Source organism: Pantherophis guttatus, chromosome 2, assembly GCF_059756535.1.
Source record: "Pantherophis guttatus breed Tessera chromosome 2, ASM5975653v1, whole genome shotgun sequence".
NCBI lineage: Eukaryota > Metazoa > Chordata > Lepidosauria > Squamata > Colubridae > Pantherophis > Pantherophis guttatus.
The window spans coordinates 226,541,648-226,779,661 of record NC_142064.1 but is presented as its reverse complement, the minus strand read 5'-3'; the positions used below and the strand labels follow the sequence as shown (position 1 = coordinate 226,779,661).

At 38.8% G+C, this 238,014-nt stretch overlaps 6 protein-coding genes and 1 long non-coding RNA gene across 11 annotated transcripts; 3 read left to right on the top strand and 4 right to left on the bottom strand.

The window, feature by feature from the left end:
• Window positions 1-39,608: 39,608 nt before the first annotated feature.
• On the bottom strand, window positions 39,609-47,621 carry LSM3 (LSM3 homolog, U6 small nuclear RNA and mRNA degradation associated). Its single transcript, XM_034431556.3, has 4 exons — window positions 46,760-47,621; window positions 43,584-43,694; window positions 41,267-41,362; window positions 39,609-39,961 (listed from the first exon to the last, which is right to left on the bottom strand). The coding sequence occupies exons 1-4, from the start codon at window positions 46,778-46,780 to the stop codon at window positions 39,881-39,883; spliced, it is 309 nt and encodes a 102-aa protein (XP_034287447.1). The 5' UTR covers window positions 46,781-47,621; the 3' UTR covers window positions 39,609-39,880.
• Window positions 47,622-47,656: 35 nt separating this feature from the next.
• XPC (XPC complex subunit, DNA damage recognition and repair factor) lies at window positions 47,657-68,065 on the top strand. The gene is made up of 16 exons (XM_034431555.3): window positions 47,657-48,095; window positions 49,111-49,303; window positions 50,265-50,380; window positions 52,869-52,983; window positions 54,243-54,327; window positions 56,508-56,665; window positions 56,895-57,009; window positions 57,912-58,001; window positions 59,342-60,235; window positions 61,352-61,512; window positions 62,260-62,341; window positions 62,659-62,793; window positions 62,902-63,071; window positions 64,395-64,488; window positions 65,949-66,038; window positions 66,807-68,065. Exons 1-16 carry the CDS (start codon window positions 47,966-47,968, stop codon window positions 67,017-67,019), a joined length of 2,841 nt encoding a protein of 946 aa, XP_034287446.1. The 5' UTR covers window positions 47,657-47,965; the 3' UTR covers window positions 67,020-68,065.
• Window positions 48,115-58,288, bottom strand: LOC117673881 (uncharacterized). The gene is made up of 3 exons (XR_004593596.3): window positions 58,112-58,288; window positions 49,050-49,161; window positions 48,115-48,329 (listed from the first exon to the last, which is right to left on the bottom strand). It is a non-coding gene; the product is annotated as an uncharacterized LOC117673881 (long non-coding RNA).
• Window positions 68,066-69,722: 1,657 nt separating the features above from the next.
• On the bottom strand, window positions 69,723-85,060 carry TMEM43 (transmembrane protein 43). Its single transcript, XM_034431551.3, has 12 exons — window positions 84,888-85,060; window positions 81,423-81,575; window positions 80,024-80,158; window positions 79,297-79,391; window positions 78,207-78,256; window positions 77,070-77,139; window positions 76,744-76,814; window positions 75,669-75,790; window positions 75,418-75,492; window positions 75,213-75,314; window positions 73,091-73,208; window positions 69,723-72,377 (listed from the first exon to the last, which is right to left on the bottom strand). The coding sequence occupies exons 2-12, from the start codon at window positions 81,561-81,563 to the stop codon at window positions 72,175-72,177; spliced, it is 1,182 nt and encodes a 393-aa protein (XP_034287442.1). The 5' UTR covers window positions 81,564-81,575; window positions 84,888-85,060; the 3' UTR covers window positions 69,723-72,174.
• A 219-nt stretch (window positions 85,061-85,279) lies between these two features.
• CHCHD4 (coiled-coil-helix-coiled-coil-helix domain containing 4) lies at window positions 85,280-97,858 on the top strand. Of its 3 annotated transcripts, none has more exons than XM_034431554.3 (3): window positions 85,280-85,743; window positions 89,147-89,245; window positions 96,807-97,858. In XM_034431554.3, the coding sequence occupies exons 1-3, from the start codon at window positions 85,722-85,724 to the stop codon at window positions 97,100-97,102; spliced, it is 417 nt and encodes a 138-aa protein (XP_034287445.1). In that variant the 5' UTR covers window positions 85,280-85,721; the 3' UTR covers window positions 97,103-97,858. The 3 variants fall into 3 exon arrangements, with proteins under 3 accessions (XP_034287445.1, XP_034287444.2, XP_087739859.1); XM_034431553.3 differs by having other exon boundaries at window positions 85,576-85,779; XM_087883733.1 differs by lacking the exon at window positions 85,280-85,743 and adding an exon at window positions 87,368-87,682.
• Window positions 97,859-100,462: 2,604 nt separating this feature from the next.
• On the bottom strand, window positions 100,463-168,651 carry LOC117673876 (netrin-4-like). The gene is made up of 10 exons (XM_034431550.3): window positions 168,463-168,651; window positions 156,390-156,922; window positions 144,798-145,061; window positions 123,109-123,235; window positions 121,573-121,761; window positions 111,913-112,126; window positions 110,159-110,295; window positions 108,195-108,263; window positions 105,297-105,467; window positions 100,463-102,602 (listed from the first exon to the last, which is right to left on the bottom strand). Exons 1-10 carry the CDS (start codon window positions 168,548-168,550, stop codon window positions 102,466-102,468), a joined length of 1,929 nt encoding a protein of 642 aa, XP_034287441.2. The 5' UTR covers window positions 168,551-168,651; the 3' UTR covers window positions 100,463-102,465.
• A 1,753-nt stretch (window positions 168,652-170,404) lies between these two features.
• On the top strand, window positions 170,405-232,398 carry UROC1 (urocanate hydratase 1). Of its 3 annotated transcripts, none has more exons than XM_087883732.1 (20): window positions 170,405-170,500; window positions 180,038-180,168; window positions 184,239-184,332; window positions 187,178-187,237; window positions 189,820-189,948; window positions 194,637-194,698; window positions 196,104-196,170; window positions 198,448-198,591; window positions 201,616-201,704; window positions 203,254-203,316; window positions 204,240-204,419; window positions 205,628-205,725; window positions 207,126-207,198; window positions 208,204-208,325; window positions 217,084-217,154; window positions 219,012-219,110; window positions 219,714-219,813; window positions 221,916-221,997; window positions 228,633-228,732; window positions 232,097-232,398. In XM_087883732.1, exons 2-20 carry the CDS (start codon window positions 180,137-180,139, stop codon window positions 232,235-232,237), a joined length of 1,806 nt encoding a protein of 601 aa, XP_087739858.1. In that variant the 5' UTR covers window positions 170,405-170,500; window positions 180,038-180,136; the 3' UTR covers window positions 232,238-232,398. The 3 variants fall into 3 exon arrangements, with proteins under 3 accessions (XP_087739858.1, XP_034287440.2, XP_087739857.1); XM_034431549.2 differs by lacking the exon at window positions 170,405-170,500 and adding an exon at window positions 174,049-174,239; XM_087883731.1 differs by lacking the exon at window positions 170,405-170,500 and adding an exon at window positions 178,251-178,588.
• Window positions 232,399-238,014: the final 5,616 nt, after the last annotated feature.

Here is a 238,014-nt window from a genome sequence, read left to right as displayed (position 1 = left end):
GAACCAGGAGCATGAAACTGAACTCAAGTATGAAATCTGATTCATTCTCAACTTCCCTTTGGCTTTTCTTCACACCATTTTTCTACCCAGCAGGTGTGACCTTTTCCCCCTGATCCACAGGGAACTTGAGATAAGACAAGTTGATAAACGCATGTAAGATGCTCTGGTTCCTAACATACATATCCCAAATAAAATAGTAACTGGAAACAGAAGCAGGGCTTGGAAATCTAAAATCTATGCTTCTTGTTGAAGACAGAGCAGCATCTGCTCTCCTGCTTGTTATCTGGCTCTGTACAAATAAAGCAAACTTGGGAAATGGGCTCCTGTCCCATGTTCTGTTAGTCCATATCAACACCTTCCCTCCCACAACATCCTCACAGCTCCTACCTTTCTCTCTCTCCCTCCTTCATCATCTCAGCCTTTGTCAAACAGTTCTTTCAATGCAAGTCAAATAAATATACACAGATGCAAACAATTTGGTACGGAAATCCATGGAAGAGCTGCATCTCCATAGAGAAGAAAGTTAGTAGATCAAGTTGACCCAAATGTTCTTCTGTGACGTCAGGAGTTTAAAAATCTAGCAGTTTCCTAATCCCTTTCCCTGCTTATTTGTCTCATTAGTTTTCAGCTTCATCAACTGATTTGGAAAATTGTAGCACCAAGTTACCTTTAACATTTATACTTCTTGAATCTATGAACATTTTAACAGAGCAATCAAATTAAAAAAGCATTGATTAAACACTTGATAGAAGTTCAACATCTCACCTTACATTTTATTATATGAATGTTTTTCTACAAATGGATAATTGCTGCAATGTAAGCCAATATCTTCCATCAGTGAAGAAACTGCATTTTGCTGCCACTGAATTTCCAAACACCATACACTGGTGAGACCCTTTGCAAAGTCAATAACTTGTTTACTATCCACCTACAAAAGGGAGAAGAAACAACAACAATAACCAAAACAAACCAAAGTCCAGTTGCCTTTTGAAAAAGCATTTTTGGGACAACCATGACCTGGATGACTGAGAATTTCTACAGGCATGGAGAAGATACTAGATTAAATAGCCACAAGGATCCATTTTGTCCTATTAATTTGGACACTTTTCATCTTGTACACCTATCAGTAGAAAGAATTCAGATGGGTGGACACATGAAAAGCAGTTTACCAATTTGCATGCTGGTGGAAGCTTGTCCCAGTCACCTGGAAAATGCTAAAATGCTTTGTATTGTGGGTTGAAAAATTCTGGATGTGTCTGACAGAATTCCTGAGAGTGCAAATCTAACCTGAACAAAGTTTGGTGAAGCATACAGATAGTTCTTGAACTTATGACTAGTTGTTTAGAAACCATTCAAAGTTATGATGGGCTATTTACAACCCAGATTTGAAGTTCTGACCGTCACCCCTCCCTGCAGTCACATGACTAAACTTCAAGTACTTGGCAATACAGCCACATTTACAGCTATCTGCAGCATCCTGCAGTCACATGACCGCTCATTAGGAGAGTTTTCCTGAAAACGGACACTTCCGTTTTCCAACAAAACCACGCCCACAGCGAGCCATTCATCCACTTAATGACTGCAGCGTTCATTTAATGCCTGCTGCAAAAGCAATAATGAAATCTACTTGGTCATGTAACCAACTCATTTTATAACCATCAAGACTTACCACCCTGATGGGCAGGTTCTGTTACAGTTATAATTCAAGGATTACTTGTATTTGGTTACTGTAATCTCTCAGTGGGTTGGTCAAGAAATCCATCCTTAGCAAGAGGCCCTGCAGTGAAATATTCTTTGTACCTATTTAAGGAAAGCTATTGTACAGAAACCACATGCAACCTGAACAGGATCGTTCTTTTAAATCAGAAGGGGGCCCAGGAATATCTCAACAAACCAGCATATGCTTGTATCAAAACTGAGTAGCAATCTGAATCCCTTCACCTATTCTGCATCCTTCTTGACTAAATATCTCAGACAACCTCCAAATCTGGTCTTTCCTCGGTAGCTTAGGTATCTTTCTGATGGGTGCTGACAACAGCATTTGCCATGTCAGGGTTCTTCTGAAAATGTTTGTTACCAGGGCAACCATTCTTCCATAATATTATGCTCTCTCTCAAGAGCAACAGATTGGTGTTTTTCTCTTGCTCTCACATACATGCAGTCCACTGACGTAGGTAGTGGAAGCACTCCAAGTTCCATTCAGTGCACATCACCACATAAAAATTTCACACCAGTCTTCTTAAAGGTACAATGTATGTCCTTTGCAGCAGTCAGGCTGAGCTTCGATGTGTGAGGGCAGCTCTGCATTTGAGCAACAAGGCAAAAAAAATAAAAAAAATAAATTCAAGATATTTGCTGGTTTACAACCTCCAATTTAACCCATAAACCAATTGGTAGTTGTTCTGAGTCACGTCATTGCTTTGCACAACACCAAAATCCAAATATGATCTATTCCAGCTTGTGGCAACTAGAAAAACCACACCCAGCTTGAACTGGCTTTCAGTTGTTTCAACTTATACCAAGCCAGCTGTATGTGAGGCAGAAGGAGAAACTACTGTATACAAAGATCCATTTATTCTGTAAGGATTTGCGGCTTTCTGGATTCTTGATCAACACATAAAAACCTAAAGGTACACTTTCTTTCTCTTACAACTCATACATAAAGATGGGAAGGGGGAGAATGGTACAGGATCATGCCCACTGGTGCTGATATTCACATGTGCACACACGCTAGCTTCATCAGAGGCTCTGTGTTTGGCATTTGTACAAAAAGGCTGTCCCTATGTAGAATTCTTCCTATCAAAGGGGATTCCATTAAGCAAGAATTTCCCCCAAAATAAGACCCTGTCTTATATTTTTTTGAACCCTGAAATAAGTGCTTGGCCTTATTGCCATGCACTCAAAAGCCCGATTGGGCTTATTATCAGGGGATGTCTTTTTTGGGGAAAACAGGATAGAATTTCTATATGTCTAGCTTTTTCTCACAAGTACCAAACATATAGCCACTAAAGTGGCGGTGAAAAATAAAACATCAGCATAAAAAGTGTAAAGATAGTTCTCAGGTTACGACCATTCATTCAACAACTGTTCAAAGTTACATCTGAAATTAACAAGAGGCACTGTCATAAACCATCTTGGACTCTGACAGGGAAATTGAGAATGAGCATCCAGTTCCAGAGTTGCTGGACAAACTGCTGACTGAGGAGCTGAAGAGTTGTAGCCTGTATAACTGGCTCATGAGAAAACACAGCTGCTGCCCATTCTTGAAGATGAGGAGTCTGAACTATTACTATTTCCCAGTGCAAGGGCTGGTCATGCAGAAAGGTGAGCATAGCAAAGGCATTCTGCAAGGCTCCTCGCTAAAAAGGACCTTTGCCCTTCCAAATAAGCAACACCGGGGAGCATTGAGCTCAAGCATCTCTGTTGGCAACAAGCATTTTGCTACCCAGACTCTGTTTACCTTGACTTCTGAGTTTGAACTGTGTGACTCTGACTCAGGGCCTGGACCAGCTGACAACCCTGAACAACTTTTGGATACTTGGACTTCATTTAACCATTCTTGTGCCTGCTGTTTTGGATTTGGAAGGCAAGCATGCTGGACTTGGAAGGGCTTGAATTCTCTATTGTGTGTGTGCCTTTTGTACTCCTATTTCCTTTACCACTTGTTTATTTCCTTCATAAGCTCCTCAGTAAATTTGCAACCATAAGCCGGGTCAGATGATTGTGATTTCTGACATTCCCTGCTGGCTTCCCACAAGCAAAGTGGGGAAATCAACAGGAGACCACAAATTGCTTCTGCTCTTGCCACTTTTTTAAGCTCTTGCAACTAAGTTCCATAACATCTGCCTATGAACCAGCCCAGCCTGCTGGCTGAGACTCTGCTTCTTCCTATTTAATGACTTGTGTGGTCCGGGACTGTTGAGTTGCCTTTGCTAAGCAATGTGGTCACATAATGTCATGTTTTATGCTTATATTGCTTTACAAACAGAAATTCCAGTCATAACTGGAGGACTACCAGAATAACTTATCTAGTACAATTCTGTTCTCCTAATTGATAAGGGGTACAGCTGAAGATATCTTCAATAGATGCCTGCTCTATTTTGGAAGAGGATTTATAGCAATGGAGCAACAGGATTCCTGAGTGCTTAGCTGTAGCAATTCCTTAATTCAAAATCATTCAATACTTTTTGAAAGAGTGACCGCCTCTTTCCCTGCGGTAATGGTGACATTAAAATATGTGTTATTTCCATGAAGTACTAACTAAAAATGTTCCTTGCTTGCTTTCAGAGCTAAATTTATATTTGCTAGCCATCACGAGTATGCTGTGATAGATTAATGCAAGTGATTGGCAAGTCAGAACGACTTCAGCATGTGGTATTAGAATTAACAGAAACTTTTTGACAAACGAAGAAGATGCAGCCATGGAATTAGAAAGGTTTAATTATTTCAAAGAAAGTATAATAAATGTATATGTAACAATGGTATGCAACTGCGGGAACACATAGAAAATTTCCCTTTAAACCAAATCTCACTGATTTTCTGTCTGCAAATTATCCCTGCTCCCCTCCAGTTACTCTCTAAGGTAAAAGAAAAAGTTAGAAAACAGATTTAAGGCTGTTTATACAAGTAACAGCTGTAAACATTACTAGCCTGGACCTAACAGAAACAGAGAGCACCCAGATATCCAAATCACTAGAAAAAGTATGCTAGTTATTTGTATGGTTAGAGAGGAGGAATATTATCAAGAAAAGCTGGGGAGCTGTATCATGTATTGCTGCACAAGACAGCAAGAAACCCCAGTACCAGATAAAATATTAGTGTTCATTCTCCTGCTGCAATTCTAGTTTTAGAAAAGTTGTATTTAAGGGATTATGTATCTGATCTTTGGTGTCGTGAGTTTATGAAAGACCATTCATGATCTCTCGATCTCTCTCCCTAACATTTCACCTAATTCTTTAGTCTCTTTTAAGTCAACTGTTCATGAAGGGCAGGGTGGGGATAGAGAATTAAAGAGAATGATTCAGGAAAGGCAACTTATCTTGCAGATGGCAGATATCTGATATCAAGGAGAGATTCAACCGGGAAATAAGGAGAATTTTTTTGACACTGAGAGCAATCAACCAATGGAACAGCTTGTCTTCAGAAGTTCTGGGAGCTTTATAAACTTGAGACTTTCAAGATGAGACCGGACTGCCATATGTCAGAAATGCTGTAGGGTCTGCTTGGGCAGGAGGTTGAATTAGATAACCAACAAGTTCCCTTCCAAATCTGTTAATCTGTATCTGTAGCTCTTTCCCACTTTTTTCTTCTTTGACAAATTTTTCAGAATAGGTTTGGCCTTGCTTTCTTCCTGCCAGAGAGTGATTGCCTAAGGTCATCCAATGGGTTTTGTGCCTCTGGCAAGGCTAAAGCTCACTGTCTCTCAGTCTCTAGCCTGATGCCCTTAATCATTCCACCCAACAGGCTTTCTTTTCTCCCCTTAGCCAAAAAGGGGGGAAAAAACCAAGCCAAATCCGACACATTCTTAGAATTGCAGTGACTCTCTTCGCTCTAGTAGCTTCTTGAGAAATATAAACTGACCGTGCAACTATCAGGTGACCAGGTAAGGCTAATCAGATGATGGTTCTGGGATGTAGACCTGGAAACTGGATAGAGCTGAAGACAAGTAAGGCACCCTCGTCTTCACTACCTACGAACATTTCTATCGAAATAATTTTACGCTTTGCAAAAGAGGCAGAACGAGTAATGGACTCACACAGATGTGACAGGAAGAATCTCTTCTGGCTTTCTGTGGGACTATGCAGTACAGGTAGTCCTCAACTTACAACCACAATTAAGCCCAAAATTTACGTCGCTAAGTGAGAAATTTGTTAAGTGAGCTTTGTCCCATTTTACAACTTTTCTTGCCACATTTGTTTAGCGAATCACTGCAGTTGTTAAATTAGTAGCACCATTGTTAAGTGAATCTGGTTTTCCCATTGACATTACTTGTTAGAAGGTCACAAAAGATGATTGCATGGCCTGGGGACCCCGCAACCGTCATAAATATGAACCAATTGCAAAGTGTCCAAATTTTGATCACATGACCATGGGGATGCTGCAATGGTCATAAGTGTGAAAAATGGTCATAAGTCACTTTTTTCAGTGCCATTGTAACTAACAGTCACTAAACGAACTGTTGTAAGTCCAGAATTACCTGTATAGTTTCTTCTTTATTTTTGATTTTTAAATTTAAGAGCACTCCTAAGAGACAACCAACTAACCCTTTACAGAGAACAATTCTTTATCCAAAGGCCTAGAGAATGTAAGTCTGTTTCTAACATACAAACAGAAAGTAGGGGTCTTGACATTTTCCACTTGACGTTCACGTCTCAATAGGACACTGCACAGGTACAAATCAGCTGCATACCTACATCATAGGTAAGGTGATGCTTATCCCAAAGCATGTCCTTCTTGTTGATTTGCTTCGGCTTCCTTTCCTAGCCTCCATGCCCAATTCTAGGCATCCTGTAGCCTGGCAGTCTTCCCTGCTATGAACTTTAAATACTCAGGATGCTTATCTGAGGCTCAGCTTTTGCCAAGGGAGTCAGCAATTCCATTGCATAAGTTCCATAAATAATTTTCATTCATTTCAGCCGCCTGAGCAGGGAGGAATGGCTACTACGTCTTTGTTCATTCCACCTGTCTCAGTGGGAAGGAATAGCCAGAATGTCTGGCTAGAAAGAAAGAGGACCGAAGGATTTGAAGAGAAGTGAAAGGAGGAGATGGAATGCTTTAGCCTGTGCCAGCTTCTTGCTGGACTTATTGTACTGAGCTAGTTAACCTTTGCATTCCTGGCTTAGTATCTTTCCATGACTTCTAGCATCTAGCTGTTCCCAGCAGGAACCGGTTGCAAAAAAGAAAAGAAAAGAAAAAGTATTCAGAAGCAGATCAGATCTTATGTTTCAGGGAAGGTAAAGAATAAAAAAAGAAGCAATGATGACAAAAAGCTGCAATGCAGAAACAGGATCAGAATGTCCCATTAAAAGCTTGGTACCTTGTAGGCATTTAGAACTCAATGAATGAGGTAGATAGAAGGCTTGTTCTTTAATACTCTTGACCAAGATGGTCTTACTTCTTCTCTTATGCAAGTGCCAGATGTTGCCCTATAATAATGGGCTTCTTTTGCAATTAATGAGGGGCCTTTCTACTGGTGGGAGCATAGCAAATACCAGAATCTCTCTCTGTGAGAAACAAAGCACTCCATCCTGCCATTAATTCTCCTGAAGTTCCTATTCCTGTGCTTCGTAAAGCTCCCTGATCCCCACATCTAGCACAGATTTGGTAGAATTAAATAAGTGGTCTTAGACTCTCATCTTGGTACCTTGGAAGGGAATTTCTCTGTGTGTGATTTAAATGACAATGTGTCATTTCATTTGCTTATTCCAAGTAGGTTGGTATTTACTTATTTATCAAATGTATATACCTCACCAAAGATGACTCAAGAATCAAAAAGAACACAATACAAACAAAAAATGTACAACATAAAATAACTTAGTAATACATTTTATAAATGCAAAAATACACATTATACAGTAGTAGCCAAAATTGTGGAAACTTTTTGGGAAAGTGTATTTTCTAAAACTAGCTAATAGCACCATTTTTTTAGTAGTACCATAAAATTATATATCAATGGAAAGATAATTTAATCAAGAATGTAATGCAATAACTTTAATGAAGGACTTGCTATTAGAATAGCAATTACAGTATAAAGAAGAAAAGTGAAACACGTAGAAAAAAATGAGATATACAAAAATGATCACCATAGAAAAAAACGAAATATAAAAAAATTATCACATTAGTTAATACTTAGTTGGGTAACCTTTAGCATGAATTACGGCCTTACAACATCTTCCCATGGAGTGAACCAAGCCTTTTAGTTCTATAGCTGTTATAATGTGAAACCAAGATTGATTGCTTCTATTAACTGGGTTTTATTGCTGGGTCGCTTCTGACTATCAAGTTTCTTTAGTCAGCTCCTTAGATTTTCAGTTGGGTTAAGGTCTGTGCTATTCCCAGGCCATTCCAGCAGTGGAATATGATTATCTTGAAACTCCAAAAACGTTTGATGGTTATTAGCCATTAAAACTCAAAAATACACTTTTCCCAAAAGGTTTCCACTATTTTGGCCGCTACTGTAGGAGAAGGAGGATAAAAATAGTCGTTTCAGCTGTGGAGCCATCTGAGCAGGTACCTGGTCACCTAGGAGCCCCAGACCTGACCACATAGCCTGGTCTTAATGACTTTTTAGAATACCAAAAGGGATGGAGATAATTTAATTTCTAAGTTAGTCTGCACATTGCATTTGCTCAATTGTGCTGGAAATGATAGTCACAAGTCTTATTCTTGTAATGTCCTTGCTGAGAATAATCAGGGCTTTTCCTAAAGATCTTTTCCTAATGCTCCTGTTGCAATCTCACACTTCCTAGCTTTTTAATCCATAGTTTCCTCTTTTCACTATTGTAACCAATGCATGGATAGCCTTGAGGAAGGGGGAGTGGAGCTGCTGCCTAGGAAACCAGCAAACAAGAGAGATAGAAGCCTGCAGTCATTCAATAGTCAAAGAAAGAAACTTAGGAAAGGCCCACCCTACTGGGATCTAGCAGTTAAAAATAGTGGGCAGGAAATCTGGACTTTTTAATTTACAAGATTCTGTTAATGTAGTCTTACAATAAAGTAGATTTAGATCATCTAGTCATTTATGTCTGCATTACCCAGGAAGAAAAACACAAGCAAACATCTGTGTCTGGGTACCAATATTTCAGGCACATCCATGGCTCCTCTTAGAGTGAGATATTTCTCTCTGGACCAGACTTTATGCTTTCTTTCCTTGGGTCCCCACCCACTTTTAAATTCATAGGTTTTTTGGTGGTTTGCACTCATTATTGGTATTATTGTATTTCATCAGTTTTATTGTGAACGGTTTTGAGTTGTGATTGCATGGCATGGGCATGGTTGTTGTAAGGAAAAATGGGAGAACATAATGCTGTGTACACTACTCTTAAGCTTCTGAATAAAAGGTATGATATATATCTGATAGATGGATAGATAGAGCATTTGTAATGTACTGAACTCTCCACTATGGTTGCCAGTGGAATACCAAGTTTCTTAATAATTCTGGGGCATTAGTTGCATTCCAGCCTCTGAGGGTAGATTCCCAAACATTATGTTGAGAGGTTTACGTAGTACTGTACCAAATGCTGCATGCTCTTCATCTGGCTTTACTCTTTTAGGCAGTACCCTGAAACTGCCTGCATGATACAGTCATCTGGACTTAAACTCCCTTATTTATGTGTTTCAATCCATCCCAGTTATACTTTACTACAATTTTCCATTTAGTTCCCAGCATTCTCCCATCCAGAACTTACTATATACTGTACAGGAAGAGATACTTTGCATCAGCAGTAGAATTAAATCATGAGACTTTCCCATTGAGAATGTCTTGGAGAACCTTGCTGACATTTGTCGGTGGAAAGCAATATTTGTAAAATGAAAAACAAATTCTGTAGAAAGTTGACTTCTTCTTTCATAACAAGGCTATCTGGCTCGCATGTTTCATTCTTGCACACAAAATTGGTTCTGTCCCTCCAAGGATGGTATGGTATTTTTATCATTTCTCATTATTATCATTTCTCAAATCTTCTTTAAACGATTGATTTTTAAACATGCATGTCCATGTTTAACCTCTTGCTTTCTGTCCAATTCACTTTCCCTAGTAAAATGAGCTCTAAGAACCATACCAATTCTGATTTACTCCTCCATAGGATGTGGTATATAGAATCCAAAACTTTGAATATGCTAATGGGGTATGTCTGCACTTCCTGCATGAATCCAAAATAAGCATCCCCAAAAGATGGAGACGCTACATGTATCCACTCAATGATATAGAGTCGACCACTTCTCTGTGTAATTGGCTCCATTGACAAACAGCTCTTAATATTTATTGAGATTTCTCTTCCCATGTCTTAATGTCATCCTCTTGTTGCTTATTTGTTCCACAACCATTGCCAGAGGCCAAAAATATGGAATAGGGAAATGGAACATTACAACATCAGAATGAGGTGTCAAGAGAGTTTGTGTCTTAGTCATTTAATTTGCTCTAAGTGCTCCCAATTTCCCATCTATCTCTTAATCGGGGAAAAATAAAAGAATTCAAGCAGTGAGTCCCTGAGCATACAGATAATTTACTCTGTATGATTTTATGACACTGAGAATATGCTGCTTTGTAGCTTACAACCTGGTCTGAACATTGACAACAAAGTAATAAAAATCATTCTCAACATTATTAAAACATCATTTTTCTTTAACTTGCCAGGACAATTAAATAATTTAATTACATGTGAACAGAATGGCAATGCATAATAAACTGATACTGATCTGTAGAGTTAGAAATGCAGTATATCTTGAAGCATTTTGAACATTCAGCTCTTATTCTCACCTTTTCTATTTTGGCAAAAATTCATCTCTCTGTCTCTCAGGTCCCTGGCCGAACCTTTCATTACCCTTAGATCATTCAATAACTTGACAGTCAATAAGTAGCTTAACCTCCTGCAGCTGGGCTCCATGACACAAAAAAATGCAGAATGCAGAGAGATATTTTAGCAAAGCTAATGACGACCATAAAACAACAATTTGTCAGCTCAAAGAGAACTTAATGAGATTTCTCTAGCATAGATTTAGGTTTTCTTTAACAGAATAATGCAATTTAAGACTAAGTTTAAAAGATAGATAGTATGTGTTCAATTGCCTCTTATTATAACTCCTAGATTTACACAGACTGACCAATCTTTGACTCCCAATGTTGCTAAACGTTAGTCATGGGATTCTTCACCATATACCTTGGTGTTATCGGCTGCTAAGAACTATAATTCAATCTTGCCACTGACAGTGCTGAGTGGAAAGTATGGAAGTTGTAATCTAATATACTGAAAGTGCTGAAAAAGAGATAGGAAAGGTTAGTTTACATAAAAGGTAGAGCGGAGGAAAGAGATATGTGAGGTTATTATTGGTTTTTTGGTTGGGGAGGTTGATGGCTGACTTGTGCCTTTTATTATAAGGCTTGTCTCTTTTCATGTGAAACTGATACTCTGCTTGCTGGCTTTTTGTAGTCATCCCAAATTGAACTTTTCAAATACTGAATGGTCAGATTGTTGCTGTTTATTAATGGTTTTTCCTAACAAAAGACAGAGTAAGCATTTTGGATACACAAAACAAGGTTCCTTTTTGTTAAAAAGAACAAAAATGAACAGTGATTTTTTTTTTGTCACTCCTTCCAAGACAGCACAGGAATGTTTGCATAGTATTCAGGTATTTTAATTATAAAAATGGGATAGAAGATTTGCATGAATAGGCAGGTAGTCTAGGTCAGTTGAATTATTACAAAGCTATGGGGAAGGCAGACAAAGAGGTTACTGAAACTTTACTTGAGTACTGAAGATAAAGAACAAGGGCTAGACAAATTCTTTAATTTTAAAGTAACATGGGGAAGATTAACCCACCAATCAACCTGTCTTACTTATAGTTTTTAAGATAAAGATAATACACACAAACATACACACACACACAAACACGACTGCCAATAATTTATTGAGGATGGCTGAGGGCACCCCCTCCTCCTTATTAATCTTTTACTCTTGTTCATCTTTTAACTTTGATTTCTTACTTTTAACTTGTAAATTTTAACCTTATTTAAATTTAAATTAAGAACTGTGCTTTTTATTCATGTTTTTATATTATTTCATTATGTTGTTTGCAAATCACCCAGAGTCTCTTAAGTAAGGTGGGCAGCGTAGAAATTTGATACATAAATAAACAAACTCACTGGAAGCTCAGAACTCTTAAAATAGTGCTGGATACTTTGCAGAGAAATTTGTTCTTTCTTGACACTTCCTGGAAAGGAAGAAAGAAACTTGCTAACTTGTCTTTCACAGATTTTTTTTTTTAAAGGAAGAACTCTACTTCTAGCTAGCTTTTCTTCTCATGGAAGAAAACATGTGAAAAATAATAATTAAAACATAGAAGAGAATTAAGGTAGGTGACAACAGAATTCCCATAAAGCTCTGTAAATAACCAGGCTATAAGGCCCGGTTCCCTTATAATGCTGAACTAAACTTTTCATTCCTGTTTAATCCAGCATATTTTCTGGATCCAGACAGTAACCTTCATGGCTAAGAATCTAAATATGCAGGCCTTCCCACTCCCCCTGTACTTTGTATTAGCACAAAATAGTATTATAACTGCTGTGAAGCACTGTGAAATCCCCATTGAGATGTTAAGTGAATACCCTAGTCACCTTCATTCATACTCAAATGATGAACATATGATCACAGAGGAATAGGTACTAATCACATACTGAATAGAGGAAGGAGCCTCTTCAAGATGAAATTATGCAGATGAACATATTAGCTAATTAGTTTTTACATTATTCAACAAGGCTCCATTGGGAATGACAGCCAGCAAAGCATTGGAGAGTTCCTCAAGTCACTTCATGTTGAGCATTCAAAAATCTGAGATCCAAATTGTTGCAGTTACAAAGAGCAGAGTCAGGGATCATTTCCCACCATACAGACAGCACATGATATCGGTTTAGATATCAGCAACGGGACATGCCCAAATATGTCAAGGGCAGAGGCATCCACAGGGAGCAGAGGTCAAATGATGAAAACAACATCACACCATCATAAGGTCTTTCCCTTTTGTATGTTTTGATGACACGTGCATATTTGACACTGTCAGTTCCTCAAAGTAAACCCAATCTGATAACAGGCACCATAAGAAATATAATATTTTAATAACAACAGAATTTCGAAGGCCCAACATTTCTCTTTACCTCTCTCCTAAGCTAAATATTGTAGAATCAAGGTGTCTTGTGTTTCTTTTCCATAGCTTCCTGTTCTCATGGGATGAATTCGTATTTTCTTAATGCCTGTTGTATCTTTTCTTCAAGGCTATCTTCATACTCCTCTACAGAAAGGGGCAGAGCTTGTGTGTACAAAAATAAAATTTGAATTATAACTAATGTGTCAATATTTTGGATGGGTGCCACAGGGTTTGACTCAACCCAAGCAAGACCGAGTGGCTTTGAATGTTTGAGCCTCCTGGTATCAGGGATTTTCTGTCTTTGGTTCTAGCTGGGTGGCACTGCCTTAGACAGACCCAGTGAGCAATGTCCTACTTCTCCTAGAGCAGTGATGGCTAACCTTTTTGCCATTGTATGCCAAAAGGGGGGGACTGCGGGGGGGGTCATGCGCATGTGTGCCCACACCCATAATTTAATGCGCCCCACCCCCTCGTGCATGCACACACGACCCCCGCTTTTGGCACGTGATGGCACAGTGGGCCTGGTAGGCCTGTTTTTTCACCTCCCCAGGCTCCAGAGGCTTTCTTGGAGCCTGAGGAGGGCAAAAACGGCCTTCCCCACCCACCCCCAGACGTCCTCCGGAGGCTAGAAACAGCCCGTTTCCTGACTTTTGGTCGGCCTGCAAGGCCCGAAAATCAGCTGGCCGGAGCACGCATGCGTCCTGGAGCTGAGCTAGGGCAACGCTCATGTGCCCACAGATAAGGCTCTGCGTGCCATCTATGGCACATGTGCCATAGGTTCGCCATCACGGTTCTAGAGTAACAGCTTCCTTTGAAAAAACAGATGACCATGGCTAAGAGGGTCTTCGCACACCTTTGGGTTGTGAACCAATTTTGCCCATTCCTAGACTAGAAGGCCCTGCTTTTTATTACCTCTGCCCTTGTGATCTTCCATCTGAACCATGCAATGCCCTGTACGTGGGGCTATTTGAAGAGCATTCAGAAACTTTAACTGATGCAGAATGTGGCAATATGGATAGTCAATGGTGCTGCTTACTTGATATATGTTACACCATTACTTTGTGAGTTGTGTTGGTTGTAGTGTGCTTCTGAATGCTGGTTGTCACCTTTAAAATTGTTCATGCCTTAGGACCAGTCATCTGAGGGATGATATCTCCCTAGTTGTTTCTTCCGATCTGATCCGGTCTGATAGGATGGGATGCTCTGAATCCCATCAGCTACGGATCGCCAGTTAGCTAAGCAGGAGATGTGTCTTTTCTGATGTGGTGCCTGCCCTATGGAACCACCTCCCCCTGGAGATTAGGATGGTCCCCACCCTGCTGGCCTTTTGTAAGGCCCTAAATACTTGAATCTGGGCCTGGGGCCCCAGGTGTGTGAAGAGATCTGTCTCCTGGCGATGTTAGCAACTGTCAATTCTAATACCTTCCTCAGTTGCTATGTATTTTAACTTTTTTTATTTCTGATAGTAATTGTTTTTAATCTTATTTCAATATTGTCTGCTGCCCAGAGTCATTTATTGAAATGGATAACTGTACATAATCAATTAAATAAATAAATACATTTTCAACTGTTGTATTCAACTCCTGGAAATTTTCCTAATTTAGTGAAAATTTATGAGCCAGTCACTCTACTGTTCCACACAGCAGTTTGATAGTTGTAAAATGCTCGATCAATTTATGTGTGGAGGGCATGATTTGCTCTATTTTTGGAATGTCACGAAAAAGACCAAATAATTGAAGCTTTCAAAATGATAGCTTTCAGCTTAGGTTGGCATATATAGCTGATACATTAAAACTTGAATACATACTTGAAGGTCCAAGGAACACATCACTGTTCATTACGATAGAAAGCGAGCATCTATGGGCACAGCTCTATTCTGAATTGGTTTTTAAAAAGTTCTAAACTCTTCGTTTTCTTTCAAACCATTTGTCTCATTGAATCAGAACAAATATAAACATTTTCCCAGGTTGGAGATATGGCAAGGGAACAGGAATCTACTAGAGCAGTGATGGCTAACCTTTTCCGGACCAAGTGCCCAAAGCGCGCAAACCCCCAAAATGTAATGCATACGTGTTCCCTGTACAGGAGCCCTGCCCCATGCGCATGCCCATACGGCCCCCTGCGTATGCGCCCCGCCCCTGTACATGCATGCACACCCCTGCATGCGCCCCACCCCCCACGGCAAAGACCTGACGACCAGCTGGCTGGCAGGAGGAGCATGTACATGCATGGTGGAGCTGAACTGGGGTGACAATTTACATGCCTACAGAGGGCACTGCGTGCCACCTTTGGCACACATGCCATAGATTTGCCATCACAGTACTAGAGTTTTTCAAACCAATGTTTTGCCCAACTCCTCCAATGGAATTTGACACAACAGGATTCTGAAACTGAAACTCCCCAGATGACATAAAGACGGAAAATCTCATGAAATGTCCTTTGGGATGCTATCCTCAAAGTCAGAGGATTGCAGACTAAGTTACTGTACACACAGAAGCAACTGAAGGTCATTCTTCTTTATGAACCTGCCAGTTGCCAAGATGGTGAAATGCAATCAATAGTTATTTTAGGTAGAAAAGAGCTAAATCTCATTTATAAGATAAGGTTTCCTTTATCTTTATCTGATGCCAAAAGGTTTTCTTTTCTTTGGTTGTTTTTTTTTTTTAAAACTTTTAGGTACCAAGCCAAAATGGCTACTTTTCCGAGGTGTCTTTAATGCACTCTGAGCTTGGATGTTTTCTTGCAGACATTTCATTATCTAAATTATGTACCTCATCAGTGCTAGTAAGGAATGGGGTTTGTTCTCAATTTATAAACTCCTTTTCTCTCCAGGCTCTGGCAGTTTTGAAAGGCCCTGTTGATTTTACTTATATATTACATGTTTTGCTATAGTATTACTGGGGATGTTAGCCTTACTTAACCTGGTACACCTTCCAGATGTCTTTGACAAAAACTGACATAATCCCCAGATGGTATATACATACTGGCTGGGAATTATGGAGCTGTGATATCAGAGATTTTGGAGTTTGTCCAGAGGCTGATTTAAGCCACCCAACACATTTTGGAGAGCTGCGCATATGCCGTTAAGCCTGCAGCAGAGATGATTCTATGAAGGGAGTGGGTCCGCTGTAGGCAATGAGAGGACAGATGGCAATTCCCTAGGGAATAACAAATTTAATCCCGGAGTAAATATCACACACATGAACAGCTGCATAAACCTTATGTTCTGGGGCAATGTTCGGTATTAAGATGATCCTCTCTGCCTTAAGCAGAAGATTTTTATTTTTATTTAGAAAAAAAAAAAACCACCATGAAAGACTTAAGGTATATGTCAGAGTAACTCCCCTTTTGGACCTGTGGATTAAAAAAAAAAATCTTGTCATGTTCATTTTGACTTCCTAAATCGCAGGTCCTATTCCAGGGATAGGAAAGCGGTGACCTCCCAGAAGCTGTTGAATTCCTATTCCTATTAGACAGGGGAATCATGGCTACTAGAAATTGCCCAAAACATCTGGAAGCCATTTAGCATTTCCAATCTGGCAACATACCCCTTAATTCCTGATCAATTTATGGTGTCATTCACAGCATTAAAGGTGCTCCTTTAGGGGCTGGCATCGTTAACTGCAAAGTGCTGTGTGCAAGCATGAAGGGGATTGCCCAGTTCTAGTGTGCCTCACTGCTCCCTTCCTTTCCTTGCTTTTTTGCCAGTTCTCTACATGCAAGCAGTAACAAGCACAATTCCATGGAGTAGTATTCTCCCTCTGCAAGTTAGCCATAAAAAAGAATGAGTATGTGGGATGGGATAAGAAGATGGGTAGCCATTGAACCCACTCACCTAGAGGACTGAAATCAACACAGATCTACTGTAGCCTCAGAAACGTAAAGCTTCCTAGGTCCACAGAGCCTCCTCTTACCATGAAGGCTGAAAATTGACAATGCGGCTGTCTGCGATTTTGAGGCAGAAATATATTCTTAAAAACCTAGTCTAAAATAGCTTTGCAATACCTAACATCAAGACCTCCCAAGAGCCTGATAAACAAAGACAATTATGCTGTTCATCAACAGGATTACCTGTAGAGAATAAGGAAGGCGACTTGATAGACATATGCAAGGATCGTTTATTTATTTTCTTTTGTGTATCATCTACCTACCTACCTACCTATCCATCTATCCTCATATTTCCAATGATGGAACTAGTTAACAGTATTCAATATAACCAGGAAGAAACAAACAGTGAGTGAGAGGTCTCAACTACAGCTAAATCAAAAGTCTAGCATTTGAAAATTGAAACTCAGCCAAAAGGGCTAAGGAAATACCTAACTGTTTGATATTCAAGATACATTATCTCAATTTGTTGATAGCTGCATTATATTATCGCTAACTTGGCATGACCTTGACAATATTTTCACCACCTCCATCTTTTCCCTTATAATTAAAAGCAGCCTATTGTTACTACTGTAAATACTATAAATTTGGGACAAGTTCCAGAAGTCATGTTGTTTTGCAGCTACCAAAACATAACTTTTCTCATACAAAAGCCACACAGAGTCTTAGAAATGCACAGCTAGGTAAAATCAATAATTAAATATATTATTGACATGCAAATGTATTTTACATTCAACATCCACAAAATTAACATTACTGCTGCCATTTATTTAACAGGTTTCTCCTTCCATCCTATTAAAAATGATAATTTGCAGGCTGCTGCTGGAAGATTTCTAAGGGCCATGAATTGTTCAAAGACCTAAGATTGACCACCTCTAATGGAAAGCCGAAAGTAACCTCTCTCTTAACTGCCATGAAAAGTCATGGGGCCAAATTTTGCATGTGGCTCTTTGCTTCTTATGAGTGAATATAATCTCCCACTTAAACCTTGTTAAAGGAAATATTTTAACAGCTCTTAATGCTAAAGAACATTCCTCTTTAACCAAGACCTGAACTTTAAGATGCAGCCTTGTGGAAAATCTGCTTAGTATTAACAGTGGTCAAGGTTGGTGCCAACATTTCCCATGACTGAAAGTCAAAGAAGAGAAGTGAATTTGCTGTAGAAAAAAAGGGCATGTAAGCGTTGAGACATTACACAGCGCAGTTAGGACAGGAGAACAACATCGGCTGGTATCCAACCACCATATGCCCAGTCTAGGATAGGTACGCTCCAAATATTTCCCCCCCCCACTTTTTTGCATCATTAATATGTTTAGAGATTTAAGAGGCAAAGTGAGTACTTTAAGCCTTCTGAATAAGAAGCCTATTCAGCTCTAAAAAAAAAAATCTTGAATCTCCCTCTGAGTGGAAACTCCATCCAGTTTGCAGAGGGTTTCTGACATGTTATGCAAAGCCTGAGGCAGCTGTCTAATTGACAGGAGTTGCAGTCTCTTTGGGTTCTATGACAATTCACCGTGGCCAACTTGCCACAGCCAACTTGCAATAGCCAACTCACTGCAGGACAACTCACTGCATGGCCATCTTGGCATAGGACAACTCGCTGCGAGACAAGAGTTACAATAATATCACAGAAATGGTGGAATAAGAATCATTAAAGAAAGGATGCAAAAGGAGGGACAGAATGAAATGTGAATGGCAAAAATTGAAATAATTGTTATTGTAAATAATTAAATAGCATTGTTAAATTGTTCCACAGCGAGTTGTCCCGTGTGAAGGCGAGTTGGCCATCCTGAGTTGACCATGGCGAGTTGGCCACAGCAAGATGGCTGTGGCAAGTTGTCCCATTCCCACCTCTTTGTTATGATTCAGTTGTACCACTTGCTAGTGGGTTGAAGAAAAAACTTTGCCAAAAATAGTTTTTGCATTTTTTCCTCCAATCAGTCTCATTCAGTTTGATAAACAAGAATTCCTTTCTGTATTTTTTTAAAGGTGGAGAACATTCCAGTAAAACTTTCCTGAGTAGAAATTATCAGAAATGCTTATAGTCCCTTCTCTGTGAAGTGGTTAAGGAACCTAAACATCCGGTCTTTCGTGTCTTACCATCTCATTCGCACTCTGCCCCTCCTTGACCCCCTCCCCACTGTGTCCCATTAAACCCTAAAAAAAGCTACCCAAAGTGAATGTGTCTTGTGAAGCTTTTTCAGGAGGGGCAGCCAGGGAGACGGCAGGGTGATAGAGCTTTCTCTGCCATTTTGTACCAACTCATAAGATCAAAGGTATCATCAAAAGAAAATCTGTGGTGCTGTGGTGGCACAGTGGCTAAAATGCAGTATTGCAGGCTAATGCTGCTGACTACCAGGGGTTCAATCCTCACTAGCTCAAGGTTAACTCAGCCTTCCATCCTTCCAAGGTGGGTAAAATGAAGACCCAGATTGTTGGGAGCAATATGCTGACTCTGTAAACCGCTTAGAGTGGGCTGTAAAGTATTATGAAGTGGTATATAAGTCTAAATGCTATTGCTATCTAAAGACATTTTACAGGATCTAAAAATGAGGGTTTAAAAAAAACAAAAATCTAAAACACCAATCAAAGACTTATATACAGAGAAAGAAAAATTCTAGGAAACTGAAGGGTGGATTTTGATGCAATCTTTATTGAAACTGCTCCTGGAAAAAGAAAAAAGCTGATTTTTCCCAAGGTTCATTCTAGTCTTCTAGAAGTAAGTTACATATTTGCAGCAACCCAAATTTTAAAGTTTAGTCCAGTTGTAATGTAAGCTTTAGTCAACAAAGGAAAAAAAATTTATCTGGGGCAGATAAATCATACATTATATGGACTATAATTAAAGGAGGAACAAAAAGGAAGAAAAGTTAAGCCATGTCAGTGAAATGTTAAAGATATCAAGAATGAAACAGATATTGTGAGAAAAGGGTGGGGAGAGGAGAAGAAATCGAAAGTTCAATCCCAACAAATTGTGGAGCTCATGAAGCTCTTTCCTACACACATAAATTTCATATTATCTTCGTTTAGGCTCAGCCTCTTATATGATTTTTTTATTATTATTACAGATAAGGAGGGATTATATTGGGTCAGATCAGGCAAATGGCTTTGACCTGAAAATACATTTCCACATAAACAAGACCGGAGAAAACCCCTGTGTACACAACACCGATGTCAGTAACCTCAGTGACAACTCATTGAGGGCAGCAGGGAAAGGCTGCAAACCTTTGCCCTGAACAAATACAACCTGGCTACAATATCTCTATTCTTTCCAGGTATAGAGAGGGAATCACAAAGTAAACACATCACTGTCTGTTTAAGCAATGTCTGGAGGTCAGAATTCTGTAAGTCAAATGGTTCTTGAACTTGGAGGCAATGCATGCCTCATCGAGAAGAGGACATTCATGACCGCTGGTGCCACCTGAGTGGAATGGAGAAAGTGGTGCTCCAATTCATTCAGATTTATTTTCCTACACTGTGATTAATTTATTTTAACATGTATATTTGACTAATAGGAAATTAAGATATATAGACTGTGATCTGATTTTTCATGAATTTGGAATGTTGGAAAAGACTCCTGTAAAAAACTGGATAGAAGGAGAGGAGACTGACTTTTCCCCATCCCAAAGAACTTCAGATTTCATCACTACTACTTAGGGACAGGGGTGTGCTTCAAAAATTTTAGCAAGGGTTTCTCTGCCCGGTTGCTGGGTAGGCGTGGCCATGGCCTAGTCAGCCTCCTGCACCATGGCGGTGGGGGGGGGGCATTTTTGCTCTCCCCAGGCTTCGGAGGTTTTCCTCGAGCCTCCAGGAGGGCGAAAATGGCCTCCCCAGGCTCCGGAGGCCCTCTGGAGGCCAAAACAGGCCCATTTTTCTTCCTGAACTTCCAGTAGGCCCGTTTTTCACCCTCCCCAAGCCTCCACATGTGTCCTGCACTTACCTGCATCCAAAATGGGCGGTGTGGGGACTCCTGGGAGAGGTGGGGTAGGTGGATGGGACCAACCAGGAATGGGATTTGGGGGTTCTCCAAACTGCATAGAATCTTAGCTAGAGGTTCTCCCGAACCCCTGCGAACCCGCAGCAGCCCACCCCTGCTTAGGGATGAAGGGGAATGTACTGTAGTTTAAGAACATTCAGAGAATTACAGATGCCCTCACTATTGCTAGAAAGATCAAAGTGTAAGTTCCATAATTAAAAATCACTGCCAGCGTATTGCAAATTGTCACATATTCTGAATGCTACTAGATCTTATCACATCTTTGATAATATAAATCAGGTCAAGAAGCTAGTCTGCAATTCCCACCAGCTTTAACAAAAGAGAAGGTACGGACTGTTTCAATACTCTAGAAGTTAAATACCGCAAATGAAAGCAGAATTACCATATCTATCTGGCCACATTTATGAAGTTTGAATATCTTTCTTTCATCTCCGTCATGTTGCAAATATTGCTGTTCTTCCATTCTTGCCTCCTCCCTTTGGTATCATCGCTCTGTAAAATTTTCCAAATACCTTAAAAGAATGAATACTAATTAAGGAATGTAAGGAAAGCATTTTCTATCATAAGTTCTACTTGATAATGTTGGCATTTCCCCCTCATAAGATACTTTCTTTGTTTTGGAAGCACACCTGCAAAGTCTTACAACTGTCTCCTATCATGCTGGGATAAAGAAACTGGCTAAATGCCCTTTATTTTCTGAAATGAGGCCTCAAATCTCGAGTCATTTTCATTTTCTTTGATGATATTCTACACCATTTCCAACAGAAACATAGAAAAATGACACCTTCAAAGTACACTGAAAGTTCAAGCTCTTTTTTTTTTTTTGTAAAGAATTTTTTATTTCTTTTTCCACCATAAACATAAAAAATATTTTTTTTTTCAAGAACGAAGTCTTGGTCCGGTCACAAATTTAACAAATGAAAAACAAACAATTTTAACATAAATTCCAACATCTTAATAAATGTTTCTATTATCTCATCATACATCCTAATCTCCTACTAAGGCAAAACTCCTTTTTATATTCAATTATAAATTCAATTATAAATCAAAATTCAATACTGCTTTATCTAAATTTTTTATCCCTTGCTCCTTTTAGCATCAACATTAAACACAAAGACAATCAATTCTATTAATCTATATATTTACCTTACAATTTTACCACCACAAATCTTAATTTCCAAGTGAATACAACTCAATTCTTATTTCAATTTTAATCAAAATTTCTATTTTTCTCGTTTTCTAAACCCAATTTATCCTATCATGTTCTTAAACTTTTACACAGAAATCTCAAAATTTACCATTTCATTTTAATTATCACCCAACATTTTCTTTTTCACCCCTTATTAATAATTATTCTTCAATATATTCTCCTCATTCTCCTCCATTACTCCACCTATTATTTGGCTGATTTCCAGCATAGCATATTTTGGCTGAGTTTTCAGCATATTATCCTCCTTAACTCCCCCTTTTATTTGGCTGATTACCAGCATTTTCCATTGTTTTGGCTGATTTCCAGCATATTTTGTTTTGGCTGATTAACAGCATTCTCCTCCTTAACTCCACCTATTATTTGGCTCATAAGATACTTTCTTTGTTTTGGAAGCACACCTGCAAAGTCTTACAACTGTCTCCTATCATGCTGGGATAAAGAAACTGGCTAAATGCCCTTTATTTTCTGAAATGAGGCCTCAAATCTTGAGCCATTTTCATTTTCTTTGATGATATTCTACACCATTTCCAACAGAAACATAGAAAAATGACACCTTCAAAGTACATTGAAAGTTCAAGCTCCTTTTGAAGAACTTTTAAATGGGATTTAAGGAGAACATTCTTTTCTAATAGATTAAAATGTACAGTGAAGGCTGAATTTAAAAACAAAGATACTAAGTCTGCAAAGTTTGGCAGAACAAAAGAGTTCCTTTTTTGGAAACCAAGATCATTTAACACAATATTAAACAATTGTGTTTATCATTCCATGAATATCTAGAGTGACAATAATGACAGACGGAGCCAGAATTTCTGATTTTTTTTCCCCCTAGCCTTCTAAGTTTAAAGATTCAGGAACATTGTCTAATTTATTGTGGAAACATAAAACTCTAAACAATCACAAGTCTGCGGAAAAATATTTTATAAGTCTCCTGAGATATGTGAGGCTTGTTTTTTGGGGTTTTGTTTTTGAGATTTCCTTATAGCAGCCATGGACAACCCACAGCTTTAAATGTTTTTTTCCTGCTTACTTATTTACATCCAGATTATAATTCTGTTCCATATGGAAATGGCGTGTTTCCATCATTTTCAGGAAGAAACACCAAAAATTGTAGTCAGTTCTAAAATGTATTCATTACTTTTTTTAAAAAAATTGAAAGCCATTTCACACAGTGGTGGGTTGCTACCAGTTCGCCATGGATTGGGCAAACCGGTAGTGGTGGTGGCAGGAGGCTCTGCCCACCCGCTCGGACGCTTCTGTGCATGCACAGAAGCATTGTGCATGTGTGCATGTGCAGAAGCATTGCGCGCAAGTGCACCCACAAGCAAACTGGTAGTGACCAGTTTTGAAACCCGCCCCTGATTTCATATGCTCAGTTTGCATTCATTAGAGTCAGTGGTGGGTTTCAAAATTTTTTACTACTGGTTCTGTGGGCGTGGCATCACTTGGTGGGTGTCGCTTGGTGAGCGTGGCAGGGAAAGGATACTGTAAAATCTCCATTTCCTCCCCACTCTAGGGGAAGGATACTGCAAAATCCCCATTTCTTCCCAATCAGCTGGAACTCGGGAGGCAGAGAATAGATGGGGGCAGGGCCTGTCAGAATTTTTACTACCAATTCTCCGAACTACTCAAAATTTCCACTACCAGTTCTCCAGAACTGGTCAGAACCTGCTGAAATCCACCTCTGATTAGAGTCACATATTATAGACTTTGATTCCCCAAAGCTAATACTGTAGCAGTATCCCTAAGATTACCCATCTCTATCTCATAAAATCATACACCACTCCAGTAATAAGCAACAGTTTTGTATATGATCTTATAGTTAACTTTTTTAAAATGCTGAACATTGATCTGTTTTGCACTCTGCAAGGGATCATTTAAGCTTCACCATTATGATAAGCTGCTCCCAGTCAGGCTAAACCTCTTAATCTACCTAGCCAGAGAGTTCTTAACACTTCTCCCTTTAACTCAGGTCTAGAGAAAATGGAAAAGAAAGGGCTTTGTGTTTTCCTTCTCAAAGCTCAGAAAACACAGAATTTAACAAAAAGTGGGTCTGCTCGTAAATACACGACTGTTCTGTCTTGCACACACGAAAGGTTTTATGATGAGTTTCTTGTTGAAGCAATGAAGCCAGCTCTTTAGATGTAAAAACTTTACTAGGAAAAAGAAACTCAGAAACTCAGAAAAGAAGACAACATTTACACAGAGAGAATTCTACGTGAAGTATGTGCTGTCAATTTAGTTAAAGCAGTTACTCATTGCCAGCTTGGATAAAATCTTGGGGTTCAGCACACATTCAATTTCATTGCAGAGAGGATTGTTAGAGAGAAGACCTGAGTCTTTTGATTGTAAGTTGTTAGGAAGGCCCTTTGTCTTCCTCAATTATATAAAATGTACTTGAAAATTGGAAAACAGCTTCTGTGGAGAGAATGACTCCACCGGTCAAATAAAATGTTTCACCAAGAAGGTAAATCAGAAAATCATCCCGCACCTTAACTCTGTGATTGACTGATAAAACAAAATATTAATTCTGTCTGTTTTGGCCTTTCAGCATGATTTCTTTTGCTGTTGGAATAAGTCTCACAGCTTCTTATCAGTAATCTGGTCAAATCAAATCCCGTCAACTCAAACTGAGTGTTTCTGCATCTAGGTTTGGTCACCATGTTTTAAAAAAATGCGGAGGGAGACATGATAGCAGTTTCCCAATATCTAAAGGACTGACATAGAAGAGGAAGCCAACCTGTACTCTAAAGCACCTAAAGGAAGAACAAAAATCAATGGATGGAAATTAATGAAGGAGAGAAACAAACTGGAACTAAGGAGACATTTCCTGACTGTTAGAACAATTAATCAGTGGAACGGCTTGCCTTCAGAAGTTGTGGATGCTCCATCACTCCATCACTATAAAAAAAGATGTTGAGACTCTAGAAAGAGTGCAGAGAAGAGCAACCAAGATGATCAGGGGACTGGAGGCTAAAACATACGATGAACTGTTGCAGGAACTGGGCATGGCTAGTCTAGTGAAGAGAAGGACCAGGGGAGACATAATAGCAGTATTCCAATATTTGAGGGGCTGCCACAGAGACGAGGGGGTCAAGCTGTTCTCCAAAGCACCTGAAGGCCAGACAAGGAATAATGGATGGAAACTGAACAAGAAGAGGTTCAATCTGGAAATAAGGATAAATTTTCTGACAGCGAGAGCCAATGGAACCAGTGGAACAGAAGTTGCCTTCAGAAGTTGTGGGAGCTTCATCACTGGAAGCTTTCAAAAAGAGACTGGACTGCTGTCTGTCAAAAATGGTGTAGGATCTGCTTGGGTGGGGGATTGGACTAGATGACCTACAAGGTCCCTTCCAAATCTGTTAATCTGTAAAGGAGATTTTTAAGAAAAGATTGGACAATCATTTCTCTGAAATGGTATAGGGTCTCCTGATTAAGCAGGCGGTTGGACTAGATGACCTTCAACTCTGTTATTCTGTCTGTGTGTGAGCCAGTGGCCATTAGTAGGCTATCCTTGCTCAGGTCTTAAACGTTACCCTTTCAAAACAGGATGCAGATCATTCCAGAGGCATCTACACTCCTAAGTGTGACAGTAGAAAAAAATAAACAAAGTAATAAAGAGCTGAGTTATTTAAAACATTCAAAAGGGGTCTTTCTTTCAGCTATAAGACTTGCTGAGAAGTAATTTAAATCTTGTCCAGATTTCAGTTTATTAATTTGAAATGTAAGAACTATAATCAATTGCAGCAAATAATTATTTCTGGAGTTTATGCAAAATAATGTGTTACACTGCAAAAATAAAAATAAAGGACTGGATAGGACTGAAATAATATTACACAAGGATAAGCCTATTAACTTGCTAACTTGCTACATTAAAGAGATGAATGTACACATATTTAACTTGGAAACAGTTGAAACAGAACTTTCTAAATTCTGTACTATGGATCCGGATTAGCAGATTGAAAGAGTAAATACAGTTAGCTATTAAGCGAAGTAAACATGCAGACAAAAAAATTATTGTATGTGGCATAACATCAGGTAGCACAGCAAAGCCTCAAAACAGTATGTTATTTTATTACTAACAAGTTTGCAGCAAGTGCGCTTAACTGTTTAGTCTGGCTCTGGGTCACAATTAGCTGGGAGACTTAATTTCAAGATATGGTCCTGGTTTGGCCCAACATTCCCCACCTGATATCTGGATAAATTTATGCCACCAGGAAACTTTTTGATACTGTGGACTCTGGGTATAATATCCAGAAGAGGCAGAAGTAGCCAGAAGAATGCCTTCAAGATGGTAGCCCTTCAGCTGCTTCCCTTCCAAAATAATTGGGCTAATCGTGTAATCGGGCTTTTTTTTTTTTCCAAACCCCCAGATCATTTTATGCATAGGTTGGCCAGCAGCCTTTGCTAGCCTCTCATCTAATGGTTTCCGGGGTGCAAGGGGGTGATGGTGGCAGTACTTCCTACCCTTTTTACTTTGTTTACTCTGTTTATTTCTCTGTTTACTGATTTTCTTCTCCATTCTCTTTTTTTCCCCTCACTACCTTCCCACAGCCTTCTCTTTTCTCTCTTCCTCAGCTGGTTTTCAGGCTTTACTCCCTTCCCCCAAATTCTCTGCCCTTCACCCTCCTAAATGTAAGACTCTGGGAACAGATGCTTGTTTGTTATATTAAGGAAATTGTATATAGAACTTAATTTCCCACTTTTTCCTCAGAAGAGAAGTTGTGTGGGGTAGGATGGACTCAGTAGTGGTTTTCACTTACCTTTGCTACCGGTTTGGAGCTGTGAGCGCGTGCGCACGCTTTGCTTGCGTGCGGCCCTTCTGCATATGTGCAGAGTGTCCATGATGACGTCCGGGTGGGTGGGCGGAGCCTCCCACCGCTGCCGCTACCGATTCTCCCGAACCGGGACGAACTGGTAGAAACCCACCACTGGATGGGAGAAAGGAGATTGACTCAAAATAACCTTGTGAGCTTTCAGGGCTGAGAGAACATGGGTTACCGTGGTCTAATATACTAATGACAAACTACCCAGCCATATGTAATTTCCACAAAGTCCCAACACTAATTTCTTGTCCTAAATATTGAAGGGAAATCTAACAACATTAGACCAATCCTGGGACACTTGTATAGGTGCCCAATCCAGGCCAGCAACTCTCAGGAGATTGGGAAATGATTCATCTGAAGGGACAAAGAATCGTCAGATTCAATGAATAATTTGAATTTCTCACTGAAGGCATTTATTTTACATGTGGGAAGTGATACAGTTGGAAAACACACACAAACAAAGCCTCATTGTAACCAGAATCCATTTGTTCTGACTTCGCCTGCTACCTTCCTGAAACTATGTTTAGTTTTCTCTCTTGAGACTAACTGAAAGAGTCTGTCATAAATTCTAGCAGTGGTGGCAGCAATAGCCACATTCAGTGGGACTGACATGTGAGTAGCCTGGAACAATAGCCATGCCACAGTACTTGAGGTTGCCACCAAGGATTTCAGAATGCAGCTGAAACTGGATTCCATTCATGTTTTTCATACTGGAGCTTTCATTCACCTCCTACACAACCTAGGGTGAATTCCAAAGCTATATTTGAAATATATTGGATAGAAGTTGTAACCCGCATATCTTGCATGAGTTTTGCCTTGCATTTCAAGCCAACCAAGCCCACTCAATCTTAAAGAAGCTCTCATTGTTTTTTGTGAACTTTATTCAATATTGCCATCTTGTGGATTAAACTAGGCACTGCAAAATAACTCAGAGCAAACACTCAAAGTTACTACAATATTAACAAACAGTAAGAGTCTTCCATTGGACTCTATTTAATTCCTTCATCTTCTGAAAACTCAAAATTTTTGCACAGAGAGGTCATCACTAAAATATGCAAAGCTTAAAATAAAATGACTAATTCTGGATTATTTCCTGATAAATCTAAATGTAAAATAATCTCAATAGTAATTGCTTAAAATCTCACAAGGTCTTACTTCTATATTATTATAAAAGTAATTTCCTCATTTGTTAAAAACCCACCTTCATATTCTTCACATGCTGTAATATAATAACGTAATAGCGTTATTATAGTAAGTTTTCTCAAAGATATTTCAAAACTAGTACAATATTTGGCAAGAAAAACATCTTCCTGTTTTTGAGATGGGATGTTATTGTAACACTATGATCAAAAGATTTAGCATGGAAAAGAGAATATTCTTGCAAGTGGCAAGTCTGGTTAAAAATGGCACCAAACCAAACATTAATCCTGCAGACCACTTCAGAGAAATATATCATTTCAGAAAACCAGAAAATCAGAGAAAAGCTCTATAATTTTAACTTGAGAAATTCATTCAAACCAAAAACAGGACAGTTTGCATTACTGATAAACATTTGTAAAAGTTAGGAAGACTGTAGAAAAATGTATACTTATAGTAGGATTGTTTAAGAGTACTGGTGATCCTTCACTTATAACCGGTTGATATTGATATTGTTTCCTGATTGCTTATTTGTACCCTATGACTATTATTAAGTGTTGTACCTTATGATTCTTGACGAATGTATCTTTTCTTTTATGTACATCGAGAGCATAAGCACCAAGACAAATTCCTTGTGTGTCCAATCACACTTGGCCAATAAAAAAATCAATTCTATTCTATTCTATTATTTTACAAACCACTTAAGGCACAAATGGCCAGTTCAAATTATCATATTTTAGACACTGTATGGAAAGACCCAACTGCCTTAAGATGTCCATAATGCTGAGAAAGATAGTAGGAAAGAGAAGAAATGGACAATCAGCAGTATCTAACTCCACTACTTTGAGCAGGTATAAAGGTCATCATCTTGTTTGATTAGCAGGATTTCTCCAGGAAAAATCAAGTTTTTTCATGGTTATTCACCAGGACCTTAATCTGTAGATCAGAGGTGTTCTGACCTTCATTTACCTCTGTGATCCTTCTCATAGTAAATGTTAGCTGGAAGAAAGTTGATTACTGTCTGTACTGTTTATTAATCTAAACTGTGTTGTATAAGGACTGTGACCCCCTAGAAATGTGGCATGGACCACATGTCCTCTTCCCTAGCCCTGCGTGCTCAGCTGAAGTTTGAGTATGGTGATCTGCTGCCTGCTTAGCTTGTGTGTTACACAGAAACAGGTGATGAGCTGGATTTCCTCACAGGCCATAGTTTGTTGACCCCTGCTGTAGATGATAGTGTATATAAAACCTGATACATGAAGGCACAATATAAAGTAACACATTTATCTTCCCGGTCAGCCCTTAAGAAAAAGAAGGTGAACTATATATATTACAGTCGTGATGGTGAACCTATGGCACGCGTGCCACAGGTGGCATGCGAAGCCCTCTCTGAGGGCACATGAGCTGTCGCCCCAGCTGAGCTCCACTACGCATGTGCGTGCACTTCCCGCTGGCCAGCTGGTTTTTGGGTCTCTGCTGCGCATGTGGGGGGGGAGACACTTGCGCATGTGCGGGGGTGGGGTGCATGCAGAGGGTCACATGTGCATGCATGGGGGCGGATCGTGCGGGAGTTGTGCATGCATGTGCAGGGGGGGCAGGGCACTAGGGGGGGTCACGCATCCATTGCATTATGGGTGCACACACGCTTTTGGCACTTGGCGACAAAAAGGTTAGCCATCACTGTATTACAGGTAGTCCTCAACTTACGACCATAAGTGAGCTCAAAATTTCTGTTTGCTAACTGAGACAGTTAAGTGACTTTTGCCCCATTTTATCACCTTTCTTTCCACAGTTGTTTAGTGAATCACTGCGGTTAACTTAGTAAGCCAGCTGTTAAGTGAATCTGGCTTCTCCATTGACTTTGCTTGTCAGAAGGTCACAAAATATGACCCCAGGGTACTGTAACTGTCATAAATATGAGTCCGTTGCCAAGCATTGGAATTTTGATCCCATGACCATAGGGACGGTGCAACAGTCATAAGTGCAAAAAATTATCATAAGTCACTTTTTTTCAGTGCCGTTGTAACTTTGAACCATCACTAAACGAACTGTTGTAAATTGAGGACTACCTGTATTCTAATTCTTTGGGCATGTGATCTGAGAGGATGAACTAGGAAAAAAAATGGCCAGGTTGAAAGAAGGGGAAAAAGGGAAAACAGTAAATTTGGTGGATAAGACAGGATCGAACACTTGCTGGACTACCCTTGGAAGAACTGCAGATCTTTGGGGAGAATGGTTGATGTTCCTTTTCTTCCTTTCCCTAGTCTGAGTTTGCTTTCTTTGTCACATAGTTTCTTTTCTGTTTTATGTGCTATTTTAATTTTTTAAAAACATTTTTAACAATTAGTAAACCACCGAGAGTGGCTGTGAATCAGGTGCATATAAATTTGATTATTTATTTATTTCACAAATTTATATGGTTGCCCAAATCACACACTATGACTCCTGGCACCTTCAGCATTAAAATTTCACAATATAAAAACTCATAAACACTCCACCACACCCACTCACCTCCTGCAGCGACAACCACACAACCACACCAGCCAGTTCATCAGCTCCATATCATATCAATCTCCATACGAAACAATCCAGACCCTTTGATAGAACCACCATTTCTGGTCCTTCCATAAAAGTATCAAGGTGGGCCCATTCTTACCTCTGACAGAATAATATTATTAAGAAGAGAGGGAGCCACTACAGAGAAGGCTCTTTTCCTTTGTCCCACTACATGTACTTCCCAAAAGATAGTCCCGACAGCACACTTGTTTTCCTGCTCTGTTGGGCTGAGTAGATGTAAAAGGGGAGAGGTGATCCTTCAAATAACCTGGCCCCCAAGCCATGTAGGGCTTTAAAGGTGATAGCCAGCACCTTGAATTGTACCTGGAAGCAAACCGGTAACCAATGCAGCTCTATGCAAGCCGCTGCATTTTGAATCAAATGAAGCTTTATTATTATATTACAACCAACTGAAGTGTTATTATCATCACATTATAATCGACTGAAACATATTCTTATTATTACTAGAGGTAGATGACATCTGACCAATCGGTCACCAGAAATCAAACCTGACTTAATTGCACATACTTATTGTGTACAATTTGCAGAATAAGATATGGGTATTTGGATGTTTGTACAGAAGTCTGGTTAGGGACACAAACTTATAATAGCATTAAATTTCCCCATGAGTCTAAACTACTTGAGTATTGTTCCAATTTTCATCAGCATTCTGAACACCGGAGTATGTTGGCATACCTATGGGATTAATAGCACTTGCTTTCTATCTGAATGAGGGATTCAAGGGTTAATTGATTTTTGTAAACATGACTCCCAAGGGTTTTACTAACCACTGTTTTGGAATATGCAAAGATTGCTTCCAAGAATCTAAATGAGGCTCTGTTCTGAGCGTGGCACCCGCAATATCATAGCTCTGAAGAAAACTAGGCCATGTTCTGCTAACGTCTTCTTTTACAGGACTTTATTATTATTTTTTCTGGAGACAAAACCCTGGGCTGTATAACATGGATGAGTAAGTACATAAATTTCTTCAAAAGACAAAGGCTATGCCAAGGATAGTTATAAATTATAATCTCAACACATCCACAAATATTGTATTTCCTACTAGTTGAACAGTGTGTTTTTCATTTTTGGCAAATTCTAGGTAGTTTCAAGACAAGTTCTGGTGTGCAAAACAGCAGATAATCATCCTGCCCTTCATGCTATCTATCTCCTTGGTATCCCCAGGATGAAACCTTATCCCAGATAATATCACAAGACTTTATCTTTTATATAATCTCCAAAGATCCTGCTCATGTGAGTCTGAATATGAGTGAATTTGAGGGATTTTATTAGTGAAATATTGCCCTCAAATCTCCTAACAGTCTGTGGGAAGATATTACTGACTCTAGCTAACCAACAGGAAGAGTCATCCTACACAATCTCTTTTGTCATTTTATTTGCTCAATTATCCCCTTAGAATTGGCAAACAGGAAAATGCCATTTGAGGACAACCTCATCAAGCACTCTAGAGTCTAAACATATCATGGTCCACAATTTTATCAGGCCCACAGTGGGACTACCTCCCAGAGCTTGGAAATTCATTTAGATCCATAAGACTTAATGAGCCTTCTTACCCTACAGGGTTTTGAAACAGGCACTAGCCTCAGGTGAATTGGGGAGTGATCTGACCATGGCAAAGAACTCCTCCATTTTGAGATTGTAAACCAACTGCAGATGAGATAAAGTTTTGTGCCTGTTGTGAAATGAATTGCAGATTACCTGCAATAAGCTCATGATTGCAAGGAAGGCCATGAATACTGAGATCTCCTGAAGCAGCACTTCAAGGCATGGAAATTGAAGTCTGCTAGCATTATAAGTTGGGGATCAGCCAAATGTAGCCTTGTCATGAATTCCAAGCTATATATACAAGCTGTATCTCTAGCTCAATATTAGATATAGGCACTGAGAAGCCCATGATGCCACAATAGGACTCTAAATCACCCCTGATCTGTCTGGGGGTTATTGTTCCAATTTCTGTATAGTTAATACTTATGTCCTATAGTTACTTGATTCAAAACTTTTAAGTGCATGGTAACAATCTTATCATCAATTCTTTTTGCTGATGTTGCCAGAAATTTATGCCAAGACTTTTTATATTTACTGTCTCTCTGCCTGCAAAATTTATGCCTTTATGACCATCTATATTTATATACAATATTATGTGTCTCTCATATGTCCTATCTGGAACTTCCTTAAAGATAGGAGTTACTGTCCTATGGTCACTCAATTTGAGTTTTATATCCAAAGAGTAATTGAAACTCATTTTCCCCCTTTGACACTAACACAATTATTACTCTACAATTGGCTCTGGTGACTATGCTAAACTAATATTAAGGTGTATTTTTTTCAACTAAAAGTAACTGACAGCTTATATATCATCACATTTTCAATATAATGTTGTATATCTAGGCCTAACAGGACCTGTGGCAGCATCAAAATTCAGAATAAGATTTTATTACTGTAGTCAATTCTGAAGAGCTGAAACTTGAAAAAACTTGAAAATAGACTTCTTTTCTCTGCGGGCATGAGAAAATCTAGCTGTATCTTATTTACTAGAATTTTTGGAAGATTCCTCATCCTAAAGATTCAGTGAACACAAACTCATTTGCCTTGATTGCTGCATTCTCAGGCAATTTACAAATATAAACTCTCCATTTTAAAAAAATAAGTTAGTGGGTGAGGGTTGGGGGGGTAACAATGTACCTTTCAGATAAATTCGCTTTCAGAATCTTTTTAATGTGAATGTAAAGCTTATTTCTCTAGATCAGTACAATGCCCATAAAGGATACCAGAGATAACCGATAAACATTCATTGCAGATGCATTTTCTAGATACATTTTTGCCTCTTGATGAGAACTGAGATACTGTCAGAGATGTTGCATCAACTGCCTTACATAATATATATATATATATATATAGCCAACAAGCACAGTGCTAGCCCTTGGCTAAAATGTTGAGAAAAATTCAGGAAGATGTGCATCAAATTTTTGCTTACTTTTCAAAGGTTCATTGAATCCTAATCAGATAAGACAGCTATGGTCTTTGAGATGGGAATCCATGATCTGTTCTGCTACATTGTACAAATAGCAGCAGCTTAATTTATCCCCACAGGGCAATTCAGTAGGGAACACTGCAATAGGACTGCCTTCTATGGAATAACAATTTAGTCTAGGAAGCAGCAAGTCCAATCCTGGGTTTTAGCAGCATGGAGAGGAGTTTCTTGCAGCAGTAGGCAAAACAGTGCCAAATGAAAAGCATAAAAAGGTAAAGCCATGGAACTCAAATGCAGGGATTTGCTTTGAGAAATCTGTTACGATAAACCATTGGCAGGCAGGATAGATTCCCTAGACTTGAGATGCAGCAAAAGTTGCTAAGACAACCTGATTAAGACAAAGGAAACTGATCAAGGAGATTCAACCTAGAAATAAGGAGAAATTTTCTGACAGAACAATCAACCAATGGAACAGAAGTTGCCTTCAGAAGTTGTGGAAGCTTCATCACTGGAGGCTTTCAAGAAGAGACTAGACTGCCATCTGTCAGAAATGGTGTAGGAGGGTCTCCTGCTTGGGCAGGGGGTTGGACTAAATGACCTACAAGGTCCCTTCCAACTCTGTGAATCTGTTAATCTGTTAAACCTTAAAACAATAAGAAAACCTTTCCTGACATACAGGAACCACAATTGGGACTGGCAGCCCAGTTGTTAGGTGAAGTAGTCACTAAATGAAACTAACAGCTGTGCTTATGATCTTTCTTCAACTTTCCTTTGCTTTACGGACCTGTGAACACTGTAAATGTGAGAATTGGTTTGTAAAGTTATTTTTTCATCACCACAACTAACAGTTGTCATGCTGGCTAGGGAATTCTGGGAACTGAAGTCCACAGGTCTTAAAGTTGCCAAGGTTGGCCTCTAGAGCAAGTACTTCAGAAGTGGTATTCAGCCAGTCCACACCAGCTCGGGTGAACCAGTAGCACCAACGATCAGCTGTCCCTGCCCACTGGCCCCGCCCTATCCTGTCCTTTATTTCCTTCTTTCTGGCTCAGCTGATTTGCACGGCACAGCTGATTTCCACGCCTCTGCTGTTCTACTTACCGGGGCTGCCTTAGAAGGTAAGCAGCTGAGCTTCAAATTACTGTATTTTGAACACTGAAGCGCACGCTCACTGAATTGGCTGTTAAACTGGTTGCATCCCACCACTCAAGTACATGGAACACAAAGGGACAGGTTTATTTTCTGTGAAGAGGCAGGAAAGAAGGTCACTTAAAAATACCAGGAGTGATGTAGCAAATTTTTGAATACCGTAGGTGCTTATGTCACAATTTAGACTAAAGAGACCTTTCTTATATCAGAATTGATGCCATCATTGACTCCACTCAAACCCCAGGTTGGGGAATAATAGAGCCAAAATACTCCTTTCCCTTTTCTACACTCAAAGAGTGATATTAGGTAGAACAGTTGAAAGTCCACAGAAAACACTTATATTGCAAGACACCATTCTTCCCTGCAAAGTTCAAAGCCAATCCTTCCTACATATTGTTTTGTATTCCTGATGCATTTCAGTAATATCCTCCAAAAAGTATGAGCCATGATATTTGCTGGCAAAAGTCTTCACCCTCTCTAGCAATCCCTTACGTTTCTTCATTTACTTCTCCAGCTACTTATCCACAACTGGGAATGTTTACAGTAATACTATTCCAGGCAGTATAGCATTAAAAAAAACATAACGTTTTAAGGTTATTCATTATATCTTTCTTGGGAAAGCGATTAGTATTTAGTGACCAAAAAGCAGTGTGTTCGTTAAGCATTATTGCACAGAATGTTAAAACTTTCCACTCAAGGCTGCATATTGTGGCAGATACAGACACATCCTTTATAATTTTTGTAAATAATTCAAGAGGGTAACCACATATGTAACACTCCTTCCTCCTCCTATTTTCCTCACAACTACCCTGTGAGGTGAGTTGGACTGAGAGAAAGTAACCGGCCTAAAGTCACCCGGCTGGCTTTCATGCCTGAGGAGAGACTAGAACTCACAATCTATCTAACTGGTTCTTAATTATTAGATAAAATGAAAATACTTATCCAGTGTGTTAGTTTATGATAACCATCAAGCGGTGTGCACATTTGCTGTGACCAAAGCAAGCAGCACCATCTAGTGTTCAGTCAAGGGGATCTGTAAAGGGAAAGTGAAAAGGCGAAATTCCTAGGTAGTAACAAGGCAAATAGGATGGTTTGGAGAATAAGCTCTCATGGAAAGTTTAACCGGATTATCCCAAAAGCCTGAACAGGACATTTGCATACTCATACTAAAACTCTAGACCATTCTGTCATTATTCTGTCATTCCATCTCAATATACTAAAACAAGAATTATTAACTACTACCCAGTTATGACTCCTTAGAGCGTAAGAAGCCTGATGAAGGCTACTCACACTTGCCCCCTTCACTACTTGATCCCCATATGCACCTGCCTTTCAATACAATATCCATGTACAAGTAGCAGGGCTGTAGGTGCATCAGTAGTAGTTACTGCAAAAAGATAATTCCACAGTGACTTGCTCTGAGGTGGTGTTCAATTTTAAGCACCGAGTTTTAAGGCAACTTGAAGGAAACTGGAACGTTGCTGTACAAAAAAAGGCAACAAGAATGACCAGGAGACAACAAATTAAAATTTACAATGAGAAACTAAGAAAGTTAAGTAAATCTGATGCTGTATTGTGAAAGTGCCGAGACTGGCTCTTTCTCTAGGAGTTGGGATAGGGAGAGGCCAGGGTGTGATAAGTGTGTGGAATTAGCATTAGAAAAACTGTGGGTATGGCTCCAGGTTTTTCTTGTTTTAATTTTCTTGTTGTTGAATTTTGTAGTTTTATTGGTTGCAAGCTGCACAGAGTTGTTGTAAAACAGGTGGTTATGTTTTTTTAAAAAATAAAATGAAAAACCTCGTTTACTTTCAATACACAAGTAGAAAAATGCTTGTTTTACTACATCATATTGCTTTTTTGCTTTAATTTTCCTCTTATATCCTGTTTTTTTATTTTGTTTTCTTTTAGCATGTAGATTTTAATTATTTCATGTGGGAATGTTAGATATTGCTTACATTTATCATTTGTGCAGTACTATACATATATGTGCTGTAGATATATATCTACTGATACATATACGTATCAGAATATACCCAGTGGTTGGCTGCTGCCAGATCGGGCGAACCAGTAGTTCCGACCAGCGGCTGGCCCCGCCCATCCACCCTAGCTCTATCACGTCCTATATATTTGCTGGTTTTTCGATACCACGCACATGCACACTCACGTTTTTAGTTCCAGTATGTTCCAGTATATGATGCCCACTTCTGAATATATCTGTATTTTAGATATATTCTGTTCATAAAAAGCAGTGAGAAAATGGAACCCATCGGGGAAGGCAGAAGGTAGTTGTCCTTTGCTGGGTGGGTGTAAGTATATAGCCAAAAATAACACATACGTCTTTAAAGCATTGAGCAATCAAATTTACATCAACAGTTCTACAGTATTGATCTGAGCCCAACCCTGAGTTAATGTTCCAACTCTTGTGTTGTACTGTATCTTCAAAAGCAAGGAAAAGTAACAAGCACTGATTGTCTGAGGTATCCAGAATTTGTGAAACACCTTTGAATTTTATTCATTATAGTACCTTGTTTTAAAACCACAGAAATCAATGTTATTTAAAGCAATCAACCAGTGAGACATTAGGATTGAGATTCAAGCTTGTTATTTTATAGACCTTATAAATAACTAGTAACAATTTAATTTGCTTCCCATAGAAATAGTTACTTGTTTGAGAGCCACAATTGCTCTGATCAATGGGTTACCAAGTGTTAATGAAAAAAAATTATGCTGATCAGGGTCAGGTTTAGTTTTGAGAGGACTTTGAGTTCTATCAGGCCATGTCAAATAAGCCATCTGTTCCATTCACTAGCCTATAATAATACTATATTATTATAGCAACAGCTGTTGCCTAGCCAAGGCCAAGGCCAAGGCCTCCCACTGAAGCCCACCACAGCTCATTCTAGTCACCTAAATATACAAATTAAAGAAATAATGGTAATAGAGGTTTCCGGCCTACCTACAATCAGAACACATTTTTATGCCTTTTCAGTAGTTCTCCTTTGGTTAGCCACTGTCAGCTATTAATATATATGCAGCTAGCAATTGCACAAATGTATTTCACTGTACACTTGTATGTACATTACTGAAGTAATTCCCCTCTTTGCTTTGGATATATTCTTGTGAAAGTCTTTACTAACCACTTTTCTTCAATCATAAGTTGAAGTCATTAGCAGATACTGACATTTCAAGTGTTGAGGCCAAATATGTTATGAACAAATTTAAAGTAACCAATCCCCATACAAGTTACTCACCAATCCAGAATCATTCCATTCCCCATCTGGATTATGTTATCTTCCTCCATTGCCCAACCATCCATGCCATTCTTGGGATAGTTGGGCAATTTCTGATAGTAAATTCTAATTCCTCTGAATTAAAAGTGATTTGACATTTCTAACCAAAAAGCAGGCTTATTTTATTCAGGATTCCCCCAACTATTTCTGAGGATTTCTGGAACAGCGTGATTCAAAAAGGGAATCAACATCTTTAGAACATTCTGTTCCTGAATTAGTGAGTTTCGCACATTTGTGGAAATGGCATTGCTCCACTTCAAAACTGTAACATTCCTACAATTTTCTGTTCTTTAATTACTTACCAATCTTTAAGATGACTTTTGACATGACTGCTAAATTTGCAGACAATGTAGCAAAACGTATTTGAAATTGCAAGTAAATAATGTTAACTAATACCATGTAATTATTTGGAATCTCAAAAACTTGAGAATTTAGCAAGATATTGTAGAAAATATCTTCAATTTATATTTCTGCAAGGTACTTTTCAATACCTGATCATTTAAATTGATTAAAAAAAAACAATTAAACAGGCAAATAGTTAATTAGTACAGAACAATAAATTGGTGTATTGTTCCCTGGATTTCCATAAACCCTTTTCTAGACATTGATATTAAATACATTTCATATAGGTTGAAAAGATCAGTTCTATTTTTATTATATACGGCATGTTTACATTAGATATTTCAGAACATTCAAGTGAATACCATCTAGACTCTCTGTTTTCCATGTTAGGTAGGTGCAAAGCATACTTTTTTGGAGAAAAAAATGTTCTGCTTCTACTCTAAACCATGCCAGGTTGATTATTCCAAGGTGCCTTAGGTTTTTTTTAGAACTGAACTATCTGAATCAGATTGTAATGTTCTAAATGAAATCAGCTGCTTTAGGGTGACCCTATGCCCTGAACACTGCAAATTGCATATAATTTATATTTATTACTTTCCAGAAAATTGCTGACAATTTAAGTGACAGGACTGGCTTGCTGCAGAGGAGTAATTTGCACATCTGTACTTAACACAATCAGAAATTTAATCTTTTGTCACCATTATTCAATTTAGTTTTACAAATTCTACTTCCTTGAAAATAGAATCAGTTCAAAGCATTCATATTTTTCCTCCATTATGTACAATGAAAGCAAACACAAATGGCTCATTCAGTTTCTCTACATTCTCATCTTCTTGCTTTTTTTATGATTTTTCTGGATCACTACATGGCATTTTAGCTAATTACATTTACATATTTTGTATTCTTTATAGCAACAGGTTCCCTATTTTTTTCATTTCATATTTCTTTTGTTCAATTTTAATTTTTCTTCATTTGGAGAAGACTTCCATTTTTTAATGTCAGCTTTATTTTCAAATGCTTTTTTATTAAGTTTACTGCAATTTCACTAACAATACTTATTTCCATAATTTCATTAATAGACACAAACACATACAAATATTTTGTTTATATGAATATTGCCTAACTTCTTACGGTAATACTCTGGACAAAATGTTCCCTTTCTTAACTTAAAGTGTTACTGGATTAGCCTTTTCTGGCTATTTTCCATTTAAATATAAATCAAATTTGATGACACTTGTTTTTTGCCAAATGTTTTTAAACTATGAATTTCATCTGACAGCAGAATAGCATTTACCCAAATAGACAAAAATATTGATGCGTATGCACTACATTGAACTGTAACAAGCATGAAGACTATTCATAGATACACGTATACAAAATAAGTGAATTGGTTTATTTAAAAATATACATAGGGAACAAAGGTATTAACTAAACAAGAAAATCCACTGATTTGATGACACTGAATTGCCTCAAGAGTCTTGAGAGAAAATAAGTCTTATTTGCCAAATAAACATAAACTTTTGAAATACATAATCAGGATTGGGAATTCTCCTGTAAAATGTTGGATAGTCCTAATATTTAGAGGGAGTGAGAGTTAATGTCTTGGAAATCCAATAACCCACAGTGAAGGAGCGACCTGCAATATCAGCCAACCCGCAGTGGAGGAGCAACCAATACAACTCCATCTCCTCTGACAAACAGCATTGGAATATTCCTCTTGGTAGACTGTGGAAAGAAAAAGCAATAAGGCTTAGACTACATTTAAGAATACCAAACAACCATTACCATCTTTTCTTCCCTTCCCTACTCTACTCCTATTAAATAGAACTAGTTCTATTTAAAGTGGTCTAGTGATTAAGACACCAAGCAAGTAGTCTCACAGCAAGAGACTGTGAGTTCTAGTCCACCTTAGGCATGAAAGCTGAATGGGTGACTTTAGTTAAGTCACTCTATCAGTCCAACTGATCTCATAAGGTTGTTGTTGTGGGGAAAATAGGAGGAAGGAATATTGTGTGTGTTTGTCACTTATTTATTAAAAAAAATAAAGGCAAGATATAACTACCATATTTTTTGGAGTATAAGACACACTTCCTCGCCTCCTAAAAGAGGGTGAAAATTTGGGTGCATCTTATACACCGAATGTAGCCCCGCCCACTCGCCGGTCCCCACCCTTCGGCCTCCATGTGTTGTGTTTTATACCTGTTCCAGGCTGCAGGGATTGCCACAGACCATCGTCCCCTCCTTGGCTTGCTTTTTCGGCCTCTGAAAGCTCCGTTTGAGAGACTGCATTTTCAGCCTACGAAAGTCCATTCAAGACTGCAGGGATCGCCAAAGCACATCACCGCCGATCACCACCCCAAAAACACGACGCACAGAGGCCAAAAACGCTTTCGGAGGCCTAAAACATAGCTTCTCAAACGGAGCTTTCGGAGGCTGAAAAAGCAAAGGCATAGATGCCAAAATGGCAATCAGGAACAGCTGCTGCCTTGTTGGACCACTTCCGCACTTCGCCTGCTGTACTCATTGAAGCACCCTGCAATGATCCACTGCATTTTTCAACCTGTGTGTGCACGCTCACAACCAGCGAACCTGTTGCTAAAGTTCATCTCTGGGAACAGCTGCTTGGGGGTATTCCAGGAGGCTGATCCACCCACCAATCAGCTGCTCATGCTGAATCGTGCTGAAATACTTGTTCCAGGCTATTTGCTAAGGACACTAGCCAGATAGATGCTGGTAGGCAGAATTTTTCTTCTTATTATTTTCCTCCCCAAAAACTGCATCTTATACTCCAGTGCATCTTATAGTCCGAAAAATACAGTAAATACAATTCATACATTTGGAAACAAGATTATTCAATTAAAATTTATTTGCACAATGAATACTAGATATATTTAATTTTGCATCCAACATTGTTTTGAATAGAACTGTATTATATAATGATCTGATTAGTAAAGTGTAAGATAGTACTTAAATTTATGCACCTTGCCCTTCTAATATTTAAACATCATCAGTGATATTAGAAATTCTCACCTTATAAATCTCTTCGTAAGTTTCTTCATCAATTTCTATTGTGGTCACAGTCTCTTCAACATCACCCAAAATCATATTTAAATGCTGGTCATATGCCTTTGAAAGTGAAACAAGTTCATAAATATTGTTCTGGTGGCATCATTTATGTGGCACAAATAGAAAAAAATTAAAATTCCAGCTTTAACATGTAGTAATTTGTTTTAATTTTCCAGTCTGCTGAACCTAACTCTTTTATCATGCAAATTGATTTCTACAGTTACATTCTATGCATAATTGTTGGAAGTGCTATAATCAGGCTGGATGATTCTTATATATATATTGGTGGCAATAGTGTAAAACCTAACAATCTGGAAAATGATTTATTATAGAATGAAACAAATATTAAAAGCTGATTTTTCTTTCCTGACAGCTGTTTTTCTGGTCAATATAGTTTATCAAAACTTTGATTTCTAAGGTAGCTCTTACATGATAATAACTGTCAGGACTCTTTGTCCCTTTATTGGAAATTATACATAATTCCCTTTAAAAGATGGCAAATTAAGTTATGGGAGTGTGCATCCAAGTCAAACTTAATTTCATATTTAAAAACAAGTTTGGCACAGAATTTTAATTTCAACTTGGAAACCTTTTCTGGATTATAATTCTGCATGGACCTGTACTACATCCAAAATTTGGGTAGCTCTTAGCATAAGATTTAATATAATAGCTTCTGTTTGAATTGTTAAATAAGCATTTGAATTCTTATTTTTGACAGATACTTTTATTAATAAGTTGTTTTGACTTATGACTAATTATACTGAGCACTTTAGTTAATTAATGGATATGGATTTAATCTTAATGATTTTCAGATCTAAGATACAAAAGAGTCTTTAATATGCAGTACTGATCTAATGATATCTCAAAATTTTAATGTTCACTTTGTAACAGTCTTTTCTATTTTTTGTTTTGCTTATTTTTATACTATACTTCTCCTTGGCGTCATTAAATATATATTGAAATAAATGTTATGTGCATACAACATACATAGCCAAACTTTAATGAAAAGTTCACAAGCAGGAAACTAAGTGAACAGCATGGACAGTTTTGAACAATATTTACTGACCAGTTGCTAATACTATACCAATGAATAGAAAACCTAGTTCTATCATTTACATATAATCTATACTTTTATGCATTCGCAAAGATGGATCTTGCTATTTGGGTCAGGAGAAGCAGTCTAACTTAACAACCACAGATGAGTCCATATAATTTATGGATATGATAAAGCTCATCCATTCTTTAATGCATGCATCAAATATAAAAAAACCCACTTCAAACACCACTATGTACCAAAAACATGGATATACAAAATATACAAAAATATACATAATGAAGTTGAAGATAGAGGATAATCTATCACTTTGCAAAAGGTTTCTCTTGTTATGCTGTCTAGATAAAACTGAATATACTTTCAACTCTTTTTCCAATGAAATAATACCGAGGGCCAACATTTGAACCCCCAAAGTATTCCTCTATGTCAGATATAATGCTGCTATAACAAAGAAAAATTTTAAACTTTGAACATCAACTATTATATTTTGCTTTTACAACCAAGTAAAGTAGTCCGGTTTTTAAAAACAAAAAAGCATGATCTACTACTGAAGCAATTGCCTGAGAAAAGGATAAAATACCACCTTACTCAATGAAAAACTACATGATTGTTTTTGATATTGCATGATACAAACATACAGATCATTAATAAACCATTCACTGAATCTCTATTTGTTTTGCTAACTAATCGCAATTGTAGTGTAAAGCTGTGACTTTAAAAATGGAAATTCAAGATTTGAACATGTTTTTAACTTGTTTGAACTCTTATCAAAGCTCTAACAAATCCAGAGATAGAACAGAAATAAAGATTTAGAAAGGAAAATAGAAATCAGGAATAGGCTAAACAAACCATAATTACTTTGACTCTGTTTTTGCTTGTATGACCAACTAACTGGCTTATGAGTGGCATATAAATTTAATAATAAATTATAACTTAACTAATTTTTCTCCACAATGATCTATTACTAAATAAGCATTGTTTGTAACTTGTTTTACTTAAAAAAAAAAACTAATCCTTAAACCAGAAATATAAAACTGCAGAAAAAAGGTGACTTATGCCTGGCAAAGGCATTTCACCCCTTTGTAACCACTTGCAAATGGGCTCTGGTTATACCTATGCTTGGAGTGTGATTCTCAAAAGCCTCTTGCAGTCTTTGAGCTAAAGAGAAAGTACAACTCTACTTTAAAATTTCAGTCCCTCTCCCCACTTCTATGTAATGTTACTTACATGTAACCTGCCTCGAAGTTCTCGGTCATTCCTCATTTTTACATAAATCCGTTCATCAAGACTAAGCCTGATGAGATCCAAAGGCTCTTCTACAGTGTTGGTAGTTTGTTGCTGTAAAATATAAAAATTTAGAGATATATGTTAGCAAAGAAACCTGAGGCGATTTGGTCTAGTAGTTAAGGCTCAGGCTAAAAATGAGAAGATCACGAGAAGTCTCACTTTAAGCATCAAAGCCAGCTGTGTGACTTTGGGCTGGTCAAGCTCTCTCAGCCCAATCCACCTCATAAGGTTATTGTTGTGGGGAAAATAGGAGGAGAGAGTATTAGATTTGTTTGTTATCTTGAATTATTTATAAAAATAATAAAAGCAGGTTGTATATGAATAAATAGTAAATGCTGGCTACTGATACTCATTTCTTCTCAAAAAACCCTAATCTGATGACAACTATTGTGTACTGAAATCAAATGGGAAGCAATTAAGTTATAGTTTGTAATATAATATGGTGAATTTTCATCAGCTTTCAGAGGGACAAGAATTCACTTGTGATGACTGGATTAACAGGAAAATGCAAGTTAAATTAGAAAAAACATACTGCTTTCCTCAACCTAGTCCACATTAGGGGACTAGGTTGCCTTGGTAGTACAGTGGACTAAAGCACTGTAATTAACATCTGCTGCTTGCAATTACTGCAAGTTCAAATCTCACCAGGCTCAAAGTTGACTCAGCCTTCCATCCTTTCAAAGGTAGGTAAAATGAGGACCCAGATTTTGGGGGCCATAAACTGACTTTGTATAAAAAATACAAAAGTATGAAGGCTATTGCTTAACGCATTGTAAGCCGCCCTGAATCTCCGGAGAAGGGCGGCATATAAATTAAAGCAAAAAAATAAATAAATAAATTAGTAACTGTTTTGATATATTCATATTTGATTTTGAAAAATCTTAGAAAAGACCACCACTTTTTTAAACAAAAGACTGGGTGCACATTTCACTAGAAGGACTCAAAGGTTGTAACAATGTCTGTATTTTGCTGACAATGTTGAGTCAGTGTTGTACAAATAAAAGTATTACATACTTTTGACTATAATACTTGTCAATCCCAAACAAAACAACTATATTGTCATATGCTGTTTTTCTGTTTTGTATTCCAAGTTCATAATGATTTATTTTCCAATATTGAAAAAGGTTGCTAATTGCAAATAAAGGAATAATTAAAAAGTTACATAACAAGAAATGCCCATACAATTGAGATTTTATAGCCTAAAAGTAAGCTTTCCTATTTATAGACAGCATATCTATATCAACTTGCTACCCGCTTCAACAAGAACTAGTAAATTAGAACATATTAATTTTACGGCATTCAACAGCCACACAAATATGTACATCCGCAACACACAGCAACACACTAGTGATACACTTGCTTTGAAAAAAGGTGCCTATTGGGTTTAATCCAGGAGTCACTGAAGGTTTAAGGATCAATATAGCAATGGAGAATGATTTAAGGCAGCATTTCCTTAAACTTTTCCCCCTCAGGATTCCTTGCCACTTTTAAAAATTATAGCAGACCCCAAAATAGTTTGTTTGTGTGGGTTGTATTTATCAATATTCACATCAAAAATTAAAACTTGGACACTTGGATAAGCAGCAAAACCCTTCAAACCAAAAAGAAAATTAGTCCAGTTGCCCTGACTCAACTTCCAGACTGGATGACTGAGAATCCTTCATCGGCTTCTCACTATAAAATCTGGTAAGATTTTAATATTGCATTATTTTTCAACACAGACTGACTGGCAAATCATTTCGATTTTGCGGAACCTCTGAGACGCCACATTTTGAGAAACGCCAATTTAAGGCATTTGACCAGAAACCATGAAATAGCATTTCATCCACTGCAAACCTTACTATTGTCTTATGTTTGTATCAGTTAAGGCAGAGGTCTTCAAACTTGGCAGCTTTAAAATTTGCAGATGACACCAAGCTGGCAGGAATAGCCCACACTCCAGAAGATAGGCTCAAGATACAGAAGAATCTTGACAGACTTGAACATTGGGCGCTATCTAACAAAATGAAATTCAACAGTTAAAAAAGTACAATTCTACATTAGGGAAGAAAAACAAAATGCATAGGTACCGTATATGTGGTACTTTGCTCAATAGTAGTAACTGTGAGAGGGATCTTGGAATCCTAGTGGACAACCATTTAGATATGAGCCAGCAATGTACAGCAGCTGCCAAAAAAGCCAACACAGTTCTGGGCTGCATAAACAGAGGAATAGAATCAAGATCACATGAAGTGTTAATACACACTTGGAATACTGCATCCAGTTTTGGTCACCACGATGTAAAAAAGATGCGAAGACTCTAGAAAGAGTGCAGAGAAGAGCAACAAAGATGATTAGGGGACTGGAGGCTGAAACATATGAAGAACGGTTGCAGGAACTGGGTATGTCTGGTTTGATGAAGAGAAGGACTAGGGGAGACATGATAGCAGTGTTCCAGTATCTCAGGGGCTTCCACAAAGAAGAGGGAGTCAAGCTATTCTCCAAAGCACCTGAAGGCAGGACAAGAAGCAATGGGTGGAAACTAATCAAGGAGAGAAGCAACTTAGAACTAAGGAGAAATTTCCTGATAGTCAGAACAATTCATCAGTGGAACAACTTGCCTCCAGAAGTTGTAAATGCTCTTAACACTGGAAGTTTTTAAGAAGAGGTTGGATAACCATTTGTCTGAAGTGGTGTAGGGTTTCCTGCCTAAGCAGGGAGTTGGACTAGAAGACCTCCAAGGTCCCTTCCAAATCTCTATTTCTCTATTGTTCTGTTCTGTTCTCTATTCTATTCCAAGACTTGTTGAAGTCCACAAGTCTTAAAGCGGCCAAGTTTGGGGACCCCTGAGTTAAGGCTTTGCAAAAGGAAACCAAAAGCAACTTATATAGTAGGAGTCGTGTCGGTATTTGAGATGAGCGGCCGTATAAATCGATTAAATAAACCTCAAGAGGCAGGTCGCTGAATGGAACACGAACGCAACGCCAGAAGTCGTTTACTGGGATTTTGCGGAACTCAAAGCGAGAGCTAGAAACTGAAGCTCTCGTTAAAACCCCAGGCTTGCTACACTTTCCGCCGCAACAGGGGTCAAATCCCCTAGAAGACTCAGCGGCCGCCAAACCGGCCGTTTCACCCACCTGATCCACCTCGTCCGCCATTTTTTTCAAAGGCAGACCGCTTTCTTCTCGCGAGATTTTAAATCAAGCCTGATACGGCGGCGCTACCGAACGTCTAGCGGAGTACATAGAGCTGCGAAAATAAGAGATGCTCGTGTAAACGTTTGTCCAGCTTCCGGGTTAGTTCATCGAAATCGCCTTTTGTCTTTCCAGTACTGCAATTTCTTTTGAACTCTGCTCGGGTTGGACTGGACCATATATATGTATATATATATATATATTTCCCCCCCCCCAAACCTGGGCGATTTTAAGATGTCTGGATTTCAATTCCTAGCCCATATCAATGTTGCCCAGGTTGAGAAACGCTGGGTTAGATTATCCCAAAGGTGCTTTTTCAAGAGGCAACTGGACAAGAGTCTTTGAGACAAGCTGGACCTTTGAGATAATAACCATGACCTGGATCAGGGGTCTCCAACTTTGGCAACTTTACGCCTAGCGGACTTCAACTCCCGGGGGGGGGGGGGGAAATAAAAAAATCAGAAAAACAAAATCAGAAAAAGGGAGTTGAAGTCAAGGTTGCCAAAGTTGGAGACCCCTGACCTGGATGACTGAGAATCTCCACAGACGCTGGGATAGATGAACAGGCTGAGTTCACACATAAAACAAGGCTGGTGGAAACCAAGCCGCCTCAGCCCGTTCTTTAATGCATCTCCCTTTGAACCCGGTTCAAAACCGCCCCGTATGAATGAATATTCATAGGTCGGGCGTGAAGCTTGAGCGCTTTTACGCTTCCTCTTCGAGGGAGCCGAGATGCAAAAGAGAGAGAGATGTGAAGCGCAGCCAGTCAGCTCGATCCGGAGTAAACCCAGCGATTCGCAAGGACAAGCCAGAGAGCCTCTCCGGTCCGCTGCAGCGCAACTTCTCCGGAGTTGCCGGCACGGAAGGGACGTCAAGGGGGGAGGCGCCACGGAAAGCCGGGAGAGGTCCCGGCGTGGCTCTGTCTTGCTTGCCTCCTATGAGAAGCGGAGAATAACGGAGGGCGGCTTGTAAAAGGCGCGGCCACCCACCTTTAACGCCCTGCGCTAAGGCCGAAAGAGACGCTTTGGCTCTTTCTTTGGCACCGCCCGGGCTTCTGCCTCCCTTAGTTGCGGTTCTCAACCTTCGGGGCTCCGCCGACGCCTGGTGACGGCGGATCGGGCTGTTTTCTTTCGCGGAATAGCAGCCGGGATGGTCGGGAAGCGCAAAGGGGTCTCGCAGGTGCAGCGGTCCTGCAAGAAAGTCAAGGGAGAGGGCTCAGCCGCCGCCGCCTCTTCCTCCTCCTCTTCCCCGGGTCTGAAAACTTGTGAGCAGCGAGACGGTAAAAAAAACAAGTCAGATCTTGAGGATGAGTATGTTGATTGGGGAGCTGGGGGACAGCCTGGAAAGTTATATTTCAGAGCCGGAAAGGAGCAACTGTAATTAAAGCAGTTTTTTTTTTCTCGGTCCTGGTAGATTTCACGCCTTCTTTCGTCTCTTATGGTATAATAATTTCAATTCGACGCGAAGTTAGCAACTTGGATCGCTTCGGGCGGAATTCTCTTCTTATGCAACGCTTATGTAAAAAAAAAAAAATGGTTAGAGAAAGTTCCCCAGTACTGTTGCCCAGCTCTTTTAATTTTTTCCCCCTTTAAAATAACCGTTTCTGCAGTTATACATTTAAGACGCTTTTCTGGGGGTAGATGCAATAAACGCTAAAGTGTAATAGTGTAGTGCGGAATGAAGTTGTGAATGAAGCTCGAGTTGTTGTGCCACGTGATTAAAGCACACTTCGAATGGCGCTCTCCTTTTCTTTGTAGAGTTACTGTTGTGGTTATGTAAGTGCGCAGTTCTTTGTCGCCAATATATGCTTAAAAATTACTAAATGTGTCATGGAAAGGACCTTGTGTAATTCCTTTTTTTTTTTCTCTTTTTTTTCTGAAGAGTGAAAACAAAGGCTGACTTCACTTCTTTATTCTATCAGAATGGGATATAGCTTTCTGCTGATTGGGCTATTGAGTTATGATGCCCTTGTTTTGTTAATGCACCATGGATATTCAGTAAACTTTAAGGAGAATTAAAAAAAAGATTTTGTCACTAATACAAAGTTTTAAAGTTCATTTATAATGCTGAGTGTGTTGAATTGAATAAAAAAAATATCTGCTTGTCTACATACCTAAAGCAGAAGCATCTCAGTTAGTTTGCAAATCCTTGCAGCTTAATTTTGAAAAGATAATTGGAAATTAAGTGGGCTTTTGCTTTAAAAAGTTCCACTAAAAATCTATAATCTACTTACTTTTCCCTAGTGATTTCTTTCTTTGTTCTTTTTTTGGCAATTTTCTCCATTTTTGATACAGATGAATTTGAAGATGAAAAACCTGAGAAGAAAACTAGGCCCAAATTGTCATCTGGAAAAAAGAGAGAAAAAGAGCATGTCCCTCAGACACTTTGTAAAAATTCCAATGAAAAAAGACCAAAATCCAAAGTCAAGGAGGAAATGAACAGAAGTATAGAAAGCCAAGGCTTCCTTCCAAAAGCGGGGAAACGCAGGTAAGCAACTTTAAAGGTAGACATTTTCAAGGTATACATACAAATTATTAGAATTGAAAGAGTCCATTAAGGCTACCTAGTGCAACCCTCTACTTAGTGTGGGAATCCAGAATAAATTTTAGCTTCTGCTTGAATACAGAAAACAGGACCCCAGCAGGTGTGTTTTTGCTGTTGTTAAACTGCTCTTACTGTTTTTGGCATATAAAAGTTGCCTAAAAAGTAACCAGAATCTTATATTTTCTGGAATTACAGACCATTGGAAAGATAGATAATAGTACTGCACTAGATGTTCTGAAGAGGTATGTCATTTCTTCAGATACTTGGAAAGTGCCATTACATCCCCTCTCAGTTGCCATTTTTCAGGACTAATGTACCTAATCCCTTCAGTCACTCCTCAGTAGACGTAATTTCTTATCTTATCATCTTTGCTCTTCTTCTGTTTTTTCCCTCAAAAGTAGAATAGTCTCTTAAAATGTATCCAGAACTGAACAGAGTACTTCAAAGCAGATTCTGACCAATGCAAAATGTATTGGAACTTTTATTTGCCAAAGTTTAAACTGCAGTGGTTTTTTCACACTAAATGTTATCAAAGCAGATATCTCCTGATCTTATGCCTGTGAATTAAATTTGTTTTTCCTAAGTGTAGAATACTGCATTTGTAACTATTAAATTGCATGCAGTTTTCTTCCCACTTAACCTGTGAAGATTCTTTGGAGGTCTGTTTATGTCTCCTGAAGCATTAATTATCTCATCCGAGTTTTGTACCTTTTTCCATCTTGCAATGATTATAATGAATTTAGAGGTTTTTATTTTTTGCTTTGGTTACACACAGTTTGCTATGTTGTCTAAAGTAATAAACTGGTTAATATTATTGCCAGTGTGAATCGTATCAGGGAAAGCAATGCAGAGCACATGAGACAAGAAAAAAATATCATAGTATATTTCTTTTTGAATTCAATAGTGGTTCGCAGAGATCTTCTTTAAAGAAAAAAACAGATGCAAAAAAAGAATTAATTATTACAAAGAAAGAAGAAGATGAGGATGAGGAAAGTGAGGAAGAATGGGAAGATGTGGAAGGTAACATATTTTTCATTTTCTGCTATATGAGCCATTTGTCTCATTTAGTGATGGCTATTTTAGCTTCTTGTGGTTTATGCTTATTTTCATATTGAAGTTGTCCAAAGATTATCACAGATCTATTGAATGCTGTGTTTCTTTTATGCCTCTCTGAGCCTGGTTGACTTTTTTTTTTTTTTTTTTTTTTTAAAAAGCTTTTTCTCAGGTGTTGCAGAGTAATTAATTAAATAAGTGAATTATAGATATATATTGTTTCTTCAGTTGCAAATAAGATGAAGGAACTATTTGGAAGTTGATGTGGCTGAAACTTTCATTTAGCATGTCAACCCTCTCTTTCACAAAGATCATCCTTAGATATAAGTAATGAAAACATAGCACTGTTTTAAATAATAATTTTAAATCAACTTTCTTATTTATTAAATTTAGAACTTTTGAGAGAGATGGGTGGTTAAAAATGTGAAAAATAAATAAAAATAATTTAGATCCCACCTTTTAATTGGGAACTAAAGACAATCTGCGTAGTAATCCCACCACCCATTTTTTTCCATTACAATAACCACTTTGTGATTTGTTTCCACTAGTTGTAATTTATCTGAGCTAAGATGGTACAATAAATTGATTAATTAAAAATGAAAAAAGATGGTAAAAGGGGGAGGAAGCATGAAAAATGTATCCAAGTAGTCCTTGAATTATGACCACAATTGGAACCTGAATTTCCATTGCTAGGCAAGGTGGTTGTTAAGTGAGTCGTATCTGATTTTATGACTTTTTTGCTGTGGTTAAGTGACTCATGTTAAGCAAATTTGGCTTCCCCTATTGACTTATTAGAAGCCAGCTGGGAAGGTTGCAAATGGTGATCACGTGACGAGGGGAGAATGCAACTATTGTAAATAAATGCCATTTGCCAAGCACCCAAATTTTGATCACATGACCAAAGGGATACTGCAACAGTCATAGGTGACTGTAAGAACTGGTCATAAGTCACTATTTTCATGCTGTTGTAACTTTGAATAGACACTAAATAAATGGTTATAAATCAAGGACTACATATAGTAAATTCATTCTGATGGTGAACTGTGCTTAGTTTCTCCTCATAAAAATCCTTAGAAATCTAGAAATAAGTGAAAGGTGAACCCATATTTTACGTACAGCATTTCTATAATCATTATTTTCTATGCTGAACAAAAGGATTACCTCATTTAATAATGATTCCTTATGGGCTGGACATGGCTGTTGGGTTGGTGTTAAAACAGAAGGAAATAGCAATAGCACTTAAGCTTATATACCGCTTCACAGTGCTTTACAGCCCTCTCTAAGTGGTTTACAACGTCATGTTGTGGCCCGTCAGCGGCCGGTGCAGCTAGTAGCTGATTCCGACAGCGAGGAGGCTGGTATGGTGCTGCGCCAGCAGCCTGTGCAGCTGGTACTTGATCGGACAATGAGGAGGCTGGAGAAGATGTGGTGCCGGGGCGGGGATTCAGCCAGGGCCTTCAGAACCTCCAGAAGCTCCCTTAAGTGAAGAGGAGGAAGAGGAGGAGCCTCTTCTCGATGCACGGGCGCGCAGAGCTGCCAAAAGGCAGGAATGGCTCCTCGGGAGGAGGTCTCCTCGAGAGTAAGGCTTGGGGCTAATTGGCCACTCCCTTAGCCTATTTAAGGAGGAACGCCAACTGAAGCAATTTGCAGGGAACAACTCCGTTCACATACCTTCATGACTTGTCTTGCTTATCAGCTTCCTGCAAATTGCTTCTGGGCATTCTGCCAACCACAGTAAGCTTTCAGTATTATTCTTTGAATTCTTGGCGGCTGTTAATGCAGTTAATTAACAGCTGTTGTTGTAAAAAACTGGTTTATTTAGTAAACTAAGGTTTGAATGGACTTTGTGTGTGCTGCGTTCTTTGGGGTCCATAGCTGGGGCAGAACACGTCAGCATATTGTCCCCAACAATCTGGGTCCTCATTTTACCAACTTTGGAAGGACGGAAGGCTGTGTCAACCTTGAGAATCTGGTGAGAATCGAACTGCTGGGAGTCAGCAGTCAGCATTACCTGCAATACTTCATTCTAACCACTGCGCCACCTCGGCTCATATATTGCATTAAATACTAGATTTCCAATGTAACATGGGTTATGTGCCATAACAGACATTTATAAATGTCTTGTCCAATCTGATGTCTTACAGGTATGTTGGAAATATAGCTTCCTAAAACTCAAACCAGCAAAGCCAGTAGTGTCCATTAGAGCACCCAGTTGGGGAAGAGTGACTCATAAAAGAATGTGATATTTACCTGATTGATAGGCAAAATATTTGTTAGACTGATAGGCACATACTGTTTATGTTATGTTGCCAAAATATGTGATTCAGAAATACTCATAAATTATCATATCTTATGCCTTCATGTATCTTAATTTTCTGACATTGAAACCATATGGGAAGCAGCGCTGAATTGGAACTGTGAGACACATTGGTTAGATTTAAACCTTTGTTTTCAGAACTTTGTGAACCTGAGATCGAGATGCTGAAAGAAGCGAAGGCACCAAAGCTGCCCAGCCCAACTGTTGAGATAGAAATTGAAACACCTGAACAAGCAAAGAAAAGAGAGAGAAGGTAGGCAGACATCCATATGGGATGGAGTCCCAATGGAATTGGGTGGCCCATCAATTTAAAATAATAATAAATAACATAATAATATTTGGGGTTTTCACAATTGATTTGGCTTTTAGAGGAAGAGAGTCTATATAAAAGATTTTTCTGAGTTTTTGCTATGGTCTCTTTTTTCCAAGTTTTGTAAATACCTTTGCTATTTATAATTATGAATCTTATGTAGTTTTAAGATTAAGAAAAATCGGTTCTTCTTGCTTAGGATTTTGGTAACATTCATTGATATTTTGTTTGTGTTGTCCTTATTTTTGGCTATTACAATCATGCCTTGTTACATTTTACTTTGTATTGTCTTGACATTTGACTAGAATTCAGATCAGAATTTTGGTTGCTTAGCGATGTGTTTGTTAAGCAAGTCATCATATAGCAAGACCAAATTTTACAACCATTTTTACTGTGGTCATTAAGCAAATTTGGCTTCTCCAATTAATTTTTCTTGTCAGAAGCCAGCTGGGAAGGTCACAAATTGTGATCATGTGGATGCAAGATGATACAACTATTCTAAATGCAAGATGGTTGCCGAGCACCCAACTGATGATCACATGATCATGAGAGTGATGTGATGGTTGTAATTTTGAGGAGAGGTCATAAGTCACTTTTTCCAAAGCTCTTGTAACAGACAATTGTAAATCTAGGACTACCTGTAATTGACTCCTACGTTATTAGGAAGCAATTTACATATTGCCAAATAAAGGAATTCACACAACCAGTAGTAACATATAGTGTAAAGCTTCTGACAAATTGTAATATGTTAAGTGATCCTTGAGGTTTCTTGCTATAAATGACTGCTCAAAATCTAGATTGGGTTGAGGACTGTCCACTTTTAAGAGGGTGATAGGAAATGGAGAACTGCTTTATGCCATTAATCAGAACTGTGATTTTTTTTTTAAAAATTTCCTGAGGTTTTGCTGTTCTTTTCATGTATTTCTGGCGGATAAGATTCCAGCAACCATTTTTGAAAGAGCCTTCAGGGACAACAAAATGGGGCTTAGTTAGAGAGAGAGAGATCCTAAAGTCATTATAGCATAGAGTCAGTTTGGCATTAAGTTAGAAACTCACAGGAAGGTTATTATGGGAAAAATAGGAGGAGGAAGGAGTATTAGGTATGTTTGGCATCTTGAGTTATTTCTAAAGATAATAAAGGCATGATATAAATAAAATAATTAAATAGAACTCATTGATTTGGTTTACATGAAATCTTGCAGAGAGAAACGGCAAGCTGAGTTTGAGATATATCTTCGTCGAATGGTGAAACGCTTCAGCAAAGAAGTCCGCGAAGATACCCATAAGGTTTGATCTTTAGGGTTAAGTTGTCAGAAAATTGGGAGACTTCTAGGGGCAAAGTTCATTATCTGAATTATTACATTTTTCAATTTACCCTGGCAATGAAACTAATTAAATTTGAAGATACTTGAAGAGTTAGGACCATCTAATGGTGGCGCCACGGTGGCGCAGTGCTTAGAGTGAAGTACTGCAGGCTACTTCTGCTGCCTGCCGGCTGCCTGCAACTTGACAATTCAAGTCTCACCAGGCTCAAGGTTGACTCAGCCTTCCATCCTTTGGAGGTGGGTAAAATGAGGACCCAGATAGTTGGAGGCAATATGCTGACTCTGTAAACCGCTTAGAGAGGGCTGTAAAGCACTGTGAAGCGGTATATAAGACTAAGTGCTATTGCTATTGCTGTCTAATCAAGCCCCTGTTCAGTGCAAGACTTACAATGCAGTATGCCATTAAAATATTCCTGATCAGTAATCTTCCAGCTCGGCATAATCAAATTTCTGAAAGGTGAGCTTATTGGTGTATGAATGTTTCAGAACTGTTTCACAGTTGAACAGTTTTTACTATTGGAGGAACATTACGGAGGAACATAAGAGAGTCAGTTTGGACTAGTGGTTAAGGCACTCGGCTAGAATGCAGAGACCGTGCGATTAAAAGTCGCACCTTAATCATGAAAGTCAGCTGAGTGACTTTGAGACTATCATTCTCCCTATGACAACCCTCATAGGGTTGTCATGGAGAAAATAGAAGGAGGAAGGTGTATTGGATATGTTTGCTTCCTTGAGTTATTTGTAAAAATAATAAAGAGGGAATACAAATAAATAAATACTACTCATCTACTGTATATACGTTAGTAATTTCCAAAAACTAATTAAATATATTGTTACTGGGAAAATAGCATCCTGAATTTTGGAAGGAGTTTAAAAAAAGGTTCCTGTGTATATAACAGTATTTTAAGTTAGCACTCAATAAACATAACTCAAGGTATTAATTACTTTTGCATATTTTGTAATAAAACTGAATTTTGTTTGAGAAGCCTGTTTAGTGCAGCTGCTTTGCTCAGAGTGGCGAATGATCTGTAAATGCAAATTTAAAACCACATTTTTGTATTCAACTGCCACATGCATCTTAAAAATAAACTGAGCAGTTAAAACACTAGCAGATGTAAATACAGCCTCAAAAAGAAACCAACTGTCAAACTGATACTCAGTTAAAATTCAACTCTGTGACACTGGAAACATCATAAGACTTGAGGCAGAGAATATTAACTTCCTGTAGTCTCACAATACATCATGATATAATTAGAACAATGCAGGAAAACCCTTTTTGGTCTCAGTGCATACTTTAACACTGCAAACTTAACAGGTGGGTTTGGCCTGGAATATGTATTAGCTAAGGGCTGAGGGTTATATTACCATCTACCATGCATACTAGAAGTCTATGAAATTCATATAAAAATATGAATGTATATAATCCAAGGAGGGTAGAGAAATAAGGCTATTTCACCCCTTGGTTGAAAGCAGAACGTTCACTCCAGTTGGGCACGAAAGAACTGTAACTCTACAAGTGGTTCCCTAAATATGCATTTTTATTTCCTTTTTTCTTCTCCCTCCTCTTCTTTTCCTTCCCCCTCTCCCCCAGTCTTGGAAAGTAGGGATGTGCAGTGTGAGACCTCAGAGGCACTACCAGCTCCCCAAAACCTTGGCCCTGGGAGCTCCTTCAAATGCTGCCATCCAGTTCTAATATTTAATATAATGGAGATGAGAAGAAATTGTTAAATGTATGAGGAGTAATGACTTACTTATGATAATTAATTAATTACGTATAAAATTGAGGTGTACATCTATAGTTTGCCCTGCCCCTGCTTATTTGGGGGGAGGTTAGCCCCAGCATATCATTGAAAGCCCAAATGCCGGTCTTGTTCCACGAAATGATGATGGATGCCTAGACTAAAGAATGGAACAAGATACTTTTAACAGGAATTAACTGGTACAGTGACATGGATGATTGGGATGCTTAAAATGTATATTTCCTGTCAACCAGTGAGGTGTTGTGGGGGGAGTAGAGCTGGGTCCAGCTGAATGGATCTGGCCTATATTGGCCTGTCCCTTGAATTGTAAAAATCACTTCAGTATCTCTGATGTACCCTAAGGCTGCTTGTTTCCTTAAAATCCATGTCCTTTTCCCAACAGGTTCACTTATTGTGCCTATTGGCCAACGGTTTCCATAGGAACAGGATCTGCCTTCAGCCAGATCTTCAAGCGATTGGCCTTTCTATCATTCCAATTCGCTTTACCAAAGACTCCGTAGATCGCATCAACCGTCTGTTTCTGTCAAATCTTGTGAATTGGTAAGGTTTTTTTTTCCTTTTCCGTTTCTTTTTTAATTAAAGTTAGGGTCCAACAGTGGAAAATCTGGCTTTCTGTGACTATGATTAGTCCAAGAATAAGGAAGTAAGTGTGAAGGAGTCTTCTTTTTAGTTTGACTGTAAGGCTGAGATAGCTTCCCTACCGTCTATTCCAGCTCCCATGGGATTAGGCAAATAAATAAATTATGGTTCTCTTGTTTTTAAAATAAAGGTTTTCTGCAACTTTCACTATTAACAATCAGCTCTCCGACAGTGAAGATTGGCGGGTTACTATAGAGAAGCGTTTTGCTGTCTATGCTGCACGAGATGAGGCGGAACTGGTGCAGGTAAGTGATAGAAGGCTTTGCAAGGCATGCTGGATCCCTGCTATGTTGTAATCATAGGAAGGATAATGTGAGGGAGGTAGAGGCTGTATTTTTCACATACAAAAAGAAAGACAGACCTCCGGAGATTTCTATACACATCTTGCTCCTTTAGCCGTTGATGTAATCATTGGAAATTCTGTTTTTATGCTGAGCATAGCATACAAGGAATTTGTTGGACATTATACAAGGAATTTATTGGACATTATATATGTGCAGGGATGTGGTGGCTCAGTGGCTAAGATGCTGAGCTTGTTGATCGAAAGGTTGGCAGTTCAGCAGTTCGAATCCCTAGTGCCACGTAACGGGGTGAGCTCCTGTTACTTCTCCCAGCTTCTGCCAACCTAGCAGTTCGAAAGCACGTAAAAAAATGCAAGTAGAAAAGTAGGGACCGCCTTTGGTGGGAAGATAACTGCGTTCCGTGCGCTTTTGGCGTTTAGTCATGCCGGCCACATGACCACGGAGACGTCTTCGGACAGTGCTGGCTCTTCGGCTTTGAAACGGAGATGAGCACCACCCCTAGAGTTGGGAACAACTAGCATGTATGTGCGAGGGGAACCTTTACCTTTACCTTTTATACATGTGTGAACCTGAGTGTACAGTATGTCTGTACACACACATATACACAAATACACACATATGCAGCAGTTTTAGCATTCATGGCACTAGGAAAAAAGATTAAAGCTTCAATTGTCATAATTGTAGGGCAGGGGAACATACTTTACATATTATATACAAATTATATACGTGTTTTATTTTCAAAACATTTGTAGCAATTGTCCTGTGGGTAAATAGTATTAACACTGAACAGGGGAAAGAGAGGTACAAAAATCAGATTCCAAACTGTTTTTTTTTTCCCCCAATAGATATTTTTACTTATTCTTCGAGCACTGCATCTAATGTGCCGGCTTGTATTGTCTTTACAACCCATTCCTCTGAAAGAGCCATCAGGGAAGGTCAGTATGGAAAAATTGTCACTGTGTTTTTTTCAGGAGAAAGTCCTTCCCGAACAACCTGAAACTTACTTTATAGTAAATCTGTTTGGTGTCTATTTTTAATATTTTACCTTAGGTTTATGAGTGTGCTTAGGGACACGGTGGCTCAGTGGCTAAGACGCTGAGCTTGTCGATCGAAAGGTCGGCAGTTCAGCGGTTCAAATCCCTAGTGCTGTGTAACAGAGTGAGCTCCTGTTACTTGTCCCAGCTTCTGCCAACCTAGCAGTTTGAAAGTTGTCTGAACAATAGAACTGGTTTACATAGATTATGTGTCATCATTCCGAGTTATGAACTCAGGGAAGTCAGAACTCTGATGCTTTGTTCAGGTTGAAGAGATCCTTTATTGAGTACATCATATCGGCACTTAGAAAGTTGAAGCTAGCTCTAAATTATTTCCGCGCTTAGGATTATTTAAAAGAATGAGACCTCCCCACCCCCCTTTGTCTCTTAGGCAGTGATCTAATCAGCTGGCCCGCCCACCTTAACCCTGCCCTACTCTGTCCTATATTTCCTTCTTTCTGGCTCAGCTGATTCACGCGGCACAGCTTATTTCTGCGCCTCCGCTGTTCTACTTACCGGGGCTACCTTAGAAGGTAAGCAGCTGAGCTTCAAATTGTTGTATTTTGAACGCTGCGCACAAGCGCACACTCACCAAACTGGTTATTAAACCGGTTGCAGCCCACCACTGCTCTCAGGTCACATGGGCCAATCAGTCCAGATGTAGGTTCCCACTCAGCTTCAGCAGGTGTCCATTGACATGACCTTGGTTCTCACGCCAGCTGGTAGATGTTATGGCTAGCCGATTGAGGCACCGCATTCCTGAACTCCCCCTCCCCTTCCCCCCTGAATGGCAATCAAGAAATGGAGCAGAAATAAGTGTGGCTTCAACTGAAGTCGTTTTGCAGGTTGACATAATGCATGGTTTTTAAAGGGAAGCAGTCTGGTTGTAACGATAAATGTGTTTCTAGTCCTTACATTAAGAGAGAAAGAACTAAAAGGTGTCCAGATTTGTAGTCCTTCATCATCATAAAAGCCCCAAAAGATGAGAAGTGGTGGTGGTAGAGTTTTCTTACACAGACTCCCTGTGCCAGTGAAACAAACAGCACAATCCGCAGATCCAGCATCTCCACCAATGCACTGTAATTCATTTTGGGTTGCAAGAAGTGAATAGCCAATATAATCTTAAGAACAGATCATTTCAGCAATTAGAATTTTAATTCAGTGGAGCTATTCATATTTTTGTTGTTGTTGTTCTACTTTTGCCTCTCAAAATCTTCATCTCTCCTTTATATTTGTTTCAGGGAAAATCCTCCAAGAAGGTTTCGGTAGCTTCTGGGACATTGCCCAATTCTGCCAAAAGCTCAAGACAATGCACAAGAGCAGATACTGCTAAGAAGCCAAGCCTCTCCAGGGCCAAAAGACTAAGAAAGAAGTCTCCAACACAGGAAGATATTCAGAAAGATATAAAATCTGAGAATGATGAGAAGAGTTTGAGGGTGGAACAAGGGCTGGGAAGGCCTAAAAATGACCGACGACGGCAAGTAGCATCAAAAGTGTCCTATAAAGAAGAGAGTGGAGACAGTGAGGATAATGATTCTGAATTCTGTCCTACAGAGGAAAATGATGATGGCAGCATATCTGATGAGGATTTTGAAATTCCCAGAAAAAAACTGAAGTCACCACTAGGAGCCCCTAAAACAACGTTAGGAACCCTGAAAACAAAAGCAATTGTTAACAAGCAACAATCCATGCCTTCTGTGTCGAAAAGACACAAGGATTCAGAGATAACTGGTAGTTCGGTAGAGAAAATGGTCAGTCCATGTTCTTCAAATTCATCCAAGAAGAAAAACAAAATAATTTCTAGTGATGAAGAAGAAGAGCAGAGGCCAGTTGTATCGAGAGGCACGGACCATTGGGTAGAGGTTTTTCTTGAACGAGAAGACCGGTGGATATGTGTGGACTGCATGCATGGCAATGTTGGACACCCTCTGGAATGTTTCAAATACGCCTCAAAGCCAGTGTGCTACATCATTGGCATTGACAACAGTGGATTTGTAAAAGATGTAACACAGAGATACGACCCAGCATGGATGACTGCAACGAGGAAGTGTCGTGTGGATGCCCAGTGGTGGGAAGATACCTTGGAGCCGTACAAAAGTTCTTTTGTGGAACGAGATGCAAAAGAAGAAAGAGAGGTAAATAAAATGGAACAGGAGGATATTTTTCCAGTAATTAAAATTACACCCAGAAGGATTCGAATATTCTTTATCCTTTTCTAATAGGTTTAGATCCTTAGGTTGCAAAAACATGGAACTCTCTCCTTTTATCTTGGTCAGCTTTTCATCCAAGATCTCAACTAATCTGTTCCTCTTGGTTTACCCACTAACTCAGATGTTGTGTGCTTTTATTCAGTTTCCGTTCAAGTCAGTTCTTGGCTGAATGACAACAGAGCTTGTGAAGTGTCCTCTTTAAATGTTCCTCAGTATGCTGGCTATTTAGCTTATATAACCATTAAGAGGCAAATGCCTAGACAGTCTCAAGTTTCAAAGACATCTTCCCATTGATGAAAATGAGAAGTGTTCAGACCTCAGAAATTGTATATAACAATCAAGTGAGCAACATTCTTTAGTTTGTATTTATTTCTTTGTTTTTCAGTTTGGATGTCACCTGACATATATGTTCTATCTTCATTAAAACTCTAGTGGATTGATACTTTAATTCAATTGTACTGCATCTGATTGATTAAATTTATTCCCCACCTTTATGTTTGTATAAGCACTATGGAAGCTGAAATTAATTGGAATAAAACTACAAAGTATACAAAAGATGATATTAGAATAAGTACAATTAAATGAATTAACAAGCTTGGGGGAAGAGATAAATTTTTACATTTTCCTAAATTCTAGAAAGTGGCGTCCAAATGCACATCTTTAGGAGACCAATCTATAGTCTGAAACTACATAGAAGAAGTCCTCTAATATATCCGTACTTGGGCAAGTTCATACCAGAAATAGTTTTAGCTGACTTGGTCTCTCGTACTTCTTTGAACAAAAACTCCTTATTGTACTTTCCAGCATAATCCACACAGTGAAAGCAAGCAAAATTGAGATCCCTTCCGGGAAAAGTAGGGTTGCCAATGATGCTTAGATAATGTCTATAATACCACTAGTTATTTAAATGCAAAGCTTTGCATTAAGGCAGGATTAATATACCAGGACTCAATATTGTCTTATATCTAGTCTTCCAAAAGCTGAATAATATATTTGTAATTGGTTTCCTCTATATTCTACTGGTAATAACATGATTCCCAGTTTGTAGCTACACTTCAAGATCAGCCTTTGCCAAACTCCGTCACAGAATACAAGAATCATCCGCTTTATGCCTTGAAGAGGCATCTCCTTAAGTATGAGGCCATATATCCTGAGACAGCTTCAATTCTAGGATATTGCCGAGGGGAGGCTGTCTACTCCAGGTGAGACATTTCTCAGGTGTGTATGCCATGAAACACAGCTTCATTTGGTACACTGGTCTGGGATCATCACATTGTCCCACTAGCAATACCTTACTTCCTCTTATTTTGAACATTTAAACAAGGATCCATGTTTGCACTCCTCACAATGAATGTTATTCATCTATCAAGGTACAGAGAGTTACCTTCTCTAACTTGGCATGGGATGATTATTCCCAAACTTGATTGAATTTCAAGGGTGCAGTTCAGCACAGAAGAAATTTCCATCTACTCAGCTTCATTGAAAAAGTGAGGCCTGTGTTGGCTGTTTGAGGCCTAAAAGAGCCTTGGCTGTCCATCGGTAGAAGCCACAGCTTGTTTATACAAGTTATATAGGAAGGGCAGATCTGGTGTTTTTGGATATGAAGCCAGTTCCCTTTCATCCCTTGGCTTTTCCCTCCTAAAATGAATCTGATTTTTCCTCCCCCTCTCTGTAACGAGGTTTGAGTTTCGATGGGGCTACTCAGAGTACATCCATGAAACCTGTTTTTCTGCTTGAAAAGTCCACCTATGCTTATTTTTTCCTAGTCTTCCCCATCCCTGCATTAAACACAGTATGGGGATTTCTTCTAAGCATTCAGAGGAAAGTGAACCATTTTGTATATTGTTCTTTATTGTATATTACACATATTACCTAATACATAGTTTATTGTGAATATTACCTATATGACGCTATATTATTTACCAAGGATATTATTTGGGTAATTTCAGAGACTGTATCCATACCTTGCACTCCAAGGACACCTGGTTAAAACAAGCTCGAGTGGTGAGGATTGGGGAAGTGCCTTACAAGGTAGAGTGATATCAACAATATTTTCGGGCTAATGTTGAAATTTGTGGCAGGAAATATTTATATATAAAACTTTTGAAGCTGAATAACTTTTTTTTTTAAAAAAAAGTTCTTTGGGGACAAATTAAAGGATTGTGGCCAAATACTGTGAGGGGGATAGTGGAAGATTAAATACTTCTCACTCCTAAAGAGATGGGCAACCTCTTGATACACACAGCCAACTCCTACATGTTTCTCCATGAGGAAGAGGCTGTGATAATTGTGTTGAGTATTATGAGCAAGAATGATGACGACACTCTAAACTCTTTGTGTTTGCACAGATGGTGAAAGGTTATTCCAACCAAGCGAGAAAAGCACGAATGGTAGAACCTGCAAATCGGGACAAAATGGATTTGCCATTGTTTGGTCTCTGGCAGACTGAGAAATACCAGCCACCTCTGGCTGTTGATGGAAGGGTAAGCTGGCAATTAGGTAGACTGGGTAGGTTTTAAACTCTATTCTCCCTCAGAGTTTATTTCAGTATAAGTTTTTCCAATTTTGTTCCCATTCCACTTCTCTTTTAGGTTCCTCGGAATGAGTTTGGGAATGTCTATCTCTTCCAACCCTGCATGTTACCAATAGGCTGTGTGCAGCTAAACCTTCCTAGCCTTCATAGAGTGGCCCGTAAACTAGATATTGACTGTGTTCCAGCTGTTACAGGATTTGATTTTCATGGTGGTTACTCTCATCCTGTGTAAGTCATAAACTTATGATCTGGTTTTGCTAGGATATACAATAGTCCTATGTGCTACTTAGTAATACTGTTAGATTGGATTTACTTGGCATACGTGGTTAGTGATAATATTACAGAAAAGCAGAATTAACAGCTTAGTTGCTTAGTCCGAAATAGTAAGAGCTCAGCACTTGCTCCCTTCCTTACCATCCACTTTCACAAAGGTGGATTAACCTGGTATGTATGTGTGTGTATGTATGTATGTATGTATGTATGTATGTATGTATGTATTTATTTATTTACTTATTTATTTATTTATTTATTTATTTATTTATTTATTTATTTATTTAATTAATACTGCCGCCTATTTGCCCATGGCGACTCAAGGCAGCTTACAGAATATAAAACCACATTTAAAACAATAAAACTAATAAAAAGAATCAAATAATAAAATCATCTCCCACCCCAGCGACAGCAGATCACACGAGCCATTTAATGGGCTATCCCACTCTGGGTTCCCCAGGCCTTCTGGCAGAACCAGGTCTTCAGCGCCTTCCGGAGGAGTATTAGAGTGGGGGCTGTTCTAATCTCTCGAAGAATGATTTTCCAGAGAGAGGTAGCCACCACAGGGAAGGCCCTTCTTCTGGGTCCCACCAGGTATATCTCCCTCGGGGATGGGACCGCAACATTCCCTGCCTCCCCGCTCTGATAAGTCGTGTAGATGTGACCGTCAAGAGATGGTCCCTCAGATAACCTGATCCCAAGCCATGAAGGACTTGAGGTGACAACCAGCACCTTGAATTGCACCGGGAAGCAAATCAGCAGCCAATGCAGCTCCCGCAGGAGAGATGATACATGTGGACACCAGGGTCTGCACAAAACCATGTGGGCAACTGCATTTTGCACCAACTGGAGCTTCCGGATGCTCTTCAAGGGCAGCCCCATGTAGAGTGTGTTCCTCTTTTACCTCTGCTTATTTAATATTTTTATATCCATATCATTCAGGTAAGGATGCTAAAGCAATTAACATTCCTTCCTAGTTTTGTTAGCTACTCATTTATGAATACAGTTATATCCCTTCATGGGTTCCTGTGTAGTTTCCATCTAGTTTCCCAAATGTTGTTGAGCGGACTGACATTTAATCTATTGGCGGGATGGGGAATTTGGAGCCATCCAGATGTTGAAATATAAGTCTCAGCATCTCTCACTGTTGCCCATCCAAGGATAAATTGGAATCCAGCAACATTTGGAAGGCCAAAAGTTGTTGCCCCGCCCTAAGCCCATATAAACACAAGTCCCTAAATTGTGTTTTGTTCAAAATAACATCCTGGATCCTTTTCACAGCACAGAAGGCTATGTAATCTGTGAAGAGTACAAAGAAGTGCTTGTTGAAGCCTGGGAGAACGAAGAGTCAGAAAGGGAAAAGAAGGAAAAGGAGGTGAGGATCACTTTGAAGTCTTTATTAGGGGAAGGGGAGAGAGGTGAACAGCTAATAATCAGCAGCATTACCAAGTTAAATGGTGAATTTAATTACAGATCTAGCAGACAATACTTTTGCCTGGTGTCCTCCAAATGTGTAAGGATTACAATGATTCAGAACTAAGGGAGTTGTTCCAGCACCAACTGGAGACCATAATAAATTTATATAATTTACCACTTCAACTTTGAAGGCCATCCATTCTTATAAGACTCTTATAAGGTTCCCCTCAATGATTCAATCCTTGCAACATTTCTCTGTTTACCACATCTTATCCTGTGCATGTAGAATTCCTCCCTTCTTCCTCATTAAGGCTCAGAAGAGTATTTTTTGAAATTTTGGTGTAGTTTTGGATTTCCATTGATGGCTATTTGAGGCTGCCACAGATACTGTAATGTTACATTGTTGGTTTGAGCTCCGAGCCTGGTGATTTGGTTGCAAACGTTTTGTTCCCATTCAAGGAGACATCTTCAGTGCGATTTGGATTGTGCTCATCTGGGGGAGCACTAGCCTTTAAATACCTTTCTAATTTTTGGTCTGATTTTGGGTTGTATGATTGGCTGGCTGTAGTTGCTGAGTCATAGTCCTTGATTTTAAGTACTGTCTGTGTGATGTAAATTAATGCTGGTGTTTTTGATGTATATCTTCTGATGATGTCATTCAGATGTCTAACATCTAACAACAATACCAGCAGTAATTTACATCACATAAAAGGTAAAGGTTCCCCTTGCATGTATATGCTAGTTGTTCCCGACTCTAGGGGGCGGTGCTCATCTTCATTTCAAAGCTGAAGAGCCAGGGCTGTCCGAAGATGTCTCCGTGGTCATGTAGCTGGCATGACTAAATGCCAAAGGCACACAGAACACTGTTACCTTCCCACCAAAGGTAACAGGTGGTCCCTATTTTTCTACTTGTATTTTTTACATGCTTTCGAACTGCTGTGTTTGCAGAAACTGGGACAAGTAATGGGAGCTCACCCCATTGCGTGGCACTAGGGATTCGAACCGCTGAACTGCCAACCTTTTGATCGACAAGCTCAGCGCCTTAGCCACTGAGCCTCCGTGTCCCTTTTACATCACATAGATGGTATTTAAAACCAAGAATTATGATTCAGCAACTACAGCCAGCCAATCACACACAACTCAAAATCAGACCAGGATTCAGAAAAGTATTTAAAGGCCAGTGCTCTGATAGATGAGCTCAATCCAAAGCTCACTGAAGAAGTCTCTTCGAATGGGGATGAAATGTTTGCAACCAAATCGCCAAGCTCGGAGCTCAAACCAACAACATAACTACCAACCCGAGCGTCTAATATTCAAAGACATTTCAATACTGTAATGTATAGAGATGCTACTTTGCTAACTGCACTGTTAATGAGTATGTGCCCTTTGGTTTTAATTCTGGGTGAACTTTAAAAACAGAAGCGGGAGAAGAGAGTGCTGGGAAATTGGAAACTGTTGGTGAAAGGACTTCTGATCAAAGAGAGATTAAAGAAGCGCTTTTCTACCAAGGTAACAAAACATTGGTGTAATATATGGATTACAAATCTAAAGTTATTCAAGGCCGTCTGGACACTAGTGTTCATGCCTATTTTGGAGAAGAACAAAATATTAGTACAGATTTCTTTACATTGAAGATATAATCTGAAGTAAAATACGTTTTAAAAAATATATGTAAACATACTTTGCATTTGAACAAGTACTTCCTGCATAAAAATAATACATTTTTGTTACTTTTGAAATGACAAGTGATGGCATTATTTCTTGATGCATAAATATTAAATTGAATATTTTGCTTGTTTATCTGAAGTTTATCTGAAAGAAAGGGATAATTGGGCTTTTAGAGTATACTTGAATAGAATTGCAGGTATGCTTAACAGTGGGTTCAATCATAAATTCTGTCAACGGTATGAATATCAAAAGCACTATCTTATGATAATGTTAAGTGGCTTTTGACAGTCAAGGATATGTTATTTGTTGAAAGAAGTATGATCATCCATTTCAGACAGTGGGTTCTTTGGGGCAAAAATAATAGAAAAAAGAGTTCTCTTTTCTCATAGCATTTCATGCAAAGTATTTTGATAATGTTTGCATTCTGCTGGTTCTTTTTTTTCCTGCAGTAGGATGCAGCAGGGTTGTTGAAATCTTAAAACATAAATTCTGTATATTTGGATTTGTATAACATTTATAATGTCAAGTACTAGTTTTTTTGCAACGCCCTCCTTAAAAGGAGAATTGCTCCACAGCATCAGTTAAATATTTTAACTCTTTCTCTTCCAGAATGAGACAAAAATCATGATGGAAAGGGAGTCTGGTTTCTCATCAGATGATGAAGGAGGACCAAACTCAGAAACACTTGCTGAAGATGTGGCTATTTCTTGGCCCCAAAATCGACAAGCTGAGGAGCAGAGTGAGAAAGGAAAAACAACCAAAAAGAACAAGAGAGAAAAGAAAGGAGAAGCAAAACATTTGTTCCCGTTTGAGAAATTGTGACAAGGAGCTTTTCCTGCCAGCAGGAACAGCTAAAACAACTCAGGAAACTTCCAACCAGTTTTTCTAATATTCCTAGATGCATGCAGGACTTGAAGCAGGACAATTGGTCTGGACTCATTGCTGGATGCCTATATACCTTTATATTGCCCAGTGGCACCTACTTTTCCTAGATTCTTGATAGACACATTTTCTATAAGGTGCTGCTGATAGGTAAAGCAAGAACACTGGTGTTGGGGCAAAGTACTTTCCAATGCCAGATCTTAATACCTGCAAATACATTCCTTTTCTTGGAAATTTTGAATTATTTTATTGCAAAGTTGTTAACAAGCTAGACACACGAGCTTCCAGGAAGAGTCATGAAAGGAACATGTATACACACATGTACTCATACATGTATGGGTACTTATACATGTTGCAATAGTAAAGCTGGGCTTAAGTTGTATTATATATGTAAAAAAAGTATGGTGGGAATAAGTGAGGGAATTGATAGGAAATGTCTATAACTTTAACAGTTTCTATTCAGCTTTACAGAGGAAACTAACGTGAACAGTAGAGTAGTATAATTAATGGGTATAGGTAGGACATTTGGGTAGAAGATACCTACCAGTAGTTTTTAGCTGAGCTGGATTTATTCCTTTTTCCTTTTCCTCTTCTATATCATCAAGAAAACTCTGAGTCTTACCTTAGTATATTGATCATGTGACAGATTCCAGTTTTAGACATTGTAAATGGTGTAGTCCAAGTGAGGCTTATTACAAAAATGGCTTGCAGTCTGCCACATGTTCAGGCATAGTGCAATTACTTAATTGCCTAATGTGCTATTTTGAATGTTTTACCAATGCCCACTTTTTTGTGCAGAAGAAATAACTATAGCAGTTGTCTTACTGAAAGCAATTTTAGAAGTACATTGTTTGGTTTATATTCTGTCATGATAAGCTTAGTCTATTTGACTTGACCAGAACTAATTTGGGCACTTTAAATTTATTCAGATAAAAAATATATACTGAATCTTGGGTAAAAAATAAAAACTTAAGTCCTGAGCACCAGTCCTTTTCCTAAGATTGTCATTTACATATTCAACGTTATTAGATTCTCATCTCACAGGAGCTTCTCTTGGAATAGGAATATTCTAACCTTCCACAGTCTCCCTACAAGCCAGCGTCACCCTGAAAAAAACTGATTTTAAAGATCTTTCAGAAAATAAGAGTGGTCAGGCCAGGTGTAGCTTTGGAGGATGTTCCAAATTGTGAAGGCCATTACTAAGAAGCCCTATCTTGGAAGCCTGTACTGTCTTTACCTCACATGCAGAGGGAATCTTAACAGGCCCACTCAACGTTTGAATTATGCTTGATCAAGTTGTCCATAATAGAGCCCAATCCATTGCTGTGGTGGATTTTTATGTAATAACCAGCACTTTTAACTTGTTCTGGAAGTTGAAATGGCAATATATTGAGTTTATTTCAAGCTGGGTAAATGCTAACAACTTACAGAATTATACACAAGTATAAGAACAGGAACTTTTAAAACAAAACTTAATTTAGTGCTGAAGTAATGTTCTTAAAGATCTTAACATTTTTAGTTTGTTTTTCCTCTCAGAACCTCCTTTTCACCTTAGGAACATTTTGACAGTCCCAGTAATTGTGAAATTTGCTCTGGAATTAGCTTCGGTTATACATTGGGTCAAGAAAGTTGAAAAGCTTTCCAAATATTATCTCATAAGCAGCAATATTCCTGTCAGAAGTCTGTCTCCCTTTCAAGGAATGTCTTAAGTTATTAAACTAGAATGTTCTAAATCTAGGGTACGTCTTTTCTAAAAAAATAATCTGAAAAATACATGAATATTTCAGTTTATCCTTCTTTAGTCAGGGCTCTGCCTCAAGTACTTTGTCCAGTTCTGGGTATCACATTTGAAAGATTCACAATGGAAGAGGAACGAAGAAGACTTTAAAAAGATTAGAAATTAAGTCTCATGAACAGACATTGATAGAGGTACATGTTTGTAAGAAAAGATTGAAGGGAAAAAATTATTGCACTCTTCAAAAACTTAAAAGGATGTCACGTATAGAATGGTCTTGTTCTTGAATATAGGATACAGAATAACTGATTTTAAATTAGGGGAAAACTGATTCCAACTGAATGCTAGAAAATAGCTTCCTAGCAGTAAGAACATTTTATGGAGAAAACTAACACAGATGGCAGATGTTCCTTTGCCAGATGTGTTGAAACAGAGGCTAGGCAGGTATCTGTTTGGAATACTTTATTTTGGATTCCTACATTAAACATGAGTTTGTACTTGGTGATCTAAACAGTCCCCAACCTTGCCTGCTTGGTGGTTTGGGGGGGAGGGAGGGATCTGTGCGAGTGGCAGGCTTGTGCAGGCACAGCTCCATTTGTGTGAGCCGCAGGCGTGAATGGACTTTCATACATGAGCACGAACACCTGCCACTTGTGAGAATGGAGCTTTGCATGCCAGCACACGCACCTCCTGCTTGTGTGAATGGAGCTACACGTGCCAGTGCAAGCGCCTGCTGCTCATGCAAGTGGAGCTACGCATGTCAGAGCAAGCATCGGTTCCGAACCTGGTTTGTCCCAGTAGTGGGCTGTGGCCCAGGAGTTAAGAGACATAAATGGTACCTTCCTATTCTTAACTCTCTTACCTTTAATACTGAACTCTAATTTCAAAACACACATGCAAATCATATATTTTTCTTGAAGTTTTATTCATAAAATAGAAGATAAAGCATTTCCATCCATAGAAACGTTTACAAATGATATTCTAAAAATAAAGAATACAAACTTAGAAATTAGTTGGAAGCAGCCACCATGCTTCGTTCTGTACCAGTGATTCAACTGACATCTTAACAAAATGATGAATAACTCCATGGCAAATTGTAGTTGGACTTTAGTGAAATGACATTAGATAGCACCAGACCAATGAATCTAAATTCAAGAAAAGGGCAGATCCAGGATGATGCTAATGAACTTTTTTTTACTTCTAGAGCCTTGGTTTAGTTGTTTCTCTTAGACTAATTTGATGTACCTCTAATAATGAGCTGAGAATAATACTGACAATTATTTTAGATACAGAATATCAGAGCCTAGGTCTCTTACCATAGTAGATTGCATCCATATAAAAGGTTTCTATGTAATCCATGTTTTGGGATCATCTCATTGCTGGCAATAATGGCTTACAACTGGCTTTTTGATTGCTTCATAGTTTTTATAAAATAGTCCAATTGAAGGTTGTGAGCACAATTTACAGTTCTGAACCCAGAAAAAGCAGTGATTGAAGCTATAGGGGAAAAAAAACTATTCTGGGTATGAATAGTTAACATATTCTTTCAGTCCTAGATTTAAAGAAATTCATTTGCTTTTATAATTTGTAAGTTAACCGTTTTAGCTTAGCATTATATACTATATAATAAAGCAGGCAATGTCTGGACAAAATCAACAAAGTTACAAACTGTTGTACAGATTTAAAGCACCCAATTCTAAAGTGTTACACTCTTGTTTTTTTCCTGAAATTGGGTAAGTTTCAAATAAAAATTTTGCCAGAGTACCATTAGTACATTGAGTACCCAACCTTACTCTACATAATTTTTCAGTAAAAAAACAAATATATTAATTTGCCCATGGAGCAAGTTACGTGAACAGCAGAAAGTCTCTTCTCCCTTTGGGTATATCTTTGGTTTGTCTTTAAAAATCATAATTCATGAAACCATCAGTAAATTACTGAGTTGGTTCAGGAAACAATTTTCAAGTCACAGGTAAAAAAAACAACCACCTGAAATCATAAATTATTTTACTTATTGAAAAAAAATGAAGCATGGATAAGTATAAATCATAAGATTGAGGTACAATAATGCTGAATATAGTAATGTGAAAATAAACAGCATCACAGAAATACCAGAGTGGTGTAGGATACTTTGACCCACATATAATTCAAGGTGTTACAGATAAAGTAAGTACCTACGTGAGACTTCAAACAGGATAGTAAGAATAACAAAAATGAAGGTAAGTGAAATATGACAAAAACTTCAAAAAGTTGCATGCAGTAAAGCTATAATACATGAAGTTATAGATAAGGAATAGATTAATCTGACAAGGATTTACTCACTCTTCAAAGCCTCATATGATCCCCATTGAGTCCATATACCTATTCTCCATGAAGATAGGAAGACATTTTACATAAGTTGCATAGGAAACCTAATTTGCTTAGCTTTTTTACATTTCATTCAACTTTCTATTTCCAAGTTTGTTTCTACTTGGTATGAAACCTGTCAATGTTTAGATCAGGCCTGCACAGCATCTGACCAGCCAAGCAGCTTCATGCCGCATTCCAGCATTCTTTAAAAAGTCAATAAATTCACTGCCACTCTGAAAGACATGCTACCGAACACCTGCAGGCCTCACTGCCACTTCCAATACTGTCACCAAAGAACTAATTGGCACATCACAGATTGCTTTGAGTCATTGTGGCACAGTGGCTAGAATGCAGTATTGTGGGCCAGGGATCCCCGGTCCGTGGCATGCCAGTAACCAGGCTGTGCCAACAAGCGAAGCCCCATCCACAGGATGTAGGCAGCATGCAAAACCACGCTCCCTTTGGTCTGTGGAAAAACCTTTCTCCACGGAACTGGTCCTTGGTGCCAAAAGGGTTGGGGGCCACTGTTCGATCCTGATGGGCTCAAAGTTTTCTCAGCCTTCCATCCTTCTGAGGTCAGAAAATGAGGATCCAGAATATTGGAGGCAATATGCTGACTCTAAACCGCCCAGAGCACTATGGAGCAGCATATAAGTGCTATTGCTATTTGTGGCCTGCACTTATTTTATCAATGTGGTCTTTTCTACCAGCTGTGCAGGCCTGGTCTAAATATATATGGATCTTAGTACCCCTGACCATGGTACCCGTGCTCCTGGGAGCTATAATTCAGAAATGCTTAGTTTCTTACCCCTGGATTGCATAATGAAAGTAACATATCTAAAATGATTATAGAACACGCTGATGGTGCATTTTCTGTACTGCAATATAAAGAAGTGTTTTGTTTTGAGCAAAAATATCCATGATGGTATTTTCTTCAAATATGATAAAAGCATTGAATGTATGAAGTTTCCAAAGAAATGTGAGTACAAAGAAGGTGCTTCTTCCATGATGTCACTGCTGTTTCTTTGATGGAACCCGAGATCTTGCAATCAGAATGGGAACTACAGCCAACAAAGCAATCAATAGTGCCCAGAAGGGCCGATAGAAGAGCCAGCCCACTGAAATGGTCAGCAATGAGAGAGAAGTGGCTAAGCAAAAGGCAAATGCTTTCAAACCAATGTTAACCAGATCCCGGACAACTGGAAACCAATCCACTGCAATAAGGAAAAATAAAAATCAATTTAATAAATAAATAAATAAATAAAAATCTCATTGGTAAGCTTATAAAAGCAAACTGTATCTGCTTTAAATCTAATCCAATGCCTACCGAATTCATTGAAATTTCATCTGTACAGACTATGGACCATTAAAGGAAGAAAAAAACAGACTTTTACCTAAGTATGTTTTCAGCACTCAGCAATAAAGAATAGTATTATTATTCAATTCTCACCTTAACCACAGGCTTTAATTAGCTTTGATTAGTACTTGGTTTTCATAGCTTATAGAAACACTTTACTGTAACACAGTGCTGAAATAACTAATTGCTTTCCCCCACATTCCTATGAGTTATCTCATCTAGAGAATTGAGACAATTGAAATACCCTCTTCGATTCTATCCCTTGGACTATTCATTTAACATAAGCATGAGAAAGGAAAATCTTTATTTCCTGAGTCAACATTTGAGCCCAGGAACAATATTCAGCTTCACAGCAATTATTAATATTCTTTATCATGTTAGATGACTATGTTTCTTAGACCTGAAGGTGAAAGTGGAAGCAGTATACTCCGTCCCATATTTGGGTAGACCAGGTTGTCCTAATAAGACTGGTCTCACCAGAAAAACACTTAGACCTGAAGGTACTTCAGTACAACTTTTGATTAATGCTTTATTTAGAAATCAAACTAGGGGGATAGTGGCAACACTTACCCAGGGTATGAATAATTCTGGTCATAAGGCTGATGCCTAAAAACATAGACAACCATCCAGCTGCACGTAGGCCCCAGGTTTTCATGCTGTTACTCTCATGTTCCTTCTGAAATACTTCCTAAAAATATTTGATATTTAGTTAGCACTTCCAGTCATATACTTGGTATTTTATCAGCATCCAATCATGCTAACTCTTTTGATCAGCAGGATACACAATGCAACAGGACACAATGCCGAGGCTGCTGGCCTGAACCTATTCCCCTCCCCTCCATAATCTGCTAACATATTCTAAGAGGAATGCTGGTTTCAAAATTATTTGAACAACCCTAGGTTACAATCTCCTGCGCGAGCTGCACTGGCTCCCGGTGGTCTTCCGGGTGCGCTTCAAGGTTTTGGTTACCACCTTTAAAGCGCTCCATGGCTTAGGACCTGGTTATTTACGGGACCGCCTACTACCACCAATAGCCTCCCACCAGCCAGTACGCTCTCATAGAGAGGGACTCCTCCGGGTGCCGTCAGCCAAACAGTGTCGACTGGCGGCCCCTAGGGGGAGAGCCTTCTCTGTGGGGGCACCTACCATCTGGAATGAGCTCCCCCCGGAGATACGGAGGATCCCGGATCTGCGCTCCTTCCGCCGTGCTGTGAAGACCTTTTTATTCCATCAGGCGGGCTTGGCCTAATTTCTTCCCTTTTTAAATATGTAAATTTTAATCTGTTTTTAAATTATTGGGGTGTTTTAATCAGTCTGGGCAAAAATGATTTAATTTGATTTTATCTGGTTTTTAAATTTTTTGTATTTATGTATTTTATTGTTGGCTGTTCACCGCCCTGAGTCCTTCGGGAGTAGGGCGGTATACAAATCAAATAAACCTAAACCTAAACCTAAACAATTTGAAATTGTTTTGACAAACCATGTTTAAAACTAATTTGATTAGTTGAAAACAAAAGAAATATCGTCAATTTTGTTCTCATGGCATCATCAGAGCATTTATGATGATTCTTCAACTGCAGCTGAACTTCAGATCAATATTTTAAAGACAGGGTAAAATGGATGGAAGAATGAGGTACAGGCAAAATTTATGAATTTTAAGAAAAACAGGTAGAATTTTAAGAAAAACAGATTTTAGAACATACTAATTTTCCTCTTGTTCCACCCTGCAAGCAATCCCTGATAAGCTCTGCAAGGCCCCTTGTGCCATTCTTGACATGCAAAACATTATACATTCATGTCTTTTCTTTGTCTATACACATTACTTTTTTTTTGGCAGAAACTGAAAACACTTTTTAATCCATCAAAATTATCTATGCTGCTAAATGAGAAAGCAAGAAAGCAAGGAGAAACGCAAATGAGAATGCATTCATTTTTTTTGAACTGGAGAAATGTCTACAAATGAAACATCTACACTGATCAGAACCAAATTCCACTAGTAGAACTGGAGAAAAATTAGTTTTATAGGGAAGTTAACCTACACTGATCCACTTACTTAAACTCAGTTTTGCCTACTAGGGTTGCCAATTTAAGTTAGCCATTTAGGTTTTCGGATAAGGCCATCAAGAGCTACATCAGCCAGAAACTGAATAAGAGTTGTTTTATTTGCAATGATGAGCTTTATCTCTGAGCTACAGCCCTTCCTGTCAGTGTGTTATGTGTTTGTCAGCCGAGCGTCAATTCTGAGCGTTACGGTAGCCTGCCAGAGAACTTTATCACTTATCTATAGCAATAGAGATAAGACTAGTCTTTGTGAAACTTTGAGCTACTGCGCATGTCTACATTCTTTCCTTTCTAACTTCCTGATTTATTCTTCTTTTGTACGTCTGTGTGATATGCTGCCGGTAAAGATGTAGTTAGCTAGTTTTTCTATGTTTAATAAAATCCTTATTAGAATATATATATATTTAGGTTTTTCTTTCTTTAAAGTATACAGCATGGAAAACAAAATCCATCCGTCTCTAATTAAGTGCAATTACCCCAGGGGGGAAACGAGGCTGATTTACGCTTCGACACTTCCATTAAGCAATAATTCAAGAGAATGGAGGGGGGAATTGTTCTCCTTTATTTAAGCAAATAGAACATGTATAACTCTTCCCTACTTTTCTCCCTCTACTGATTTGTAACCCTTACCTCAGCTGTGAGCTCTCCAGGATAGAGAATATTTAAGACATCCCCCGATTTGGTTTGGTAAGGAACCAAGTGATCCTCTTGCTGACGAGCAACTATGGTCACCTGAAAAGGGGCCGAAGTGAGAAATTAAAGAAATTTGCACATTGAAATTGGAGAGCTTTATCTAATTACATGAGAAGGTCTTGAAGAAATATGGAACATTTACCATATCTGGTAGAGCTGTGCGTGAGAAGTCTTCACTTAAACCTGCATAGAAGAATGAAACACGAAGATCCCCAACCTAAAAAGAGGGAGAAAAAACAACAACACAAAACTGTTGGACAACTAAAGATTCCCAATGGAAATTTTAGATCCAAGATTCTCATATTCTCTGAACTCAGCTCAAGTAAAAAAGTGCAATTCAGAGTGATTGGGGCAGAGGGGAACAATTGTTTATTTTCCTCTTCCATTTCTTACTTCTGGACGCCGTGGGTTCTCACTATGAAAGAAATAATCCCCTGAGCGGATCACATCTGCATGAGGATCTTCCAATTTTGATAGGCTCATCTGCTTGAAATTATTAATCTTCTCAATGAGGCCTAAAAGTAGAAATAGGAATAAGAAATTATTTTTTTGCCTGAGACTTATGGAGTTATTTGGGAAACTTCAATGAAGCTGTGCTCTTTCAGGAGGTAGGCCCATAGCATAAAATGGGCATGGCCAGAGCTTGGAACAAATAGGGCCATCCTTCATGGTGTCTTGCCAGAAATTTCCTCATTTTATTCCATCTAATAAACTTTCCAAATTCTTCCTATGAAGAAAATGGTCACCAAGAAGGAATATCATAGCATTCCAAGTACCCAAATGAATGCCACATAGACACAAGTTAAGAACATATTTTCTATCATCCCATAGCATCAGATATGGAATAACTGCCTTAAATTACACAATGACAGATTCTTGGTTAATGTTAGAAAAATGTTCCTGATGGTAAATATAATTAAACTGCAGAAACAACCACCCAGCAATATAGTGGATGTCCCTTCACTGAATGTGTTCTTGCACAGCCCTAAAAGTCCATTTGTCAGAGATGCTTGATGCTGAATTCCTGCACTGAGCAGAAGTTCAACTCAACAGCTTAAAAATAGCTTTTAATTCTACCATTTCTTAACTCTCCTGTCTCACCATGCCAAATTAAAAAAGGAAAAAGCAGGCATGGTGGTGGGGAACAGCATGCCTGACCTAAGAACCTACAGACAGACTTAGCTAACATCCAGATAGGGATGCCAAATATCTCATGCATAGAATAACTATACTATGCCTTAGAACATAGTACTTAATCGAAAAGCCCATGAAATATTTTGATACTGTCTCATGATCTGCTCCATAAAATGTAAACCACGGGAACTGGAAAACTATGATTTAAATTAAAAGCTATTTAACTACTCTTCCAAATGTTACAAAGTTGGGAGGATCCTTAACAAGGATCTGCCTTGTTAAGTATATCTTAGTATGCATATATTTAGACATATCTCAGATCCAAGCTTCATACCCCTGGAAAGGAAGAACTTGCCAACTTGAACATCAGAAGCAACTGCAGTGAAAGATTCAACAGCCATGGCACTGCACAGACAAAAAGAATTACCAGATGAATTTTAGCATGGTGGACACAAAGTCACAAAAGAATTAGCAAATCTTCTAGCTATTAACCACCACAAAGATGTACTCCAGTGTTTCCCAACACAACAACCAACGCTACTTTGTTTAACTTCCAGAATACAATCTCGTGAATCAGTTAGAAATGTTACTCAGATTCTTAATTTAGAATCCTAAGGACAGTATTGGAAGAGCCACAGTATAGAATACTATAAAGTTTACCTAGGGTTTTTATGTCCAATTTCTCGATCAAAATTTCTGCTATTCACAACTTCCGATTTCCATTCCGTATCTAAAAGGGGAGTAAAGAAATAAGAATATGAAGAATACTATCCTGATTCCTTGAAAACATCCCAGGAGTCACAGATCATGGATATTTCCCACTGTCCCTATAATTTTTCAGCTCTTATATGGGAATGGGTACTGGTGAACATCACAGGCAGAATTCTTCTCTAAGCCCATGCTAGTTACGGTTTTTTTTTTCCCCTCGGATTCTACTGTTCATGAACAGACACAAATACAAGACAAATTCTATTTTGAGATTTATTAACAGAAGCATAGAATCCAGATCATGAAAAATAATATTCCCATTCTATATTTCCTAATATTGACTCTGGTTCTAGACTGCAGTCTAAAAGGAACAATAACGAAGTAGAGTAAAGATGGGGAAAGGATTGGAAACTGAGCCTGGTGAGGAATAGTTAAAAGGACTAAGTAAATGTAGCCTACAGAAGACAAGACTGAGAAAAAGTAAAATAGCATATATCTTCTATAGGAAGGCAGGATCTCTTCTCCACGCCATCATCTTCCAAGGTTATTCTCACATTCCTTTACACTTGGAGATTTTCAAATTGAGATAACCACTGTTTGAAGCAGGCCCTTCCCAAAGGACAGGCTTGGGCTGGATTACTATCAAGCCACCTTTCAACTCTATGATTTTATGAATAAAATCCAATGAAAACTTGCTTTCTGTGGTCTGCAAGCACTGAAGTTCAGCTAACCTCGTCATAAGATAAACATCAGTAATGCGGATGCAACATCCTGGCTAAAAAGGACAATATGTTTGTTTCCTTCAGCATTTTGTAATCAACTAAAAAGATTTAACTGCTTGAGAATGCAAATGCAATAAAAAATAATAATGTTCCAAGTTCACATCATAGATAAAATTGGTAACTTTTTCTCTTTCAGTGGTTCTCCCTTATAACAGCTATATGACAGTAGACATTCAACAGACAACTTTTACCATCATTTTTTGTAGCTGCAAGGACAGCTCTTCCCTAGCTGGAGAAGAGGTGCCGGATATTAAAGCCATATCCAGTGACTGTTTTATGAGACAAAATTTTCTACTAGCAAACTTACTGTAAGAATATCTTGTTTCTTTCTTTACTTCACCATCTTCTTCGTATTCTCTACAAGAAGGGGGAAAAACATCATCAGATGAACATAAAGTACTGAAAAGTCCATCATGTTTTACACAATTTTACTATAAATAATAATTTTAGCTAAAATTAGCCAAATTTTTAACTAATTCGTATGAATGTGAATGCCCTCATATAGTGCCCCTCCCCATTACTATCATTTTAAAAGATTTTGTAGAGCTTTAGTAAAACATTTCCAAGGCATAAAAACACAGGCCTTCTTTCCAGAGAAGGAACTTTATAATTAGTTCATTGTTTGATGTTTTTTGCCTACCTCTCTATATTCTTGTATCTTACTACAGCACAATCTCTCTCTTGCCTAAGGCTTAAATAATAACACTTTCCAAATAAGAGAACTAATCTAAATGCATGGGGAAATACTGGGATTTGAGATTAATGAAACTAGACAAAGAAGATGTATTTATCTAAAAGGCAAGTTAAATTTCTCCTGCCTCTTTTCCTTCTGCGACTTGCTAGTTCAAACCTTCACTGCAAATTTCCCTCTTCTACATAAGCTATCTACTAAATACACTTATTCTTGCTAGGCCTGAGAAATCTGAAAGAAAGCCAAAAGTCCAAGTTTCATGCTACTTGCTGCTTCGCTGTAGCAGTTTGGCATCACACACCCAAGTTGAAATGTGGAGGGTGCTGTAGGCATGACAACTGCTGGTTATTTTCCTATCACCTCTCAGCTGCTCATTCTTTCCAGAAGCCCAGAAGCCAGCTAGAAACAAATGACTCATAGTTCTGTATTCATTCACTTTTTATAGCTCTGAATCACTACTGTAGTTGTTATAGGTGAGGAAAAAATAGATACCAGGAGGCTAGATCAAACCATTATTATATTTCCCATGGATAGAAAGGAAAGGTCACTTAGTAAAAATAAGAATAAATATGCCAATATTTGTCTTAATCCTAAATTGGATTACGTAAAATACAAAAATTCAAAGAAACCTGTTCCACTGTCACCATCACTAGAAACATGCACACAGTTTAAGGCAGAGAAAACATGAATACTGTAAACATCTTACTTGGAATCTTCATGTTCAACCCACTGATACATCTCCACCTGACGTTTGAGCTTGACTGCCCGGATAGAGAGCCCATAGCTGGGATCATATAGAGGCTAGCAAATGCAAATAAACATCAGTTGGTAAGAGAACTATTATCTACAAAGGACTTCCTTAGATGTTCAGCATGCACAGTGGGTGGGTGGGGGGATACATTTAATTTTTCGCCACAAGTCACTTAACCTAGCAGGGCAGAGGATTGTTTATGTGTCAAGTTATTTTTGATTCCTAGCAACCATATTTTAAGAGTATAGACAGATGACAATCTATCCCTAACCTGCTCTTTCACATGTCCCAATGTTGCGCTCACCGCCACCGTGAGTCCAGCCATCTTTTTCTTGGTTTATCATTGCCTTTTCCAGGATAGTATTAATTGACGTCTCATCTATCTCTGCCATCTTTTTATATTGCTACTGTTCATTATAGGCGCCATTTTGTTTTAGCTCAGCACCTGGGATGACCTTTGTGGCTTGGGTGGCCTTGCTGGGAATACATATACTCTTGAAGTACACTCCCAATGTCCTTTGCTGATCCCACCAAGAAACAACACAAACCCCCACCAACACAATGAGTCAGCACAAGCAAGACTTGGGGGTGGGGGGAGAAAGAGACAGAAAAAGCAATACATTTTTTTTAAAAAAACTTTAATGTGAAAAGATGAAGCAAGGTTTGGACTAAGGAAATTTACCTTTGATGTTCTAAGGATACCAGAGAAGTGCACAAGTTTCTTGTCATTCTCATGGGATATAATCTGGATGTTGTCAAGCGGGACAACTAGGGAAAGCCCCTCGGCCAAAGAGGAAGCTGTTTTCAAAGCTCGCCCCTAGGAATGATGAAATGAGAAATAAAGTGGTTCAAGCATACCCTTGAAGCAAGGGCTCATCCCTGCAGCCTCATGCTGAAATCACCACACAGAACAGATTTTCTTTTAATGAAAATTCATTTACACAAGAAAAAAAATAAAGTACTCTGGTTGCAGGAACTCAACGATCAACCTTCTCTTCTTTAAATAATCTAACTGACTAATAATATCTAGGAAGGCAGGAAGATAAGCATGCAAGCTTTATGCACTGTTTGTGCAAAACAGCTTACAAAACCTATTTTGTAACTATTTGGCACAAGAAATCATTGAATTAAAAAAATTTAAAAAAAATTTTTTTTTAATTTTTATTTATTTCTTTACAACAAAATATTTATTCGCACACAGATCGCGACGGGAGCTTTACAGAATATATTAACTTCAGTCAAGATATACAAATAAATAACTAAAAAAATCTACACTAACCTTATCCTTTTTTTATTCTATTATTCAACCAAGTATACCATTGGTCCCAGCACTGAAAATATACGGAGTCCTTTTGATCTCTCAAAATTTTTGTTAACCTGTCAGCTTCCGCATATTCGATAATTTTCCCCAGAATCAGGTCTTCAGCCGGTAGGTCTTTCCCCTTCCAATGTTGAGCAAAACATATTCTTGCTGCGGTTGTGATATATGTAGTCAAACACCATATATTCATGCCTATCTTATCTGGCCTAATATTTAATAGATAGTATTCAGGTTTCAATTGTAATTATCATGTATGGTGGACCTGTCCTAAGGCAATCGAATTTTGGAGATCTATACAGAGGTGGATATTAGAAATCACAGGATATTGAATTAAAATTCTGAGTTTGATGCTAAATATAAAAATGCAAAACATCCTGACACAGGATTGTACAGTTTTGCTTGAAATTGCATTAAAAAAAAGTTAGAACTATTCATCCCAAAGTTGCTTTTTCAAAAGGCAGCTGGACTTTCTATCGTTTTTCCTTGAAGACGCTTCACTTCTCATTCAAGAAGTTTCTTCAGTTCTGAGAACTGAAGAAGCTTCTTGAATGAGAAGCGTCTTCAGGGAAAAACAAAGAAAGTCCAGCTACCTTTTGAAAAAGCACCTTTGGGACAACCATGACCTGGATGACTGAGAGTCTCCATAGTCAGAACTATTCACTGGTTCATTCATAAAACAGCATGCCATAAGCATTTTGAAGGAGAAGTGTTTCAAACTTGAAACTGCTGAAATCTGACATTTTGACCCATTCTCTCTCACCTCATTGGTAAAAAGAATGTAGAAAGACAGGGCAAAGGTGGCGAGGCCAACAAGCATCCCTCCAGAAGTCTCACTCAGGCGCTCTAGAAACCCAGGCTTGTGCTCGGTTGTGACCTTCACGTGCTCATTCTTTCCACCCATTTCAGAGAACTACTGAAAAGAACAAAAAGGGAAAGTTTAAGTTTAAGTTTATTAAAATTTATATGCCGCCTTTCTCCCGAAGAACTTGGGGCGGCTCACAGCAATAAAATCACAATAAAACAACAATAATAAATACAATTAAAATTCAGTTTAAAACCCACAATTAATTAAAACTCCCAGAACAGACTCAGGAAAGAGTTACTGAACGGCACATCTGCTACCACCTACTGTTATAATTCAAGTACATGTAGTGCTCAACTTACGACCATTTGTTTAGCAACTGTTTAAACTGTTTCAAGTTACAACAGTACTGAAAAAAGTGACTTATGACCAGTATTCACACTTACGACCATTGCAGCATCCGCACAACCACATGCTCAAAATCTGGGCACTTGGCAACGGGCATGTATTTGTGACAGTTGCACTGACCTGGAGTCATGTGATCACCATTGGTTTCTGACAATCAAAGTTATTGGGGAAGCCGGATTTGCTTAATGATTACATGATATGGCAAAAAAGTTCGCAATATAGAACAAAACTTACTTCACAATTGCCTTGCTTAGCAATGGAAATTTTGGGCTCAGCTGTGGTGTAAGTCAAGGACTTCTATAGAAATTGGCAGGGTAGCAGCAGCTACAAGAAATTCTCTAACTACCGTAGGAAATCCATTAATAATGAAAAACATAGCTTCACTTACTGGGCTTACTAGTGGCACTGAAGTGGCAATGGTGATTTCTCAAGGACAATAGCATATGGTACATATTTGGATTTCACTTGATGAGCAAAAATATGACAGCATAAACTGGGAGTTTCTGGAGGGCAGAAACTCAGCTAAATTTCAATTTGATGGATTATCCATCTATCCACAGATGGGAAAAGTCTAACTTCTTTAACTATTTCCTTGGAAGAACTCTTTCAGTCCAATCCTCCTTCTGCAGCATCACAATTCTGCAATGGCAGAAGAGGAGCAAGACAATATGATAGCATGTGGCACTAATTAGCTTCACCTATGTCACTGATTTAACTGTGACTTAAAACAGAATAAACAGCATTTCAGAGGCCTTCCAAGTCTCTGTAGCATCTTTGGAACAGGTACGCTCAAAACTAGTCTATTTTGTTGCTGATTTTTTGTAGTGTAATCTCAAAATGCTGGATAACACCCAGCCCACAAGTTATATTTGTCTACCTCTGATTTAGCACATTGTATGAATCTTCCTATTAATATTTCTTGCTATCGTCTAGTGTATGCACAAAGATTCTTCAATAAACCATGGAAAAAATACAAATTCAACTAACCTAAGAGCCAGATACCCATATGCTTTCACATACCATCCCAAGCCAAAACTGAATAAATTGCATAATGCTTATTGTAATGCATGACTTTTCAATATAAAGCCATAATATTTATAGTAGCTTCTTCTCAAAATGAGTAGGTTACAGGTTTACATAGTACAATTTAAAATTTGCATTAAGAAAGCAAATAAGAAGGCTATACTAATAAATATATATTATATATATAAGTAAATAATAAGGCATGCTGTGGTCCATGGGATTGCAAAGAGTCAGACACAACTTAGCAACAAAAGCAATAACAAATTTCCTATCATCCGATTTAAAGATAGTTGTAGGCGTGTTTATGCCATAATATTTTGTAATAGTTGCTTAGAGCAACATGTATGGAACAAAGATACGTAATTTTTCAGAGAAGAACATGAAAGTAATCTGTGCACAGAAAGTTTCTACAAACTTTGGATTCAGTTTAGAAGAGGCTCTTCAGAACTTAAGTGGAATGCAACATCCACCTACAACTCTTTGAAAAAAATACAGATTTGTTCCCAAGAATATCTTGGTTGCCATGAAGGCCTCTTTACAGCAGTCACAGAATACTTGAAAAAGACATGGGTGTTTAAATGAGTCATAGTACTCAGGTGTTGTTGTCATGCTTTCTGAAGCCCCTCTTCCAAGATTAATCTGAAGTAATGGTATTATTGTAGCAATCCCTACACCATAGCTAATAAAACAGGATCAAGCCTAAATATCAGAACACAAACAAAAGAAACAAATGCATATTTTTCTTTTTCTTTCTTTTATTCTCCAATTATGTGCCTTCTGAACGAAATCAACCAGCAATAAAACTAAATTAAGTTCTTTATTAGCCAGTTCCTTACTAGCACAAAAATTTTTGATAGCTTAATAAGAAAACTAGACTGATTATTACATTAATCATCACTTTTAATATACTCAAGACATGACTTCTTTAAAAAAATAATTGCACGCACGCCTTCTTAGAAATAAGTTTCATTCAGTTCAAGAAGTTACTTTCAGTTAAATACAGTAACACAACGCTGTAATACAGCTGCTGTTCACACAGTCTCAATCATGTCATTTGTTTACACAGGGGTGGACATTGTTATGGTGAGCAGAAAGTGGAAGGTGAGACACTTCAAAACTTAAGGTAGTAGTGACTACTAAACCCAATCAGAAAAGCCTGTGCCAGAATGCAAACATCGGAATGCATTAGGCCCGTTTTAAACACTGTAAGTGACAACACTCCAGAACAATTTACAAGACGACGCCCTTTTCCATGGGAATGTATGTGCAGATTGGAAGCAGCATGAAATCAAGCAGAAACTCTTACACGCAAGCTCATTCTGTCAAATCGTTCAGCGGCAACCACCTTATCTTTTATGCAGAATTTGGTCGGAAGGGTAACTATTCATTTCTCATGCTTGCCAACCAAAAAATAGGGAGACTCTATCACTACCCCTTGGATAAAGCAAATGCGTTTCTCCTAAAAATAAAAAAAACCTTGCCTGACAAATCGGCCAGCTACCCCATCTCTTTCCTCTGAAATCAGGTGTGGTGGATCGCACTCCTGGCTGTCAACACTCATGAAGGGGTTACCTGTTTCTTATTGGTTGTATACATTTATTTATTAGTATTTCTATGCTGCAGAATAACAGAATATCACAGTGGGAAGGGACCTCAGAGGTCTTTTAGTCCGACCCCCTGGCTCAGGCAGGAAACCCTATACCATTCCAGACAAGTAGCTGTTCTTAAAAATTTCCAATGTTGGAGCATTCACAACTTCTGGTGGCAAGTCGTTCCACTGATCAATTGTTCTAATTGTCAGGAAATTTCTCCTTAATTCTAAACTGAGTCTCTCCTTGATTAGTTTCCATCCATTGCTTCTTGTCCTGCCTTCAGGGGCTTTGGAGAAGAGGCTGACCCCCTCTTCTTCCCATTGCCCCTTCCCATTTGCAAAGTATCTCCAAACTTTTTTTCTTAATTAAAAAAAAAAGGTGGGAAAAAGCCCATACTTACATATATCGGTGTGCTTTGAGCTTTTTTTTTTTTTATAAATGCACCAACTCCCCGAGGTATTCTTAAAAGTGGAAGGAAGAGATCTAATGGCCGGAGGAGATGTAACGCCCAAAGTCTCCTACAGATCAGACGCGAATTTCTCTCACTCTCTCTCTCTTTCTAGCACTCGCGGCAAACTCCGCCCTCCTTCACAGACCTGGGATGGCCAGTGCGCGCGTGCGTGCATATAGAGGCGAAAGTGGGCGTGGGGGAGGGGGCAATATAACCTGGAGCCCAGAGAGAAATAAAGTCCCTGACCCCGCCTATCCTTCGCAAAGCATTGCTGGGAATATCATTGAACTTTCTAGGCGGGAAGGAGAGGCGAAACTGAGAACCAGTCAAGGTCGCAAAGCCTGTCGGGAAAACGGCGGAAGGGCCGGTTCTTTCGCACAGCCTCTTGGAACATGTAGTCCGTTATGAGAATAACGGCTATTATCCGTTTTTTTTTTTCTTTCCGTTCGTTTCTCCTCACCCCCCGTTTCTACTTTGGGATACTCGGGAGGGGGGGGAAAAAAAGCGCGCTGTAACCTGTCGCGGAGGCCTCCCGATTCGTGGGCTCCTCTGCGGATGTGAACAGCCGGGTGGGGTTGTGGGGAGAGAAGCGGTCAGGCGGCTTCAAGGCCGCCTCTCTTTTGGGGTCCTTCTCCTCTGGGCTGAGAGGTGGCCGCGAGGGGGCCCTGAGAGCGCGTGGGGAAAGGCGCGCGCTTCGCTGGGCTGCAGCCGGGCACCCGCGGCGGATTAAGCGGGTCGTTCCGTCAGTGGGTCACTCGGAGTCGCTCCCAGCTCGGCCCAGACATGTCCTACTGCAGGCAAGAAGGTACCGGGGACTTGGGAGGAAGGGGCGGTGGTCACGGTAAGGCCGGCTCCTGAGGGCAGCCCAACGGAAGAGAGAGGAGAGCCGGCAAACGGATCTGTGCCCCAGCTGAGTCTTTAGGGAGCCCAATAGAAACGGGACCGGGGCGAAAGGAGCGTGGAGGCTGGCATGAGAGCCGGCTGGGTGACTTCGGGCTGGTCATTCTCTCTCGGCGCAACCCACCTCACAGGATTGTTGTTAACGGGGGGGGGGGGAATAGGAGGAGGGAGGAGTATTACAGGTAGTCCTCGATATACAACGATTCGTTTAGTGACAAAGTTAAAAACGGCGCTGAAAAAAAGTGACTTGTGACTGTTTTTTCACAGCGAACGACCTTTCTAGCATCCCCGTGCTCCTGCGATCAAAATTCAGACGCTTCGTTGCTGTCTCCCGAGGTCACGCGATCCCCTTTTGTGACCTTCTGACAAGCAAAGTCGATGGGGAAGTCAGATTCACTTAACAGCCCACTTGCTAATTTAACAACTGTAGTGAGTCATTTAACAACTATGGCAAGAAAGATCGCAAAATTCACTTAACAAATGTCTCACTTAACAATGTTGGCCTCAATTGTGGTCATAAATCAAGGACTACCCTGTTTCCCCCAAAATAAGACATCCCCTGATAATATTATGAGCTGAGGTGGCGCAGTGGTTAGAGTGCAGTACTGCAGCTACTTCAGCTAACTGCTAGTTCAGCAGATCAGCGGATCAAATCTGACCGGCTCAAGGTTGACTCAGCCTTCCATCCTTCTGAGTGGGTAAAATGAGGACCCAGATTGTTGGGGTATACTGACTATCTAGTATACTGGCTTTGGTGTAAGCTGCCCAGAGTCCTCGGAGAATGGGCGGCATAGAAATATGACTAATAAATAAAATAATAAAATAAATAAACCCAATCAGGCTTTTGAGTGCATGGCAATAAGGCCAAGTGCTTATTTCAGGGTTCAAAAAAATATAAGACAGGGTCTTATTTTCGGGGAAACATGGTACCTGTATTACCTATATTACAGGTAGTCTTCGACTTACGACCACAATTGAGCCCCAGATTTCTGTTGCTAAGTAAAACATTTGTTAAGTGAATTTTGCCTCACTTTACGACCTTTCTTGCCACAGTTGTTAAATGAATCACTGCAATTGTTAAATCAGTAACACGATTGTTAACTGAATCTGGATTCCCCATTGACTTTGCTTATCAGATCATAAAAGCTGATCACGTGAACATTGCAATCGTCATAAATATGAGTCAGTTGCCATGTGTCTAAATTTTGATCACGTGACCATGGAGAGGCTGCAATGCTCATAAGTGTGAAAAACCGTCATAAGTCACTTTTTTCACTGTAACTTTGAACGGTCACTAAATGAACTGTTGTAAGTCTATGTCTACCTGTATATATTATCATCGCCTTGAATTGCCCCAGATAGGTAAAATGTTGAATATTACAGGTAGTCCTCGACTTACAACAGTTTATTTAGTGACCATTCAAAGTTACAATGGCACTGAAAAATGTAACTTATGACCGTTTTTCAGTTACAACTTTTGCAACATCCCCATGATCACGTGATAAAAAATTCAGATGCTTGGCAACTGACTTATATTTATGATGGTTGCAGTGTCTCAAGGTCATGTGATCACCTTTTGTGACCTGACAAGCAAAGTCAATGGGGAAGCGAGATTCATTTAACAACTGCAGTGATTCACTTAACTATGGTAAGAAAAGTCATAAAATGGGGCAAAACTCACTCCACAAATGTCTCACTTAACAACAGAAATTTTGGGCTCAATTGTCGTAAGTCAAGGACTACCTGTAATATTAATAAACAGTCTACATCCTGCGACGATACCCTTTTACATCATCAGAGAAAGAACACCTGTCAATCCCAGGTCTTTGGGAAGAACTCTATAGGTGAATAAAACTAACCATAGAATACAGTATTGCAGGCTACTTCTGCTGACTGCTGGCTGCCTGCAATTTGGCAGTTTGAATCTCACCAGGCTCAAGGTTGACTCAGCCTTCCATCCTTCCGAGGTGGGTAAAATGAGGACCCATATTGTTGGGGGCAATATGTTGACTCTCTACACCACTTAGAGAGGGCTGTAAAAGCACTATGAAGCGGTATATAAGTCTATTGTTATTCCAGTCTGAGTGACTGACCAGCAGTCAGCTGATAATATCAACTTTCTGATCAGAAGAAATGAATGAATGTAAGTGTTTCATTAGGACCTTCCTGCAGCAGCAAGACTGAGAAGTTGGATCTGAATCATCTTCTAGAAATCTTCTGGCTCTACAGGTCCTGGCGTTGTCTTCCTGCCTCCTTTTGGTGGTGGCACCATCTATTTTCCAGGGAGATGTTTCTTTCCTCCACCAACCCTAGCGTGTGAGAGAGAGATGGCTTTCACACTGTGCAATTTACCTGTAAACAAAAAAATATCTAAATGACAGTTGGGAAATAAATTCTATAGTGCAATCTCCTGCCTCAGGATGTGCGACTAGGGAAATTTGCAACAACATACATCCTCTTTGAGGTAGATCATTCTCACAAACAATAAAGATAATTCTTGAGTACAACCTCATTTAGCAACTGTTGAAGTCCCTTGTTGGGACTCCTACTTCTTCCCACTGAAATGCCTGCACAGTTCTGAGGATACAGTGGCAACTGAGGCTGCTGGAATTGCTGTCGTTAAGTGATGTGGTCCTATAATACCACTCTTTTGATTGCATTGCTTAGTGACAGTAATCCCAATCCCAAAATGCTATTATAACCTGAGGACTACCCATAAACATGGTCTTTATTAAAAAAAAATAAGAAAGAACATAAAAGTTCATTTTAGCTTGTCATATTATTTATTTCCTTATCATATTTATATAGTCTTGTAGGGTACTTGATGGCAAAAGAGATAACATGTAGAACTATTCAAATAAAGGATGAAATTTAAAAAGTTTTTCCAATAGAACCTTACATAAGAAAGAATACTAAGTTCTGGGCATACTTGACTCAGATCCCAGTCTGGTAGGAAGTGGTACCATTTTACATAAAGGCTGAGTATATATACTGACAATTATCTGCCAAAGTAAACATATGCAGGAAAGAAAATTAAACTTAGCATGATTCTTTGCCAACTTTCTCTTTTTTCCTCTGGAGAGTAAACTAAATTAATAATATAATCAATAAACTAAACTAGAGTAGATGTTAATCTGAGCCAGTATTATTACCTGACATTACATTTAATGTCAAGATATACATGGCTTACATTGAAGCATCTCCAGGGCCCAGTGTCATCTGCTGATGAACTTGTTCAGAAGGTAATGGCAGAACAGACATTACCTGATCTTCTAATATTGTGTATGCTTTCCTCCCCTAATTTTTAGGAAAGGACAGAATTATATTTGTGACCAAAGAAGACCATGAAACTCCAAGCAATGCTGAATTGGTGGCAGATGATCCCAATGATCCTTATGAAGATCATGGTTAGTGGAATGTAAATAACGTGTTTTGTGTCTTATTGAATAATGTTGAGATTTACACTTGACTGCATTGCTTAGTGATGATAATCCAGGCAGTCCTGGTTGTGTATGATCTCACACAGTGAGATCAAGCAGAAAGGGTGCCGGGTACATGCATACTGGTGTGCAGTCACAGGGAAGCCAAGGAAAAAGTTTAGTTTAGTTTAGTTTATTGTCATTGTACCCCGCACAATGAAATTAAATGCCATCTTCAGTGTACATTATAACTATAAAAAGAAAACAAAAACACACATCCTTCACATACTATACAATTGAATTGAAAACCCCTGATATTGCATTAATATTGCACTATACAGTAGAATTCAATATAGTTACTGATCTGGGATAGAAGCTGTTTTTCTGCATATTTGTCCTTGTTTTTATTCTGTACCGTCTGCCAGATGGTAATAGTTTAAAAAAAAGGGGGGGGGGTTTCTCCAGGATGAGATGGATCTTTAAGAATGTTTTGAACTTTCTTAAGGCAGCGGGAGCTATAAAGCTCTTCCAAAGAGGGGAGAGGGCAACCAATGATCATCTGAGCAATGATGTTAACTCTCTGGAGTGCTGTCCTATCTGCCACTGTGCAATTGGCAAACCATACACAGGTGCAGTAAGTTAAAATACTCTCTATGGTGCAGCGGTAGAAGGTCACCAGCCGTTTTTCATTCAGTTGTTTCCTGAGAAGTCTCAGGTAGTGTAATCTCTGCTGGGCCCTTTTGACCAGTGCTGCAATGTGAGTGCCCCAGGTCAGATCCTCTGTTATGCTAACATCCAGAAACTTAAAACTGACCACTTGCTCCACTCGGTCTCCATTGATAAGCAAGGGCTGGATGTCTGATCTATTCCTTCTATAGTCCACTATAAACTCCTTAGTCTTATTGGTGTTAAGGACCAAATTATTGTCTCCACACCACGAAAGCAACTGGTCCACCTCATCTCGATAGGCAGACTCACACACACACACACACACCCCGGAGATAAACCCCGCCACTGTTATATCATCTGCAAATTTAGTAATAGTATTACTAGCGTGAGTGGAAATGCAGTCATACACATAAAGAGTATAGAGTAAGGGATTCAACACGCAACCCTGTGGTGTACCAGTGTTAAGAATAAGGGCTGAAGAGCTATGATTACCTAATCTGACCCTCTGAGAGCGACCAGACAGGAAATCTATAATCCAAAGGCATTAGGGAACATGTGTGTGATCACAAGGCCAGGGAAAGAGCACATGGAAAGAGTCCATGTGATCATAGGTGCCATTGCAGGGAAGACAAAGTGTGTAGTGTGTGAGTGATCGCAAGGAGGCCAAGGAAAAATGATGTGGAAGTTTGGGCAAAGGAAAGGGTGTGTGCAAAGAAAGGCCTGTAGAAACGACACTTAACTATTGATTTGGCTTGGAAAAGCCAGCAGGAAAGGTCACAAATGATTATGTGACTGAAGGATGCTGCATCTAGTCATAAGTTTTTTTGCCAGGCACCTGAATTGTGTTCATGTGACCACAGGGGTACTGTAATAGCTAAAACATCAAATACCAGTTGTAAGTCTCTGTGTTCAGTACTGTTGTTATTTCAAATGGCCACTGAACGGATGTTATAACTCAAAGACTACCTATATTGCACATCTCTATTATGTAAAAAATAGCAGGCAATCTTTTAAATCACCTTTTGAAACTAAGACATAATCTAAATAACTCTTCTTGCCTATACAGAGTAATCCCTTTGGTATTTTAATACTTCCATGTTCAATATAAATATATGCAAATGTTGTGGATGATATTGTTTTTCTTATGTTTTCTTAAGAAAGCACAATTTGCAATAAAATGACTTGCAGCCTATTGAGGTATAACAGTAGCCTATGTTTCCACTTCATGAGAACGAGTTTTCACTTACATACCCTTTTTTGCTAAGACTATTACTGTTTGTTCCAATTTATTCACATTTTATTCAAAAAGGGAGTTCTGATTGTGGATGAATCTAAAAATATGTAATACATCTCATCCTCATTAACCTGGAATAAGATATAAGTAGGCACATAATGTATGGAGAATATTCATTATGGCAAAGTTGGAGAGCCTCTGTTTAGCAGTATTAAAGAAAAACATGCAGATTGTCATTTTGCATTTTCAAAGGAAAACAAAAACAGATTGTTTTATCAATTAAGTGAGAAATATACTTAGTGTTTTTTAATTAGGTATATTTAACATGTGCTCCTATATGCTTGGCATATTTCCTACAATCAAACTCGCAAAAGTCATTCTTGAATCATTCAGAGTCGGGTGGCACACAAGTAATTTTATTTCAAAATATTAGTGAGAAATCTGTATTTCAGTCTTATCTCTAGAGGGCAGCATTTGCTCACTCTGATAGTTCAAACATAGCTATGTTGGCTTGATTGAGCCTTATTTCCCAACATATACCTCAGTCACATGAATTTGGCTGGTAATGGACACCATTAATTTTATGTATTGTCTGGAGCAAAGCAGCTTATATATTTAACTTGTAAATTGGTATAATGAAAGGTGTACATTATTGAAAAGGATTATATGACATTCTTTACTTTTGTAAATAGAATCAAGCCCCCGAATTAAATCAGATATTTCAAACTTTAAAAGCCTAGAAAGTATTTCATAGAAAAACACTGGATTCATTTGAATTAATACTGAACACCAGCTTTTCCATGACTATATCTCAGAAGCTATGTCTGTTTTAGTAGCTTCAAGTTTTACAAAAGTACAAAAATAAAAACCTGAATGAAAACTATGGTTTCTCCTGTCCAGTCATGTCTGATTCTAGGGGGCGGTACTCATCTCTTGTTTCTTAGCCCAGAGAGAAAGAGAGAGCCATAGTTGTCCAAATACACTTCCATGGTCATGTGGCCAGCATGACTATATGCGGAAGCGCACGGAATGCTATTACCTTCCCACTGAAGTGGTACTACTTTATCTACTTGCATTTGCATGCTTTCAGGCTGTTAGATCGGCAGCAGCTGGGGCAAGTAACGGGAGCTTATCCCAGTGCACAGTGCTCAGGCCTTGAACCTGGGCTATCAGCTTTCTACCTGACAAGCTCAATGTCTTTGATCACTGAAAACAGCCTAAAAGCAGGTAAGAAAACCAGTAAAAAGGCTTGAGAAGAGAAGCCATCTCTCATATGGCCCTCTTATGGAACCTCCAGTGATAGCTTGTAGAATACAGGTAATCCTTCCTTAATGACTCCTATGCCTTTTGGGGTGCATGGCTAATCTAAATTTTATAAAAACAATATTAGGATAGTGAAAAAAGTCCTTTTTTCTGATGCTATAGGAATAACAAGGCATTTATAATGCATTTAATCCAATTCATGCTTAGCACCTGGGCAGGCTTAAAAAGGAGAAGTTGTAAGAGAGATGAGCAAAATGTTTTGAGTCCAAAATGGCCATTTTGAATGAAAAAAAGATATGCGCCAGGAGTTTCATTTTGAGGTTGAAACAAAGCACTCTGTTTTATTTTGGTCTTGAACAAAGATTTGGGTGATTGTGTTTTCAGAGTTTTGCAGCTAAAAAAACAAACTTAAAATGGGATATTCCACTGTCAGTGTTTGAGTATTTTAGGGTTGAAATAAAGCATAGTTATGTTCCAAGAATTTTGCTTTAATGTGAGAACAAAACACTTCAGATTTTGTTTTGACAGAAGACAGTGGAGTCTGCTCAGACAGACAATATTTAAAGTGGGATGGTTTTGTTTGGAACTCTTAATAAAATACATTTCCTATTGTGCATGTGTAAGATGTGGCATATTTTAGATCAGAATATAAAATTTTTCAATAATAGTTTTTATTATATCACTCAATTTTATTTCCTGTGTTTGTAAATTTGTTTCATGCTTTCATTATTTTTGCATTTTGTTATTTCTCATCCTGAGCTCTATTTCTGATTCATTAATTATCAAAATATTCAGATGAAACAATATGTTTAAGTGCTGCATACTAAATGAGGTTATTGCAAGGGCTGCTACATCAGGAAGATACATCAAAATGATATAAGATATTAGGGAAGACATTTAGGGAGAAACATAATTTCAGTTATATAATTGGGAGCAGCCATTCTTAGAGTATGCTAGCCAATATACTTCATAGTAAGACACTGAAAATGACTTTCAGCCTTGACATGATTAAAGTTAACCTTGCACCCTTCTTGAGATGAAAAGAAATCGCTAGTCCCTTTCCCTCAGCTCTTAGACCTTAAGTGCCATCTGTATATTATAGCCAAAGGATGTGCAGAAATCCATCTTTCAGCTTTTCTAATTTCAGACAGGCTGCGTTGCTGGCCCGGAGCCAGGACTGAGCATTTAGAATGGATAGAAATGATCTCTGCTTTGTGACTCCTGCCACAGCTTCTAAAGGTTTGAAGCAAAATTGCTTATTGGCCACATATAAACACAAAGAATGAATGAAACTTCCCTCCCCACCCTTATATTTGCCTTAGTGAAAAGAGGGTCTGTCCAGAGGAAAATCTACATGAAAAGCTGAATGCATTTTTTTAAAGAAGCAATTCCTTGTTTCCAAATAGAAGTGCCAATTGACTTTATAGAAATGGAAACCAAATTAATCCTATAAATCTACTTGCAGCTGTGTGTCACAAGTGACTGTAAGAACCAATTTTCAGCTTTCCTGGGGCATCATTGCTCTTATGAACCATCTGGGTTTTCCCCCCTGTGGAGTTAGTACATTAGAGAATCAAATAGATTTTATGTTTGTTACTATTTGACTTTTTGCTATGGTAGCTGAGGAATTTTTTGGTTTGTATTCTATGAAAAACTAACTCTACATACCAGTGTGCAGCCCATTCAACAAGCCAAAACTAATTATCATTTTTCCTATAGTTGTGATGTGCCTCTTCAATGGCCATACCTATAAAATATGCCAATTTAAAAAAATCTGTACAAAAATTAGAGATCAGGAAAAACGGTTTTTATAATGAACTGAATGTTCATGTAAATTTTATTTTTATCATATAAGAACAAACTTAAGTTAAAACTTTAAAAACAAAATACAAAAGTGAACAAAACTGCTTACAGAAAGAAAGGAAGGAAGGAAGGAAGGAAAGAAAGAAAGAAAGAAGAAAGAAGGAAGGAAGGAAGGAAGGAAGGAAGAAAGAAAGAAAGAAAGAAAGAAAGAAAGAAAGAAAGAAAGAAAGAAAGAAAGAAAGAAAGAAAGAAAGAAAAAGATTTTTCTTTGGAATATGTTAATATGCAAATATTATTTGGAAAATGTTACTATTACCTTCACGTAATCTTAATATTTAATTTAAGTTAACAGAAAATTGAAAGTACAATGAAAACAGCAGAAAAAGAAATAAAAGAGCAAAAAGAAAATAATTTAAAAGCTGTATAAAATTGAATAAAGTTTTTGAAGTAATGTTAGGTTAGTACTGCAAATAAAAATGTCCTTGTGTATAGCATTTCAAAATCATTATTAAAATCAAATGAATATTCAATAATTAACAAATGTAACCAGCATAATAATCAGTCTTAGTGAATGATTAATAATATCTAATCTGAGATAGTACCTTTTTGGTAACAAATTAGGTAAGATCTAATAATTTAAATCTTTATGTTAAGATCCTCCAATTCTTTCTCAAGCATAGACACAAGCAGGATGGTATATTGGTAGAAATCTGTGGCTCCATCATACTGAATCCTTTAAAATATGTGTGTCACAAGCAGCCCTTGTTATTTATGGGAATTCTTTTGTAGCCAAACAAAAGAATGGATAACAAAACTGCAAAAAATGATTTTTGCATATCATGTGCAAAGATCTGTCTGCCATTCTGCATATGCATAAAGTATACAAAAAGCTTACCAATAACAGATATACTAAACAAATAATGAGGTTTGGTTTATAGTTTTCAAGCACTCTATTAAAAAAAGGATAATAAGGGCCACCTGTTTCTGTAGTTTGTGATATATTGGCAAGGGGGGAGGGGTGTGTGTGGTGGTGGAATAAACCAACTCTTCTCCAGGTTATATAGTTTCCCTGACATAATCAACCAGGTTTTTTTTCTATTTTGCCATTGCGCCTTCCCTCTAATTCTAAAGGGAAGAGTTATGTTTTCTCAATGAGCTTCATGTTTGTTCATGCTCCCATTCCCTTTTTTGGCACTGCCACAAGAAGGAAACAAAAAGCTTTTGCTGTCCTTATGTCTGTACCTGAACATAATGATGATGATGATGTATGACATCATGTATTGTTATTTTGAAAATAAGCCAATTTCAAATTATTGTTTACAATGCTAGCTGTATATTATATATATTATTAATCTCCCAAAGGTGCTTTTCCAAAAGGCAACGGGACTTTCCTTTCTTTGAAAATGTTTTGCTTCTCATGCAAGAAGCTTCTTCAGTTCTGACAGAATGGAAGGATTTATATTATTTGCAGTCATCTGGTTGTTAGTACTTTGAGGGTTCTTAGCTCTCTGAGAGTTGTTGAGCCACTTGGGGCTTTATCTCTATCCCCAGAGTCACCTGAATCAGAATGCAAACAGATGTGGAATCTTCTTGGGACTAGCATTCCCAAAAAGGTTCCACATCTGTTAAATCTTCCCCTTCCCCTCTAATTGAGTTAGAACTGAAGAAGCTTCTTTGATGAGAGTCAAAATGTTTTCAAGGAAAAAAGAAAAGCACCTTTGGGACATCTATGACCTGGATGATTGAGAATCTACATAGATACATTATTAACCAGTTCCAGATTCAAATAAACAATCGGTGGATTTTTATGAAACAGCCATTTATTGGACATTAGTTCACAATCTTTATCAAGATTTAAAACCATTGCTTGTCCAGTTCCATCCAAGTTCATATCAGATGGGCAACAGAAGATTTTAGTGGCCTGCATGTGCTGATTTTTGTGATTTTAGTGAGATAAAGGAAAGTTGACATCTGAAAACTGATAACATGTATATTTTGAGTGCTTACAAAAGACCTGAACAATCAGGGAAAATTTTCTGTAAGTTCTCATTTGTAAAACACACCGCTATTTTTGCTACCTTGAACAAAAGCTTTTTTTCATTGGCTTAATATTTTCCATCCTAAATTTGATTTTTTTTTTCCTTTTGCCATAAACTTTAAAAACAAAGTTGCTCTTATCTTTTGTTTTCCTATGTCACCACTAAGGTTTTTAGGAAGATCAAAAATATGTTAATCACCAAATATGTTGTTACTTCAAAATACAGAATTTCACTTAGGTTCCTAACAAACTATGAAGCTTAATGACTTGGATCACACATAATGCTCAGTAAAACGTAATTTGTTTGGTTCAGGGTATGATAAGCATATCTGCAGAGTGTAGCAGCTTATAAAAACTGAAATTAATAAACATTTCAACTCAGTCACTGTAATTAATTTTTGGCTTGCCTTATCTGTATTGACTAAACTTTGACTCTGAATATAGTTAAAGAATCTGTTGTGCTGTGTGTGAACCCAGCCATTATGTAAGTCCCAATATAAAATAGTTCTGTAATTTACTACCTTTTTTCCTCTCTTCTTAAGGTTTGATATTGCCTAATGGAGATATCAACTGGAACTGCCCATGCCTTGGTGGAATGGCTAGTGGTCCTTGTGGGGAACAATTCAAGTCAGCATTTTCCTGTTTTCATTATAGCAAGGAAGAAATTAAGGGATCAGATTGTGTGGACCAGTTTCGTGCAATGCAAGAATGTATGCAGAAATACCCAGATCTTTATCCTCAAGAAAATGATGATGATGATGAAGATGAAGAAGATAATCAAAGCAAAGATTTGGAAACTACTCCTTCAGCTGGCAAAGAAAAGGATGGGTCTAGCTAATGAATGAGCATGGAGGCTGTGGTCTCCTTTCCATATTCAGAGACATTTAGACAGGGCAGAGTATCTTCTCTCCTTTCTTTCTTTCCACCCCATTGATCCCGCAAGGAATGCACTTCTGTACACTGTATCATGTAAAACTCACTTACTGTGAAGAAGCTTCAGCCCTATGGTTTTAACAAAGAAATGTTGCAGTAGAGTCAGTATAGAAGAAATGTAGACGCCACCAGTGCTTTATCACTTTTCTTCTCCAGTTATGTTCAGTCTATAGGTTGGCTTGAAGAACAGTAATGGTTAATGCTCTTTTAGGAAAGCAAGAACACCGGATCAGCAAAATGTCAGTTGTTAGCTATCTTCAAGATTTTATATGATTAAAATTAATACAGATTTCTCAGAACTACCAGAAAGATTCAGAAATCTGGGTAAAATGTTCGGTTAGTCAGTTATGTGCTTGATGGCACAGGAAGTTTGCATGTATAATTAATTTCTAATAATAGAAAATTAATGTTAATATATTGATTTTCTATTTTAAAATAAAGGTTGATCAGGCCTAGCCGTAACTGAGCAGTCAGAGAAAAACATTGGTCACTGTGTTCCTTAATGTTCCTTATAATCCCTGTTTTGAGGGGTTTCTTTTGTTTCCTCTCCCAGCAGGTTGCTGGCCCTAATAGGACAATTGCAATGTTACCTGGGGTAACAAGCCTCTGCATAGGTATTGTGATTTGACTGTATATTAAAAGTGAATTCCTTTTACCGTTACACAAGCCTCTGTGTCTTTTGTTAATGCTAATAACTGTTCCCTCTGACAGGCTACATTGATTTGTTCAAATGGGCAAACAGGCAATCCTTAATGACCATTCAGTGACCATTTATAATTATGACCAATCTTTAAAATTGAGGCCACAGCATTACCATCCCGTGGTCACATAATCAAAATGTGGGCATTTGGCAAGTGGCCCACATTTATGACCAGACTATGCACTTCAACTCCCCCCACTTATCTCCACCCTTTTGGCCACCCTGTACTTTGCTGTCTGCTCCTACCACCACCACCACCACCTCCAAATGATGTTTGCTGTCTTCTTCCCTGGAGAAGGTGACAACTGAGCAAACCATCCACACTGCTCCCTTGCCTCTTACGGTTTCTGTCCCCAGCTCTATCCTGCTGCTTCCTCCCCATCCACATCTGGCATGTTCCCTTGAACAGGTGAGGGTCTCCTGTGCACATCCCAGGTCTGGGCCCTCAACCAGCAGGAGGAGAAAGATGGCAAAGGTCAGCTAGGGGCAGCAAGGTACAAGGCATTCAAAAAGGGGCAGCGATGGAGTGGGAGATAGACAAGCGGAGGGAGTTGAACCAGAGGCAAATGCAGCAGTGGCAGAGTCCCATCTGTCAAAGGGAGCTCCTCAGGCCCTGCTCTGCAGTTGTTGCAGTTGCAGTTGTTAGGCAAGAACCTCAGGCTTCTGCTGGGGACGACAGTTTGCACAGAGCAGAAATGTGTGGCCCTTGTCTAATGACCACAACTGGGACTACTGGAACTGCCATTGTTAAGCGGTATGGTCATGTGATATTCCACCTAACAACCTTTTTGCTTAGCAGTGAAAAGTCCATTCTCAATTAGGGTCTTTGAACGAGGACTACCTCAAGCCTTCTCATCTGAGAATTCTAGCATCCTGTGATCTGAATTCTGGGACAAAGTGGCTCTGGAATTATCAAGGGATATCGGTAGATGTTCTTTGTGTTAAGAACATCTTAACCTATCCAATAATTTAGTTTAACCCTAAAGTTTTCACTGTACAGTACATGTCCCATATAGCCATGGTGATTAAGTCATATTTAAAGTAGATTTTCTGCTACAAAATATTGCAGGAGTGTAATACACATGTAAATCTTTGAGATTCTATCTTTCCATTCAAGCAAAGGCTTGATCAACTAGATATGAGTGGATGGAAAGGAAAGAGGTGATTTCACTGATTTTCTTAAGTCTGATGCCCTGCACCTGCCAACATGTGAGTATTTGAACCTAAGGGACATTTAATAAATGTGAGATCAACAGAGTTCTTTTATTTTTATTTTTTTTTGTAAAATCAAATTTGTTCTCTCTTAAGGTTTCCTCTACTGAACCAAATAATCTTTGAACAGAAGCACACAATACTATGCACCCCAGTCAGTTAATCTGCTGACTTCGATTAACTCGTTTTTATGTCTTGACAGGGTCAGAATATATGTGACATTTTAATTTTTTTTTACATACATTTTACATACATTTTTCATTTACTGAAGTAAAATGCAAGCAATAGTTTGACCCTTTCAGAAAAACTGTCAAGAAAACCTCTTCAGCCTGCATATAGTGTCAATGAAACAGCTATCCACGAGAACAGTTCCTGAGGAATCAGATGAAGTGCATTTGTGAATAGGACTTAACTAAACCAGGTCAAAAGGAAAATCAGTGGTTGACTATCAGAAGCTGGTGCCGCCCCCTTTGTTTAAAGATTTTTTTATATAACTAATTTTGTAGCATCTGGTTAATAAGACATCTCTATTGGAGACTGCTTTTGGGTAATGCTGTCAGCCATTACAACAGCACTCTAAGATACATCTGTTCACCATAGGATTCTCACAGGGCCACCTTGGTGTCCAAAAGGCATCGCTACTAGGTCTGCATTTGAATATTGTAGTGGACTAAATTTCCTTAAGGTGAGTTCATTTGAAATCACTGCAGAAAATAAGCCATACATCCCCATTGCAAGCAATGGGACTGCAATTCAAGCAATTCCATTATTTTTAGTTTGCCTTTGTAGAAAGTTGTTTTCACCACATTAACATCAGTACTACCCCACTTACCTGAATGAGATATACCTCAACTATATCTCAGGATAATATGCTTAGTCTTGTCATTTTTTTGTTTCCATTTCTTGTTTCCATTGCATATTCTGTTTTTCTCTGGCATTCAAATTAGCGTGCATGAGAGTCTCCCCCAGTTTTATCTTTGGAACAGTTCTGTGAAATAGGTTGTTCTCATTCAGGGAGTTCTCTGGGTAGGTGGGAATTTGAACCAGGGACTCCTTAGTTCCAATCCACACTGTCATGCCCCATTGAAAATGCTGGTGAAAATGCTGGTGAAAATGGAGCAAACATCATTCTCTGGTTTCTGTTCTGTTGCTGTTACTTTTCTTCATATCCTATTCTACTATTTTTCCTCTTTAGTCTCTTCATTTAAATTTTGGGTATTTGAATTGCCTTTTGACTTAGTAGCAGCTATAAACCCAGAGCTTCTAACAATATGTTTTATATGAATGAAATCCCTTAGGTTTAGCAATAAACCATCTAGCTCTTTATCTGACAACACTTATCAGACAAAATATGAAAAAAATGCAGGCGGAATAATATAAACATAGTTTATACAGTGTGTCCAAAATGATTTTAGCATTTTAATAGAAACTGTGATGAACTAAATAAAAGTCCTGTGTCCATAAATTAACTGACATGCATAACAGATTCTACATTAAAAGGGTAGTAAGATTTATAATGCCTTGGCCAAAGCGTAAGTAAAAGACATTTAACTATGTATTCAAAATTAAACTTCTTCCCTTAACCTATTGCCCATATTTTAGGAGAGATTATTTTTTTTAGTGCAAACACTTTAGTGCCTTTCAAAAGAAATTCCATAGTCTAGAACAAGAAGTGATATAAACAATTACATCAGTCATACTCCAGCACAAGTTATATGGAAATGCCTGGGTTTTAACGGCTGTCTTAGAAGACTTTCTTTCTCTGCATCGGTATCTAATGTCTCAGACCACAACTATGTTTTGCATAGTATATAAGATTAATGAAGTACCAATTAACACTAGGGAGCTGGGGAATCACTCATTCTTCTGCAGCGCAGATTGTGTGTTTTCTGACTAGTCTCTGCCTGAGCAAATCACAGCAATGTTAGTGGTTTTCATCTGTATCTGCCTTGGAGCACTGCTTGTTAGAAGAATCTTGGCTAGTAGTAAATAAATATCATGAATAGAAGCATCTGTCCTTTGAGATGTCTTGAACATGCATACAGTATGAAAAAGGCAAGTGACTGAAGCTACAAAGTGGTAATATGAAGCATTTTAGGTGAAATGAGCACAACAGAAATTGAAAATCAAATATTAACTTAGAAAACAAAAAAGGACCATGTGAGGGTTTCAAGAGGCAGTCAGTCTTTAAATCACCAGTTTGGTATGTCTTCTATGCAATCCAGTAGCAAATCTGATAACCCCAAAGCAAATTCCAATACTTCTGGTTCTTGCCTCATTCGTTCTCTTAAAAGAACTTGGTAGGCTCCTAAAGTCCTTCATAGCAGTGGTCTTTCTGCATTGGTTTTGATGCAACGGATGCTAAATGCAGGACAAAACAGGAGAAGGCTGTTGGTGAGAGCAGGTGGGACCAACTTGAAAACCAGAACTTTCTGGATTCTTGCGTTGTGGGAACAACACTATAGAAAACAAATCTTTGGAATGTGGTGGTAATCAAGTTTTGGATTGCCAGCTATTTTTATTCTAATGTGTAGATTGCTAGTCATCTTCTTTCCCCATGAATTTTGTCAGGACATTTAGGGGGACACCAACAGCAGGAACAGGGACCTCCACTTCCCAGAATCCCTGCAGCTCCAAGTCCTTTCAGGCTGCCTTCCAGATTTCCAATAACTTTGCTGTTTTCTTCTCTGATAAAATAGACACAAAGACACATCTACAATATCTTCTCAATTCCAGTGCAAATTCCAATAGAACACATAGACGTCGTAGAACCCAAAAGCTATGTAGGGTACCTTAAAATAACAGCTTTTTAAACAGGCCTCTCAACTATAAGCAAGACTCATATGACAGACCAACGATTGATGTTTTGTAGCCCTGTAACTTAGCAAATTTTTGCTCTTCCTTCATAGTCACTATAAAAAAAAATCCAGCTCCAGAAAAATAAATAATGCAGGGGTTCTAGTTTTCTGTTAGTAATGACTGTGCATCAACAGCGTACTATAATCTTGGCCTCAGTTACAAATATATTGTATTGGTGGAATTTGAAAGCTCTAGATACGGTAATCCTAAAACAAGCTATATGCCAGGCTGTGAGCCTAAGTACATGAGGTTAATTCAGCAGTCTTTACATTTATTTATTTATTTTTTACAAATGTGCGAGAGAGAAAATTGTTGTCTTGGAAAAAAGAAATCCCGGAACAAGATTCCTGTCTAAAGCACTTAATGGAATGGAGGAAAGAGAGTTTGCTTTTAAATTCTCCTTAATTATAAAAGTTATGATTAACCATTAGAGAACTAACTAAACTTTTCACTGCCATATTATTAATGTGTGTGACTTGACCCGGAAAAAAAATACATTATTTGCATCCGGTTCGTAGTATATCTGCAACAAACTTCCCCCAGTGAGCTTTCCAGGGCTTCACCAGACTGTTCATGTTCACAAGGAGTCTATTCGTCCGTGCGTCTTCTTGTCCTGCTATTAAGTAGTCTATACCTGGTTTGAAAAAGGATTACATATTGTAAGAATCAATTCTCTTACAGAATCAAAGATTGCCCAGACTAGGGGTGGGCAAATGTGGCTCTTTTACAACTTGTGGATTTCAACTCCCAGAATTCCTGAGATAGCTTGTCTGTCTCAGGAATTCTGGGAGTTGAAGTCCACAGGTTATAAAAGAGCCATATTTGTCCACCCCTGGCCCAGACGACTTCACAGGGATAATTTTAATTAAGATCATCCATTAATTTTTCTTCCCCTCTCTTTCTACCTGAACACGGTGCTCAGGATGACTTAAAATGCAAATTACTTAATTACAAGGTTCATGAGTTTCCTCGCATAGCTAGATTTGTACTTAACCTAGACTGGGAAATTAAAAATCCTGGAAGACAGCAATAGTAAACTGATTTCACGGTATTGCCAAGATGATACTTGGGCGTGTTTATGAAGTTCTCAAGAGTCAAACTGAATAATATTTTATTTTCAAGCACACTTGTGGCACCATATGGAGCATGTAGTTTTAGGTTGGACATTTTGAAAAATCAATGCAAATGAATTAATTTGATATGCAATTTGAAATGATGCAATAGGTTGTAGGGATGATTAGAGTTGCAAACTGAATTGTGAAAAAGCAATACCGTTTCCTCTAAAATAAGACATCCCCTGATAATAAGCCCAATTGGGCTTTTGAGTACATGCATTAAAATAACCCCCACCCCCCGGTGAAAATAAGCCCACCCCGAAAATATTTAACTGCATGCACAACTTGTCCTCGCCATTTCCTCTGGTTTCCTCCACATGCCCCAAAATAGTAAGACCTCCCCGAAAATAAGGCCAAGCGCTTATTCCGGGGTTCAAAAAAAATATAAGGCAGGGTCTTATTTTTGGGGAAACACGGGTAGTTACTAGTTTTCTAAAATAAGCTAAAGAAAAAAAGACCAGCAAACATCTGGAGAGAAGTGTGAAACAAAATGCAGGAGACTTAATTAGGCCTATGCTGTGAAGAATTAAAGAACAAGAAGACAGCAGAATCTGCGTATCAGTCCATGCACATGTCTAGCAAGTTCTCTAAGGCACTCTTATAACCGATGCCCTTCAGAAAGACTGGATTTGACTCTCATAATCTCTAGTCAGTATAGCCAGCCTGCAAGTATTAAAATATAACTTATCCAAAGGCACCAGGCTATGAAGAATGTTTCAGAATGTAGACATTAATCCCTAACTTTGCTCCTGTATCACAAGATATCACATTAATATCCAGTCTTATGCTGGCTCACAGTGGGTTAGTTGACACATTGTGCTAAACTATAATTGGGTTAACTATAGTTTACTGAATATACCATGACTGTTGAAGTGCATACAACATAGTGAAGTGTAAACTGCAGTTGAAAAACCACAGTAGATGGGTTCACACAACATACTACACCAAGCCCCAAAAAACATTCTTGTTTTGCACATACCAAGCCCTCAAAGATCAATGATGACGCTATTGAAATTCATTGATATATCAGTAGAATTGTCCTTAATGTACCTATGTGACTTTCATGAAAAACATATAAAACAGAAAATAGACAAACCCACCCATTGAGGATACCTCTGCTTCACAGCCATGCCATCTGTAACCCTTATACTCACTCATCCCCGTGGATATAAATAAATTCAGACCCCAAATGCAGGGTAGAAGTTGCCATATAGATGAGCAGAAAAAAATGTGATCTGTTGATTTGGGCTTAGCAAGTTCTAAGTATGTCTATTCTAGTGAAAAGAAGGAATAGGGGAGACATGATAGCAGTGTTCCAATATTTGAGGGGCTGCCACAAAGATGAGGAGGGCAAACTATTTTTCAAAGTACCAGAAGGCAAGACAAAAAACAATGGATGGAAACTAATCAAGGAGAGAAGCAAGCTGGAATTAAGGAGAAATTTTCTAACAGTGAGAACAATCAATCAGTGGAATGGCTTACCTTCAAAAGTTGTGGGTACCCCATAACTGGACCTTTCAAGAAGAGACTGGACAACCATTTGTCTGAAACAGTATAGGGTCTCCTGCTTGAGCAGGGGATTGGACTAGATAACCTCCAAGGTCCCTTCCAACTGTTATTCTGTGTTATTCTAAGTTCTATGATTGTAGCCATCATGGTTTGTTTCACTAAATATATTGCACAAACCCTGACTTCAGCCAACTGTTATTAAACAAAGCTGATGAACCACGGTGGCGCAGTGGTTAGAGTGCAGTACTGCAGGCTACTTCTGACTGCTGGCTGTCTGCAATTTGGCAGTTGAAATCTCACGAGGCTCAAGGTTGACTCAGCCTTCCATCCTTCCGAGGTGGGTAAAATGAGGACCAAATTGTTGGGGCCAATATGCTGACTCTAAACCTCTTAGAGAGGGCTGTAAAGCACTGTAGAGTGGTATATAAGTCTAAGTGCTATTGCTATTTAGCATGTGTGAGCTCATGAATATTGTGTTGATAGCAATTCTCTGAGAAAAAAAATTCCTTCTTCAAATTGAGCTTTTTAATCATTGCAGGTAGAGCTGGATCCTACTACATGATAACACTATGCTCCAACAATGAACTAGGTTACTAAGGGATCTCTCCTGTGCATGAGTTGGAAGAAAAATAAGTTTCATCATCGTGTGTTAAAGATGCGACAGTGACCCTCAACTTACTAGAATAGTGGGGCAGAATACTTACCAGGATTTAGAATAGGACATGTACACCCTCGATTGGTCCAAGAATCTGGATATATGCTTCGGTTGTTCCTGGTGATTTTTACTTTGCCTGATTTCAGAACCTTCTTTATCTTCACAATTACTTCAGCATGGGTTCCTTTGTCATGCGCAGATAGAACTTTTGCTCTTAAAACTGCAAGACAGCATAAATGCACTTGTATAATAATTTCAAGTCTTCTTTGAACCAAGCTGGAATACATAGATGCTGTTTCCTGGCAAGAATATGGACATGACCAGTTTTTGCCGTCTTGAGATTTTTTTTCCCACTTGCCAGTCTACTCTACAGCCTAGAGTTGCCTACTGGTTTCCTGATTATGCTACATTGGTCTGATTCCGCTTAGTTTCTATCAAGATTATCCCCAGGTCAGTTAGATGCTATAGCAGAGTTAACCAAAAAGTCCTGCCTATTTTTCCTGAGTTCCCTAGGAGAGACTAATGAGTATCTCAGCTTTTATAAAGCCCAATTAGATTATAAGTGAAACATAAATTACATTACAGCAACTGCCAAAGGAACATAAGAACAGAACCAGAACTGTAATGCAAGAGAAGAAACTTTATATTTTCCATCACACTCCAATCTTAAATTTTTTAAAAAATCTGCCTTTACCCAACTGCCTATTTATACTGACATCAATATGTATAATGGCTGCCAGGCAGATGGGTGTTATCTCCTCCTATCATTTATCTACTACCAGTACTGATACCCTTAGAATGAGAACAATATAAATCAAATGAGGCAACTCTGTTACTGAAGCTATAGAAGCTTGTTTCCAGCAACTATTTGGACGCATGATGGCTTAGGAATCACATGGACCAGGGGCAGGAAAGCCCCATTTGTAGGTGCCAAGAGGCCACTTGGTGCAAGAAGGTCTGAACTTTTCAGCCTTTTTACAATGGCTTTTTGACAGACACTAGAAGGTTGAGCACCCATTTCATCCTTAAAAGCTCAGAAATTTCAGAATCAAGCTGGTTGGAAGGTTTGAAGGAGCTAAAGCTATCTTCAGCATCCGCAAAGTCCAAGCCAATTATTTCACTCCTTATAACCCCCCTACCCCCCATCCCATCTCCTTAAAATATAAGTTGGGGCCAAAAGCTTCAGGCCAATCCACTTTAAAGATAACAAGACATTGTTAGCAGGTTGGGCACAAGTCAGCATCAGTAGGATGGGGATGTTAAAATAAGCAAGGTGGCAGATGTGGCATCGTGATTCAAGCCCCACCCCTTTTCTATGAGAGTCAATTTTACAGATACATGCTGCCCTGTAGGATCGCCTTATATTTTTTGTCCTTTCTTCTCCTTTTTCCTTCTTCCCAGAATCTTTTTCCTTGCAGACGGAAGAAATTGTTTGGACAAGCTATCTCTTTCTAAACTGTTTTTCTTTGTGTACAGGCTGTGCTTCCCTGAAAGGTGCAAACTGCAAGCTAGCTCAGCTCTGCAACCTTCATTAGTTAATTAGATTGTCCAGCTTGCATTGCCATCTGAAACTGGCATGATCCTAATCATTTTGGTCTCAAAGGCTTGCCTTTATATCCTAAGCAGGCCAGGAGCACGCTAAGCTTGCCAGCACGAAGGCGTTCCTTTCAATGTGTATTCCCCATTGTGTGCTTGCTTACTCTCTTGTAATCTCATCCTTTCCACTGAATGTAAATACAAATACACTGGTTTTCTCTTGCTAATTATCCTAGTACTGAGGTGAGGATTCAAAAGGGTGGGGGAGTGGGGAAAAGGGTATTCAATTTTCCCCCTTTTCCCAGCTACCTTGTGAGTTGAATTCCAGAACGTGAACCTTTCCCTACCATTAGGGCCAGGGGTGGGTTCTACTAATCTTTACTACCGGTTCGCAATGGGGCCGCGCGTGTGCTCTGATGACATGCATTCTGATGATGTCGGGGTCAGTGGGTGGAGCCTCCCGCCGGTTTTACTACCAGTTCTATAGAACTGGTCCGAACCGGGGGCAACCCACCGCTGATTAGAGCTCACCTGGCTGATTGAGGTCATGTTTTCCTGACATTGTAAATATTTATGGGTCATTTCTTAATACGCCTGTTTTAAGCTTTATTACAGTCTAGGAATTTCCCTCAGTTCTCCTTCTCTGGTATCCAAAGAATTCCTGCAAATTCTAAATTCAGTGTCAATGCGCAGATTAACAGAAACACGTGTACAAAAAAGGCAGGGTCTTACATTGCTATGCCACATCAGTCATCTTAACTGCTTTGACCCATCCCGCAGACATTGCTGGCCCAAAGACAAGTTGCAGCACACCCATCCCAGAACTGATGTACAAAGTAAGAAAGTTGACCTTTACACAATAGGCAAGAACTGTTGCTGAGGCAAAAGGAGATGAAAGATTTAAAAAAAAAAAACCCGAGAAACAAGATAATATGGGAAACGGGTCAGGCAGATGCCTTTCTAATGGATTGGGATATAGGAGGAGGCGGTATAGCACATTCAGACTTTCAAGATTCTGTTGTTATAGATAATTTCAATAAAAGTAGGCTTCCGGCAGAGTTGATTTCCTGTTTGATCTATCTAATGAGGCTGGCATCTAAAGAAGGTTTACATCCCAATCCAGAAGAAAAGTTGCACCCCCTTTAAGAAGGGCAGAGCATATAATTACAATTGGCAAAATGTGTGCATGGATTAGCCCATTCTGTGCATGTAAAAGGAAATACTTATAAGGTTTTACTATGGCCTCTTTGGCATTTATTGCCTAATTTTTATTTCAAGAGGAAGCCTAGAACTTAAGTTTCTTTGACCCAGAAGCATTCTTATTCAAAGTTTAGATTTTTGGAAGATGGAAAAAGCAACAAGAAAATTATGCTGCATTTCCATTTTTTAGAAAGTAATTTCTTTCACTTACCATAGGCGTATTTCATCTGACAAAAATTGCTGACGCTTCCTAGGATCCTCTCTTTGCACACACACTTTTCTAGCCGGGAAATCATAAACCAATGTGTCAAAGAAGACGGGTTGCATAAAACAAAAAAAAAAAAAGAACAAGGGAGAGGGAGAAACCAGTCACCCCAATTTTCATAAATGCTTGCAATAAATTAGCTGTAGAATGTAAGTTCCCGAGTTGAGATATTGTGTAAATGCTTCAAGGTGTGTAAAATAATTCAATGTAAGCATTTACTTTCTCCAATCTGTTTAAATTTTATCTGCTAAAAGAATTTAGAATAATGGATTATATTATATACCCCCACCCCCAATTTTGGAGAACTTTCTCTCCCAAAATGACTCTTTTAATTGATATTTTTATACTGTACAATTAATAAGATGCCTGATTCCAAACAATTCTGAGCAGGTTGTAATTTAAAGTAAATATATATATATAACACACATAAACAAAAGAACCACGAACAGCCCCAGAAACTATTCATGCTCACTTGGAACATGAGATTTGGGGATTCCACCAATTTTTAAAGATGTTAGGCAGTATATAGAATAGAATATTCTTTATTGACCAAGTGTAATTGGACACACAAGGAATTTGTCCCCGGTACATAAGCTCTCAGTGTACATGCAAGCAACAAGTGATAAATCATAAGATACAATCATAGATCATAAGATACAACCAACAAAGTGATAGTCATAAGACAGGAGCAGGTAATAGGAAAGACACTAAGGATAATAGTAATGCTGTCTTACTACACATTAGGCATAAGATAATTCTGTGGGAATTACGTGTTTAGCAGAGTGATGGCATGGGGGGGGGATGGGACCAGGGGGGGGTTCTAAAAATTTTTACTACCGGTTTTGTGGGCGTGGCTTATTTTGTGGGTGTGGCTTGATGGTCATGTGACAATTATTTAGGATTTAGCAGAGGTACTGGTCTATCAGGCTTTTAACTGCTTGCAGAGCTGTACCGATCTACCCATTTATTTTTTGCAGGCACTGGTCTACTCATGTATTTTTGCAGGCACTGATCTACTCATTTGTTTTCTTTTAACACTGATCAGCTGTAGGGCGGCCCTTTGAAGCCCCACGGCAAGAGTTTAAACAGTTTTTTTCCCTCTAGCCAGCAGCTGAGACTCAGGAGGCAGTAATAGATTGGGGGTGGGGCCAAATAAAAGATAAGAATAATGCGGGGGGGCGCGGGGGGGTGGGGGTGGCAGAACCGGTTCAGTGACATCATATCGTTACCGCTACTGGCTGGGGAGAACCGGGCCGAACCGGGAGGAACCCACCACTGGACGGTACTGTCTTTGTGTCTGGTTGTTTTGGCACACAATGTCCTATAGTGACATCCTGAAGGAAGAAGTTGAGACAGTTTATGTCCAGGATGTGAGGGGTAAGTAGATATATTCTCGGCCCTCTTTCTGGCTCATACAGTATACAGGTCTTCAATGGAAGGCAGGCTGGTTACAATTGTTTTTTCTGCAGTCCTAACCAGTGGTGGGATTCAGCCAGTTCGCACCACTTCGGGAGAACCAGTTGTTAACTTTCTGAGCAGTTTGGCAAACTGGTTGTTGGAAGAAATCATTAGGGTAGAGAACCAGTTGTTAAATTACTTGAATCCCACCACTGGTCCTATCTATTGAAGTCTGCACTTGTTCTGTTTAGACAAAACCAGACAGTTATAGAAGTACAAATGACAGACTCGACAATTCCTCTGTAGGACTGTATCAGCAGTTCCTTCAGTATTCGATAAAGAATATGCTGCCACAAAAGTTCCCAGAATTTTTATCCTTTTTAGTCAATGCTTTGTAAGTCATATGATAAATATTTCTAAATAATCTGAAATGTTCTCGTACCTTATCAACATTGTAATTTGTCTCAGTCTATTTATTGGGGGCGGGGGGGGGAGTGGGGCAGAAATCATACCTGGGTATCTTAAGGCTGAAAAACCCTGCTTGCGATCATTCCATTGCCATTCATTTTTGCTTTCGTTGGCTGGGGTTTGAAGGAAGTGAGGAATCCTCCCACCAACAGGAATATTAAAAAAAGCTGAATTGTCATAACTGGAAAGAGAAGAGCAGACAGATAAGAACAGAATGAGATTAAAGAATGTTTTATTTATCCATCTGTTTAATCTGTTTCAATAATACAGAAGTAGGGCCAATGAACCAATTAAACATGGAACGTTTAACCAACTGTTAGCAGTTGCTACACAAACAGATACAATGCTTCTTGGAAAATAATTCTTCCATTTCTAACTGCCTGGAAGCTCTGCTGATCCATTGGGGTTTTCTAAGGACGCTGCCTAGAAAGCTGAAATAAACTAGGACCAGGCCCTTCTCTGTGGTAATCCCAGTGCTATGAGAATCTCATTCCCTTCACCCTCTTTTTATTTGTTTTAAAAATGATTTGAAAACTTAAAAAAAACCACATAATTTTCTTCCTGATGTATATTTTATGTTAGGCACTGAAGGCCACTCTAAGAATCAAATATAATGGTTTATTTATCTTACTGATCTCCCGAAGCTCTAATTAATTAATTAATCCCACAGATGGCTTTAATGGTGTTCCTTAATTCAGACACTGGAGCCTATCAGATGCCACTTTGGGCCTGGCCAAGGAAAGCACTAGAGTAGTGATTGGGCCGTCTCATAGCTGATTGCCTAAAGGTTTCCTTAGGCCAGAGTTCCCCAACCTTTCTGGCTTTGTGGACCAGCGGATGGGGGGGGGGGGAGAGGGGATGCTTCTGTGCGAGCAGTGGGCAAGTGTGTATGCATGCACAGGTTAATTTGCACAAGTGGCAAAGATGCACACCAGCCACTCACTCTTTCACCAAGCCAGGCTGGCATAATTAATTTTTTCTTTCCTTTTCCTAATTGTGTAAATTTTATTCTGAAGATCTTAACTGATAAGCCAAATTGACTTAATTATTATTTATTGCTTCTAGTCACATTTTTATATATATGTTTATTTTGACTGTTCACCGCCCTGAGTCCTTTGGGAGAAGGGCGGTATAAAAAATTAATTAATTAATTAATTAATTAAATAAAATGGAGCACATGGACATGAGCTTGCAAGCGGAGATGCGCGCACATGCATGCTTGCCCACCACTACCATGGCCCAGTAGTTGGCCACAGCCGGGGGTTGGGAACCCCTGCTCTAGGCAATATCTTATCAGTTGAACTGCCTATGCTTGATAGCCTGTGGGTTTGTTGTGTGTAAAATTAAAGGACCAATTCCAGTTCCAATTCAAGGTCCTTTCCCAAAAGGCAACTGGACTTTTTTTTTTTTAATATTTCTCCTCTCATCCAAGAAGCTTCTTCAATTCATTTCAGAATTGAAGAAGCTTCTTGGATGAAAAGTGAAACATTTTCAAAGAAAAAAACCCCAAGAAAGTCCAGTTGCCTTTTGGAAAAATATCTTTGGGACAACCATGAACTGGATGATTGAAAAACTCCATAGACATTTAAAATGACAAGTAGCTTATTAGGTGGCATAGGGACTCCTGCCAGCAAGAGAAAGTACCAGAAGAAGCAAGGGCAGAATTTGGAAGAAGCAGGAAGAACCAGTTCCAGGTGAGGGCCAAGCAGGATGGGGAGACCCAAAACGAATTGCCCTGGGGAGCCTTCCCAAGAAGTTCCCAAATTCCCTCTGCTTCCACTGCCGAAAACTGGCTTACCTGTGGAGACATTCTCCAGTATGCTTGTTACAGTCTCTAGCACAGGCACAGGGCTGGCAGCCATTTTCTCCAAAGCCCCAATACCCCAATAGACACCAGTCGCATTTGGGTCCTGCAACACCTGGCTTGCAGTAGCAGAAGCCTGTCTTTGGATGACATTTCTGAGCTTGGTTCAGCGTTATGTTCAGTGAGCCCATGGGATGGCAGGAGCAAGCTGGAAAAGAAGAAAATAGAAAATAATAGACTTTATGGGGGTTTTTCCCTTTGAAAACTTTCAAGTAAGGGCTCTAGGTCAGGAAGTGGTTAAGTCAACTGAGTTTTAAACTCGTGTTGCAATACTGGTATGACTATTTATTGCTGTGTAGCCCTGTAATTAGGATGAAATATCATTAGGTTTCTATATCAAATATTGACTAGATACAGCTGTTACTGATGAATCTCTGCATGCATTTCCTCTTATACATCTGAAAATTCAGAGAATGTGAAAGTTGAAGGATAATTGTATTCTGATTCAGGAAATATGTCAGGAAATATGAATAGGTCAGTTCTGTTTAAATGGAAACCAAATGTCTGTCTCTATCGCTAGCCATAAATAACATACTCATGAAGTATTTGGATTTCTGCAGAGAATGAACCTTCTGCCTGTTTACTTTTCTGCCTGCTTATTTCAGATTTTCGATTGCTTTCCTATTCCTAGTATTGCATTTTTAGATTTGATTTTATGAATAAAATGTTCTAAACTGGCCAAACTGGGAGATGGTAAGCCTAAGCTATAATCCTATAAAGTTGAATGGAATAAATCCTATTAAAACATAAATTGCAACTCATCTACCTATCAATAGAAACAAATATTTAAGAGGCTGTCTCAGAGAAAAGGGAGACAACCTATTCTCCAAAGCACCTGAGGATAAGACAAGAAATACAGTTGGAAACTTGTCAAGGAGATCCAACCTAGATTTAAGGAGAAATTTTCTGACAGTGAGAATAATTAACCAGCTTGTCTTCAGAAGTTGTGGGTGCTCTAACACTGAAAATTTTTAAGAAGAGATTGGACAGCTATTTATCCAGAATGGTATAGGGCAGGGGTGAGCAAATGTGGCTCTTTTACAACCTGTGGACTTCAACTCCCAGAATTCCTGAGACAGCTGTCTCAGGAATTCTGGGAGTTGAAGTCCACAGGTTGTAAAAAAACCACATTTGCCCTCCCCTGGTATAGGGTTTCTTGCTTGGGCAGGGGAGTGGACTAGAAGACCTTCAAGGTCCCTTCCAATTCTGTTATTCTATTCTGTTCTGCTCTGCTCTGCTCTGCTCTGCTCTGCTCTGCTCTGCTCTGCTCTTCCTTGGTGCCCATTTTCTTCATAGGAAGAACTTGGAAAGTTTGTTAGATGGAATAGAATGAGGAGATTTCTTGCATGACACAATGAAGAATGGCCTTATTTCAGTGGTGGACTGCAACCGGTTTAACAACCGGTTCTGTGAGCACATGTTTTGCGTGCACATGTGGGCTTCACACACATGCACGCCTAATGTGCTTGTGCACAGTGTTCAAAATACAATGATTTGAAGCTCAGCTGCTTACCTTCTAAGGCAGCCCCGGTAAGTAGAACAGCTGAGGCACGGAAATCAGCTGTGCTGCGCGAATCAGCTGAGCCAGAAAGAAGGAAATATAGGACAGGATAGAGCAGGGGCAGGTGGGTGGGGCCAGCTGATCGTCAGAACTACCAGTTCGCCTGAACCAGTCCTAACTGGCAACGGCCCACCACTGCCCTATTTGTTCCAAGCTCTGGCCATGCCCATTTTATGTTATAGCCATACCTCCTGAAAGAACATGGCTTCATTGAAGTTTCCGAAATGACTCCGTAGGTTTCAGGCAAAATGATTTCTTATTCCTAGTTCTACTTTTAGGCCTCATTGAGAAGATTTGTTTAGTCTACTGGAATAACTGGAAATCTCAAATATAGCTTCATAGTTAAATATTCCACTTTGGCTAAGGCATTCCATATTTTGAAAGGATGTTTGGGTATTACTATGAGGAGGTCAGTAAAGAAGGATTTGACTAATGTTTGAATATTTGAACTTGCTATCCCCGATGCTACTGATCAAGTGAGACCATGTTTGATCATGATGACAAAAACAGAGGGATATCTTCACATCTGAATCCTGTTCCTTTCTTTTCCCCTGGGAGCTTGAGGATTTATCCTTGAAGACAAGTACAAGGACTAGTCTCTGAATGGAATACTTCTTTTAAACAGGCTCTCAACTAAGGGATTAATGAGATATTTCATTCAGACTTTTCATCTGTCTTCACTCCGAAACTTGCTGCCCACTGGGAGGGTGGGGTGGAGGGAGGGTGGGGTGGAGGGAAGGAGAGACAGGATGGTTTTCTCATAAAAGGAGCTGAGAACTGTGTTGCTCATCCCACAAACATCTGTGCTATCTGCTGTGACAAATTTGTTGTTTTCTTCTTTGGTATTTCACAGCAATTTTTATCATGGTGTTTTCCCAGTGAAAAGAAGCAAATACAAGAGTTATTCCTGGAATGTGATATCAAACCCTTTAGGCATTTTGCTTAATTAAGATCTAATGGACAAAGTGTGGCACAAATGAAGGCTCAAAAGCTGCGGAGTTGTGTGGAGGATTAGCTACCGACCATGAAATCCGATTAAAGGACAACCAGTTTGACTGCCGACATGTCATCTTCTGGTTTATCTTCAATGTACATAATGAGGGGAGATAAGATTATCCCCATCCATCAACTTCTGCAAAAATTGAGAAGGAGCCTCCATCGATGAAAGAACCCACCTGTGTAGATAGGTTCAGATTGTATGATGAGAAACCCTACTCTTTTACAATTTGTTCACAGTCTTTGTCGGAATTATTCTGAGTATACTATACAGGGATCAGAGAGCCTGAGGTGTAATCTCATCTTCTTCATTACAGTTCTTTGGATGTCAAATCAGGCAAATCAGGTTGAAAACCTGGACTGTTATCTGGCATAGTAACATTCTTATTGTTTAGTTCATTCAAATGTTGCCATAGGATTTGATTTCTCTTCAATTCTTCTTTGTCCCATCATACAGACCTCTTCAGAATCCAATAAAAATAGTTTTGCAGGTCATTTGCTTGATTTATCATTCCTCTTTAACGTTTAAACTTTAGGCAGTTTTTTTTGTATATCCAATAAAGCATCCTTTTCCAAATCATCCTTTCAGTCTGTCATTTGTAGTGCAACTTTCAATACTTTCTCTGAATTACTAGACAAAATTTGCTCTACTTTATTCATTCCTTTATTCTGTCCATATTTTGGACCGAATCTAACCCATAGAATCAAAAACATTACTGAAAAATGTGGATATTACTAATTTCTAACCGATTCTTCAAAGATCTCCTTTAATATTTCCAAATTATAACATTTTGTCATTTTGCAAGTCTCAATTAACTAATACCAGAAGCTGGAAGTTTGTGTGCATGTTTTCATTTCTTTTTTTTTCCCAATTTTATTTTTTATTGTTCTTTTATGTGTCATTTAAATGTAACACATCCAGAGTTATTTGCAAAACAAACCTTGTCTTTGAAAAAAAAAACACTTTAGATTTTAGGATTCAAGAGTTACTGTGCTTAATCATAAAGGGGTATTCACTTTGGCCAGTCAGAGGAAGGTGACTGCCATGTGTCTTTTTATTTAGAATCTTTAATCCTACCTAGAGTTCAGTTTCTAAAATTATAAAGTTGCTTATTTTTATTACAAGCCAATAATAAAAAAGTCTGTTTCCCATGAGAAACTGAGAAATTAATCATAAAACTTTTTATCATTAATTCCAAAATCTGATAGTAAAATCACTATTCCAAATTCATTTGGAACCTTAAATCTGTTTATGACTTTCTTAGATCAAACTCTTGTTCAGCTTTTTGATTTGAATTTGATTTCAAACTCTCTAAGTTCTTAAGCTTGTGATTATTTTTTCTTTTTGTTCAGTTGAGGCTAAACTCTGTGACTTTTCACACTTGTCATACTGAAGGTCTCTAATAGCTTCTAGATGGTTAATAGGCAATTTCCAAAAGACATTATAAAGTGGGGCTTGTGAACACAAGTGTTCTTTAAAAGGCTCTACTGCATTTGCAAGCAAGATGGCTAATACCTTTGTCTCCTAGTGCTCAAACCTGCAGATGAATGCTGCCCTATGGTGTCCCCATGAGGAGCAGTCAACTAGAGCACATGTGGATGATATCCCAACCTCTCCTTATCAAGACAGTTCTGAAGAACCAGTCTGCCCATTGGCTCTTTGGTTTTTGTCACGGTTGCCAGCTCTGCCTTCCGCATATATTGCTTTACTTCACCATGCCTTCTCTAGAAGTCCCTAACTAACAGCCTTCACAATAAACATGAAAATAAGTATCAACTTTCCAGAAACACAAATCTGCATTCAGTAACAGCAGAAACTTCATAGGCTTAACATGACTGGATAAGTAGCTGTATTCCAGATAAGAAAAAAGATACACAGACAAACACACACAAACTTACTATATGCATGTATGTATAATACATGTTTATCAGGCAGTAAAATGTTTTTGCTAGTCCTGAAACTAGTTGGGCAATGGGGCTCTTGTGAAATCATCTACCAATGGAGAAACCAAGAAGCATGAAATACTAATTAAAAACTTCTATTGATGCTAGACAGATATTTAAAGCAATTTTACAGACACAACACTGGCAACACATGTTTTCCCAGTAATTTTTTAGAATTAATACCAAAAGAGAGATCATGTATTCTGTTCCATTTTCTAATCAACATTCATACCAAGCATATGCATACATTGCAGGAGAGAAACATCAGGTGTTTTTAGCCTCATGTAGATATTTTCTTAGCATCACCCAAATGACTCATAACATAACTAAACACTACTAGTGACTTCTTTATGCATATGGTATATGCATGGTTTCAGGAGAATAAAATCAAAGTGACAAGGATCCACAAATGTCATTAGCCTTAGTAAATGAGCCAAAAAGTTGCCAGAATTTCTCAAGAAAGGCACAGCTGCTGTATTCCAAGCATCTTCAACGTTGACTATGATTGGGGTATTGAATCGCTGCCTTTTGTACGTGACTAATGTCAAATTAAAAAACAAAACAAAACCCTATGAATGATTGGATTGGGAAACACACTTGTACCGAAGGAGCTCCATATAATACTTAGTAATAATAGTTTCAGCATCCTGATGTCAGTCTTGCAAGATAGACCAGATGGGAAACACGGCCAGATAAGCTAATACTAGTTTACTGTTAACATTACACTAAAAGAATCTTGCAAGTCTGAAAGGATATCAGTAAAGCCAATTTGGTCTAGTGCTTAAGGTTCCTAGGAACCAGGAGACCATGAGTTCTAGTCCACCTTAGGCATGAAAAACCAGCTAGGTGACTTTGAGCCAGTCACTTTTCTTTCTTTCTTTCTTCCTATCTCTCTCTCTCTCTCTCTCAGCCCAGCCCACCTCACAGGGTTGTCGTGGGGAAAATGGGAGGAGGAGGAAGAGGTATTAAGTATGTTTGCCACCTTGAGTTGCTTATAAAAAAATTAAGGTGGGATAAAACTAAACATGTCTCCTCCCACATCCCTTAGCCAGAAACTAGGGAGGGTCTCTTCTGAGCCTCTGGCCTTGTGCACATTCCCAGGGCAGGTTAAGGTGCCTTTTATCTACCCTTGGCTGCATCTCTTTGCCCCATCTCCCAAGGTCATTCCCATCTACAGGTAACCATTCCCAGTGACATAGGAATGAATATTGAATAATGAATATTGATTGTCACTCTACATAAGCATATTCAATCAGTGGGAAACAAGCATCTCTCTTATGCCACACAGTTAATTTGTAAATATGTATCTTTGTGATGCAAGGACCTCATCTCATACCTGAATGAACTAGCATAGTTATGTACCCTCCTTCAGGAGATGGGCAGTGCAAATCTAAGTCCATAGAAGAACGAAAACACTACAAGAGGCACATGACTATAAATCTAACTGCACTTGTGTTGTTTTTGCATCTTTCAGGTAGCCTCCCAACTCTTCTTTGTTCGTTCGTTCTTTTTGGCCAGATTTTGGAGAAACCAGGAAAAAATGCTAAATGTGATGAAGTTTCTGATGAGGCATGATGACGGTATGTGATGTATATGCAATAGAAGGGAAGTATTGATCCGTAAAAAAGATAAGGTTAAACAGAGAATATGAAATATAATTTCAAATGTATTTGTCTCTTAACATGCTTTATACCTTTTTGCATCTAATCTGCCATTTACAGTTGGGAATTATGATATCTTATAACCTGTTTACTATTAATTTCCGTATCACATGGCCAATACTATGGGTGGCAAATGACAAAGGATTCAAAAGACAAAAATATCACTGAATATACAGTTAACCAATGCTGTCAAGTACAACATCCAATATATCTTGTAATTTTTAAAGAGGCTTATTTGATGAGAATAATTTGGTAAGATGACGATGCTAATACTCACAGAGGTGAATTTAAAACACAGACTTGGAGGGTGGGAATTGCCTTCCCCCATATTGGGCAGTTGCTGGTCAGATCAGATCAGATCAAAGAGCCCTGGAGAAAACTGAGATACAGTTTCATTCATGCAGTCTTTAGTAAAGTTTCCACAGCTTATTTTACTTCTAAGCTGTTCCCATTCAAGTGATTATCTAATAATACTTCTTTCTGATTAGGGAGTGTTAGCAGCACGACTGGGCTTTAGAACAAGGATGCAAACTCTTTCAACTGCCCTAAATCTTGAAATTTAATCTGGTGCAACAAGGACTTGACAAAGCTTCCTTTTTAGCAAAACTTCTGAGAATGGGAGAAAGAGCCACAGGAGAAGTCTTTTGGTGTCTTGCACTACGGCTAGGCATAAAGGTAAAGGTTCCTCTTGCACATATGTGCTAGTCATTCCCAACTCTAGGGGGCAGTGCTCATCTCCGTTTCAAAGCCGAAGAGCCAGCGCTGTCCGAAGACGTCTCCGTGTTCATGTGGCCGGCATGACTAAATGCCAAAGATGCACGGAACACTGTTACCTTCCCATCAAAGGTGGTCCCCATTTTTCTACTTGCATTTTTTACGTGCTTTCGAACTGCTAGGTTGGCAGAAGCTGGGACAAGTAACGGAAGCTCACCCCGTTACGCAGCACTAGGTATTCAACCGCTGAACTGCCGACCTTTCGATCAAAAAGCTCAGTGTCTTAGCCACTGAGCCACCACATCCCAGCATACCAGTAAATTATGTAGATCCTTGATCCATGTGCTTTCACAAAAGGTTAAAAATAGGTGAAGGCAGAGGGGGTGGGCAACGGCATGAAGGCTGAGCCAGCACTAGCATTCAAGGAAGGCCAACACAAAAGAGCACAAACAGAGGAAGTGTTGTGAACTGGAGGTCACTTTAGCAACATCAGAGGCCTGGCAATCCCGGTGTGAAAAGCATATGTAACCTGAGTTTAAAGGCAACCTTGATCTAGTCTATCAAAGCAGCAGGAGAAATCCCAGAAGTCAGTCAGTAACTTGATTCAAGAAATGTTGGAGGGAAAGCAGGTGTAATAGGAAAAAGAGATCCTGGCTTTGCAATTGAAAAGCTTACTTGTAATAACAAACTTTATCTCCCCATGATAGTATTACATATGAAAGGTGCTTTTTCAAGAGGCAACTGGACTTTCTGGTTTTTCTTTGAAGACGTTTTACTTCTCATCCAAGAAGCTTCTTCAGCTCTCAGAAAAGCACCTTTGGGACAACCATGACCTGGATGACTGAGAATCTCCATAGACAATTACATATGAAATGAACATTAATGCCTTAGAGGCAATGCAGGTTGTAAATATAAGAAACAAAGATAAAAAGCTACATCTTTGAGACTAATGCAATCCAGGATTCTTTGAATGTCAGTTGTCATCTGGTCTTATTTAAAAGCCCTGGGTGCTTTGGACATTCTTTTCTCTTCCCACAGGACTTCTGGTGTGATCAATTCTGCATGATTAAAAAGCTGATCTGCAACAGTTTTCACACCACAGCCACAACTATAATAATTTCAGGATATAATTTCATCCCACTAACCTGAACTCTAAGCTTCCAGATGTAAATTTGTGCTTTAATTAAGGGAGGCATTTTCATTGGGAATATTTTGTCTCCAGGTTTCAAAATCTAAAACTGGAATTAAAGTATTATGATCTCATGAGATGCAAAGCCCTACAATAGTAAAGTTAGCAAATCATTCTTGGCTAAGGAAATCAATGGTGGAGCATGTAGTAGATTCAGGTTGCTTGCAAGTCTTCAGTACGGATAGACTAATCAATCAATGCTGGTTTCTTCAGCAACCCATTTTTGTAACAATGTCAAGTTCAAATTTCATTTCTTAATTAATTTTAAAAATACATATACATATTAAAATACATATGCAGTTTGATGGACATTTCTCTAAGCATACATTTTGCTTTGCAATTTTGCATCACTTTCTAAAATAAATTTTTCTTATGGAATACACTTTTCTACATTATTTTCACAAATACATGCATAGTTATCCTGAGTTCATTGGTAAAGGCATTAAAAAGATAACTCTGAAGGGTACTTCATTTTGTGCTAATACGCCTTTTATTATTGGCAAATTAAATTGCAAAATACAGAAAAACTGAAAAATCTTTGAATGTTAGTAAAAAGTATAAAATATGTTTGCCTTCAACTGCTAACTAAATGAATATCTCTATTTCTAAGGACAGAAACCTCCCAAAATAAAAGCAGTGAATCGGCACCTTTAAAGAAATGAATAAAGACATTTTGATAGCTACAAACATGTTCTGTGGGTTCCTTGGCGTTCTTTGTGGTTGTTTTCTTGCAGACATTTTATTATCAAATGAGGTAACATTATCACTGCTAACTGCTAACTAGTTTGATAATAAAATATATCTAAGGAAACAACCAAGCTCAGAGAGCACCAAGGAACTCACAGTTCAACCATGCGCAACAAATATTTTCTTCTATCTGTACTACATATGGCAGGAGTGTCAAACTCGATTTCATTGAGAGTTGCATCAAGGTTGTGTTTGATCTCAGGGGGGCAAGGGGAGGGGCAGAGTGGGTGTGGCCAGCTTGATATCACTCATGTGATCAAATGCCACTTTTGCTAGTAGTTTGTTTTGCTAGCACTCTACCAGTGAAAACGGAGCTCGTGAGGGCCACATGCAGCCCTCCAGGGCTCTTTTCAGCTGCAATGGCCTCCTGCAACCCACTACCAGCAAAAATGGAGCCCGTGAGAGTTGCGTGCGGCCCTTCCAAGTGCCGTTTTCACTGGCAGAGGCATCGCGGGCCAGTCCTTCACTGTTTCCAGGGCAGCACCGTGGGCCAGATCTAAGCATTCCATGGGTCGGATGTGGCCTGTGGGCCTTGAGTTTGATACCCTTGACATATGAGTATCAATCGCTTCAGAAAACATGCAAACGGGAGAAATATGCATATAGATACATTTTCACCATTAGCACTGATGATGTTATCTAGTTGGTAATGAAACATCCGCAAGAAAATAACCAAGCTCAGAAAGCACCAACAGTTCAATCCTGAGCTACAAGTATTTTATCGATGAACATGTCCCTTGTGCATTTCTCAGTACTACATTTAGCAAAACAAAACCACTTACGTTTGCAAATGTCTGGGGAAGTCATAGATTTGGCTCTGTCTCGGTAAAAACCAGGCTTACACCTTTGACATCGGAAACCTTCAGTATTGTGCTTGCAGTTATCACAGATCCCCCCACTCTTCTTCCCAGAGGCCAGCCAGACCTTCTGGTCAAAATGACAGCTATCTGCATGATGGTGACAGCGGCACTCTGTAATGGTGAGGCGGGAAATTGAGAGAGGGACAATAAAGAGAAAAAGAAGGCAAAGCACAAGTTGAGGTTCAGGGAAAGAAAAGTATAGCTCTTTCTTACAGTTGAGGAAAAGTGAGTCTGCATGCATGTGTCTGTCTGTCTGTCATCCATCTATCTGAAAAAAATTATACCTTAAGTAAAGGAATGTAAGATTGATTTCGGTATCTTTTCTAAGAGTAGCTAAGTTTGCACAAAAATAATAATTGAATAATGTAACATTTCAGTTGATTCTTTTATGTTCTTAATGAAAGTATTAATATGATCTGTGAAGGAGTTGGCTGCCTTGTTGTTGTTGTTTAACTATTAAACAAAAATGAAAAGATACAGAACTCCTTCTCCTTTAATTCTTATAAAACCATTGGGATATAAATAAATTTTGTTTATTGCTGCACTTAACCTTAATAACCGTTGTCCAATCTTAGACTGTTCCTCTTCTGACTAGTTTCAACTTGATTCTCTCTGGAGTACCAACCACCTGTTTATAAAAAATTGCCAGCAAAATGAGGTGAAAGCAGAGGTGGGTTGTGACATACCTCTAAGACCTAAGGAATCTGATAGTTGGGAGTTTTATAAAGAGAAATCATCTACCCAAATATGAAGAACTTCACTATGGCTAAAGTTTTGTTTTATCCATCTTATTCTTACCAAAGATTATTCCAGCTTAATATGCCTACCATATTTTGCCTAATAACAATAAACAACAGCAAACAGAGTGTTGCCATTTTTTTAATTCTTAATTCAATGAAAATAAATGTTTTCTTTCATATAATGCTAAGAACTGATACATTTTAAAAATCCTACTGCGTATTGTCACCGGCTTTATTAGAAAACGGCAAAAACACAAGTCTCCTTAAAACTAGAAAGTTATTTTATTGTATAATATATATAAATGTACAATATAGCAAGAAGGGCAAATATTATTTATTTATATTTGTATTCATGAATATACGATTCAATGTTCTATAGGGAAACACACTTGCTAGTGAATGTAGGATTTATATAACAACAGCTGAGGGAGTCAAAAACTATTCTGCTTTTAAATGTTAATATTTCTGCCTTGTCCATAATTCCAGTCAATTTATTCTTTTGATATTAGCTGAATTTTGCTGAGGTACGGAACATGGCTGATCTCTCTCTCTCTGTGTATGCAAAGAGCAAAAGAGAGGAGGTCTTGAAAGTATTTTCATACATTTTCTTAGACCATTCCCCATCTGCTGTTAAAGCATCATAAATCCAGATTTAGTCACCAGGGCATTGCTCCTGGGTTGGAAAGATTCATTATTGTGTTGCTCTCTCTCCACATACTTCTGCATTCATTTGCTGCCCCAGTTTTTCCATTGCCCGGCTCCCATGGCTGGTCATTGTATAATGGCGCACACTTCTCACAATGGTGTCCTGCAGTGTAATGTCTGCACATGCACTTCCCATGGATCTATCAAAGGAAAAAAAAATCATTTTAAAAAGTAATACTTGGAAACAGTGGCTGCAAGCATGAAAAGGACCCGACAGATCTGAACAAAAGCTGCAGGCAGGCAAGAACTTTAAAAGAAAGGGTCTTATAAGGCTTGGGCATAGGTTCCCTGCATTCCAAAGAATTGTTCAGTTGGATTCTTTGCTTTGACATGCCTCACCAGGAAAGGCAAGGAGGAACTCTGCCTTCTCTTTCCTGTCTCCCCAGAACTTACAGTATATCCTACTTCCTAGTCTCCTTTTCAGTAGTTCCAAGATTTATGGCAAGGGTTTGCTTTGACAACAACCCAATTAGTTGCATTGGGAAAGGCTTAAATATGGATATGATGGGCTCTAAGAATTTTGGGCTTGTAGCTCCTTCTGAGTAGCAACAGAGCAGATTTCCTGATGGAAACTGGCAGAGAGATGTTAGACCAGCGTTACATTCATTAGTGCAGACTGTAAAACAGTTCCTTAAGGTTCCACAGCTACCAAGAATTGCTGGAGGATTCCCTTCACTTTCAAAGCCTAGTTGATGTTTGCTTTGCTTTTCTGGCTCTCTATAGGGTACATGATAAAGAGCATCTCTTGGTATTCTTTCTAGGAGCCCGGTCATGCAAAACTTTGAACTGATTAGAATGAAAGAAGAATGACTTTTTTAACGGATGGGTTTAGAAAACAATGGAATATTGTGGCTTCAGCCTTTAGCATTTCAGACTCCCTGTGTAACTCACAAAGGGTATATAGACAAGTGCAGGACTGAAAGAAACATTTGATGGGATATAGCAGGGACAGCAATACTCTTGTCTTCAAAACTGACCCATGAGAAGTTGCTGCCTGCGGGAAAGGATGGAGACTTCTTTCCATCTCACATGCTGCCTTTTCCCTCCACTGACTTGAAGTTCTTCTCTCCACTTATCCCTGAGTTGGCGGAAAAGTACGCCAGCATGACAAGTTGCTTCCCCCACTGTCAATTTCTTTCCTGCCTCTACTGCCTTTCTTCCCAGTCACTGCCAATCATCTAACTTCCATCTGAAGTAAAGCCTAACAGATTTTATCCACTTTAAGCCTATCTTAACACTGGGTATAACTGAAGGTGACTGAAACCTGTCACACTTATGAATTTGGGCAAGATGGGCCATTACGACAGAGCATAAAAAGCTGCTGGCACATTTATGCTTCAATTAGATCTATGTGAAGGAAAGCTCAAAAACATGGTGGATATTCATGAGTCGTGGTGATGCAGTGGTTAGAGTGCAGTACTGCAGGCTATTTCTACCGCCTGCAATTTGGCAGATCGAATCTCACCAGGCTCAAGGTCAACTCAGCCTTCCATCCTTCCGAGGTGGGTAAAATGAGGATCCAAATTGGGCAATATTCTGACTCTGTAAACTGCTTAGAGAGGGCTGAAAAGCACTGTAAAGCGGTATATGAGTCTAAGTGCTATTGCTATTGCTATGATATTCAGAATTTACATTTCATCATACCGCAGGTCAGTGTCAGAAGAAGAGAAAAGCTAGAAGAAAAGATTGTGAAGTTGGCTGTGCTGCTGCTATTCAAGACTGCCAGCTCTCTTTTCCCAAGGAAAGGTCAGATGTAATACTAACCCATGAAACTCAAACAGCGTTAAGTAAGAGAAGGCTAAGGGGAGGCAGCCTTCCAAAACCTGTAAAGTTCTCACAGGGAAGAGGTTATGGCTTTATTTTCTATTGTGACCCAGCTTTGTACCACCATTTGAATTTCACTTCATCCCTCCTTCCTATTTGTTTATCCACTCATCCCCATTCATCCTCTTGCTGGTAGTTACTGCTGACGATAGTATTGGCTGTGACTTCCTGGCCGTCATCAGTATATTTGGGGAACCAGTCTTTCCCCCACCACCACTCCTGCTCACCCCGTTCGAATGAGGACTTTGGAATTGTTCCAGAACTGGACAACAGTCACTCATTTACCAAAATTATTTCTCTTTGGGGTGCATGTTCACTTTGTAGTGATGCCAAATCCAATTTGGCTTCAGAGAGATTTGCCTATAATCAGCAAAACTTGCTTGCCCTAGGAAGGGAAAACTCTTCCTTCTGGGTTTGTTGCAAAATGTATCCCTGAAAAATACATATTCAAGATGTATGGAGGAAAGTATTTCATATGCTAATTTTTTATAATGCATAGGAATGCATATTCAGGATTCAAAGATTAACTAAAAATATGTAAGCATTCAGGGAATGGTGGGACTGGGAGCAGAATATAATTTTTTTTCTGTTTTATGTGTTCCTGTCCTTATACAAACTAAAGCCTCCTTTATTGGAATTTCTTCAAGGATCTTTGAAACAAAATTATAACTCTCGATTTTTTTGGTGAGTTTTGGGGAGAACAGACAATTTCTATACCATCTAGCTCCTTTCAGATTCAGATCTTGATATCACCTACACAACTCAACATCCCTGAACCATTTTCCCTTCTCGCTCTCTCTCCTCTTCTTATATAACTCTAAATTATGATTATAATTAATAATTAAGTGAACATTGTCATTTATGTTCATTGTCAATTCCAGGTATAACATTATTATTTTAATTTATACTTCTGCATTGTATCACCACTTCTAAATGTTTTAATATATTGAACAGAGAAGCAGCTAAAACATACCTTTTTCTGGCATTATTTTCAGAAAAGGACAACAGGCAATTTATTTACTTAAGTAAAAACAAGGGATGAATTAAATCCGAGGCTTCTCCCTTTATATTTTAATACTCTACTAGACTGCTGTACAGCAATATAGCTTTGTACTTACATTGAAGTATTTCTTGTTGTTCTCACTGTCTTTAAATATGATCTGGCACTCCAGTTCTTCTCTGCTATTTCTACTTTTCCTCTTCTTTCTCTTGTCTTTCATGTAAATTGGTCTGCTATCTTTATCCCAGTCCCTTTCCCTCCTATAATATTGCTACTAAATTGTACCTACATCTGGTCTATGACCAGTGATGGGATTCAACCAGTGGTGAAATCCAACTTTTTTTACTACCGGTTCTATGGGCATGGCTTGGTGGGCGTGGTGTGGTGTAGTGTGGCTTGGTGGGCGTGGCAGGGAAGGATACTGCACAATCTCCATTCCCACCCCACTCCAGGGGAAGGATACTACAAAATCCCCATTCCCTCTCCACTTCTGGGGGAAGGATATTGCAAAATCTGCATTCCCACCCCACTCTGGGGCCAGCCAGAGGTGGTATTTGCCACCTAGAGCCCTGTCAGAACACAAATGTCAAAAAGCCAATGGACTACGTTTCCTAAAATTTTGAGGCAGGAGTTATCTGTCCTCAGAAACATTGGTTTATAAGCATGATAGTGTCTTCTACTTGAAAGTTTCACAATTACAAGGAGATAGTCATCAAATGTTTTATAAGTTTATAACAATGCCACTCATTATATCTCCCTCCTTACCTTTCTATCCTTGCAAATCTTTCTATCCTTGCTCTGTTTCACTACATGCATTCACTATTTTTGTCAGCTCAAATTTCTGTTTTGAGGATTTCAGCCTTAACTTCCTTGATCTCTCCTTTCCTTCCAACTAATTCAGTCCTCCTTCATGTTTGTTCTGCAATCAGTTCCTCATTCATTCTTTTACTTCCTCATTCATTTTTTTAAACTTTAATGTTTTTTTGTTCTACAGATCAGTCACTTTTCTATTCGAAGCACATTCATTCAACAGACACTCATTCTTGGCCCTTTTACAAGACGCACTTAAGTAACCCGTTGCTCTCTTATTCAATTTGTATTTCTCCAATTCTCACAATCATTCCACACAACAGACTGCCACATACAAAGCACTCCTGATACGTTTATACATGAACACTTTAAAGAGCTAGGGGACATCACACATCCTTGTCTTACTCCCTTGTTGAATCATTCATTAACGTTGCTTTATTCTTTTGCATTGCAGGTCACAGTGGCTCAGTGGCTAAGATGCTGAGCTTGTCGATCAAAAGGTTGGCAGTTCAGCGGTTCAAATCCCTAGTGTCGCATAATGGGATGAGCTCCCATTACTTGTCCTAGCTTCTGCCAACCTAGCAGTTTGAAAGCACGTAAAAAATACAAGTAGAAAAATAGGGACCACCTTTGGTGGGAAGGTAACAGCGTTCCATGCTCCTTTGGCGTTTAGTCATGCTGGCCACATGACCACGGAGATGTCTTCAGACAGCGCTGGCTCTTCGGCTTTGAAACAGAGATAAGCACCGCCTCCTAGAGTCGGGAACGACTAGCACATATATGCGAGGGGAACCTTTACCTTTACCTATTCTTTTGCATGCTTTACCTTCATCTCTTCGTTCAGCAATTAACCTTCAATTTTAAATGTACACAAATCTCCCTGAGACTTTTTCAATCAGGAAGTGAGCAGCCATGGAAGCATGCACCAACCTCCACAAACATTTTAAATCCCCATCAAAAGAAGTTCTAGAGCAGTGAGAACTAACCTTTTCCAGACCAAGTGCCCAAAGTGTGGGAGAGAGTGCACCCAAATCCCCAAAATGCAATGCGTGCCGCCACGCACATGCCCCCGTGCATGTGCGTGTGGCCCCCCGCATGCATGCACCCACTCACCCACCCACATGTACATTCCCCCCACATGCGCGGCAGAGACCCAAAGACCAGCTGGCTGGTGGGAGGCACGCACGCACACACAGCAGAGCTGAACTCGGATGATGGTTCATGTGCCATCAGAGAGGGTGCTGTGTAGCATCTCTGGCACACGTGCCATAGGTTCACCATCATGGTTCTAGAGAAAGTTTAAGGCGTCCTAAGAATGAAGAATGAGAATGAAAAAACCCAAGGTTTTCATGGATAGGAACTTAGGCACTGTAATAACTTATATTAATGAAACTATGAAGGTCTGATAATTAAAAATGCTTGGATATGAGATTATCGAGGTATGTTAAGAAAACTTTCTCTATACATTGCCAGTTATTCTGAGGCAAAAGTGTCCACAGGATCTGATGCTTTTGCAAAAACATGAAAGTAGTGTTGGAATGCTATAACACAAGCTCTCAGAATGTATATGTGACAATGCAGTGTTGCTTTTTTCATATGTACATACCGGTACATACCCATTTGACCTTAACCATGTATGTCTGTTTTCCATCCCCTTCAAATGGCAACTGACCAGTGGTGAAATTCAATTTTTTTTTACTACTGGTTCTGTGGGTGTGACTTGGTGGGCATGGCAGGGGAAGGATACTGCAAAATCTCCATTCCCTCCCCACTCCTGGGGAAGGATACTGCAAAATCTCCATTCCCACCCCACTCTGGGACCAGCCAGAGATGGTATTTGCCGGTTCTTCGAACTACTCAAAATTTCCGCTACCGGTTCTCCAGAACCTGTCAGAACCTGCTGGATTTCACCCCTGCAACTGACTCCTGTGAACCTAAATCATACAACTTCCTGAGATTGCTTGAACAAAGAAGAAGCTAAACCATACTGTTTTCTGGCATTATTTTCAGAAAGGACAGCAGACAATTTATTTACATTTTCCTTAAATGAAAACAGGGCATGAATTAATCCCAAAGCTCCCCCACCTTTTCATCACAAGTACTATATCAGTCTAGAGAATACATTAGGTGAATTTTTCTGCTTACTTTTGACATTTACCAGCTGTGAAGAAAAGAGGCTATTCATTCAGACATTGGCAGAACATAATGTTTGAATTAAATTTGACAAATGATAGACAGAACCAACCATTAATTGTCATTGGACAAAAAGGGAAAGAACATACTTTAGAACACTTCTTGTTTGCAATTGATCAAGTTGATGGTTCCTTTAAAAAGGAACCCAGTAGCATGTACTTAATAGCAAAATATTATTTTGGGAAAATGTAGCGTTGCTTTGAGGAGTTACTGAATACTAATCTTTAGCACTTTTATATATATTTCTAATCAAAAGGCTCAGCTGGCATTATATTTTCCCCATAGGAATGGTTAGTAAAAGACTTCTAATTATTTTTGCTGTCATCCAGTGCTTGCATGGATTTTTGCAGATTAGATATCACAACTGTAGCTAGTAGTTTTCCAATTTTGCTGCCATCTAATGTCTTGAATTTTGCAGCTCAGATTTGACATACCTACCACAATTAAAATAAAATTAATTGAACAAGTGGATAAACAATTAAAAATCAAATCAGTCTCCTTTTAAATGTCTGTAAGCTTTCCTTCTAAGAAATTTATTTTAATCCATATGCTTCTAAAGTTAAGTAGAAAAGAAACTGAAATTGAATAAATCATATTAAAATGTTATTCTGCCCAACTCCCAACAACCCTGAACATTCACAAGGAAAACCATTAAAGAAAAAAAATATGCAATAAGAAACAAAAATAAAGAACAAAAGATGACAAAGATGACAAAGATGTCAAAATCTGAATATTCTATAAGTAGTGACGAATTCATTCTATAAGTATGTTGCTAAACTACAACTACTAGCATTCCTTACTACTGGCCTTTCTAGCTAGATTCTGTTGGAAGCTATAATTCACCAATATTTGGATAACAACAGATTTCCCTGGACTTTATTAAAAAATAGAAGTCTAACTTTGTGAGTTGATTTCTGTAGCTTTCAACAATACAAAATACACACACAAATATACCCCAGCAGTTATGAAACTTAATAAAGTGTGTGCCTTAGTTTTTACTCTTGAAACATATACATCTATATGATATGTGTCTATTTCTTTATTCTTCAGCCTGCCTTTTTCCTTAACTGAAAATCCCGACTGGCAGGTCCTCGGACTTTTTACCAGAGTCATCATGGGGTTTCTGTGCTTGGGGGAAATGTGATGCAGGGACTTTCTGCTGCTCCCTACAAAGATCTCTGCATCTATTGGGTTCCTTTTGCAAGGCTGGGACACTTCCAATGATACACCAAAGTGCTGAAATAGCTCTTTCTATTTTGTGTGGTCCAGGAATGAATAATTTTCCTCATCACATTGCCTTCTTTATATTTGAAATAATGCCTTAAGGGTTCTAGCATTATAGCTTCCAAAAATATGAAGTATCACAGTCCAAATAGGATACAGATGTTAGCTTTGGTCTGCAGCTGGATTACTAATTTATGACCTTTTGTAGCCTAACATACCACATTATAAATTCATCTCTATCACAGCACCGATCTATTAATAGTTGCAGATCTAACCTCAATCTATTCTGGATTTATTCACATTTTATACTAAGGTAGGCAACTGAGAGTCTCAGGTTATTTTGAATTTCAGCTCCCATTGACTCAATAGCAAAAGGCTGAGGGAGTCGAAGTCCAAAGCAACTGAGGGAGCACTCAGATGGGATGCCTGCTTTGGCAATTAGGAACACCACCAGGTGTTACCCCAAATCTAGCATGAGATTTGCAGGTCCCTATTGAGAACACTTTCCAGCTGCTGCTTCTCTCCCCACCCCACTCCAGTGTGGAATTCCAAATGCACTACACATGTATAAAGTTAAACATAAATCTAACTTCCTGCGGGAGGAAAAACATTTTACAGACAAAGATAGGTTAGACGGGAAGAACAGCAAATAGGGAAGACATGCTTCCTCTCCCCAACTAGCACATCTGCAGCCTAATTTCTGCCGTCTGAAGTAGCTTTTCCAGACAATCAAAACTTCACTGGGATATTTCACGCTAATTTTTCTTTCAACACAAAGTCGTCTCCTCATGAACAAATTCTCCCTAGCAAAAACTGATCTGCGCGGTTCCTCCAGGCTACAGCAAATAACTTTTCTATGTCTTTGTAGGTTAAGCGGCTTTGTGACTAAGATCATTCTTCTGAAAATAAAATCCTAAAAGATTGAATATTAATAGTGCTACAGCTGCTGCTACTGCTGCCACAGCTGCTACTACTAACCCACAATATGTAATCTTACTTACTGTGTGATCTCTCCAGCATACAGTAGGAAAGTAGAAGTACTATAGTGCAGAAGTACTTAGGAAAAGACAAATGTTCTAGGAAAAAGTTACCATAAGGTGTAGACCAGATAATAGCTTCATTGGAAGCTTTCAAGAAGAGATTGGACTGCCATCTGTCAGAAATGATGTAGTGATGTAGTGCTTGGGCATGGGGTTGGACTAGGTGGGGTTGGACTACAAGGTCCCTTCCAGCTCTGTGAATTAATCTGTTACTATAATAGCAGACTTTATCCTACATCATCCAGATTTCTGTGTTGCTTTATAGACGCATGAGATCGCTTATGCTCCCACTGTTCCCATTCCCCATTTTCTGAGAAAGTTACAAAGTTAAAACCTGGCACCAATTGGGCTCAGAAGCTCATGGGAAGTAGGATTGTTCTGGTCCAACTTCCCAAATGCAGCCAGGGAGCCTTCTGTGCCTCTTGTAGGAAAGCCTGCTGAGCGAGCTTCAAGGTAAAGGAGATCACAGGACTTTGTCCTGAATGCTATATAACAGCATGAAACGACTGGCAGAATTCAGACCAGGGCAAGACTGATGCAACAGATGGAGCTGATAAACTGTCTTCCTGAAGACTGTTGATAAATTGTGCTCCTGGACAGGATAAAATAGAGTCCAGGAGGATCCACAAGTCTGAAACCTGATCCCAAAGCACAACGGAGGATTATTTCATCTATCACAAGAAAGACCATTTCCCCAGAGCATCGCTATTACAAACTAGCATTCTTGCAGATTGTTTAAATATTTTAAAAGAGGCATTAGACTTCTTGGCTTAATAAATGATGCCCTGCTTGGGAATCAATTGATGATTAGTGCAGCATATTCAATGTAGTAAGAAATGGAATGGAATTAAATGATATGAAATATCTTTGCTTGCCTTCCTTTTCTCATTTCTCTTTGATGCCAACAAAACAAAGTGAGAAATAGTGAGAAAACAGTACAGTTTTGTAATAAGAACTGATTACATGAAATGTGATAGTGTTGTTTAGGACTTGGGTATGAATCCCTTTCCTTTTTGTGCTGTCCCTAGTTGCCAGGCTCCATTGGGAGATCCTGCACTAAGAACCCAACTTAGCAAATGCATAAGTCAGTCTCGATTCTTACTTATTACTATAAGGTTCAGATATCTTTTTTTTTTTTATTTACACTTTATTGATTTTTTTAAGACAGATAAAATATAATAACAATTTTGTTTGACATCGGATTCGCAGTGTTTATACATATGTACATGAAAAAAATATCTGGTGTCCTTTATACTATACATTTCTAATTAATTTCTGCACCTTTAAACTCCTTCCTTGATTCTATCATTTATCCATTCGTACCATCTTCCCCACACAGTATCGTGATCTGAATTTTCATCATCACTTATTTCGTGCGTTAATTTACTTGTCTCTGCACACTCTAATATTTTACTAATTATAAGGTCGTCTGGTGGTAGGTCTTTCTTTTTCCAGTATTGAGCGTATGCCAGTCTGGCAGCTGTAGTTATATGTATTAGGAGGTGGACCTTTTCCTTTCCATGCCCTTTCTTTACCATTCCCAGGAGAAATATTTCTGGAGTCAAATCAATTTCTTCTTTGAGTATGTCTTTCAACCATCTCCGAATTTTGCTCCAGTATCTTTTTGCTTCGGGGCATGTCCACCACATGTGAAAGAAGGTGCCCTGTCCATGACCGCATTTCCAACAATTTGGGTGCACATTGGGAAACATCTTTGATAATCTTGCAGGGGCTAAATGCCACCTATGGAGCATTTTATAATGGTTTTCCTTATACGTGGCTGCTCTAGTTAATTTATAATTTTTATTCCACGCCTCTTCCCATTCATTAAAGTTCAAACTATGCCCAATGTTTCTCTCCCATGCTCTCAATTGGTTTCTGATTGTATCCTCATCTCTATCTTCATCTAGTAAATAATTATATAGCTTGGCCAGCGCTTTTTTCCCTGGTCCCATCAAAATTTTATCCAATCCGTTATATCCTAATTCTACGCCAAATTCATCCTTATCTTTCTGGTATCTTGATTTTATTTGCAGGTAAGTCCACCAATCTAAGGTTATGCCTTGGTCTCTCAGAGCATCATTTGATTTGAGGTTTCCCCCTCCGTCAATGATATCTTTATATCTGCACAGTTTCTCCATTCCCCACCTGTTGGGGTAAATCAATGCCTCTACCGTAGAGAGCCAATTTGGGACTTTTGTATAGTATCTCTGCCTGATCCCCGCCCACATTTGTATTAAGGAATCCCTAATTTTATGCCTGTGGAAATAGGTTTTCTTTTTCTTGTCTTTGTCCCATAAGTATGAATGCCACCCTCTCTGTAAATCGTGGCCTTCTAGCATTAGGATTCTCTTGTTCTCCAAAGTGATCCATTCCCTTATCCAAATCAACTTTGCTACTCTGTAATACATTTCCCAATTCGGGAGACCAAATCCTCCCACGTTCCTTTTTTCCTGTAGAATTTTGAGTGAGATCCTCGATTTTTTTCCCTCCCAAACGAATTCCCTAATAATCTTATTTAATTCTAGGAAAAAAAAATTCTCTAAAATCACTGGTAGATTTTGATATAAAAATAGGATCTTGGGGAGGATGTTCATCTTAATTGCCGCAATTTTGCCTATAAGTGACAATTTAATCTTTTTCCATCTATCCAAATCTTGTTTTAATTTATTAATTAATGGGGTATAATTATCATCTCTTAGAGATGAGCACCTTTTGGTTAGCCAAATTCCTAAATATTTTATTTTTGGGACAACCTTTAGGCCCAAAGTTCCTTCTATCTCGTTCTTCTGCGCCTCAGTTATATTCTTAGTTAATATTTTGGTTTTAGATTTGTTCAGTTTAAAGCCAGCCACCTCTCCATATTTACTCAATTCCTCTAGTACTTTTTGTCCAGATATTAATGGGTCTTCTAGTATTAGTGCCACGTCATCCGCAAAGGCTTGTGTTTTATAGGTCTCATTTCTAATTTTTAGGCCTTTAATTTCCTTGTTATTTCTAATCTTACGTAGCAGAACTTCTAGAGCCAAAATGAATAATAGCGGTGACAGGGGGCAGACCTGCCTTACTCCCTTTCTGATTTGGAATGTTCTTGTCCTGTCTCCATTAACTAAAATGCTCGCCCTCTGATTGTCATAAATGGTCTTTATCATCTTTTCGAAGTTTTGCCCGAATCCCATTATTTTAATTTGTTTGGTCATAAAATTCCAATTTAAATTGTCGAATGCCTTTTGGGCATCCAAGAAAACTAAGGCCAACTGCTTTTCTGGGTGTTCTTCATAGTATTCTAGAATATCTAATACAATTCTCAAATTATCCCTAATTTGTCGCCCCGGGAGAAATCCATTTTGGTCTTTATGAATCCAATTATTTAATATTTTTTTGGTTCTTTCTGCCATTATACACATGAATAATTTGTAATCAGTGTTTAGGAGCGAAATCGGTCTGTAATTTTGGATTTTTTTGGAGTCGGCACCTTCTTTCAGCAGGAGTGTGACATGTGCTTCCCTCCATGAGTCAGGAATTTTTGAGCCCGTCAAAACCTCATTAAAGATTTCCATTAGTTTGGGTTGTAAAATTTCTTCCAATTTTTTGTATATTTCTCCCGGGAATCCATCCGGGCCTGGTGATTTGTTGTTTTTGAGTTTGGAGAGGGCTTTTTTAAATTCTTCAGTTGTTATCTTCGCGTTTAACATCTCCTTCTCTTCCTCCGTTATTTGTGGGAGCTCCGCATTTGCCAAGTATTGGTCTATTTTTTCTTCCGGGGCCTCCTCTTCTTTATACAAGGATTCATAATACTCTCTCGCTCTTTCCAATTTATCTTCTTCTTTATTTAAAAGATTTCCCTTAGCGTCTTCTAGTATCTGAATTGTCGCTTTTTCCTTTTCCTTTTTTAATTTATAGGCCAGCCACCTGCCCGATTTGTTGGCGTTCTCAAAATAGTACTGTTTTGTTCTTTTTATATTTTGGGCTAGCTCCTCTTGCTCTAGGATGTTTAATTTATGTCTCCACACCAGCCAATTTTCTTTTGCTACAGTATCTCCAGGTATTTTTTGGAGTTTCCTTTCTGCTTCATCTAAATGTTTAATAAGATCTTCCCGGGATTTCCTTTTTAATTTATTTTTATATGCAGTGTATGATATTATTACCCCTCTTAGATAGGCCTTCATTGTGTCCCATACTATTTCACGGGGTGTCCCTTGATTCTCATTTTCCATAAAAAAGTCTTTATTTCTCCTTTCAATTTTTCTACACACTCTTTGTCGCCGAGTAAATTTATGTTGAGCCTCCATCTCTGTTGTTTCTTTCTCTTTGTGATTCTCCATTTTATTTCTAGGGGGTTGTGATCAGCCCAAATGTTTGGGCTAATTTCTGCTGTCTCTATTTTTAACCCCAACGACCTGGTGACCCAAGCCATGTCTATTCTCGACCATGACTGTTGCGGATTAGAATAGAATGTATACTGTCTTTCACTTGGATGTAAGGTTCGCCATATATCAATTAAGCTCATTTCCTCCACCAAATCGAAAAAAGCTTTTGGTAAGGTCGCCCTTTTATTTTTGTTCGTTTTATTACTTTTGTAGTCATTGTCTGGGTCTATGATTCCGTTGAAATCGCCTATCATACAAAGTTCATTGTATTCCATTTTCCCTATTTGTTCGCGAAGCTTTTGGAAATATTCTCCTTGTTGCAATATTTTTAGGATCAGACTCAATAATAATAGTAAGAGTTAAAGGTTTAAATATACTTCCTTTTATTTACAATAGGCATTCTATATTCACTGAATATTCACAGATAGAAGCAAGGAAAAGGGTGAAGGTGGCTCCTTATATATACAGTGGGTGGAGCTATAAGAGGGAGTGGTGAAATATGAATACATTAAGAATAGAAGGATAAGTTAACCCCTGATATCCCATTCATATACTATTTACACATTATAGAATAAGGCATTTACATCTGACACTCCTTGTTTTTTATTTGGGGCGTAAATGCCCACAAGTAGTATTTTAGTGTTTTCTCTCGTAATTTCAACCATGAGGGTTCTTCCCTTTGTATCATTATATTTCAATTCTGCTTCAATTCCTTTTTTAACATAGATTACTACCCCTCTCTTTCTTTTTTCAGCTAATGAGGTAAATAGTTTACCATATTTCTTAAACTCCAAACGTTTACCCTCATCCTTTTTTATGTGAACCTCCTGTAAACAGATTATATCCATATTTTGTTTTGCTAGTTTTGTAAGTGTTAATTTCCTCTTTTTACTATCGTTTAATCCATTAACGTTTACTGAAATTAATTTCAAGTCATTCATTCTTGTTTTCCTTGCTCGGTCTTAGTTCTTATTTAGTCTTACGGCTCTTACTGGTCTTATTTTTTTTTCCTTGGCTTCTTCTTCGGTCTTTTTCTCCTCCACGGTTCCTTCCTCTTCTAAATTTGTCACCTCTATTTCCTCCTTACTGTTCTGTTCTTCTTCTGCACCCCTTAACTGATCAAGGAAGTCTTGTGCTGTGCTCAAGCTATCTATTTTTATTTTTCTCCCCTGCTAGGGGATTAACATCCCCTCCGGTAAGAGCCATCTAAATAATATATTTCTTTTATTCAATTGCACAGCCAAAAATCTGTAATCCTTTCTCACCTCCCTCACTCTTCTTGGAATCTGTTTTAATATTATCACTTCTTTTCCTCTGTAAGTTATTTGTCCGTCTCTCGCCATACTGTATAGGTTGTCTTTTACTTTCTTTCTCGCGAACCTGATGTGGACTTCTCTGGGGAGCCTATTCCTCCTCGCGTAATTTGTTTGGACTCTATAGACGTCGTCCAATTCTCTGATGATCTCACATTTATCTTGTTGGAGTACTTCTGCGATTAGTTCCGCCATCTTCTCTCCCAGATCCTCATCTTTATCTTCTTCCACATTTTGAAAACGCAGGTAAAACGACGCCCTGTCCATCTCTAATTGTATTAACGAATCTTCTAATTCCTTGTTTTGCATCGTCAGTGTCTGGTCTACCATGTCCAGCTTCTTCTCATTTTGTTCTATTTTTTGCTCCGCCTTCTGGATTCTTTGTTCATTGTTGGAGATTGAGACTTGAATCTCATTCATCTTCTGGTCCAGTAGGTGGATATCTGTTTTAAGTTCGGTGTGATTGCTGGACATTTTTTCCTGCATGGCCATCATCGTTTCTTGAATTAATGTCAATGATGACTGCACTGTTAATAATGTTGGTGTTGCTATGGCCTTATCCGTTTTTTGTAGTCCTTCCATTGGCTTTTGGGTAGCCGGGGAGGTCATGGATATAGTGGGATTTGAAGGGGTCTTTTTTCCTGTTTTCAGGATTGTTGATGACATACTCGTCATTTCTTTCAGGATTATTTTTTGTTCGTTGATTATTTTCTCGATATTTCTCCAAATTTTCATACACAAGTTGTCACCTCTTTTTTTTCTTTAATACTTCTTCAGAATATGGAGAGAGATTAATTATCAGTCAATGTCAAATTATCAACCTATATCTCTTTCAAACAGTACTCTTAAATGTATTTTTCAATCGAAATCAGTCTATCAATCTATATCTATATCACTTCCAATCGATATTTATGATCTATAATTAATTTGTAGTCACTTGATATAATAGATAATAATTAATTGATAAGGATTTATTTCTATTTGTTAATAATTGATTGGTTTATAATTAATTCAAATCTTAATAATTTAAGTCACTATAACACACTAACTCCTAGGTAGGTCTATAATCTATAACTAAAATTCCTATATTTTAAATTACTATATAGCTATTTACCAATAGATAACTTAATATATATAAATATAGCAATTCTAATATAACAATATGTCAAGTTAAATATATGGGAATAGTGTCAATACAAATAGATATGAGTAAATATATCTATATGCAATTAAATAATTAATTAGATAAGTATAGATCTAATGGACTCTATAAAAAAGTATCTTGTATATAGGCAGGATCAGAACTTAATTACTATAAGGATTTACAATTCTTATTGGTAACAATGTTATTATGCAAAGAATCAGAGTTGTTATAGAAAAAGGTTTCAGAGAAAGAGGGGGGAAAAGGGGGGGGAAGGGGGGGAGTAGAAAATGTCCAGATTTCAATTTGGGGCAGGCAAAGTTTTCCCAAACAGGTAATATTCTTTCTCGTTCGGCCACCAGTCTCCTCCAATCCTTTCTTCTTGCCGCGTTTACTTTGCCACTGTCAAAACTCTATGGTAAGCCTCGAAGCTAGATTGTCTCTATGTCTGTCCTTTTCAATTTGCTCTGTCAGGCTTCTTCGATGGCTGCACTTCCTGTTCTCAGGCACAGTTGGATAGAGTCCAATCTCCGACTTGGTTAACCTTTCTGCTATCACCAGCAAACGAAACAAAAAAGAGTTCTTCTGGATTCTTTAGGTTTCCTTGCTCCCTATGCCCACCGATCCTCCTTTTGCGCAGGCGATTTAGCGTCCTCGATTTCTTACTCTCAGCGCCGGCTTGTCGAGCTCTGTAGTTATTCAGACTGTTCTCCGATCTCCGTCGCCGCCTTTTTCCACTCGAGCCCTTCTCGCCCGACTCCGCCGACCCCTTCCTGATGTTCGGTCTCACATATGCAGGGAGGACACGTTTTAATCCCGACACTGCAGCCTCCGATCTTTCTTGCTTCCCATCTAGTTGTCGGCTACCACAGCTTCAGGTCAGCCATTGAAAGGCTGACTTCACACGCGTCAGTTTGACAGAGTTGCCCGGTTATGCGAGAAGTGTTTGCGCTTCACTTTCTCGCTCCCCCGGCTCTCTCTATTGTCCGTGGGGCTCTCCAGGACCCGCGCCCCCGAAGGGATCCCCAAAACGCAGTGACAAAAGATGTTGAGGAGTGGCGATCACTCACTCAGCACCATGTCGCTGCAGCTCGCCGACCGGAAGTCCCTGATCGGCTCAAGGTTCAGATATCTATCCTATGGATATATTTTCCTGGTGCTCATACTGCAATACAACGTTTTGAGGAAACTATTGTTCCCACAAGCCATTAGTGCCTTCATTAAAATCTGAATACAAAATCAACAATCCTTTCTTGTTAACAACAGGAGATTCCTTCTTAAAGGTTCCTTTCTCAAGACACCCAGAGCAAACTCACATGGTTCAAATCAAAATATGCCAGTGGTGATGTCATGAGAGAAACACCACCCTCACATACTTATCCCTTAACCTTGTGGGTTTTTTTTAACATGATTATCATGATGTACATTTTATCACGCTCATCCCAGGCAAATCCTTGGATGGCCCTGCACTCCAAGACTTATCTTCTGGCAGTCCAAAGAGGGTCTTCTCCTGCTCTCTGCTCAGCCTATGTGATGTGATCTCATGAAAAACTGTGTTTGGGTCTCATTTTCTTGTTGTTTAGAAAATCAGTAAAGCCCACATTTCTCCTACCGATCTATAAATAGTTATCTGATTTTAGCATTGATTTTATTATTGCTATTATTACTATTACCGAACTCTATATTTTTAACTTTTAACTTTTTTAAAAAAAAGAAAAAGAAAGCAAAACATTTGTTAGTTGCCTTTGAAAGTGCACCAGAGCAGAAAGTTTGCAAGTACATCAATAACAAGAATAACAGAAAAATGCAGAAAGGAACGGTGGCTCAAAGATACATGGCTATACATATCAGCAATGAGATTAAAAAGAAAGTGGTAGGAACAAGATTCCCATAGAATCCTGGTCTAGAGGAAAGGATTGAACACTCAGCAAGTGTAAACCTAAGGGAGGAACAACAAATAAAAAACAATAAATTTGATAAGTGGAAAGTGTTATATACAGATGTCAGAAATTTGTTGTAGAAAGAAAAAGCTTCCAGAATGGCAATGATGGCTACTGTTTCACAAAAAAATGTTGCATTGTTGCACTGACATTTTAATCCAATATTACTAGAACTGAAGGAAGTTTGGGTACTTACAATCTTAAGGTCCCACAATGGAGGAATATTGACTGGGAACAATTAACTTATCTATCAAGCAGCTAAATTACAGCTTGATTGGTCCTGTACAACTTTGTTCTCCCTCAGTTCCTAATTGATACAATCCGTTAACAGATGCACACCATGGCAGTATAACTTTGTTCTTCGATTTTATTTTATTCCCACAGCTACTGCTTTGTCATCTTGTCTATCAGTTTTCTGAATCTCATTTGCTTTCACTGCTAATTCAGTCCTGTTGGTTGTGATTGCTTCCAAGATTGTGTTTACGTGCCTGTGGCATCATCATGTCATCTGCAAAGCCACAGCATCACCCACAAAATCAAATCAGTTACTAAAACATTAATTTACCATGTTTAATGTTTGCAGATGAGACTTGATAATAAAGGAGGAGGAGGAGAGGAAGCAACCTAAATTAAATTACTCAAAATGGAATGTACTTTTCCACGGTCATAAAACAAACATCTAATGTGAAAAGGAGGAACAGTCCATCAAGTTTATTCTCAGAAGAATAAAACTCTTGTTAATGTGTCAGTACACATTCCAGGATGCATTCTTCTTTCCATTGAAGTCTGAGAAATGAGTAACTTATGAATTTTGGTTAAACAAAACAATTTAATTTTCTGCTGCTAGATGAAGTCATTTAATGGCACAACAGGCAGTGGAAAATAAATAAAATTCAAAAAAAGTAATCTAGTGATGGTTTACACTCCCTATGCCAATAGTGTGGGGCGTATTATGTTTTTTTTTCTCTTGTGATGGGCAGTTTGTTTATTCTTCTACCAGCTGTATTAATTTAATGTATTATTCATCTGATGAGACCACGAGAATATTTAGCAGTTTATTTTCTTCTTGTGCTGTTTCTTAAGTGGATCCATATTTGTCCTAGGTGGAGTATAACAACATCCTTTGTTGCTGGGATACTATGATTCTACAGTAATTTATTATTTTTTTAACCAATGATTAAGATATGGTAGCCTAGAATTTCAGTTAACAATTTCATGAACTGAGAGCAGTTGTTGAGTCTGTCAAGCTATCAATGAAAGGGAAGTCAGGAATTTCCTTTCAGAGGGAAGCAAATCAAAATGACAAAAATCTAGAGAGATGTGAAATTAGTTTATGAAAAGAGCCTTTGACTTTTTAATGTCAAGCTCTGCCAAGATTAGACCATTTCAAACTGCTTTGGCTTTTGTATTTCTTTAGCGAGCCAAATAACCAAACAAAGATATTGGCTGCGTTCAGTAGTTGACTGGTGTTGCTTGTTTAGAATTGAAAGAGTCAAATTCTGTTTTTAGTCCTGAATCTGGACTCCACAAACATCCCCAATATGGAAACTTTTTCACAGAGGGCAATTTTATTCAATTCCCCACCCCCACCCCTATGCAATGATTCAAAGACTTTTTGCATCTTTGGTTTTATGTAGCCAAATATTCAATATGCTCATCAGGAACTTTATTATAGTGGAATCACACAAAACAGTTGTTTCTGAAAGTAAAGACCAAATAATAATAATAATCCTTGACTGTCCTTACTTTTTTTTCCTAAATAGAAGACATTGTTCCAGAATAAGATTACTGAACTTTAAGACAAAAACAGCCAAATCCATTTAGATTTGTCATTGGAACAAAAACTCTGTCACAAACTGCTCTCTAAAATGGAAATTCTCCACTTTCACAAGCCTTTTTCTTTTCCATCCTCTCTACATGAGAAACTTCTCTTATACAGAGGAATTCCAAATTCGGTCATGCCCCCAAACTACACATGCAACTCTCTCAAGCAATTGGAAGAAACAAGGACCTGCCTCAGAGAAACCCCTTACAAAGGATTTCCTGACAGTTAAACTAGCATTGAGCCTTGCTGAAAAACTTAACGCAACTTTGCTTTCTTCTCATGGTGTTGGAATCTGTGTTAAAGGATCAGTATTTTTTTTCACTGATTTTCATTGCTCCAGGATTTGCTGTACTTTATTAATGTTGTACTAGCAGTGCACTTTGTATAGGAAAGGTGTCAACTGTAGACACCCTGGTCTAGAGGGATCTTTGGTGCCTTCTGAGCTTGGTTGCTTTCTTGCAGATGTTTCAATGGGGAATGGGGGGTGAAGTTTTCATCACAGTTCATGACTTCCTTTGAGAATGGAATAGAGTAGAGTAGAGTAGAGTAGAGTAGAGTAGAGTAGAGTAGAGTAGAGTAGAGTAGAGTAGAATAGAATAGAATAGAATAGAATAGAATAGAATAGAATAGAATAGAATAGAATAGAATAGAATAGAATAGAATAGAATAGAATAGAATAATTGAAAGGGATCTTGGAGGTCTTCTAGTCCAACCCTCTGCTTAAGCAGGAAACCCACCCTCCCCACCACAAAGTGGCAGGCAGGTAGTGGTGGGTTTCAAATTTTTTTACTATCGGTTCTGTGAGCGTGGCTTGGTGGGCATGGCATGGCTTGGTGGGCATGGTTTGGTAGGTGTGGCAGGGGAAGGATACTGTAAAATCACCATTCCAACCCCACTCCAGGGGAAGGTTACTGCAAAATCCCCATTTCCTCCCAATTAGCTGGGACTTGGGAGGTAGAGAATAGATGGGGGCAGGGCCAGTCAGAATTTTTACTACCGGTTCTCCAAACTACTCAAAATTTCCGCTACCGGTTCTCCAGAACTGGTCAGGACCTGCTGAAACCCACCTCTGCAGGCAGGTCCATGGGTCAGTCGTTATTTTGAAACTTTTAGCTATTTTAATGAATGTAAATTTGTTTTGCCTCCTTTTTTATTTCTTTATTTCCTTGTAAAATCAATACATCTGTTGTAAAAGAAGGAAATCAGTTAAAGGAGTTTTTAGGGAGAATTATAATATCAAAATCAATATTTGTCATAATTTCTCTCTGTTCTGCATTGGTCAACCCAGATATAGAATATTGTGTCTAGATCTTGTCAGCACGTTTTAGGAAGGATACTGACAAAGTGCAGTGTATCTGGAGGAAGACAACTAAGATAAAAAAAAAATCCTAGAAGAAAAAGAAAAATAAGGAGAATAGTTGGAGATGTTGTATGTCAAGTCAATTTGTTGAAATTGGCATACAAGGCTAAATAAATATACAGTAGTCAATCTATCTTTTCTTCTTTAGGTTGGAGAAGTAGAGAATTAGGAAAAAACACAGTACTATTTTTAAATATCTGAAGGACTGTTATCTAAAAGATAGAACACAATTTTTCAGAGTTGTTTGAGCAAAAATGAGAAGAAGTAATGGGCTTAAAATACAAAGAATTGCACTGTTTAGAGTAGAAGAGATCCATATACCTTTCAGTTCTTGCTTTCTGTGATAATACAAAATGTATGGGATTCTATCATGCATGTGCTAGAACTATATTTTTCCAAAGTCGGGGAAGAATGTCCTTCTATTTCTAAGGCTGCTAAGCCAATGTTAGTGTGTACACTAGTGTTCTCATATCTTTTCTGTACCCTGTTGACTGGAAATCATGCTACTGAATGTCTGCAATCATAATAACAAAATTTAGGGAAAAAATAGTTGTAGGGTCACTTGAAAATTGGCTCAGAGGTTTCCGAGTACTGGTCTATACCTTCAAAACATTCATGAATAGTAAAGTTTACTCCCTTGGATCCAGCTGTATAAAATGGATTTAGATTTTATGATCTTGGGAATAGAAACTGAACACAAAGAATGTGTAGGGGTCAAGAAAGTTCCTATAAGGACCACTGTTTTCCCTTCTATTTTATAATCAGCATTTTCCAGATCCTGTCAACATGTGCCAGTCTCTTTGTATTAAATCTCAGTTTATTCCACTGGGAAAGATAAAAGCTAAGAAAAAATGTGCACATGGTTTTGTCTACATATGAACACAAAATTAAACTGTGCTTTGCAGTTTTGCTCCCATTCTGTAATTCTATTTTAGATATATTTTTATTTATTTCTTATGAGGACTCATAAGTATGTAATCATGAATTTGTTCTTGTTATCCCTCTCCCTGCAAAAACTCCAAGGAAGTATCAGATTTCTTGCAAATATGGATTTTTCAGAAGTCAAACTAAACTTAAAATTAAAAATGGTGATTAATCAGTAGCAGACTTAACTATTAAAATCGTTTAAGGAAGGAGGACTTACCATACTCAGGACATTATTCATTACATGTTTTTTTGTAATTTTTGTAATTTTTATATATTTTTATGATGAATTTATTTTTATGATGACTATGATCATGATTTATCACTAATAGCTTTTATGTACACTGAGAGCTTATGCACCAGAGACAAATTCCTTGAGTGTCTAATCAAACTTGGCCAATAAAGAATTCTACTCTATTCTATTCATTGTGTGCTGAATAATAGGAATGAATAAACCTTTGTACTAGCCCACTTAGATTCAAATGGGCAAATGTGATAGGTAGAATATAAGATCATGCTCATACAGTAGCTGTCCTCTCACACAAATAGCATTAATTAAATACCATTGAGCAAAGCCTTTTGGCCTCCAAAATTGTATTAAAATTACATTGAAATATATAAAATCTACATAACATTAGCTACATGGATAAAATTAATGCTACCATGAAGACATTGGTGATTCAGAAGCATTCGGTTTTTTTCTTGCTTAATGTAAGAAAGGGTAGCATTGATACTCACCATATTGCTGCCAACACCTGGCCCATTGGCAAACTGACATTCTTCTGCATGGCCGTTACAGAAGCAACTGCCACGGACAATTAGGTCATAGATGGCATAATGGGCAAATCTGTGCGGTTTCTCCAGCAGACCCGAGCCTTGGCAAGGACACTCTTGCCTCTTTAATAAAAGGAGCCGCAAATTGGTGAGCTTCAAGACAGCTTGTGCTTCGGGACTGTATGGATCTTCAATCTTATTAATAGGCATTAAAGCACGGAAGATCACCTGAAAAGGGAAACAGAATGGTGTTAAACATACATACATACATATATACGTGTGTGTGTGTGTGTGTGTATCGTGTGTGTGTATATATATATATATGTATGTATGTATGTATGTATGTATGTATGTATGTTTTCTGAGGTTTTCGCGGGTGTTTGTATGTAGGTCTTTGGTTATTCGGGTTTTCTCTCGCGTAAAATTGAAAGTGTCTTAGCCACGTTTCGACGAAGTCTCATTCGTCATCTTCAGGCTCGTGTTTTCGGCTTCGTGCTTCTAGGAGCAATGTGTGATCGCAGCTGTTGCTTCCTTTTAACTGCCAGTGGGGGTGTGAACTGATTGGGTGGGAGCTTGGCTGTGTTCTGATTGGGTGGAGGTGTGTTCTGATTGGTTGGGGGCTTGGCTCCAATCAGAACACAGCCATGGGGCACATGGAGCAAGATGGGGCTCCTCTTGCTGTCTTACCTGATTTCCAGCTCTGTGTTTAAATATTTTTGGGGAGGGCTTATTTTCAGGGGGAGGCTTATTTTAGCACACGTGCTCAAAAGCCCAATTGGGCTTATTATCAGGGGATGTCTTATTTTTGGGGAAACAGGGTACATTTATACATACACACACACATATACACACACACACACCACATAAACATACATACATACATACATACATACATACACACGCAATATACACACACCTGATAGAAATCAACTAAGCATAGTTCACCTCAATGGGTTGGGTAAAGTCAGCCCATGATTCACTGTGACAAACCCAGAAAAATGGGCTACTTCCATAGAAATTTAAAATGCGTATCTTGTGCTTCAGACATCCATCATAAACCATGATGATGAAAGAATGATGTAACATATTGTATGTCATGAAATCACATCTCAAAGCCACCTTTTCATACTCAGATCTTGATGTTAGATGCAGACATGTAATTTGCAGGGCTTCCATCCATCAGGGCTGCCCACACGTAAGTACAATTGTGGATTATGAAAACACATCCAGTGTTTTTACAGCAGTTCAGGTGATACGGTTTCAGAGGATATTCCAGAGATTCACTGGGGCTTTATCCCAATGTTCAAGATAATTGAATCAGAGTCTCCAGAGTCCAGACTGAACACCGCTCACTGAAGCAATTTCTTTGAGAGTGACAAATTTCATGAATTACAATTTGGGATGCCAGCAAAAGTACTGTGAGCTCTCTCACTTGCTCTATATTTTGTGTAGCAGCTATTTCTGCTTGAGCAGTCAGGTTCTATATAAACACTGAAACTTACTCAAGCTATTTTTACCGACTTATATATATTTTATAGACAATCTTCTTTCCCAAATATGCTCTGTCTAACAATGTCTCCCTATTTCTGGCTTTACAGATTAAGGAAAAACATTCTGGAATGATACTTGGGGTATATTTCCAGGATGCAATAGGATCCTAGGAGATGAACCTTGTCAAGGAAACACAAGTCAGCTGCCTAAATTGAGAACTGCAGAAACATCCATGCCTGACAAAGAAATGACAGAGAAGCCAACAGTGCACGCGTTTCTTCTGCTACTCTTAAGTTTAGCCTTGCTCCCTTCCACCTTCTTTCCATTTCTTTCTTTAAGGGGACACGGATGCAGATGGCCTAGGGTTCAAACCAGAGATATCTCTTGCTCATGAGAGCAATGGGCAACTTGCCCAGCCTGTGTAAGCACTGCAGGTGCTTGCACTTTCCCTGATCAATGAAAGCATGAGAAAACAACCCAGCCTCTTTCCGGCCAGCTGCCTGCATTCCCCTAATGAATGAAACCCTGCGCAAATAGCCCATTCTGTTTAGCACAGGTGCCCAGCATTCCTTCCACCCAGGGAATTAAGGGCCAGTGACCAAGTTTACTCAATGCACATGCCTGCCTTGGTTTGGGTAATGGAAACAAAGACTCACAGACCAGCTTATTCAATTCAGATCACACCAATTCACTGTTGATAAAAAAAAAAAAGCAGCAGTATATTTAAACATGAATTCAAAACCTCTAAATGACTTTATTTGTGACTGTTTCATTTCACTGAAGTCCAATATTCTGAGGTCCAAAGATCTGAATCTATTAGTTGACTGCTGAATTGTTGATGATGGTGAATCTAAGAGGTCACATGAGTAGCAATATATCTCCTGTACAGAAGACAAGTCCCTGAATGGACAAACTTGCTCTGAAGGTATCCTCTGTTGGAATGATGTCCAGCTTAAAAATAATCTATTTTAAAAATAATCCTAAGGGGAAAAGATATTGAAGATGCACAGGTAACAGCTAGACACTATCTCAGGAAGGGTTTTTTTTCCAATATTTTTGTTTTCTGTCATGCCTTTAAGTACAATGCATATCTGCTATTAGCACACAGAATCTATCACTGTATATTTGTCCATTGGCATCAAGCCACCTTGCCTTCATATTATTCAACCTCTTACATCCAACCAATCCTATCTCCACCTGGCTTGCACACTTGACTCGTGTCCTTTTTGACAGCAGCCAGAGCACCAGTGCTCCATCCATCTTTCTTGCCATCTTATTTCAAAGGCCTCTCTCTGAAGGTAATTTTCCAGAAAGAAATGGAGGGAAGATAAGCACAGAAGGGATGAGGCGAGATCAGAAAATCTTCATTCTGATCTCCTGACCTTCCTGCCATTTGTTATATACCACTTTCTCTCCTCATCATAGCCACAGGCATCCAGTATAAACTGGGAAGAGGCAAAAATGGGGAAGCATTCATTGCCATGTGGCAATACAAACCAACCATTCATGCATATTTGCATCTGCACATTTTGTCATTCAGCCCTTGGCCTCCCATGAATACCTCACAACTTAGCAGGAAATACACCTCCAAGAGCTCTGACTGGTGACACTTATTAGAAGGAAGGTTAAGGATACGACAAAAGAATTCCATCAAGCACCTTACTGTTGAAAGAGACAAAGTCACTCACTCAAATTCTCTCACACACACATGATGGAAAGCAGCCTCTTTTGCTAAAGAGGAGGGGGGGACACATGCAGCTGTTGACTGTTTTTGCAACTGCTGGTCTTATCAGGCTGAGAATTAACTCCCACATCAGTTTTAGCAGCAACTTTATCCTCCCTAATAGCAAAGTTGGCCTTAGTCCAATGAGATCTTCCTTTCGTTCTTTATAGTTCAGTCTTCTGTATCAAAGTGAGGTTTGCTGATTCATTTGTGGCATCTTCCTGAAAGAGAAGCAGCCTTCATGGAGAGCAAAAACCATGCCGAATGTTTCTGGCTGGAAAGGAGCAGTGGTCAACTGTAAAAATGAGTTCTGAAAGGAAATGTCAGTGACTCATAACAACCAGAGGCATTGGGCAAGTGCCCAGGGGAATACCATTCAAGGCAGACTAATTTGCTATGATTTGGTTTCTCAGCCTGCTCACTTATAATGTGCATGACCGCTTTTGGTTTTGTAGTCCATCAAGGTGGTTTCTCTTGTGTTTGAGGCAGCTAAACTCACCACATCTTAACTTTCCCTCAATTATTGTTATATGTGGACTTCCCAGTTTCCTCCAGAACAGGTGAGCCAGGTGAAGAGCCCAATCCAGACAAGCTAAAAGCTTAGATGCAGTTAGGAGACCTTTGCAGCGTCAGTTCCATTCTAACTATAACTTCTATTGGTTGCCTCTCTTCATGATTAATAAAACAAAAGCATATTTTTATTATGGACATTCCTGGACTTGGATAAAAAAGGCCCTCTAAACCCTGTCTGTTATATTCAGAATGATGCTGGGGGCGTGGGGGGGGGGTTATGTTGCTGGAATTTTCATTCTTATCTCCCAAAAGCTTTTGTTTCCAAACTCATGGCTTCAATTCATAATAAAATAGAATATTGGTATCTCTGTCCCTGACCTTTAGCAAACTTAACGAAATCTGGGTGTGCCCCGAAGCTACATAAAAATTGAAGCTGACAACAATCAAGAAAAGAATGTTCTCTCTCTCCCCCAAATTTATTTCCAGCAACTGACATTTTTTCATCTTGTTCTTATTTTATCTTTCTCAGAAAGGTCAGCTTTATCCTAGAGACAATGTCTCTGATTTTGTATTTCCTGCCATCCATGGCTCCAGGTTGTGATTCTTTAATGTCTAGAATTCTGTTCTTACACTCCGATATCTCAGCCTGAAGTCTGAGATATTTTACGCATCACCTCCTATAGGTCATATGCAACAGGAGAACTGCAGCTTTCTTAAGACATTACTCAGGCATAAAATTAATGGAGGGGAAATGTGTCCTATGTGAACTGAGGTGTTTCTTATATCTTCCCCTCCATTTTCCCATCAGCACATCCTTGGTGATTAGTGGAAATCAAAATTCCTTAAAACAGAATATTTTTTTTCCCTTTCTAGTATTTTCCCATTGTTTTCACTGGGCATGTAAAAGATGGATGGCATTCTAATGATTAGATCTGCCAATCCCAGTTGCACTAAATTGTAAATGGACTATGTGTCCATTATATACATATATGAACACATTTTTTTCTTTATACCAGAAAGATCACTCCATATGTCTGATCATTACATCATCTGAATGTGCCCAATCAAAGACAGAATCTGAAAACCTAATCTTTTCCCCTGCGTGGGACCCAGTGTCCCTAAAAGGTAGGCAAGGTAGACATGACTATGGCATTATCATTAGTTCAACACATAAATGGGTGTATTGTTAGATTTTAGATATTTTTAAATCATGTTTTTATTATTTTTTTATAAATAACTCAAGACGGTGAACATACATAATGTTTCTTCCTCCTCCTATTTTCCTCACAACTATAAAAGCGTGAGGTAAATTGGGCTGAGAAAGAGTGACCGGTCCTCAGTCACCCAGCCAGCTTTTCACGCCTAAGGCAGGACTAGAATTCACAGTCTCCCGATTTCTATGCCAGCACTTTCACCACATCAAACTGGCTCTCTTTTTTTGGAAAAAGAACAGACACCTGCTTATGAGATGGTGAAAGCCAAAGTATTTTATGTTTATAAAATACATGTTTGAGTTAGCAAATTGTGATGGTCTGCTTATATTATTAATTCCACCAGACCATAATGTATTATGTTTCAGTAACAGTTTCTCAAAACAATAACTCATTGAATAATAAACATGTGTTATATGTTTATGTTAAATAGTAATTTAATTCAAAATGATCCATTGTGGTTATTTTTTCACTCTCTATTGAAAGTACTACATTCAAAAACAAACCATAAACGAGTAATGAGCTTCTGAATAAATGTAGACAGTCGTCTCTCAAAAACAAGTCATTATTGGATGGTTTTAGACTAATTGATATGTCTCTAACAGATTCTTGTAGAGCAGGGGTGTCAAACTCAAGGCCCATGGGCTGGATCCGGCCTGTGGGATGCTTAGATCTGGCCTGCGGGACGACCTGGTAACAGCAAAGGACCAGCCCGTGGTGCCTCTGCCAGCAAAAAAGGAACTCAGGGGGGCAGCATGCAGCCCTCCCAGCCTCCGTTTTCAGCCAAAATGGCCTCCTGCAGCCTCTGCCAGCAAAAACAGAGCTCGGGGGGGCCATGTGGGCCCCGTTTTTGGCTGTAATGGCCTCTTGCAGGCCTGTGCACACACACACACACACACACCCAAGCTCCATTTTTGCTGGCAGAGGGCTGCAGGAGGCCATCACGGCTGAAAACAGAGCCTCGATGAGTTTTATGTTGAGCTGGCCATGGCCACCCTAGCCACGGTCCCCGGCCCCCTCCCCCGAGTTGAAACAGAACGCTGATGCAGCCCTCAATGAAATCAAATTTGACACCCCTGTTCTAGAGGAATTACTGGAAATGTTCACTATATAACCCTAATTCTACAAAAGTCCTTTGAGCACTCCAGAATTACTTCAGGACCTTTGTTCTTACACCATTATCTAAGGTCAGCAGCATGGAATTTGTTTCTAGCTCAACAGTTGTTCTTAGGGTTGCCAGGTTTGCTTCCAAAAAATAGCGGACAACCGGGGGGGGGGGTTAAGTAGTAAAAAAAAAAAAAATTACAATTAAATTATATATTTTCTTACAAACATTTTAACACGTATTAAAATAATCGCTTCAAAACTTTACTTAAAATTCAAAACATCAAATATATTATGATAATATGTAAAATATTAAATTACATTTTAATTTCATCATAAAGCTTTTGAATAAAAAAAAAGTCCACTATTTTGTGAAAAAAAATAGTGAACATAATGTGAAAAAAGCGGACTGTCCGCTCAAATAGTGGACACCTGGCAACACTTGTTCTGAAATCTCTCTCTCTCACATACACAAACAGACACACATACACAGGCACACCTTTCTATTTTGCCTTCTAAACTTTGGTGGAGATATTTGACTACATCTACAGCTATGTGTGTGTTTGTGTATACACATACATACTGTACATACAAATGGCATTTCAAATGCAAATAATGTATACAGGGTTTTTTTAAATTTCTCCTTAGATCACATGTGCATTTTTAAAATGCATTTCTAGATTTTTATCCCACCCATTGTAGAGGAGCTCAAGGTGGTCTCTCCTCCTATTTTACCCCTTGAAATGGATTGGAGTAAAAGAGGATGACTGGCCCAAAGCCACACAGTGAGGTTCCACGGCTGCAGGGGGATTAGAATTTAAATCCTTCACCTTCACCACTGCACCACACAAACTAAATGGGATGTTCATGTTTATTCTAATGCCCTTTTACTAACTTTCTTTGTAAGTTTGTTTAAAATTAATGCTGATCATTGTGCATTTACTTTCTGAAGTTTTTAAAATGCACTAGTATCAATCTTTGTGTCTGTCTAAATATTTCCACTACATCTTAACAAAAGTGCTATGGCAAATTAGGATTTGCCTGGAGTGTTTTTAGACATATTTACATATTTTTCAGATATATCCATTCTCTTTGAAGAATGGATTTCTCCAATGGACATAAAATGGCAGTATGTAAACAACTAATTGCTCTTCAAATTTGCTTTCACACAGTAGCAAGTGTATCTTCTGAAGGTCACTGTACTAATCATGTGGCTTGAATAGCTGGGACAGTAAATTATCAAGGTCACTTCACACACAAACACGTGCATGCACACATTGCCACTGCAGAGTAATTCATTACCTTCATTGCTTGCCAACTGCGCTGAGATTTGAACTAGTTAACTCAAATGAACTTAGCTGGGGGCAGGGAAGCTTATACAGTACACCAATGGTCTAAGAGATACTCTAAGATAGAGTCCTGAAATGGCTTTGCAAACCTCTGGTACCATAATACTGTGCATTCTAAGTAGAAGCCCTTCTGATTAAAGTTTGCATGGGAGATCATTGAGGTCCCTATGAATAGCCTCCCCTAGCTTTTCAAAAGCAGATGGAGCCATAAGCCTAGCAACAATAAGTTGTGGAAGAAAAAGAAGGAAGAGGAAGGAGGAGGAGATGGAGAAAGTTCAAGTTCAGTTAAGAACATCTCTATGGCCTCTTTTCTGTTAGGGTTCAACAAACGCTGCCCAATGTTAGCTCAGCTATATAAATGCTTTAAATAAATAAAAACGGCGGTAGCACCAGGCATTTCTATCACCATGCAAGGATGAGGAATTTAATTGAATATCTGCATGTCAGAAAGCGCAGAAATTATGGGAAAACCTAGGACTTGTTCCTGGCTGATTTCAAGTCAAAAGGAAAGTGGGGGTGGGGGAGGGAGAAAAATGCCAGCCTGCTGTTGATGTGGCTCATTAAAATGCTGGTTGAAAGGATATGGTTTTTTTTTTTTTTTTTTTGCATTGGAGCAGCAATAAATTGAGCCTCTGTTCTGTCTTTTCTGCACAAGACCATATTCTCTGTTTACACTCCCTTCCTTACTACCACTCAAAAGCACATAAGGCACACTCTAAGCCTTTCCTCTGGGGAAAGCAGAACCTGGCTGTGCTGGCTGTGTGTTTATTCTGCGGAGGTTAACTGCTTCCCCCCACCTCTGCCTCTATATTTTATCTCTTCTGCAGCTCAAGTTCAGTGACATACTGAAAAGACAACCCTAGTCATAACATTTGGGCACTTGCCTTTCGCAGTGACTAATCCCTGGATTGATCTTTTCCAGCTGGAAGCTGAAATAACTACAGAATTGCAATGAGCTTTCTTTGGCACGAGGTCCAAAGCGGAAATGCTGAGTCAAAGGCTTGTTATTCAAGAGGTGACCCTGAAGTTGCAATTTGGCCCTCATGGGGTTTGGCTTAACCTGTTGAGTTTTTCCCTAGTCCTAATTTTCAATGGAAAAATATGCTGCCCTGCCTTGTCACATGGCAGCAGCTGGATGACCTGTCTGGGCTCAGAAGCTAAGCATGGTCAAGCTTGGTTATCTTTTCAAAGAGAGTCCACCAGGAAATACTTAGGCTATGGCTAAACTGGAAAGTTGGGGGTGAAAAATCAGAAATCGCTGCCATATTATTGCCAAAAAACCCCCAAACCTGAATGGATTTGTTCCTAAAGTCATCAGGAGTCAAGTTTGATTTTAGGAGATGCTATCAGGCCAGTATTTCAGGAGCTTCATAAGCAGAGAAATATGATATTTATAGCCTTGAAGGCCCTTCCTTCTCGCTCTCAGTATATTTGTACTTTTAGGATACATTTTTGATCTTCCTTATAGGCATGACCCCCTTGAGCCAACATCTTCCCCTGAAGTCATTTCTGGCCTTACTTGTTTGCTGTATCCTGAAGACCAGGTACCTGCTCCAGCTTATGATGGTTGTCAGGAGAACAATGAATGGAAGTTTGACTTTTTTTTTTCTTTTACAAAACTCATTTTTGTTACTTTTTTTAATAAATATATGGAAGGTGTATGTTTACATCCATGCAGTTATAGATCTAGGGGAGTCCACATTCAGTTTTGACAAAAGTCCATCCCTGTGGCTTTGATCCTGGGAGAAGAATGCAATTTCTAGACATCTTTTTATGATGCCATTTTAAAAAGCACAGTCCGGGGCTAGTCCAAATTAGGTGTTGCCAGTCCTAAATTTTGGACTTTTTCCAAGGACAATTTCTATCAGAATCATGTTTGCCAGTTCAGGAACAAGATGAACAGAATAGATCTGATCCTCTTTCTGTTTTGAAATATATTTCAAACATTTTAAAAACATATTTGGTTGCATTTTATTTTAATTATTCCCCCCCTCCTCCCAGGTTGGGCAGGATATGGCTTGAACTGTAGAGCTTAAACTAGTCTGCCAAGCAAGGCATGTTTAACATGCTTCCATAGCAACAGGTTATCTTATTCAAGCAGACACAATTCTTTTTTTCCTAGTGAATTCCAGTAATGGGCTCATTCCAGCACACTTCATTGGTGTCATCTGTCACACAGGCTCTTGTCTAAAATGAATAGCCTTTTGATAGTTTAACTTTCTCTACATTCTAATGGAAGTGTAAATAAACAAGCAAGGAAACAAGCAAGTGTTTGTACTTTTTGTTAGAAGGGTAGTTTGACATATAGCTCCAGTGACATTAAAGTAGAAAGTTGTAATGAGCTGGTTTTCATTGCTCCAAAATCCTCCTTCCAAAGAGACTCTTATCTTCATTTCCACATGCTCTGCTTTATTAAAAAATGTGCTTCTCATTTCCCAGATCCTTTGACTGTACAGGTGGACAGGATGAAAAAAGAAACTTCATTTCTATAACTAGTTGTATCTCATTTGGGACCTTAAGCTGAACGCATCAGTACTTTAATATTAGCTTCTGCTTTTGATCATAACTTCTGTTCAATGTAGGTGAAATTAGAGGATGGCTTGTATTATATCAACATAGTAGCAAAAAAATGAAGTAAGCTATAGAAGTTAAATATGAATGTTTATATCAGCACCACCACCCACCAGCAATACTTGCTGTATTAGATGTCCTGGGAAAATCATCCTCTACAAACTGCATTATGATGTAATTTCCCGCATTTTTAAGATAAAGATTAAGTTATGACCAACTCAAGGGGGCAGTGCTCATCTCCGATTTTCAGTCAAGGGAGCCTGAAGACTTTCCATCATCACGTGGTCAGCATGAAAATATGGAACACTGTTACTTTCCAACTGAAGTGGTACCTACTGTATTTATCTACTCTCATTTGCATGCTTTTGAACTGCTAGGTTGGAAGGAGCTGGGGCAAGTAACGGGATTCACCTTGTTGTGTGGCACTCGGGTCTCGAACCTGGACTGTCAGCTTTCCAGTTGACAAGCACACTGTCTTTATTTCCCAATATGGTAGCCTTATAGTTGTGTTGCACTACTATAACCATGCTTGGCATAGATTATGGTTATCTATTCAATATAATCCATTTGTAAAACAGCATTCAAAATAAGATCACGCGACTGTTAAAGCTGTCATCTTATGTATATAATTTGTACATAAACCCATTAAACACCCTTGGGAAGGAATTTCTGAATAGGTCTGGGCTATATCACTGTGTGCTAAGAACTGTGTTATACTGAGACACATCAGTTATCTGTCTAGTCAATATTATTAACAGGAACTGTAGGTTTTCAGAGTTTCACAAAAGGCTTTTCTGTATGAAAACCCATGCTCTATCTCTAAATTCGTCCCTGGTTGAAGGAGACATTGGATGCTAAAAAGAAAAGGGAATGCTAATCCAAATGAAACGTATCAATCTAGAAATGTTGCTATCTTGTTTTTGGCCACTTCTCTACAGCCATACTTATAGTGTACGTGGAGTGATGCAACATACACTCAGATTGTTCACAATCCATTCCAAACAAAGCAACCTGGTTCAACTCCTTTCACATAAAAATAAAATATAAGAGTTTCATTTTACTTCTTTCCTTGGCAATATTTTCAGGAAGTTTAGAAGAGAATTTTGGCTCAGGATTTTGTGACTAATATGACTTCACTACCTACCCAAATCTGCTGTCCAGGTGCTGTTGACAGGCAACTTCAAGGCCACTTCCCTAGATTTCTTAATTTCTTAACTTTAAAACGCTTGGACTGATGAGCAATCCTTCCATCAGAGCATGCTTTCAAACAGAGAATTACCCTCTCAAAATCTTTCAAAGGAGGGCCATCCTCAATAAAATAAGACACATGCTAACAGTTGTGTGATTGATGAATAATCCAGGGGCAATTCCTTTAGGACTCTCTCATTCAGGGGTGTCAAACTCTTGATGTCATGTTGTCATCACATGATGTATCATGACTTCCCCCCCTTCACTAAACCAGGGGTGGGCGTGGCCAGCGCATGACGCATACAGCCCACAGGCCGCGAGTTTGATATCCCTGCTCTAATTTCATTAAGCATAAGATCAAGGTAACTTTTGAAAAGGATATACTTTTTCAGTTACCGTAGCTTACCTCTCCTCTGGTGCAAGGAACCGCATCAGAATATCTGGAAGTACAAAGAGATCCCGCTTCACTGTTATCATCTGGAAGCCCAAATGTAGCTGTGCAATTGACAGCAAAATATTTGTAAGGTCTCCAGGTCTGCCCATAGTCCTGGGACCTCTCCAGTACCATGGCTGCTGGGCGGGGTGACTTGAAGACTACAATGACATGGGTCAGATAGACCTCTGTTTCCAGATCCAGCCTGATTTCTTCTCTGTGCACCCCTTGGGCGGACTGCCACCAGGAACTAGGATGCAGGAAGAAGTCATCAGTCATCTCATCAGGATGGTGAGAGTTATTAGGCTGGTTTGCATTGCATTTGGTACACTTGGGCATTCCACAGGAGCCGTGGTGCAGGTTGTGCTCTGGATAAAAACAGTAGAGTTCTGTGCTGTTCTGTCCACAGGTGGTAAGTGTAGTTGGTATCCTGCCTGTTGCTAGATTTCCCACTGCAGGATTGCAGGAATGCCCATCACAACGGAAAGCTCGTGGCTTCATTGAACCTGCAAGAACAGAGGGATGACAAACCAATTCACTGCACTGTACTGTTCCACCTGCTTCCTCAAATGTTTCCTGAACACTTAAGGCCCTACTATATTTCATGGCTACCTATCCTGCCTGCCTTTCTATCTTTCATATTGATGGGTGGCTATTAAAGAAAGTGGTTCGGGGTGAAATCCAGCAGGTTCTGGAGAACCGGTAGCAGAAATTTTGAGTAGTTTGGAGAACCAGCAAATACCACCTCTGGCTGGCCTCAGAGTGGGGTGGGAATGGAGATTTTGCAATATCCTTCCCCCAGGAGTGGGGTGGGGATGGAGATTTTGCAATATCCTTCCCCCAGGAGTGGGGTGGGGATGGAGATTTTGCAATATCCTTCCCCTTCCATGCCTAAGCCACGCCCACCAAGCCACGCCCACAGAACAGGTAGTAAAAAAATTTGGATTTCCCCACTGGAGTGGTTGGTTGATTTTGGATTTTTGAAAATACTAAACTATTTGAAATCCTTTATTTTAGAAGCAGGACATATGATGCGAAATCAGTGAAGATATCTAATGAGAGTTAATGAGAAGAAAAAATGGAGGTAACAGAATAAAGCAAGTGTAAAAATCTGCAAAATAAAATAGTGAACAACTATTTTAGGGAAGGTTGCTAATTGGGTGCTGGCACTCAGCTTTGGAGGATCCTGGATGAAATGATTATCTCGACCCTTTCCAGTAAGAATTCATGTCGTGTTATAGCACTGAGATAGCATTGTGAATGACTTGGGATGAAGGTGATGAATCCACCCTGCTCTCCTGAATCTTTTAAAAGTGTTCAATAGCATCGGCCATGGTTTCTTCTTGGACTTTCTCTGGAGATTGAGAGTGGAGGGTGCGTTTTGTATTTTTGTATTGATTCTTCTTCTGGGGCTGGTTCCAGTCAGTGTTGCTGGGCTGAAGAGGGGTCAAGCCCTAGGCTGCTAATGTCGTGGGGTACGCAGGGCTTGGGTTCTTTGTCTCTCCACCTTGGAAAGGAAAGAACCAAAGCAGTGGTGTGAAACTGGTGGCCCGTGGTCCGGATGCGTCATTTGCAGGCCACGCTCATCCTAGCTCCGTGAAGGGAAAAAACATTGTGAAATGTCACATGACTGCAACATGATGCCATGGGTTTGACACCTATGAACTAAAGGGGGAAAAAGCAAACCAGAGATTTGATTTTTTATATATCTATCTCTGTCTCTCTCTCTCTCTACCTCTCTATATATTGAACCGAATCTGTAATTATTTTTCCTTTAGTTTCTGCAAATGTGTGTGTGTGTGTGTGTCTGTCTGTGTGTGTGTATGTATGTGTGTGTGTGTGTGAGAGAGAGATGGAGATGCAGTAAAATGTTTAACCTGGGGGCCCAATCAAAATTGGCAGCAATATGTTGATTTTAATTCAGATTACTTCTGTTAAATTGTGTTGAACATGAAATACCAATCAGTTCTGTGGTGTTTCTTATTCCTTATATAGAGGAATGGAGGGAGAGAAGAGGTAGCAAATTAGGATACATTATTGATTCCAATAAAGGAGAATATTTGTAGTTCAGGTTTGAAATAAGGGGTCCTTGATGTTCTCTGAGCTTGGTTATTTTCTTGCATACATTTCATTACCCAAACTAGGGAACATAATCAGTGCTAGTGATTAGACTAGATAGTGCTAGACTAGATTACCTTAGACTAGGACTGATGTTACCTGATTTGGGTAATGAAACGTCTGCAAGAAAACAACAAAGCTCAGAGAGCACCAAAGATCTCTGATTTAAATCTACTCATTTCCAGAAATCAATGAGCACATTGTATTTACAGAAGATTGCTTGAGAAAACATTAAAGAAGCACCCTAAGAGTAGAAGGTTGGGGGGAAATGTACACGGAGAAGAGCAGATTCTATACTTCGGCTTGTGCAAATCTTCTTTGTGATCCTCTGACTTAAGGTGTAAAGCCACTATGGGTGAGTAAGATGCATTCCATATGCATAAGGTTCTAACCCAACAGAAACCTTTGCACCAACTTTGTTTCACAAGGAAACCTGCCTACGTATTAATAAGAATGATCAGGGGCAAGAGATGGAGGTGAAAATTATGAAGGTACATGTTTTACCACTTAAAACCAGCAAACCAGCCAGCAAGCAAGCCAACTTTTTTTCAGTTCTTACAGATGAGGTCAGAAAACCTTTCCCCTCTCTCTTAAGTTCCCTAGCTTTTACCTTGTAGAACAGAGTCAAGAGTCAGTTTGGTTTAGTTAAAGGCTAGAAATCAGGAAACTCTGAATTCAGGTGCCACCTTAGCCATGAAAAGCCAGCTGGGTGACCCTAAACTAGTCACTCAAGAAGGCAAGTGGCAAATGACTTCAGTACAAAGGTGTCAAGAAAACTGCAAGGACTAGTCCAAGCATCACCAGGAGTCAAAAACTTACTTAAAAATACAGGACAGGACCAAAAAAAAAAGAGTAAACAGTTCCTGTTGAACTGTTGCATGGCTAAGAACAACAGTAGAACACAAGGCAAATGAACACAGGGAAAAGTTAATAGTGGGGGAAGGGTTGGTTCAAATGATGGGGTTAAGAGCCTCACATTGGAAAAAAATCAATGTGATTGCTTGGCTTCCCAATCAGGCAGCCCATCCATCACTCACTTATTCCTGAAATGTGGGGTCACAGTCATGGGGCAGTATGGATGAAGGGACAGAAGCAACTTGGGACCTAGCCTGAATACCAAATGGGTCTCTTTGAATAATTCATAGAAAGGATAGACAATCAAGATTGTAGTGCATTTTTCTTCTCTGGGCCCCAGGTGCTGCATGTCATTGAGAATTTGGCTCTTGATTGATGGCTTGTTCACTAATCCCTGCTCCTTGGCTATTTATGTATTTATTCCACAGTCCCCAAGGGGCTGTTCAGAGGGGTAGCTGCTTGCTGGAGGTGGCTTGATTAAAGAGTGGCTCCACTGAGGGTGAGTCACACAGCTGGAAAAGCAAAACTGGGCAACCTCTTCCACAGGCGATGGCTGGAACAGACAATTTCAATGGACATTAAAATGTTAACTAGTAAATAGATGATTTGTTATCCTTTTTGAAATCATATGCAGAACTCAATTGGAAATGAAAGCTGAAATGTTCATACTGAATTCAGCTGCCTATATGTACATTCAGGAAGAAAGATGTATGCAATCATCACTGGTGTAGGACCCTACAGATTTTCAGCAGTCATCAAGTGCGCTTTGCAACATTTCATTTTTCTTCGATGAAAAACCATTTAGTTCTGTAGGGTTTTTTGTTGTTGTTAAGTACATTTCTCCAGATGATGCTGTTGTCATGTAAGAAAATGATTTAAAAAAAAACACCATAGTATGGCCTGACTATTATTATATGGTCTGTGTCCTTTTGTATTGGTTTTCATGAGAATTTCTATTGTCAGTGTGTTTTAAATTTACTTAAAAAAATCTTCCAGCTGACTCCAGTTGGGTTTGCACTGTATGTTTACAACTTGGGCATTGTTTTAAAAATCCTGCCTTTATAATGTTCTACACTTGCTAGATTTTGAAGAAACTATTAAGACTATATACAACAATAAGCACTTAGACTTATATACTGCTACATAATGTTTTACAGAACTCTCTGAGTGGTTTACCGAATCCACATGTTTTCCCCAACAATCTAGGTTCTCATTTTATTGACCTCAGGATGGAAGGCTGAGTCAATCTTGAACCACTCAGGATCAAACCGCTGGCAGGATCGAACTGCTGGCAGTGAGCAGTGAGTTAGCCTGCAATACTGCATTCTAACCATTTTGCCACCACATATAGGTATGACCGCACAAAGTTAAACATTTCAGAGGATAATATTCTCTTGAATTATATATCTAGTACATGGACCTTGATAACTAGTTCCAATATAAATGGTTTCTCTGAACTATTACTGAAATTAAAGGACTGATATTGCAACATTAGAAGGATAAATACATGTCCCCATTTTCTCAATGGATTGAAAGCTTGATTTCGCTCACTTCTTATAAGCGGTTTGCCTAGAGGTTGACTTTGTATGGCTAAATATAATGAAATATGGGATTCATTTATACAAAATACAGTAGGTTTAAAAAAGCATGATAGTTATATAAGTGTACCAGAAGTGTGAGTGTGTATGTATATATACTTGCAGAATGTTTGCATTAATTATATACGGAATTGCAAGTGTGTAATTCTGTATTTAATTAATATTGTTACAATATGTAGCGTACGTTATATTTTGCTTTTTTCCTGATTTTTTTTTACTTTTTAAGCACCTGTTATGCATTTTCTATTATGTCTGTACTTTTGCTTTGTATCTTTTTTCTTTGTTATTACTCTTAAAAGCAATAACATTTATATTAAAAAAAATAAACCCACTTATGAGTACTGTTGTATTTCAGAGGTGCTTCCTAGATTGTCCTATCCTTGCTATTTGGAATTTAATATATTTCAACTGTATCAGTGCACCGAAGTTAATTTAAAATTTAAAAGAATAACCTAAAGGGAACCACATCAGAAGGAAAAGTGGGTAGAATATGAAGGTATTGTAGGTATGGTACAGTGTGAAAAACAGTTCTTGTAAAGGAGAAAAAAATGTCAGAGGGATCCAATCAGGCAAATGGAAAGGCTACACTCTCTCTCACTCACTTGTCCCTCTAGAATGCACAGGTGAGAGGTGGACAGATTAAGATTAATAGATTAACAGATTAACAAAGTTGGAAGGGACCTTGTAGGTCATCTAGCCCACCCACCCCTGCCCAAGCAGGAGACCCTACACCATTTCTGACTTTTCCTGAAAGCTTCCAATGATGAAGCTGGAATTGCCAGTGAGGGAAACAGTCCAGGATGGGAAGAAGCATGTAACAGTGTAGAATCACAATGACCCATATCTGGTTTGGGCAAAGAGCAGAGACAGATGTGACATATAGCTAGAATGCCAACTTTTTAATTCTTATCCACTGAAGACAAATGTCTGAGAAAATAAATGTGATACTTCAAAGCTGCTTGTATGGAATTTCAGTTCCTATGTATAATTATAGCTACTTGGGATACAGAGAATTCCAGGACCACTTATCCAAGTAAAAACTGCTTGCCCTGGATGTGCCATACATAAAATTTGGTAAATAAACACCTCTCCCACAGAGGTAAGCATTGTTTTATGGCGCTCTTCCCCTGTAGAACTGGCTCGCCTCAGAAATAAACTTGGTAATTAAAAAATAAGTGAACACTTTTTATTATTTAAAGAGGCATTCAGGATTGAGATATGGAAGATGTATGTACCTAAGAAGTACAGGGGTGCTATTCATGAAATGGTCACATTTATTGTTATTTTCTTCATTATGTTAATTAAATTTTATGTACGGTATAGTTTACTGCATACCACTTATGTAAGCAGCTTCCTTTTTTATTATTATTTATTGAAATGGTATAAAAGCACTTGTAATAAAAGGGGACTGGAAAACTCCCCTAGAGAATAAGGTTATCAGGGGCTTCTCATCGTGATGTTTTTTTTTATTGTGCAGCAATGTTGGTGGGAAAACGTGAAGGACAATTATGTCCCTATGTCCTATCTATGAGGTTCCTATTGGCAGAGCTTTACAGAAAACAAAATTGTTGGCCTGAACCTGCACTGCTTTGCTTATTTTCTTATGTACTCTGATTAAATCACACTCTCTGCTGCAATCTAATTTACCCTTTGGTTTTCAACCGTGTCCAGCAGAACTTTTCATATATCTCATTGCTCCCCTTCTGTGTTCCTAATTGGGATAGGAAGGAGAATATAAACCATTGTAACTAAACTATTTTGACTACCCTGAGACAGCAATGTGACTTACTGTAGCTTTCTGTGAAAAGTTGCAATGTTATAGTGGGGCTCCATTAATACCATCCAACTGAATTTAATCAACCTCTGTCAAGCAAACTATCAGTGCTTTAGTATTAGTATTCCTCTCTATTATCAACAAATAAACAAACCAAGTTCTCGAATTGAGAATTAGTGAGATCAGGAAACAGAAGCCCAATGAAAAGGTGAGCATGGATTTACATAGCATATTAAACATCACAAACACACACATTATATTTAGAAATACCATGTGCTGTCCATTCTGAAAAGTGTACCCTGCACTTGCAGGAAAACATAAGGAAGAGAAAAATGTTGTTCTTTTTATTAAAGCAATAATAATTTCAGCAATAATTTTCTAGATCAGTATAATGTGGAGCTCCACTGAATGCTGGTTTATAGCTTAGCATTATATAGAAAGTAGTTGATCACAGCTTCATTCAAAATACAACATTTAATTTCCAATTTCCAATTTATATACCGCCCTTCTCCCTGAGGACTCAGGGTGGTGTACAGCCAAGATAAAAAACATAGAATACAAATATTAAAAAACATTTAAAAATATATATAAATTTTGGCCCAAAAGTTAAGAAATTACAGACTGATTAAAAGAATTTAAAAATTTCTTCTTAAGCCAACCCAGCTTGCTGGAAAAGATGGGTTTTAAGGGAATGACGGAAGGCATTGAGGTCATGGATTCTCCTTATCTCTGGGGGCAACTGATTCCAGAGGGTGGGAGCCCCCACCGAGAAGGCCCTCCCCCTAGGGGTCACCAGCCTTCATTGTTTGGCTGATGGCACCCTGAGGAGGCCCTCTCTGTGGGAGCGCACGGGTCGATGGGAGGTCGTCGGTAGCAGCAGGCGGTCTCGCAGATAGCTAGGCCCTATGCCATGGAGCGCTTTAAAAGTGATAACCAACACCTTGAAGCGCACCCGGAAGACCACCGGGAGCCAGTGCAGCTCGCGCAGGAGCGGTGTTACATGGGAGCGCCATGTTGCTCCCATCACTACCCGCGCTGCTGCATTCTGGACCAGCTGGAGCCTCTGGGTGCTCTTCAAGGGGAGCCCCATGTAGAGAGCATTGCAGTAGTCAAGGCGAGAGGTGACGAGGGCGTGAGTGACTGTGCACAAGGAATCCCGATCGAGAAAGGGCCGCAACTGGCGAATCAGGCAAACCTGATAAAAGGTCCCCCTGGTAACAGCCGTCAGATGTTCCTCCAAGGACAGCTGCATATCCAGGAGGACTCCCAGATTGCGAGCCCTTTCAGTTGGGGCCAAAGACTCGCCCCCAATAGTCAGTGATGGAGTCAACTGACTATATCGGGATGCCGGGAGCCACAGCCACTCAGTCTTGGAAGGGTTGAGCTTGAGCCTGTTCCTCCCCATCCAGATCCGTACAGCCTCCAGGCACTGGGACATCAGGGTGGCCTGGGGTGGAGATGTACAGCTGGGTGTCATCAGCGTACTGATGGTATCTTATCCCAAAGCCATGGATGATCTCACCCAGCGGCTTCACATAAATGTTGAACAGAAGGGGCGAGAGGACCGATCCCTGCGGCACTCCACAGATGAGAGGCCTCGAGGTCGACCTCTGCCCCCCTGCCAACACAAACTGCGACCGGTCGGAGAGAAAGGAGGAGAACCACCGCAACACAGTGCCTCCCACCCCCAACTCTTCCAGCCGGTGCAGCATGATACCATGGTCAATGGTATCAAAAGCCGCTGAGAGATCTAATAGGACCAGAACAGAGGAACAACCCCTGTCCCGAGCCCTCCAGAGATCATCCACCAACGCGACCAATGCCGTTTCCGTGCTGTGCCCAGACCTGAAACCCGACTGGAGCGGATCTAGATAGGATGTTTCCTCCAGGAATTGCGGAAACTGTTGCGCGACCACACTCTCAACAACCTTCACAATGAAGCGAAGGTTGGAGACAGGACGATAGTTGGCCAATATTGCCGGATCCAGGGACGGCTTCTTGAGGAGAGGCCTCACCACCGCCTCTTTCAGGGCAGCGGGGAAGTGACCCTCAAACATTGTTCTGTATATACATCCAGCTAATGGATGATGTTACTGGGGTGACCAGAGACCCTACAGAATTCTATTCCCTTAAATTTTAAACCAGGATTAAAACTGTCCACCAGCTTTGTCTAGCAAAGTGCCCTTTCTGTATTCATGCAATCATCTTTATATTTGCTATTAAACAAATTAGAGCAGCTCAATTTTGCATGATTTTTGCAGGAATGGGATAGTGGATCTACTTGTCATTTTGTTCTTATTGTACAAGTCTGAGAATCTGGTGAAACACACACACACACACACACACACACACACACACACACACCAGTAATGATTCCTGTGTCCACAAATTTGTTTTGAATTACAGACCTGAACAGAGCTTGCATTTCCTTCATACAAATACCCACATAGGTTAGTCTGAACTTTTGAGCAAGGTAAAATAGTGAGGAGCGGTGGTATTTTATTTAAACAAATACAAGTTGGAAATCTTCTCTGCATATCATGTAGCACAAGTCCCAGTCTTTGGTATGAGATGATAGGGAAAAGATTGCAAACTAATAGAGTGGGTCAATATAACTTGGGTTTCCTGCTTTTTTCAAACCATTCACCATTACCAAGTAAGATTGATAGGCAACATGAACAATTCTTAAGGATTCTTCGGACTGAAGGTATCAAAGAGAACGAGGCCTGCTTTATTTTTGCAGAAGCTGCCCAGAGTGCATGCAAACTGACCTTTGCTCCCAGAGGACCTTGAATGAGGCAAGGGGCTATGAAGGACACCTGTGCTGTCAAAACACGGACTGCCTCCATTGCCCCTTCATCCACAATACTTTGCTTTTACGACACCTCAGAATCAGGTACCAAGAGGGAAGAAGGAAAAAGGAAAGAATCAAAGGCAGGTTCTCTCCTTCCTTCCTTCCTTAGATATCAGGTCTTCCTGGGTCAGCTATATGTTGTAATTCATCACAAAATGATTTTACATGATCTCCAAAACAAAAGTCAAACGATCAAACTTTTAATTTGCTTCCCATCACAAAATGGGAAGTCATGTCCATGGGGTTCTTAGTCATGCCAAACAATAAAGCTATGTTCAGCCAATTATAGCCTTCCGGTTTTTCACATCGGTGTGGGATAGTTGAACATAGATAGGGCAGAGACAAAACAAGATTCTTCCTTCCTTGCTTGGCATTTTGCAATGCTTTAACAAATAAGAATTTGTGAACATCTGGATTGGCAGCAGGAAGAGGCATTTTTTTTTAAAAAAAGAAGCAACAACATCTTAATTCTGTCATGCCTGTAAGAAATCAAGCTAAATATTGCAAGTTTTTTCTATTGCAGTAATGTCCACACTGCATTATACGGATATCTGTTGTTTTATTGAACAAATGTAAGGGATAGCCAGAGACTATGATTTTCTATAGCTATTGGACCAAATCTTTATTGAATCTTATTGGGAGCTATCGTGCTGGAAAGAACAAAGAGCAAGACAAAATCTGGATTAAACTGTTGAACTGAAATGGTACTTGCATATTACATATTTGCAGTGGGCTATGTAGGCTTTTGGATACCTACATAGGCTTTTGGATCTGACAGTCAACAGTTCCCTCCAGCCATTTTTTCAATGCTTTCATTATTATTTGATTAGTAGAAAATCTTAGCAAATCATATCTGAATCATTAGGCAGGCTCTATGGCTTTCTGGGGTGACAGATCTTTGGCTGCCATTCAAAGGAACTAGTACATTGTACTTGGACTTTTTTTTTTTTTACAACAGAGCCAGAAAATCCTGGTCTGAAATCTGTGGCACTATCCAGCTATTATTACGTGAAGATTTATCCTGAGAAGGGGTTTTGCTCTGCCAGATGGCAACAAAAATATCCAGCAGTGCTCATCAGCCTCCATAGCATTCCTCAACAATCTGGCCTTACATAACGGTTTTCTTGTAATCTCAAGGAATCACAAATTGTTTTTTTTTTGTTTTGTTTTTGTTTTTTTGCAAAAGTTAAGCAATCTTGTGTGAGGTCTCACAAGATTTTGGCCAAGTGGAAGCCCTTGGGCCATTGCGGTCATTCCACAACAATCCCTAAGGCTGGAAAAAGTTGCTGATTTAGGTATCCAGCTGCCCATCCCTTCCCAAATAGGAGGAATGTTGCGGGATGGAGTTCTAAGAGGAACATGTCACTGGAACTGGATGATGTGTTACATCATTGGGAATAGCTGAAGGCAACCCTCAGCCCAATGAAAGCACACCCATGTGAAGATTGCAGGGGGAAAAGGTTCTGTGACTATGGAGACGACCTATCTTTGGTTCCCACCCACCTCAGTTTCAATGGATAGCATTATTGGTAAGTTTGGAAAAGTCTGTTATCAAAACTGCTGCCAGCCAGCAGAGAAACGGAACGGGTTTTCCATATGACGGTTTCCTTAAGTACATGTTTTCCATGCAGGCAGCCTCCCATTCAGCCCCAATGTTGTAAACTACACTTGGGAAAGATTCCTATGCAAAACCTGGAAAAGACTTTGCCAGTCAGCTGCTAAACCATAGGTTCACTTGTTTGATTTGGCTTGATGCAATGTGTGAATCCAGCTATTATGCCTTGTAAACCATAATTTGCAGTTTAGCATGTTGTATGAACATAGCAGTGGTGGGTTGCTCCCAGTTCGGTCCGGTTCTATAGAACCGGTAGTAAAACTGGTGGGAGGCTCCGCCCACCCGCCCCAACGTCATCAAGGGTGATCTGCGCATACGCAAAAGCGCAAGTGAAACAAACGAGCATGCGTGCGCGCTCCCGTTGCAAACCGGTAGTAAAGATAAGTAGAACCCACCCATGGAACATAGGCAATGATGATTAACTTAATTGTTAAGTAATCCATGGCTGAACAATGTCTTTTTAAGCCTTCTAAATCAGTGTCTTCTAAGGGGAACTTCTGTCTCAAGAAATGAAGCCTTATGCTTCAGCAACACTAGGGGGCTGTCTAAACACAGGTTTTGCCTCAAGGTCCCTGTTACAAACGCATCTCTAATCCTTATGCCAGGGGATGGTTTTTAGAATATAAAAGAGTTCTTCTAAATGTCTTTCTAAAGGTATTTTTGTTGAAAAACCAAGGGGCCACTTTTACATAAGTGAACAACTTGATTCAGATTTGGTACATCCATCCCATTCTTCTATGTTCTTATCATGCCTTATTCCACTTAAACTTTGTGTCAGGTGCTTGCTGTACAGAAATTTTGAGCTTACAGTTGCGTATACATAACCACCCCAAAATTATTCATATTCAGGGCATGAAACAAAGTAGCTCATTTGCAGAATATGAAATCTTAACCTCCAAACTGGAATTGCCATCAATACATTCTCTCTCCCCCACCCCCTCTTGAAAATTAGGCAAAACTAAACAGTCTTCCCTGACACTTTACATTAAATTTGTTAGAACGGGAAATTTCTGAACTCACTTTTCTGGTTTTAAAACGAGGACAAGAGCTATTATAATAAGCAAATTCCAACAGTTTGTAAATGTATAGATCTAAATGAGGGTGAATGGAGACTTACTAATTTACTTTTTTTTTTTTTTTTTTACTAAACTCAAATCGAATACGAAAAGCTTTTAAAGACTCGTCTGAAGTATCCGCAAGTTTAAACGCCTTTCCTGCTTATTTCTACTTACCTGCTCCAAGCTGGGCAAAAATAATATACTCCAGGAATACGATCAGCGTTAAGCTTTTATGTTGCGTGACTCCGTCTAGGAAATCCATCTTCGCCACCGACGTGAGGTCGAAAACAGTAATTAAGGCTATTTTACATGTCTGGTGCCCACTCAACCTTTGGCAGGAAAAAGAAAACAAAACTCCAAGCCCTCGTAATTTATTCGGACGATTCTGGGACTGCCGGATTTCGCCCTGTCATTTCTCTTTTAAGCTCCCCCCTTCCTTTTTTTTCCCCAAGGGGTCGCGTTTTCCCAAGCCGCCGCGCTCTCTCTCCGCTGCGTGTCAATCCCGGCCAAGTAGCTCAAGCCCCGCTGGCGGGTTTAGAGGGGGAGACACCCCCATCTACCCACCCCTCTCTCCCCGGCTCGCCCCTCCGGAGACTCGGCGAAAGTCGCGCGGGATTGGCAAAAGGCAGCCGTGCAGCGAGCAGGCGCCAAAATCGCTGCTGCTGCTGTTGCTACTCCTCCTGTGCAAACTTTTTGGGTCAAAAACACGAGGCACCGTCAATCGGTCTCCGGGACTCGGAGTTTTCGATTCCACCCCGGGAATCTCTTATCCTGGGCTGGTTCTTTCGTCTCTCCCCCTCCCTCCCTCCCTCCCTCCCACACCCACCTATCTATCTACTTGAGATCTCATAGCGAGAGTGCATTCCGGGGCAAAGCTGCCTTCGTGTTGGGCGCCACCACTACTACACCGACTCTCCTTCTGGCTCCTTCACTCCGAGGCAGCAGGCCGGGGGAGGGGAGGGAAGGTGGTTAGTCAGAGGGGACAGTCCGACGTGCGAGGTTGAGCAAAACCCGACGACCACCCATGGCATCCTGGTCGCCACCCTTCGGGGTCTCTTCCCTCCTCTCTCCCCTTTTCCTCCTCGCTTTCTGCTTCATAGACGGAGCAAGAAGTCCGCGATCTCATCCCACGCTCCGTTCACTTCTCCGCCCCTCGGTGGGACCCGATCGGACCGAACGTGCGGTTTATTGATCCTCTTCCTCGCCCTGTCCCTCCACAATCGAGGCTAATCATGGGCCTCGTGCAATAGTCGCACGTTCTTTTTAAGCAGGGGTCTCCAACCTTGTCAACTTTAAGCCTGGAGGACTTCAACTCCCAGAATTCCCCAGCCAGCTTTCCTGTGGAGTGTAGAGAGGGTACACGGGTGTCATGGCAAATTGGCAGGGCCAATGGGAGGGCCAGTGGAGGCATAGAAGGGGTGGCAGAGGCCTTGGCCAGAGGACAAGGTGCTGTGGGCAGGCATGCACTAAAGCAGGGGTCTCCAACCTTGGCAACTTTAAGCCTGGCGGACTTCAACTCCCAGAATTCCCCAGCCAGCAAAGCTATTGAGCTATTGAAGCAAAGCTGGCTGGGGAATTCTGGGAGTTGAAGTCCGCCAAAGTTGACAAGGTTGGAGACCCCTGCTTTAAAGACGAGCATTGTGTTGGGCGGAGGGGTGTGGAGTGGGGTTGGGGGACATATTTCCCGCCTTCACTCTTGGAGGCTTTCATCTGACGTGAGGAGAGGGCCGAGGAGGAGGAAGAAAAACGAGCCCACCCAAAAGCAACGGTGACGGGAAAGGGTGCTCTCCTTTCAACCCCCGTCGAACTTCCTTCCCGTCGCTTATGGACGCGTGTTCGGGTGTGTTTAAACTCGGTTGTTTCTACAGAGAGTCGGGCAAGGATTTCCCCCCTCCTCCCCGCCCCAAGAATCATCTATCCCTCTGGTTGGAGTGGACTGTCGACCGCGGGGAGAGGGGAGGCTGGACGGCACCGCGCCCTTTGCGCTGGTTGCCCGGGTCCCTGTCTCTTGCCCGGCCGCTGAAGGGGGATGTATTTCCTCGCCTGTCTCTGCAGCGCCCTCTCTCGGACCACACGGCCCATCGCTCCCAATCGCCAGCTCTGTATTGCGTTGCTTAGAATTATACAGCTCTCTCTCCCGTCCCGTGTTCGGGACTTCGACCCCTCTAAGGATGGCGCTGGTTAAAAGGGAAAGTTGCAAGGAGAGAAAACGGTAGATTTCCAACTCTTTTTGTCCGTTGTTCAAGATGGGCATCAGTACAGAATAGAGGGAATACTGGTTTGGGCAGGGGTGAAATCCACCAGGTTCTGACAGGTTCTGGAGAACCGGTAGTGGAAATTTTGAGTAGTTCGGAGAACCGGCAAATACCACCTCTGGCTGACCCCAGAATGGGGTGGGAATGGAGATTTTGCAATATCTTTCCCCCAGGAGTGGGGACAGAGTGCGGATTTTGCAGTATTCCAGCCTACCAGCCTACCAAGCCACGCCCAGAGAACCGGTAGTAAAAAAAATGGATTTCACCACTGGGTTTGGAGCCTCAGATCAGGGGTGGGTTCTAATTTTTTTTTACTTCTGGTTCTGTGGGCGTGGCTTATTTTTTGGGCGTGGCTTGATGGCCATGTGACAATTCTTTAGGATTTAGCAGAGGTACTGGTCTACCAGGCTTTTAACTGCTTGCAGAGATGTACCAGTCTACTCATTTGTTTTTGGAGGCACCGTTCTACTCATTTGTTTTTGGAGGCACTGGTCTACCCATTTATTTTTGCAGGTATCGGTCTACTCATTTGTTTTTGGAGGCATTGGTCTACCCATTTATTTTTGCAGGCACCGGTCTACTTATTTGTTTTTGGAGGTAATGGTCTACCCATGTATTTTTGCAGGCACTAGTCTACTCATTTGTTTTTGGAGGCACCCGTCTACCACCACACTGCCTTTTAACACTGATCAGCTGTAGGGTGCCCTTTGAAGCCCCACGCAAGAGTTTAAACAGTTTTTTTCCTTATAGCCCATCAGCTGGGACTCAGGAGGCAGCAATAGATTGGGGGTGGGGCCAAATAAAAGGTAAGAATAATGCGGGGGGGTGGGGGGGTGGAGGGCAGAACCGGTTCGGTGATATCATATCGTCACTGCTACCGGCTCAGCGGAACAGGGAGGAACCCACTGCCTCAGATGCTCTGCAAAAATACAATTCCAAGTATTTTGTTTCTCTGACTCAACTATAACTCATTTCCTGTTAAGGTATTTTCTAGCAGGTTGGCTGGGCATTTCACTTCCAGTCGGTCTCCCTTGGTTTCCCTTTAATTAGCATCATCCTTAAGCGATTGAGATCTATTATATTTTTAAAAATATTTTTTCATTTGCTTTTCTCACTTACAAAGCATTTAGTACCGTTTTAATATTACAAATAATAATTGGAATTTAGTAAAGGCCAAAGATTTTATTCTATATATTCAAAAGGGCAACTACTACAGGATGCAGATGTCAATAATGATCATGGCAAGATCTTTTGAAAGTTAAATGCCAATTCTTCCACAACTTCACTGGTTTTACGTTTACTTCTGAACTTCGTTTTGAGTTTTTGCAAGCCCCACATGGCCTGAATCTGTAACACCTGAATCAGAACAGAGGCCCTTCTAATTCCAGATTTTGCAGTTTTAGTTTCATACTCTAACCACCATGAGCTGAATGCACCTACGTAGTTCACTAGAGAGCAGTAATTTCCATGTAGTTATATTTCCTAATATAACTAGGATTCAAGGTATTCTGCCTATGATTCAAGGATATTTAGTAAAACTGCCATCAATTTTAACAGAATGACAGAGTTATTTATTTATTTTTGTTTATTAGTTTGATTTATATGCCACCCTTCTCCAGAGACTCAGGGCGGCTTACAATGCATTAAGCAATAGCCTTCATACTTTTGCATAAACCTGCTTAGTAGGGCTTTCGGGGGCTCCTAAGCAGTGTTCTTTTTTATACAAAGTCAACTTATTGCCCCCACAATCCGGGTCCTCATTTTACCTACCTCGGAAGGATGGAAGGCTGAGTCAACCTTGAGCCTGGTGAGATTTGAACTCGCAGTAATTGCAGGCAGCTGGCAGCTTAAGTGCTACTTAACAGCACTTTAGTCCACTGCGCCACAAAGGCTCCTGGTGTTAGAAGGGACCTTGGAGGTTTTTAGTCCACCCTCCTGCCCAAGCAAGACACCCTATACCATTCTGGATAAAAGGCTGTCCAATCTCTTCTTTAAAAACCTCCAGTTTTGGAATACCCCAAACTCTTGAAGACAAGCCATTCCACTGAATAATTGTTCTTACTGCTTGGAAATTCTCCTTAATTCTAGGTTGGATCCCCCCTTGATAAGTTTCCATCCTTTACTTCTTGTCCTACCCTCAGATGCTTTGGAGAATAGGTTGACCTCTTCCCTGTGACAGCCTCTCAAACATTGGAAGTCTGCTATCATGTCACTCCTAGTACTTCTCTTCATTAGACTAGGCATACCCAATTCCTGCAACCATTTATCCTATGTTTTAGCCTCCATCTCCTCAATCATCTTTGTTACTCTTATCTGCACTCTTTCCAGAGACTCAACACCTTTCTGTATTGCGGTCATCAAAACTGGTTGCTGTATTCCAAGTGTAGTCTTATGAAAGCAATATAAAGCAATACTAACACTTTCATGTGATCTTGATACTATCCCTTTGCCTAGGATTATATTGGCCTTTTTGGCAGCTGCAGCACACTGCTGGCTCATATTCAAGTGGTTGTCCACTAGGACTCTTTGACCCCTCTCACAGTTATTTTAGTAACCTTAGAGATCCAGATCCTCCAGGAGGTTGTTCAATATCCTTTTGAAGCATCCAGTTTGACTATCCCAGACAGCTCCCAGAGAAGTCCACAACTGGACCTCTGCAGTATGTTTTTATTGGCCACTTGAAGTCACTTGAATGTGTTAGTTGTGTCTTCTCCAGAAGAGAGTCATCCATGAGAGTTTGGATATCCTTACCAATATTAGTATGAAGAATGACTTTTCTGGATAGACCTACTTAATTATTACAACATTTAAAAATCAACTTCTCAAGTAGGTGCACTAGAATTCAGCGCATTTCTTTCCTGCATGGACTTTTATGGTAGCCTCCAAATGCCTAAAACAGGTTTTAATTTTATTAACAGGGCCCTGAGATTGCATGACACATTATTGATTCTATTTATAGTTTCAGCATATAAATATTTTATTGCTGTATTGTTATTTTAGAATATTGTTTAATAATTTCATTGTTGATCATACTTTAAATGTCATTAAAATGCTTTGGGATTTCTGGAATGAAAGAGGGAAGCATAAATATTTCATTAAAAGACATGGAGAGAAAAGTGGAAGAGGCCCACGATAATGTCATGCTCGCAAATAAAAATATCTGAATATTTGAACATTTGCTTATACATAATCAGAAGGATGTGTTTTGCCAAATTTCCCATTCAAAGCCTGCAAAATCTCTGGGTGCTGTATGTAAAGAACCTTCCCATGTCTGCGTACAAAGTACAGGAGCAAATCAACTGTGATTCAGTGCAACCAGATGTGGAGAACCAGATTGGAGAATAAACAGTAGATCTGTCAATGATTCCTCAGGAGGAGGCAGCAGGACAAACCAATAGGATGATGAGGGGTGTCAAATAGGGCATTTTCCTCCAGAGGATTGGAGGAAAAGCCAAACATTGACCTGCTTTTGACAAAGGTTACCTTAGGTGCAACAGAACCTCAATCCTTTTCTAAGTCTTGTCCTTCAGCCACAGCAGTCTGTCAGGTACCAGCCTTCCCTTACAAGCTATGTCTACTCTGAAAGCAATTTGTGCTGGACTCCCCCTCCATCCTCCTCCAGAGAACAGAGGCCGAAAGAATGGAATCCCTCATGCTCCTGTGAGAAGCCCAAATCTCACTGCAAGTGAAGAAAAAGTAAGAGTTTGTACAATTCTCTCTCCTATTTTCCATGAAAAATCTCTCCATTAGCTAGAGCTACAGGCTCTGCATTCCTAAAATGTCCCCTAGAACTGAGTTGGGCAAATCATCCCTGATAGACTTAGATCTGCTTCTTAAAGCAAGTCTGGTGGTCTCTTCCCAGCTATATTATTGATAGCTACCAGTTGTGAAAATAAACACTGCAGAGTTCTATTATTATATTGCCCTTAATGTCTTTCTATCAGGTCTTTTTGAGTTCCAATGCATATCTCTGCTCATCACACCCTTAACAACATGGTGGTGTTCAGGAATTCCCAATTTTTCAGCATTATGAAGTCCTGTTGCTGGGACTTTCTGAGTGTTTCTTTATGGTTCTGTTCAGTAAAAATGTGAGGTTCTTCTGCATAGACAAGGCCCTTTTGAAATGGGAGTAGCAGTATTAATAGAAATAATAATGACTTATCACACTTATCTTAATTCAAGGAAACGATGATAGCAAACATAACCTGAGGATCAGACCTATATATTGTGTCTATTTGCCATTTGAATTTGTAATAATAATTTTTTTGTTCCAGTGTTTTATGTCATGTCCCTTGGTTTCTGTAAATGATATGTAGCTTTTTTTAATAAGACTGTGTAAAGGCCAATATCCATTCATTAGTTGATTTTAATATCCTTGAATAAATCAAAACATATTTGCCAGAATTTTCTCCTAGTTATTTCTTGAATTCTCTTGCTTCCAAACTGCTTTGTGGATTGAAATATGTGACAGTAACATCCTTCATGTTCTTTTTCTTCCTCTGAAACCTAAGCAGGTTAATACTTTGCCTCTGTTTTCACTGCCCATTCCCTTAAGGTTAACTTGGGATTGTCTTCCTGCTTTTCACTCTCAGAATAGAAGAATAGAATAAGAATAGAATAGAGTAGAGTAGAGTAGAGTAGAGTAGAGTAGAGTAGAGTAGAGTAGAGTAGAGTAGAGTAGAGTAGAGTAGAGTAGAGTAGAATAGAATAGAATAGAATAGAATAGAATAGAATTTTTATTGGCCAAGTGTGATTGGACACACAAGGAATTTGTCTTGGTGCATATGCTCTCAGTGTACATAAAAGAAAAGATACATTTGTAGAGAATCATAAGGTACAACACTTAATTATAGTCATAGGGAAACAATCAATATAAATCTTAAGGATACCAGCAACATTACAGTCATACAGTCAAAACATAGAAAACACCCTTTCAGCAATGAATAGAAGCCAAAAAGGAGACTGAAATGCTAGTGATAGAGGCAAGAGAGGTGGGAATTCTTACAGGTGGGGGACCAGGGTGCCCAAATGTTTTGCTGGATAGGTGCTTTTGCCTATAAATCCATTTCAGTACCTCATTGGATAAGCTAGCAGAAGTGGTCATGTTTGTTTGCATGAGCATAGAATCATAAGGCTGGAAGGGACCTTGAGGGTCTTCTAGTCCAACCCCCTGCTCAAGGCAGGACCCTTACTGTATATCATCCTAGTCAAATGGTTGTCCAGTCTATTTTTGAAAACTACAAGTGATGGAGCACCCACAAGTTTGGAGTAGCATTGGCAATAAGATTCATTTTGTGCTGGGAGTGTCTGCAGGGGTTTGTGTGTCAAAGTCTTGATAACACTTGTGGCAGCATCTTTGAAACTTCCTCCTCCTCCTCCCCCCCCTCTGCATGTTAGAAGGGTGGGACTCCAATTATATGATCACAGGCATTATCTTGACATCCCCCCCCCCCCCGGTCACCACTCTGGTCACCTTATTCTGTACTACATATGAAAGCAGGAGATCAACTTGTGGAGTGATGGTGGGGGGAATGTTATAGACCTTGAGGCATTCAGTAACAGTAACAGAGTTGGAAGGGACCTTGGAGGTCATCTAGTCCTCACGCAGGAGACCTGTACTAGGGATTCAAACCGCCGAACTGCCGACCTTTCTGATCAACAAGCTCGATCAGCTTGTCACTTTAGCCACTAAGCCACACCTGATTACATACCTTTATGTCTATTGCAACTTTAGTGCTGCCTCCTAGCACTGCCATCTGAGGGAATTGCTCTGCCTAACATTAGGGCATTCCTAATTCGATGTTCATAGCAGCGTTCCATGCGCCTTTGGCGTTTAGTCATGCCGGCCGCATGAGCACCGAGACGTCTTTGGACAGCTCTGGCTCTTTGGCTTTGAAACGGAGATGAGCACCTCCCGCTAGAGTCAGGAACAACTAGCACATATGTGCGAGGGGAACCTTTACCTTTTACTTTTAACATTAGGGATGACCTCTGTCTCCTGAGTTGATCCAGCATATAAATAAATATATATGATAAAATATATCTTAAGAGAGAACAACTTTACTCCAAAAAAGTCTGTGATTTTACCCATTTTCAAGGACTAGCAGTGGTTCAGCAACTGAAAATACTTTTTTTAAAAAAATGGATTCTTTTAACAAAAAGTCAGAAGTCTGGCAGCACTTTTTCCATCTAACATATTTTATTGAAAGTCATATTAAAAAGCTGTTGCCTTAATAGCATTGGTTAGTTGGAAAAGGTGCTACCAGACTCTAAATTGTTTGCCATCAGAGACCAACACAGCTCTCTTAATAAAAACGAAAGCCTATTTTGTATCTAGCTCACCTCCTGATAAGGGTAGTTTTGTCTCATCTGTATTTGTTCCTATATTTTTAAGACAATGTAAACTGTGAATAATATTGTGTCTACTGTGGCTTTATCACATTATTCTTAGGGTTTGGCTTCAGGAGAATCTCTCTTTATTGGCTCTTCGTTGTAAACCAACTCTTCTGGCAAAGATGTGAGGTTCCAGTTTTATGGGTGTAGACAATTGCTACTGCTTTGAAATCTGTTATTTTGCCTTTTAAGTGACAACATTTTTTTTGATCAGGCCAGCTATTCTGAGCTGGATGTCCTGAGATGTGAAGACTAAGTCCTAGAAAACTGGGAGCTGCATTTCCAACACATTTGAAAAATCCAAGTTGGGTAGCCTACCTGGTTGAGATCGCAGCAATCACATACAGTACATTCTATGTGTCTCTCACAAGCACACACATATATATACTTTCTCACATATACAATGAGAAGGCTTTTTCTGCCACAATAAGATCCTGTTTCCTTGCATATTAACTGTATTTTTTTTAATTCAGTTTAAACAAAAATCCAAGCAATCTTCTTTAAAATGTGGCCAGCTTGTTAAAGTATTCTTTTGTATTGATATTGCCTGGATACCACACAGAGTTCACTCTAAGAGTGAGATGAGCATCATCGACATTTTACAAACAAATAAATGTCTCTGACCATTGGCTTAGTATTTGATGTATATATCTTTGTATGCATTTATTTTGATATCCCAACATTTGATGTTGGAAATCATCTTATCCCTTTGGTCATCCTCTCTCTTTGGTACTCCATTTGTTTATTTGTTAGATTTATTTTCAGTTTGTTTCTCCAGGAGCTAAAGGTGGCTTACTGGGAGATGTCCCTCATTTGATGCTCACAATAACACCTGTGTGAGGTATGTTGGGGTTGAAATGGCTAAAAATCATTCAGTGAGCCTGGACTTGAAATTGGATCTCCTCTGTCTTCCCCCAGAGATCACAGTGACTTTATACAACAGTAACTCCTGAATTCAGTAGGAATGCATGCAATCTCATTCTCAATCCCTCTGTCACCCAACAATTGGGTTGGCTTTTTTTAAAAAAAAAAACTTAATCCCTGAGCATATTCACATAGTTCAATAAATTTAGTTGTGCTGCAAGTCTCATGAAATAGTTTTCCATAGGGCAATGCGTTTTCAACCCCCTGGTACATGTAGCCTGTGCTACTCAGTCCAATTCATTCAGCTTTCATTCTTAGCATTCAGAGAAAGATTCCCTCCCCCCCCCCAATGCATCCTTGCAGTAGTGGGTTTCAAATTCCATCACTACCAGTTCACTTGTGGGCACACTCGTGCACAACGCTTCTGCACATGTGCAGAAGCGTCCGGGTGGGTGGGCGGAGCCTCCCGCCACCATTGCTACCAGTTCATCTGATCCAGGGCGAACCGATAACAACCCACCACTGATCCTTGGTCTGGGAGGAACTTTGAATGGTACTGACCAATGCATTCTAAGCTCCTTTCCTTCCTGCCTGCCTTCCTGCCTGCCTGCCTGCTAGATACATCAGACAGAGTGGAGCTTATGTAGCCTACCCTGTACTTCCTCATGCATGTTTTTGCACAGATATTCACATGTTCACAAGCAGCAACCATGTAGAGAAATGCACTGTGCGAACAAATCAAGCTTCAGTGTATGTATTCTGACACTCCTGTATTTGGTTCCCTGAAGGTAAGCAATTTATTCTAATGCCCCAGGCGGTTACATCATTGAAAAAAAACTTCTGCAAACCTTCTTAAAATGGTAGTGCTTTTCCTGCTCCCCCACCCCTTCTTAGACTTTAATTCTTATGCGCTGCTTCTTCTGTTAATGGTATGGTCCTTTTTGTCTGGGTTCTCTATTGATTTAGTTTCTGTCCATGAATTTCAAACTCTGTGTGAACATTGCATCAGAATAAAATAAATTTTTTTAAAAAATAAAACATTTAAAAATAAACAAAAAATAGTGGAATAAATTATGAAAGAATGCATTTCAGATGTCAGCAGTTTTGTTTGTTTTAAGTCATAATTTTTGGTACATGGTACATATTTGGTATATTTGGTACATATTTTGGAGTACATCAAAGTCAGCAGAGATCTTATTTCCTCCGAGAGGAGTGGCGCTCACAGAGCATGGCACAAACCATTCCTGAATGGGTGCCACTTTTCTTTGTAAGAGAGGCATTCTCCCTGGATGTGTGGCCAGTTTGTGAAGATTTTGGGGAAATTGCAAATATATATATATATATATATATATATATATATATATATATATATATATATATATATATTATACTTAAGATGGGTTCATACCATGCTAAACTATGGTTTGCTTCACCACATTGATTAAATCATAATTTGCTGGGATTGTGTAACATGGAAAACTAAAAACTACCTGCTGCAGCAGTCGACTAGCAGGAGAAACTATAAATTTGAATTTTCTCTCCCTGGTTTCACTTCATCATCTCCTTTTCAGCAATCATCTACAGCCATTTCTTCACTGGTGATTTAGAGCATCACCAAAGTGGCGTTAAGTCTGTCCTTATCTGTTATGCTGGCAGATCAGGGGTTAAATGAGTGTATAAGACTCTAAATCACTAGTGGGGAAATAATTCAAGAGGCAGTAGGGGAACACCTGGATATTTGGTAATCCTAGCACATTGTATATTGAGTACAGGAGTTTCACAGTTTCTTTGCACTGGGAAAGACAATCTTAATTTACTAGGAAATTTTACATGCGCTGTGTATATTTTGTCATCTCAGGATGGTGATGAAATAGCAGATTTGGCATGGCCCATCTCTGCTGCCAAAGAGCCAGCAAGAGCTTTCTGCTTTGTTTTGTGCTTAATGTAAAGGCCTACATTAACGTTCTTTCGTTTCTTCTCTGGAAAATGGGCACCCGGGCATTATCTTATTCATACAAAGGGGTGAATGAAAAGATTCCATTGAAAACGTGCTACTACCTTAGTGGATAGACCCTCATTTTTATTCAGGATCAATCTCCTTGAATCCTTTCATAAGAACTGGGCATGTTTCCCACTCAGCCTAATAAAATGCATGTGCTTAATTAATTGTGATAGCCACCCACTTAGTCATTTTTAAACTTTAGTTATGTTTGCTTTTTTCTCCCTTGTTTTGGCAGTTGGCTTTAAAAAACTCTCTGCGGTATTTCCCGCCTAACTTGCATGGAATCCTGGCACCAGAATTTGCCAAAGAATTGAAGCTCTATGGGCATATCTACATGTACAGGTTCTGCCCCCAGATTGAAATGAGGTAAGGATTAGGATTTGCCAAAAGATTGGGAATTCCAGGTTGGCATCGAAATTCCTTACTCAGTAGCTTGGGCATCATGGGCATCTCTGTGTGTGTGGGCGGGGAAAATGCCCACAATGCAAATCAAGTGATGACATCATGTTTCAAATGACATCATTGGAGCTTGTACTGGATGCTAACCAATCTCATATAAAGCAGAGCCATCATTTTTTTAGCTGCCATTTTTTGAATTCATACAGTACCCTCCCTAAGCCATCAAATATTGTTTTAAAAACTTAAATGGTTGTGTTCTGCTCTAAGTCAAAAACAATCAAACCACCGTTTGGGTTACTTAGTGCCATAAGTGAATCCAGGATATCTTTATAAAGTTAGCAAAAGTTTGTCAGTGTGGCTGCTTCAAAGCCCAATCATAAACTGAATTAGCAGAAGGTCACTTGCTGATTAACCAGCAAGATGAGATGAAACAAGGCTGATAAATAAGCAAGTTGATTTATTGGTCAATGTATGCAGCTGCTGAGCATCTGGGAACTTTGAACTGGATTCAAGCATCATAATAAAGTATCATGTAATTATTTTGTTTCTGGTGGCATAAACTATGACTTAGGACAATATACCAAGCCTGTTAATTCTGGATTAGAAAACAAACCATGGTAAAAATAAAAACATTGAAAGTGTGAATTCAGTCTTTGACTTGGTTTATAGCCAATATTAACAGCTTTGTAACAGGGTAGAGAACAGTAGACCTTTGTTTCTAATGAATGTCTACTTCCAGCATCTTCATAGCACTTGTGTTTGAAATCATTGGGGACTGTTACTCATCAGCATGTACAGTAAATTTCCATCCACTCTTTATAATCTGTATGTTTGTAATGCAGTTCTTCTCTGCGGCCAACTTCTTATGGGAAGTACAGCATATAACAAATTTATTCTACAAGAAGTAAGATATGCAGAAAACAAAGTGTCAAGACTTCGCTTATTTCTGACCGTCAAAATACCAAGCCAGAACTCCCAAGTGCCTTATTAGATTCCAATGAAGCCTATATAAGAACAAATTCCAGAGCTGTATTTCCCTGACAGCCCATAAGCTTTTCTAATGTCAAGCCTTTTTCATAGTACCAACCATAAAAAAAAGTAACAATAATGTAAAAATAGTAACACCTGGGTCATGACATCATCACGTAAATAATATAATTCTGTCGCAATGTCTGGTGCAAATTTGTAATATGTTCTATGTGATCATATAAATATGCATTGTTAGTGAACTATAAAACACTCAAAGCCATTTTAAGCTTAGTTTAAACATATTTAGAGCTATTATATGGGTTGAAAAATGTAGACACCCAACAGATAGTAGCAAAGAATTAGTTTTATGTGTCTCTTGTCTGCCATCTAGTAGTCATCATCCATAGTGCATTCCATGTATAATCCATAGTCCTAAACATATTGAACAAACCCAGGGTACAGATCTAGACATGGCCTCAGACTGTAGAGAATTATTAAATTTGCAGATGATACAACGATGGGACTTATCTCTGGGGGGGAGGATGAGTCTGTCTATCAAGATGAGGTGGACCGGTTGCTTTTGTGGTGTGGAGACAATAAGTTGGTCCTTAAAACCAAGGAGCTTATAGTGGACTATAGAAGGAATAAATCACCTTTAAAGCGCTCCATGGCATAGGGCCTAGCTATCTTCGAGACCGCCTGCTGCTACCGACGACCTCCCAGCGACCCGTGCACTCCCACAGAGAGGGCCTCCTCAGGGTGCCATCAGCCAAACAATGTAGGCTGGTGACCCCCAGGGGGAGAGCCTTCTCTGTGGGGGCACCTACCCTCTGGAATCAGCTGCCCCCAGAGATAAGGAGAATCCAAGACCTCAGTGCCTTCTGCCATGCCCTTAAAACCCACTTTTTCCAGCAAGCCGGGCTGGCTTAGGAAGAAATTTTTTAAATTTTTAAATGTTTAATTGGTTTGTGGTTTTTTAAATTTTGGGCCAAATTTATATAGATTTTAATTGTTTTTAATATTTGTATTGCATGTTTTTAATTCTGGCTGTGCACCGCCCTGAGTCCTCAGGGAGAAGGGCGGTATATAAATTGAAAATAAATAAATAAATCAGACATCCAGCTCTTGGTTATCAATGGAGACCGAGTGGAGCAAATGGCCAGTTTTAAGTTTCTGGGTGTTATCATAAAAGAGGACCTGACCTGGGATGCTTACATTGCAGCACTGGTCAAAAGGGCCCAGCAGAGATTATACTACCTGAGACTTCTCAGGAAACAACAACTGAATGAAAAACTGCTGGTGACCTTCTGCCGCTGCACCATAGAAAGTATTGTATGGTTTGCCAATTGCACAGTGGCAGATAGGATGCTGCTCCAGAGGGTTAACGTCATTGCCCAGAGGATCATTGGTTGCCTTCTCCCCTCTTTGGAAGAGCTTTATAGCTCCCGCTGCCTTAAGAAAGTTCAAAACATTCTTAAAGATCCATCTCATCCTGGGCACCCTTTTTTTTTTTTTTAAACTATTGCCATCTGGCAGATGGTACAGGACAATAAAAACAAGGACAAATAGGCTGAAAAACAGCTTCTATCCCAGATCAGTAACTATACTGAATTCTACTGTATAGTACAATATTAATGCAATATCAGGGGTTTTCAATTCAATTGTATAGAATGTGAAGGATGCGTGTTTTTTGTTTTCTTTTTATGTATAATTTACCCTGAAGATGGCACTTAATTTCGTTGTATGAGGTACAATGACAATAAAGTAAACTAACTAACTAGATTGGCATTGTGTGAGGTTTTGATGAAGCTGTTGAGTTAAGGCTGAGAGGCCCAAGTACAAATCATCTCTTATCCATGGAACCTTCGGCCAATCTCCCTTTCTTAGCCCACCCATTTCACAGGATTACAAAGAGGAGAGAGGAGGAAAAAGTGAGGCAGCCAAATACTGCTGCATTGATCTCTCAAATATCTTTAATCATTAAATCAAAATTCATTTGTCCTCATTAACTGATCTTGTTTACTTCATTTAATGTTTTTGGCAACCATGTTCTGCCAGTGTAAAAGTGCAAATTATTTTGAACTTAGTTTGAATTGACTGCAATGCACTATACAGATCCTGCATTGACTGTAGGCTGAAAAAAGCTTGCTTTTGTAATTGTTCTGAGCTGTAGTTTTGAAAATCTGATAAAAGGCAATTACATTCCTCAAATGTAGTGTTCCATTTTGAAGCATTTTTTTGTTAATTGCTCAGGATCTGTTTGTTCCAGTTGGATTTTATATTTGGATTCTCAAATGAACAGCTCAAATTCTGCCCATATTCCAAATATGCGTAGCAGTTTAAAAAATGAGTGCCCAAGGGCACAAAGCTCATATTCTATAAGTATGCAGCTGAGTTGATACAGGCTTTCTGAATTCAGATTCTAAATAAATAAGGTCAGGTAACAAAGTCAGAATAAACAATATATTTTCTTCATTTAGCACAGAATCCTTCCAAAATAGATATAGAACAAGCGAAACTGGGAAAAAAAAAAAACCCACTGTGATATTTATTTTTTTTGCAGATGGTGGATGTATTCACTAACCAAACTGTTTGTGAATGGCACTATGTCTATATCACTATCACTATAATCTAATGTTGATAATTATTTCTTATCTCTCTATGTGCATGTATATATGTCAGGGCTGTGCAGAAGTTCAGAATTAATTTGGAAAATATGGCTGGATTCACTCAGGAATGTGAACAGAACACCTGCCTACAAATCTTTAAATAAGAACTATCTGACATATCCAGAGGGTATTATGTAGAAAGAAGCCCTTAAAATACCAATCTCTTTTTTGGGGTGGGGAGAGGGAGAAAAAAACCTAATCTACTGATTGGTAATCTAAATTGAGTTCAGATGGTTTTATTCATAATAAGGTGTCCAACATCCTAATTGACTTTATCTTTCCATTAATTGTTTTCTATATTGGTTTTTCTTTTAATTTATCCATCAGATCAAGAATTCATTGGTAAAAACAGTTAGAGAATAATTAATTCATCTCTGCCTTTATCTGTTTCAATTTCAGAGCTTATCCCATTCAGGAATATCCTTGCAAAACCAAGCAAGCTGCTGCAATAATGCACATGATTATGAATAACCTTGATCCTGCAGTAGCCCAGGTAATGAATATTTGATGAAAACATGGTCTAGGAAAGAAATCTCCTTGCATGCTCATGAGAATGTACTGCCTTTTATGGGGTAAATAATGGAGACAGAGATTTAGGATTTATGGAGTGATTTATGGAGTCAGTGATTAGGATAATATATTATATTAAGTGATGGTTGTATTAACAATACTTTGTTGAATAAATCTACAGTTAGCTATGTTGGAAAAACTCGGTAAGTTATAGACCATTGTTTACAAACCACAATACCCAGCTCTCACTGTTCATACATATTTAATCATCATCCTATTCTCTTTCAGGCAAGCAATGTTATCAAAGTGCAGAAAGAAATTGTAAACCAGAGGGTTATTCTCTGTTTCTTTATATTCTAAGTTTTGTATTATTGCAATTGTTTTGATCCCTAAGATGCTTTTCAAAAGGCAACTGGATTTTCTTGATTGTTTCATTGGAAACATTTCACTTCTCATCCAAGAAGGTTATCAGAAATGGGCAGCCATATAAATTGAATAAATTAATAAATATTCTGCACCATGTCTCACCTTTTATTCTTTAAATTTCTCACTTGTCTCTTTCTAGGAATTTCATAAATTCTAAGTAAGATTTTCATAGTCTTTCTCCTCCTTTCAACCCATTCAATTTCCCACTATATATTTGCTTTATAATTTAATCCTTGTTTGTGTTCTCTATATGATAATCAACTTCACTGTACAATTTTTAACTGGTGAGTCACTTTTGTGTTTAGTCAGAATTGATTCATTACCCATTCATTCTTGACTCTGTAACATTTTAGACATACGTCTCTAAGTTTGCCATTCCCATTGCACCCAACTTTTATTGTCTCCTCATTTAACCAGCTCTCATTTCCAGAAAAGCAGTGGGCAGAAGCAAGCTCTTATAAGCAAACTCCATTTTCACTTCTTTTGACCAGTTTCCATTCCTCACAACAATTTCATATTACCCACTATCTTTTGCATGTCTTAAAAGTTCTCCATCTAGTTTCCCATATTTAGTAAACATTCTACCAATGCATACAAATTTATCAACTTGCTCTAGCTTTTGACATTTATATATAGCTTACAAACATTCACTCCATTTTGTCTATCAAATGTATCTATCTTGGTCTTTGGTACAACAATTTTCAGATTTATATTCCTTGTTGAATCTACCTATCATTCCCTGCAAAGCATTTGCCTTCTCAGATTTACACACAGCATTATCCATATGCAAAGTGCATACTATATGTTCATGATCCAAGTCAATATATATCTACCATCACTTGCAAGACCACCTCCTACCGGCCTCCCACCGCCCAGTGCGCTCACATAGGACTGCCCTCCTCCGGGTGCCGTCGGCCAGACAATGTCGGCTGGCGGCCCCCAGGATGAGGGCGTTCTCTGTGGTTGCACTGACCCTCTGGAATGGGTCACCCACCAGACTCCGGACGGCCCCTGACCTCCGCACCTTCCGCGCTGACCTGAAGACATGGCTTTTTCAGCAAATTCCCTGATAAAACCCTGCGAGGTTTTAATTGTCTGGGGATTTTAAATGGGTTTGTTTTAGCACTGTTTTATTGTTATGCTGTTTTTATTCTGTGAGCCGCCCCGAGTCCTACGGGAGAAGAGTGGCATATAAATTTGATAAAATAAATAAATAAATAAATAAATTACAAAATTTTCTTATACGGTACATTTCTGATACAGTATTATATATTTATTATACATTAAACAACCAAGGAAACTCATACTTCCTTGCCTTATTCCCTTTTCAGAGTTGAACCATTTATTAAGGATTCTAGTTTTACTCACACATTTTACTTCCATCATATATTTTTCTTATCACATTCAGCAGCCCTAACCAAGCCTGTATCATGTTCTTTCTCTAAATCAATATATAATGCACAAATATTTATTTCATCAAAATTGCTCTGTATTTTTCCTACCTCATTTAATATTAATCATTATTTTCTCTCTTTGACTACATTTTTGCAACTTTTTGTGCTTATATATTATAAAATACCTTTCATCTTTTTTGCATCATTTATATGAATTTTTCTACATTATTAACCTCTTTCATGCCTTCATTCAGGTATTCCTTTGCATACATATTTCTTTGGCTCCTGGTAACATAATTGTTTTCACTCTGTTTTAATTAACATTCACCCACTTTCCTTATGTTCACTTTTTATTCATTTTGTTTGGATACAAGATTGGACTTTCTTTTCCTACAGTTCGTTTTCATTTCTTTATTTTCATTTCCATGTCCTTTCCCCCCAATTTTGTTATTGGCATTTCCAAATTATCTGTCCCATATTCATAACCTCTGATCATCCTTGTCTCTCTGTTTCTGATTCAGTCTTTCATTATAAATCAGTTAAATACTGTTTTGGATTTTTATTCATTCTTCTGCATATGTATATATGAATAGATATATGGATTAACCATATATTCAAAACAAGTCTTTTTCTAAGCAAATATTCTCTAGTCACCCTTCTAATTAATTACTGAGTTCCTAAATGGTCCGGTGACTTTTTCTTTGTCTTCTCATCTCATTTCCATCGTTTCATCCATATTGCCTAATAGAATTATTTTTCCTTGGATTGCATTCATTCATAGCAATTAAAAAGGAGGAAAAATCATTATTCATAAAAAAGAAATGATATATCATGAGGGCAAATAAAAATGCATAATTTTATTTCATTTTTATGGTAATATATTATGGATACTAAACAGCTGTCCTCAAGATGAAGATCTTGTTCTGGAGGCAGACATAAGATAACTTAATATCATTGTATAGGAGTTGTTTTGAAATCTTGTATGGATTTAAAATGTACCCTTTGCAGTTTCCCCAGGAACTTGTAACATATGGAGGAAATGGACAAGTGTTCAGCAACTGGGCGCAGGTATGATACTGTAGATATATTTTCAGTGAGAAATGGTTTTTTAAAAAATTATTCTCATTCTGTTTAAGCAAAGTTTGATGAGCAGCTGACCATAAATTGAGATCTATTTTAACTTTTACTTATTTTATGCAAAAGGAGAAAAAGTGAGGATGAATCTGCTTGTTCCCCTTGACTCCATATTATCATTCTTTTTGTTCCAATAGAAGAAAATATTTGTATCTCTGGGTTGAACTCTGGAGTCCTTGGTGCTTTCTCTGAGCTTGGTTGTTGTTTTTTAGCTAGGCATTCTACTACCTAACTAGGTAATGGATAATGTTACCTAGTTGGATAATGAAACATCTGCAAGAAAGCAACCAAACTCAGAAATCACCAAGGACTCCACAATTTTGTGCTCCCATAAAGCAAAGTTCAAAGGAGATTGCACCCAGAACTACCCCAGCTTGAACAGAAATGTGCAGGAGGACCTATATGACTACATGCACAAAGCCAGTTAATTCCCCACTAATTTCATGCATTGCTTTAACATTTTCTCAATAAGGAGATAGATGGACGTGCAGGAAGGCCCTATGCAGAGTGTCCAGTTCTGCTGACTTGGTGTTTTTTGTTTTTTTTTTTTTTTTTGAGAATTAGGATTCCCGGATTCCCAGGCAGAGTGGAGCCTTCTGAGTTTTTGTTCTCAAAATAGCAACTATGCTTCCTAAAATATATATATGATGAGCATGATTTTGTATCTAGTGTGCCTTGGTGTACTTTAGGGCATACATCTTGAGTTGCACTGTGCAACCGAGACAACACAATCTGTGGACGCCTTCTGTCTGTACTTTTGCTCCTGTTCTGATAGGAGTGTGATACCTCAAAAGAGTTTCACAGCAGAACAAACAATACTTCTTTGTCATTCTGGTTACTTAAGAATAGCTATTGGGTGAATGATTTTATTCCGTTGCGATAAAGCCAGCTTGTTCTCCCTGCTTGGAATTGTGAAAAAGAGACTGTTTTTTAAAGATGTGTGATTGTAGCAAAACTGCACCTCAAAATGTTGTTCCTGCTGCATGTTATCAATGCTGCCTTTTTCTCCCCTTTTTAATGTTACAAAAACTCATTTGTAGTTTGCCATGTTTGCCCTGGAATATCCTTTTTTTTTTTTTACAGATGCCTGACCCACATTTTCTCATTATTTTATTTATTTATTTAGTTTATGGGCATCTTGCTCTTTCTCTAGGAGCTGAGATTAACCTTCCCTTCCTCCCTTAATCTTTATAACAACCTTCTGAAGTAAGTTAGGTCACAGTGATAGCAATTGGACCAAAAACAGTCCAGTAAGTTTTTCTACTGAATGCCTAAACGTCTCAACAGGGAAATCCAATACACTTGGAAAACATTTGATTAAGAATAGCTGGATGATACTTTTAGTTAATGCTACATAAGAATATAAGTAGTGCCCTGCTGGATTGGATCCCTGGCCAGTAGTCTATTTTCACAGTGGCCAACCAAGTGCACAAGGAAGTCTACTTGTCACCCAACCAATGATCTCCAGAGGCAATCAGATTCCCATCAAGGCTTTGATGGCTAAGACTTATGCTATCACAAAATACCTATGATGATTTGGAAAATGGCTAATACCAGAGTAGGAGATGGGACCAGAATTAGGATCAAAATTGCCATTAGTCCTAATGACAGCTCCCTTCCAAAAAGTAATTGAGAAGAGGGCAAGGAGACTTTGAGAAGGGGGCACAGAGACTTTGTTCTTTTGCAGGAAAAGTATACAAAGAACCAATCAATCAAACCTACCAACCAACCAAGTTTCTTTAGAGCTTCTGGCAGAAATCCAAGCTTCTGCTAATGTAAACCTTTGTAATAGGAAATCCTCATTCCAAAGTCCATTGATAAAAGGGAAAACTAAAAAATGCAGTATGGAAAGGTGAGAGGGGAGCTAAATTATTGTTCACAGCACCTGGGAAATAGAATCCTTATCCTGCCCCTTGCCCCATCTGCCCTGTCTTCTCCTGGCATCCCAGATCACTATTTTCTTTCCTGGATTTTCTTTTGTCTGGGGTTCATTGAAATCAATGGGCCAGTAAAAATAGGATTGGACAGGAAATCCAAAAACCTAAAATTGTGTTGGGATTACATATTGCCTAAATAGTTTTAATGTCTTGAATGAAAAGTTCTGACTGATTTTACAGTTTCAAATATTGAATTGTACTATGAACAGAGCTACCTGCACATTTCGATATAATTCTAATTAAGATTTCTACTGTGCCATCATAGAAAGGGCTGTTAACCAGTCCATATTTTCACCCATCAGTTTAGCTCTTTTTTCCCGGGAGTAGGAGAAAGTTTAGTTTTTAATTCCTGCTATGAATAAAAACAATAGGGGAGGAACAGTTTCTGTGTGAAAATATTAGATTAGTAGCTCATGTCTATTCCCACCTGATAATGCATTTTTAATCAGCCTCACCACTTTTGAGGAATTCTCATCAAATGGTTTCCCGCCATTCTGTCTGGTCTAGCTATTAAAAATCTGTAGGACAATGATCCTTTTAGGACAAGAAGCTAATCTACTATTTCTTTCCTTTCTCTAGTTTTGGCTGGTGATGCACTATTTATCTGAGATGACTGAAGAACAGACATTAGTTATGTACAGTGGACATCCCTTAGGACTCTTCCCAAGCCATTGCAATGCACCTCGATTAGTTATCACTAATGGCATGGTAAATAAAGGCAACAATATCTCCTCTTTGCTGTTTCTTTATCATTGTGACATCTAGTTTAGACCTTTCAGTAGGTCCACTATAATTATTTATAATTATATAATTATAAAGCATGAAGCCATATCTCTTCTGGAAAGACGGCCTTTCATTAGTAGCTTGTATAAAAGTTAAAAGTGCTCATCTCCATTTCCTAGCTGAGGGAGCCAGTATTATCTGAAGAAGCTTCTGTAGACATGTGGCCAGCATGACTATATGCCAAAGCGCATGGAATGCTGTTATCTTCCCACCAAAGTTGTACCTATTTATCTACTTGCATTTGCATGCTTTTGAACTGCTAGGTTGGCAGGAGCTGGGGCAAGTACAGGAGCTCACCCTGTCACATTGTACTTGGCTCTTGAACTGCAGCCTTCCAGTCAACAAGCATCTTAACTACTAAGCCACCACTAGGCCACTACTATGTCTCCTTATTTTCAAGGTGGATGGAAGGTCCACCATCCAAGATGGAGATTGAGGGTTCAGAATTTTCAAGGATGGGTGTGGTAGACAGGTAAATCCCATTATCGTTTTAAAGAGACAAAGACCGAAATAATCCTGTAACAGAGTTTATTCTTTGCAAAGGGACTTTCTCTCTAAAGTAGAGAAAGACGGAAATAAAACAATTTACACAAGTTTTTATAGTCTTCAGGACATTCAGAATACACGTCAATAAAGTACCTTGGGAATCAGTTCCAGATCTTACATAACATCTTATATAACATATGCAGTACATAATTCCACCCTGGAAATTCCCCAATTCCCAACAGAAATACCCCTCAAAAACATCAATTGCGTACTTCCTTTAATTAATAAGGGCAAGTTAACCCAGGAACGTATTTCCTGCAAAACAAACATCTTCTCAAAAACAGGAATTACACATTTCCTTTCTCATGTTCTTAAATGTCAGCTAAATTATATAATCAGGTTATACAAAGTAAAACAAAACCTTAACATGATTTCAAAATGGCGTAACTCAGGTTATGCTTTTACAGGAATAATTCCTATTTTTCTCACAATCCCCAATTCTCCTCTTCATTATCTTTTATTTCTGTAAACTATGAATATCCTGTAACAGTATAGAAACTCCTCTCCATACAATAGGTAATTTGGTCAATGCCATGTTACCACATAAAAACATTAACTTGGAGGGAACTTGTATCCTTAGACATAGAAAATGTAACCCTTCCTCCAAAATCCAAAACTTCTTGTATGAAGGTATATAATTACCAAATAGCTCAGTACATTGCTTATATAAAAATTCCATTCTATTTGTAAGGCCAATGTATTGAGGAACTATCTCATATGTACGTTTGCACTTGGCACACACCATCTTCAAAAGATGACTTAATACATATCTCAGCTTCCTCAGTGGTGTCTATTAGAGTTAGTGGTGTTTCTATAAAAGAATAACGGTGCTCGAATTCAGTATGGAAACATAGCTGCTACCATGTTATAGGGTAACTAGGCAACACAGCCAAAATCCCCATTCCTATCCACACCTGTAGAATAACAAACATTACCACAAAAAATCCCATTATTCCTAGTGAACTAGCTCCCCCAACATCAATCAATCAAGGAGAACTTACATCCACTGGATATCAAAACATAGATTTACACCAATCAATAATATCTTTCCTCAATACAATCAAAAACACAACAAGAATTATTACCACTCCTAGCCAAATACAAATCTCTTCATAAAACTCTTCTTCCATCCATTGGTCATCAATCGTCTAAAGGTTTGTCATCAAAAAGTCAATTTAAGAGGGTTTGCAGGTTCCGTAGCAACTGTCCTTCCATAAGGCAAAGCCACCAATCCCTTGACTCTGGAATAGCATACCCAAATTTGTTCCTTAGTCCTTACAGCCGATTCAGTAGTCAGCAAAACTTGGAACGGTCCTTTCCACACCAGCTGCAACTTCTTCTCAGTAATGGCTTTTATCGGACCCAGTCTCCACTTTTGTATTCATGTGCTTGGAAATCAAGAGGTAGATTCTGTCCTTTTTACCTTAAATGAGAAAAACACTGGGACAGTCTCTGTATATATATTTTCAGAAAAAACATCCTTCAATTCTATCCTAGGCATCTCAACTTTCCCCACATATGGCCATCCAAACATCATTTCATACATAGATATCCCCAGATCTTTCCTAGGACTAGTTCCTATTCTTAATAGAGCTAAAGGCAAACACTTCATTCAAAGTAGTTGAAACTCTAACATTAATTTTTATAACATAGATTTACTTATCTGATTAGCACATTCACAAAAGCCGCAATACCATTCAGCATTCCTCTTAAAGGAAACATTCCTTTAGTTTGTGAACATGTAACATGAGGAGAAGTGGATGGATTCTGTTTCACAGTTACTAACAATTCACCCAACTCCTTTTCCAACTGCCTATATTACTGCCCTGCTAAAGTCTCTTCCTTTCGGCTCCCAGCAACAACATCAATTTCACCCACAACTTGGATTATACGAAGGAGTGGGAGGTGGGCATGTAGCATAAGCTAAAGGATCCCAACCTTCCTCTTCTTCTTCCTTCCCATACAAAACTCTAGAACTTCTCGGGGAAGAGGAGTTAAACTACTGAATATGGAACTGAGGTTCAACATATAACAATTGAACTTTCAACTTCTTTTTTCACCAAAACTTTCTTCAAAGCATTGATCCAATATGGGTCTGACTCCCCAAACTTACTCCACCTATAATTAGGCTGTATCTACACAAACGTCAGCCAAACCTCCTTACAATAATTAATCATAGTCACCTTATCTAATACCTTTGTACAAGCTTCCAACCAATCCTCTAACCACTAATGGAGATATGGGGGATGGAGGATATTTCAGTCTCAGCAGCACTTTTCCCTAGTAAAGTCCCCATACTTTCCCCAACCTGTATTACACTAATTATACACACAAATCATACAGGCCACACACACAAACATACACAAATCCAAACCACCAAAAAGAAAACATATACTCACTCCTGGTGCACCAAAGTCTTCAGGAACGTTCCTCTCTGTCCAGGCATTCAGGTCTCTGCCTCAAGGTTCATAGAAAAGCAATTCCGGCTGGAAAGGAAATAACCCCATCTCACTGAAATCAGTGTTATGTGCGCACGCAGGGAAATCCCTTCCAGACAGAATGTTTTCAGTCCCTGTTCGGGCGCCAATTGTGGTAGACAGGTAAATCCCATTATCGTTTTAAAGAGACAAAGACCGAAATAATCCTGTAACAGAGTTTATTCTTTGCAAAGGGACTTTCTCTCTAAAGTAGAGAAAGACGGAAATAAAACAATTTACACAAGTTTTTATAGTCTTCAGGACATTCAGAATACACGTCAATAAAGTACCTTGGGAATCAGTTCCAGATCTTACATAACATCTTATATAACATATGCAGTACATAATTCCACCCTGGAAATTCCCCAATTCCCAACAGAAATACCCCTCAAAAACATCAATTGCGTACTTCCTTTAATTAATAAGGGCAAGTTAACCCAGGAACGTATTTCCTGCAAAACAAACATCTTCTCAAAAACAGGAATTACACATTTCCTTTCTCATGTTCTTAAATGTCAGCTAAATTATATAATCAGGTTATACAAAGTAAAACAAAACCTTAACATGATTTCAAAATGGCGTAACTCAGGTTATGCTTTTACAGGAATAATTCCTATTTTTCTCACAATGGGATATCCAGAACAAATAGAATCTGTTACAAAAAAAAACATTCTCATGCTGATGTACATAGGATTTATTAAATGAGAATCCCATCATTTTCTATTCAGCTGTCAGTCAGCTATAGCTCAAAGATATCATGTGACAAGGCTACAACATCTGTAGCTTTAAGACTGTATGTGCTCTTCCTAGAATCTTCTCACAAAATGCTACCAAACTATATAATAACAAGATTATTATACATAGGATATATGTCTGTTAACTATATTTAATTGACAGAATCCAATCTAATACATAGAATAAAATAACTTCAAGGTTTTTTTGGTCTCCTCTTTCTTTGTTCTGATTTTCCCCTCATTTTAGAGGATGGCCAACAGCATGCCAGTCAGTATAATCATTCGCTGAAAAAAGATTCTCCCCTCACTACAAAGTATAAAGCCATTTAATTTCCTTTTCTTTACTTTACTTTACTTTAATTTTCCAGTTCACATTTGGCATTCTATAGCTCTCTCTTCTTGTTCCATGGAGAGCCAGATCATCCAACCATCTCAATTTGCAATTAGTAAGGATTATTTGTTTCCATTGAACAATCCTTCTGGTCATTGTGAAAATTTATTAAGATTGAGTATGCTTTGAAGTTGTGGGTGGTCCAACACTGGAGTTTTTTTAAAGAAGAGATTGGACAATCATTCGTCTGAAATGGTTCAGGGTTTGCTGCTTGAATGGGGGTTGGACTAGAAGACCTCCAAGGTCCCTTCCAACTGTGTTATTCTGTCAACCTGAAAAAATTATTCCTGCTTTTATTAAATCAAATTAATCCAATATGTCCCATAAGAATGAGCATATGAGCCCTCCCCCCCCCCACATACACACACTGTAAGAAGGGGATTTAATGGAATATGTTTAAACAAAATCTGGTTCAGAGACTATTTAATTCTTCATTCTTACTAATTTTTCTTTTTCTTTACTTAGGTAATCCCTAATTATTCCTCTAGAGAGGAATATGAATCTATGTTTGCAAAAGGAGTTACAATGTAAGTATCCATTCCCAAGTTTCTTTTCTAATATCTTCTATAAAATAATAGAGTTGGAAAGACACAATGCTGATATGCAAATTAGAGTATTTTCAGTAGAAATCTGTCTAGGCTCCACTTAAATAGCTCTAATGAAGGGGAGCTGACTGATTGGATTTATTTATCTTATCATTAAACTTTATCTTTTAATATCCAATTGGCAACTACTTTCCTATACTTAAATTCATTGCTCTGTTTCTTGCACTATGGAAGGGTAGATTATAAAATTTGACTTTCTTCTCTGATGGCATATTTTTCAGGTGTTTGAAGAGTTCTGTTAAATTTTCCCCATCTTCATTTTTCTCTTCCAAACATTTCCATTTCTTTAAACCTTTTCTCATAGGACTTAGTTTTCTAGCCCATTGATAATTCTCACTGCTCTGTACCAGTTTCTGTGAATCCATTTTAAAATTGATTACAGTACTGCAGAATCACTGTGACTTATGCAGGTTTCAGTTCAAGTAATATGTTTTTATGCTTCTAATAATGCAGACTAAAATTTCATTTCCTTTTCAACAGACATATTGCACTGCTGATTCATACTCAGTTTGTGATCAACCTTTTAACATCTTCAAACCAAGTATTCCATCCTATAACTTAGGTTCTGTCACTCAAATTTCATTATATTCAGCTTTCTTCTCTAACTTGTAAAGATAGGTTGAATTTTCTTTTGCCTTTTTAATTATTCCACCCAATTTAGCATTATTTACACTTTCTCTATCTCTTTACTCAAGCCACTAATATAAATACTGAAGATTAGTGGGCACAAGGCTTAATTTGTTGGATATCATTTGATATTACACTCCAGTTTCATGAAAAAGTATTGATGATCAACTGGACAATCTACCAGTATATTAGGGCTGTCAAACTCGCGGCCTGTGGCCAGATGCATCACACACTGGCCACTCTCACATTCAGTTTAGCGAAGGGGAAAAAAAGTCCCGATATGTCTCATGATGCTACCGTGATAACATGAGTTTGATACCCCTGCTCTATATCATTAGGTTGATGAACTAGTAAGCAATAGCAATAGCATTTAGACTTATATACCACTTCACAGTGCTTTTACAGCCCTCTCTGAGCGGTTTACAAATGTCAGCATATTGCCTTCAACAATCTGGGTCCTCATTTTACCCACCTTGGAAGGATGGAAGGGTGAGTCAACCTTGAGCCTGGTGAGATTTGATCTGCCAAATTGTAGGCAGCCGGCAGTCCACAGAAGTAGGCTGTAGTACTTCATTCTAATCATTGTGCCACAGCGGCTCTTATATATATAGCTGCATATTTGTTGTTACCATTGTTGTTGTTGGCTATCATATTATCATTAATACCTGTTTGAGAAAATAGCATCTTTTTTTTTTTACAGGTATGGACAGATGACAGCTGGAAGCTATTGCTACATTGGACCACAAGGGATAGTCCATGGAACTGTGGTAAGAACTGGGCCAATATAGAAGAATACTTTTTGAAACAATTCATTGTTGCTGTTGGTTTTAGTCGCAATATATTTACACTAGACAGCCAGTTTGATGTAGTGATTAATGCGCCAGATTAGATGCCAAGAAACCGTGAGTTCTAGTCCCACCTTGAGCACAAAACCAGCTGGGTAACCTTAGGCCAGTCATATCAAGAGCCTTGGTGGAGCAGCGAACTAAAGTACTGTTAAAGTAGCATTTAGCTGCCAGCTGCCTGCAATTACTGTGAGTTCAAATCTCACCAGGCTCAAGGTTGACTCAGCCTTCCATCCTTCCGAGGTAGGTAAAATGAGGACCCAGATTGTGGGGGGAATAAGCTGACTTTGTATAAAATAGAACACGGCTTAAGGAGCGCTGAAAGCCCTACTAAGCAGGTATATACAAAAGTATGAAGGCTATTGCTTAACACATTGTAAGCCGCCCTGAGTCTCTGGAGAAGGGCAGCATATAAATCGAACCAATAAATAAATAAATAAATAAATATTCTCTCAGCCCTAATAAAGAGGCAATGATGAACCACTTCCAAAGTTTAGCCAAAAAAACGTGCAGGTTTTTGTCTAGACAGTCACCAGGCCTCAACACTGACTCAAAGACACAATATATAGATGTATGTGTATATTACGCATGCTTCATTATTTATTTATTTATTTAGACTGGCTTTACTGCTTTGTTGAACACAGGGCTTAAGCCTCCATTTTATAATGCTTGAGGGATAAACATAAAACAGTAATTCCCCAAACTCTGCCCTAAATAAATTAGATCAAGGCACACAAACTGGTGTTTTTTTAAATATTTGAGGGTAACACTCCTATGGTTCCTGAGCCGACATAGCATGCTGGCTCAGGCTGATTAGAGCTATTCACTAAAATATCTTGAATTAAATTGAATCCCTTGAATTAAATCACAAAGATTAGTGTAAACCCATTGGTGTCCTCACACAGATGAAGAGAGACAAATGACAAAACGTATACAGTACTTTGATATGCAATATATACAAGGGCTAGAGTTTGCTTTATAATGTTACAATGCACATTTTCTCATTCTGATGAGAACCTTCAGATTTAATGGATAATTTCAGATTCAATAAATGCCTCTTCATCTATTCAGAGGATAGCCTGCAACGGATAATGTATTTAATAATTTCTCCTTTCCCTTTCCATTAAAGAGATTTTCAATTCTCTGTCATGTCTCTAGTTCAGATATTATATATTTTTTCTTATAAACACTTATCTTTTTCACACTAGTGATTTTACTGATTTTCCATAGCATCACCTAGCTACTAATATAGTCATAAAAATGTTGATCTTATTGCTGTTATTCTGGTTTGTAGAATATGCTATTAGTAACTAGCAGTGCAAAAAAACCAATGTCTAGATATAGCAAAATTACACTTTGGGATATGTATATCAGAATAGGCTCTCAAATGGACTACAGATAAAAATCAACCGCGACTCTAGTACTAATTCAGAAGGAGAAAAAATTACCTTATCTAGAAACTTGGAAAATACTGTTTTCAAACATTGCTTTCTGCCAGTTCCATTTATTTATTCAAGTTTACAATATCTTTTCTGATTGAAAGAGTTTTAGATAGATAGCCTTTTTCATCAATTGCTAAAGGGGATTATTTTAACTGGAAATGCCAATTTCAAAAACTGGAACTTCTCCTAGCAAAGCATCCTAAATTGTAGCCTTTCTATGTTAAACACTGATATAGAGAGATGCCTATATTTAGAAAATTAATTTCTATAGGCACTGGAATTTTGGTGCACTTATGGAGCTTTCCTGCCAATAAGAGCTTTGAAATCCATTTTCTTTATTTGAGACATTGGTATCCTGATTATTCCCCATACAGTGTTTTAAAAAATCATGAAGCAATTTCCCCCATGAAAACTGACCAGGGCTATTTGCCTCACACACAAAAAGATATCTGGCACTTCTGAATTGGGCAGTGGAGGCCTTCACAGCAGTTTGGAATGCAAATGGAGAGAATGTGAAGTTCAATGGGAATTTGAAGCATTGTTTGTGGTGTTTGTGCACACTAAATGTAGATGCACAAATATGTATAAAATAATATGATAAACACCTTTACATATGCATGCATGCATGCTAGCCACATGGGATTCCACATGATTAGTATTCAGTTTAAAATGGTTTGCTATGCATTATCCGTTCACATGCATAAACACGTATATGAGACTATAAACGTACTACAGTTCCTATATTTCTCAATTATAGCTAACAGTGCTCAATGCAGGCCGTCGATACTTGGGGGTGGAGAATCTGTCTGGCAAAGTCTTTGTCACATCTGGCCTTGGAGGAATGAGTGGTGCCCAAGCAAAAGCTGCAGTCATTGCTGGATGTGTGGGAATTATTGCTGAGGTAAACCTCTGTATTTAGTTGTACCCTTCTGCTTTCATTCAAGTTGTCCTACTCTTCACTTTCCAGTTATATCCATTCATTCTTTCTGTGTTTAGAAACTGGCATTAGATGTCAGCAGACCCAAGAAAGTTCCATACCCGTTTGCACTTTGATTCAGGTGATCCTCAGAGTACAGGTAGTCCTTGACTTACAACCACAATTGAGCCCAAAATTTTTGTTGCTAAGTGAAACATTTGTTCAGTGAATTTTGTCCCCCTTTATGACTTTTTGTGCCACAGTTGTTAAGCCAATCACTGAAGTTGTTAAGTTAGTAACATGGTTGTTGAGTGAATCTGGCTTCCCCATTGACTTTGTTTTTAAGAAGGTCACAAAAGGTGATCACATGACCCTGGGACACTGCAACCGTCATAAATACGGTTGCCAAGCATCCGAATTTTGATCACATGACTACGGGGATATAGGAATGGCTGTAAGTGTGGAAAAATGGTCATAGGTCACATTTTTCAGTGCCATTGTAACTTTGAATTGTCACTCAATGAACTGTTGTAAGTCGAGGACTACCTGTACAGGTAAACCTCCAAGTGGCCTCAATGACTCTCAGAGAGCTAACAGCTGATCTTAAGAGTGCTAACGATCATATGACTGCTAAGAATATAAATCCCTCCATTCCCCACCATTCAGCCAGAACTGAAGAAGCTTCTTGGATGAGAAATAAAACATTTTTAACAACAACAACAAAAAACGCCAAGAAAGCCCAGTTGCCTTTTGAAAAGCACCCTTGGGACAACTGTGACCTGGATAATTGAGAATCTGCATAGACAATGGGCTCTATGGGATCCTTACAGTAGGCAAAAGTTTCAGAGTAATGGAAGCAGCATCCTGATACCACAAGGCAAGCCCTGCCCCTTTTCTGTGTGCAGGCCAATAGGAGCAAAACTTGTAGGATGCTTCAGTGCTGTTTGCATTTTCCTAATGAAAGCAGAGTGAGCTTGCAAGATTCCACTGAATGGGATAATTCAACACTAAAAGAAGATATACAGTTCATCTTCTAATCTAAAGCATCTTCAGACAGGAGTTTTGCTAAGAAAAAAACTTTTAAAATTTCAGATACCTGATACATATCTTCCACAAAAGGATTTTGTGGCTAGCCAATAATGAAATGTTGAACTATTATTTTTATCTTTTGCTCTTCTTCTAAATATCACATTAAATAATCCCTTCATATCCATCCAAGCAACTTGCATAGATTTTATGCATCAATAACCACATTCAGGATGCTTAATGTCTAAGTACTGCAGTTATTTCATCCCTCGTCTAACAATCTAAGAAGACCCCAATAAACAATGCTAGTATACCAAAAACGGGTCAAAACAGCAGCTATCCTTGCATGCTTCTTCCATGTGGAACTTTGTCTCTCTGGTATTTAAAATATGATGGATGGAGGAAGCAGTCTTTGTCATTCTCTAAAAAAAGATGCATTCCTTCAAATAGTCTCTCTAATTTTTTCTGTCTAGAATGACAGCAGTCCTAAATTGTTTTTCTGATGTCAGCTCCATTTTATTTATAACTGGCTTACAATACTATGAAATGTATTTGAATATTAGTAGCTCGGATTGGTAGTTAGTTAAGCTGTTGGTTTGAGCTCTGAGCTTGACAATTTGGTTGCAAACATTTTGTCACCATTTGAGGAGACGTTGCTAGTGCACTTTGAGTTGACACTGACGATGTCTCCTCGAATGGTGACAAAAAGTTTGCAACCAAATTGCCAAGCACGGAACTCAAACCAACAGCCTAAATACAATAGTATTACTGTTTTCAAAGTCAGTATACTGGGTTATGGATGCCAGTGATTATTTTTAATACCAGTAATCTGCAAAGAGAACATATAAGTTTAAAAGTTGGAATCTTATTATTAATAAAACTGAGTTGAAGCCAGGTTTTTTCTCGAAAAAAAAATTATATGTAATAACAGTGTTAATCTGCCCTTCTCTATCCTGTATCATTTGTAAGGTTTTTACGGCTGGCTAATGAATAAGTACATAGTAATGAATAAGTAATGAGTAAGTAATAAGAGAGATCTTATATAGAGTTTTCTAATAATTGTTAAAATCTTAATGCTTAAGAATAGAGATGTTTCACTGCTTGAGAATGGGTAAGTAAAATTAATCATTATAGGCAAAACCCAAATCTTTATGTTTCTCTAATTTATTTCTCAATTTTCTCATTGCTTTCTTAGAAACTGATATACACAGATAAGGTTAGCCGCAGTGATTTCAATAGGCTTAAAGAGTCTGATGGTATGGCCATCTATTGCAGGGCAAACATATCTAGGTTGCAAATCTCCAGACACCCACTAGATGACAACAAAGAGAATTTTCCATATCATCATAATTCGCCAAAAGCTTGAAGCCCAGATTCAGAAACTCTACATACTGCATATTAAGTCCACAAAGTTTAGCAGAGTCTTCTTCCAGATGTTTATGTATAGAATGTTATATTTCATGAATTTAATTCCCCCATGGTCTTGTACAAGCTGCATACAGTCCTGCCATTCCTATCTTGCTTCGTGAGAAAATTCTTCTGTCTATTTAAATCAGAGTAAGGAGGGAATTTGCTATTGAGAAGATGCAAATGTTGTTGGGCAGAGCCTAATTTTTGCTGCAAAGAGGTTGACAAATAGGTCATATCTTTCTCATTCAAGAATCCCCAAGGAGATGAAATGGTTTCATGTAGATCAAGCCTCAGGGTTACAAGTTTAGAGCTATTAAATACAGCAAGACAAGCTTTCGATTTACTTGCGTAATTTTTCACTATTGATTGGGAGAGAATCTTTTTTCTAAATTGGTTCTAATAGGAAATTTCACTCATAATTTGTGTTTCTCAGACTATGAACAGCTTGTTCAAAACTAAACTTGTCACACTGTGATGGTGATTAACTTTAATTTTTTACTTGCTCACAATGCATATAAAATACAGAAAGATTAATTGTGCCTGATTTTTTCCTCCTATAATACAATCTCTCAGGTTGACGAAGCTGCCCTCTTAAAACGTCATAATCAGGGATGGCTGATGAAAATCACTAGAAGTCTGGATGATTGCATTGCTCAACTTAGGTATGGCTCATAAAGTATGTTTTTTAATGTCTAACAGAATAACAGAGTTGGAAGGGATCTTGGAGGTCTTCCAATCTAATCCCTTGCTTAAGCAGGAAACCCCCATATCATTCTAGACAAATGGTTGTCCAATCTCTTCTTTAAAATCTCCAGTGTTGGTACACTTACAACTTCTGAAAACAACCCATTCCACTGATTAATTATTCTCACTATCAAGAAATTTCTTCTTAGTTCTAAACTGGATCTCTTTTTGGTAAATTTCCATCCGTCATTCCTTGTCTTGCCTCAGGTGCTTTGGAGAATCGATTCACCCCCACTTCTTTGTGACATCCCTTCCAATATTGGAAGACTGCTATTATTACCCCCTAGTCCTTCTCTTTGTTAGACTAGACATACCCAGTTCTTGCAACCATTCTTCATATGTTTTAGCTTCTAACCCTCTAATCATCTTTGTTGCCTCACTAATTAATATGATATGCCAGCCCAAGACTTGGAAATGTCTTTGGAGTTTGGAGAAAAACAACCTACACTTCAAAGACTGACATATTTTGCAACATCTGTAAATGACTGTTGGACAAACAAGCAGGTTCCAGGTTCCACAAACCTTTGATTAGCTCTCATCCATACAAGACTTTGCAGTTAGTTATAAACTGGCCCAGAGGTCATCATCCAAGTCCTAACTAAATCCAAACCAAGCTAGATTTTTAAGAGTAGCCAAGGTCTATTAGGTGCTTTAACCAAATTATCTTTGTTAGGAATATAACATATAGCCTAAGCTTCTTGAGGAAAAAGAATAAAAATAAATTCAATATATCCTTTCACAAAGGTACCATTAATTTCTATTGTTGTCATATGTGGTTAAACCAGTAGTGGAGTTCAAATCCCAGCACTACTGGTTCACTATTGGGGGGGGTTCTGCGCATGCACAGAGTGTTTTTGATGACATCTGGGCAGGTGGGCAAAGCCTTCCGCCACTGCTGCTACCGGTTCACGTGAACCGGGGCGAACCGGTAGCAACTCACCCCGGGGTTAAACCCTGTAACATTTTTATTCTGGGCAAATACTTTGTGGAGAGAAACTGAGAGTAGTCATTAAGGTACCAGGCTGGATATTAGGAAACCACTAGTTTCCTAATGAGTGTTTTTGATGACATCTGGGCAGGTGGGCAAAGCCTCCCGCCACTACCCCTACCGGTTCACGTGAACCGGGGCGAACCGGTAGCAACCCACCCCTGGGTTAAACCCTGTAACATTTTTATTCTGGGCAAATACTTTGTGGAGAGAAGCTGAGAGTAGTCATTAAGGTACCAGGCTGGACATTAGGAAACCACTAGTCCCACTTTAGCCTCAAAGCCAGTTCTGTGACCTTGGGCTGGTCACTCTCACTTCACCCTTAGAAGCAAGCAATGGCAAACCACTGCCAACAAAACTGCAGGGCTAGTATAGGTAGTCAGTAAAGAGTCAAAACATACTTGAAGGCATTTTCCTGTCCCCATAAACAATTATTTTACATCCTTAATGCTAAAATTCTGTTTAAAATATTTACACAGAGAAGCAAAGAAGAACAAGATGACCCTTAGTTTGGGATATCATGGGAACGTGGTAGAACTTTGGTAAGTAGGCAGTTGATCAATGATCCTCTTGACAGTGATATGTTTTTAATATTTGTTATTTTAACTTCCTTGTTACAATACTGTGGTGGGTTTCAAAAATTTTTACTGCTGATTCTGTTGGCGTGGCTTGGTGGGTGTGGCATGGCTTGGTGTGCATGGTTTGGTGGGCGTGGCAGGGGAAGGATACTGTAAAATCTCCATTCCCACCCCACCCCAGGGGAAGGTTACTGCAAAATCCCCATTTCCTCCCAATCAGCTGGGACTTGGGAGGCAGAGAATAGATGGGGGCGGTTCTCCGAATTATTCAAAATTTCCGCTACCGGTTCTCCAGAACTGGTCAGAACCTGCTGAACCCACCTCTGTTACAATAGCTATAAACTGAAATAGATCTTTACTTTTAATTGAGTATTTCACTTTCCTTTGCTCCAAATGTGTGTGGTATTTTTCCTACTGTATGTTAGTGTTGTTTATACATGAGAACAACTCTTTTTAGAAGCTCTGATGCAATTTGGAATTCATTTCCTTGATTTATAATATGAATGGTTCAATGCCACATTTTGTTTTTCCTTGTAGAACAAAAGTGATTTATTTTTTTAGAAACAAAGTTGATAATGTGTTAAGTGACAGCATTTCATTGTCTGATTGTGATCATCATTGCAGACTGATGGGTGTGTGCATATGTTTGAGAAAATGATGCTCAGTTTGCTTCACTTGAAAAAGTATCTGTAAAAGTTTTGAATGAAACACGTCTTTGAAATAAGTGGGATATATACATGTTTTATGTGTTGACTGAATCATTTATTTCTTAAAATGCATGTTTACCAAATGTGTATTGATCAATAATTCTGTTTAAATTTTCTCAAGATGCTCTTCATTTCTGCTTATTTTTTCTCAGTTTCCTGTTTTCCTCTTTCTGTATGTAGGGAGAGACTGGTGGATGAATTTAATACTACGGGGGAACTATTAGTAGATTTGGGGTCTGACCAAACATCTTGTCACAATCCATTTAACGGTGGATATTACCCAGTACAGCTAAGCTTTAGGGATGCCAACCAACTCATGTCTAGTGATCCCATAAAATTCCAGGCTCTTGTAAAAGAAAGGTATGGCAATCATTTTCATGTTTATTTTAACCACCTGGCAAAGTCTTAAAATGTTCGTTTTCATTCTCTTCTATTTCTTTTAGAAGATTGGGGTGCTAGGTTTTGGACAGAAATGATTCATTTTTGAAGAAAAGTCAGAAGATCAGTCTGCCAAAATCTAGTTATAAACTCTAGACTTCTTGCCACCTTCTCATTAAAGAAATCTTGGCTTGTGAGAAGTTTGCAGTGAAAGTGTCAATGGAGAAATGATTAGTTCCTCTGCACCTGGCAGCATTCATTTAGTTGCCTGCTGGGAAGGGAAGGGGAGGGAAGGGAAGGGGAGGGAGAGGGGGAAGGAAGGAAGGAAGGAAGGAAGGAAGGAAGGAAGGAAGGAAGGAAGGAAGGAAGGAAGGAAGGAAGGAAGGAAAGTTTTCTGACACTCCCTGCAAGCATCCCACAAAAAAACTTAATAGAGAAGCCAATTGGAAGTCAGAAATTGAACCCATTCCCCTGAATTTTTGCCCACCGATTATCATTCTGTTTCTCTAGTTAAACAAAAAAGTATCTATGAAATCTTATGGGGACTGGGTAATTTAAAGAAAAATCCGGTGTCTTTAGTATTCTCTGAACTTGGTTGAAGAATGTGGATGAGGACTGCTGTATACTCCCCTGCCCTATCCCATCGTAACATTACTATTGAAGTCTGGAGTTTCTTCTTTTTAGTAAAAAGAAGCCTTGGTGGCGCAGTGGCTAAAGTGCTGTTAAAGTAAAGCCAGCTGCCTGCAATTATTGCAAGTTCAAATCTCACAAGGCTCAAGGTTGACTCAGCCTTCCATCCTTTCGAGGTAGGTAAATTGAGGACCCGGATTGTGGGGGCAATAAACTGACTTTGTGTAAAAAGAACACTGCTTGGAGGGGGGCGAAAGCCCTACTAAGCAGCTATATACAAAAGTATGAAGGCTATTGCTTAACGCATTGTAAGCCGCCCTGAGTCTCCGGAGAAGGGCGGCATATAAATCGAACCAATAAATAAAATAAATAAATAAATAAATAAAAAATTGCAGAAGATTGTTTATTTCAGCAGTGAAATCTGAAGCCAGATTTCTCATCTTCCACATTTACTTAGTAAACTATTGTCCCATAGTTCAAACTGGAGTGTTTTTTTTAAATGATATAAGATGGTGTCAAAAGTAATGTTCCTTTTTTTTTTTTTTTTTTTGTTCTTTCAGTCTTAGAAGACAAGTAGCTGCCATCAACAAACTGTCTGATCAAGGAATGTTTTTTTGGGATTATGGCAATGCTTTCCTTTTAGAAGCCCAAAGAGCGGGTAAGGAGAGAATGTCTTCCCTTTTTCTGGCATGAAGTGCATCACATAATTTCTGAATGGGAGCAGGCATTTTGTATTATTCTTGTGTATTGTATATGATAATTTCATGATCAGATGAAATTATCTGATTCACTGAATGCAAAAGTACTTCTCTGTAGGATTGTTATAAATTCCTGTACAATCCTGTTCCCAACTAGCCCTGTTAGAATTATAGAATAACAGAGTTGGAAGGGACCTTGGAGGTCTTCTAGTCCAACCCCTGCTTAGGCAGGAAACCCTACACCACTTCAGACAAATGATTATCCAATCTCTTCTTAAAAACTTCCAGTGTTGGAGCATTCACAACTTCTGGAGGCAAATTGTTCCACTGATCAATTGTTCTAACTGTCAGGAAATTTCTCCTTAGTTCTAAGTTGTTTCTCTCTTTGATTAGTTTCCACCCATTGCTTCTTGTCCTACCCTCAGGCGCTTTAGAGAATAGCTTGACTCCCTCTTCTTTGTAGCAGCCCCTGAGATATTGGAACACTGCTATCATGTCACCCCTAGTCCTTCTTTTCATTAAACTAGACCTACCCAGTTCTAGCAACTGTTCTTAATATGTTTTAGTCTCCAGTCCACTAATCATCTTTGTTGCTCTTATCTGCACTCTTTCTAGAGTCTCCACATCTTTTTTACATCATGGTGACCAAAACTGGATGCAGTATTCCAAGTGTGGCCTTACCAAGGCATTATAAAGTGGTATTAACATTTCATGTGATCTTGATTCTATCCCTCTGTTTATGCAGCCTAGAACTGTGTTGGCTTTTTTGGCAGCTGCTGCACACTGCTGGCTCATATTTAAATGGTTGTCCACTAGGACTCCAAGATCCCTCTCACAGTTACTACTATTGAGCAAAGTACCACATATACTGTACCTGTGCATTTTGTTTTTTTTGCCTAAATGTAGAACCTTACTTTTTTCACCATTGAATTTCATTTTGTCAGATAGTGCCCAATGTTTCAAGATCCTTCTGTATCTTAAGCCTATCTTCTGCCTATCTTCTGGAGTGTTGCCTATTCCTGCTAGCTTGGTGTCATCTGCAAATTTGATAAGTTCCCTATCTATCCCCCTTTCCAAATCATTGATGAAGATGTTGAAGAGTAATGGGCCTAAAACAGAGCCTTCGGGTACCTCACTGCATACTTCCCTCTGTGTAGATGCAGTTCCATTGAGGACTACACATTGAGTGCAGTTGGTCAACCAGTTACGAATCCATCTGGTGGTGATGCTGTCTAACCCACATTTTTCTATTGTGTTCTTAGTCAGCGCAGCATTATCCAGTCCTATTTTATTGAACTGCTGTTTTGCTTGGTGTTGCATTTCCTTCTCACTGAACATTTGCCTTTAAATTCTTTGGAAGGTGCTGATGTTGCAAAAAAAGGAGGCAGCAAGGGAGAATTCCGATACCCTTCCTATGTTCAACACATTATGGGGTATGTACAAGAGGAAAATACAAAACATCAATCCTTTTCTATCTAGAAAGGAATGTGTCTGGGGACGGGGATGGGAAAAGGGAAGACCCAAAAGAGCTGCCAGATGTCAGCTTTCTTTTTCTTAAATCACTTTAAGTAACGTTCACATTGGCTCAATTGCCTTGTAGGAGCTAAAGGCTATAAACTGGATTCTGAGTGCTGCATATCATAAATATTTTGGGAAGTTGTGAAAGAAATCTGAACTAGAGAAAAGTAATGTGACAGTTATAATAATAACGATTCAAATGTGTGTGTGATAAATCCACATATTTTTCTTCACTGAGGCTTGGTGAAATGTGACCAATACATTTATCTGTGTACCAACTTCTGCATTGCTACCGTGTTTCCCCCAAAATAAGACCCTGTCTTATATTTTTTTGAACCCTGAAATAAGCGCTTAGCCTTATTGCCATGCGCTCAAAAGCCCGATTGGGTTTATTATCAGGGGATGTCTTATTTTGGGGGAAACAGGGTAGATACTTAAGGCTAGCTCTTTTGCTTCTCTCTTCCCCATGATTGCCATACCTTTGCATTTGCAGGCCTAACCTGGATGATGCACTAGCAGGCCCTTTCAACTCGTGACTGAATGAATCTTTATTACAGTCAAAGACCATAGATAAAAGGTGTAAACAAAATTAAATACAAGTAGAATAACACAGGCAATTGTAATAGTTGATATTAAAAGTACTTTGCAACTGAATTCCTGTTACTTTGGCACAGCAATGACTAGTAAACTCAAGTGGCCAAATGGCCACAGATACATACGTTGCTTATGTCTGCAAGTAAAGCTTTATTTAAAGTTCTAAAATAGGGATTCAAAGAGCTTTGTGTTTGGATTAGTCTGTTCGAAATAGCTGAAATTCTTCTATCCTCGGTTAATGAAAGAAAAGCATCGCGAACCATAAGTATAAATAAAACAGGAATGTAAGCTATCTTTTTCAATATTTAACTGTGTTTTCTTCCCAGAGATATTTTTTCTATGGGATTTGGCCCATTTCGGTGGGTTTGCACCTCTGGTGACCCAGAAGACTTGGCAACCACTGATTTTATATCCACAGCAGTGCTTGAGGAACTTATACATCAGGGAGGTAAGATGTGTTGTCTTCTAGGTACAGAGGGTGAATAATAGAGCACGAGAAAAATAACTTGCAGTTAATTATACTTTGTAATTTTAGACTATAACTATCAAATTATTATATTTTGTGAGGAATTAAAAGCTTTTTTTCCTCATATGTATTGTGTGGAGAAATTGCACTTGCTCTAAATTATCTCTATCATATGTACTGTAAGGTACATACAGTATATGTTTATTATTACCAATGGAACTTCCTTGCATGTGACCATAACTGTGGCCTTGAACTTCTTCAGGCTGTTCCTGAATGTGTTTTATTCAGCACTGCATATATTTTAGTATTTCGGGCAAGGGATATATATACAATTTCATTCATTCATTCATTCATTCATTCATTCATTCATTCATTCATTCATTCATTCAAATATTCTTCAGACTTAGTGAATCATACAAAAGGCCTGGTGACGACTGCATAGGCATATCCAGTGGTGGGTTGCTCCCAGTTCGGTCCAGTTCTATAGAACTGGTAGTAAAACCGGTGGGAGGCTCCGTCAACCCGCCATGACATCACCATGGGTGATCTGCGCATGCGCAGAAGCACATGCATGCGCAACCAAAGCAAGTGCGCATGCACGCTCCCATTGCAAACCAATAGTAAAGGTAAGTGGAAACCACCCCTGGGTATATCCCTACAAATTTCTTGGCAAACAACTTGCCATTGTCTTTTTCTGGGATATTTCCTCAATTTGGATAGAATTTTAACTGGAAAAATAAATTGTGGCTGGCCTTGCCCCCATAGCATTCATGTTATAACAAGTATCTGGGCACTGTTGTAGTGCAGCATTTACAAGCACTTTCAGAATTTTCAGATATGTTCATGTAGATCAAAGAAGACACGAAGATCTATTGAGGCCTACAGAAGATATTTAGGAGCTATAAGACACAACTTCAAATCTTCATAGAATATGAATGGGTTAATCTATCAGCCAATAGTGTTGTTTGAGTGCTTTTCATTATATTAGGTCTTAGCTTCATTTTGTACAAGTATTCAGTGTCTTACAGGAAGGACTTCAGGAAAGACTGCTAAGATAAATTTAAAGATAGGAAAGTTGGTTCCCAGAGAGATTAGAAAAATGTACTATAAAGAATTATTTGCAAACTTTCTTGTTATCAATAAGGAGACCTGCCTCTATTTAATCATGGAAATATATTGATTTTAAATTGAAAATAGTTCACTTGCTTGTTATTCCATCCCGATCACAAATCTTGTTAAACAATTATGTGAGAATCATGCTTGCAAAAGAATTACTTTCAGTTTGAGGCAGTAGTCATAGAGTCTGGCACCATCTATGGTAGTCTTCCCAGACAGGAATTCTTCCTAGCCTTCCTGAAGAAGTTCAGATTGAATGTAGGACCTTTTCTACACGAAGTCTGAGAACCAGGGCTTCTGAGAGGTAGAGACAACTTTCTGCTAGCATGGCACTGTAGCAATTTGCAGATTATTTTCATGAATACTGTTGGATGATAATATTAAGACAGCATCCATCTAACTGAGGACTGGGGTGTTCCATAATGTCAAATATTATGAAAGCTGGGCTATTCTTATTCCCAAAGAGCAGAAGATCTCTGAAGTTATGCTATCCAGTTTTGGAAAAGCTGCCTTGCATTTCCCACCGTTCAAACTAGAAAACAGCCCTAAATATTTTTAATACATGGTAAATTTAGAGAAGATATATTCATTTCGTAATAAAATAACCACTGGAATTAAATAAACATATATTTAAAGTGACCTTTTACATTCCAGCTGACTGAAGCAGATTTGGTGGCAATTTAATTACTGGATTTGCTGTTATGGTTGGCAGAGAAATGAGCAACAGAATTTAGACAGAAATGATAGCTGAACCTCAGTGGAAACTTGCCTGTTATTCTTTCTTAGAATACCTACTGACCTCTTTGTTACTCAGTGTTCTGCTTGTGGTTTCTCACTTTCCCATGTACCAATATTATTTTAAACATAGTAGTGTAATGAGAAATCAAATTCAGAGTAAGGTACTTTGAAGAAGATATAATGCTTTGCCATCAATCTGGCCTATAGTGCACCCCATATTTATTAGAAATTGATAATAATATGGGAGCAACTATACTGGTGGTCAAGGAAACAGAGGGTGACTTATTATTATGTCCTTAATGTTAAGAGCCTGAAACTTCAATTATTATTGTAGTTAAGTACTGCCTATTGCAAGAGCAAGCAAGTGAATGGGAAGAACTAACAGGATTTTTGCTGAGGGAATTCCATCAGGAGGAAGAGAAGAGTGTGGCTAGAGAAACTGTGTATTTTGAAGGATTAGATGTTGAGCTGTGAGGATAAAGATAATCTCCAGCATAGCTGCTGATTGTAAAGGGTATATCCTGACAGCCGCTAAACGCTCATTGTGAGTGATTGGGTGACTGTTTATTACTGAGTAAAGAAAATATTATCAGGAACAGGTTATATCCTGCCTATTCACCTGCCCTCCCTGGTTTCCTGATGAAACCCATAGCTTTTATTGAAGATTGAATCAAAAGAGCACTAGCCCTAATACAGTGCCTCCATTCCCAGCCACCCATCCCAAGCCAGTCCAGATGGATTTCATGATTGATGATTTTGAAAGTTGCTGAGAGATCATGGAGGGGTAGGTAGAAGCATGATCAGGAAACATCCATCCTAGGATTTTGAACCAGCTAATTCTCTTGGTCAAACTCTTATTAATTATCTTTGAGAAACCTCAGAGTACTGGTGAAATGCCAGAGAATGGCAGCAGAGCAAATGTCTGTATGTTCAAAAGAGGAAAAATAGACCCAGGAAATAACAGAGCAGTCAGTCTGCCATCAATATCTGAGAAGATTCTAGACCAGTTCACAAAGCTTTGTAAAGTTTTATAAAATAAAAATATGTGTGTAATCACTTGAAAACAATGCAATGCTACAACTTTAAATAGCATCAACACAAGTATAATTTCCAGATCATGGGAAATAATTGAGCAGATTTCATTGTAAGTATTGTATCCAGTTTTTGGTCACATTTTTAAAAAACATTCAGAGAAATTGAACATAACAGCCACAGCAACAAAAATGATAAAAGAATTAAGAACATACCTCTCTGTAGAGAGATTGGAAAAGTTGGATATGTTTATCCTTTAGAAATGATTTCTTGGTGGGTTTATTATAATCCTCTTCACATTCCTGAAACAATGTTACAGAAAAGAAAGTCAAAACTTGTTTTCTAGTGCAGGACATGAAATAATGGATTTAATTCATAGGAAAGCCAGATTATAATTATCCTGAGAGGTGTTGTATTCCCCTTTGTTGGATGTTTTCAAGTGAAGACAAGACAACCATCTATATGCACTGATTTAATTCACTGAACACTGGAATTGATTACCTAAATGGTCACTTCAACTCTATGATTTTCTGATCTTAAGTAATCATTTTTAATGTTGAATTACATCAATTGTATGTGCACGTATCTCAGGGTACATGTATGGATATACATTTGCATATCTATATGAACAGAATGCACACTGTGACAATCTTTTCAGTGCTTGACCATGGAGAATCAGTTGTGAACCAATTCATAACCCTCTATCTTATCAAGCATAAATGTGACGTATATAATATGAAGAACAAGTAAAAAGTAAAAAGAACCAGAATATGTGCTAAAACAGTATCCCTAGAGCAGTGGCCCCCAACCTTTGGACACTAGGGACTGGTTACATGGAGAGAGATTTTTCCATGGACCAGAGTGGGCATGGATCAGTGGTGGGTTCCTCCAGGTTCAGCCCGGTTCGGCCGAGCTGGTAGCGGTGACGATATGACGTCACTGAACCGGTTCTCTTTGTTCAAGAGGTGGGCCCTCCCGCCCCCCCGCCCCGCATTATTCGTACCTTTTATTTGGCCCCGCCCCCAATCTATTCGCTGCCTCCCGAGTCCCAGCTGATCGGCTAGAAGGAAAAAAACTGTTTAAACTCTTGCCGCGGGGCTTCAAAGGGCCGCCTTACAGCTGATCAGTGTTAAAAGGCAGTGTGGTGGTAGACCAATGCGCTCGAAAACCAAATGGGTAGACCGGTGCCTCCAAAACAAATGGGTAGACCGGAATGTTCCAAGAACAAATGGGTAGACTGGTACAGCTCTGCAAGCAGTTAAAAGCCTGGTAGACCAGTACCTCTGCTAAATCCTAAAGAATTGTCACATGGCCATCAAACCACACCCATAAAATAAACCACACCCGCAGAACCGATAGTAAAAAATTTTAGAACCCACCCCTGGTGTGAATTTGTGTGCTGCTTGCATCCTCTGGGTGGGGCTTTGCTTGTTTGCGTGGCCCGGGGGTTGGGGACCCCTTCCCTAGACCATGGCTGTAATGGGAGTGCAGTGATGCTAAATAGTTTTAAGGAAAGAATGTACTCCCTGTCCTCGGTATATTTAGATGGGCTTGGATGGAGTACAAAATGAAATAGAAAACAAATCACAAATTTTTGACGTTGGGAGTCAACTTCCTTTCTGAGACAATGTTGATGAGATCGAAGTGTGCTTTCAGTATCTTTTATACTCTTAATAAAATCAATAAACAGGAGGGATGACAAAGTAAACTGAAGTAGTAACTTTTTATAGAAGTGAAAGACAAATGGGTGCAAAATGCAGGCTTGGTGATTTCTAGTGTGCAACTATTTGTGTTTCCAGAATTTTTCAACAAAGAAGACACTAAGCTGCAGAAAGGAAACAAAGTTCATGCCATAAGTGTGCATTTTCTTGTAGGAGTGTGAAAACTATATAAATTAGACTGTCAGGACTTTCCCAACAATTTCAGTACTTCAGGAAAAATGTTCAAAGTCCAAAATAGTGGAAGGATGTTAATCTGTCTATGATGGGCAGATGAACTGCAATACTTAGATGCATGAAGAGAGATAAAATCATGAAACATTTTAAAAACATTGTGCTTCCCAACAGTAATGAAGAAACAGCAACTTTGCCATTTTTTTTATTTTACAAAATGCTCTTCTTTGGATATTGTCTGAATATTTGTTCAATATCCAGAAATACTTTGAAAAATAAGATATATTAATTGCTTTTCTGATTTTAACATTGTTTCCGTATATTTTCACAAAGGCTTCTTTCATAATGTATTGCAAATCCCTTTTATTCTTAATTCAGTACTTACCTTTCCATGTCAAGAACCCTTAATTCATATTCATTAGTGGTACTGTTCTTTTAGGCTTTCGAAGAATTTCACAAGCTTTTTTGAAAGAAATATATTGTCATTTTATATTTATTTATTTATAGAAAATTTATATTGCCACCTACTTGCACATGGCGACTCAAGGTAGCTTACTGTGTGTGTGTGTGTGTGTGTGTGTGTGTGTGTGTGTGTGTGTGTGTATACATCTTTCAACATAGAAAAAACCCTGATTGCAAAAATATCGCACATTTATACCTATGAATTAAAAGATATATATATATATATATATATATATATATATATATATATATATATATATATATATATATACACACATACATACATACATACATACATACATACATATATGTATTTCTCTTTAGCCAGGTTCTTCCTACGTAAACCAAGATTTTTATGCAGCCCTAGTTCAGTGAAATCACAATCCACTCGTTTCTAGGCTTTTTTCAGGCAGCCAGCAAGTACCCTGTTGCCCATTGGGAGACTAAGGAGACTAAGATAGATCTATTTCGGACTTATTAGTCCTCATCAGTTAGCCACACCCTCATCCCATGTATCTTCCCTGTAAAGGTACAGTATTTGTTTTCTTTTCTTTTTGTAGGCCTTTATGTGTATTTCTCTTTAGCCAGGTTCTTCCTATGTAAACCAAGATTTTTATGCAGCCCTAGTTCAGTGAAATCACAATCCACTAGTTTCTATATATAAAGGCCTACGAAAAAAAAAGAAAACAAATACTGTACCTTTACAGGGAGGATACATGGGATGAGGGTGTGGCTAACTGATGAGGACTAATAAATCCGAAATAGATCTATCTTAGTCTCCCAATGGGCAGCAGGGTGCTTGCTGGTTGCCTGAAAAAAGCCTAGAAACTAGTGGATTATGATTTCACTGAACTAGGGCTGCATAAAAATCTTGGTTTACATAGGGAGAACCTGGCTAAAGAGAAATACACATAAACGCCTACGAAAAGAAAACAAATATACATATATATGTATATATGTATGTATATATACACACACACTATATCTATTGCAATTATTATTGTTATTCTTTTTATTTATGCTTTTTTAAAAAAAGTTGTATTGATTTCTACACTCCCCAAAGAATGATGTTTACTGGGTAATTTGGAAATATAATACATAAATAAATGTGCCATCTCCTCTATATCTTTCTTCTTTTTTCCCTTTTCCTGTTACAGGTATTCCTTGACTTATGACCATAATGGAGCCTAGTCATTTTGTTCATAAATTGTGATGGTTGTAAAGCAAGTTGCCATATGACTGGACCCAATTTTGCAACCTTTTTTGTGACAGTTGTTAAGTGAATGCAATGGTTGTTAGGTGAACTAGGAGGCATTTTTTTGCTGGAAACTGGAAGTAAATGCCAGTTTTTGGCAAAAAACCATAAATTGTGATCATATGAGCACATGGTGCTGCAAAGAGCTGTACATGCAGTCTGTTTGCCGAGTGTCCAAAATGCAATCATGTGTCTGCAGGGGGTTACGTTGGAACTTCAGAACTGGGTGGTAAGTAGCTTTTGAGATGTCTACTATAACTTCAAATGGTCACTCAGCAACCAAAGACTACCTGTATTCATGTCAACCTAGATTACAAATATATTGAACTGGAACTTGTATGCAGGAAAATGGCTGATGGAATATTCCCTGTCGCCCCGGCCCCTGATGAATAATCAAACCCCCCCTTCCCTCATATTTCTTCATGCGTTTATTTTTTCCTTTTTAATTCTTAGAAAATATTCTCAATGGGGAATACTTAAAGTAATAAAACCTCAAAGACATTAGATTCAAATGTAAAATTAATTATGATTTATTCAGTCCAAATTGAATACAAATTGTCCCCTCTCATTTTTCATTTACTGGAATGTACATATTATCTACACCGATATTATATGGGAATTGCTTTAATTAGCATGTCAAATGGTTAATGCTGAAAAACATAAATTGCAGCATGTCTACTAAAATATGTCTATAAATTACAATTGTATCAGCATTTATCTGACAGTCGTAAAGACAATTCCAGTTAGTGCTTACACAATGTAACCTTTTTGATTGTATGGGACAACCATCATCATGCCATCGTGGTAAAAATCTGATTATGACTATTTTAAGGAGGCACATATTTCGCCATTGCAATGAGAGGCATCTTTAAAGAAAAGAAGAAAAATTATAGAGAAATTGAGATGGTAGTTCTGAGGTCCTTAACTCTTTTGAATATCAGATTTTATCCATTTGCTTTCTAAGATGACTTTAAAAAATAATTAAAGGCTGTTATTTCCCCAACCTTGCTTATATTGGATTGAAAGTTCCAAAATTTCCAGCATAGTGGTTGGGAATTATAGGTAGTTCTCAATTAACAATCACAACTGTGACCAGAATTTCTGTTGCTAAAGAAGGCAGTCATCTGCGGTTTTACCTTTTGTACCACAGTTGTTAAGCAAATTACTACAGTTGTTGTGTGAATCACCCCCCCCCCATTGACTTTGTTTCAGGGGTGAAATCCAAAATTTTTCCATACCGGTTCTGTGGGCATGGCTTGGTGGGCGTGGCAGGGAAAGGATGCTGCAAAATCTCCATTCCCTCCTCTCCTGGGGGAAGGATATTGCAAAATCTCTATTCCCACCCCACTCTGGGGCCAGCCAGAGGTGGTATTTGCCGGTTCTCCAAACTACTCAAAATTTCTGCTACCGGTTCTCCAGAACCTGTTAGAACCTGCTGGATTTCACCCCTGCTTTGTTTGTTGGAAGCCAGCAGGAAAGGTTTCAAATTGGGATCAGAGAATTCTATGATACTGCAGCCATAATAAATATATGCCAGTTGCCAAGAGCATAAATTTTGATCACAAGATCATGGAGGTGCTGCAACAGTCATAAGCGTGAGGACTAGTTATAAATCACTGTTTTCAGTGTTGTTGTAACTTTGAACAGTCACTAAACAAATGGTTGTAAGTCAAAGACTACATGTATATTATCTCATATGTTTGGAGAGGTTCTGATTTTGGAAGACTGTCCTATTATAGTTCACCAAACCCTCAATAGTTACCAATATTATTTATATCTGGTAAATACTTGCATATAGTACATTTTTCTTGCAGAATTTGTCATGCAGTATAATCGCTGCAAGACTCAAATATTTTGGTTATTTCTCTTTAAAAGGTTGACATGTTAATTTTTGTATTCTGATTCAGATTTTGTACTCTACTCAGAAAGGCAGGCCTGAAATATCTCATTATCAAGCATTTATTAATAGGTGCATTTTATATTTCTCTTGAATAATATATTGAACTTGTTTACAGCTGTGCTGTCCTTTTCTTGCTTCCAGACAATGCAGTTACCTATAAATCTAAAGACAACTGAATATTTTATTTCTTTCTCTTGTGATAATTTGTATACTATCACTGGACTCCTCCCAAAGGCAGGTGTTTTCGGCACTGTTTCGTGGATACTTCAGAATCTGTTTGTAAACTGCCAGTGATCTTTTGATACTGCTTTGGTGAACCATTTTGTATTATCTTCTCTTGCCTAGCAAATGCATCTGTGAAACAGCAGTATTATGATAACATACGCTGGATTCAGGAAGCCAGAAGACATAATTTGGTATGTAAATTCAACTATAATCATTCTTAATTGGAATACAGTGCCATTATTTTATATTTTAATTCTGTTTATTTTTATGATTTTTAATTCGCCATTCTGCCCATAAGATACTCAAGGTGATTGACAATGTTAAAAGATGCCTTAAAATCATTTCTTGAAAGAACATGTAGCAGTTTTATCATCCCAATTCCATTGCACAGTAGGGCATCCAATCAAAGTCAAGACCCCTTCATGCTTGTCTGTTGAAGCAATTTTCACATACTGTAATCCAATCTCTTTCTATTAATCTCATCTTGACCTACTTCCTGGGCTTAACATTTAAAATGGCTAGCAGGACCCTCATGGTTATTTTTCTATTTTAAAAAAATCTTTTACTCGAAAATCAGATGCCAAGGAGAAGATAAGGATGTTTATATGTAAGATTAGACTTTGTAAGTAGAAAAAGTTTGGGCAGAAGGCTGCCATCTATAGCCTAAATGGTACTAATGGAACAGAATATTTGTAATTCAAGGTTGAACTGTGGAGATCCTTGGTGCTCTCTGAATTTTGTGGTTTTCTTGCAGATGCTTCATTACCAAACTAGGTAAAATGTTACCTACTTTGGAAATAAAACATCTGCAAGAAAAACACCAGACTCAGAAAGCACCAGGGACCCCATAGTAACTCTAAAGCCTTACATGCAAAATGTCCCTGGTTTGAAACCAGCAGTATTTTTTCAATTAATATTTTTCTTTCTTTGAGTCACATATTTTTCTGAAGCATTTTTTCATTAAAAAAAAAGGAATTCAGTAGCTCAGGAAATGAAAATAGCAATGTAAAAAAAATATTTCTGCTGGGTTTTGAATCAGGAATATTTTGCACATCAGGCAAGGGTTATAATTATTATCCTAGTAAGGAACATCTGTTGTCACAGCATCTGCAGCAGATGTTACAGAGGGAAGATGAAAGAAAGGAATTTCTTTCCAGCAGCAGGGGAATTAATCATGGTAGCTTGAACTCTAGATTGAATACCTTACAAGCATCTCAGTCTGGACAGGATTGTCTTAAAATTGGTTTGAAGTTAAATCAATGAGAACACAAAGTAAGGGTGCCACATAGCTATGCCCTATATGTGAATTTTGGATTTTCATGCTATAGCACATCCTATCATTGGCAAGCAATATTAGGCCCTACTAGAATGAAGGCTACTGTCTCCTTGCTGAGTTTCAGGCCATAGAATTAGCAGTGTCTTTCAGATATCCCAGGCCTGGGACAATAACATTGCCTCACCAGCTTTAACAATGGTAAAATCAGACTCCGAATCTGTGAGTCTATTTATTCTCAGGAAGCACTTTGAATACTTAACCTGAAGAATTTGTAAATTTGTAAAAAATAATTCCAAATACAACTTAATTCTAATTTGCTATCATTGCAATGAAGTTCTTGTATGACGACTATACAAAATAAATCCTTTAGATGAGTCATTTTTAATGGGAGCCAATATGCTCATCTTTCCAGGGAAAAGCCATATAATGCCTCTAGGAGAAAGTCATTATTGCAAGTTTTTGTATATTACGGGCAAGAAAAACTATGTTTTTAGATTCCAGTTTCATCCTTAGTTCTAGATTTTATCTAACAATAATGTAAGACCTAGTAATAAACTTTAAATCTTGATTTTAAATGAGTGGAAAATGGCAAATATATTCAAAAGTAAATGGAGACAAAATCATAGGCAGAAATCCTTAATTATGGAGGATAGAAATTGTAAACTCACTGTCCTGCTTTCTTCATTAAACAGACAGGCATTTGTCTCTGATCCACATCTGGACTGTGGAGATAACTGATGGATGTTATCATTATATTATTTCTATATTTTAGGTTGTTGGTTCCCAAGCCAGAATTCTGTATTCTGATCAAAAAGGCCGTGTAGCTATTGCAGTGGCTATTAACAAAGGAATTGCTGAAGGAAGAATTAAGGTACAGTTCTTCTGTGCTTTTATTCAGCATAACCTGTTAATTTTCTTTGACATGGTAGATTGATTTGGAGATTGAAAAGGTCATACTTAGAGAAATAGAATAGATGATGGGACAAGAATGTTTCTTATAAAAATGCAAACCATGTAAAGTCAATGAATTTCCAGTAAAGTAACAAAGACTGATTGTTTGAAATGAGTGTGACTATAATGTAATATTAACTGTAGGTTGTAAACATATCCCATGCTGTCAGATTACTGAATAATTTCTTATTGAAAAACCTCACAGTATTTCCTAATTTAATGAAGGTAGGTCTTGTGTACTTCCTGATTCTTTCATTATACAGATGAGGTGCATAGCCCCAAGACCAAATTCAACCTCTCAACCTACATTTTACAGCTTCTGAAACTATCAGTTTTCAGGTGCATGATTTTCCAGGTTTTTTTGGCACTAAAAATGCAAATATCAGATTGCTGATTTCCCTATTCAGGAACTTTACCTGTAACAGAACAATTGATCTCTTCATCTAAATGAACAGAATTATGCCAAGGAGCCTAGTTGATTCCACTCTATTTTTTTCCCTGTAAACCTGTACTTCTTTTTCAGGCACCAGTTGTTCTTAGTCGAGACCACCATGATGTGAGTGGAGCAGACAGTCCTTACCGAGAAACCTCAAATATCTATGACGGTTCTGCATTTTGTGCAGGTTAGCTGAATAGATTGCAAGTATTTCTAGTAAACATAATTTCTATACAATGAACAACTACATTTCATGCCTATAACTGGTTCGCCTTTTGATGTAAAGATTTCATTTCCCATAATGGTTGCTTGTAAATCAAACTTCCCCAAAACTGCAGCACCTTGGAGAGTAATTCTGCTGTTAGTTCAGAGCAGATCTTTAATCAGGTGCAAGGAGTAGACAGAAAAGGTAATATTAAAACATGATCAGTGAGAAATTGTATCTTGCAAGATGAGATGCAACAAAGAGTTAAGGGGGTAAAAGGGGAGGGGAAATCTGTATTTGAAGCCTGAACTACAGAGAATATTTAGAAGGAAAGAGACATAGGAGTTCTCTGCTGGTGATCTTCGGGGCAGAAGGAAACCAGGAAAAAGAGGGATTAGAATGGAATATTTTGAATCCAAGAGTATTCCAGACTGTAACATTTTGTAATAGGCATCAAAGTATGTCTTAATTATGTGTAATCTGAACCTGAGACCAAGATAGTTCTAGAATGGCCAAATATAACAGAAAGCAAAATGCATTTTAAAAGGAGAAATTTCAAACAATAGCAATAGCTTTTAGGCTTATATAGTGCACCACATACAGCACTCTCTTGGGAGTTTACAATGTAAGCAATATTTGCATATTGCCCCCAACAATCTAGGTCCTCATTTTATCAATCTCAGAAGGATGGAAGGCTGTCAACCTTGAGCCCCATCAGGATCGAACTCTAGGCTGTGAGCAGAGTTTGCTGCAGTACTGCAGTCTAACCACAGTAACACCAGGGCTCACAACTTACTTTTCCCTACTTCCAGTTGTCTAACTGTACCTACTGGAAATCTCAGATGGTAGTCCTGCCCTCTTTTTGCATTTGATTATCCCAGGCAGAACTACTGATTTAAATAGATCCTGGTTTTATTCCAATATAAATTTCAAACCAAATTTGTCTCTCTTGAATGAACAGCGATAAGAATTTTTAGATTAGCACAATCACTGCAGTGAATAGTTTGTGCCATTCAGGATAGCAAAGTTATGTTCCTACTTCCTGATAATCCTTCAGGATTTAAATTTTTTTTTGTCACTTTATTTTCATATCAGCTAGGTTGTTATGAGAATGTTTGAGCTGGTTTGGTGTAGTGGTTAAGACAGAAAGGCTAGAAACAGAGAGACTGTGAGTTCTAGTCCTGCCATAGGCACAAAACCAACTGGGTGACCTTGGGCCAGTCACTTCCTCTCAGCCCTAGGAAAAAGACAATGACAAAGCACTTTTGAAAAATCTTGCCAAGAACATTGCATGTCAGAGTCCAAACAGTCTCTGAGATTTGGACTTGATTGAACAGAAGAAAAAAAGGGAGGGCATTTTAAACACCTGCTTCTCTGGCTCAGTAATGCCCTGACAACTGCATGCAGGATGGGAAATGGTAATAGATATTTTTTAAAAAACCCAAGATGGTGGTCACAGCAGCACACTAAAAACCCCACCTTTACATGCAGACTACATCCATTCATGTACAAAATGGGTAGATCTTCAATCATGCTGTCATGACTGCCAGCTTGCAGTTTTTGACACCCGCACTGGCACCAGAGTTCTTTATTGAACCTTCTCATCATGATGCTTCTAATAGCCAGCATAGCTTGCATAGGACTGAAACCCAGTTTAAACATCCAGCTATTAACTGGTAAGCAGTGGAGAAATATATATATATTTTTATTTGCATTCATTTGAGCTCAGGCTAAACAGGATGTTTTAATTCTAAATGACTAATTCAGATAAATGCAAGAGAGATTTGGGAGAGGCAAAAGGTCTCATGGACTCATTTTGTATCAGTGGACATGGAAGATTTATTTATTTTGTAGATTTGTATCTGCAGGAGCTTCTCAGTGTCCTGTTTTCTCAGAAGGGAAGTCCTACAGACTTTGGATTTTTTTAAAAAAAAAGAATGCAAGAGAAACAGCAATACCTGAATAGAGCTCATGAAGTGCTGAAACAAAAACTTTGCGTCCCATCCCAATTCTTGAAAGAAATATCTTTCTTTTCCTTTACCATTGAATTCTGTTGTCATGTCTTTCTTTTTCTTCCCTAACAGATATGGCTGTTCAGAATTTTGTCGGAGATGCATTTAGAGGAGCAACCTGGGTTGCCTTACATAACGGTGGTGGTGTTGGCTGGTAAGGAGATTTTACCTTCAAAGGGGAAAAAAAGATGAGCACTGGAAGCTATAGACAGATGGAAAGATATATATATGGTGCTGCAGCTATTCATTGTAGCAAAATGAGGTTTTGCTGAGGAAATCTGATATGGTTTACTTCCCTAAATGTGTTCTCCAGCAATATTGAATTTTATCTCCCATCATCCCCAAACAGTAGGAGAAGATAGGCTACTTCATGAAATATGTCTCTTTTCCCAGTTCTGGCAGTATTTCTTTGATGATGATGATTTTTTTCAGAATAACTGATGAATACGTTTTTCTTATTTTCTTTTATTTAGCAAATTTGTCTTTGATCTTCACTTGTTTTTTAGGAAACCCAAAAGTTCTCTTGAGCATACTGGCTTTAGGGTTGAAAGAAATTAAAATATAATAAAATACTTGTAAATACTGCACAATTGTTCAACATGAAAGTTATACAAGTTCTGGGTCTTGAATTGCCTCAGGTTAATATGTTTACTGGTGAAATGATTATAGAATCTACATTCAGATGATGGCTTCTTTCATTACTGATTATGTTTCAACTATATCCAACCTTTCAGAATGATATGCAAAAGGATCATTTTTAAAATTATCAACTTCACTTAATTAGGAGAATTCCCATCTACCAATATGGGTGTCTGGACAATATACACTGAATACCTCCTTCCCCACCTTTTCCCCCTCTCCTCTCCATATGTCACTTTAACATCTCCTAAGTATTTTTTTTCCCATTTAATTATTTTCTAGTATCCCATGTTAGTTAGGCAGCAACCATAGCACCCTTTGGAAACCTCAATTTGTGAAGCAAAAAACAGGTTTCCTTAAGGTGTATAGGTGTATTAAATTAGCATTCACTTCCAATTCTGTATTCTCGCATCGGCCTTCAAAGTGTCTGTAAAGGAGTTGTGCATTTAGACTCCCATCAAACAACATTTACATCTGTGATCTTTGGACTTCAATATAACATCCCCATATGCTAAAGGCAGCAGGATTTGCTGACATAAAACAGATCAGGTGCACAGCCATCTTTTTCTTCGCTTCTGCCCCTAATTGTTTTTAGTGTGTTTTTTAAAGAGCATAAGAGGAAGAACTCATTTGAACTTTTGGTCATTCTGAGCTCCTCACATCTGCCATTTGTCTCTCCAGGGGACCCCCAAGTAGAAATTTGAGTCCCTACTGCAGTGGGGGGTTTCAAAAATTTTTACTACCAGTTCTGTGGATGTGGCTTGGTGGGCATGGCAGGGAAAGGATACTGTAAAATCTCCATTCCCAACCCACTCCAGGGGAAGGTTACTGCAAAATTCCCATTTCCTCCCTTATCAGCTGGGACTTGGGAGGCAAAGAATATATGGGGGTGGGGCCAGTTGGAATTTTTACTACCGGTTCTCCAAACTACTCAAAATTTCCGCTACCGGTTCTCCAGAACTGGTCAGAACCTGCTGAAACCCACCTCTGTCCTACTGGATGGGTTAACATTAGGCCTCCAAAGATGAGAAGAGCGGCCTATTATGTTTTGAAGGATATAAATAATAATAAAATACATTAAAAACACATCTGCTTCCTCCCTAACAAGTCCATTAATCCCAAGGACTAAAAGGACTTGCAAAAGCTACAACTCAGTCCCCCTGCCTTGCTGCAGCTGTAAGAGACTTTTGAATGCCATGTAGATGTCACCAGTAGTGACAAGGCCAAACAAATGAGGGCTTTGTTTGGAGGCTTAGTAAGATTTAAATGTAGAATTGAGAGGAATGAGAAAGAAGCAGACATTGTCATTCTTACTCTTAAAAATCATGCAGCTCCCCCACAAAGAGTATTTGCCAAACTCTGACAGTACAAGTTTGTCTAATTCTTTCATTTACATTTACATTTACATTTTATTAAATTTGTATACCGCCCTACTCCCGAAGGACTCAGGGCGGTGAACAGCCATGAAATAAAACATATAAATACAAAATTTAAAATAGAAATAAAACAAGTTAAATAAATTTGGCTGAACCATATTTAAAACCCCAATAATTTAAAACCAAATTTAAAATTCCCATTTAAAAGAGGAGAAGTTTAGGTCAGGCTGGCTTGCTGGAATAGGAACGTCTTAAGCGTGCGACGGAAGGTACGCAGATCCGGAATCCTCCGTATCTCGGGGGGGGAGCTCGTTCCAGATAGTAGGTGCCCCCACAGAGAAGGCTCTCCCCCTGGGGGCCGCCAGTCGACATTGTTTGGCTGACGGCACCCGGAGGAGCCCCTCTCTATGGGAGCGTACTGGTCGGTGGGAGGCTATTGGTGGTAGCAGGCAGTCCTGTAGATAACCAGGTCCTAAGCCATGGAGCGCTCTAAAGGTGATGACCAAAACCTTGAAGCGCACTCGGAAGACCACTGGGAGCCAGTGCAGCTCGCGCAGGAGAGGCGTTACATGGGAGCGCCACGTCGCTCCCATCACCACCCGCGCGGCCGCACTCTGCGCCAGTTGGAGCCTCCGAGTGCTCCTCAAGGGGAGCCCCATGTAGAGAGCGTTACAATAGTCCAGACGGGAGGTGACGAGGGCATGATTTCATAATTTCTTTAGAGCAGTTACGGGGGAATAGGAATGATTTATTTCCCAGTAGTTTTCTCTTCTCATTTCAGGCTTTATGTTTAAAGGGAACAGAAGTTTGAAATACTCTACAGCTGGAAACTGGGCAGTCTATTGCTCAATTTCAATGAGATGATTTTTAGGTGCTTGTTGGGACCATATACAGCTCATGGCACACGAGTTGCCTATCCTTGCTTTAGAAAACAGATGTGTTGGTTAAAGTACTTCCACAGAGTTTTTCAATTCCTTGGACTATTTTGATTCAAGTATCCAATCTGGGTCAGTCACCAAGACCAGAGGTTTTGTCTTCCGAGCTTTCAGATTCGTGCTGGAGCCCATCTTTAGGAAACTTGTCTCTAGCAGAGCGAGTGCTGTTCACTCACAACAGGCACTATAAATATCACACACAGAATAGCACACACTCTGCTAAGGAGAAGTTCTCTGAAGTGTCCAATAGCTCGAAAGACAAAACCTTCGGTCCCAGTAACCTATCCAGATTGGATCCTGCAACATTATCTTGGGACACGTATTTGCCTTCATTCATATTTTGATTTCATTTGATTCCATAGAGTGCTGACCACTTGGGATAAAAGGAAATTTGATGACAATGAAATAGGATTTCTTTAAGAAGACACTGCTATATATGCCATATGGTATATATGCCATATTATATCATATCAAATCTTTGACTATATGGCTCAGTATTTGTTACATTAGCTTTCCTCATTAGCTTTTCCCTTGGTGGTGGTTCTGGCAGGAGACAAACACACTAATAGGGTCAAAAGTAATCATTTGTGTTGTTCAGAATCCTTACCCACTTTGTCTATAAGGCACCTTTGTCTCTTGTCCCTATGCCAGAGAAAGTCTGGCAAGGTTTCATCACATCAAAAGTTCCTTCCCTGAACCAAAAAGGAAGCTAGCAAGGAATTCTGTAACAGAGATGCTTGCTTTTTCAGTGGCCTTTTCTCTGCAGCATCTTTTATGATTAGGTAGGCAATATGGGTGAATCACATGGTGGCGACAGGAAGGGCATCTGGCCAGTAAACACTCAGCTCCATTCAGTTGCCCAGATTCCACTCTGCAAGGGATTATGGGGTCATTAAATGATGATGATGACGATGATGATGGGCGAATCACATGGGGGTTTAGCCTTCCCATGATAGCGCTGACTAGATAATGTTCATTTACTCCTTGACTAGGTAGTGTTCATTTACTCCTATGCAAGACTGGCTCTGCCTTGGGTTAAATATAACTGATTTTTGGGTGTGGTACGCTGTGCACTGAAATGTTCAAGGACAACAAGCCACTTTATTGTTTTGTGATTTAAAGATGTAAATTAGTAAGTATACTACAGCATATTTGGGCGGTGAAAACCAGACAATCACTACAGTGCCGCAAATGTGTTTGTACCTATCCTGGATTATTGTAGCTCAGGTATGCTATAATTATTCTGGGAGCCCTAGACCTAAGAGTAGACAAAGTGAGGCTCTTGAACTCCATTGGCCTCCATTGGTGTATGCATGCCCTTGAGCTGTCTTTGAACAATTGCCCCAAATTGTGAGTGTGCTTAAAGGCAAGAAACCCACAAAAGCTAAACATACACCATTCCAAATTGATTCATCGAAGCATCCTATCCCAAAAATTGCCTAAAAATCAAGAAACATTATTGAAAAAAATCCTCTTGCTTTTGCCCACATGCATGACAAGGACCCATCTGTTTTGCGCTACCTTTTAATAAATTAGTTTTCTTCACTTTATCTCTATTTTATTTATGTTTTAAAAATGCATTTTCTCCTGATAATGCAGAAGCAAGAGACTTTATTTCGACTGATGTGACTTGCAACAACTAATTTGACATCATCACGATGGAATTTCAAACCGCTGTGCAGTAAACTTAAATAAGTTTGTCTTAAATCGTCTGGACTTTAAGGCAACAGCTACTTAATCTCAGACATGTTGGCATTTTCATTATTTGTCTGAACAAGTACATTTTAGATGGCTCAGTCTTCGGGGGAACTGCAGTAGGCAGGCTCAAAAAGCCTTGGCATTCACACTAGGATAACAATTGATCTTGTAGAGTACATTGTACTGTATACGTTGTAAAACTAATAATGTAAAGATAATAAAATGGTTGCCTCCTTATCCCATATAAAGAATCTCATTTCTTTTGAAATACCTTAAGACATTTTCAACAATGAAGTTACCTAATTTTAGAATGGAAAGCCTCCTTAAAGGTCACCATCTATGTGTTTTGCTGCCCACCCAGAAGGAGAGAGGAGGGGGGTGAGAGAAGCAGAGGAATAAATCCAGTCAGACTCCTACTCTGTGGGAGAAACTTGCAGTACTAACATTCCCAACAAATGACTCAACAGCACGCTTACAGTAATTATACCTAATTTCTCTGGCACGTGTAATAGTTATGCTTTTCTAGAGCAATAATTCTACTTTTCCACAGATTTGGGGTAATTTAAAAATGAATAGCCTATAATGGATCTAGAGGCCTACAGGCTACCTGGTGACTTAAAGTGTTCCATAATAACTATTCCACAAAGGGCCAGTTTGGTCTGTTTATTAAGGCACCAGGCTAGACTGTGAGTTCTAGTCCTGTCTTAGCCATAAAAGTTAGCTGGTTGACTTTGGGCCAGTCACTCTCTCTCAGCCCAAACTACTTCACAGGGTTGCTGTTGTTGTGGGTAAAAACAGGAGGAGGAAGGTGTGTTGGATATGTTCGCTGCCTTTTTTTTTTTTTTAATTTGATTTATATGCCGCCCTTCTCCGGAGACTCAGGGCGGCTTACAATGTGTTAAGCAATAGCCTTCATACTTTTGTATCTTTATACAAAGTCAGCTTATTGCCCAAACTGGGTCCTCAATTTACCTACCTTAGAAAGGATGGAAGGCTGAGTCAACCTTGAGCCTGGCGGGATTCGATCTTACTTTAATTGCAGACAGCTGGTCTTAAATTACAGAACTCTGTCTGTTGAGCTATCCAGCCTCATTGAGTTGTTTGTAAAAATAACAAAGGCAGGATACAAATACATAAACACACAAATAAAGAAAAATAACTAAAATTGCCAATTCTTCCAATGAGAATTGGGATGTGGGATTCAGGGGAAGAATGAATTAGAAGTTTTTTGGTTCCCAGGCAGCCCTGGCCAGAAGTCCTTAGAAAAGCAAGGAGGTTAAGAAATATATTTTGTTTGAATGGTCCTAAAATGTAGACCTTCTACCCAATCTCCCTGGGAACTTCATCCAGTAATGTAAATTTGGCAGGAAAAATATGGAATGGCTATGCCAGATTATGTGTCTTTTTTTCCTAGTATTGCTTTAACTCTGTCCTATAGCCATATTTTTGGTATGTGTTTTTTATTCAAGTATTTTTATTCATCACAGTTTTAAACAACTTGTCTCTCTCACTGAGGCACTCTTGTCCCATTCTCTGTCCTTCCATCTCTCTGTTTGTCTACGCTAGTTTTGATATGCAGATCTTAGTTTCAAACACCTTCATTCTGCTCTCCTGTTTCCTCAAGTCTTTCTTTTACTGTCCTTATTAAAACAAAACCCCTTTATTCTTTCTTACTTTAGTGCTGGGTTTTCTACCATGGTGCACTCCCCTACCACTTAAACCTTAATAGCCCTGTTTAGGATGGAAATTGGAGCTGTTCATTGAAAACTTCACTTCTGGTGAAGAGGATGGCAGATTCCCAGGCTAGAATTCAGCTGGCTGTCAGACTTTGAATTTGATGCAACTTTCCACACACTTAACATCTCCTCCCTAGTTAATATCTTTTTGGGTATAATGGAACCACTTTGCACAGTTGATTTTCCTCTGTCAATACAAAGTGCAAATTTTTGTATATATCTACAGCAGTTAATCAGCAGCTCTTTCTTCCATTTTATTCACAGTTTAATAAATTGTTTGCTTTGTGCTTTTCAACCTTGGAGCTAAATTACCATTGTTGGTTGGCATACAGATAACCCCACACTGTGTATCTGTCTTATTAATGCCACAAAAATGAAGAGCTGTTTTTGTTATTAAATTTGAAGGGGAGAAGTGATCAATGGAGGATTTGGTCTTGTCCTGGATGGGTCAACAGGTGCCGAAGAGCGTGCAAAGATGATGTTGAACTGGGATGTTTCTAATGGGGTAAGTAAAAATAGATCAATTTGAAATTGTACCTTTTAAAAGAAGTGTAAACTAATAGATTTTGTTATGGAACTTAGTAAATTTATTATTTATAGCAAAGATATTTGGGTAAATTTCTTTGCTACGTACCATATTTTTCGCACCATAAGATGCACCAGACCATAAGACGTGCCTAGGTTTAGAGGAGGAAAATAAGAAACAAAACTATCAGGAGGAGTCTGAGAGGACTACAGATAGGTGTCCTCTCATGTGCCAGCTCTGCCTAATGACTCCTGCACTGCGGAAAAGAAACAGAAGAGGCGGGCAATGACAAAGACAGAAGGGGGGGTTCAGCACTGTAAAAGGACCCGACCACCGCGGCCAGGCTGCTATTCACCAAAGGACCGGCACCCATTCCACCCACTTTTGAGGAAGGAAGAGTGCGTCTTATGGAGCGAAAAACACAGTATATTCTAATGATATACAATATATTACATATTTGATGTAATTTGGGGGGGGGGATCTTCAGGATTTCCTTACTATCTGTACTGGATAATTACAGAATGAGGAACAAACTTTTCAGGACAAAATCCATATCACTTTCCTTTTTATGCTAAAGGAAGATGACATAGAATTTAAGATGATTCCGGTCGCTCCATCCTGAGGAAGATACATATGCAAATATACCCAAATCTTGTGCTATATTCAGCTTCCCCACCTTGTCATCTTAGGGAGTTTCTTAATTTATTTTCAAATAAAATATATATTTTATGGCTAATGCTTTCATATTTATATTATACAAGCTCATGGCATCATAAAATCTTGCTTATTCCATTTACTGAAAGTTTATAACTTCCAAATTGGTTTTTCTGAACTAGAATACTGTGAGAATGTCATTCAAGGGGCACAAATACCATTATCTCACAATTCATGCATTCACACCCTGTGCTATCTGAACAGCTTGTATAATCATCATATTTCATAACTACAAGAGTAGGTAAGAGTAAAGCATATTGTTACTGTGATTTTTGACAGTAATTACATTAATCACCAAAATAGCACCAGCTTAGTAATATCTTATCAGTTATGAGTTTTCTGGATTCAACATCCTATCAAGCTGGTTCTTCTCCCATACTCCATTATATTGGTCTGGACTTGAGTTCCAAATAGCTTCCAGAAACCAACAGTGGTGTGTTAACTAGGCAGTTAATTGATAGCAGCAATAGCAGCGGCTCACTATTTTAAAGAATTTCCATTTGAATCAATCAAAGGAGCTGACTTTGCACAATATAATGACTGACAGTTAATGAGAGCATTTGAGGAGAAAGAAAGTGCCAATAGGGCCTCATTGGTCCCAACTTAAGGCAAAGTTTTGGTGCCTGCCATTCATCTGTGTCTTCATTGTCAACTGACTAGCTTTTATTATTATTGTATTTATATCCCTTCTTTATTTTGTAAAACTCTGAGTGAGGCACCCAGTGTTCCTGCTAGTGAGATGGGTTCGACTGAGAGAGACTAACTTAGTCACCCAGCAAATTTTCAGACCTAAGTGAAGACTAGAATGTAGTCTCCTCATTTCTAGTCCAGCACCATTTTTTTTTAAAAAATTTTTTTTGTTCTCTTGATGGTTATAAACTCATTGGTTAGAACCTAGATGACGAAGTGTAGGTAGCTGGCTATAGCCACAGCTGCTAATTAGGATGGGCAGTAAAGAAGAGGCTGAAGACATATCTGCCTTCGGCCCACTCAAACCTAGCAGTGCCTCTCAACTCAATTCAGCGTTGATTACATCTAGAACAGGGTTGTCAACTTGTGGCCCGTGGGCCGGATGCGTCATGTGCTAGCCACACCCATGCCCAGTTTAGCAAAGGGGGAAAAAAGTCCTGATACATCACATGACGCTGCAGTGATGCCACGAGTTTGACACCCTTGTTCTAGAATAAGTGTAGACCAGGGATCTCCAACCTTGGCAACTTTACGATTTGTGGACTTCAACACCCAGAATTTCCTCACAAGCCATGCTGGCTGAGGAATTCTGGGAGCTGAAGTCCACAAGTCTTAAAATTGCCACAGTTGGAGACCCCTGGAGTAGACAGAGAGCACTTTGGGGTATTAATACCATCCTCTATTATGTAAAATCCAAACAATGTAGGTGCTTATTTTATTCCAGGGCTATTTTTTAAATTTAAAACTAGAGAAGGTTCTGTTATAACCTACTGATGTGAACAATATACTGCAAGTAATACCAGAGTTCTCCCAAACTTCATCTTTTTACATCCTTGCTCTGGCATACATACAGTAATCAGAAGAAATGTCATTCTATTCAGGGGTGAAATCCAGCAGGTTCTGACAGGTTCTGGGGAACCGGTAGCGGAAATTTTGAGTAGTTCGGAGAACTGGCAAATACCACCTCTAGCTGGCCCCAGAGTGGGATGTGAATGGAGATTCTGCAGTATCCTTCCCCTGGAGTGGGGGTGAAAATGGAGATTTTGTAGTATCCTTCCCCTGCCATGCCCACCAAGCCACGCCCACCAAGCCACACCATGCCCACTAAGCCACACCTATAGAACCGGTAGTAAAAAAATTTGAATTTCCCCACTAATTCTATTTCCCAGAATCATTAATCTTGAATTAAACATATGTTAACTTAGCTTAGTGTTTCTCAACCTTAACAACTTTTAAGATGGCTGAGGAATCTTGGGAGTTGAAGTCCACATATCTTACTGTTGCCAAGGTGGAGAAACAGTGACATAGTTCTTTCCAACTTGGCAGCTTCAGTGTACGAGGACTGAAATTCCTAAACTTTTCAAAGGCCACACTAGATGGGAACTCTGCCAATTGGCACACATCAGGAAAAGGCACCAAGGTCAGGGATAGTTATTATAGCTGAATAATTCAGTATGCATGTTTTTCAAACATTGTCTTCAAGCAATATTTGAAGACAAGTTTGAAAATATTCAAACAATACTTTCCCAGCCATTGTTTCTAAATTCAGCATTAAGTGATTATATTTTCCATGAAATGCATTCATTACCGTGCACAAGAAATGACACAAATTAAAATAATACAGTGTGTTACAGAATATATTTGGTGTGCTATTCTTCAAATCCAAAGGAAGTAACCTCGCAAACATCTTCCTTATACCATGTCAATCTCTAAAAGATGTTATGCTGGAACATTTAAATTAGAACTAAAAATATTATCTTTATGATTCAGGTTATTTATTAAACAGTAACAGCTCAGATGCTACTGCAAGAATTTAAAGGAATCACTCAATTTAGAAAAAAATGTTACATGTATTTTTCTTAAAACAATATACATTTAAATAATTGGCTATCTTATACTTTAAATATTGTATCTACTCATTTTTATTCCATAAATGCAGGTTGCTAGACGTTGTTGGTCTGGTAACAGCAACGCTTATGAAACCATCTGTCAAGCCATGGACAAAGAGAAGAATCTGAAAGTGACACTTCCACATAAGGTGCTAGATGACAGCATCTTGGAACAAGCTCTGAGTTGTTAATTGTACAATCGTCGTTTATTCTGCCTTTTTTGAACCAGGTTCCAACTGCTACTTTCCTCTTGTTCTAGTCCAAAGCTCCCATTTGATGATACAATAAAAGAATGGTTGAATTTTATCTTTCAAGAATGTAATACTAAAATAAATCTACATTAGTAACATTGGTTTCTGCACAAGTTGAACATTAATGCAAGCTTTTCAGACGCAAGTCACCAAGTGATTTCTAATCTAGGAACTGGTTAATCTTGGTATGCTCTCTAAAATTAGTGCACAAACCCATTGTTATTTGATTAGAAATCCATGCAGAAAAAGCAACAGGCAACACTTTTTCTACTGCTAATCATGTTACTGCTTGCTGCAACTTGGGTTCTTTTTAAGATTTGTGATGAAAACTCAGCATTATTGTATTTCGCTGACATCTCTTCTCCTACCCTCAACTTCACAGCAAAATCGGACTCACGCTGAGGAACATTCAAAATGCATTTTGAAAAGCCTTGATTTCAATACAGTGTTTTTTTGGCTGATTTATATGGAGACTAAGGATATAGAATATGTTTGTGTTAGCTCCCTAACAATTCAGTCTGTTGATTTCCTCTTTGTTATATCTGGGTGAGGAGCAGCTAATCACATGGTCCAATGTTTATTCAGGTTTCTGCCTTTTTGCCCATATTACAGTGAGGAAATTGTCCCAACCAAATTGTAAGTTCACTTTTAAGTGTTATAGTTGGCTTTTAGTTTTGTATGACTTGGGACAAGTCTATCTGAAAGGGGGGGAAAAACCATTCTCCCTTATGGGCCTGGTTAAGTTTTAAGATCATTGGGAGAGGCTGTTATCATGATTTGATCAGAGGTTTATTTGAAAGAAACACAAGAAGGAGCCTTTTCAATGGCTGTTTATAGGCTTCAGAATGATCTGCTAAGAAGGATCAAGATTGATTTCTATTCTTTATCCTTCTACAGAAAGGCTTTTTCCCCATATAAGCATTTTCCAGATAAAGTCAGCTGGTTTGTCTCTTGGCTGGTGTGATTGTGGCAATTTAAAATAACATTTTACTTATTTAACTGTGTTTTTCTTACTTGCTCTCTTGTATGCCATAGGTTTCTGGAAAGAAAGGACCAGATGATATTTCTAACTTTTAATATCATTAATCTTAGCTACAGTAGTTCTCAACTTATGACCACAATTTGGTCCAGAATTTCTATTGCTAAGCAAGATGGTTGTCAAATGAATCATGCCTGATATGATGGCCATTTTTGCCATGGTTGTTAAGCAAATCACTACATCTCTTAAGTGAATCATGTGGTCATTAAGCAATGGTTAATGGTCATGTGGTTTCTCCATTGATTTTGCTTATTGGAAGCTGGCTGGGAAGTTTGCAAAGTGGTGATCAGAGGACCCCAGGATGCTGCAACTGTTGTAAATACATGCCAGTTGCCAAGTGCCCAGATTTTGATCATGTGACTGTGGGGATGATGCAATGGTCATAACTCTGAGGACCAGATGTAAGTTACTTTTTCAGTACCATTGTAACTTCAAACATTCATGAAACAAATGGTTGTAAGTTAAGGACTACCTGCACTTGAGAATTCCTTATACAGCCGGCAGGCAGCAGAAGGAGCCTGCAGAATACAATTGTGGCTGCTACTTGGAATGGATGATAAAATTATCCTTGACTGCATATGGATAATTTTTTTCCCCACTTACATTGCTACAGTAATGGATTCTACTCCAGGCTATCACTGAGATGATGCATATCTTAAATCATGAAAATAATATCAGAATATTTCTAACTTGGTGCCAAATAATCCCACTGACATTGTTCAATTTCCTGCATTTTTCATATTTTGTATTTACCAGTAATTTTAAAAGTTTTCAATTTTATTAGAGAATGATTGCATATACCGTTGAATACAGCTACAGTCAACATATGGGCTGTTGGGTCTGTGCTCCGAACTTGATAATTTAGTTGAAAACATTTCATCATCATTCGAGGAGACATTCTCAGTGATGAAATATTTGCAACCAAATTGCCAAACCCGGAGCACAGCCCAACAGCCCAACTACCAACTTGAGCTACTTATATTCAGATACATTTCAACAGTCAACATATTTCAGCATCTCACTTGGAAGTTGGTGCCTGGACATTTTAAAGTTGGATACTTTCACTTTAAAAATGTACTGTGGATTTAAAGTACGGGATCTTCAGTATTCTTTGTCTGAAGCACAAGATGTTCATTTTCATACCAACATGCCAGATTTATTTCTTATCATCCTGAATTTACATGAGCATACCGAGTAACTTTCATACCTAGGAGTTAGCTGAGTAGCAGACTGCAGTTTGGCTCTGATTTAGAAGGGGCGGTGAGACATAGGTAAAAAAGTGATCATGTGAAGTGGGGGCTGGATATCATATACTGCATCAGGCAAAGAAAAGCCAGAGATGGATGAAGATCTTTCCTCACTACTCATTTACAGTGCTCTTCATATCTCCTAGAACGGGTAGAAAACTATGAGGTGAAGGTGGCATCATGGGATTATGTAAGGGGGGGAAAAGGTTGATAGACGTTTGCACTGTCATGAAACGCAAGTGGACATGGCCAAGATGTGCTGTGATTATTGTTAAAAGTGAGATTTACTCTTTGATTTGGAAGCTGAACAAAGTAATTTTAATCTCCTTCAAAAATGTGGTTTTTGCAAGCATTTTGTTCCACAGATCCATGGCAACAATTTAAAAGCTAAATTATAAGTGAATCACTCCTTGTTCATCAGTCTAAGCTAGTTCTACACCAAATCCATTAGCTTGGAGAATAGTATCAAGTGGAGCGTCACAGGACTCTGGGCTGGACCCATATTGTTCCACATTTTTATTAATGACTTGGCCAAATGGGAAGTTGGACAGGATCATTTTCTGTTTTAACGATGACATTAAATTAGGATCAGTGCCTAATGCTTTAGAAGAAAAAGGAAAGATTAAAAAAACCTATATGGGTTGAAACCATGGCCTGAACAGAATTTAAGGAGAAATATAAATTCCTGCACCAAGAGAAGAATAATGAAAAACACAAGTATAAGATGGAGGAGGTGTGATTTGGCCAGAGTCCATACCCAAAAAAATCTGGGTGTTCTATCTAGATCACAAATTTAACATCTGCCAATAAAGTAATGTAGCTTTTAAAAGGCAAATGCAATTTTGGAATGTATTAAAAGATGTAGGATCCAGATCACACAAAGTTCCACTCTAGTCTTCCTTGGTCAGAGTCTAAAAAAGGCATAACTGGAATAATTTTATAGAAGATCTATCAAGATAGCAAGGGTAATGGAAAAAAGTACTGTGGAGGAAATGGGTATATTTAGCCTGTAGTAAGGGAGATATAATAGCATCCTTCTTCTGTCCAAAGTGTTTTTATGCAGAGAGTAGACTTCTGAGTTAAGAAAATTGCTGACAGTAAAAGCTGTCAACCAGTAGAATAGGCTCTGTTTCATGTAGCAGTAGCAATAGCACTTAGTCTTATATACCGCTTCATAGTGCTTTAGAGTCCTCTCTAAGTGGTTTACAGAGTCAGCATATCTGGGTCCTCATTTTACCCACCTCGGAAGGATGGAAGGTTGAGCCTGGTGGGATATAAACTGCCAAATTGAAGGCAGCTGGCAGTCAGCAGAAGTAGCCTGCAGTACTGCACTCTAACCATTGGACCACTGAGGCTCAGACGGTGTAGTGATCATGTTGTCTTTCATTAGAGATCTTCAGGTGCTGGGTACTCATCTATCCAAAATGCTTCAGCAGATCTTGCAGGGAATGGTGGTAGTGGCATGGACTAGTGTGAAGTCCCTCCCAACTCCGATTCCTTGAAACATTTTCAGTAGGTAGTTATCTTCTTAGTAACTGATAGAGGCAGTCTTACTTGGCAACTTCAACAATATCAACTAGTTATAGACAAGAGGTTAGAATGAGATGCCATAGGAATAACCAAGGAAAGCTGGTCACGAGAGATGAGAAACATGGAGAATTGCAGTATGATGGAACTGGGGGCACACATTTTGGAAAAGTCAACTTTTACCTAGGAAGCATAACATATGCTACCTTTCCTGCAATACAAAGTAATGTAGATAGTCCTCATTTAGTGACAATTGGCAACTCAATTATTAAGTGAAGCAGTCACTAAGTGAAACTGCAACTGGGCTCGTGATCTTACTTCAGCCTGTCTTTGATTTACAGTCCTGCAAAGGTCATAAATGCAAGGATTGGTGATAAAGTTACTTTTTCATCACTGTTGTAACTGTGGTCACTAAACAATATAATTGCTATGATCAGACACACAAAACAGATGATTATGTCTTGAGTTCAGGATAATATGTGAACCCAAGGATTTTGATTTATAAACTATGATTTGTTGTTTAAATCTTTGTGACTACAAGTATTATAGCTTAGTAAAACAAACCATGCAGTGTTAAATTTGTCAATTAAAAGCTAGCTATTCCGCATGTAACATTTTTGAAAGTAAGAGATAACAAATTGCTAGAAATGTAGTAACCAATCAGTAAAATCACTGGAATATTGGAGCACCTTTGGCTTTTCAATATTAGTTAAGATGTGTGTTCAGCTTCATTTAAAACTACAATGGCCTATTTAGCAATGAATACAATAATTAGCTTATTCGCAAACAGATACAAGGTAATATAGCACCACCTACTGTTTGAAAAATATAAGAAAAAATTACCGTACAATACTATATTGTAACTAATAATGTGAGAGAGGCAGTTTGGTATATAGATAGTTCTTTTATTGCAACTGTAATGTAGCCTGTCCGTTATGGTTGAAAGTTTGAACAGTAAATTAATTGCCTCACTTAAGTCCCCATCCCTGCTCTCCCCAGGGGTGCTAGATATCGCATATTTGTTTTCATTTCAAGTTACAAAATAATGATGGCGTTTATGTAGTGAAATCAACTACATAACTCACTCAAAATTTATACAAAAGCAAAAATCCATGAATAGAAAATGGGCTTATGGCTTATCATAGTGTATATATACAGTGCAATACATGTTAACCCGATCAAATTGCATGTTAGAATATTTTTTTAACTTCACTGAAATAATGGGGTGAAATCCATAATTACAGTGGGGCAAAAAAGTATTTAGTCAGCCACCAATTGTTCAAGTTCTCCCACTTAAAAAGATGAGAGAGGCCTGTAATTGACATCATAGATAGACCTCAACTATGAGAGACAAAATGAGAAAACAAATCCAGACAATCACATTGTCTGATTTGGAAAGAATTCATTTGCAAATTATGGTGGAAAATAAGTATTTGGTCAATATCAAAAGTTCATCTCAATACTTTGTTATATATCCTTTGTTGGCAATGACAGAGGTCAAACGTTTTCTGTAAGTCTTCACAAGGTTGGCACACACTGCTGCTGGTATGTTGGCCCATTCCTCCATGCAGATCTTCTCTAGAGCAGTGATGTTTTGGGGCTGTCGCTGGGCAACACGGACTTTCAACTCCCTCCAAAGGTTTTCTATGGGGTTGAGATCTGGAGACTGGCTAGGCCACTCCAGGACCTTGAAATGCTTCTCACAAAGCCACTCCTTTGTTGCCTGGGCGGTGTGTTTGGGATCATTGTCATGCTGAAAGACCCAGCCACGTTTCATCTTCAATGCCCTTGCTGATGGAAGGTGGTTTGCACTCAAAATCTCACAATACATGGCCCCATTCATTCTTTCCTGTACACGGATCAGTCGTCCCGGTCCCTTTGCAGAGAAACAGCCCCAAAGCATG

What these genes read in the sequence shown, in the direction of transcription:
- LSM3 (XM_034431556.3), bottom strand. Translation starts at nt 46,780, where the DNA reads ATGGCGGACGAGGTGGATCAG. An exon ending in TGGCGGACGAGGTGGATCAG is followed by an intron (nt 43,695 to 46,759) that starts GTGGGTGAAACG and finishes TATATTTTACAG; the next exon opens with CAACAAACTACCAACACTGT. An exon ending in AACTTCGAGGCAGGTTACAT is followed by an intron (nt 41,363 to 43,583) that starts GTAAGTAACATT and finishes TCACTTTCAAAG; the next exon opens with GCATATGACCAGCATTTAAA.
- XPC (XM_034431555.3), top strand. Translation starts at nt 47,966, where the DNA reads ATGGTCGGGAAGCGCAAAGGGGTCTCGCAGGTGCAGCGGTCCTGCAAG. An exon ending in AACTTGTGAGCAGCGAGACG is followed by an intron (nt 48,096 to 49,110) that starts GTAAAAAAAACA and finishes TTTTTGATACAG; the next exon opens with ATGAATTTGAAGATGAAAAA. An exon ending in GGTGGTTACTCTCATCCTGT is followed by an intron (nt 63,072 to 64,394) that starts GTAAGTCATAAA and finishes TCCTTTTCACAG; the next exon opens with CACAGAAGGCTATGTAATCT.
- TMEM43 (XM_034431551.3), bottom strand. Translation starts at nt 81,563, where the DNA reads ATGGGTGGAAAGAATGAGCACGTGAAGGTCACAACCGAGCACAAGCCT. An exon ending in AGAAACAAGATATTCTTACA is followed by an intron (nt 77,140 to 78,206) that starts GTAAGTTTGCTA and finishes CTCCCCTTTTAG; the next exon opens with ATACGGAATGGAAATCGGAA. An exon ending in AGAACCCACGGCGTCCAGAA is followed by an intron (nt 75,493 to 75,668) that starts GTAAGAAATGGA and finishes CCCTCTTTTTAG; the next exon opens with GTTGGGGATCTTCGTGTTTC.
- CHCHD4 (XM_087883733.1), top strand. Translation starts at nt 87,484, where the DNA reads ATGGTAAGAAAAGTCATAAAATGGGGCAAAACTCACTCCACAAATGTC. An exon ending in CTTTGGGAAGAACTCTATAG is followed by an intron (nt 87,683 to 89,146) that starts GTGAATAAAACT and finishes CCTAATTTTTAG; the next exon opens with GAAAGGACAGAATTATATTT. An exon ending in TGATCCTTATGAAGATCATG is followed by an intron (nt 89,246 to 96,806) that starts GTTAGTGGAATG and finishes TCTCTTCTTAAG; the next exon opens with GTTTGATATTGCCTAATGGA.
- LOC117673876 (XM_034431550.3), bottom strand. Translation starts at nt 168,550, where the DNA reads ATGGATTTCCTAGACGGAGTCACGCAACATAAAAGCTTAACGCTGATC. An exon ending in TTCCTTGCACCAGAGGAGAG is followed by an intron (nt 145,062 to 156,389) that starts GTAAGCTACGGT and finishes TTCCCTTTTCAG; the next exon opens with GTGATCTTCCGTGCTTTAAT. An exon ending in TCAGATGAAATACGCCTATG is followed by an intron (nt 105,468 to 108,194) that starts GTAAGTGAAAGA and finishes GCTGTCTTGCAG; the next exon opens with TTTTAAGAGCAAAAGTTCTA.
- UROC1 (XM_034431549.2), top strand. Translation starts at nt 174,114, where the DNA reads ATGTCTACTCTGAAAGCAATTTGTGCTGGACTCCCCCTCCATCCTCCT. An exon ending in GTGTGGGAATTATTGCTGAG is followed by an intron (nt 198,592 to 201,615) that starts GTAAACCTCTGT and finishes ACAATCTCTCAG; the next exon opens with GTTGACGAAGCTGCCCTCTT. An exon ending in GATTGCATTGCTCAACTTAG is followed by an intron (nt 201,705 to 203,253) that starts GTATGGCTCATA and finishes ATATTTACACAG; the next exon opens with AGAAGCAAAGAAGAACAAGA.